Here is a 216,121-nt window from a genome sequence, read left to right as displayed (position 1 = left end):
CTTTCCTTCCTCCCTCCTTCCACCCAACCATTCCCTCCCGTCAGACCCATCTCCTTTTGTCCAGTAGTCAGAGTCAAGACTCGCCTGCCCAACCATTCATTCATGTCATCATCAATCAAGATCTAATCTTCCTCCTCCCCTTTCTTCACCCTCGAGCCGACTTTTCATTTGTTCGTTCGATTGCACAATTACACAATTGCGCACTAGCTCACAACGTCCACCTATTCCATATGCCCCTCATTAAGCACCATCTCCAACACAATTTGGTTCCCCACAATTTCCGGATGTGCCATTGCCAACTTCAACGTCCTATTCATAGCTCCTCCCGCGCCACCCATCGGATTCATAGTAGCCATAGAATTGGCGCCTGCTCCCTGAGGGTTTGTACCCGCATCAAGACATCTTACATCACTACCCGCAATAACCTGTCTCAATCTACCATTCTCTGCATTCCTCACTTCGACAAAATCGCTATCGAAGAGTACCAAGTAGGCACCATACATAGCCGCCGTTTTAGCTCTTCCTACGAATTCCATTATGACGGATCGAGATACTTCACCATGTTTATCGACATAGACACCACATTCCGCATAGCATAGAAGGAATTCAGAATCAGAAAGCCTGAACATACCTAGAGGTCTTTGACCTTGGAGTCGAGCGGCTATGGATGCTATGTTTTGATTTTTGGTATCTGGGATACTCATTGGTACTTTCTTGTCGAGGGTCAAGAGTTCAAATCCTTTTTGAGTCGAGATGGCAATGTATGATTGGAAGAGATTGATGGTGAAACACTCGGTTGGAATATAAAATTCGTCGAATTCACGGAAAAATTCAGTATTGCCACCGAAACGTTTACCAAAAAGACGAGACTTTTTCTCCGAGGATTTTTGAACAACTGGCTCTAGAACTTTGAAGACGGAGTGAAGACTCTCCTTTTTCTTGTAGAAGACTAGGGTTCTTTCTTTCATACGAGCTGTAGCGAAGAATGATACGTCGCGAGCACCGGAGAGCTTTTGAGGTGCTCGTCGAGATGAGTCTGTATTGGTCCCAGGAAAGTTTGAAGCAGGAATGATTACGTCGAGATGATATGCAACCAAAGATTTGTCGGCAATGATGATGCACAGGGAGAAATCTTCGAGAATGGCGATTTGTGTAACTTTGGGCATTTGAATAGTCTATCAGAATTAGCTTAAAGTTTGTTGAAATTGGTAGTAGGTTGTACTTACTCTTGACCATCCTCGAGGATTCGATGCCTCAGAGATATACACCCCATAATCTGTTCCAATTGCAATCAAAAGTTTCCCATATGACATAAACGATACTGCGCAGTTTACTTGAGCTCTGCATACCGGAGATGGCCGAGGTTTTGATCCACAACTGTGTTCCATATCCCTGACAGCTCTATCTAGTGGTGTACCAGAAATAGAGATGAAAGCCCTTTGCTGATAGATCGTCGAGTTGTCATAAGCAAAAGCACTATCAGCAACAACTTTAAGACGGAAAGGCTCAGCATTTTGTGCAAAAAGAGCCGCTGCATAACGAGTTTTTGCTTCGATTATCTTATCACACCACTTGTCTCGATTTGCGGCCGATGGAGCATATAGAGTATAAACTTCGGCTTTGCCCAAATGCTTGATACGGAATGGATACATGACCTTTGCATCGTTATCATTCAAATTATTCGAATTAAGTCTTGTCACGGAAGCTGTAGTTGAGACTGAATTATTAGAGTTTGTATGCTCTAATGTTTGCATTCGCTCAAGTCCGCTAGTAGCATTCGTGGCAGTACGCATTAACCTTGCTTCGGCAGCGTTTGCTGGGGCAGTCTTGGCGACAGTTGTCGTGACGGCTCCAATACCCTTCACAGCGGATTTCTGCACTGGATCATCGTCACTGCTCTCGAGGACTAAGAGCTGCATTGGAATCGGCTAGAGTACATGTCAGTAATGCTATGTAACTGGGGATTAGTCAACACTCACAAGTTTTGATACATCATAAACTTCCTTCTTCCGCAGACCATTGGCATCTCGTTGAATAACACTCTTGGCTAAAACAAAGTAATGATCAAAGAGGATAGCATGAGTTTCCAACCAGGTGAATCGATTGTTACCTGCACGCTGCAAATCTCCTCTATGAAGAAGCTCACGGCCTAGATGATCCAAATTGAGCTCGACACGCTCCATACCCGGGCGCAGATAGAGCTTCGACTGGAGCTCAATCATATCAACTTTTCTACTCTGTTCCTCAACCTTAGCATCACACTCTAGGGTGACTGCCTTGATTTCTTCAATGGCTATCGCTAGAGTTGCTTTCTCGTCGCTCTCTTTGGTCATATTTTTGAGAACAGTACCAAGGAGGAGACCATAGCGCTGCAACCTTGTGATCGGGGCCTTTAAATATGTATTCCAGTCTAGACGACCGGAGAGCTTGTTGTCTCGAGCTTGGTCTAGAAATTGGCGGAAAAGAATATTTCTGTCTGCTTCTCTTCGAACAAGATATGTGGCGTATGGGAACCCAGCAGCATATTCGATATATGCGGACTTGGCCTTCCTTATCCATTCTCTGAAAATGTCGCTGAAGCCCGTCACCCAAGGTCCTTGCTCTTTTTGTCTGTACTTCAATTGTGCAAGTAGATGATTTTCGTTAACATCTTTAATGGCTTCGACTTTTCCAAAAACAGAAGCAACAAACTTCGTAATCTTCGTTTTTGCGATGATGGGAGGTTGCCACGAAGCAAGATTGTCTCGATATAATATGCGTAACACGTTAATCTGATCCATGTAGATATCCTCCGACATGACTATCTCATGGAGGTTATTCTGTAACTCAATCTCTTTCTTGGTTACACCCCAAGGATTTCCTTTGTTAGCTTAAAGAAAGTGATCCAGTCCTCGGACTTTCTAGATGGCTCCAGAGTTTGGGACTGTAAGTTGATCTTCTTTAGTGTGCGAGTGCAATGATGTGAATAACATCGTCCCTCGATTTCATGTTCATGAACCTTTGGCGCATAGCATCCTGACCCTGTCAATTGCCATAATACACCGGATACTTCACCTTGGCCAAATTTGACCCATTCTTCATCTTTCACCAAAATCCCAGCGTCGAACATAGACTTTACGACTTTTTCACTAAGGGTTTCGGCATCAGCCGTGTTCATGGTTGGTACCATGTGGGTGAACAGGGCTATAAGGCCATCTTCGATAGTCTTTACTCGGAGATCTGATTCGCCTTCTCCCGTCTCCCCGCCAGCCATCTCTCGTATCCAGCCTGCAATTCCACTCAAAGCCCATGGCTCCGTACACCTTCGGAATTCGGCTGTTGATAACCTTCCGGGTGAAAACTTCTTACGACGGCCGGCTGGTAAGGCTGGTAGATCAAGCGTCCCTAAAGAGGCCGGAGTAGATGCATCATAACCATCTAGTCCCGCGGCCGAGCGAAGCATAGATTGTCTATTGCCCTTTGCTCTGGCTTGACGCTCCTCGGCATCTGTTTTCGAGCGGACGGGAGGTATGGTTTGTGCAGTATTGCTGTGACTATGAAGAGATGATGATCTGGGAACATATTGAAGGGCAGGCTGAAGTGTATTTTGTGGGTATGCTTCCGGTCCACTGGGAGGACACGGCCTCACGCTGTCGACACTGGAAGAGTAGGAGTGTGAATAACCGTGCGAATTGCGGTAAGAGCCAGCTGGTTGTAATTGCGGTGTCCTATTTTCGGACATTGGAGGAACTGCGGGAAGAGGCCTTTGGTAAGGTCCTGGAGTCATCCCCGGATGGTAGAACATATCTTGAATTTCATCTCTCGGGGGGCTATCACTTCCAGACCTACCACTTTGCCGAGAATCTAAAATTCGAGATTGAATTGAATTCTCATCACCTTCGTCGAAGCTCAACCGGTGGGCATGAGAAGTTGGCCTTTCTAGGCCGCCTGTACCGTAGTTATCAACCCTGGCTTCTTCAAAAGCAGGGAAGGGATGAAGTTCACCCTCGCCGGGCATGGAGTAGTCAGCCATTCCTCCCAAACCACCTCTTTGAGCGCGACTATCAGAACGACCAAGTTGGTGTGGTGTCGGTAATGGTCGACTTTGATCTTCCATCTCACTGCTATGCTCCGTACTCATACCAGCAAAATCATCTCCATAAGACATATGTGCGTCGTAGCCACCGCCAGCGAGGCCTAAATCCATACCTTTGTAATCACTATCACTACTTTCCCCTTGAGGTAGCTGAGTTTGATGTGATGGTTGTCCCTCGTAATATGATGGTTGTCCTTCGTACGGTCCACCAAAACTTAAGCCCCCCGAACCTAGTCCATGGGATTCTTGTTCTTCGGCAATGCGCATAGCTTCGAGGCCAGCAGCTGCTTCCAAATCGCTTTCGTCATCTTCGTAATCATCGTAAGAAGTTCCCTCGGTATGTAATGTAGAAGCTGTAGATGGAAAACGGTCAACGCCAGCACCAGAATGAACAGTAGTTGCTCTTGAGTCATATCGATGTAATTCACCATCCAGAAGGTCTCCATTCCGGTGGGAAGTTCCAAGGGCATCTCCAATATCCGCAAAGATTTGTTCTTGGGCAAGTTCTTCATCTGTCTTACCTTGTATTCCTAGACCCCAATCATCTTCATCTCCGGTACCTTGTTCCATTGGCGCACTAGGTAAGGGTCTTTGCGTTGGGTGTCTCTGTAGTGTGGTCCCAGGAGAGGCAGGCATAGGTATCACGGGGGCATTTGAAGAATTTGTCGAAGAACGTTTGGGCGGAGGAATAGGAGGGATTTCTTGAGGTATGGAGTCAATTGAATTCTCTCGAAGAACACCACCGGGAAAATTCGGGTATGTGGGCATTTGCGTAGTTCTCCTGTAATCATAGTCGTCTTCAGCAAAATTGTCCCCGTTAGTTGGATATGGAGTTGTAGAAGGCGGTGGATTATATGAAGCCTGCCTTGGGGGTAATGGAGCCGAGTGAGGAGCATAGCTTGGACTTCTCAAAGGTGGCGAGTCCATGTAACTTTCATATATAGCACTTGCGCGAGCTGGAGGCGATGAAGAAGAAGAATTGTATGACCAATAGGATGCCGATGTAGAGGTAGGAGTTTGCGCATAGGAATTGTTGTAATTGTTGTACGCAGAGGCAGTAGACGAAGCGCGTGTAGGATATTGCGAGGGCTGATAAGCTGCAGGATTATACGGTTGATGATTAGAAGATGTAGAGTTTGAGTATTGGTGTTGACTGGAAACACTCGGGCTATATGAGGGTTGAGGGCGATATTGTGAAGGCTGCGAGTGCGACTGAGACCTGGCAAAGTTCTGAGGGTTATATGCAGGCTGTTGGGGAAGTGAGGGGGACTGAGATCCGTTCAAAGGCTGGTATTGATGTTGATATCCCGACAAAGCGGGACTACCAGGTGTTCCAAATGACGATCTGCCAGGCGATTGTGGGCTCATTGAGTTATTTGGCATGTATAATTCTTCTGATGGCATTGAAGCCCTCGCCGATGATGGCGGGGCAGGTTGGTATCCGCTATTACCCGGGTCGAAAAATGCAGCATCATCTCCATTGTCAAAACTAGACTGCCTGTGCAAGCCTTGACTCGAGTTATTCGAGGGTTGACCTGTTGGTGCACCGTATTGTGCTGGAGGTACATGTCCGTAGCGTCGCCCACCATTTGCGTGGAAGGACATGGTTGCGATAATCCGAATCTGCGCAAGACCTCAAGTTCCTAATAAATTCGTATGTACAGTAACAAATCTGGGAATCTGCGAATCGACCAGCCAGTTTATTATGATCGTATCTTAGTTTCTGAGCATCTGGCTTGCTCCGCGCGATTAGACCGTCGAGATGATTCCCATTTGCTGCTCGTTGGGGGAGATTGTGCTTAGGGGGAAGACAGCTAATCGGTCGATTTTAATGGAGCGTGAGCGAGTGTCGAGTTTGCCAGAAAATCAAGAAACGTCGTCGTCTCAATGCTGAGCTTATGCGCGGTGTCGTGTAAAAATGCTTGCTTGCCCAGGTTTTGCGACAATGTGGGAGATTTCAATACGGGCATTCGGAGTCTCCGTATCAAAGCAATGCAATCTCGACTGGGGACTAACAACTGATCCTTTAGATTTTTCGGCGGGGGAAGGGAATGCTGTGATGATAAGCCAAGGTTTCCAAAAAGATCAAGATATTGGGAGTAGTTATTTAAATAAAAGCGAGCGACTGAGTAAGTAACAAGTGAGTCAAGTAGAAGATGGTATAGCCTTGTATCTTTTGTCTTATTTAAGAATAGGTAGGTATGTAGTTCTATGTGTTTGTTGTCTGTGAAGTCGTATATGCTTTTGATTTTGATTTTGATTTTGGTCTTTATCTCTGTATACTAGGTAGGTAGGTAGGTAGGTAGGTAGGTAATATGTATTATTACATTGTACTATAAGATGTTCTGGAGCAGCTGAGTGTCGTCGCAAGCTCTCGAATGTTGATTGGTTTGATTGACCACCACTTTTAAAAAGGTTATTTGTGCCCAGATGTAATTATAATAATAAGATCTAAATCATTGTAAGATTAAATTCTATATCTAGACCTTTCTTAATTATTGATCAATGGGGGGAAAGGACTTTGTACGCGTCAAGCAATTCAATCAATCAATCAATCGATCAATCAATCAATCAATCAATCAAGAAGCTCACTGTCTTGGTATTCATTCGTTCGTTTGTTCATTCTTTCATTCATAAATACATACTACCTAATAAGTAGGTGCCTTCATACATTCATACATCGCAACCCTTTTCCCATTCAAATAGGAATATTGTCAATCAATGTCTTTGCTATTCATTCATTCTTACCATTCCATTGGGGTCACGACTTCAAAAGACTTCGCCCCGTTCACACATTACCATCCAGGGTTATATTACATCAATGATGAATGGCACAGTAAAAAGAAAGGAAAAAGAACGGGTTAAGCCTCATGGTAGGGCTGTGTGTGTGTGTGGCTAACATCAATCAAAAATGCAAGACGACGGCACAAAATGCAGATACATGTATCCAAGGTAAGCTATAATCTAGGATCTGATGTTGGATTCTCTGTCATAGCATACCTACTTCTGTCAATCATGTCAATCATGTCAATCGTCTCAAGTAAGGTTATTCTTAACTGTGATCGGGTCCCCAATCCGAAGCTCTTAGGTTAGAGGAAGTACAGGATCAATGATATCAAATATTGATCGTCAATCTTGTACCAGAAGAGGTTTGAGAAGGATTCAGGGTCTCCAGTAGTTCTTCATCCCGAACTCCTTAAAGTCACACTCCACGTGGATCCCATGTGATGAAAGAGAAGTTGGTAACATCAAACTTGAGTATCAGTTCAGATTTCAGATTTCAGATTTCAAATTTCAAATTTCAGAGCACAGAGAAAACATTGGATCGAATGTTTATTGGTATCAACAAAGACCACTTGCTTCATTCTATCCTCACATTTATTGGCATTCCAATTTCTTCCACATTTCGCCATTCATCAGTTTAATCTTACAGCCATGTCTATAGAGTATCCCTACACGTGTCACCACTGATTCACAATTCGCCAGCGCATGGTCAGATTTTAAGATATCTGTGGGCTCTGGTAGCCAAGTTCGCCAAGTAATTCTTTTGATAAGAAGCTCTCCAACGGCTCTTGCTTAGTACTTAGCCCTATGTGGAGGTTTGGGCAGAATGGTGTTCAGAAATCCTTTCAGTCGTTTTACTTTCCCGAAGCCCCTATTGATATCCTCCTATGAACTGACAGCGTTGACTTTTCCATGATCGCGGAACCTTCACAGACAAAGGAAGTATGAGGAACACTGCTGTATTATGTGTCTTGGCATAATAATCCAATTGATCACGAAAATTGCGAACCTTACAACAAAAGCCCTGGCGCTTGAAATTCAGGGGTAAAGAGGCGCTGCTTTTTGTACATTAAGTCACTATGTACTCACCACCTTGGCTTGCCGTGGCAATAAGGAAGGCCAATTATCGTGAATACCATATTATCATACTGATGATTGCCAGTGGCATGGAGTCGTATGAATGGGAACATATTTGAAACGGTGGCTGAATGTGGGCAAGGATATCCTCAGGCTTCTCTGCACAGAAGGAGAGCATGAAAACTACCGTGAAACTGGCGGCAGCACATATCTTTGCTGTACATGGTATGATTTGGCGGTATATGCCTATGCGGCTACGGGAATTCTTCACTTATATGCGCTGTGGTGTCGAAGCTATTGACGATTACAATATCGGTGCCTGGTAGAAACCCAGCAAGGAATACAATTGCTGGAGGAGTTCTCTCCTCTGGCTCTCGATATAAGCAAATACGGGCATTGTTGATTTATTAGCATCTCAGAAAGAAGTAGTGGCCGGGCGACGATGGAGGAGACTCTGAAGAGCGACGCTTTGAGAAGGAGCACCAGAGCATTAGATTGAGATATTCAAGACTCGTTGTGCCAGCCAGAGAGTTTCGAAGATCGGCACACTATTTGTCGATACATTTCAGAAATGCAGCTTCGAGATTGAACTCAATTCTGAGCATTTACATGTTGTTAACTACTCACCTGGTACTGTGAAGTTATTAGCCTTCCATCGACGTCAGTGTTGGACAACTACGAACGATTATGTAATCTCACAGCAACTGATTCGTCCGGTGTTCGGAAATAAAGATGATTGAATTGATAATCGTGCAGATGAATTGCCATTTACCAAACCCCACTTTTGTTATGGAATGTTCAAAGCTTCCAACGAGTTCCCACCCCTCTTTCTTTCCTATTCTACTGTTTCTTGCAATCGACAACAACTTCCAAATTCTTATTTAGAACCTCCAAAACTCCCAAATCAACAGATTTAAGAACATACTCCATCAAAATGGTTAAAGCAGGTACGTTTTACATCTGTCATGTCGATTTCTGCCGTCCCCACCCCACATATTTAATGCTGTAGCCAATGGCGGGGTCAGCTAGAGAGCTTTTGAGCACATTTCCTCTGTCCATGGGATACCCGGATGGGTAAACTATCTCCAATCAAGCATCTAATCTACATCATCCTCATATCTTGCATTTCTTCTCTATCTTTCATTGTTTCACGCTCTTAAATATGGCATGAAAATACACACTAACCCTGGTTCTTTCCATTTCAGTTGCTACCGTCCGAGGTGACTCCAAGGTCTCCGGTACCGTTACTTTCGAGCAATCCGAAGAGAACTCCCCAACTACCATCACATGGAACATCACCGGCAACGATGCCAATGCTGAGCGTGGCATGCACGTTCATCAATTCGGTGACAACACTAACGGCTGCACATCTGCCGGTCCTCATTGTACGATTCTCAAGCTTTGGATGGAATATACATACAACGGAACATAAGGCTAACTCGGTATTCTAGTCAACCCACACGGTCAGACCCACGGTGCTCCTACCGATGAGGTTCGCCATGTAGGTGATCTTGGAAACTTCAAGACTGATGCCCAAGGAAATGCTACTGGTTCCGTTCAAGACAGCCACATTAAGTTGATTGGTCCATTGAGCGTCATTGGCGTATGTATTCTCTCGCATCATTGATATACAAGTACTGACAGCCCTTTCAGCGTACCGTTGTTGTCCACTCCGGAACTGATGATCTCGGTAAGGGAGAGAACGAAGAGTCCAAGAAGACTGGTAACGCTGGAACCAGACCAGCTTGTGGTATGTTATTCATTCACTGAACATGCAGGTGTTGGACACATGACTAATATTTCCCTAGGTGTTATCGGTATTGCTGCATAAATGGTGTAGCACACAAAATGGTATGCAACGAAATGATACGATCTGATGACAATGGAAAAGGGGTATGAATAGTTTAGCTTAGTTTGCCTGCTGTGTCTAGTTTCAACAGAAAAGCCGTCGTTTACTCCAATGATTTTGATCGACTTATGATGTATGAATTATTGAACCGAACAGAAAAAAGCTGTGTTCATCTCAGCTCCGACGTCGATGATTGCATTGTAAGCTTGATTCGAGTGTTCAATACTGTTGTATATGATTTTTACAAATTACCATATGTAATTAAGCTCCCGTTAACCGGTTCTCCCGCCATTGAGGTTTGCTTATCATAACTATTTGGCTAGGGAGACACTCGAGTATCGAAGTGAACATTATTCTCCATCTTCACTTCAGTTGCATTACATCAAATGACAACAGATTTCTCATCTACCTACCCAAGACAGTGTACGTTACATATGCCTCTCAGCTGGCTGAAGGCTAACCATACATTTCGAACATGATCTCCGGACAGCATGGATCAAAGCTCCATTGAAATACATCTTCGCTTCATGCACCAATGATCTCTTCAAGATCATTACCCCACATCAAGGGTTCAATGGGACCTTACAGTAATGGAATTATATAAAATGTAGCCTCATCTAAATGGATGATGAAGCTCCAAGAGAACACTTGACCTCTTTCCATCTTCATCAGTTGACCATCTAATTTACTATTTAAAAAGCATTGGAATACCTGATATATTCGATTCTTTTGCTCATTGAATCTAAAATTGTATTCTGCATATTTTTACCATCTATTGCATTTTACCGGATTCCTTATGTAAGTTGTACAATATTCCCTTTTCCTGCTTCCCCTCATCCTCATCTCCATCCTCATCCTCACCCTTACCCTCACCGCATATGTATACAAGAACTGCCTGCCGCAATCCGCATTCTACGCCACCTCAATGGAGGTTATGAGAAGGCTACCTACCTAGGTATGGATGAACGAATTGAGAATCAGAAATTGGGAGTAGATTCATTGGATGAGAGAAGTGAATTCACGAGAAGGGGGAAATTGATGACTAGTCAACACTCTCCCAAAGCTAGCTTCAATTTGTCGATTTTCACCATGATCAATTCATTCGACACTCAACCACAAACTGGAGAAGGAGCTTCACCTTTTAAAAATATTATAACCCAGATTTGGAAAGTCTAATTTCCAATTTCGATTGCACACATCCTACTTCGAGATTCACTTTCATTCAACCCACATTTCATACGGCATCCAGCAGATTGTATCTCGAACACACATAAACGAAAACATTCTACTGTATTGCTTTGACGAGATTCAATATCATACCGCAACACCTAGACTACTTAAACCTACCTAGTATCCGCAACTCAAATCGCAGAGACAAACAACTCTCTTTGACTCGAACTCGACAAATTTACAACAAGAACTCCAACTACACTCGTGCCTATACCTATACCTACACCATTGTTGAATCCTTCATTATAATCAAAATGGGTGTCAAAACATTCAAGATTGGCTCTGCGGCAGGCATTTCTAATGAACGCAAATCTTCTAGCAGCTCATCGGCATCAAAAGCTTCTCAGGAATCTGCTAACCTACCTGAACCATTTCCTAGTCCCCGAATTCCACCACTCGGAAAGAAACGACTTGCCAACGTACCTCCATCCGATTACAGCAAAATGGTTCTCAACCAAGCAAAAGTTAAATCCGTCTTGAGCGGCGACAGTCTTGTACTTACCTCGGTTGATAACCCTGATCTCGAGCGCATTTTGTCCTTAGCTTATTGCACTTCACCACATCTGCGAAAGGAAGGCGATGAGCCGTTTGCATTTCAGTCTCGCGATGCCTTACGAAAACTAGTAGTGGGCAAGGTTGTACAATTCCAAGTATTGTACCAAATTCCAAATACTAAGCGCGAATATGGACTTGTTTTTCTCAATGATGGAACCAAACTACCCGAAGAAATGATAAAGGAAGGTTGGCTCAAATTGAGAGAAGATGCTGGCCGAAAGGAAGACTCGGAATCGGCCCTTCAACAGCTCGATGCCTTACGTTTATACGAAGCTACCGCACGCAGTGAAGACAAGGGTCTATGGCAAGAAAATGGTGGACGTATTGAGGTCCAGCATGACATGGGCAACCCAGAGTCTTTCTTAGATACATGGAAGGGAAAAACAGTGGATGGTTTGGTCGAACGTATATTGAGTGGTGATCGAATGCTTGTGCGTTTGATTGTTACTCCTACACAGCATATTCAAGGTCGGTTAAGCACATTCATGTGTGTGAAATAATAAACTAACAATAATTAGTTATGACTTTGGTTGCTGGTATTCGCGCACCAGCTACTGAGCGAGTCAACCCATCAAATGGACAAACAGCCCCTGCTGAACCATTTGGAAACGAAGCACGACGTTTCGTCGAGGAAAGATTATTGCAAAGAAATGTTAAAATCCATATTCTTGGACTTAGCCCACAAAATCAACTCATTGCTTCAGTCATCCATCCCAAAGGAACTATTGCTAAATTTATCCTCGAGGCTGGGCTTGCACGATGCACCGACTTCCATTCAACGCTCCTTGGCTCAGATATGGCAACATTACGTGAGGCTGAAAAGCGTGCACAAGGTGCTAAACTCGGTCTGTTCAAGGACCATGTTGCAAAGAACAACGGTGCAGGTGGAAGTCTCGAAGCAACTGTCACCAAAATCTTCAGCGCCGATCAAATTTTTGTCCAGAATAAGGCAGGTGTTGAGAAGCGCATAAACATTAGTAGTATTCGTGGACCTAGACCTACTGAGTCATCTGAAGCACCTTTTAGAGACGAAGCTAAGGAATTTCTTCGAAAACGCCTGATTGGAAAACATGTCCGAATTAGCATCGATGGATCAAGACCGGGCACTGAAGATTATGACGCAAAGGAAGTTGCCACCGTTACTTTAAATGATAAGAATATTGGATTGCAATTGGTTCAAGAAGGTTGGGCTTCCGTAATCCGTCATCGAAGAGATGACACCGACCGAGCTCCCAACTACGACGATTTATTGGCTGCACAAGAGAAAGCCAAGGAAGAGAAGAAAGGAATGTGGTCTGGAAAGGCTGCAAAGGCAAAGCAATATGCCGATGCATCTGAGACTGTCCAAAAAGCTAAGCTACATGTTGGATCCTTGCAACGACAAAAGAGAATTCCAGCCATTGTTGACTTTGTCAAAGGAGGCGGCCGATTTGTTGTACTCGTGCCTCGTGAAGGCATTAAACTCAACTTTGTTCTTGCTGGTATTCGAGCTCCCAAATCTGCTAGAAATCCAAGCGATAAGAGCGAACCATTTGGTAAGGAAGCACACGATTTAGCTACACGAAGATTATCGCAACGTGATGTTGAAATCGATGTATACAATACCGATAAGGTTGGTGGCTTCATTGGTGAACTTTACATCAACAAGGAGAGTTTTGGTAAAATCTTGGTTGAGGAAGGTTATGCAACTGTTCATCAACACTCTGCCGAACAATCCGGAAACTCGAAGGAATTATTAGCAGCTGAGAAGCGTGCAAAGGAGGCTCGAAAAGGTCTTTGGGCAGATTGGGATCCATCTTTAGATGTGGAAGAAGAAGAATACCAGCCTGCCAATGATGAAGAAGTCACTCAAATCAAGAGAGAAAAGGATTACAGAGATGTTTTTGTCACCCAAGTTAATGAGGATGGAAAGTTAAAACTCCAAATCATTGGTACTGGTACTTCGGCTCTCGAGACTTTGATGACTCAATTCAAGTCTTTTCACTTGAACCCATCCAACTCAACTGGTCTCCCTGGTCCACCAAAGGCTGGCGATTACGTTGCGGCCAAGTTCTCTGAGGATGGTCAATGGTATCGTGGTCGTATACGCTCCAATGATCGTACTGCTAAGGAAGCAGAAGTTGTTTATATCGATTATGGTAACAGCGAGAAGATTCCTTGGTCTCGTCTCCGACCACTTTCACAACCACAATTCTCAACGCAAAAACTTCGCCCACAAGCTGTTGATGCTATCTTAACCCTTCTTCAATTTCCTACAGACAAGGATTATATGAATGAGGCAATTAGATATATTACCCACAACACTGCCGACAGGGAACTCGTCGCAAATGTGGATTATACAGCGCCAGATGGAACTTTGTATGTCACATTGTTCGATACTAAGAGTCAAAACTTGAACGATAGCATCAATAATGATATCGTCGCTATGGGTCTTAGCATGGTTCCAACTAAATTGAAGGGTTGGGAGAAGGGATTTGCGGATGTTATCAAGAGTTTGACTCAAAGTCAAACTGAGGCTAGACAGAATCGCCAGGGTATGTGGGAGTATGGTGATGCTTATGAAGATTAAATTGGTGGATGGAAGATGAAGGCTGGCCAATAACCAACTACTAAACATCATGAATTTCTCTTACTGTTCCTCGGCTCATTTTATTTCTGCTTTTGATAATTCTTGAGAATGTATTGCGAGCTTGTTTCTTGCATGGTATGGCATGGCATTTCATCACACAGCATAGCATGATGGTACATCCGTTCTCTTTTCTATGGCATTGCATTATGACTCACGCTGGATGGATGGATGGATCATTTGCATGGGATTTATAAAAGTTTTCTTAGGTGGGTGGATGGGGATGGATTGGTTGATCTGCATGGGGAGGGGAAGGGAGGGAGTGGTTGGTTGGCTGGCATGGGAGGGTTGATACCTATCTACCAACCTACGTATCTGAGTCTTGGTATTGATCTTGGTCTTGCTACCTAACTATATTGGTTGGAATGGACTGGACTGAACTAGACTAGATCAAATGAATTCTTTTACCTGCGGAATTGAGAGAATGATTTGTGTGTATGTGATGTGATATGATTGAAGCATTCATAAAATGACAGTTGGGTTTCAGAAATTGTTTTTGTGATTGATTGATTGATTGATTGATTGATTATATTCAAATCTAGATGCCAAAGGAGTGATATTGAGAATATATCAAGGGCGTGCGATCACACATGTTCTTCTCAAACATGTCGTATAGAATCGTAATTCCTCTTCGCCTCTTCTTTTTCAACATCTGTTTTTTGCTTTGCTCACTAAGGAGAAAGGGAGAGAGGGGGGAGAGAGAGATGTCGTTTCCCTTGGCGTTAGAAGGCTCAGTGTTTGATGCTGCTATATCGTTTGAGACTCTGAGTTATGTGATGACATGATCAATGAGGCATCTCGGGATTTTTTCTTCGGGTGGAAATGTTGTGTATACCTAGATAGATAGTATTCAGCATTTACCAAGTTGATGAATAGTGAATGATGGAGTTTGGTTTGAGGTTTCGGAATGATTGGATCGTGTGGATATCTAGGTATTGGACTTGATTGGATTGGTTGATGATATTTATCTTTGGAAGAGATACCGTCGCTTAGTAATTCCTATGCTCAGTTGCCTTTTCCACTGTCTTTTCCTCGCTCCCCCTCTTTTTCCTTCCATGCCATCTCAAAACAGATCTCGGCAATCCCAAGGCCGCATCTGCGTCGCTAGTTCATCTTCAAAGATGGGGATTACGCGCTGCGGATGGGATTCCTAGAATGCATCGCCTGGTATACTATAGTGATTTAGTCTTCTCTCGATAATCGGGGTAGAACTTATAGTCCGCGCATACCTGATATACGAGTCCGCTGATGCGGAAGGAGGACGGGTTGATGAGGATATTGTTGAGATTGAGAGGAGCGTGGGGGAATGTCGATGAGGAAATATTTTGGGGTGGGGGCATTGAAGTCGTTGGTGGGAAGGGAGGAAGGCCAACCTTTAGTGACAACTTGTTCCAGAGAGATACTATACTCTCTGCTCTAACGAGCTTTGGATGTACTGACATGCATGCGTGCTTGGGCTCAGAAGCATCTTTGATGAAGCAAGAAAGGATCTCTCGATTGTGACGAGGCAGGCCAGAGGTGGCAATCAAACTCAGCGGATCTTCCATGAGAAATCAGGGAAGAAAAGAAGAAGACAACGGGATATTGTGGCTAGATGTTTTGAAATTTAATAAAGCGGGCATGCAAACTCGTAACGATCTTAGACACCAGGTCACATCAGATGACTCAGCTTTGCATTGCCGCCGCAAAATTCCACCTCTCTCTCGTCCTTCCCTTTCCCCCTCCTCACTCCACCACCCTACTCTTCCACACTCTCCCCCTCCTCGCCCCCACATTCAAAGCCGGATCGCTCAACAACCCAAACTCCTCCGCTTCTCTCTCGACATCTCCGATCCCTTTCCCATCCCTAAAACTCAACACTCCCACCGATTCTAATTCCTCAACACATTTCAACAAAAACTCTCGACAGATTTTCTCCCCTTTTGCGATCTTCTTCCTGCCCGTCGTCCATTCGGTGGATATCGTTTCTTCGATTATCTCTCGCATATCTTGGATATCGGTCCCGATTTCAATAGCGGCAAGGAGAGAGGATGAGGCGACGAATGTGTAGTTGTTATCTTTTGTGTCGCGGTTCTTGCTGTTGCGAGGATCCTCCAGATTTTGTACCCCGTCGTTCTTTTCTTGATTTTCCTCATTGTCTGTCTTGTTCCTCTTGCGTTTCCTATCCACTTCTTTTTCTTTCACGTTCACAATCCTGTCACTTTCCAACTGCCCATCTTCATCGCTCATTTCATCGCTGCTATGTCCTGTATCTTCCGACTCTCGCTTGCGTTTATCTTCACATTTCTTGGATTCTGTTTTGTCCTCTGGTCCTTCTTTGCTTTCCCCTTTAGGCCCAACTACGGGCTGGTCACCATCTCCCCCGGACTCCTGGCCTGGTGATTCAGAGTCCTCGCTACTATCCCTATTCCTCTTCTCCTTCACCCTTTCCTCCTCCCCATCTCCCCCCAACATCTCCAAAACCCACCTATCCGGCACCGGGTCAAAAACATGATACACCCATCCCCTCTCCGGTTTCTCCTCCGTCAAGTACAAACTCCAATGAAACGTCCCCGGATTATTTCTCGCCGCCAGATGAATATACAATTTATTTCTCTCCCATCCTATTGCTATCTCCCTTTCTTCGCGTTTCTCAAAATCTCCCAGGGCGTTGATACTTCCCATAGCTGGATAAAATGTTGGTCTCCTAGGATGGGTATCGATACCCCTATTTCAGAACTGAAATTTCATCCAATCACCCTCAACATTCGTTGGAACTGTAAGATATTACAAATTACAAACTATTCTTCATCACCCAAATCTCATCATCGACCTGCATGCCAAATACGAAGATGTCTCGTCTGGATGTACTCAAATGATTATATTGATAATTCGATTTGACCATGATCAATCTCAATTATTATCAAACTTTATATGCGTCCCACTTGCATGCAACTCCATCCCAAAGCGGTTTGCTACATACATGAACACGTGGACGCTGGATGGGTTTTGATAATTTGGGTAATCGATCGTCTAATGCCAAGAAAGGAATATTGACATACATCTTCAACATCCCCATACAATTTCGCTATGAACACCACTCACAATTTACACCAGACAATATACTCAAGTACACATCTCAAAAATCAACAAAAGGTATCCATGCCCCCATACCTTCCAGAACGACTCAATTTTAATCCGACATCAGCTCACAACACCGTCTTGCATCATAGCAAGCATTAAAAATAATCAATTAATCATCAAATCGTTTCATTTATTTAGAATCATGTCTGGCCACGCGTAAATACAAATGGTACTTCATCCGGTCTTTCAATTTTGACCTCCGTGACAATCAATAACTATAAAATCATCCACCGAACCCTGAGACTCAAAAGCAATTTATTGCAACTTAGCCTTCAAGATATCCTTCAAGGTGACAGCATCAGCAGCAAACTTGCTAATACCCTCTCTCAACTTCTCAACAGCCATAGCATCCTCGTTGAATGCAAATCTGAACTCGGCCTCATCATCAATGTAGGTCAATTTCTCAATATCCAAACTGCTAGCGTTCTCAGCGATCAACTTCTTGGGGACGGCCTCTTCGGAGTTCATCAAGTCCTCCAACAAGTTTGGTGAGATGGTGAGGTAATCACATCCAGCAAGCTCAGTGATTTCACCAACGTTACGGAAAGAAGCTCCCATGACAATAGTCTTGTATCCGAACTTCTTGTAGTAGTCGAAGATAGCCTTAACGGACTCGACACCTGGGTCTTCTTGGGCGGAGTAGGTCTTTCCGGTGGAGGCCTTGTACCAATCGAGGATACGGCCGACGAATGGAGAGATGAGGAAAGCACCTGCTTCGGCACAAGCAACAGCTTGGGATTTGGAGAAGAGGAGGGTAAGGTTGCAGTTGATTCCGTGGTCGCGTTGGAGGACGCGGGCGGCTTGGATACCTTCCCAGGTGGAAGCAATCTTAATCAAGATGCGGGACTTATCGATACCTTGCTCCTTGTAAAGCTAGATGAGACACACGTCAGTATCAAATTCGTTATAATTGAGGTACATTCGTCCCAAAGAATGGACATGAATAGGCATGCAACATACGTCGATAATTCTGAGGGCCTTGTTGATGGTGGCCTTGGTGTCGAAAGAGAAACGAGCATCAACCTCGGTTGAAACCTTTCCTGGAACGACCTTCAAGATTTCCTTACCGAACTCGACGAGGAGACGATCGAGAGTGGCATCAGTCTTCTTTTCGAGGTCACCGTCGACCTCCTTTCCGAATGCGACTGCGGTATCGATGAGCTTGGCGTATTCAGCCTTTTTAGATGCAGCGAGGATCAACGATGGGTTGGTGGTGGCATCTTGTGGTTGGTATTTGGCAATGGCTGATAATATCTGTTAGTAGTTGATTGTAGGATTGGCGAGGAGAAGTTGTTTAGATGATAACGTACAAGCAAAGTCACCTAGAGAGAAATAGGAGTCAGTCAAAGCTTCAAGCAGTTGCAATGATGGATTAGAAACTTACCAGAGTCAGAGACGACGGTCTATTGTGGCAAAGGAATGGTTAGCAAACTATATTCCAAAGTATATCCTCAAATTCCATCTACTTCACAAGAGTCTCCCTAGATTTTTGGGCTGGACCCGAGTGACCCGTCGACCAGCCATCAATAAATAAAGACAGATTGTTCACTTACGGTGCCAGAAGCTTTGAGTTGATCTAATGAAGAAGGCATGATTATAATATTTGAGTGTTTTGGGGGTATCTTGTTTGAAATTTGTTAAAAGGAAGTAATATGAAAATGGTATGATAGATTTTCGAGTGAGAAAGAGGTTGAAAGGTTTTTATGTTGTTGAGACAGAGGTTCGGTTTCTAACTTCACCCCTCCGGCGTCATATGGTGGGGTCAAATAAGTGGAGAATTCACTCTTTTGGTAAATACGTAGGGGGTGACTAATCCTGAAGCATGCACCTTGTGTGATAGATGATTTGCGAGGAAGAAATGAAGTGAATTTGGAGTGAAGTTGGAGTGAAGCTTGAGAAATAATGAAAAAGGGGAAAGTTGTCGAATTGTATTTTATATCAAAGAAGAAATCGACGATTATTTATAAAGTCACTGGGAATGAACAATTGGCAGGTCCTACATAGTCATCACATTCACGAACAATTGAGTGAATTATACTCGGGCCATCAACAACAACTTCTCTATACAACTGTTGGTTTCTTCTCTTGTCTTCTCTCCTGTACTCCCTTCCTTAACTCCTTTGTCAACATCCCACTTATTGTGTTGATGGTCTACTTTGAATCCCATACCCGATGTCGCCACAATTCTATACCCAGTAATCCGGAGACCTAATTTTCCATCGGAGCCAACCAAGTTCTTCCGAATCTTAGAGTGATGAAGCGGCGAGAGCGGGTCTAGAATACAGTCGAAAGTGTAAGCAAGATTACGATTGTTTCCATCCGCGTTCGGTGAAGACGATAATGTTGTCGCATTTAATGAATGTGTCTTAAAACTAGAAAAAGTCCTAAAGTTTATTTTTCACGGCCCGTCTAATATCGTTGTTTTCATGTATGCGGTAATAGACGGATCGGCTTGAGGGAAATACGCATGGTGAGACCCAGAAAATAGTCTCTTGAAACATCGTCGTGGTCTTATCCATCCATAACGCCAAGATGAATGCCATAGCGAGAGTCTAAATCCGACCGAAAATGCACTGTACACCGACATTGGGATCATTTGATCAAGACATCTTGGAATAAATGCCATAATGTTTGTATTTGAGAAGGACGATGGCTGTGGATTCTTCCATCCAAATGGGATAATGTTTTCATGTTTTCAACATTACTTTGATGCAGATATTCGATAGCAACACTGCCCAAATGCAAGCCAGAACGCATTCTACTTGAATTGGAAGTTTCCTTTATAAGTAGAACAACGAGGGTCACAATCAATAGTGCAACAAGACGAATGAGCATATCCAATATGATTGAACAGACACAAGAAGTCAGCAAAAACATAGTGTCTCAAGCCGGAGACATTTCGAGAACCAGCGGCGGAATCAACAATGTTAAGGAAGAGAATATACGAATGGCAAATCTATCCATTGCACCAGGCAGACCAGAGTGCACACTGCATCGACGATGGAATCGCGATTGGTGAAAGAGGCAAAACGACATAAAGGTAGTTCTATCGCGGATTCGATCATGTTTTGGTAGATCACGACTTGGTAAAAGTTCAACAAAATGCTGAAGTTAAGAAGCAATCATTGAAACATGAATACTACAAGACCATGACATCACTGAATGACATGAATCTAGAGAACCATCTCAACTATTTCTTGCTTAAGAAAGAGAAATCGATGACTGATGACAAGCAATTGAGAATCGCATTATCAATTTTCAGAAGACATGAAGCTTAAAATATAATATTGTCGATTGAAGTCCTTGAAGGCTACTCTTACGAAAGTTCATGATCTTCAGCCTTATCAGATAATTTGAATTTCATCATATTGACAAGGGTCGCTGACTTGCCGTGCATTAGCGTTGATTATTCCTAGCTCTAATTCGTCAGCCGTATGTAACCTCAGAAATCCAAAATTTTAACCTCTCAGCCTTATCTTAAACTTCAGCATGTCGATATCCAATACATTTAACAGAAGCACTCTCCTGAACTCAGCAATTGCCATGCTCCCCCGGTAACATCTCATAACCCGCCATCGAAATGGCACAATTCATACCTCGTACCGCGTTCCCCCAACAACTTTCTCTCCCTCGATCGTACTACCTAGGCCATCATGCATCCGGTCTCTCGCGAATGAAAACCATGCTCTCATCCATCGACCTTATTATAGAATGTCGAGATTACAGAGTCCCTCTCACATCCCGTAATCCGTTATTTGAACAATCACTCGCGGGAAGGGAAAGAGTCATCGTGTATACGAAACGGGATTTAGGGTACCAAGGTTTAGCTGTGGATAAAAAGGTATGTATTTTCCTACATATATACAGACGCAAGATTTGATAAACTAATCACTGGGAAATAACAGAGAGAAGCAATTATAAAAGATTGGCATAAGCCCTCCTCCACTCTCTTCTCAAATCACAAATCCAAATCCGATATCCACACTATTCTTTCGCTCTGCAAAGAACATGGTCTTGCGCACCAGTCCCTAACCGGTTCTCGAATTCTTGTAGTGGGCATGCCTAATGTCGGAAAATCTTCTTTGTTAAATGCTCTACGCATGGCTGGTGTAAATAGAGGCAAAGCAGCATTTACAGGTGCTCAACCCGGTATCACAAGAAAAATCGCATCAGGTGTCAAAATAGTCGATCCGGACCCGGAAGCAGGAACAGAGGGTGTCTATTTAGTAGATACTCCCGGTGTGTTTGTCCCTTTCGTACCGGATACTGATAGTATGTTGAAACTGGCATTGGTGGGAAGTGTCAAGGATACGATCATTGCGCCAACGACATTAGCGGATTATTTACTCTTTCATATCAATTTAAAAGTAGGAGGGAGCGTGTACAAAGAATACTGCGAGGAAACAAATGATATCGTACAGTTTCTAGAGGCGGTTTGTAGGAAAACGGGGCGGTTAGGGAAGGGAGGGGTGCCGGATGTAGAGGCTGCAGCACTTTGGGTCATTCAGAGGTGGAGACAGGGAAATCTGGGGAAATTCGTACTAGATGAGGTGGAGGTTGATGGTTTGGAGAAGAAAGTTATGGAGGAGGTTAGGATGAGTGTTAGTCAAGCAAGGAAACAAGCGAAGGATACCCAGAGGATGAGGGCGAAGACAAGGAGAGCGGAGTCAATGGGTTGAGGTTGTACACGACCCTCCTTGGAGCATACTGATTCTTTCCCACGCGGCTTCGGGCCCCGCGTTGTACATGTCATCCGATATCATCGTGTGACTGTGGAGCCCCGCGCCGCCATCGACCAATATCAACTATATCACAAGCGACCAAGTCAACAACCAAGGGGAAACCGGAAACGTGAAAATAGACGAATGCGCTAAACGGATAAATCACAAACATCTACGGCACGAGAACCACTCATCCCCTCGCAACTTCTTCCTCAAGTTCGACCAAACCGGACGGCCACTGCAACCCAACTCTAGTTTCTCTATCACAAGCGCTGCCGCGAGCATAAATCCGAGTGCAGAGTGCATCAGTGCCTTGTTGAATAAGAATTCTGGGTCATCAGTGATAACAATCTCATCATCGAGACGCTATTAATTTTTCGGGGGCTCTCTTCGAGAATGCATACACCTAGGCGATGAGAGGCGAGTATGAGGAAGGACTATAATATAGCTAGGTAGTAGATGGAGGATAGAGAGGAAATGTATGAGGACTTGTGTGTACTATATACTATGTATTATCTTGTGTCTGTTGTTCTGATAACAATAAGAATTAAACTATCTCAGACATGGAAAATGATGTTACGATATGAGTGGTTGAGTTGTTCGTTGATTACTTTGGGTCCAGCGGAAATTGGATAGGAAAAGAAAAAGGGAAACCATTTATGGCGTAACTCAAGTATCTCGACCGCCCCAAATTTTATACTGAGGCCAGGGATCCAAGATTAGAATTTCAATTTTTATGTTCTGAATGATTGGTTCGTAAGCTGGCTTGTAAAGAGATGTGGAGGTATCTTGATCTATCATGTTGGCATTTGAGCATATTTTATATATCCATTCGCTCTGTCGCTTAAATCTACATATTATACATTCAACAAAACAGAGCAGGGTATTTCAGACCATCAACCACCCAACCCCTAAACCACAAAATTAACCGTCTTTCCCCTCCCCACAACCACCACTCTCTTACTTCTACCCACCACATCGACCTGTCCCTCCTTTTCCCCAAACCTCCTCATTCCATCTTCACTGTGTAAGACCTTATCCACAACCCATTTCTGCAACTCTACTTTATCCATTCCCTCTTCCGGAATTGGTATATCGATTGCAAATCTCAATTTTCCGTTAACTTGTACTGCGCATTTTTGAGTTTCGGGAAGTAACCAGTTTATCGATCCATCTGTCTCTGGGAACTTCGTTTCGAAGATTGAAAATGTTTCAACATCGCCGTGAGAAATCGACCAACATTCTTCCGCGAAAGCTGGAGTAATAGGTGCCATCATTTGAAGCAAAATTTTCGTAGCTGCATTTTCGATTAAACCACTTTTCTCTTCTACCCAGTTTGCGCTCTCGAGTCCAGCGATAACGTCTGTATGTGATGTTTCGCGGCGGACTTTATTTGCTTCTGTGGTTTCGATGAGAAGATTGGTAAGACTCATCAGATCCGAGACAATGGTATTAAGAGAATGCGTTTCACTATAAGCTTCTGTTATATTTGTGATACTCTGTTGTACTGCTCGCCAAAGTTTGATGTCCGCGTGAATTGTGTCCAAAACAATAGCCCCTGTATTCGAATCTTGCTTTTCCAAGTTATTCCTTTTGCTTTTCTCTAAAACATCTACCGCAGAAAGGAGATAGTCTTTGGGAGATAACATGTGGTCTTTGACTTTCTGAGATACCCCTGTACTTGTGCATATATAATCATGGAGACGTTTCAACCAACGAGTAATACCAGATATTTTTTGCTCATCCCATTCAAGGACCTCGGTGACTGGTGCTTGAAAAATCATGTGGGCTCTGGTTGCATCGGCACCATATTTCGTCATGCACTGCGCTGGGTCAACGCCATTATATTTAGATTTTGACATCTTCTCATAACTAATTTTGGCGATTTCTCCTGATGCAATAAGGATAGGCTTCGATGGTGTAGTGAGATCCACTTCCTCGGGTTTCAAAAATCTACCATTGGAAGGATCCAAATAAGTCTTTCCATGCACCATACCCTGACTAAGAAGCTTCTTAAAGGGTTCCCCAAGAATGTTCTTGGTCGACCCTTCAGGCCAGAGAGGGGTTGTAGAAAGGAATTTTGATATGAAACGAGCATACAATAAATGCAAAATGGCGTGTTCAACTCCTCCGATATATACATCAACAGGGAGGATTGCATTGGCTGCTTCCGGAGAGAATGGTGTGGTTGAATTCTTGGGATCAGCAAATCTCATAAAATACCAGCTAGAGTCGACAAAGGTATCCATGGTATCGGTATCTCTTTTAGCATCGCTGCCACACTTGGGACATGGGACATTGACCCAGTCGTGAGCACCATCAAGAGGATTTCCAGCTTTACCTTTCAGCCAATGGCCTTCAACTGAAGGCAGCTTGACTGGGAGCTGATCTTTAGGAACAGGAACTGGACCACAACTAGCGCAATGAATTATGGGTATAGGGGTACCCCAATATCTCTGTCGACTGACAAGCCAATCTCTGAGACGCCATGTCTCAGCAGCTGAACCGAGACCTTCATTTTGGAGCAGCTTCATTATGCTTTGCTTTGCTTTAGCCGTTGTTTGTCCAACGAATGATCGTGGATTTTCTGATGTAAGATGACCAGGATGAACAAAAGGTTGGTCTGCGGGGACAGCTTTCGAAGCACCATCAACAGGACCAATTACATGTCTCGGTGGAGTGTCATGGTTATTGTGCTTCCAAAATGCATGATCTCGAGCATCATGCGCTGGCACTCCCATAACTGCTCCATCACCATAATCACCTAATACATATGGTGCAACATAAACGGGTAAAGGTGCTTTAGAGGCCTCTGGTGTAGATTGTCGGGATGCTAACGGATGCACGGCACTAACAGTGGGAAGAAGATAGCCAACCTTTGAGTCAGGTGGTAAATCTGACATGCTGTCCAAAAACTGTTGCAATTTTGTATCTTTTTTTGCAAGACCTTGAACAATAGGATGTGTTGCTGCAAGAGCAATGTATTGAACTCCATATATAGTATCCGGTCGGGTAGTGAAGACTTCGACAGGCTGCCGAGAACTATCTTCACCTGCTGATATGGAAAATTGAATTCGAGCTCCTTTTGATTTCCCCAGCCAATTCTTTTGCATAGCTAAAACTCTTTCCGGCCACATACCTCCCTTGGCCAAGTGATCAATATCTTGAAGCAATTGCTCTCGAAATTCAGATATTTTCAGAAACCATTGTTTTAATAGTCTTTTCTCTACTTTGGCTCCAGATCGCCATGAATTACCATTTGCATCGACCTGTTCATTTGCAAGAACGGTTTTGTCCACAGGATCATAATTCACTAAAGATTCCGCTTGATATGCCAGACCACGCTCATGAAGAAGAAGGAATATTTCCTGGGTATGTTTGTAGAAATTGGGATCGCAAGTTGTGATTTCCTAGTTCCTATTAGCTACCAGATCTCTAATTACATTTGTAGACATGCCCTATCCCAGTCCCAACGTCCATTCCAAGTAATTAGCTGACTCTTCATCTTTTGTATATTTTGTTTTGTCCAGACTGCGGGGTCTATTCCACGTTCAATTGCTGCATTTTCAGCAGGCAAGCCAAACGCATCCCAACCTATTGGGTGGACAACATTGTAGCCTCTCATTGTGTGGAATCGTGCCAGCACATCTGAAATCGTGTATGCTCGAAAGTGACCCAGATGAAGATCGCCCGACGGATATGGAAACATAGGTAATATGTACATTTTCTGGCCTTCATCTTGTTCATTATCCTTTACCGATTTCGGCTTTTCCGCCGTCGTCCACTTCGCACGCCATTTCTGATCCAAAGAAGGCAGATCTAAACTTGGAAAAGGGTTGTTAGTAGAAGTAGAAGCGTATCGAGTAAATACGATGGGCTTGACATTTTGGAAACCGGTAGCGGGGTAATTGCGACTATAATAAGATAAAGGCCGAATTAAACTCGTTCGAGATAATGCGCATCTGCGAATGGAGGACTGCATGATCTTCAAGGCATCATGTCATGCCAGGGACCAACTACTCAAGATATAGTCGATTACTCTTGGTTTCGAATTCGCAGATGGCTGTATCGCGGGATGACCTCTTCTTGAACTGAATTGTTGTATTGCGAGGAGGGGTAGCTATGAGTACCCAAGTAGCTTCATGATAATATATTTTTATCAAAGTAAGCATAAAAATTTGAGCACGGACTCAATTATATTATCTCAGCCTTCTCTGGACTCCGGACTCAGAACTCAGGAGTAAATGCTAGATATTAGTGAGTGAGTCGTGAATCTAGTGAAGTATCAAAGTATCAAAGCACCAAGAACCCAAAACAAAAGGAAAGCACAGGTAAGTAGAATACCGCCAAGATCCTCAAATCCCTTAATGGATCACAAAGACAATAACGTAGATGATCTACTTTGGTACCTCAGAAATAAAACATCCATTGTCCACGAGTAGCTCTCTGTCTCATTGAAAACAACCGCTACACATTGCACTTTCGATTCTACGCGCTCAGTTCTCTGAAACCCTTCTTCAATTCAAGTAAACATTGATTGACTTTTAAAGCTTTATTTCACTTCCTTTCCTTACTATCCTTCCCATACGAGTTCATTGCGATTGTAAAGTTGCACGACCGTTATGATTCAAGCATTGCCATAAACGAGAACCAACAAACAGACTGCCATTGATCGCCCCTCTTGAAGCTTTAAAGCATGCGATGCTGGCTTTGAACGACTTTCACGAACAATTATAATGTCACCAACCTATCAAAATTTACAGCCTCACGCGCGCGATTCTTTAGAATTGGCTAGTTTAGCATCGAGTTCCCCAGGCGCGAGATCATCAACAGATTCAATATCATCAGATGCCGGTATATCCTCATCACGGAAGCTTTCACTCGAAGAAGACGATCCTTTGGATGACCGAAATCCTGCCGCGAATGGCCGGCCTGGAAGAGGACATGGCAGAACATATTCTGTCTCTTCGGCCTTCGACTTTTCCTCCAACCTTTACCCTCTGTCTTCTACCGCAGGAGGTTATGCGCCGATCGGAGCCCCTATTTCTACGACAAATGGCCAAACTGCTTTAGGAGGCGGATCGTTGGAAAAACACAAGACTTTGACATATCTGAACGGTTTGTCTTTGATAGTTGGCTTGATAATAGGGTCCGGGATTTTCTCCTCGCCGAGTCAGGTTAATGCAAATGCGGGATCACCAGGCGCATCATTAATTGTATGGGCAATAGCAGGAATACTAGCATGGACTGGCGCGTCAAGTTACGCGGAGCTGGGAGGAGCAATACCATTGAATGGCGGCGCACAAATATATCTTTCCAAGATTTTTGGGGAGATTTTTGGGTTCTTGTTCACATGGTGTGCGGTCATCGTTCTAAAGCCTGGATCGACCGCCATTGTATCGATAATAATGGGAGAATATTTGGTACGGGCATTCATTGGAGCCGAGGCTGAGAATGTCAACGTTTGGATTAATAAGAGCGTGGCATTGGTTGGATTGTTTTTCATTACCTTTTTAAATTGTATATCTACAAAGTTGGGCACGAGAATGGGAGATATGTTTATGTTTATGAAGTTTATTGCATTGCTTGGAGTTACAGTCATTGGTGTTGTGGTAGCCCTTACTGGCTTCTCTACATCAGGAAAGGCGAATGAGGATTGGAAGAACCACGGATGGTTCGAGGGAACTAGTAGTAGCGCCTCATCATGGGCTGTTGCATTATATGCTGGGTTGTGGGCCTTTGACGGTTGGGATAATGTGAGTATTCCAAGCCTTTTAGCCAAAACTTTTATTGACCTCCATAGACAAATTACGTGGTTGGAGAGTTCCGAAACCCTACTCGGGACTTGCCAAGAGTCATCCATACAGCCATGCCATTAGTCATTCTCTCCTATATCCTCGCTAATGTCGCCTATTTCTTCGTTCTACCTCTAAAAGCTATCAATTCTTCAAATACAGTTGCAGTTATATTTGGAAACAAGGTATTTGGTCCCATTGGATCATTAATACTTGCTCTTATTGTCAGCGCAAGCTGTTTTGGAGCTCTAAATGCAACAGCCTTCACTAGTGGGCGATTAGTCTATGCCGCTAGCAAAGAAGGTTATCTACCCGCTATGTTTGGCAAAATTGGATTCGGAAACCAAGCGGAGCCTTCTGCCAACACTCTCCGAACACGCAATTGGGCATCAAAGAAATTGGCCAGATTCTTCGGTGACGAAGACACCGGGCTCTTCTTCACACCCGTTAACGCCATGATCCTCAACGCTCTCTTAACAGCAGTCTATGTCGCTGTCGGCGAATTTGGTACGCTAGTCACCTTTTACGGTGTAGCTGGCTATACATTCTATTTCTTCACTGTCCTAGGACTCATTGTTCTTCGCGTTCGCGAACCTAATCTCGAACGTCCTTACAAGACTTGGATTACTACCCCCATAATCTTCTGTTGTGTGAGTTTGTTCCTACTCAGCAGAGCAGTCTTTGCGGAACCAATCCAAACGCTCATTGTTGTCGCGTTTGTACTCGCTGGTGTGCCGATATACTACTGGCGGATTCGCGGACGAGATCAAGTCTCCAAGAGAGAAAGAAGTAGTAGTGGGAGTGGAAGTAGCAGTTGGAAATTCTGGGAGAGGGGTTCAGGTTAGTTTGAGGACTTATCATGGTAAATGGTCGTACTTCACACGAATCACTGATCAAGATGGATGAATGATTGAATGAACGATAGATACAGACATGAGAAAGCAAGAAAGAGGGGCAAAGAAACAAGAATATATCATTAATGTCAATACTTAATTGTGTACCATAATGCATGCTCTATCATCTAATGTGTGTATTCCGATAGTATGCTATTGTAACACCTCATTCGTATCATCACTCATTGTCCTAGTTCAGCTGACACCCTCTGCCCAGCATCATGATCTCGCATCAATTTGTCTGCTCTCTTCTCCCATCTCTCGTTTTATATTTAAACGCATTCATTCTATCGATCTCATCCATCTAGCTACGACCCCACTCAACACTTTCAACTCCCCTCTATTCCCGCATGATAACTCCCCCATTCTTTTCCTCCCATCCCTTTCCTCCCCTCCCTTTCCCTCCCATCCAACCTCTATACCCGACAAATCCCCACAACAAAACCTCTATCCTCACAATCTAAAATAGACAGACAATCCAAATCACGAACCCAAACGCCGAATACAAGTAACCGAGTAGACCTCGGTTTTAACACAGCATAGAATCATTTTCACGTACACATACACGTACATACGCACTCGAATTTGAATTCGATTTTGACATAATTTCACATCTTTAATTCAAACAATATACAAGTTTTTCTTCAAATTTATGACACAGATTGATTTCTTGATACGTCTCATCTACACAATGAAGTTAAAACTTAATACCTAGTGAGTAAGTAAGTAACCAAGTTAACATACCTACTCAATAGCTCGATCTAGACACCCAAACTAGGATTCTTTTTACGCATATGTATTGAAATTTACATCGGAGTTCGCGATATATTCCTTCCATATTATTGATTCATCTTCTACCCTACCATCTACTTACTGTCTACCCATCTCCTGTACCCCGTTCAAGTTTAGAACGAAATCCAGAAAAAAGCAAAAGAAATTCCTATCACTATCTCCTTTCTATCTCCATCTCCATGTCCATCTGAATCCTGAGCGCGTGCGCGCAAACTTCTCCATAACAGACACAAGTATCTCCAGCACTAGACCCACCCATCCATCCATCAACCCGTCTAAAGAATTTAACTCCCCGTCTCCCAAACCTAGTCCGTGTCAAAACCCATACTCCGTACAAAACGACTTTACCGCTACGACACTAAAACAAAACTCCCTTTCCCATTTGCACTAACAAAGTTCCACCCCCCTCTCCGTAATCCCTTGTCCTTCTCTATCTCCATCTCCATCTCCGTCTCCGTACCTTCAAGTTCACATCCACCGCATTAAGACCTCACTTCTCAAACCCACAGTAAAGACGTTTAAACTTCGTCGTACTCGGATTCTATCCTCCCCTTCAATTCCCGGCTGTGTGGAGCAAGCAGCTCTTGCGACTCCATCACGCTTCAAGGATAATTACACAACCAAACCCCAGCAGAATTCGCATCATGACACCCTTTATATTCTCAATCCTTCTCACAATCTAGCCTCCTGACATACAGTCACGAACCATATTAGATTACTCTAGAGCGTACCCATACTGAATCCCTCACAAACACAGACGCGATATCCACAGTAAGCCTCCTACACTCCTCAAAGACCTCGGTCGATCTCCCTTGTAATACTCGCCACACTGCTGCGCTCGCTATCCAAGTAGATCCCAATATCAAATGATCTAAGAAAACCCTGATCAATTCCTTACTCATCTTCATCTTAATCTCATCTACTCTTCACATCCGTCTTCACGATCCACTGTCCAATTTGCGAATCCCATATTATCTCATCGAACGCTTATATGGGGATGCCCCACTAGTACACGTACAAGTAAGTAGACCCCAATTTCGCAATCAAGTTAATCAACCAAGCCGGCAGACTAACAAGCCAGCAAAGAATTATGCTGGTAAGCAACTAGTTGTCACAATTCTAGATACATATCCAGAACGAGGTCTAAAGAGCGAGACTTATGTCATCCTCACGTTATCACTTTCGGCGATAAACCGAATTTCAAGTATGCTATAAATTTAGAACGAAAGGCGAAGGAAGGTAAGGGAGGGAGGAGGGATAGACGAATCTATGCATAAGCCGAAAAGGTGAGATTGACAATACAAGATACAAGAAATTCTATATCCGAAAATGCATCATTGAATTTAAGAATGAACATTTGTATCCTGTTGAACTGCAAAATTTGGAGCCAAGAGGGAAAAAAAGGCTAAATTCAGACCCTCAAAAACAATCTACCCCCTCATCTCATCCCCCCACACTAACCATACTCGTTCCGCAAAACCCATCCAGTAAAATCCGCATGTAAAAGATGACCCGAAACAATCCCCTCAAGCATCTTCAACATTCAAACTTCAAAGGTGCCGTACATACATACGTGCATCAACACTAATAAATAAGCGTCGGTCTCGTCCGTCTATCCGCTCAAGACTTGTATGTATGTGATAGCTCTTGGGGTTCTTTGCAGAAAGTAACCACTAAATCCTCGACTAGTGAACCCTTACCTATCAGCATTCGGTTTGAACCAATTACTATACTTCTTCATAAATGCATAGTAATCACTAAAGAAATAGTATGATGGATTGACTACACTTAGCCAAAATTAAATATGGAATATTATTTACTCATTGCCTAAGTAAGCAAGTACCTAGTCGAATAATGAGTTATCTTATGAATGTAATATCAGCATTTAATATGGTGTGACCAAGTACGCACTAGCGTGAATTAATTTGACATTTAAACATCTGACATAGCACACCATGTTACCATCCCTTTTGTCTCGCTGACCATCAATATGTTCCCAGCCACTATTCAGAAACAAAATAAAATACTTGAGTACAAGTCCGGTAATACAAATCCTGAATACGTGAATACGTTAATAAGCCCGGCAAAAAAAAAAAAAAAGAGTTAGTACCATCTATCTTGGCCATAGGTATTTTTCCGCTCGATCAACAAGAGATCGTCTGAATATATGAGCAATTACTCAAAGGGGGAATACCCTCCGATCCCGTACCGCGTAATGGCGCCACGACTGTGCCTCGTGTGGATAATCAAGGATATTTGATTTCCATTGTTTTTCTCTTCGTTACTTACAAAATTGTCCTATATCCACTATTGTAAATATACAATAGACGAAGATTAACCATGGTTACAGCCATGGCCATGTAGATTGTTCCTGTATCGATGTGGCACGGCGGGGCAACGTAACAGCGGGGGTGGAGCGGATAAGCTAGAAAGCCATGTACCTAGACCTTATGTGCTAATGCCCGCAGGGTCTTATTTGAGGCCAAGGCTAAAACTGCATGCCGGGTAGATAGATGTATACTTGGTTGTTTATGGAAGGTGTTGAATCCGAAAAATCAATCGTGGCATGGAACATGCCATCTCGTAGAATAATCTATTTGTCATACTAGCAAGCCGGCGGCCAAGGTATTCCCAGAAATGTACAAAGTCGCAAAAGTACGGCGTAGCTGCAGGGACCGGCAAATAGGTACAAGTGAAGGACTCGATATGCTTGACTGTCTTTGATTTAGAGAAACGATGGTGTGAGAGAAGGAATCCTTCATTTCACGTTATTTGATCCTTCGGAATCCTTAAAAATGAAAGGAAGAGGGTATGTGTTTTCGTGAATGTTCTGAAGGTGTTTTGCGTTCTCGTAGATGCGACTAAAGGATCGAGGCTGTGATTGAGGCTTTTAAGCCTCCTCCTGAGCACGGGACGGGAGGAACGTGTTGTACAAGTATTACCGTTGTGATATGTTAACTGCATAACTTTAATGCTAAATCCTAGAAACCACGAGGAAAAGTTGTTTAGTTGGGTTGGATAGTGTGTGTCCTTCCCGTTTGTGTTGTGGGTGAGATGCGACAAAGAATTCATCTAGTGGGGGAGATATTAAATTATGGTTGCATTTACGCAAGGGGTTCTTTGGAGGGGTTATCGTCCTTTGTAGATGCGCATGGGAGAACCGAAGGTTATCGGAGGTTCGAGTGGGGTTACGAATCGCAGATTGAAGGATTTTGTTCTTCTCCCATCGTAAATGTCGATCCGGCAGCGACCGACAAAGAATTGGCCCTTTCTTCTTCATTCATCTGCTCCGTCAACTCCGGGCTGGGTCTGATTATTTCCCCGGCAGCAGCTTTCAACGCCTTCTCCTTTGCCTTCCTCTTGACTTTTTTCTCTCTGTTCTTTCTAGCTCTCCTCTCTTTGTCTGCCTCCTCTTTGCTTTCCTTCTCCATCGTCATTGCCTGTTCCTGAGCCTCAATTGCCCTTCTCCTCTCTCTCATGAGAATCCTCATCTTCTTGCCCAATTTCCTCTTCTTCTCCCCATTGGAACTATTTCTGGCCCCGAGGAGGCCATTGCTTCCCAGTTTTTTCTGCCCACTAACACCAATCTTCACAACCCGGACTCGCCACGGAACTTCCAAGCCCCAACATCTTTTCTCTCTGCCTTCCAAAACATCTTCTCCACTAATTGCCGCAATGGCGTATTCCTCTTTACGTTGCCCCTCAATTGGACCGGTGAAGTAGTAACTCTTGTCTCTTTCCTGGACAACAAAAATCCCTTTATCAATTGCCTCCTCCTTGAGGACTATCTTGCCTTCTTTGACATTTGAGAAAAGCCGAAAGTCAAATTCCTCTGCCTGGTCCTCGTCATCTTCTAGTGGTGGTGAATGTGGAGCGTCATTTATGGGTTCAGGGTTTAACGCGTTCTCGGTCGCGCATGATTGAGATGAAATAGGTCCATAGAGTGAAGCAAGCTGGTTGTGAAATCGAGCAGAGACGTCAGGGTCGATGGGTGAAGATGGTTCGGGAGATGGTGATGAGGATCTAGTATATAGATCTGAACGGCGCACACTATCAATAAAATGTTAGCCGGTATTCAAACTGATATACTTCTTTTATGAAGCAATAACACACTCACCGTTTCGCGTCCGGGAGGTCAAACATGTTTATTGTTATGTTGTTGTGAAGCTTGACCAATGTTTCTGCATCGAAGCTCTCGACATATTTTTTAGTGGGGATTGAAATAAAGTCTGTGCGGGGGCCAAGAATGACCAATTGTGCAACGGGTTGGCCCGCGATCTTCTGTTTAGACTTCACTTGGTATTTTTTGTTTTATGTAAAAAAGTGTATATTTCACAGATGATCGAATTCAAAGAATAAATCCTGTGTTTAAATGGTTCGAAGTTTCACCCAAAATCTTTATTGATTTACATTTGACTGAGTATTAAGGAATTAATGAGGGTATCAAGTCTGATCATAATATGAGTTTCTAAAAGTACATCCATCGTTCCATCCATATTGATATCATCCAAATCATCCGTCCATCCATCCCATGTATCCGCAGTGTAAAAAGTATGAAAGAGATGCCAAAATAAAAGGAGACAAGAGAAACCTAAAATTCACCACCATTTTTCCTACGCCATCGCTTGCTATGTATGATGCTTATGCTGAATATTTCAGTTCGCTGGGGAATACCATAATGTATCCCATATCATCCTATTCCATTGCTTCGTTTCCTTCCATCTCGAAAGAGAGCACATATAAACAAGAAACTGGGGCTAATTCCCTTGGTTACTGACTGGAGTGCAGAATTAAAATAAAAAAAAAGAGATTGACACAGTGCAAGGAAATGATTTTCGTGGCGTGTAGTATAGTGGAAGATCTTCAGGGAAAGATTTGGAAGTGATGCATGAATTTCTAGATTCTCGCAAAGAAGGCCAGATATCTGATATCTGATGCGTGTATGTATTGAAATGAGTTCTCATTGAAATGCTGGATTAATGCAATGCGTTAATTATGCGAGTTTAATAAAACTATGCGGCGCTCCAAGTGTAATGCTGTTGACTGGGCTGTTGATGCGGCGGTGGTGGTTGAGAGTGGCCTTCTTCTTTTACGTAATGCTGATCCCCAGGATATTCATAGTGGGAGCTAGTGACTGCGGGCAGCGTAGTTCCATACGTAGACGCGGTATCTTGAGCAGTGGTCCATGGTTGCATAGACATAGATGTAGGGAAGTATTCTCTTGGATGCGCAGGGTCACTGGCAGAACTATATGGAGCAGGAGCGTTGAACCGAGCTGTGAAATCGGAAGAGAAAGAAGAGTTCAGTTCGGGGGGTGCTTGATGGCGAGGTGATTTTGCGGGCCGTGGATTGCTGTCGATGAATCGTATGGGGGCCCCACCTGGTGAAGTTGTACTATGGTACGTGTATGATCGTACTGGAGGTGCAGGTGCTGGCATTGTAGAGGCTGGAGAGTGGTTTTGTGGATTTTCTGAACTGGAATGGTTTCCTTGAAGATAATTATCCATCGATAACGACGGCGGGGGTCCTTGGTAGTTTGGAGTTGATGGTCCTGGGGTGTGCTCAGATGAATGTGGCGGAGCGAACCATGATGGTAGAGTTCTAATTTGGTCATGTCAGCTTACAGTCAAGGCAGATGTTACGAAGTTGGAAACAATCCCGAGATCATTCGACTTCAAGTCAAAATCCGGATGGATAACATGACACTGAGTGAAGGAACTTACTGTTGTCTCATCAAATGTGGAGATACAGGAAGATTGCTTGCATCGAAATTGAATGGCGACCGAGGTAGTTCAAGGGTCTGAGGTTTTGCCAATTTTGGTTTCATTGTAGCATTACCAGACGTACTGCTACTTGTGATTTGCAATTCTGGTGCTTGGCCCGAGAGGCTGATGATCCGACGAGTGCAATTTCCTTCCTTGCTTGGAAGTTCCTTGGACTTCGACCTCTGACCACAATTGGCGCTGTCGCTGTCTCGCAAACATTGATCTTGGTGTTGTTTCCCAAGGTCCCTACAACATTTAAATGCAAGGTGAAATGCTGTTGGAGCTCTCGTCTCCGGCCATTGTTCGCGGTCGCGATTCTAAATTGAAGTCTTCTGTAGGCTATAGGGTAAACAGCAAACTCATTGTTTGTATCTGGAGCTCCGTCGTCAAATGGAAGTAGTGGAATAGGCGATGGCTCCTGCTCCTGGCCAGGTGTCACTTCAGGGGAGTTTGGTGGAGGTGTTTTCCATGGGATGACAATCAGTTTGACAGAATGGCCATCAACTGATTCCGTGGCACTGATCGTTACTTCTAGGGACAAAATTGGAATGCGTTCTCCGCGTTCCGTGATCACTGATAAGGCGCCTCGGGGGGTAGTAACGGATCCGGAAATTTGAAATAGGTTCCTCCGGTAACAGGTCAGCTCTGGCTGGACAATCACTCCCTCGCCCGTGGGGGTTGTCATTTCCGATAAAAAGAACATTCCGTGGATTTGCGCTGAAAGGTCTAGCTGTTGTATTCTTCCATGTTGGTCTACGATAGTGTGCTTTGGCTGTCGTTTACTAAAGGAAAGCAGTCTGTGATCTTGACTAATATTAGGTTTTGGATGTTCTGACAGGTCTTCCCGAAAATCCTGCACCACCTCGCCATAGGGCGAATCATCTGTAGAATGAAATGGTCGTTTGAGAGAAGGGTAGCTATGATGTGAATTCAGTGATGGTGGTGAAGCAGTCAGCACTCCATTTCCTTCCCTGTGAGGAGGTCTTGTGTGGATTGAAGGAATATCCATTGATCGGTACCCTCCCTTCTGTCTTGCATGATATGGCAATGCCAGAGGACCGGAAGGAAAGTTTGACTCGAACGCCGTTTGATGAGAAGTATGAGGTGGTTGGAGAGCATAGCTTTGCCAAATTGAATGTTCTGACTCTTCTGGCTTTATGGCTGCCATCGTTGTTGTTTGTGTTATGGACATTGAAGCATCTGAAGAGAGAAGTTTTGATTATTGGTCGATCAATGATTGAAGATTAAGAGTTAAACATCTATCCATAAAAGTGATTCTTCATGGAGTGTTTAGCATGATGTATTATGGGATGAAAGGGAAGATGAAGGCCGGAGTACAAGCTTATCCTAGATCCGAGAGCTAAGCTCTTATTCGTGAATCTAAACATGGTCTACCAAAGGGGCCAAAGGACGAGACTAATGTGCGGGATGCAAGCAAGCCTCATGATGGGTCTAACGTCCTTCCGAATTCTTTGTCAAGTAGGCAGGTGGATAACTGCTTTGGCCTCATTTGTGTTCCGTTCCCCTCTTCGAAAGGGCAATGTATATGACTACCCCCATGCCATATATTATCTCGAACGAGTAGAAGTGGCTGGCGCGTGATCTGCATTAGTGATAGTGTATAAGAATATGGACTAGATTGATCCTATTGGGGAGAGCTGTATGCTTCCATCTCTCAGTGCCTAAAATCGGAAACCATGGCGAATTGGAGATCTTCAGAGGGAATATCGAAAAAGACGTTGACGGACAAGGATAAATCTGTAAACGATGTATAGTTCAAGGGGGGAACCGTGTACCGCCTCACGGTCATCTCTCAAAAGAGGATGGAATCCGCTGACAGGCATATCCAAATGAGTATAGCTCCCATAAGGTGAAATAGCCTTGACCAACGGGTGCCCCTGACCTGTCAATAAATCCGGCCGGCAACCATTCCACAAGCACTTACGATCAAAAAGATACCTCAAGCCCCCAAGCGCCCCAAGTACCTACATTGTCCGATGTCATTTCGTCTTATGTTTTTGGTTTGTTGAGGCTTTCCTTTTCTCGCGTTTGTAATCACTTCTTTTTCTGTGTCTAACGAGCTAACGCGGCATTAGGTCTTGTCAAGTCTTATTCAGCACCAACCAATATAAATTATTTCCAGGGCCCTAGACAGTATCCTTGATGATCTTCTGACGAATGGTAGCTAGGACTGTCAGCCATGGGCGGAGATGAGGATATGGCCTAAATGAGTTATAGTTCGGTAAGTGGATTTGAAAATAATCCTGGGGTGTCCTAAATATTACCAAGGTTTGGCTTCACATCTCTGCAAATGTTTTTTTTGTGCTTCGCGTGAGATTTCGCTTGTTGCGGCGGCGGATGTGAATACGAACCCGGCGATAAAATCTGACAGTGCGAGGTGCATCAAGATTGAAGGATGATACTGTATTACTACATATCCGGAAAAATAACATTTTTAGCTTGAGCATACGATATTATCTTAATAATCCACGATCTATTTCTCACCTATTGTGAGCTGATATCGAGGACATGATTTGAATTCTTGTCAAATATCTTACCTCTGATCGTGCTGCATTATCCCGAACATCAACCTATTATCTGAACATACATACATCCCTAGTTAATGTCCATGGGTTTGGATTAGGTTTGGTTCTCCCGAGACAAATGTGCGAAAGAACTTGTGGGGCTACGGAAGATGAAGGGGCTAACATTATTCTAAGCCCAAGTTAGATAAGCTTCACGAGATATGTTCTTTTTATCCACCCACGACGAGGGTGTAGGGGCTCACCCAGGATCGTAAATGTATGGTGGCATGTTCAAGTACTGTTCAATGCATTTTCAACTTTCGATTGAGTTAAAAGCGGGTTCGAGATCGTAGCTATTCGGTACATAACCTAGCTGTCAAGCAGGTATCTCCGAAAGTGACAGATACCTAGGCATCTAGATACTCTTACCGGGAGTGTTACCATGATAGCATGTGCTTCTGTTTGTAGGTGGTGGCTCGTCAAACTTCATCAATCCTTTCAAGATATCTACAAAGGGCTAAGAAGACTAGGAGGTTTTTCGGATTTCTTCAAGCTCGCATGAATGTTTGCACTAGCTCCGTCAAATAAACGCTTGTAAATAATGTATGTATTGCAACTATCTCTGGAAAGCCTTAAACGTTAAAGAAAAGTCGATAATGAAACACATTAAAATTATAGGCTTTCGATGCTTGTCGTAAGGCCTGTCATAAGTTTGAATAGACGCTCAAATCAAGAACCGTTCGACAACTAAGACACCTTCAGCTATCATTGATACCGCAAATTAAGCCTCCGACGACATTTGTCGCCTCCGGAAATTTACTCTGCCCTAAAGCCTAATGAATGGAACGCTGTTGTAGAAGAGAAACACTACTTTCACCACGCTTGAGTAGCCTTGCCGACCAGCCTTATCCCACGATGCAACAAAGCAGAAAGTTCCCCGTCCCGTAAATTGGACGTTATAATCCACAAAAATCCATACATACTGCAAATCCAACATTGCACTGCTCCTACTCCTTCAAATGCAAATGCAATGCTTCATTGTAATGCCGTGGAAGCATTCTGGAACCTGGAGAAAACGTGTGTCTGTCTCCTACAATTGGATTCACCAAGTACAGGAGATCATCACGCTTACATTTAGGCTGTTCGATGTTAAATTTTTCTTTGGCTACTTAATAATTCAAAAGATATGCAATTTTATCGTTTATGCCCTGCTTGATTCCTCTATCGGGCGCTCCGTCATCCCTTCAATCATCTCATCAAGGGTGGCACGGAGGGATTGCTACCCCAGACCTTAAACAAGAGTAACAGGAACTTCCAGGTTCTCGTCCAAGGATGGCATCCAATTGATCCGAAGAAATATATCGAAATGTCTCAGCTAAGTAATTCATAACGAAATCAATCCAAGAAATCCTAAATGCCGAAAAAACAAAATGCTTGGTCGAGAAACTCCGGGACAGAAGGACCGATATTATGTTTTTGGATGTGATGTGGTTTTACCTGCAGATTTAATGCAATTCTCGACGGTTTTACATGCAAGAAGAACGAGGATTCGAGTCGGAGGTGTGACAACGAGGTAGCCAATATGTCAGTTACGAGGAGCGCGTGGAGATACAACAGATCGAATTACAGTACCGTGGCAGGCCTGGCCTGGTATCGACCTACACCCAAGTGCGAACTTCTGAGTCGGGAGGCATTTTTGAGATAAAGCAAACCAAAACTTGTTCCATTCAAGGGTTCTAATGAGCGGCAAAGTACATGTTCCCAAGGTTCTTTTGTGAAAAGGGCACTGTACATCGATACCTAGGTACTATGAATGTTATTTCAAGCCACACGATTGAAGATATTCTGCACACAATTCTTCTTTTGGACGACTTCTATGAACCGCCATATGCCGGCCACTAATTCGTTTGCTGATTTTCATTCTGGACTCCATTGATGTTAAACGCTGAAATAAAAAGTCTTGTGATTTGTCCACCACAGTCCAGAAATGCGGATGACTGCATCTAGCAAGCATGTCTATCACATTTTCTTCACAAGAGATACCCACCCACACACATGGAATTTAACCCATATTGCTTTTTGACGACTAGATGAAGGGGCAGCCAGCCGGCGTCCGACATATCCGTTCGGTACGGGCTCAACCGAATTATCCAAACAATTGGAAAGTTTATAATTGCGCAAAAAAACAAAAAATAATGATAGGGACCAAGAAAAATGAATGATAGCAGCGGCGGAAGTAGAATATCCGTTTCCTATTCGGCATGTTTCAATTCAACATAGGTTTCTGGGGTTCTCATTGCACTCACCCCTTCCAACAACACCATATTTCCTTTCGAATTTTCCAGATCCCAACCTCAGTATCCACGCGGTAGTCAAAACAGCATATCTTATCTAATTCTTCCAAGAAAGCCATCTTCGTATCGACTAGATGTAGACTTCTCACCTATTTACGCCGACATGGTTTTTTATCCCATCGTCCAGCTATATTCACGCGCGCCTTTGAACGCAGACCCCTTTTCGAAGTCGCAAAGGAAGAATCCTTCAAGCGTGTTTCAAGGTTTCCATCTTGATATCGATCTGCATGCAGTGAACATTTGATTTTTGCAAAGTTGCAACCATCAACAGCGAAGAATCAGAGAATGCTGCAGCCTAAATTTTTCTTGACGTCTTCAACGGATCCATTTGTCTTTGCTCCCGACCAAGTTCAGGCCATTTCAAGGTTTCTTGCAAAGCGCAGCTGGAGTTTAGATACAGATGCTAGGTACTTTTAATCAACCAATCTTCATCCCAACACAGCTCTCCGCATATCTTATTGTATACATCTGTTAACTACATACGAAGTTCTCGTTTCCGTGTAACAACCAAAACTTATCAGCCAGCTCATCATCTTTTTCCGGCCCATCCCCATATCTCCCTTCCCCCGCATTTCGCCCCCAACGGTTTCCTGCCAGCTGTACGGCTGTAATGCAGATAACAATACCATGTTCGCTTCGCCGAGCTACAATCGGACTGGACTATTGAATTTGATTCTCGAAATACAATACTACAACACAGCCTCAATCGTGACCTTGTATATATCACGACTCTTTTGAGCCACTTTTCAGCTGAATATTGACGCATAGTGAGGTGAAGTAACATAAAGACAGTTTATATTTGGAATTTTGTACATGTATTGTATGATATATGCCGATGGATGGATGCAGCCGGGTGACGACGTTAAAATGGAATACTTTAGAGGCTCTCAGTGCAACCAAAAAACTTGATATAGCAAGCAGTAATAGAGTAGAGAAGATCATTGTTAATTAGTATGTTTTGAAGATAAAATTGGGTGAAGCTAGAAGCCCGGAAGAGGAACCATAGTCGCGACATTAACAACCTATGAAGTGAAAGTTGGCCAGAATCAAAATCCTGTTTGACTAAATTGTGGTCTGATGTTGTGCATGGCGAATCGGAACACCGTCATAGTAGAGTGAATTATGATCAACAAATGCTCTCTCCCGGTGGATGTGGGTCTCCAGGGCAAGTGAAAAATCTTACCTGACCTCAATCTTGCCGATCATAGCATGGGGCCAAATTGATTTCATACTCTCGTTGGAAACGTGAGACCTGGAAGACTGTATTTCTCACCTTGCCAACAGTGACTTTTGTGCAAGTTTCTATGCCGCCTTGATCGAGAGATTACGGGGGTCTCAATGGTTGAGAAAAAGAGGGTCTCTATGTTGACAGGAAATGGGTCCAAAGGCGAGCGAGTGCAGGAACAATACAAAGATCAGCAGCAATTTATCTCCTTCAAGACTCGGGGGTTCCGTGAATCAAGATTAACTACGAGATTATTGTATCAAGAACGAGAGCTGCTTGATGCGGTTATAGTCGTTGAAGTCGACACGGCAGAGAACTTCTTGCCCGGTCATTCATTCTTCATGATGCACCCCCTCCCTTTCCACAACGATATATGAACGATTCGTCCCGCTGTGGAGTAAGCCGCCATGCGACGCCTTGAAGGATACGATCCTGAAATCAAGGAGTGAGTACCATGGCTATGTTCCAGACTCTCATTGGGAGAATGCAGTGACGGTTTCATTATGACTCAGGTCGCTTGAAAGGATGAATTAGCATCTCAAATGCATGAAATAACAGAGACGATCATATCCCCACTCTCAATTCTCTCCTTGCCTGTTGAGCAGATGATGGCCGAATGAACTTTTATCAGAAAACATACGCTGAATGGTTCATTTGGAATTTCACTTCAAACCGGGCAACTTTCAAAGGAAAATCATACGAAGCAGTCATCGTATCATTACGAAAACTTACAATGAAGCCGATTCAAAGAGCAAAATAAAGATGCACACATGCTTGGAAGACATTAAGTATCCACAAACTTTTTCCTAATCACAACCAACAGGAGCATGAGTGGGAAATATTCTACTCCACTCGATATCAGCGGGCGCTCTCGCGAGGAAGCTGGTAATCTGCATGACAAGATATGGGATAATCTAACAAAGACCATCACTGACTGTATACTATCGAACGCCTAGCATTCAAACGTCACAAACCTCTAAATAAAAACCGTCCAGCATTCTTGCAAAAGTACAACCAGCAACTCTTCAGCAAAAAAGGTAATTGTTATGGTACTGCTGAAGACACACTTGACGGATCGAAAGGACAGATGAGAAGCTACTAGATTTTGAAGACGTTTAACCAAAGACTTCTTATCTAATGAAGTAGTGCTACTGTGGCAGACAAAATTGATGAGAAATACAACTTCAAATGACAAAAGTCAATGGAATTTTTGCAGACGTGCAAGACAAAGCTTTCCCAGAAACCAATGCGGCAACGATAAGTTTATGTGCTATGCAAAGCCAATATTGTTAACAAAATTTCGAACGGAAGCCATTAGGCATTATGAAGATGTGCACTTAAGAACTCTTGCGCCAGTAATTCAACAGGAGCACAAATTGAGTCGGATTTTGATCTAGGCGTTCAACAAAGCCTACCGTTTGAACCAATGACTGAGATGTTAAGAACATCAGACAAGTGACATAAAATTCAACGATCCAAAACAAATTCAAGAATATTTTAGGCCCATACGTCGTTTTCGTACAACAGCTAATAGCATGAGCAAATCTCGACAAAAAAAATACCAACTGCTAGGTACCATGGCCATAATAAAAAGGATTTTGGCACGAAATTTAAGCATTCAGAGCTCCGTTTGAGCTGTAAATGCCCACATCATACCACTTCCTGCTCTCGAAGTTTCGTCAGACATCAGATAGACTGCAAAAACCAACAATTCGATCAAAAGAACGGGGAAAAGTAACTTCTAACACTGAGATACACAACCGAGCCTGAATAGACATCGCTTCAGACTATGATCAAAGGGTCAACAATCAGTATAAATCAATAAAAACCCCTACTCCTAAACTTCAATTGGGAAGCCCCCACATCAAAAACCACCACCACATTCTTCAAAAACACATCTCCAAGCGTATAAAAGTCAAACAAATCTCCATCACTCACGCCCGCCACGCAGTTTCCCATACCCGTGTTATCATCCTGTACCATATCCCTTGGATCGACAGGAAACGACACGCCGCCAATAACGACAGCAAAATACGGCACTTTAGCATTACAGGGCACAGAGTACGCGAATAGATCTGCGTTGTAAACGGCAGGTGGATTGTATAGTGCTGCGAGAGCGGAGGAAATGGAGTTAGGAAGGAAAATAAGGGTAGTGCCTGAGTCGATGAAAAGTTGGACTTGAGAACTGCTGCTGGGCATGGATAGTGGGGACCAATGTTTGGGGCTCCATTTTTGACGTTGACTACCGGGGTATATGAAATTGTCTGGTGTGAGTGTGTAGACTTCTGAGAGGAGGTTAGTGCAGTGTCAAGAGATAAGTGAAGCTGACGGAGGCGAACGAACGATGCTGGGGCCATGGAAGAGCTCCTTGTATGTATCCTTCTCCTATGGCGACAATTTGAATTGGTGCCACAGCCCAAGCTCCATAGGAGGCGATGGGGGGCAAACCGCCCAAAGCTAGATACCCGTTGCCATGGCCGATACAATTTGAAGGTCTGCTCAAGGCGAGACTGAAGATTGGGGGTATGAGGTGTTTTTGGTACATGGTCGTGAAGATAGGATCATAAGGAACTGTGTGACATTAGTCCTGCAGAAATGAAGCAATAATCTCACTTACGTTGAGTTTCCGCATTGTCATTTCCAAAAGTGGTGCCATTGAACGCCGCGGTGCTGGGTCAACATCAGAAAAAACCAAATCCGGGGAGAGAAGCTACTTACATAGACGGATATGCAAGACCCAATAAGCCACTTGTAGTGCCATCGCCAAGCCAAGCAGCTGTATCAACAGTTGCAATTTGAGCATTAACGCTGCAAAATAAGCAGTTGAATTGTGAAGACGACCTAGGGACTCACGAGATACCACCCAAAGTTACATCCACGAGACCAAATGTTCCCTTTAAGTTCTCCCCACTTGCATATGTAGTATTGAAATGTTGGTTCGGGATATGATTGAAGCCTGAGCTGGGGGCATACCCTGGACCAAACAAGCATACACTTTGTGAAGTGGGTACTCCAGTACCATAATCTAAACATGTAAAGTTAGATTTCACGATCCATGTATCGCTGCTACCTGTGTCAATTACGACAGGGTATGTTTGTCCTTCCACTTCTAATTCGGTGTACCAATCGTGTCCCTATTGACGTCAGATATGAAATATCTTTGTGCATGGAATATTCTCACCTTCTGAAGCGGATTGGCCGGAGCTATGCCTGGAAGATCACCCTTCCGACGATTGATACCGGCAGTTAATGTGAAGAAGGTATTGACATTTCTAGGAGTTGAAGGGCCTTGAAACGCAGCTGGCCTGTAGCCTTGTCCTACGACATTTGGTCGAGAGGTGACAGACCCCAAAAATTGAATAAGCACGAAAAAGAATTGAGTGTACATTTAAACTTGTGATTGTTTGGAAGTTGAGTTGAACAATTGTAGAGAAGAGAATTGACTGTATTGAGAAGCACCTCGAGGAGTGAACTATTGATAAGAAGCTTTTCGAACACTAAATGGACTAAGATATAAGAAACTAAATTCATTACCAAACAATTGTGCAAAACGCCTCTGTCCTTATAAAGCGAAAGGGGTTCAGGGGGCCATTGGAAGAATGTTTATGGCAGTTTCAGAGTGAAATGCCATACGAGCTTGCCAAGTCTGGAACAACAAGAAAACACTAGATCTTGCATGCAAACATGTTCCCTTTCAAAATAATGGCAACCACTTGAAGCCTGTCTCATAATTCGCCATTAACCGGGCTGAAAATTGACGTAAAAATATACGCAGTTGGAATAGGCGTGGAGCTGCTGTCTTAGAATGCTCTCGCTAGTCTTCTGGAAGCTTTGAAAAGGTTGAATTGAGGAATTCGGCTAATGCAAAAGGGGCGCTCAATAGAAGATTATTCCAGAGAACTTCTAGATTGCTCCTGGAATTTCTCTATTTTAGACCGCCAACACTATCTTGTGACCCGTCAAACACTGCCGTCCACGCATGATGATCATGATATTAATGGTATTCCTGGATAATTATGATTCAAAATGTTGATTGGAGAGCAAGACGACAGCTCTAACCATCCCGGTGCCTTTGACTACTATTTTGTGATTGTCCAGAAACATGCATTCTGCACTCTCGTTTCCAAACTCGTGTTGATCTGGCCAGTCCCTCCATATTTCAATTCTATTTGAAAAGCCAATTGCCATTTGAATCACTCTCTTTGCCTGTGCCTCGTCACCTATTTCCATTACAAGAATTTTTGACTTCAAAAGGGAATGAAATCGCAATAATTGATGATAAAAAATATCCTCCACTTTTAATAGAGAACTCTTTCCGGAAGTATCATTGAAGTGTATGGTTTCCCGCCTCGATGTATCAGGAACCAGTGCAATTTTTGGTTCCCAATTTCTAACCGATCGTGTCGTTTCCTTGTTAAATCCATCTTCTGATATATACGGGGGGTTAGACACAATTACATCGCAGACGCCTTGAAATATACCTAGGATTAATTTCTCGTCACTGAGAACATCAGCAAATTCAAAATGAACACTTTGCTGTGCAGATCTGTTCAGAGAATTAAAACGAACATTTTGAATTGATAAATCAAGCGCTTTTTTAGAGATGTCTAGACCGACGATCTCGAGCCTAGGATATACTTGATGTAAAAGCGAGTATAAGAGAAGGGAAATGCAACCAGTCCCAGAACAAAAATCAACGATCTTCAGTGGATTATGCTGATTTTCCGATGTTTCGTGGAAAGAACGCTGTGCTTTGATAAGAAGTTCTGCTAGATGTGTTGTGTATGCCTCTGTTTCTGGCCTTTGATTGTTAGATATGAGTCTGAGAGTAGGTGCTTTGTCAGTATTACCTAGGAATGAGTACTCCAGGCTTGCATTTAATCTCCAATTCCCCAAAGGGCTGGGTGCCGAGAATATACTGCAGTGGCTCCCCTGTGGCACGTCTTTGGCAGAGTTTTAGCAAAGTCCTCCATTTTTGATTGGGCACACGATGGCTCATCGTTTTATCAACATATTCACGTAGCCATCGTAATTCATTAATCGCAGATGAAAGACTGCGTGTTTCTCGGAGGACTAATGGTAATAAAGGCGAAATATTGTAAGCTCTGCGTAGGAGAGCATGAGAGAGCCGAGGCATGAGGCCATGCAGTGAGAACCTTAACTGAACAGGAATATGAGGTACGAAGAGCGATACGATTATTCATAAAATTACCATATTTTGTCTGACCGATACTCGTAATGTCGTAATGTCATGAGTTATTGAAACTTTCGGGGAGAGCAGAGCCACATTCAAGCCACAAAATCCGTGCACAATCACGTGATTGTTATTTGTCACTCGCTATGAGAACTATCTTAGAACCAACGACATCTGAGATTCTAAGTCCGGAATGAAATGCCGACAATGAGATCATAGATGTTAAGTGACAAGTGTGGTCAAGTTAAGTATCATGTTTTCTTCTTTATCAAGACTCTCTTGATCCAATTCCACGTTTCTTTTCATTACTGCCTACAATTGCTTCTCGTATATTGCCTATCATCATGTCTGATCCCCAGAATTCCAATATCAAAAGTAGAAACACTCCACAATGGGCACTCTATCAACGAGAAATGTTTTGGAAGGACAACACTGGAGAAGTCCCTCCATTTAGCACAGATCCAGGAGATCTGGAAGATTTGGCAAAAGAATCTTTAACAAAGGGCGGATGGTAAATTGAGCTTGAGCATACCTACAAATCATCTCGATACTGATATTGTTTATAGGTATTACGCTTCCTGTAACGCAGGCCAGTCTTACACTCATCTTGCGAACCGCCAGGCGTTCTACCGCCACCGGATTGTCCCTCGAATGCTCGTCGATACAAACAATCGCGATACGAAGACGGAAATATTTGGCCACAAGGTCAGCGCACCAATCGGATTCGCACCGATCGGCATCAACAAGATATACAATCCATTGGCTGAGTTGCCCGTTGCTAAGGTTGCAAAAGAATTGAATTTGCCATATTGTTTATCAACCGCAGGGTCGACCTCGATTGAAGATGTAGGAGCTGCGAACGGTGCTGGGCCACGATTTTTTCAATTATATATGCCGCATGATGATGAGTTGACCTTGAGCTTGTTACAAAGAGCACATGATAGTGGCTTCACAGCCTGTATCTTGACATTGGATACATGGCAATTGGCCTGGAGACACCGTGACGCTGCGAATTCGAATTATGCTTTCTATCACGGCGTAGGGGCTGATTTGGGACTGTCTGATCCCGTTTTCCAAAAGCGATTGAAAGAAGCTGGTATCGATCCAAAAAAGCAACCGAATGAGGCTGGCGCGATGTGGATCGATAATGTTTGGCATGGACGTGCTTGGTCCTGGGATAAAATGCCTTGGCTCATGGAGCAATGGAAAAGAATCAGTGGTGGCAAACCTTTTTGTCTGAAGGGTATTCAGCATGTTGCAGACGCAAGAAAGGCTGTTCAGCTTGGCGTTGATGGTATAGTAGTGTCTAATCATGCTGGGAGACAGGTCGATGGAGCTTGTGCAAGTTTAGATGCATTGGAAAAGATTGTTCATGGTAAGCGGTTGATCCCCAGCGCTTGTCAAGCTGCATCTTTAATGCCCCGGGGCAAACTATAAATGATACTGATGCTTCTTTTTAGCTGTAGGTGATAAGACTTATATTATGTTCGACTCCGGAGTTCGTGGGGCAGCTGATGTATTCAAAGCCTTAGCTCTTGGAGCTAAATTCGTCTTCGTCGGAAGATTATGGGTTTGGGGATTAAGTATCAAGGGTGAATTGGGTGTTCGACATGTCATGAAGTCTCTCTTAGCCGACTTCGATATCTTAATGAATGTATCCGGGTACCAGAGTGTGGATCAGATCGATAGGGATAGCATTGAGAGTCTCCCGAATTCTGCATGTATGATTACAGAGAAGTCGAAATTATGAGGACCTCTATATGAAGACATCAATGTATTAATTTGTAGAAAATGTAATATGAATAAATTGAAGCAGAGTCGACATGTTTGTTTTTCCTGATTAATTGATCTATACACTCGCATCGTTAATTGCTTAAGTGATATTCGAGTGATGATTCAAGAAGCAAAATGTTATAGTTCCATGTATGACATATCAAGTATCGATTGGACAATGTCATCCACAATATTGGCCAATCAAGCATTGGCTGTTGTCTGAGCTCGGCCTCAATTAGCACGAGCTTGCATCACTACAATAGCGGCAGCAATTCCGACTCGCATTAAATTCAACAACCTGGATATGTTAATGTACATTGTGTTTCGATGATTTTTATTTCTTAAGTGGTTCTTCTTTTCACATATTTTGTTATAATTTTGATGAAGGCCATCAAGAGAAACAAGTACCATCTGTAAATCTCAAAATGCCGCGGAGTATATCAGTAAAGGAGATTTCGCAGCACAGCATTCCTTCAGATTTATGGGTTGTGGTAAATGATACAGTTTATGATTTGACAGACTTTGCCCCCGAACACCCTGGGGGCGTCAGCAGTAAGTAAGTTCTTTGTCCTGCTCATGTTCTCCCGCTGATCTTCTCATCTAGTAATTATGCAATATGCTGGCCGTGATGCTTCAAAAGCCTACTCTGAAATCCATGCATCCTCCTTGATATCATCCTCACTTCCAGCCTCGAAAGTCTTAGGAACAGTTGATTCCTCTACTATAACGGAAGAATGGATCAGACCTCCGCCTGAAGTTTCAAAGACTCTAGCTCCTGGCTCTAAGCCTTCTCTTGATAATTTGATAAACACGCACGATTTTGTAACTGCTGCGAAGTCATTTCTTACACCAAAAACTTGGGCATTTTATTCTTCTGCCGCTACAGATCTTGTAACCAAAGGCCGGAATTCTTCCACATATGCAAATATTAGTCTTCGTCCTAGAATACTGAGAAATGTCAAAGATGTTAGCACAAGGACTACGATGCTTGGTAATCAGATGGAAGTGCCAATATTCTGCTCACCAGCAGCAATGGCAAAACTGGTACATCCACAAGGTGAGCGGGAGCTAGCTCGGGGGCTGAAATCTGCGGGATCGGCAATGACCGTCAGTACAAACGCTAGCTTTCCAATTGCGGAGATATTTGAGGCCGCGTCTGAAGACCATCCGCAGACTTCCGATGGGAGGAAAGAGCTTCCCATATTTTTTCAGCTTTACGTTGACAAGGAAAGAAATAAATCCGAAAAGCTTCTACAAGATGTGGAAAAACTTGGTGTCAAGGCAATATTTGTGACTGTTGATGCACCAGTCCCTGGAAAGCGAGAAGCGGATGAAAGAGTAAAGGCAGATGAGAGTTTGTCTACACCAATGAGTGGTGCAAAAGCTAAGAACGATAAGAAAGGCGGTGCTTTGGGGAGAATAATGGGGGCTTATATTGATGCTACACTTTCATGGTCAGATATCGCCTGGCTGCGAAGATGTACGAAACTCCCTATCTTACTGAAAGGTGTACAAACCTCGCTCGATGCAAAGATGGCGCTCGACTATGGAATAGATGGGATATTGATAAGTAATCATGGTGGTAGGAGTCTGGACACAAGTCCAGCTTCGATACTGGTTTTGTTAGAATTGCAGAAGAATGCACCCGAAGTTTTCGACGGAATGGAAGTTTTCATTGATGGTGGCATTATGAGAGGAACTGATATATTTAAAGCATTGTGCCTAGGAGCTAAAGCTGTAGGAATCGGTCGGGGCTTTTTGTTTGCTCTTGGCTGGGGCCACGAGGGCGTAGAGAAATACATCGAGAGTGAGTTATGACCTCAAAAGCAGTTACGTTCTTGATCAATACGCTAATAACATACAGTCCTGAAAGACGAGTTGGAGACAACAATGAGAATGATGGGCATTACGGACTTGTCACAAGTACACCCTGGCATGCTGAATACAAGAGCAGTAGATCATCTGATTCCAGACGGAGAGGAGGATCATCCATATGCAAAATGGAGACCGAAAGCAAGAATATAAGTCTAGTAATTGACAGAAATTCTCAGACATCAGCTCAAGCCTATGAATACCTGGAGAAGCCATTCTTCCCAACTTTTATCACCTTTTGTATGTTTCGAAGCATACGACTGATACCATTTTGAGACTCTAGTTTAGAATTCTTCGATACCTCTATCTCCAGAAATTGAGCAACGATATTATATGGATGATGCAATGAAATTTTCATAAACTTCGCAAACTATAGTTGGAATAATAGACCTGTTTGCCATTTCGCACAGCTGTAGTCTCTATAGATAGGATGCAATACCATGCGAGAGCGATCCTTAGCCACATTCCTCTGAAATTATCATTTCATTCACGGGTGCTAGTCGATCTTCTTTCAATTCAACAGTATGTTGAAATCAAGCCAAGACGGTTTATGAATGTTCATTCTATGATGAAGTATCGGAGTATAGACCAGCGAATGCAAACATTTTGCTTCGGGTGTATTTAGCGAAGATATTTCTGTAGAGTCGCCTTGATCCCAGAAAAAAATCAAAGCTATTGGGTCTTTGGGTGGTGAATGATAATGTTCACAAATTCAGTTTTGTGTTCTGAATCTATGTATTCTGCTGTAGTACGATTTATTACTCTGTGAATGAACAGGCAATGTTCCAAGTGCTTCATTTTTCTCTATATAAGGTAGCCCTCACTTTTCACCACCACCCTTTTACTTTTGTAACATCAACTACCTCATCTCTTTATTTAATGGTAGAACAGAACATCAAATCTAAACAACGAGTCTGCTCACTTCCTAAAAAATTATCAATGACCATCATGTCTGCATGCCCTAGACTGAGGCCTGATCTCCAACAAAAAGAAGCTTCTTCCACCCAAGAAGCTTCAAACTATCTCTATCTCCGCGTTTTAGAATGCGAGAACGCCTGCCCCTTCCAATTCGACTCCACTTTAGCTACCGACAACGCTTCCGACATAGAATCTCTCACCCGTCATGATTTGGTGTATATATGTCCTTGTGTCGCAACAACAGAATGTGGACAAGTAGGTCTAAGCTACCACCAAAGTCATCTCCGTCACTCAAGCCAGAAAATCCTCACAATTATCCAAATCGCCAGAGTCAAAAATCAAGATCTGTTATGTGATGTTCTTCGCAGGTGTGAGCCCGAAGTAGATATACTTGGTTCGACCAGCTGGTATTCACGGGCTTTAGATGCACTTATTTGGGAGAATAGAACTGGGAAGATTCTCGATATCTACGGGGAGTCCAGTTTTGATACATTAGACGACGCGACGGAAATATTTACACGTGCTAGTATCGTGCAAGGAAACGTCTTGCAGGGGTTTGGAAATGAGCTTGCAGATGGTGTGAAAATTCCGGTGTTTGATATGGCGAAAGATATTCAGAGCTGATTGGGTTTTGATTGGTGCTTGAGAGTGTGATATTGCCAATGGTCTTGGTGGAAGATCTCAGTTGGAGTACGAGGTTCATGGGAGAGTATGTAGAAATCGATGATGTTTGCGGTGTGATCTCGAACAAGCCCTATTTGCTGCACCTGTGCTTCAGTGGTATTATATGTGGTTGTTAGTGGTTTAGTTGAACATGTCGTCCAAGGTGCCCTCCTTCGCTCCTGCAGCAATGGGATCTTGGGAGTCTTGATGAAGGGTCATAACCCCTCCTTCCGTTGTTTGAATTTCAGTCAGGCTAAGATGAACTAAATCCAAGTGGACAAGAACGATCAAGGCAAATCGCAAACTTGATAAAGTAGCAGGCTAAAAGATAGTCTATTTTTGAGCTGGGAAAGCATCGGGGAGGTATCTAGTATCTAGTATCTCGAATAGAAATTTATTTCGACTGTGTCTGATATCAAGAGGCGATCAACATTTAAGGTAGTTTGATAATTACCTTCATTTTTCAGTTGAGATTCCATTCAAACTCTGATACTCTGAGTGAATTTAAGGATCTAAGTTCTTCTAATTCTCTTGGTTGTTGCAGTGTTCCAGGTGGGTTCGTCGTTTTGATGATTTAAGGTTATGATAATCTCATCGAATTCAGTACTTCGAATGGTTGAATAGTCCGACAGAATTTGACGAATCCACTGAAATCATGCTTTAAACCTAGAACAATGAATGAACCCAATGTTTGAAAAATCATTCAGCTCTTCTTTCTCGGTATGGATCTTTCTATGCCTCTTTCCTATCGCATAACTACTTCTTGCTATACCTCGTAGGAAAGCTTACACTCTCTTTCGTTCTTGATAAATCAAAGCGGGTTACACGTATTTGACAAAAGAATCTTCCGTTCTTTCAGCCAATTCTCAATTCAAGATTCAAATGTTTATCGGAAAATATCAACCAGGCGTGATAAGTGGCGTCACTCCTATAGGAGGAACTTGGGCTAGAGTTGAGGTTGCCTCGCCTGCTGGTACAGTCATACATCGAGACACGATATTATTTTGGATGCCTTCAGTAGCTGGTGATCCTGAGAATTATACGACATCTGACAATACTTTCCCACCGGAGGCTACCGTTCTCCGTGGTCTCTCATTGTTGAATCTCCCCATAAATGCGTTTTCTCACCTAGAGCCACCAGGCGTGAATTTCTACGACAGTTTTACCAGGAATGCTCTACGCCACCCATCACTTATTGGAAACAAAAGCGGATTTGTTGTGCCCACACATGGTATTCCTTTCGCCCATAGTTGCTATCCCAACGCTATCTGTTCCGCTGATCTTTTCGAGAGAACGATCGAGGTCCGGCTTACCAGGCCTGTCGCAGCTTTTGAAGCAATCACCCTTTCATATTGCCCTTTGAATGTGGGAAAAGATGACAGAGAATCTTACTTGAAAAATTTTCATGGGATTGAACATCATGATTGTCCTAGGGGATGTAAACAGTTATCTTACGTTTTTGGCGACCCAAGAAGAGCAGAATTCTTCCGGCTTTTTGCTGAGATGGATACGGTACTGTGTGATGCCGAATTTGATGTTCAGGTTCATTCAGCATGTCGATTAGCCAGCGAGCAACACCTCGAAGCTTACCTGTGGCCATTCTTATCGAAGGCTGAGTTGCACGCTCGCAAATCTAAATTCGCTTCCCGCGGAGGTGTTCACAGAATTTTAATTGCAGTCATGGAAAACCAAGGAGGTATCAATCACCCTTCAGTTGAATTTGCTAGAAAATTCGAGCATAGTACTTCTACCTTGGAAGACAACCAGAGAGTGGATGGGGATATAAACACTTAGTGGCCATTGAATGGACTTCAAGAACTGCAGTATTTTTCTGGTTTATGCTTTTCAATGACATTCTGTTAGCATAACTATTTTGAGAAGTTGGCGGATGAGAGATAATTGAGGGGTGATGGAAGTTCGGAGCATGCTGTATGTCTATCTTCCTTGAAGATCGTCTGCACGGTGGTTTAAAGTATTCATTGGGATCGCACAAGGCATTTTCTCTTTTCGAAGTATCGGTTAAAATAAATCAATGTTCATGACAACCTGGCTCCCCAGACAGTGATGAACAGGTTTAAGCTTGCCGCTAAAATATAAAATTTATCCCCTGTTCCAAGCCAATCGGCCATCATAATTCAGTTCTTGTGGTAATGTGTCACCAAGTTGCTCATGATTTCCTCTCATGCATTGCATTCTTTTCCTCCTTGTATACCAATGTACTGAGCCAGCTTCCCGCAAATACTTGAGGTAGGAGATGGATACCACTAATCCGAGCTTTGATTTTAGCCATGGCATAAACGCAAATCTGAGTTTGGGATGTTTCTTCAACGACCATCTCGGTTGAGAAATAGAGGTTCTTGATAACAGATATCTACACAGCTCAATCAATGCATATCCTATAAGCAACCTATGTCTCTTGTTTCGATTTAGATAATTTTACCTCTTTTCTGGTAGGAAATAATATTGAATTTACCCCTCGGTTAACCTATTGATAACATCTAGACAATATGATCAAGCCCCTATACACACTCATTCATCCACATTGTTCCCTCAAAATATCAATTCTATAGACAGAGAGTTTTTGATCCCTTCTAAAACAACCAAATATAATCACCATTTATGAGCAAGAGAGACCCCCCCAGCGTTGTATTGAATCAAAATACCAATGAATACTCTCCGCAACATACAAATTTGACGTATCAATGCTTTCAAACTTATCTTTGAGTAAATTTGACTCTTGACTTCTTATATTTTGACAATATAGCTTGATATTGTATTGCTTCTTAGTACTTTGAAAACACTTGTTCAGATTCGCAATTCAAAACGCTGAACTTATTGTACTGATCTAGAGATACATCATATCTCAACATATTTCAAGCAGAGTATATATGTTTACTCACCTTGCACTTAACCGAAAATGAAAAATGTCTCGTTAGCTTGGGATCTTCTTACATCAGTCATATTTACCCTTAAGATGATATACTCTGGAGCATTGTCTTGATATTAACACCGGTAAGAAAATCAACGAAAATGAAGACACATTTACTACCCTATCAAACTAACACCATCCACCCATATTACTCTCACCTAACAGACTTATGATATTGTCTCACTGAAAGTCCATCAAAATCTCACATCTCTATCATCATCGATTTCCACTTCCTCATTTCCTCACTCCAGTTCTGACCTAACCACCTCATACACTGCCATGGATGAAGATTTAGGTACTGCCATCACAAAATCCACAACCCCCCTTAAACACCACATAAAAGCACCCACATAAACACTCGAGAGTCGAGAACATGAGACCACTACACTTTCACACTTTCATACTCACAAACTAGATCACAACAACAAAAACATAACAATAAACAATGATATCAGCAACAAACCATTCAGTGTTCAAATAGGAGAAAGTTCTTAATATGGAAGTCTCTAGAAAGAGCTTCATGAATGAATATCTAGATGGTGCAGAATATCGGCACATAGCAAATAGGCTTATGTGCGATTCATCTCCACTTTGTGTGTCTTGTCTAGTCTTGATATATAGACAGATATCTCGTATCTTCAGGTTTGTATCTATTCAGCAATCACCTCGAAGCCTCGATATATCATTGAAATCTAGCCCCGGGCATAGAAGTACCCACCGGCCCCATTGCCCCAAATCTCCTCCCCCGCTCACTATCTCACCCCTGTTCCCCGCCCCTCAAAGACTCCAAACCATCTGACACACCTTCCTATCTCCCTATCTCTCTATCTACCCTCCTCCCCACTCCTCTCCCCCTTCTCCCTCCTATTCACATCCACCAGCCTCCTACAATCCACTTTTCTCCTCTCCCTACAAACACCACAAATCTCCTTCATATTATTATAAATCTCTTCCGTAAAGGTGCACTCACCTCTTCTTGGCTTGTGACATAAAATGTGACTTGTGGTTTCATGGTGGTAACACGTGTAGGTGGTGATGTATTCTGTGCACATTTGTGATGGATTGTTGAATCTTGATCTTCTTGAGATTTGTTGATGGGTTGTTTCTCGATACGAGTATGAGGATGTTGGGAGAGAAGAGGTAAAATGAAGAGGATTTTGTTGTGGAGAGTTGGAAAGATGGAACTGGAATAACGCGATGAACGAAATGATTCGCGAGAGTTTTTCGAGTTTCTGTATTCGTGAGAGAAAGAGAAAGAATGGTAATCAAACTTAAACTTCAGTATCGCAATTGCAATTGCAACGGAGATAGGAGAAAGAACAGAGATACAAAGAAAACTTATATCTACGCAATCTAGCGATACGGCAAGAGAATCATAGTTCATATTGCTATAGACATATGATCACCATTTCTGCGAATCGCGCGCAGAAAATGTGAACAGTACTGCTGATTCACACAGACGTTAAGATAGATTAGCTGCTAATTTGTGGAAGATATTAGGTTCGAAGGATTTGAGATTTTCCACCGTTTTATTTCATGCAGTAGATTTGACTAAGTGATTAGCTGTATGAGTTACTAGGCATATTGACTGTATAGTATGTGAATAGTGTGATCTATTCATGACTACTCCATTTATCATATAATCGTACATCCAAAGTAGTTCGTCTGAATCATCTTTGAATCTTCTGTATTAACGGAGTGATTCACTCTCGAGTTCGACATAAGCAATCTAACTTCTATATAAGCAACTAGATTAGTCTCGAGCAATTCCACAGTAATGTGTAAGTAATTCACTACCTATGATACTACAGGAAGATATGCATAACACTCATTGTCTACATCTATACTTGGTTTAGGTCACTGACTATATCACCAGTTATATGACCAGCACAGCACAGTACTCATTTCGGAACTCTGCGCACCGTGATTATCTTTCAGACTAGTTTGAAAAATATGAACACTTACTATGAAGTACTAGAACTATCACTAGAACAATCAGTTTCTGATGAACTGTGAAAATGAAATCTGTCATCTCGATATACAGAGCTATACAGTATGTATATGTATATATCTACACTGCAGCAGAGATTTCAAAGGCTAGACTCAGTCGCAAAATCATAAAATTCTATCCCCTGACCAATTCAGATGATTCAGATACTACCTAGTTTGAAGTGCCGAATTCATGTTGAATTTTGGATCGTTTTCAAATATTGAAAGCTCGCCTAGATTGTTGATCTAGATTCCGCGCGTGGGACCATCACTTGGTAGATCACCTGGGTAGTCTGAAGAAGAGTTTCTATTGAGGGAGATGTTCATTGAGAGATCACTGGATCTCTAAACATACTATTCACAATCCAGTCTTTTAATAGAAGAGAACCCTTCGATTTGACATAGAAGAAACCAGATAAGATGAAGTCCCAAAGTATCGAGCGCGTGCGGATCTGATCTTCTCATTCAAATTATCAGCTGCCCAAGGTCATTCAACGCATCTATTCCAGGTTGCGTCATGACTTGAAGTCTCCGAATTGTTGCTTGCAGTGTTTTCTCATCGGAGATAAAAATTTGTCATTCTGAGCATCTTTGAAATATCGTCCAATCGCCTAGCGCAGCATGCTTCCCATTGTTTAGACACAAGATGAGCTTTGAACTGTCGTGGATCATATGTTAACAGATAGGTAATTCTGAAAATATGATTACCAGTGGATGTAGGGACTAATGTGACATGTAGAAATTTCAAAAGATGTGTAATAAACCCCTCTGATATCTCCGATTAATCAACGTCAAGATCTGGAACTTCACCGTCGTGCTTCAGAGCATCTACGGATATTTGAAGGATCATTGCAAAGCCTACTTTCCGCAATTCTCCATCAGTCTATGCGCACACTGTTGAGCATCTACTTCTGTAATTTTTTGAGTGCAAGGGGAGCTATCAAAAAGAATGTAGTTGTCTAAATATCAGTCACAGAGGAGATTCCGTCACGATCGTCGGAGTTACCGCATTTGACGGTACATTGAATCTGTACAAGCGGAGAAAGCTAGTCCTAGTGCGGAGGGATTATGAGATAGACGAGATATTTATATGATGCTTGCACGCTGCCAACCGGAAAACGTGCCGTTCGGCAACGGCATCCAGTTCCGAAAGAAAAAGCACTTGTAGAATCTGATCGCAGCAAGCAATTAGGCAATCGGATACCGGAAGCTACAGGTTCCGCGATGATCTTGCTTGCTTTCTATTTGTTTCCGGGCCTTTAATTTCGAAAAGGAATGTGAAAGCTTTACAGTAGAACCCTCAGTTATCATTCCACTTGGACGAAGGTCAAGAGGATATGAAGTCCTTTCAATTGATGGTTATGAAGGGCAAGAATTTCGATGTATAGCTGGGTCTAAAGGCCCCGAAGATCGACGTGATCATGCGTGTGACTTCCACGGTTTTAGAATATATGAGATATGAGACCGACAGATTGCTTGATAGACAGAATCGATTGTCTGTAGGGGTTCACAGATCTCGTGGCAAAAGTAATTTTGCAACCAAATCTGGTCCAACCGAATACCAAAACACTGGAATAGGTCGGATTAATTCTGAAGAGCCGTGCAACGTGTAACCTTGTGCTCTGGTAGGACAGATGAAAATTCCTCCTTTTGGCCGCACATATACTGTAATTAGGTCGATCGCCATCATCTTAATGACGCGTATGTTTAAGGCTGAGGCGCAGAAGAGAAAAAGAAAAGTAAGACCCAGCAAAGAATCATTGGAGTAGAATTTTCTATCACGTCGATTGATGCAAAATTCGTAGAATTTTTCGAAAAAATGAAATAATAACCTTGCTGTCCGATTAAGCATAACCATACATGTAGCACAATGATGGAATGCCACCAGATCTCTTCAAGAATTTACAGATGACAATCGATGGGCCACTTGATCTGCGATCGACAGCCATACAACGATACTCTCGAACGGCCACAGATCCCGAGGCGGACTATTAATTTGGGCTTCTCAAGATGGGTATAGATCTTCGATCATTCGAAGTTTGCAACACGCCATCTTCCATTATGAGTTCAAGTTTCATTGCAGCCAGTGTTTCCGATAGCCCGGACTGCAATCCATTGTAAGATTCTAGTTTCGAGATTCTGAAGACATCATCAGCAAATCCACAAATTCGATATGTAAAATAATTTTGATAAGGAAACTATATCACTATTCAAAGCAATCTCAATGCTTGAAAGAAATTGGATACTCCAAAGCTTTGGACTGTAGCACTGCAGTCTGGACTATTGGACTCTCTGATTAAAGCTGGATGGAAGTCAGTTTCTTGTGACAGAAGGATGAGCAGAACGAAATCTATACTCGTGCAATTTAAGGGACTATGGTTCATCGTGTCCTTAAAACTTGTTTTCTTGAGGCCAAGTTTTGTTTTTCCATAGAGCGAGGAAGTTCTAGAACCCGAACCAGACCAAATAGTAGCACATCATCCGGATCGAGCCGACAATGCATATGTCAAAAGTTTATTCGGGTGTAGCCCGAACAGTAAGGAATCCGATTGTGCACACAATCGCTGAGTTGTTGGGGGCTTTTTTTCCCCATAGATCAGAAAATGATAGATGCGAATGCACTGTGAAAACGGCGAACAATATTGTGGAGCTTCACCTGCGTTGCACAAGAAGTGAACCCTTCCTCCGTGATGGACATTTTGAGCGAATGGAGGAAGCCACAAATTCTAGGAAACCATAGGTTTTTACAAATCCCAGCTTCACAAAATGCCGACGATGCCAGCCTTGCAATTGCGCGACAAGTGAAAAGTATCTGCACGACATACATATGTGCTTAACTCACCGCTTATGTAGGCAGCTTATCAAATGTGCACTGCGCGTAAGGAGAGGGTTTTGTTTTCGAATCCACATGCCCATCTCAAAGTCCAATGAATCGGCCATTAGGTCTGAGCCGAACATACCGCGGACACAGGCAGACGAAAGCATTCATATTATTGGGCGGACAATTGAAGGAAAACGCGAATACCCAGCCCGGCGTCTTTGTAATCTTCGAGTCACACGCATAGTGGCCCAAATGAGTTTCGGGAGCACTGAGATGGGTAATTGAAGGGGTAATAGATAGCAAAAAACTTCAAACACATACCTCGTCACTCGATGGATGAGAGCCAACTAAAATGAGAGATTTTTCGGCAATTCTGGAAAAAGGGGGTCTAGTCAGGCTCGAGAAGAATAGATGACCTGGAGACCAGGAGCAAGGTGACCGCCACTAACCGGCTATTAACTCCGGATGTGAATACGAAGAGAGTGTAAAAGTACGAATAAGCGCCTGGTGAGTGATCATTAATAGAAATGCCTATCCTAGTCGAGCTGCACAATGCATACACTTCAGCGTAGACGAGTAAAGGGATGAAAAGGATACGGCGGGAAACTTGTCTCGAGACTATTCTTGTCAACACCCATCAAAGAAAGCAGGCTGGCAGATTGCAGGTCTGCAGCCTCCCCTCGATTTCTCCTTGACTGAGCTCTATAGCCAATTAGATTCTGTATAGCTACCTAGCACGTGCGGAGTAGGATTTCAATGTGCAGCAGGAGTGCACTGTTCAAGGAGTGCCCAGTCAATGGTAGGTATGTCATGGTCCCTGAAAACTACGACGGAGTGGGTGGATACTGTCAAACTACCTAGCCATCTAGGTTGGCCGAGGACCCCCTCGTCTTTATTTGTTCGGGATCTGGAAGAGGTGGTATCGCTCCGAGTATATATTGAGTACCAGGTGGACAGATGCGTAGTTCTTATGTGATCCTGCCATATACACACATACATGCACATAGACGAGATCATATGTGAGGTACACCAAAGGAGAATTAATGTCATAGACCGAATAGGGGACTTGATAATGTCATTGAACCAATGAAAGTTACGTTTTCGGTGCTCAAAATTCCCCAAAAGAAATACAAAAGAAAAGTCTCAGGAGCGGCCACATACGAATACGACTAACACTATTAACCTACCACCTACTAGACGTGCTAAATGGAACAGGCAAGATAGCCTCCAGACCTACCGACCTAGAGCTCGTCGACCGGTTTATCGACGGCGTGGTCTATGATCGGCCACACCAAGTACTGTATCGAGCGTGTGAGGAGAGCACGTAACAGGTATCTCTCAGACCAAGCTAAACTTCTAAACTTTAACCCATTTTCCGTCGAGCCAGACAGTCCACTCAATCCACTCAATCCACTCAACTCACCCAAAATAGAGAAGAAATAGCCATACAGTCGACAGTGTCTCAATTTAGTAGACCGGACCGAGAAACCCTGATTGAAGAAGACCCTGAATCTTTGTTGAGTACCTGAATCATGCAATAAAGTAGAAACCAATCCACCAAAAATTGTACCTGTAAGGCTACCTATCAACCTACTTCCGGTCGACTATCAATTTCGTAATGTCCTTTCATTTACGAGGACTATTCCCATACTATTAGGAATGGCAAAATAGATAGCCATCTGCTAATTTGTAAATCCTAATTCCTCACTTCTCATTCGTTCCATACTCTCTCTCTACTTGTATTTCCATTTTATCTAATCTTAATTTTATTCCTTTTTAATAGGTAGCTATTATGTCCAAGTTTCAATTGATCAAAGCTGCTGTGCTCTTTTTTTCACACCTCCACTTATTACGTCTAGATGCAACCATGCATTGTACTCGCAGTCTCTACTTTCTCGACCGTCTCTCCTTCACCTTATTCTCTTCCTCCGTCATGAAAAGTATAAGTACTCTACTGTACGCTCCTATTGGCATAGGTCTTCCCGAGATATTATGACCTTCTCGACACGGTCTCATAGCATGCCGACCTGTTTGATTTAGTATCAACCTCTCTTTCCCATCAGAAAAATAATACAACTCGGGTCAGTGATTGTATTATATATGTTGCCGATTCGGAACGTTGTTGACCTTGTCGCGCCATAATCATTCACTTTGATTCTATTGATAACGGATACCCTTCTTCACAACGAGTTCTGCATTATTTATATGATCCGAGTCGTTGGCGTTTGGTACACACAGCATTCATTCGATACTCTTTGCACCTTTACTAATGCACGTCGTCTTATAGCAGAACGGCGATGGCGTATCATTCCCAGGCTGGACCATCCAACCCAAATCTTCATGCTCAACAACAATACCAGCAAGGATCCGCAAGTTACGGCAATCCTTCCGGTGGGAACGGAAATAGAGGTCAAGAGCAAGAGGCAGGCTTTGATACTGTTAATTGGTACCGACATTACCTACAGTGCCATCACTACTTTCTCGACCAAGCTCAACATGATTTTTATGTTCAGGCCGTGGCAGCATTCATAAACATTCAGCTGCCTTATCAAAAGCAACCCTACCCAGTCCATCGAGCTTCGGCCGCATGGTCATTGAAGAATCTTTCCGACCGTCAACAAGAGGAAGAACCTCACCCTCCCCCAGGTTACCCGCAATCGGTGTCCTTGATCCCGTACATAAGAAGATTAATAGTCACTGGTCACGATGATCCTCGAATCATGGGAACTTGGTTCGGTGCAAATTGGGTTCAGGGGATAGGGACCATACATGAACTAGAGCGACGCAATTACCTTTTCGCATCAAAAAGTAAGGAATGGCTTGATGTAAAGAAATACTACGATGATTCGCTGGCTGCAGAACAATCAACGCCTTACATGATTCCTCTGCCGAAGATCGAAGAGGCAGAGCTTTCCTCCGCGGATGAAGCTTGGAGTGGTTGGATGGCCATGCAGGATTGGGTGATCGGTCCCAGAACACCGCAAAGTTTAATGCCCCCTTCACGTTCACGCACGCCGCATTATAACTCACCACGGATCAAGAAGGAGAGTGATTTTGATAACTGAGAGTTACAGCACAGATAGGATTTTCAGTCGAGGTCTTTGGGCCTGTTTTTGTAGGAGCATTCAGGTGGTAAATTTACATGAGATCACGCTGGCAATAGGAGTTATAGATATCCAGGAATTAGGTCGTAACATGAGGCTCGTGACGTTTTGGTATCAGGTTTAGTTGCAGGTTCTTCTCTCGTATTTTGTACAATAAATTATCATCCATATGCCTGAAAGCCATTTTGCGAATGTTAGAGTTTTGACGTGCTGCTGATCGTATTTTCAAAACCCCGTTGCATCTACCCACCTGCAGGCATGGTAATTCCGGGCGTAAAAGTAAATTATAGGGCATGGGGGGAATGGTTCAGTCGTGCTAGGGCTATGGACGCTAAGACAAGGCTGATAAAGCAATCCTTCGCTGATTGGTCTCCACAACTACGTGCATTATCGGTGGGCGCTCCATTCACATCTGAACTTTAATTCTAGATTCACTGACACACACACGCACACTCTCACTCACACAAATCCTTTCCTTACTTTATCGTTATTTCACATTTTGTATTCTTATCATTACACTCTCTTATTATACCGCAGTCTGATAACGAGGCCTTCCAATGTGTGTATGCGACGGGTGTAATGGGCATTTACTAATCTAAACTTCATTGTACGATTCAAAGATGACCGCACAAGCTGCCATCGCAAACTGGCAAACATTACTGAACAATAGCCTTGCCTCGAGGCTTGACTTCGAACCTTTCACAGACTACATTCGTATATTATATTCGAGGAACCCACTGCCATCTCAATATATATGCGAGATATTCCTCCGTCCCGACAAATACAACGATATACATGTCGATCCACGAGTATTACGTTATGTACAAATATTGTTAGCAGAAGGATTTATTGATTGCGCCGGAATTCTTCGAGTTTTGTTGAGATATTCTTCACTCTGGAGTTATATGCAAGATGGGCACATGCATAGCGAAGCCAATAATGGTGCAGATAAGACCAAAAGAGTGAAGGGAGGGAATAGAAGGTGGAAAATGTCATATTCTGCCGAAGAGATGATGTTGTACCGACTTGCGAAAACAGTCTCTACTGGTATAAGGCCTAAAAATGTCCAAGAAGCAGTCGACCTACTGATGATATGTATTCAATGGATGGATATGGTCGCTACCAGTATGGGTAGAGGGGCGCACGAGATATTGGACATCGAAGCTCATGTGGAGGAGATCGGGATGGTGGGTATGGCTTTGGGAACTTTGATGGTCGCAGTAGTTGGGAATGCAAAGATTTTAGGAGCTATACAAAACGGTCGCTGCCCAAAAGGTATTCCTGCTTCATTCTAGTGCCTGAATAGTGCCGCTCAAATGCTTACTCCAACCAACAGGGACCGGCATTGACCTCGGAAAGGCTATGGCTGGGTTTGTTCCTTTGTTACTTCAGAGCTCCCCACAGAATGTACAACGATTAGACGTATTCCGAACACAGACTCTGATCACGATTCTACCCGTTGACAAAAAGGAGCGAGTTGCCAATGCTGAGATTAACGAGATTTTGGATTCCACAATTGGGATGAACATTGACAATATCGTGGTCGCTGATCTGCCAACTATCAACTCTCGAGCGGGTCTGTATATTTATTTTAATTCTATTGTAAGTACCACGATGTTCATAATGAGTATCTCCGATGTAAACTAACCGATTCTAGCTTGTTGGTAGGCCCCTTGTCGACGATAGTGCAATTTTTGCATATTTGCACAATAGATATCAGGTAATTCCGGTTAATCATCCTACAAAATCTTTACTAATCATGGCAAGGGAGATGTCCAATCGACGACAGTAGATCTTATACTTGCATCGTTTGACGTGTTGGCCAATGCAACTTTCCGAAACGAAGGACCACAAACCACAACTATACTACGATCATTTTTGATCAACAAAGTTCCCTTACTCGTCTCAACGCTCGCAACATCCTTTTTCCCACCACTGACATCAGAATTTTGTATCACGGAAGCTTTGAGTCATGTCGATACTAATGCATTTCCCACTCTTTCTACTCTGTTTGCAGAGTCGACTAATAATGACATGTTCTCAGATTCCGTTAGACAGGACTTCTGCTTCGCTTGCTGTTTACATGGCTTAATTCCGGAATCTAGTATTGAAACTCTACTAGGCGATATACCTATGCAAAGTTTACCTGCCGGTGGAAGGTATTCTAAGCAGGATCTTGTTCAACAATGTCTTTCTGACTCGGAGCGGGCCGAAGGATTGATTTCCGAGTTAGAAAATATGGATGGAAATGCTGGCGCTGTTAGTCAGGCAATTGCAGAGGTATGTATCTCGGCTAGCCCCTCATAACCATGACTAATTAGCAATAGGTTATAAAACACATGTGTGGTAATAAAGAAACAATGACCTTGAAGACTTTATGCAGTCAATTGGCTCGTAATCCATCTTCTTTGGATATAATGCTTCTCTTTAATAAGCCTACATCCTTTTTGCAACCAATCTGCGAGCTCCTTGATAATTGGCGATATGATGAAGACCAGGGAGAATATCAACCTGTTTATGAAGAGTTTGGATCAATATTGCTGCTGGTAGTTTCATTTGCGCATCGCTACAACCTTTCAACTGTTGATTTGGGCATCAAAAACCCGACGGAATCATTTGTAGCAAAGTTACTCGTCCAGGGCCATCTCAGTCGAGCATTGGATCCATTATCTCAGCAGGATCAAAATCATTTAGACGGGTGGATCAGAGGGCTGTTTGAGCCAGAAGGTGGCGGGCTTGGTGATGAGCTGATGTCATCTTGCCCGCCACAAGAGTTCTACCTCTTGGTACCCACTCTCTTTCACCATATTGTGCTAGCACTTAGCACAGAGACTCTCTCGGAAGAAGGTTTGAAAGGTGGTCTGGAATTCATGGTTGAACCATTTTTGCTTCCTTCTCTGATTCCGGGCATCACATGGCTCTCGGCTCATCTGTGGGAAGCACGCCCTCAAGCGACTTATGTTCTTCAGATCCTGTCAGCTTTAATCAAAAGCCCTCCATCCATATCAAACAACATGGAAGCATCTCACCTACTTAATGCGATCCTCAAGATCATAGCCCAAAATCTTGAACAAAGTCTCCGATGGCTCCAGCGCGCGGAGCCTCACCGTCACGACATTGATTCGATTTCGAAAGCACTGGAGTCAAACGTAGGTTGGGAACGAAGAGGTGCTAGTAAATACAGCGAGTTAGAAGTATGGACAGCCACACCTGGGGGTGGATTGACTACCAGCATAAAGCACACAATTGTTACCCTCGCTCAATGGGGTCTTCAATGTGATCGCAACCCGGGCATGCAAATTATGCCCGCTTCTTATACTCATCGACAGGTTCTTGCTGGACTGAAAATTCTCGGTGCAAAACGATTGCTAAATACTATTATTGAGGAAGTGAAAACACAAACCGAAGCTGGTAATGGAAGCGTGGTACTGGACATTGCCATTTCATTAATATGCGCTCCAGATTCTGCAAGCTTTGACTCAGGTTCAGGAATAGATATTATGAGTGGTAACACACCACAACTGCTTCAACGACGACTAACTCTAAGGGAAGCTTTAAAGGCAGAAGCAGAAAACATGCCGAAAGTCCACAAGACTGACACTTTTCACGCCGAAACTGTCATTAGGTTGTACAGAAGAGTTGAAGCACAATCAGTCATACAACAACAATTATTACCAGATGACAATGGTATGGGTGGTCTGGATGAGGTTATGGGAGATGCTGTAATGGGAGATTCTGGTCTTGGACCAGTCGATCAACCTAATCTTGATATGCATGATATGGGTCCTGGTAGCGAAGATTTAATGATGATGGGCGGAAGCGGCCATGGTGGTGATTTACTGGATGCTTTCGGAGGTGATGGTCTGGGAGATGGAATGGGATTCTAGATGTCTTATTTTGCATGGTGTTAGGAGAGGGGAAGTGGAAAGAGATATTTTTGGATGTAGAAAAACAAGACAGCATTGAGCTTTTGCGTCACACATGGATCATTTCTGAGGAAAACAATATCGGAAAAATAATAATAATTTATCGAAAGATTATAGGAAATTTTCAAATACCATACATACAAAAGTTCTATAAGGAATTTACTCCAGTATGACGAATCGATGAAGAGCACGAGCATAAGCCCCTAGAACCTATCACGTGTATTTGGCGTTCTGCGGCAACAAGGATCATATCAATGGTCTAGCGCGACGCTAAGATAATGAGAAAATGTTTTTTTGATATCGAAATCTCTAGCTACAGGAGGAAGAAACGAGAATTCCACGCAATCCGCGCGATAATCCGAGCAAATCTACAACAATGGCTGGCAAAAAAAGGAAGGCCTCCGGGCAAAGTGTCAAAAGTCGCACGCAAGATTTCGACAAGTCCAAAGGAAAAGTAGCCTTCACAACATATGAAGATATCGCCGACTCCGAGGATGAATTCCACATCAACAGAGATAAAGTTATGTTGGATGATGAACCAAACGCTAAGCGCCAGAGGAAATCGAATTATGACGGTTAGATTAATTGAGATTGTGGATTTTATAGTAGCTAAAAGTTCTTACAGATGAATTAGTCGAGTTGTCGGACGAAGAGGTATTAGGGTACTCCGACGAGAGTTCTGAAGAAGAAGAAGAAGAAGAATACGAGGCGCCGAAATCGAAGAAATCAAAAGCTCAAGAAAACGATGAGGCGGATGCGGAAGAGGAAGACGAATATGCTGAGGGATGGGGATCTTCGAAGCGCGATTACTATGATGCGGATAACATCGAAACGGAAGCCGACGCCCTGATGGAAGAAGAGGAGGCTAAACGATTACAACAAAAGAGGCTTTCGAAATTGACCAAAGCTTCTTTCGGTCTCGATGAACTTGACATCAAATGGCTCCCTGCGAGTGATGACGAGGAAGGCCTGGGGGGTGCTCTTAAAAAGGGCAAGGGAGGCAACAAAGAGGCAGATGATGATTATGAAGAGGGAGATGTGGTAACAGAGGTTTTGAAAGATATTGAGATCACAGAAGACATGGGCCCGGAAGAAAGGTTGAGGATACTATATTCGAGATATCCAGAATTCGAGTTCCTAGCAGACGAATTTTTAGAACTGGCACCTGTTCTTCAAGATTTATTGAAGGAAGTAGACCAGTTGCCTGAGTATGAAATCGACGCGATACCTTTTACAGTCACAAAAGCCAGAGCTTTAGCAGCTTACACATCTACTATCGCCATGTACTTTTCGCTTTTGACCTCTCCATCACAGTCTCCTGAAGGAGAGGGAAAGACTATGAATCCACAAGAATTGCGAGATCATGAGATTATGGATTATTTAAAGTCAACTCGAGAGTTATGGTTAAGGGTCAAGTCAATTGACGTCACAAAGTTGAAGGGAGATTCGGAAGATGCAAACGAAAATATATCTATGGATGACGTGGAGGATACACTCACATCAGAAGAGGAGATGGAGACAATTCGACCAACGAAGAAATCCAGAAAGGAACTGGCCCGCGCTGCTGCTGCTGAAAAGGCGGCCGCAAAACGTAGCAAACAGATACAGGAAGCAGAGGAAGACTTGGCAGGTCTTGATGATCTCGTATCTAAAGCCAAGAAGTCAAAGAAGGTATCGAGAGTTGTTGTTGAGGCAGATGATGATTCCGATTTCGGCGAAGAAGAATCTATGGATGCCAAGGCTGCGGAGGAGAAGGCTAAAAGAAAGAAGTCACTCAAGTTCTACACATCTCAAATTGCCCAGAAAGCGAATAAAAGACTTGACGCAGGAAGGGGAGCCGGTGGTGACGAGGATCTACCCTATAGAGAACGGCTTAGAGATCGCCAGGCACGACTCAACCTTGAGGCCGAGAAGCGTGGAAAGAAATTGGATGAATACGGAAGAGGTACGGCTCTGGGTGGAGAGAGCGACGACGACGATCAAGAAGCTGTTGCTGGCGAAGTTCGAGGCGATGAAGACGAGTACTATGACATGGTTGCACAGACATCAAAGAAACGCAAGGATGACAAAGAGGCAAAGTATGCCGCAATTTCTGAAGCGAAGAAGGCCGGAAAATTGGCAAGAGTAGTAGAAGTGGAGAATGACGAAGATGGCAAGAGAGCTATCGGATATGTGATTGAGAAGAATAAGGGATTGGCGCCAAAGAGAAAGAAGGAGGTCAGAAACCCAAGAGTGAAGAAGAGGATGAAGTATGACGAGAAGAAGAAGAAGCTGGGCAGTATGAAAGCTGTGTACAAGGGTGGAGAAGAAAGAGGTGGTTATGGTGGTGAGAAAACTGGTATTAAGACTGGTTTGGTTAAGAGTAGAAAGTTGTAGGATATTAGTCATGGAAGTAAAGCATTCCATGCATCCAGGTTTAACATGGTTTCGTCTAAAATCTCTTCATGTAAGGGATCCTTACTCCAGTAGAGTTAGTTCCAGTCAATACATTAATTTTATGCAATACCTAGTCTTACCTTCAAGATTAGCAAAGCGTGGTACCAAAATGACTAGACCCCTTGGCAGGTGGGAGATTGGTGATCTCACAATCGATACCTCGGATTACAAGGGGTGGTACAGTTTTCACATGTTTCCATCTATGGCGTTTAGACTTCTTCCATACCTTCTTCTTGGGATTTGAAGTTGTGCAGAGGCGTTCAAATGTCTCGGCTCTGTTCGTTGCAGTACGCCCTCATTTCCAGAAAATGTCCTCCTGAATGACTAGTGAATTCACATACTGGGCAAAGAGACACCGACTTCCAGACTCTTCGCAATTTGCTTTCGATGGTCTGGTTGCGGATGAGAGATTTCCCGCTCACCTGGTCGATTATTGCGAACGCAAAAGGTATCAGATGCATGTACAGCGGAGTTTTTGTTCCTTTATACACATGAATTACGAGGGGATATATTTCCTACCCCTCTGCTATATCTTGGGGAGTGTGAGTGAGATTTAATCGATTCGGTTATCATGCGTTTTTGGACATTTTCTTTGTTTGGTTTGGCTTATCTAGGAATTTGTGGTGCGGGACCGGTGCTTTTGCATCGAGAGTTGGATTTGGAAGGGGAGTGTTGTGATTTGGCAAGTTCTTCTTATAATGGATTGGTTGGCTAATAGCATATGAAGCGAGGAGGTTCTAATTTTTCTTTAGTGAGTCATCTTGCTTCCTGATAGCTGCTTCTTGGCCAGAGTTTATTCGAATCTGCGGATGGCTCGTACTATGATGTGCTCATGAGATGATGCTAATGCTTGGATCAAAGGCCAGGACAATGTGATCGCGATTCTGTTAATTGTACCAAAACTTCCTCCCCAGTTCACTCTTCGAATCGCAGAGATTTAACGCAATGTGGTAAAAATGCTCCGCAGGGGAGTCAAGTATGTCCTCTGAATACTTGCTGTAGTGGTAATGGGTACTGCGGGGTATGTATTTTCGAATCCTGTATGATGCTCACAAATCTTACTGCACCATCGAGTAATATACGATAAATTTGTAATTGACTTGTAATCGCAGACCACATCCGCCTATTGCATCAACGCCGACCCCATCAACGGCAACGCACCATGCCAACACGGCTACGGGGCCTGCGGCCCAATAAACTTCCCCAACTGCGGTCCGGGCAGCACAACCGCCAGCAACGGGCGCAAAGTATCCTACTGGCAAATCGGCAGTGCGACGCGTTCCTGTAATGCGCTCCCCATTTCTCTTATCTCCACTCAAAATATCACGCATCTGATCTTCGCCTTCATGTCTATTTCTCCCAATACTTTCCACGTGGTTCCTTTCGATACCACGGCTATACCTCTCATGTATCCCTTTACTGCTCTCGCTTCTGCGACTTTGGCGACGTACATGGCTATTGGGGGCGGTGGATCGAGTGTCTTGCCGCCGATTTGGAGTCAGATGGTGTCGAATCAGGGGAATCGAGCGGCGTTTATTAGTAGTGTGGAGGGATGGTTGAGTACGTTTAATTTCCAGGGGGTAGATTTGGATTGGGAGTTTCCGAGTAGTAATAGTGATCGAGATGGGTTTGTGGCGTTGGTGAGAGAGATGAAGGAGAGTTTCACAGCGAATCACCCGGGGAAAAATTGGGGGATTAGTGTTGTTTTGTGAGATTTTTCCTCTTCTCATCTTACTTTCTAAAGATAGAGTGAGCAAGGGGAGAGTGAGCTAACAAGGAAAACAGACCACCAGATATCTCCTCCCTCCAATTCTTCGACCCCATAAACCTAGAACCCTACACCACCTTCTTCAACTTCATGTCCTACGACCTGCACGGCCCATGGGAAGCCTCCAACCCCTCCCTCGGCGCCTTTGTGCGTCCACAAACCTCTCTGCCAGATATCACAGCCGCAATCTCTCCTCTCTGGTTCGCAGGCGTCGATCCCATGAAACTGAATCTCGGACTTGCCGCCTACGGACGTGGCTACACGCTTGCGAATCCGGCGTGTGCGGATATCGGGTGTGCGTATATAGGGCCTAATGAGCCCGGTCCGTGTAGTACCGAAGCCGGAATTCTGAGTATGAGGGAGATTGAGGTGTTGGTGCAGAGAGAGGGATTGAAAGCCACGTGGGTGGGAGCGAGTGCGGCGGAGGAGGGGGAGACGGGGGTGAAGCAGATTGTGTTTGGAGGGGGAAGCAGTGGATGGGGTATGATGATGAGGAGAGTTGGGGGGTGAAGAGGAAATATGCGGATGGGCTTTGTATTGGTGGGACGGTGGTGTGGAGTTTGGATTTGCAGGAGATGGGGACGTGAGTATTTTGGAGGTTTCTTGATTTTTATCTTGGTTTGGTCTCTGTGGGAAGATTTGCTGATGAGTGATCTAGTGGTGATGGGACTTTTGGACCGGGGTTCTAAGGGGTGGTGTTGGAACTCATGGGGACTTGAAACTAGGCCCACAGGGAGGCGTTGAGGTGTGGATGGGCTTTATGGTATCTCTTTAGTATATATCTTTCATGGGTAGTGATTTTCAAGTGATACATACAAGTTGGAGCAATTATCTTTCACTTTATTCAATTTTATTTTTTTCAATTTCTCATCTACTCTAGCTGTCAAACATTCATGGCTTCTGTCAAGTGGTGATTTCTCGGGCCTTAATGTCCAGAAAGAATACATTTCGTGTCTTGATGTAGAGAAATTATGCATGTAGATCAAGGTTCCGTAAAGACTGTCAAGTGAGTTTGCACAACCAGGTTATGTCTGTCAAGTGCTCTTTATGTCTGCTATAATATTATTGACTACTTGTGATTTTATTTTGAACATCTTGGATCACACAATTGTTTTCAGCTCAGAATTGAAATCCAAGCGGATCAAATTGAGGTCAATATTTTGAAAGACCAGTGACGCAAAGGAGGAGAGTCATTCGATGATCCTTGTATCGAGCATCCCACCCCTAAAACTTAATATTCATCTGCAATCCCTTCTCATACGTAATCATCAGATTCGTGTACCCATTCGCCGGCTCCTCAAGACACTCCAACAAATCCGCAAACCCTCCGCAGAATCTACCACATTATCTATAATAACCAGCGCACCCATTCTCATTCTCGGTTCCCGAATCTTCAACACCGGTAGCGCAATTGGCGTCCAGACTAGCAAATCGTCAGAATATCCTTTCCTACAAAAATCAAGAATGATACCATACCATCAAGCACCACCAAATGAACCTGAACATCTTCCTCAACCTCTCCAACCAATCCCCCTCTCTCAACTCAATATCCCGACTCACATCCTCCCCGCTTCCTCCAATACCTCTTCGCTTGCTCCGCTTTCCCGCTTTCTTTTTCCGTAGCGATTACTTTTCCCTCCCCCCTATCATTTGTAAATTACTCGTATTAGCTAGTGCAAAATGAATCGTACTTACCCCGAAACTCGTTCCTATCTCGATAATGTTCCGGCAGATGTGGCAAGAGCAAGTTGATAAATGAAGTGGTACTCATCTCGATCTAATGCGATAAATGCATCGCGGACAATTGGTTTCGAAATCTGTTTTATTGGTTTCGGTGGGTGGGAATGGAGTAAGACTTCTTGGGCGAGGATAAGTGGTGGAGAAGAGAGGGTGTGGATGTGGGGAGGGGCGATGAGGGGGTTGGTGATGGATAAGGAGATGGTTTTGCTTTCGGTTATAGTTGGAAGGATGTGATACATAATAATTTGGAATTACTAATGAATGTAGAGAATAGATTTCGTGGGATTGTGACACGGAGAGGGCATATTGAACATGGAATTCAGCGAAAGTTTAGTGATTTCGCGGAGTTACAAAAGGGGTTAAAGGTATTTCTTTACACTATCATAACTCACAGCAAATGATGATATTCAAATCCTCGGGACCGAATATCAGCACTGAATGTGAGCTACTCAATCCGCTGACTGCTGAAATTAACTGGAAGTCCATTTCTCGGCTAAAACAGACTCGGAAGTCATGTAGGTGTTCACTCCGCTGTTATATCTCTTTACCCCGACAATTACAGGAGGTATAACATCCTAGACACTTTCTCTATCTATATCACTTGATTCAATTTATATTACCAATCTATTTACACAAGTGGACATAATTTGCGGATGAGATCCCGTCTTAAATTTTGGGTGGACGGACGAGAGGAATGTGGGATAACGCCTACACGCAGCTTACTGCATGGGATTCGAAGCTAATTTTCGGTATGAGAGTAATTAATGCCGGTGGAAAGGAGATGTGTGAGAGAAATTTGATTATAGAAGAGTGAATGACCAAAAACGAAGTCTAGATGCATGTATGAATGAGGAGGTCGATAATGGAGGAGCAGGTAGTGGAAAGTTTATTGATTAAGCGAATCATGGAGACAAAATTAAGTTTGAGAAAAGGTACTACTAACACTATAGATTCGCGGGATAAATATCGATGTAAGAGCAACAAGTCCGGCATTTCCACCAACTTGGTAACATACTAATGTAGTATAGGTAATCAATTTGAATCATTAAACCCTGAGATCTCATAAGCAGCCACTAGATCAGATCTCGTACGATCTGCAACAAAACCTTAGACGGGAACTATAATCATTACATCATTCATCAGACGAAAAGTCATGGCAAGCGCCGACGGCAGTTTGGTAGTAGCAGGAACTAGTATGAGGCGTTAGATATAGTAAGGGGAAGTCCGTGATGCATAGCTGCAGGAGAGTTGAAATGGGTAGAAACGCACATTAGCTTAGATGAAGGTCGGCGACTGGAAAAGTGGAAATCACAAAGTATCTCCGGAGGATGTTTAAGAAATTTACATTGTAGAATATTATTCCCAGCCCAAAACTTACCATATACTGATATTATTGCGGATATCGAATTTCATTGCTCAATCTCCCAGAGAGATGGGTATTTTCATCAACCAGCCGTTCCCTCGACGCCCCTTTGACTCCTTAGATATATATATAATTTTTCAAAAACTCCTTTCCTTTTCCACTAAGTGGGTTGTTCTTCACACAGAGTATCGCGGTTTGTAATGAGCGGCCATACCCAAATCCCCTTCATCGATTGCTTCATCTTTGGAATTCGTCGTGTAGCGAAAGGTATCCTCACTTCTTGGTCTCGTATCACTATCTCTCTTTCCTATCCCGATTTCGTCGCTTCTACACTCATCACTACTCTTTCTCCTTTCTCCCTCAGCTGCCATTCTCGTGAAACTCGAAATGCTGGCATCACTTCCAATCTCTTCAATTGCATCCAGATTCCTTGAGCATCTTGTTGTCCTGATTTCCCACTCTCGAACATCGCCTAGTTCAAGATCGTCATTTGAGAGTTTTTGTAAGGTACGAGAGGCTCTTGGAGTAGCGACTGTTGTGGATCCTGAAAATGGTCCCTTATCCGCTGAGGAGATAGCGTAACGGTCGCTTCGGCTGGAATGTAAAGAGTGGGGAAGGATAAAAGGTATGTAACGTGTGAAGAAAGGTTTTGTGGCAGGAACGGACGCCCCAATCTGAGATTCTGTTAGAACTGTTCACTGTGTTTCCTGCGATGTGAAGATAAAATGGAGATACTTACTATACCAACATAAAGCTCAACGGTGCTACTTATCCAAACATAATAAGTGTCCCATGTCATATCCGATGAAACCAACTCTACGTAAGTGTAGTATGTTCTCACAGCTCCAGCTACACAGACGAGAAATCCGGCGCCGAAGAGAAAAATAATGATGAGCCGTTGACGATGAGAGATCTGCAATTGTAGCATTTTCGGGATTGGGAATAAAACGACGATACAGTCAGTCACAGTATTTATGGTTCCAGCAACCGTGACATGAAGAGTTTCATTGATGCATTCTGGCTGAGAGGCGAACGTTATAAGCCAGTAATGAGAGGGTGGTCTAGTTTTTGAGTCAGTCAATGATATTCATGTGACCCCAGTCAGCTATCAACATGTGAGTCCACTAACCGGCATTGAAAAATAGTAACGAGGATGAATATAAGGCCTTGAACAGCGATTATAATGGAAGCCGCGATGGTCATCATCTTGAACCTTCGCCCGCTTGATAAAATTCGGTAATACAATGCCAACATAGAACATTTTGTGAGAGTTTGGCCAAGTGTGAAAACGATTTGTGTAACTATAATGTATTGTAGACCAAAGGTAACCCGATTGAATGGAACATCCCATATATGTCGATTGAAGTGGAATTTTCTCTCTGCGAGGATAGCGAGGATAGCAAATGTTGTCGATGGCACCATTGCTGCAATTATGAGCCAGTCATCTAATCCAAAACTCTTTGACATTACAAGTCGCGTGTAGAGCCTGATGAATATCATGGATAGAACTAGAGGAAATAATATTGAAGTGACAATTAAAACTCCATTCCCTCGCGTTGTAGGGTTATCATAATTCGGGACTGGCCAAGAGGCGAGGATCTCAGGAGAGGGAAGTTGCATCTTGAAATGTATGTGGTCGACATGAAGGCAAGATGGAAGTACATTAGTTGAAGTATATAGTCGTAGGGAAACGGTCGAATAAGAAAGTAACAATGCTAGCAGCTCACTACTGCGGCTCCAAAAAAGTATCAAGGGAAAGATCCGTGCCTAACGCAAGGGAACTCCACCTTGATATACTAAACCTGTAGGGGGACGGGATGGAAAGTATCTTTCACACACAGATTTCAATAACATATGCTTCTCAACTACTGCAAGCCACCAGATTTATTGTGGAAACCCCATGTTCGTGTCACGAACCCTCGAATTTTGATCTATCAACACTCAATGGCATTAGCAGATCTCCGATTATCCAATAGGTTGTTGTCTTATTCTCATATTGAGGATATCATTCAGGATCTCCTGTTGTCCTCTAGACTTTGAGCACAGATGTCCGTATCTTGCTTTGAAGAACGGCGACTACTTGATAGAAAGTTCAAGCATGGAGCTAATCCAGGTAGCGTTTAAGGGAGGTGATTTGATGAAATTCTCGGGATGTGGACGATGTAAGATCCCTTTCAATATGAGGGAAAGAGTCCCTGAGAAAGCGGGCATAACGCACGGACTACCTTCTCTCATTGGGCATTAGCAGACGAATGAAGATCGCGTACGGTGTTGTATCGATAGATTCCCCGGATAAGGTTATTGGGCGCTGCCAAAGTGCGGGGATTAGCTTCAGAGGTATGAATGGGGCATGGTTCTGGACGGCTGGAATAAGATCGCATTCGTCTAACGTTACATGCTGTAGTACCGGCAACAATGTTATACCCAATTGCCCTTCACCCCAAAACCGGAAGTCTTGAAGATGAAGATGAAGAATTCATCAAATGATGGATCAGGAATAGACTCTGCCGAGAGTTGATGACTCGCAACGCTATACACTGCAAGTAAAAAGCAACTAAAGCGTCAAGTGCCGAGTGTGATGCACCCTCAAGGATCGTTGCTGCATAGGGCTCGATGTGACCACCGATTTAACGCCGAAAAAGGAAAGGAAATGAAAGGGGTCTTCGCAAGCTTTTCTACTTCGATCTCTGGTCCCCAGATTCCCAACAGTCTGGAATCGTCAGATATGATCAACAGTATCTTATATCCGAAACACAACAGGGCGTCCAACACTTTCTTTTGGGGTTTGTAAAACACCAAGATATGTTGCAGATTGACAGCGATTCTGAAGGCCCCGTGACACAAAGATGCAAAGATGCAAAGATGCAAAGATGCAAAGATGAGGATATTACTTACATACGATAAGTTGGATCGAGCACCAGTCATGGCATGACGGGAATTACTCGCAAATCAGGTTTAGGAATGCTTAATCTTCGGCATCTCAATTTTGACAGTGCTTGCTTTGTTTGCAGCACAATTGTGAAGCCACCTTCCCTCGACGATCTTGAGGCCCGTGCAGTTGCACCTGCACCGGTGGAGATACTGTCAAAAACAAAGAAGCAAAAAAACTGCGCATGCGTTATCTACGAAATTTTGATCACATCTGCTAAATCCCCAGTTATGTCTCTACCGTCTAGGATCTTGACCGTTTCTCGTCTACTTCTCGAGCTAGACCTGTCTAGTCTGCAGATATATTTCTTCTTCCACAACAAATTCGGCATGTTTCCTCATCTAGCACTTGGAAAAGCTGCTTCCCAAACTCCACTCCACCGGATCCTCGCGCCACTATCGTCCTAACCATCCAGCGTTATCTTATCTGCTTAGCAGTTTTCTTTCGCAGGGTCCATTGAAAGATTACTTTAGTTTTTGTTTTTTCTGTACTTCGTCTATTCCCACATATTATCAGACGGATCGTCTCCAAGCTTGTGGTCAGACCGCCAAAGGACATTGTCGCTAACCTCTTACCCCTCTAGTTCCCTCTATTTCTTTTTACTCACGGGAAAAATCAGGAATCAGCGTGCATCGAGAGATTTTTTCTCGATTTTCCGATCCGTGAACCCTTGACTTCTGCTTGTACCATTTCTTTTTCGTCCCAAATCATTCGGCCTTCGATGATGATGTATTGCAATTCAGAGTCTGTATACGCTCGAGGCTTTTTAGTGCTGACCCTTTGAAATTCGATGAAGCAGTAATGGCAAAAATCGGACCATTTAATATCGTATCAGGCAATACATAATGTTCATGTAGATTTCTTTTGTCCTCGATATCCACCTAGGTCGCCGAATGGTCTTGAGTAGTTAGAACGGAGTTTACGATTCTCACGACAATTTCACGAGGAAGACCAAACGCGGACAGATTCCGATACAAGAAACCAGAAGAGGGGTAGAGGGAATAGCCCAAGTGAGGGTTCTGAACTATAGGCAACTAGTGTCAAGGTACCTTAGGACATACCGGCACTCTGGAGACAGGTTAGTGTTGTGGAGCAGCTTTGAGGAAAATTGACTCTATTAGGGGGTTCGTGCTGGTTCAAATGAATCGTCTATACACACAGCCAACACATAGTCGATAATGGATGCCGTGAGTCTATACTTGGATTATTGTATCATACAAGAAGAGAGAATACCGAAAGTAAGGTACCAAAATTCTCCGCGGAAATCAGTTGCAATTGTATGCTAGTATAGTAAATGTAAGTCTATTGAATAAACGGTCAATGCTCTTCGGAAAATTACTAAGAGTTGCATTTCATGGAGATATCCGATTCGAAATTGTCATGGTTTTGCAACGGTCCATCAAATCGTCATTGGAGCACCCAATACTAATCTCTTCTTGCTCGGAGGCGGGCGTGATGATGAGGTATTTGAATGCATAGAATAAGAACCAACTATGGCGTGATTTGATGATTGTGGTATAACTAGTTTGTGAACAAGGAGGGTAATACTAGCATGCGGCGAAACATTGCTAGACTGATATCACGCATGATGGTCGACAGACGAGAACAGCCATTAGCCAGTCTTGTGATTCATATTTGTATTTTCAGTGAAGGGTATGTTCACTGGAACTAGATAGGTACAGCCGAAATACTCTGTCTAAGGAGTTGGTCCCCATGGGACACGATCCTCCAAATCCGGATACTCATACTCATCATTCTCCAAATATGGCATCTGCAACACTCCGTCTTTGTCGGTATATGTATCCCTCTCATCTTCGAGAACCTGGAAGAGAGCTTGATCATTCATACACAGTCCACTAATCAGCCACCATGCCACGAGAAACTTGACGCGCCAGACCTTCCATTCACTAACGAGCTTCTTTTCATCCCATTCATCTTCCGCCGAACCTTCCGGCATGCGTCTCATGCAATGATAAACCAAGCAAGTACTTTTGTCCTCTGCACTTTGGGAATCCAGAACTACAAATTGATTCCATTCAATTCCACCCTCGAAGTTGGGAAAGTCGTGACGGTCGACGACATTTTCCATCATGAACTTTTGTAACGCCTCAGGAGATGCGTTTTGAAAACCAGTAGTGAATGATGAACTTGATAGAGGAAGAGTAAGTTCCGGTCCGTGGACATCTTCATCCGGAGATCTTTGAAGGATCCATGGGCTTTCGGGTGCGCTTTTGGCCTGGGTAGATTGCGTTACGAAGACTGAAAGTGTCTGGGGAGGAAGTTTCAATGTATGTTCGATTAACAACCAGACTGCTTGACTTACCTCGTTTGGTATTTGAGCCGTGCAAAAAACCAGAAATGTACCCATATCTTCGGATTCGGAGTGAGCTGACGGGTCTCAAGATATTTCTTGACTGGAAATGCGGGTCACGTTGAAGCCACAAGAGATTTAGTCTTTAAGGATTACTTTCGAATCTTAGTTGTAGAGTATAGGACAAACTTGGGGATTTTGTATAGAAATTACCCAGGTAAGGCTGATAGAGGATTGAGGCAGGACAATAAAGAACGTCAGAGGCTCAGAGGCTGTGCTTACGTAACACATGCAGGATTCACTCTGACTGAGACGATGCATCTTACTTTTGACGTCTAAATCCAAGACATGGTGCTGAGAACTTCCATTATTAGGCTCCAAAGATGCTCCAGTTCCAGCTGGCATTTAACCACGATACCGTGGGTAGAGGGAATCTTCTGGATTTGAGCTCAATCTCGAATGATGCTAGATATAATTTGTAGGACTAGGCCTCTAGAACATACTCGGGCTCTTATAGATGACCTTTTGTGTGAGTGACAATTGCTGGTTGTTCTCGCTATTGTATCGTCTTTCTTGCAAGATTTTCCTGCCAACTACTAAGGAATGGCCAAGAGAATTGCAGGGCAGACTGAAGTGGTTGCATATTGCTATGACATAAGAGGTATCTATGTACCGTAAGCAAGAAACATTTATCTAAGGGATTCCGCAAGCAACCAAGAGGCACAGCGAAGGAATTATTGGCGTCGTCTGATGTTTTACGCCGTCCTAGCTATATGGATATTGTTAGTAGCATATAAATGAACAGACAACTAGCTGCATGTCAGTGTCCGTTTCGCATAAACTTCGGAATATTGGTGCGCTAGTATTTGCCTCGCCGCATTGATTCTGCCACCACCCTAGCTGAGCCTAGGTTAGTTGTCTGAGGGTAGAAAAGACATTTATCTCTACAGTCGACACTTTCAAACTATTTACCCGTAGTCAAGAAGATCTCTCGGTTGATGCACTAAATCTTGTTCAGATGCAAAGGCTCACATTGCAGCTGTACGAGATTGATGATTGGACTTCTTGAAACGACTGACATCGGTTCGAACTTTGGTATAAAGCAGCTCCCTGCGAATTTCCTTCCTTGAGATGTCACCCTTCATTCCGAATCAAGAAGTCTAGAACGTCACTGCATTGTCACTTTCTATAATCCTTATAATCAAGACAGAAAATCTTCAGGAGTCAGATCGTATATTTTAGGTTTACCTACCCTAGCATTTTCGATTGGATGTTGTTTATGTACGGGTCGGAATGAGGCCCCGGTTCCCCTTGAGCAAATCATTTCCACGAGAAGTATAATTTGGTATCAGATTGATATACCAGTCATACCAAACCTGCTCGATTGCAATCACAGGCCTCGTACGTCGATTTGCCATGAAGGTGAAGGACTAGAACAAATACCTCGTGACAGGCCTAGAACATCGAATAGTAAGATCCAAGATTTGGAAAGAATGTGAGTTCATCATTCTGTTCTGATAAATCTATGTGTCCGCATACCATATTCCTCGCCATTCCACCAATGCAATAAAGCAACCCAAGCAAAAATCACAAAATGTCTACCCAAATAGCGCAAGCATGAAAGAAAATCAAGTCCAATCCTTTTCAAAACATAAATCCCCAACTTCTCAATTTATTTGCAAGGCATAACAATTTGGTCACCCGTCAAATCATAATATTTATACGAACATTCAAGAATATCCGGGGAAGTTGACAGCCCATGTGTCAGTTCCATACTTAAGGTGTTGCCAGAGGAGTGAGTTTCCAATCTTTTTGGATGTTCTTCGATACATGAAGTTGACTGGATCGGTTGAAGGTGCATTTTTGCAAACTGTGTCTGCTGCTTTTCCAGCATCTAATGCTGTACAGTATTTACTGCAAATTTGTGTTAGTTGGCGAGGCAAAAACTAGATGGCTTGTCTTACCCGGCGTTGTGGTATTTCTTCTTGAAGTACTCGTCTTTCTTGGCTTTGTAGTGACTGATTTGTCCGGACTATCAAATGAGGGTTAGTTATCACATGAGGAGACAGTCTTCGAGTGCAGTGGGGTATGTTTTTGATGTAGAAAATAGAGCTTCATGTAGAGCTTCATAGTACAATAATGGAAATTGGGTTAGCTTACGACTCGAGATCCCTCCTCTGATACATATGTTAGTTTTGTTACCATAACAGGAGGAAAAGGAAACTAACTTGTGTTATGGCCTGGATCGACAGGTGCAATGAGACAACCTATTCCACCCTCTTTTGCGGATGCATTGGTGGTATCTTCTGGACTAGTCCAAGTGGATTGTTTCAACGCGGATAAATCAATTTTTGAGCCCCCAACCAATGTTGCTATGGGAGGTCTGAAAGGGTCCGAGCCGGCACCACTTGCTGTTCTCTGTGCCGTATTAGATCCTGGTCCTCCATATTGACTAGTTTCTGTTAGCAATCTGTATGTTAACGATAACAATATGGCAAGCGAGCTCACAGCAATGAAGGCGATTTGAAGCAGAGAATTGCAGCACATTGAGCCTCGCATACTTCTTCGACACCAGCACAATCAATATTGAAAATGTATGGCTTGGCTTTTGTTCCATCTCCAGCGTCGGTGCCGATACGTTTTTCGAGTTCGAAGGAGACTTCCACGGTCTCTGCTTCTGCTACTGGGGCAGCTAGAACAGAGGAGAGCTGTAGAGATAGTAGAGCTGCTACGGGAACAAATACTTTGAACTGCATGGTCACAATGACGATATAAGTTTATAGAAAGTGAAGAAGAAAATGTATGAGATCAGATGAAGATTGTATTAAAGCAACAGGAATGAAGCAAATGACCGTTTTAGCAATAAACCTCACATCTGGAGAACACAATTCTTATATATCCCAAACCTACCCGTTGTGTTACTCTCGACATATAAAACCTCTCATGAAATGCTCCTAAAGGAATGCTCACTCAAATTAACACCATACACTCAGCTGTGACACAACAGCCAGCCCATCACGTTAACAAAATCGAGTACAATTCACAACACACAATATATGCACTGCGCACGTTACCTTCCTTCCCCAGCTTAATTGTATGCTTAAAAAACTTAAAACTTACACAAAGAGGATTCTCCAAGATACTCAGCTTACGCGATTCCTGTTTTCGTGGTGGAAGTGTGTTTACGCCTCCTCGGCAGTGGCTCATCGCGAGAGATTCTCAGCCTTATTATTACTGCAGAAATGATACCGCGTTTCAAGATTTACCGCAATAGCATGGACGGAATCCTGTGAAGTGAAAGGTGTATACTTTTTTCGTATTGTAGATTTCGAAATTCATATGATGATGGATGGAAGGAAGGAAGCACGAGGTAAGGTAAGCTGTTGATCGTCATGGGAGTGCTTGGCGTAATACGATGAGGCTTTGGTTTTGATGGAAATTCAGGAGGTGATGCGTAATACAAGGCGAGAAGGGTGTAATGTGAAGAGTCAGATTGAGGTAAGGAAGGGCCTGAAGGTGTGTGGTGGTAATAAATGTATCTTTGAAAGGGACATCTAAGAGCCTTGTATGAGGATCATATTCAAGGTATATTCCCTGAACATTTAGCTATTATATATGACTTAGCTAGCCATTAGCTATAATGGAAATGAGCTCGTTATGCATTGTATGATTCAGGACTTTCACGTGCTTGGAGTCTATCAAGTAAAAATGGGACATTGTTTCAAATCAAATCAAATCAACGTTCAGAATTTCTTTGACATATGTAATCATATCAATATTTCAAAGAATTTGACTATCTCTAAGCTCTCGATTGATGAACTAGAGTCCGAACTATTAGAAATCTTGACTCAAAAGTAAGAAGGTGCTTCTACCACATAATCAACGACATCGCCATTGAGAAGAAGAATCAACACTTTACATTCACAGCATTTCTTTCTCAATTAAACATAAGTGTGGATCTCCCCCTAATCGTGATCGGTATACATGAGCAAATACTCTTCGATCGATCACCATTAATTTACCCATGATCGTTGAGAAGAGCCCACCTCTTTTTCATCCTTCAACCACTTTCCTGCCCTTAAACCCTCCGCGACAACACATCTCATCTCCTCACTTCCCATCACCTCCACATAGCTCACCGCACTCCCATACGAACCTCTCAACTCCGGATTCGCGCCACGATCCAGAAGCCAACGAACTCTCTCCACTGCTCCTGCCATAACCGCATACACAATCGGATAGCCGGGTACCATATATCTTGACTCTTCCTTCTGATTTACATCGGCCCCACGTGAAACCAATAGCTCCATGACTGGAATTCGACCAATATCGAATTCTGTACTTGGGGTCACGAGAGCCACATGTGGGTTTGTTCCCGGAGGGCATGAGCCAGCAGCATAGTGTAAAGGATATCCATTTTCAATCTTGGCTCCGTGTTCTAGGAGTAGGCGTACAGTTTTTACATCTGCTTTTGCGGCTGAAGATTCCAGGGTAGCGCATGAATTTATTTCGGGATCTCCAAATCGAGCGTGATGAAGACGTTGAGCACCGAGGTTTGGATTTGCTCCGTGGGAGAGAAACCAACGGAGAAGAGAAATGTTGGTAACTAATTCAGGAAGCAGAACCTGTCCATAAAAGCCTGGAGTGTTAGGCGTCCAGCTAAACTCGAAAAGTAGCTCAAAGAGCGGAGTTCGTTGGGAAGAAGGTGCTGATAGTATTTGAGCTGGCGTTACTCGGGCAATTGGCGCTCCAGATGACAGTAGATATCTAACAACTTCACCATTCCCATTCCGTAGAGCGAGGTTGAGACCATGGTTAAGAAAATAAGGGGTGCGGCTCTCAGCTCTTATGATGGATTGAACTGTAGAAAGAGAACCATTTCTACACGCGGCCTCATAAGCATTCACAATATCAGACTTGGAATTTGTAATTCCTATGTTAGTGAAGATCATATCGGCGGGTTGAAATGGGATGTCATCATGCGCTGTACCCATAGTTTGAGATTGTGATTGGAAGTGTATGCTACTACTGTCGCTGCTGTTGCTATTTATATTCGCTTTCATAGCATTCTTCTGTTGTTCCTTTTGCTGTTTCTGAGCAGCCATCATTTGCATCTGTTGCCGCCGAGCTTGGATCATGATCTGCTGTCGCTGTCGCTGTCGCTGTTGCCGTTGAAGCGACTGTGTGTTGGTGCCTGCCATATTAATCAAGTGAAATGGTATCAGACAGAAGCTTGGTATAGAAGATGTCTTATGCTAAGAATAGCGGGTAGACTTTTGGGTGCAAATTAAAGCGCCAAACAAATATAAAATGTAAGGAATAGGTCTAGATGACGGATGGGAAGATATATTAGGCAAACGAGCAAATGGTCCGTGCTACAGTAGCTACCTAGCTTCCAATGAAACATCCACCTAGACTCCCCAGAAATCTTTAACGTCATTTTCACGCCGTCAGTCAAAGATCCTGACCAATGTTTTTCGCTTCGATGTTGATATCGGCCTGAATATCAGCAGATGCATTGAGTCAACGTTTTTTCCCTAGAATTCCCGTTTGTTTCGAGACTCCGAATAGGCCTATATTTGTACTGCTCGATATTTAGCTTCAGATAAAACATTGAGCCTCTACTTCGAGTCGTCCGTAACCATCAAAGACATAATCTTGGTGGATCTGTATGCACATTTAGAAATTCAATTAGCATTGATGGCTATCAACTTGAGGAAGAAACGGAAGACACTGCGATCTCCGACGAACTTCAGTCTTCAACTCCAAAATCATGGCACCGAATTCATGTATGCTACCGCGGCTTCTTAAACGGCTCGTCTACGCTAGATAGTCAAGAGAAGTTGAGTTGAATGTTCCGGGAATTTTCTATCCAAATCCTCTCACTTCAATTCATATCGACATTGAATAAATCGGTGAATCGAAAATTGCGTAAGTTTGGCACTTGAACAAGCGAATAAGTCTTAATGATTGAGCACTCGCCCACTTAACTAGAACTTTTAATATTATATGAGCACATCTCCGACTACAAGAGTAAGAACGATAGCCAGGCACACATTCCTCACAACTATCAGAGACGCCATTCTGAAGATGGCCATTCATTACAGTAATTCATAATACTAAAGTTTCTACTCTCAAATCATGATTCCCAATGCTGTACCCAAATTTTCAACGCCATGGTATCAGACATCCACGCAAAACAAATCATACAGCTAATCCCTATCATTCATCGTCACTACTATCCATAATAAAGCCAGCTCTAACCCTCGGTCTCCTTGGATTCGCCACTGGTACAATGTTTTCTTCATCCTCATCATCTATCTCCATTGCATCTTTCGCCAAAGGCTCATCATCATCGTCATCGCTCAACACTTTGCGCCTTTTTGGTTGTGCTGATCTACGTGGACTCGAGATCGGGGTATCCATAATCTCTGCTTCTTCCTCCTCGGATTCTAGATCATCTGCACCTACAACAACCCCTTCATCACTATCCAGCGAAATTGCACTGCTTGCCCTCTTTTTGTTCGATGTCATAACCATATCTTCATCGCTATCTCCATCCTCCTCCCCATCCAACGCATCTGCAATCCTCTTCTTTCCATTTTCCCTTTGCTGACCGACCCCCAACAACTCCTTCATGATAGTGATCTTATTCTGCTGCCTGAGCCTCTCCTCTGCTTCAAAGAAAATTCGGTCATTTTCTTCGTCATCGTCACTATCATGGACATATAGTTCACTCTTAATTTTGCGGTTCTTCTCTAACTCTCTCGCTCTTCTAGCTGCTGCGCGAGCTTCAATTTGCTCATCTGTGAGCCCACGAGTTTCGAGTTCTTCACTTCCATCCTTTCTGCGTCTTCTTCGATTTTTCTTTAGAGCTTTCAAAGCATCAGATTTTTTCATTGCTGTAGGTCCACCGGGCTCGAAAACCAGTTCCTCCTCTTCTTCATCATTATCAATGCCATCATCTGAATCATCATCGAATGCAGAGCGTTTTCTATTCATACCAGCAGATACTCTTCTTATTTGATCAAGCGCTCCTTTACCGTCGTCAAAGGTTGGAGGGGCAAACTCAAATTTCTTGATTAAATCTAGGGCTTCTTTAATCTGATCTGCTGACTTTGCCGATGGGAAATACCAGGAGGTATCGGGGTCGTCGGCAGCTCCAATGATTGTGAGACCGACAAGCTTTATCAATAGACGCAAATAGCCATTCTTGAACAGGACCGTTTTTCGATTGTCGTTGTCTGGTTTGAGAACTTTATCTGCGTTAGTGATACGGACAAGCGAATGATTTTATCATGATACATACGGATAGAAGGCGCCTTTGGAAGTTCGACCTCCGTGGCAGGTGTCTCTTCGTTCTCCACAAGTGGATCTTTCTCAACGGATTGCAAAGCCTGATTGGCCGCTTCCCAACTTCTCCTTTCATCCTCTGCAGATGATAATTGCGACTTCACCCATTCGATATGATCAGCTTCGTTTCTATCAAGTAAAGCGCCAACAGCGATACCAATTTGATCCTCCCACTCTAATCCACCCTTGACTTCTAACTCGGCTGCTGCTTTAGGTTTTGTAGATATCGTCTGTTTTTCATAGCCATACTCCAAGAAATGCGCAGTGCCATTGGTTTTAGAAAAGAGCATTTCCACCACAAGCTCTGGACGTTCTTGTATTTTTCTCGTGCATTTCTTCAAGAGTTGCTTTACCATTTCATCCCATTCTTTGTACGAAGGGGATTGAGGATCTAAGCCTCCTGGACCTTTGATCATCGTATAGAACAAATGAATTATATCCACCCTAAACAGCATAACACTCATATCCTGCTTGAAGGCCACCCGATAGAAAAATCTATGGGCTCGCTTCAATTGCGCTGGTTTGAGATCCAGATAGTACTTTGTGAAAGAGACAAATGTATCGATACATCCTTGAGACAAAAATCTAGCAGCAAAGCGTTTGTAATCGAACTTGCGCTCTGAGGATTCTTTCTGTGCTCGTGCCTCATCTTCACCATCAGATTCATCGACTATATTGTCATCGCCTATGTCTTCTCCTGCATCCTTCGCAGCCTTCTTCTTTCTCCGCGTGCGTCTCCTAGATCTTACTTGCATATCAACATTTTGCTTTGAGTACTGTTCCAGAATACGCATATAATTATGTGTAAGCTCTGTACAAGAATCAAGATAACCAAATCCCTGGTCTTTATATGTTCTGGTTATCATAGCCACTCGCTCGTGAGTTGTATCTTCGTAGAATATACGTGCCAGAATATTCTCCGCAATTTCTTGATCGGCCTCTAGAGGCGAATCTGCCATTTCTTGAACGGTGAGAAGAATTTGTGTGAAGCATTTCATGGCAGCACTTAAGTCATACCAGTTTTTGTTCTCGAAATTGAGATCCATTGCCCTATTGAGTGTGATGAACATCTCTTGATTGAGCACACTTGCAACCAGGGCAAAACTATCCACGTCTTCTGGGCCTTTACCTTTGGAAGGCTTCTTGTTTTTTCTCCTCACTCTTTCCGCCTCAAGAAACCACGAAATCAAGTAGAAGAATTGGCGATGGTGATATTCAAGAACTCTTTCAGCTTCTCTGTCAATGGCTTTTCGAAGGTGTGTGAAAAGGGGGTTAAATCCAGAATCGAGAAATTCCTCAACAAATGCCCGTAGATTTTTTGTCGCTGATGCATTGAGAGGAACTGGATTATCAAAAGCTAGCGGTCCACTTTCTCCCTTGACTGCTCTCCTAGGTGGTTTAAACTTCTTAGTGCTATCCATCTTGTCAAGTCCTCCTCTTCCTGTTCTTAACGCGGCCTGGCCAGAGATTGTCGTCATTTTCGCATCATCCCGCTGCATCCAAGCCATAGTTCCGAATCGATTATGCCTTGTGGGAGCATTTGTTTGATAACTTCGAAGCATTGCTTGTTCTTTCTTCCGTAATCTAACCAGTTCATCTGTTTTGCTATTATCCATGGCCTTCTCGCTGAAGAATAACTTCTCAAGATCCACTCCTTTAACTAAATGGAAGATAACGTCCATGACCACGACATCCTGGGTATTGAATTCCGCCCCCATTGTTGAAGACACCATCAAAAGAAGATGAAATATGTCTTGGTAGTCGAAAGCATCAATTGTCGCAGATCGTGAGATTTCCGTTTCATCGCCTTCATATTGTCCATTCGGTGGAGGTGCAATCATAGCGATATTCCGTAGAAAGTATAAAATCAATTTGATAATACCCTCATCTCTTGTGCTTCGATCTCCAATATCCACTGCCATGGCAGGCAGTGCGCATCTGACCGCAGTATGTAATATTCTTGCTCCATCAAACCCAAGTATCGACCTCTTATATCCCACTTGTGCAATCTCTAAATATGGGACATGTCGGTGGTGATTGACTGTCATTTCCTTGTTCTTCTCCAATGGCCAAGTTAATGGTACCAACAATTCCATACATGCCAGCGCTATCTTCGACTTCAATCGATCGTCCGTAGCATTCTCGGGCCATGCTGCGAGGATTTGTAGAAGATCTCCTCCTACTAAATTGGATTCTGCGAGACATCTTGCGACGTCTAATCGATTCGCTTTCTCGTCATAGAGCTTTAACCATTTTTTGAGATCTCGTAAACATGCTAATGCATCGTCTCCTAGAACATACCGTCCCTCTTCATCTGCTCCGCTTCCTCCCAACTATTAATAATCAGAATTAGTTTTAATTCTTGGATCTGTTCAGACAATAAAATTGATATAACTTACAGCTGTAACCAAACTATTCACATAAGCTCTGACTTCGGGATCTACAACATCCCTTTTACCACCCGAGAACTCCATGTTTGGCTGTGTAGTAAATGGTGGTTATCATGAATATCAAAGCATAATAATTTATTGTGCTATATTGACTTTGATCAGTCTAACTCAAAAACCACTGTACACGCTCCTCTCAAAATTCGCGATCGCGACGCGTACCCTTGTCAAAGCCACATGCAACAGCGGAACTTTGCCGGCCCGCCTCGGTAACCTTAATAAATCCTGGGGAAACAACCGATGATAACCTTCTCTCTCTACTTTCAAGCTTCATTGTCATTTGTCAATACAACACCACGATTTTCGATTGTTTTCTCTTTCTAAGATTGTTTCTAAGACCGTCGCCCAATATGATATCTCCAATTGTCAGAAGAGGAATTTTGCAGAGTTCAAAACATGCAAGATCATTCAGTTCCAGCCGAATGCTTTCGGCACAAGAGGTCAAAAGCCTTGGTGTTATCGGCGCTGGCCAGATGGTACATTAACCTTTGCTGTACTTTTTAATAAACAATTTCTCATAATATACAGGGACTGGGAATAGCATTAGTAGCAGCACAGAGAGCTGGTGTTCCAGTCACTCTCGTCGACACAAATCAAGCTTCTCTTGATAAGGGTCTCGCATTTGCTGGTATGCTTTCTAAATTTCTCTTTCCTTCTTCGCACACTTTTCTTTACGGGTTCATTTTAAGAGCATTCAACTAATTCTTATCTGAATTCAGATAAACTCCTGGCCAAAGATGTAACCAAGCAGCGCATAACTCAAGAACAATCTGACAGTATCCGCTCCCTTCTCATCCCAACCACAAAGATGGATGATCTTTCCTCGGCAGACTTTGTAATTGAAGCCGTGCCTGAGATTCCCTCTTTGAAATTCTCAATCTTCAGTTCCCTAGCCCAAATCTGCCCTCCTCATGCCATCTTGGCTACGAACACATCTTCCATATCCATTACACGAATTGCCGCATCAACTACTAAAGATCCTAAAGACACCAGCGCTTCCTCTCGGGTAGTTTCAACACATTTTATGAATCCAGTCCCCATTCAAAAGGGTGTTGAGATTATCACTGGATTACAGACAAGTCAAGATACATTGGATGCAGCCATTGAATTCTGCAAACGAATGGGCAAAATCCCATCTACTTCAGCAGATTCCCCAGGATTTTTGGCAAACCGGATTTTGATGCCTTATATCAATGAAGCCATAATTTGCTTGGAGACTGGTGTTGGTAAAAGAGATGATATCGATGCGATAATGAAGAACGGAACCAATGTTCCCATGGGGCCATTGCAATTGGCGGACTTCATTGGTATTGATACCTGCTTAGCAATTATGAAAGTATTATACGAGGAGACAGGAGATAGCAAGTATAGACCTAGTGTACTACTGGGGAAAATGGTAGATGCGGGATGGTTGGGCAAGAAAAGTGGAAAGGGGTGAGTTTTTCTTTTTACTCTACGTTTCATGGATGGATAGTGTACTGATTTTTTGATGATAGTTTTTATGATTATTGATTGAGAAACGATGTTAACGACTAGGTATAAACTACCTGACGTACCATGGACTTGGAGCTTTATTATCAAGTGAACAAAATTTTGAGTATCCTAATTCTCATCGTCACTACTTCTACAGTGGATGGTGAGGCTAATATGATGGGATCTTGTGCCTCTTCACTCACCCACATCAAAGGTCTGTTTTACTTAACACGTCATGCTCATACTTGGTTAGGTTTCTCGCAGTATTTTGAATGGTAGTGAAACTTTCAATTCAAATGGACGTAAAATATATCATAATAATTCATCTGATTTCTATACTATTCCAAACCAACTATCACCATCCTTCACATCTCGCATTCTGCACCTCGCCACCATATTCCCTCTCTCAACTGAAATTAAGTCCTTCAATCCCTTACCTTGTTCTATTATTTCCAGCACTAGCTTGAACTTAGACACTGAGCATGCCGTTGTTCAATTTCCAATTGAGATTGTGCATGAATAAGTTATCTTGGCATTGATTGGAATAAGGAGTCTACGTGCGTGAATGTTGATTTTTGGCTGTATAATTATATTCGTCCTGTCTTAAAACAAGACTCATGCCCCCAAATCGAATTTTCGCTTATATTCACCCTCCCCCCCCGACGCCAATGCCATATTCACTCAAACAACAAAGTCCTCTAGCCAATCCTCAGCCGACAATCTACTTTAATCCATTTGTTGCATATCTGCTTCAGGGCTTGGAGCCTGTAGCCCATACTTGTAGAGCCTAGGAATTAGCTGGGAAATTTCATGCGTAGAGTCGGGGAATGGACTGGAAATTGCATATTGTATATAGCATGCCTCAATAGACTTTTAGAGTAAAATCTTCGGATCAAGTCACATTTTATCACATCATATTGGAGATCACACATCACATCTCACAGCAGACAAGAAAAGACAAAGTTATTCAACTTCCACACAATGATATTGCCACTCCACGATTCAGATATCTACAAGTGATTTTTCCGCTCTTCGGCTTATCCTTTTCCTTTCCCTCGGAAGCTTTCCAACCGCCCATCCCCTCTCGATCCCTTATCCAGCTCCAAGCACCAAACCGAACCAATTCTCAGTTCTTTCCCTCACTCAGTGAAAATCCCTAATATCAAACCAACCCCCTTGGGTAAAAAAAAAAAGATAAGAAGAAAAGCAACAAGAAACATAACAAGAAGTTCAAATCCAAGATCCAGCTAACCCCTAAGAAGCTCCAAACAAAAGATTGCATACCATTTATACACAGATAAGAAGCGAATATCTCAAAAAGAAAAGAAGAAAAAAGACTTTGCTTTGTAGTTATCCCCAAACCCAAATTCCTAACCCTACGAAAACACTCCTGAAGAAAGATGGCCAGATGAATGGTTGAATGGGGAAGAAAAAATTTGATATAAAAACAATGCCGGATAGTATCTCCTAGAAAATACAAAGAAGAAGGGGTAAAGGTAAAAGCTGTAAGTCGAATGTCGAAAGGTAGAAATGATGTCGGATTCCTGTCCGTCCCAGCGTTGGGAGAAACTTCAAAAGTGTAAGAAGTATGTATAGAAAGTATATTTAAATATATGTATGTACGAGTATCTGAATGATCCATACGTATATAGCAAGAAAGCTGCAATGAATTTGAAGGTTGGTCTGAGGTTGGAATTGGAGATGGTTGAGAGATATGGGTGGTGTCATGAGTAAGGCGGAGTGAGGTGGTTTCTTATCTTCTTGTGAGAGAAGGATGAATTCTATGCTCTGCTCTTTTTTCAAACTGCAATGCCTGTAAACGAATCGTGATTTCCGAAAGCAAAAACTTTTGTATGCACACAAATATCGAAGATTGAAAATGAGCGCCAGACAAATTTCTTTAAGACATATGAGAAGGGGCATAAGTTCCAGGCATGGTAAAGCTTCTTTTGCGATTATCTTTTGCTTGGAATTCGTTAGGTCGAAGATAGGACGAACCGTCGCTGTTATTTCTTTGTGGTTGATGTTCAGGCTGCGCATGGCTTTGAGCATGCTGCTGTTCTTGACCTTGGGAGCTGAATTCTCGCTCACTTTGTGGAGCTCTTGATGCGTTGTACGCATTTGCGAAATCTTGCGGCGGTGCCATTGGCGCACTTAATTGTGGATGGTTTGCGTCGCTTGGTGTTCGAGGAAGGGAGAATTCCATTGGCGCCGTCAAAGGTGCGCTGGCAAAACCTGCTGAGTATGAGGGCGCGAATGGGCGGGAAGTAGGAGGCAAGTGTGATGGACCTTGGTGGGGGAGAGGTCGATATTGATTGCGTAGATCAAGACCTTGGGGGAAAGCACCGCCAGTGGAAGCTCGCAAGCGGGACATGGCAGCTGGTGAGGATTGTTGCAAAGATGATGGAGGATGCGATGGTGAATAGCTCATGTGTTGTGGTGAGTTTTGGATGTTGGAACCTATCAACATGGTTAGTCTTTCATCTAGTTTTTTTGGCAAGGATGGAACGAACTTGGGTAAGAGTTTGACTCAAATTGGTGCGCATTGACCGCGTTATTCTGCTCGGGCTGGTACATTGATTGTTGACGTCCAGTCGATTGAGGACTTGGTTGTCCAGTTGGATAATTGGCGTAATCTAAAGTTTCGCCTTTCCAAGACATACTGGATCTCAATGGCGACTGAAGTGACTCTGATCGCGATCTTGACATTGTCTCTCGAAGCTGTAATGGTTGTAATGGTCGGCCGCCGTGATGTCTTTGCTGGGAATGGGAAACAGCTTGATAACCCGGAGGTGGTCGATCAAATGGATTTGAGCTCCTTGGCCCTGAGCTCATCGGGCTCGAAAGATGACTGGAGAAGTATCGATCAGACGAATTAATGGACAATGGCGAGAGGACATCAGGTGTTCCAATGGAACTTCCCGGAGTATATCCAACATGTCCATATCCAGGGCTCATGCCTGCCGGCGACATGTGGTCATCTTGTTCATGTCTGCGCATCGTGTCTACCATCAAAGGTCGTATCATATGATCCGCGTAATTTGGCACAAAATCGACAGGCGATTGCATTGGTGTTCCAATACCGTGTACAGCTCCGTAAGGAGAATGTAAAGCCTGTACGTTGTCGAAATCATCTGGTACCGCTCTCATCTTCATCATTCGCTCTCGGTCATCCGCAGTAAGTCTCTTGATCTTTGCACGTCTGCTTCCGTTAGTCCATATTCTTCGCTCAGACTGGGTTGAATTTTGCATACCGGTTCTGAAACCATACCTGCACTTGTCTTGGACTAAGGCCTGGAATTTCTCGTGACAAACGCTCGCGATGAGCAGCATCTGGGTGAGCCTGTTTCGCGAATTCACTCATCAGAAATCGAGTTTGTTGATGAGTGAGACTGTACTAGTTAGTTCTTCATGTCACAAATGCATACGTAAACCAAAATAAACATACCGAAATCGTTTCATCTTCCTGCGTTCAGCTCTACGTTCTGCCGCCGTCTGTGGCGTTGATGAAGTTCCATCTTCAGTATCTAACATATCGTCGTCGTCATCAATATCATCATCGTCTTCTTCCTTAGGACTCAAGAGAGCTGACGCGTCTTCGCTCATGAGTGCTCCTGCTCCTTGTTGTGGTGCGCTTGACGCAGATGATGTTGAATTCGGTGCGATCGGCCCAAGTGAAAGAGGTGCTGATTCTGTCGAAACCATAGATTCATCCCTAGCTCTGTTGACAGAAGGCTGGCCGCAATCTCCCGGTGCGGAGTCTGGTCGTTCTATGGTAGGAGTTGGCGGACCTTCCGGTCTTATTGGGCCAAGTGTGTGTCGATGCTCTAAAGTTGGTCTAGTAGCGGGTTGCTGTTGACTGGTGTTTGTGTTGGAGCCTGCAGAGTGCTCGTAGTTTTGGTGGACCATGCCATTGTCTCCAGAGAGTTGATACGAAGAGTACTGTTCTCGCCAATCCGGCTGCTGCGGTAAAGCTTCAAAGTTCGCCATCCGTGGAGACGCGAAGTTAGCAGACCCAAGTTTATTAGAGGACCAAGTGTTCCGTCCTGTTTCGCATTGCCGTGTAACAAGCATTGAGAGTATCTGTAATTTGACCGTTGAAGATGGTCTGGAAGTTGCTTTTTGGATTCTTCAAGAGCCCTTGATTCGAGAAAGGAATATGTGTGTTGTGTTGTCGCAGTGGTAAGTAGCCGTGGAATGAACGAGTGTAAAGGCCGCTATAGACAATGGCTGATCACTGACCAGAAAAGAACATAAGGCCTATCGAAGGCAAGTAATTGTTAAGTCTAGTTTATGATCTAGTCCTGCTTGCTGGATGATGATGTTGGAGAAGTCGGAAGAGTGTACAAAGCTTGTTCCTGTAGCTATTGATCGGTGGATAGATTAATCTTAAGGGTCTTAATCAAGATCTGCTAAATAAGGTTGATTGATGTATGGACCAGTCCCGGGAATATAAATGAAAGGTTTTAAATGTTCTGGACAAGCCGAACGCGTATACCTTCCAGAGATTTTACTACTTGACGAGTTGGTATTCAACAGCGCTGCCGTGTAGAAAAGAAGATGAAGCGACCTGGTTCAAGGATAGATTGGGCTCAATGAACGGATGTGGCGAGTGTCCTGCGTCGTCCAAATGAAATATAAATTGCTTCTTGTTTTAATGACGTGCTAAGTCCGTATCAAGAAGTAACAGGAATGAAGTTGAAGGGGGGTCGTTGTCTTTCTTTCCACGTTCGATCGACAAACGTCGGGTAATATACTCCAAGATTGAAGGCCTTTGATATATAAGTTCCTTGGTTATGATCACCACAACAAGGAGACTGGACCCGACAAGCGCCCTATTACCCCTGGCTCTCACAATTCACAGGAAGTCCCTGTCGTTGCAGCAGAATGCCGCTGAAGTAAATTGTACCGATGACAAGAGTCTAGTATGCAAGCGGAGCGGAGTAGTGTCAAAAATACCCACCTCGACTTGATACAAGGCTTGCACGGTTGCGTCTAGGATTTTGCTTGGGAGGACCGGACTTGGGACGAGATTTTAAGGACAGTTGCACAAGCTAGAGTGGATAAAGAAGGAAGTTTGGAGGGAAATGTTTTTAATGCACGAGGACATCCAAAGTCAGCCACAAATTTAGACAAAAGATTGGGAACAACAAAAAGTGAATCGATTCAATGAAATGATTATGTGTAAGAAGCCCACTGTGGCTCTTAAGAGGATTGACAAATGGAAATAAAGCTGCAGCGAAATGCTGGATAGCACTCTATCGAGAACTGTGCAGAACGTTGGATAAGATGAATGTGTGACTGGGGTGTAGGGATCTGGTGCCGGCGCAATCATCCGATACTCAGATGAAGCATCCAAAATTCTAAATGGACCAACAGGAGTTGGTTAAAATCACAGCAGGGCTCCGCAGAAATGGTGAGTTGTATTGATCTCAGCTAAGCCTATTGTGGGAGAGCTTGAGAGAACAACGGATATGACAGGGAACCAGCGGAGAGATCGAGGCTGGGTCTTTTTTGCGTGGATCATTGGTCTTCATTTTGCATGAAAGGGTTGAAGGGATCATTGAATCTGTGGGCCAACTTGCAACCGTTGTCGCTAATAGATACCACCCAATGAAGATCTATGAAAGCATGGGGGTGCCGGACTCGTTATGCGAGTTGTGACTTTGACAACGTGACGACCCTGCCGCTTATGAACAATTAACGCAAACAAGAGTGTAAGAAAAGAAAAAGTCAAATACAAAACAGGAAACACCTAGATGATGCATATTTTGCATATTTAGGTTCGCAAACTACAGATTAGAAGAATAGCCTCAAAGACTAGGTCGTTTTACCCTCCGTACTATTCTAAATAGGTAGTTGATAAGAACGGGATACTGTAAGAGGATGGATAAATCAATCTTCTCGGTACTTTTGAGATCATCGTCAAACCATGAAGTTTTATGCGTATGTTTCCACAAGAAGGCTGAGCAGAATCTGCTACAAAATCCATAGAGAGTTTAGTCAAGCGAAGGTTGTTTTGACATGATTGCATTGTGTTTGGTAGGCAGGAAAGTTCCGGATGGGAGCGAATGTACGGTGTTTTGTGTACACTGTAAAGTTGGGGTGTGTAGTCGCAAAGAACAATCAATGCATTATTGTTCATTTCATAATTCTGATGAACTAGGGCCTGCCGTTGAGTTTTGATGGTGGGTGAAAACTGGAGCATTACCCCTTGTGCTAAGAGGAAACTAGGTGATAAGAAACATACTAAGTAAACTACAACAGCGACTAATAACGGTACTAATCATGAAAATGGAAGATTTTTGAACGGTAAAGAATACTTACGCCTAGCAATCATAAGCCTAGGTGAATCGTAGAACAGCGGGCTAGAAAAGCTAGAAGTCTGTCAAAATGGCTCGGATTTTCGAACATTGGCGGGTGTGCGGGTAAGGTCGTTCGGGTTGGACTACCTGGTAGACTTTTTGTGATTTTGGTAGGGGTTATGGTAGGTCTGTTCAGCGAAACAGAGAAAAGAGAGTTTCAAGATGACTGGGTTCAAATTCATGTATTCCATGCCATGCCGGTCGTTGCTAATTTTCCAGGTCCCAAAGGAAATGATGTTTTAATATCGAGGCGTGTGAGGGGATCCAAGTTTGGTTCAAATACGAAGAGTACTCGAGGTCGATGCTTGCAATCATCATGAGATGGTTCGAATTGAAAAGCCAGCAGGCTACATCCTCTTCTTTTTCCAACGATATGGCTCGATGGTGGATAGGAGGACACAAAAATGAGGTGGACACATAATTAGCATTTTTTCGTCAATCTCAACAATCAAACAAGGTTGCATCTAGACGGAATTATTTTGACATCTTCTATCGTTATTCCAGAAATACTTAGTCTTGCCTGTATCAAGGTATTCCCAAGTATACAATACAAGCTAGCAAGATGAGTGAATAGTTATTTGCTCACTCCAAGAAAGCTGATACATGGAACATGATCCACCATGACTAGCCTGAGAAGATTCGAATTGCTGATAGAAGCACAAAAGTGGAGGAGAGTGGAGACCTAGCTTGGTACAGATTTGATACTCGCTCGTAGATATTTAGGTAGAACGAAGAACCTTGGGAGAACGAGATTATAAATAATCTCAAACTTGAACCATTACCTAGGTTGGAAAGGTACACAATAATTAAAAGAGTTGAGACGGCCCCCAAGCAACTAATTATCATCAGATTAGATCCCCCCCCCCCACGGGTAGCATCAAATCACCACATCGTCACCACATTATCCGTCACAATCTTACCAATGTAGAATCTAAAGATCGCTGATTCATGACATTGTTATTCTGTCAAGCATCTCAACTGACCTGACCTGGCCAAGTCCGCCTGGGTAGCTGGAAGTTTCCCACATTGTTTAGAAATTAAAACTGGGTTCATCTGGCGAAAAGTCTGTGCATCAACTGCACATCCCGCAGTCTGGTTATTTTGCTAAGGATTCCGAGGACATCTCGAAAACCGAAAACGCGATGAAATGATATGCATGACTGTTAACGTGCGTCTCTTACTTTTATTTCCCGCTTTTGTGCTTCACATCACCTACTACTAGCGAGAACCGTGATGTGATTGAAATAGCAAGATACACATCTCCAGGGTCGATTCAAGGATTTTCTCGCTCTGATGTATTCGTGTGTTTATTCTGACGGGGCCCGTCCCTACGGTCCTGCTAAGCACATTCCCGTCATGGCCTAGACTGTGTGACGTCGGGTAGCTACCAACAGACTTTTGGAAAATATTCACGAGATAGTGTTGAGAACACCGCATATTTCGCTGACTACTGTCACCGTGACCAAACGTACTCGTGGAAAGCTCATTCACGAGTGAAATTCGAAAAAACATAGAATATGGATGGCCCCTTCGTCAGTCATACAGTATCCACATTCAACCTCGCCTTCACCTGCCAACACGTTGTTGTTTTGTTGATATTTATTTTGTAATTGTTCCGACAAGAAACCATCCGATTCGAAGACGCATACGTATATGCCCAGACGTAGCAATGAAGCCGCAGGAAACCATCCCCGGGGATGTTTTTAATAATGCGTGTGCCGTCCATTTCAGCGATCTGATACAAGGATTGGCCTGTCAAGAGCCTATCATCAATCTACCAAGAGTCAAGAGAGGTTGTTGAGAGAGTTCTTTCTATGCGTAATGCATTATGCGAAAAAGTCAAGCTAGAAGCTTTGATTGTTCATCTCTTCATCGACATCTCAAATCGTTGATCATGGTACTACTTTTAGAAACCATACCCCGCCGATCACGGTAAATAGAGCAGTATCAACCTCTTCGGTCATGGAATGCATGAATTTAGTTCATAAGGCTGATACAATATATAAAACAATAGATGTTGGAGATATTCTGAGTAACGACGACGTTTTACGAGCGACGCTAAGATCTCGCAAACTCGTAAGCTGGACAAGTATAGATACGATATTTACGGATTCAGAAGTTTTGCAAATAAGCTTTTCGTTAGTTGTGGGGGATAGAACTGACTTGGATTCGATTGTTCAGCATGAGACGAGAGTATGAAGGGGTATCTGTGGGTAGGTAGCTGTAAGTAGCCGCACTTCGGGGTTCTCAAAAACTTCCATTGGTAGCCAAAACCTTAGATCTTGCCGGAGCGCGGGCGGGATCTCAAGAATGTTGTGATTTGCGACCGGGCTGAGGATGTACAGCAAGTCCATGACGGTACCAGAAGTTAGCCATTCCTAATTCTTGCGTTACCCATTTTACCTTGGTGGTGTAGCAATTTTGTAAATGTTCTAATGCTTCGGGCTCGAAATGACTATGAAACTTGTGCTTTGATTGGACAAATGCAACGGAATAGCTACAACTACTCAGGTTGTGTAAATCCAAAGCGTGTTAGAGGCGTGCGGTGCAAGAAAAGAAAGGTTACTCCTGCTCTACAAGCAAAAGCTCCGACTGTACGGTACCTCTAGGCTTTTGGTAATGTCACGGTAAGGGGTAGCACAAGAATTGGCATGGTAGCTGGAGGCTCCACAAAGAGTCAGGGTCAAGTCATAATCCTTGATTATGAAGAACGGAGACGCATTCTACAAAATGCGGTAAATGTAACGAAATTAGAGGTTCTCTTGACATGGGCGGTAGGATAAGGCTCACGAGAGATTTGGAAGGGAGAAGATTAACTTTCTAGTATCTACGCCCGTATGATTCTGGGAAAGGAGAAGGGATGTTCGGAAGATTCAAGATCGAAATGAAACGAAATGAGATTTGAAGAAGGATTGTTTGCTCTTACTAGGTACCTATTGTTGGTCGTAATGGAATTGCTAGGGTTTCTGGGATATCTCTCAGCTAGAAGAAGGAATTATGGATACATCCGTATTTAGACCGCTTGAAGGTAAATGAGGCAAAACGATTGGTGGAGTAAATTCATAAATGCAGGTACGACCGAAGACCGCAGACCGTAGACCGTCGACTAGGTCTGAAAGTGTCTAACCCGAATTGACACAAATGAAGAAGAAAATACAAAAAAAAAGTTGATGAAACAAACTTCAAATCTGATCCACTCACTAAATGCCTATTCCAGTCATCAGAATAACTCAAAACAACTCATTTTGAACCTTCTTTTTCTAAGGCTACAATTAAAATGACATCTTCGCTGTTGCATCGAACGCCGAGCCATGGAGTGGGGTGGTGGACTTCTCAGAATGTACGAGTGCGAGACGCCGTTTGACGTGGAAAAGAAACTTCAAATCACATCCATCTATCATCTCCGTACTAGCCACAGAATTGGAACAGAACCGCCGGTAGAATAGGTGGGAGTATCACATGGCTATGATCATATCTCCTTAATAGCTAGGACTACGTGGGAAGCTGTACAAACATGAAGCAGTGGAATCAACAATGTGGGCGATTTGTTAGAAGTAAGTGATCACTAATAATAACAACAAAATGGACTTATTGCATGGTACCTAGAAAATGCCTTCATCGTTCGTAGCACCGCCTACCTACTATACTCGAGGATCTATCTGCCATCTAATGTTGTACATAGAGCTAAGTCTTCAGCTGAACTGGACTACTGGCTAAGTACAGATATCATTCTCCAATGTTCCAGACTCCATGGACGACATAGCTTACTTGACTCGCCCCCAAACGTCGACTGTACTCCAAGATCTCCTTCCGAGCACGGTCTGTAATTCAGAGACAGCGGGCCAACCCTTACGCAAGTAAGAATTGTGTTTGGCAGGTCTGCCAACTGCTCGCCGATTGTCATCCCCATGTCATTTTTCCCATTGTCTGTCTAATCTTACATGTTTTGTAATCATCACGATTTCCCTTACCCAAATCAAACTCTCGGCTCCGTTCCGAATACTACCAAAACTGAGGTAAGGCGTCAAAGAAGTCCTTCAATGGGTTGTTCCACTCTTCGCTTTAAGACTTCGGATACATAATTTCGTAAGAGACCAGGACCGAGAACGCTACAACCACATCGCTTACAGTACTCCGTGGAATCATTTCTTCGAAATTACCGAGAGAATCCACCACTAACGGGGTCTAAAAGCAGGAACGGTGAGGAAACATAACGGCACAAGTATAGACCTGCCATCATGGATACCATCTACTCCTATTGAGCTAGATGGCGCTTATGCTTCAGATTAAAATATTCTCCGATACGTTCCCCACTCAGTAGTCCTTCGAATGGCTCAACAGGTATCAGAAACTTCAGATTCTCTACGTGACGAGTCACCAGCACATCTTTCACATCTTCAAACAATGCCCAGAAATAAACACCCACAACAGGATGTTTGTGAACCATGACTTAGTACATGAATGCTTGCAAAAACATTGTCACATTGTGCTGTACGTGGTCGTGGGCTCATCACAATACGTCTTCTTCGGACTTGTGGGACTTTGGCCAGGTTAGATAGTCGTCATACGTTTGAAATTGCTTTCAAATTATGATGCTTTTGCTGTTTGTTGTGAACACTTCAGACAATTTCAGGCTGCTGACGAGCTTGCCTCATTATCCGCCTGTTTATCCGAGAGATTGAGGGGTGCAGAGACCCCAACCATATCACGTCCAGCATCCATGCCCTTGCATTTGCTCATCTTAAGGTGATGGGGGGTCATAATACAATCCCTGTATCGAGCCTTGCTGCGTCGATCAGCACGGGCGCCACAAAGTACCACGCTGGATTCTCTCATGTTCTGAATCTTCGATAATCATGAGTGGACGGACTCTGCCTTACTTTCTGCTGTTAGCAACCATGCAGTGTTCTCCCGTAGGAAGACCGCATTCTAATAGAACGGCGACCATTCATATCGTTATCTTCGCACACCTACAACCTGCAGCTCTCCACGAGAACCAGCACGAGAAGAATCTCCCGTGTTTTTCCATCTATAGCACACATCAAGAAAGTATCACCATGACTACCATCTCACTGCATATATGCGACAAACAAGACGTAAGGTGGCTGTGTCCCCGGATTTTCAATTACTCAAAATATACCCTGTGTGCGGGTAAAGGACTTTCCGGTAGTAGGTACTGTATACTTTCTATTTCAGAATTCGATACATAAACTCAGAATCTCGTATCAAGGGAATATCGGCAGTTGTCGGCGATTAATATATTATATATTGTATATTACATGTAATTCATGCATGATACGATTAATTATATTGCAATATATTTCCTACACTGCAAACCATATGTACCTGGTTATGGACCAGTTCCAGAAATCTGGTTATCTTTGGAGAATGTCCATTAAAAAATCGTCGTGGACATTTTTGATAATCAGTTTGAGAGTCGGAATACGGATTAGCTTTGCAGGCCGTTACTATCAAGGTGCTAAATTTGTTGGAGTTTGACTCAACAATTCCCAAACAATATCTCCCGGAATAGTTTTCCCTTCGGGATTATCGGTTATATTCATCCCATGGACAGAAATGGACCAAGGGAACCGAGAAAGTCTGCATCCAGACGAGCGAGAATTCAGCCAAATCTCCTTTTGATCATCAAGATCCACTGTTCAGTGAACATTCTACCACTTTTCATATCATATCGTTTTCTGATGGAGCCTAGGGATGATGAGTTCGGTACCAGTGATCTGAGTTTGGTACCAGTCATCTACTATGAGATACATCGTGTGTATTCTTTTGGGGCAGAAGATTTATTGCATATCCTTGAAGCCGGTAGCGTCTCAGTCTCGCCTCGCGCCCCCTAGCTACAGCCTCGTGTGTTGCCAGATTGTGTCAAGAAACATACACAATGGGGCAACGCGTAGGATGAGTCCAAAGTATGATGTATCATGGTGAATTTAAAGCATTATGAGCCCTCCCACGATGTCAAATGTATTGTCAAAGATCTGGAAGATTCCTGTATCAAAACGAAATCTATATTTGTCCTTTCAGTGTCATTGCCCTTACTCTACTAGCTTCACTACTAGGTGGTAGTGTCTCGATATTTCCCATTGGTCAGTATAACAATAACATCAAAATGCCGTTCTTACTTTGGAGGCAAACATTAGAACTCGTCCCCAGCATATAGGTAGACATTCTATTTACTTCCATAAGTGTCTACCAGTCCTCTCTCCTTGCAAGTTTTGACAGATGCAAAAGTAATATAGTTGCCAGATTCACATATAGGTATATCGTCATCACAAAAGTCATACTTTATTATAGAGACAGGACGATGGTCCGAAAAAACGTTGCAACTGACTCATTAACCATCACACAAAAATGAACGAACTAAGTTAAGGGTAAGTTTTAGCGCTTAGCGCAGCCGTTATTGACAAGCCTTCAACAAGCCATCGTGACATCGTGGCTCTACTATCTACACATCGCCATCGCCATCGCCATCTTGACTCATTCTACAGACTTCAAATGAGAGATCTAGTGTGCATAAAACTTAAGTGTCTCGTGTGTATACTGGCTCAGATAAACTATTATAAGCACCTCGTGATGTCGATAATGCTACTTCGTATTGCGGTAGCTAGCAGTGACATCGTGTGGAGCAGTATATACGAAATTACCCGCGACACGCGATCAAGTTTATAGTCAAAAATTATGGTCAAGTTTAGACTTGAGCTCTAGCCTGTTTTCATGATGATCTTTCCTTCGGCGGAACATAACGACCGTTGATCCGGCAGCAACGGCCCTAGTCGGAGCTCTTGTTGAGCTAACACTGCAACTTTTTTTCTAAGCCTAGTACTTGGTTAGAGAGGATTCTTCTCCCGGTAGAATAGGTTAAAAATATGGGGAAATTATGTGTAGGAACTCTTCTCCGTAATGGGAAGAGTTAGAACGATAGACTTTGAGCTTGAGCTTCGCGCTTCTGGCAACGTCCATTTTAGAGTTGAGATTTGATGTAACAATGAGTCCAAAAGACATTAAGTAACGTCATATGACTGATGAGCTTCAAAAGCTCAACGGTTATATCGATCATATGATGTCTGGATATTGCCTGCAAAAGGATGTACGCTGTCAAAGATTATGGATGTTTAGGAAACACGCTGAGATACCTTAGAATGAATGTGCATTCTGAAAGACCAAATTCCAAAGATCCCGATGGGTTGTTATATTACATGCGCACTCACAGAGATATATATGTTGACAGTATACTAGAATATGTCCCATTAGATACCCATCCAGAGCAAGAAAAACAATCGGCTTGGGGAAATTTGATTAGTACATGAGAGGAATCACTAAAGACCCATCAATGATTGATTCGAGAGCTCAAATAGTGTGCTCATACTATGAGCTTCAACACATAGAACCATAGTCACAGTTCACTCAATGTAATGTACGTCAGAAAATGCACCACAGGTACACTCTTCGTTTAGTCTCATCTTATTGACTCCATTTCCCCGCACCTGAAACCGGACCTCAAAACTTGACATAAACTTACAGAGTAAATATTATACCTCAGGAGCTGTTTTCACTAGAAAAGTTTCAAAATCTGGGATCAAGCAAAAGAAATCCAAAGATTCTATTGGTATGACTGCGGTACAATAGATATACACATCACCAACACAAATTTAACTCTCTCCATGATCTCTAGATGTAACTACAGTAAACTGTACTAGTCTTTCCAGAGAAGATCGAACTTGATGGCGAACCCAATCGAGAAGTACTATGATCTGCAGTCCCAGTTAAAAACTCATGACATACTTCATTTTACTTCATCCTAATTATCTCAACTTTTCTCTTTTGCTTGACCAAGCCTAACGCATTAAGAGATCTCATCTAATATACACTTTCAGGGTCGTTCATATCTACAGAGAAACCAGTACAGCGTTTGAAGGCTACCGTGAAACTAAATGATTTAGTTACAGAATATGCGACTATGTCGTGATTTCGACCGTCGGTGGTGATACAGTACATTCGTAACCGAGCATGAAAGGAGATATTTTAATCACCAAGCACAAATTTCAAACTTAAATTACACTACATAGGTACTGCAGGCTAACAGAATGATAAGATAGAAAGGACGGATTTGTGTTCATAAATTGGTATCATCCTTTGTTTGTTCATTATTGTACGCCATTTTCCTGTATTATAGTCACATACAATACATTTCCGTGGACGTTGTCCATGAGCCGGCCTAATTCTCCTTCACCCATACATCTATCGGCGATTGATTTATCTTACAAATTTCATCTTGGTATTATCAATCGACGCCATCAAATTCTTCTTCGGGTTCAATAATATCGTCGTCTTCCCCTAAGCCCTCATACCCCTCTCCAGTCTCAACATCATCTCCAACCACCTTTCCCTCCTCAATCGCTAAGACCTCTGCTCCGCCTTCCGGTAACCCTCTTTCTTCTCTCAACTGTCTTATCTTGGAGTTAGTCATCTCGAAAACATATTGACCCAGATGCTCTACCCCCTCCATAACAGCTTCACCTTGCACTGATTCTAGACCCTCCTCGTTTGCCACGATTCTTTGACTTGGCCACATCTCTCCAGTGCTTAATGTCAACTTATCTGGTCTCGATAACAAAATATCGAAGGCCTGCTTCAGCTCGAAACAAGATTCAAAGATATCCCGTCGTCCCAAAATGTAAAGACCGAGACGAGCGCGAGACAATGCCACCGTTAGACGTCTAATGTCGCGAAGATAGCCGACACGTGATGTACGAGTGAGGGAGAGAATAACATCTGATATCCTGTCAGTGATTTATCGGCAAAAGAATTAGCATCGCGAAACTTACAGTCATTTTGCTCTCCTTGATATTTATCGACAGTTGTGACAATTTTTGGGAGACCAAATAGAGGATTCTTAGCACATCGATGAGATAGAACGTCTTTGATTAGTGCGCGCTGACCAGCATATGTGGATAGTATACTGATCTTCGAAGCTGGATATCCGAGTAAGCGCATATATTGATAGATGGCGACTGCGTATTCTGCTTCTCCAAGATTCTGAATGAAATGAGGAGTTGGCTCCATTTCACCCTTTCCTTTGTAATCAGCAACTTGAATGAATTGGTAATCGTACTTGAAACCAGCATTTGCGGTTTGATATTCAGGTGCTGTTGATACAATTGGCAAGTTGCCAAGATTTTGGTAACGCCAGGAATACAGAGATGCAATCGACGGACGAGCACGACCCTGTTGATCGAGGTTGATAGTTGGTACACCCAAGCGAACCAGACGAGAGAAGAGCGACTGTTCGAGATTTGCGTAGTGACGGAACGCAAGATTTTGAACGACAGGAGAGTTCTGAAAGTGGTCGCCGCACAAGACTACACGCTGGAGGGGAGTTCCACCATTCGCTGGTTTCTGCAACGCCATGGGTATAAAGTTTTCGATCTCAGTGATCTGAGCCGCTTCCTCCATAACAACATTATCATAATGGAAGCCGAGTGAAGATATCTCACGTCTTCTCATAGCTGCATGCGTTGATGTCATCGCTATGATGCGAGCCTCATTGGTGAGAAGATAGTTTGCCTTGTCTCGATCTCGTCGCAAAATCTCAAATGGTCGGACGTCTTCAAGCTCAGCGAAAATTTTAGTGACGTGGTTGTAACAGCCTGTAGCTACATCAATGACAGCATCTTTATCGGCACCAGGAGGGAAAAGAGGCTGAGGAGCATTCGAAAAGTAGTAATGAAACGGAAAAGCAGAGACAATTGACTCTGATGTTGAATCCGGGTCTTTCATAACTTCTTGAAATCTTGTCCATGCTGGCTCAACGTAAACCGAGTTGAAGTATCCGGCAGTCTCCGCTGAGCTTCCATGGGCACCTGGAGCACCGAAATTGGCAGCAAGGCGATCAACCTCTCTAAGATACCCATCTCGATTTTCAAGAAAAGACTCGACACGTCCGTGTTTACTAAAATTCGTTTCAGTGTCTAATTCCTCTTCACCATGCCCCAGTCGTAAAAGATGGCGTTCGTCAATATCAAGAGCAACGATCTTTTGGAACAATTGATTAAGAGCTTGATTACTATGTGCAATAAGTAGAGTGCGCTGATTAGGGAAGTTGTGATATAAATTGTTGATGATTTGAGTTGCAACATCCGTCTTTCCAGTTCCCGGAGGACCAACAATAACAGTAAGCCCTGGTTGGGTACCGGAGATGATTGCTTCAATTTGAGCAGGTGTGAAACGGACTTGGTTCAACTTTGGGGTGTCCATGGGATATGGCCCTGTACTTGGGGGTTTATAAGAAGAAACTTGGATGGCTTGTGGCTCATCTTTTGGTGCAGGCTCTGCTTCTCTGCGCCTCTTTTTCGTTGGTCTTGCTGGCGGCTCAGCAGCTTTTGCCACTGTTTGCAATACGTAGGGTGGCCCAAAACTACCGGTGACATCGTCATTTGGCTCGACTGTCCTACCGGGCAAGCTTTCGATCAGATGTTGCCAGTCAAGGAACGTGTCTCGATAATCGACTTTTTTGAGTTGATTTGATAGTCTAGTATAGTTAGCTCCTGCAGGATCACCATAGCCTAAAAAGACCTCGTGAAGCCAGGGGGCTAGCGGAACATCAGATAGTGTTAAACTTCTGATTGATTCAAGAATCGGTTTGAAGTTATTTTCACGTCCTTTTCTACGAACAATGATGTTCATGGTTTCGTAAATGTCAGGCTTGCCCTTGTCGACGCGATCTTTGTCCTCTTTATACATGGCTGCATCAAGTTTTAATTGCAGTCTCCGCGAGCCAGCGCGAGCATTTCCATTGACTTGTCCATTATAATTCATCAGTGAGCGTCCTCTATCATCTTGCACTTGGATAACCTCAGCTGCTCGGAGGTATCTCAGGCCGAGGTTCTGCGCATCTGAAGTTGATGGTCCGCCGTTCGTGACCATAGCAGACTCGTCCGTGGCTTTCACAGAGAGCAAGAAGATCACGTCATCAGGCCGCAGCGAATCCCATTCACGGCGAACATTTTCAGCCATGCGGCTTACATCGATCGTGACTTCGGCTCGGACGAGAGCTGGTTTATCATCTCCTACTAGAGGAGGTACTACTTCAAGAATGCTACAAATCGATTAGAATGGATCGAAATAAGATAATGATGCTAAAACTTACGAAGGTTTTGCTATTGGAAGTGCCATCCTGGAAAATCCTTCAAAACTTGTCTGTCCTGTCCTACCGGCGACTGGTCGGAGACGCTTTATTGTGTCCTCTACATCTCGTCTGATCTCATAGAACGACTCGCATCGATGCAAGATAAATGACCGCCACAGAAAATCTCCAACAGTTAGATATTGCAGGTTCAGCTTTGGGATAGCGAGAGGCTGTGATCCATCAAATCCATCATTCCTGAGCAGGGTTCTTTCGAAAAGAGTACTTTCTGTTGGAAGAATGCTCAAGTCACGCGCAGTTTCCTGAAATGTCTTGCGCTTTTCATGTGTTGATAAAAGAATTTCCAAGAGAAATTTACGGTCTACTACAACCTTGGTAGACGACGGATAAGACGTCCGTAGATCAAGAAGCTCGCAAAGCTCTGTCATCTCGGCGTCTGTGAGGGATTCTAAATGACCCTCAAGCTCCACCCGCTTATCAATAGACGAATAGTTGGACAAGGCAAGAATAGTCAGCTTTTCCTTGAAATGCTTGAGTGCAATTCTTTGCAGGGACGCTAGTGTTGCACAATGGCGTTCATATGCTTCCGTGCGGCTATGTTGAACGCCTGTATGATCATTAATTGCAAAATATGTATAATGCTTCAAAAGCGCATATAGATCTCGTAGAAGCCCATTCTCCTCTTCATTGAATGCTGGGGATAGTCTGATAGTTGGAAGAACGTGAAGATCTTGTAGAAGTGTGTTCACGTATCTCCTGGTTGGCAATTGGCTCTGAAGATCCGATAAAAACTCTATAAACCTTTCGCAATACTGTACATTTTCTGTTTCGTGTATTAGCCAAAAGGAAAAGATCATAGTGTTAGCAAGGGCTTCAACAAACCTGTCTTTATTTTATCTCCGTAAAGCTGATTGAAAAAATCCAAAATTAGAGTCAAGAGCCAAGATCGCTCGAACCTAAGTCTAGCTTTCGTAGATTCATCAGAAGCATCATATCGTTTTCCAGCAGCCCTCCAAGCTTTCTTTAGTTGTACAGTATGATCGAGTATCTTTTCTCTTTTCTTCTCTGTTGAGATGTTGTGCCAAATGGATATTGAGACTAAAGGTGCGCATTCTTTCCGAACTATGCCATTGTCTAGTGACTGGAATGCGCTTATTATGAATGACAACAGGTGCGTCCGAATCGTCGCAGAGAGGGTAGTATCCAATGTCATAGACAAGATTCGGCGGAAGAGGGTTGAGAAATCAGGTGTATTGTCCGCAAAGATATCTATGTTCATCAGCATGACGAACTGAAGCTTCCTTAATATTACTTACCCCAAGTTGGCAGATGTTCTCTAGTCCTTACGTTGACGATGAGAACTATGAGAAGTATATGAAAGTTGGAAGCATCTTCTGAATAACCCGGCCAAAGATAACTAGCATTGTTGTCAGTAATAGTTCCTACGTTAAGTGTTTGGATGGATAAATGTACTTCTCAAGAATATGAAGATTTTCTAGCGTCAAAAGAGATCTATAAGGAAAGTCTTCCTGCTCTAAAACATCCCAGATTTCTTTCTTGATAACATCAGGCTTGACCTTAACCTTCGAGGCTTTCTTCGAAGGTTTCAACCAATATTTTGCGGCAAGTTGCGAAAATGAGCTTTCGTCCTGTGTTTCCTCCGCAGAAGGCACTCCCATAGTTTCTTCAACAGCCTTTCCCTGGCCTCTTCCTTTCGTCCTCGGGGCCATTGTTGTTATCCGTGGTATTGACTGGCAATTCGTATTGCGCGCGTCGGTCGCGTGTAAACATCTTATCGTCCTGATAATTTTTGGAAGCTTGGTGCACCAGTGCTCTTACGCGCGATGACTAAGCAGAAATTCGCCGTATCTAGATTGACGTCGCGATAACCTTCACTTCTCGCAACAATTAATTTTACCGCCAACCTTGGAACCTTTCAAATCACATCTTTTCGTCGGCGCCAGTACGAAAGGATTTTTCGAATTGAAGTTGAAACACAACATGGCTGTCAGTATGGAGGGACACGGTCTTCCCGTTGTGGAATCTTTTGCGCAATTGTTGTTGGAAATGCTTCAGCGGGCTGAACATGTCAAAGAAACACACACGATAGAGTCGCCATTGAGTAAAACGGAGCTTGCGAACACATACGAGCGAATCGAACAGATATTCAACGGAGCGGCACCAATAGAAACTAAGAAGCGCAGTCAGTATGCGATCATCGAAACCGCTGTTCGAGATACTTTCAACAATTTACTGGTAAGCCATGCACCAGTACGAGTCGTAGATACCCTCTGACGACCCATAGGCCTCTATATCCATTGAGACTTCTTCCTCTTCCAGGTTATGGAACCTCCTCGATATTATCTCCATTTTGTCTGACGATGAACAATGCGAACCTGCCCTTCTCTTTTGGCTCGTTGAAGAATTACTGGATAGCCAGACTATTGCGGGATGTCGGAGAATATTCGATTATCTTGAGTCACGACGTGAAAAAATTACTGCAAAGCATTTCAACCAAAAGAACTTAGTTATCTTGAGAAGCTGCAACGAGCTTCTGCGGCGACTTTCCAGAGCAGAGGATACCGCATTCTGCGGTCGCGTTTTCATTTTCATGTTTCAAAGCTTTCCCCTTGGCGACAAGAGTTCTGTGAATCTACGCGGTGAATTTCATGTCGAAAATGTTACATCTTTCGACACCCTACCGTCCATTCCAACGGATGTTGAGAAGATGGAAGTGGATTCGGATAGCAACACAAAAGAAACTCCACCAACCTCCAAGGCAGCATCAAATGGACGAACAAGCACGGCGAGGGGTTCTGAGGATACCAATGGTTCAGGCAAGGACGTAGCATCATCAAAACGTGAACCGCCGATGAAGCCCGATGAGTTATACCCGATATTCTGGTCGTTACAGCAGAGCTTCAGCCAACCGAAAAGATTGTTCAATTCAGATAATTTTGCCGAGTTCAAAAAGGGTCTGGAAGCTACAATAGCAACTTTCAAGTCGGTACACCATGAGACTGCAGGGCGTCCGGCAGCAAGGGTAGCAGAGGATAGTAAGAGGGGAACAAAAAGAAAGCGCAGTCAAGGAGACGACGACCTAGCTAATTCCTTCAATCCTAAATATCTCACAAGTAGGGACTTATTTGAACTAGAGGTATGCTATCTTTTAACACCCACAAATTCTATCACGATGCTAACTCAACATTGCTAGATTAGTGATTTGTCATTTAGAAGGCATATACTTGTTCAAATTCTGATAATAATGGATTTCCTTCTTTCATTGAGCAGCAAGGCGAAAGAGAAGCTTTCAAAAGCTTTACCGGATAATCTCAATAGATCGGTTACTTATGCAGACCAGACGCTTAGTGAAGAGGATGTAAGTAACCCGTCTTATGGACGCGTCTTTTATTGGGTATTAGCTGACAATCTATAGACAAAGTGGTCATTAGATATGAAAAAATCGATTGCAGAATATCTGAAGAAAGGCGCGGATGGTGCCTTTTTTTACCGTATGGTTGAGACGGTTCTGTCCAGAGATAAAAACTGGGTTCGTTGGAAGGTCGAAAATTGCCCTTCTATTGCTAGACCAGCTGTTTCACCTCACGATTATATTACCGCTAAAGCGTCGGCTCGCAAAGCGACAACTAATAAACGATTACGCCCTAATCCTCTAGGATCTTTAGATCTCAAATTTCTTGCGGAAAGCGACTTACAGGGTGGCTTGGAGAGGTTGAAGAAACCAGAACGTTACCAAGTTCCTTCCATCAAGAGTTTCAAGAATAAAATCGAGCTGGACGATATGGATATCGATATGGCTCGGGACGAAGAATCAAAAAATGTGGCTATAGAAGCTAAAGCAAGCAAATGTTGGAGAGCACTCCGAATCGCTGGTGCAAGCAAACTTGCTGCTTTTGACAAAATCGAGAAATCGGACAGCATTGACGAAATCTTCAAGGATGATGTCAAACCCGAAGATCTTGTCGCCCCTGGCGATGAAGATGCGCTGGAAGGTGGGGAACAGAAAACTGAAGAGGGAAATGAGGCAGCGAAATTACCACCAACGGAAAATGAGGACGTTGATATGGAAAATAAGAAGGAAGAACAGCCAGATGTTCCAACGGTGCCCGCTACGGAATTGGGAACATGAGATTGAATGTAGAAACGACAAGGGTAGCTCAAGGTTGAAGATCAGCATGGCATGGACGATATAAAAACACTTGGCCATCTGCAGAAAAGTATGGTGTAGTGGAATCTACTTCATTGAAAACTGTACTTTTAAATGTACTATATAATACCCCTTTGTATCTCGCGCAGATATGCTATATACCATAGCAAAGCTTAGTATAGCATTGCATTGCTATGAACGACTATCAACTACAGAAAAGGCAAGATGATTCATTATTATCATTCCAAGGCAAAACTCATGAGTGAAATGCTTCAAAAAGAACACTTGAGCTGGGCATTTCGCACGAATGCTCAAATTTATCTGGAGGATGAGTATAGACCATTTTAGCAATAAGTAATCGAATAAAAACCACCGGAATGTCATGCAGATCAATCGAAGAAGAGGGCCGGGGAGTTTAATGACGCTTGACTGCTACAATTGTTCCTGAACCTTTTGCATGAGTTAGTACTTTAGATGAAGAACTAGTATGAGCTACCTGAGTATCTTCACTATTCAACCAAAATTTCATGTTTGCTGAATATGATACAGCATTGGTAGATGGCAAATTGATATCGATTTTATGGTATTATGCTGATTCTTATTAGACTACTTCATGTACTACGTAGTGAAACATGCGATCGCAAAACTACACGCGATCGAATTCCATATGCGGATGATGAAAACCACCGAGTCCCGAATCCCTTGCCCCCTTAAGCGCCTGTAAATCCTTTTTCCATTTCGTTAATAAGTCACAATGTAGATAATATCATCCGCCAATCCTGTGAGTCCCTTGCACTCTTTAGATATTGGCGAGATATTTCTTCCACGGGTTGTCACCCACGTTCCCAATTCATACATACATTCATTCATCTTTCTTCGAAAATCTTCCTAATATTGTCCAAACCCTCTTTTCCAGGAAGTACACTCCACCATTTACCCATATTACCATTTTCATCCGAGGCACCAGAACTTGGAATGGTCTTTGAACGATCGTCATTGCGGATTACGACTAAGTACTGCGGGGGACTTGAGCCAGAGAGACCAGTGAGTATAGAGCGAGAAGGACGCATTTTCCATGCTCTGTAGGCGAAGTTTTTGCGTGGGAGTGATCTTGAATCGGGTTTGGTAGATGGTGATGAAAGTGGAGGTGAAGATGAGCGAGCGACAGGTGAGGCTCGTGCGGGTAGAGGTGAGTAGGCTTGATGACCAAAGAAAAGGAGTTGAGATTGTGGGGTTGGGTTTGGGTTCCTAATGTCAGTAATCATTGGAACTAGAGACCTCGGAGCTGTCCCAGTAAGAGCTGGAGTATAATCTCTAGATTGAGGGAGCGATGATGGTGAAGGCGCAGGAGATCTGTAGGCACGGTCGCTGGATGGGTCAAGGTGAGATTGTGGATCGGTGAGTTTCTTGGGGAGCAAGATGCTTGGACTTGTATCTCGGGGAACGAGAGGGCGTGGGCTAGTTGTGAGGGGAATTGATGATGACAATGATGCCGATTTAGGAGGAGATGGATAGGCGTCAGAAGGCAGAGATAGCATCAAGGTATCATTCTCAAAATCGCTAGCGAGCTTAATTGAATCGTGAGTGAGTGGAGTGTCGCTACGGAGTGGGCCTGTGGTTTGATTCCGGGGAGTTGGTGAAGTGGAAACTGAAGGGGTAGACGTCGGATTAAGAATAGAGCTTATGCGTATTCTCTTTTTCGATGGATCGAGCTCAGTCATCTCTGGTGAAGTAGGTGACGTAGACTGGTGAATCTCTGCGGGGATAAGGTTGGAGATACGAGATGGTGAACGTTTCAGACTGTGACTGTGAGTTTGATCACTCTCGTTGGTTGGCGCTGGTGAATCTGGATTTGGGGCTGAAGTGGTGGCACATGTATACAACTTCTTCGAGTCGAAAAAGCGATTGAGACTGGCGAGTGTAGTTATAGCCGTATGTTCCAATGTACTGAGATCGTGCGATGCTGGAGTCCTTGGAATAGACCGAGGCAAAATCAATGGTGATGAAGACATGTAGTTTAGACGATACTGAGAATAACCTGCGCCTCTTCCTTTGATTGGTGGTAATTTGCGTCCCGCTCTGAATTGTATTATACCTGATGTTCCTGTGTCACTACCGCATTCAACACTTCTGACAGCTCGTTCAATGTCCTCGAGTTTCACGGGTTTATTGAGTAAAGAATCTTGCAGAGCGGCAACGTTGGTTTGATTGAGGTTATGATGACGAGAATTTGAGATGTTAGGGATGTCGCGACTATATGAATTATTCCTAATCAGGAGTGGCATTTCTTCCTGAAGCTCGTCTTCAGATTCGTATTCTTCTCCACTCTGGGAAGATGCAGTCGGCTTGATGACTCTCTCCTCTATTTCGTCGGAAGCAGACGGAACCTCTTGCGCACTGGGCTGCTGCTCCATGATATATGAGAGACTCATTATATTAGCATGCTCATGCTTTGCTTTGATCAAGGAATTCTCCTTCGGTCTCAAAAACTTTGAACGATTAGCTATGATACCCTGATTCGAGGCATGGGAGCCCAAGGTACCGGTGTTTGGATTTTGCAAATAGCGGGTGGAAGAATTAATAGCTCCAACTCTTCTACTAACTAACTTTCGGGCTTCGAGTCTTTTGTTAGAGTGATATTTTGAGGTTTGGCTTTGTTCTAATCGCAAGGCTTCCGGTCTCCGAATTCTGGACCTGTAAACAGGTCTATGAAACAGCGGTGATTGTGGTCGTGGTCGAGCTCCAGATCTTCGGATAGGTACTCTCTTGCCTGGTGGTCCTTGCGATGGAGGTACAGTGCCAGGAATATTAGGTTGAGGCAGAACTGGTTGCTTCTTCCTGACGGGTACAAGAATTTGGCCATCTGTATTGGGCACGGCCTCGTAGGTAGTCATGATTATGTACGATGATGATGATGATATAATTTCAATGTTCTGTGTAGTATTGGTATTTTTGATGTTGAAATGGAAAATGGGATGGCAAGAAAGGCGATGAAAGTTAATATAGCTGCGTCATGATCTATGTATGTGATTCATGAGGGGGGCGTTGACTCCAATGTGAATGCTCTTGCGCAGTGGTGAAATCGTTGTTTATGTTAGTATCCACGATGGATGGTCTCAGATATTTGTTTTCGTCGAATCATTAAATAGTTCATGTATACAATGCTAGTGAATCATAAAATCAATAAAATCGTTGGTATGAGGTATGTTTGCACTGAGTCATAAACCCGCCTGTCAACTATTCGATGATCTCGAGGGCCTCCGATTGCAAATAACTCTAAGAGAAAAGTGCGAAAGTCATTAATATATTGATCAAACATAGGAAACTCATCTTATAAAATGGTTCTGAAAGATGAGAATCCATAATCATTCTACTTTGTGATTTTCTCCCTTGCATCTCTACCTTTTGCTTCTAGTCGATTCCTTTATAAATTTGTTTCAATTTTTCATGTGCTTCCGAGAAACTTCGAGTCCTCGAGCGCCAACTGCTCTATTCTGACATCCTGCTCTTGCTTCACTACCGGTCCTATTAGCTTTCTTTTAGGCTGTTGCTCTATATATACCTCATTTGATAACTTTCCAGTGGGTAACTCGTTTTTCTTTGTGGTCCTTATCGTTCTTTGGCGCAGCTTGCGCGATTCCATATTATCTTGACTGGTGGTAGTGACTGTAACTGATCTTGAACCTGAATTTCTTCGGGGGAGCGCAGCGGAAGCATGCTTTCCAGCCAAGTCCATCAAACATGTATCTTTAGTGCAATGGCCGAGGTCTTGAGGCTGTCGCTCAACGTCATATTGTGCAGGCATAAACGACTCTCTTAGGATTCTCAGAAGTTTTAAATGTTTCGCATTCCATGCCGCATAAAACATCGTAGATGCTATAAGTGCATACCCACAAATGTAACAATCATTTTGCGTTCTCGACCCGGTGGCTCCAATGATTGTCCCAGTCCAAGTTCGACGCAATATAGTACCGTCTTCATATCGGTAGAAGGGAGGCAGAGGTAGCCCTTGGGTGGCCGCCTTTCGACATTGTACACTTGCTTCTTGAGTTGGATTTAACTCGATTCCAAGTCAGTAATTGACAGTAACATGAATTGGCCCACCTGGTTTGAGAAAAACACACCTGTTCTCCTTGACAATGTTCGATATAGTCCTTGGTCGCAGTCCAAATAGCTAACTTCAACGCGAGATAAGATATAACAGTACCAACACAATGGCAACTGCAGCAATGACTGTTGCTTTATCCCAAGTTATAAGATGCTTGACGAATCTTTTCAAAAGACTGTTCATCCAAGAAGGGAAAGCAAGTGCGAAGAGGTTGATGTGATTAAAATAGCCAGCTCGAGTGAATTGATTGCTAATTGCAGCTGACTGCTGTGCTTGCGGGGCTGGTTGTCCCATTGGAAATTGGGTCGGAACTTAGGGTTGACACTGCACACTTGTGGATGAGGGCGGCATAGAGGGGAGTTCCCGAGGACCCGATACAACTGGTGAACCACTGGTATCTTTCTGCTGGTTTGGGGAGGTTTGGAGTGATATAGCGGGTAACATTTTGTTTTGATCGTTCGTGTCAGGAATATAGCAATAGAAGTAAATCTTCTTCCAACACTTGAGGGGAAACATTGAATATCTATGCGGCCCGTCACACAGCACAGCAGCTGAGCCTCAATCGTACACAGCCTTGTTGCACATTGTAGCTTCGATGAAGCAGATTTGTATGAAATACTTGGAAATTGTTGTTCGAAAGTATTTCTCTACTCTACGAAAAGGGATCGAGCAGTTTCAAATGAAAGAAGATCTAGAATACCTATTGCTCTATCCGAAGTATGGATGTAAAGATACCACCACCAAGAGCCACCTCATATTTGAAAGAAGAAAATTCATGGAAATCTCGGGACTCTGTATCATTCAATGGCCAGTAGGCATAGCATGTACTTCTCCAAGCCTTTGCGGTGATGATTATAAGGTGTTTGACAGGTTGCATACATCTCAGCTCGTCAATGGGGATTGTTCATTCTTTTCCTAGTACCCAGCTGTATATTCTCTGTTCATAGTGGGAACGATGAACTGACATCGACGCTCAATACATACAAACTGTACTCATACTTGGGTCTTGATATGAGTGGTGAGGTTCAAGAATCGGCGAATACGAGCTGAGATATCCCGATTTGAAAACTCCAAAAGTCACGAAATGTGTGTAAATGAACAACACCAGGAATCCAAAGCAAATATACGCCTTGCAAGTTATGATAAAGTCGAGTCATTTGATTAGGATCGTATGAAGAAAAAGAAATCATATAAATATAATAACAAGGTTTAAAGATTGAATCCAAGGAAATTTGTCATTTTGTTTCCTTAGCGGTACAAATCCCGTGCTCTCAATCACATCGTGTCGTATCGCGCCACAGAGCAATCCATTTTTCTTCATTGCCCAGCGCAATCATGACCTATTCTCCTCTGCAACTCCACTTTCATCCTCATCCTACATATCTTCGTAGGAAGAATCATGGATTCTGGCTCCGAAAATCGAGGTCTCAACCTTGAGAAGGAGTTGACATGTTCTGTAAGTCGAGAATTATTAAAGTTACCAAATCCTAAAAACAGACCTTACCCCGCAAAACTCTATAGGGCTGGGCTTGAAGCCGCAGTTGCATCTCGAGGAATAGAGTATTAATTTTAACTGGTCATAGATTTGCACAGAGGTTTTGTATCAACCGTTAACATTACTCGACTGTTTGCATACCTTCTGCGCCTCTTGTCTTAAAGAATGGTTTTCCTGGCAACTAGTCTCCGTAAATAATGCACAAACACCCATTCCACCCGGTGGTACGCCATATACATGTCCATCATGTCGCGCACCAGTTCGAGATACGAAGCACAGTTCTACAATAGCGACGTTGCTAGAGATGTTCTTGGCGCGGAGTCCAGAGAAAGCTAGAACAACTGAAGAGAAGGAAGAAGTTGCTGCGAAATACAAAGCTGGGGATGAAGTGTTACCGAAATGGGAGCAGAGAGACAGAAGTTCGAGGGAGAGACGCCTGGAGGATGAGGATCGAAGGTTGATGGATGAAGTAAGAGATTTAAGTTTGAGAGAAGTGGGGGTAGAGAGCTCAGAGGCAAGGAGGGAAAGAAGGAGACGAGAACGAGATGGAGAAAGATCGCATAGTTCGAGACATCATTCGAGTCGTGATCATAGTAGGGATAATAGGAATACAGATGACACCGATCGACGGCGGCGAAGGGAAGAGCACCATGAAAGGAGAAGAGCTCGACAAGGAACCTCTGCGTTGAGGCCAGAGCCCGACCGCAGCGACTCTGAAGGCCGACGACGGGGATATAGTGAGACTGAATCAATAAGGAGACATGAAGAAACTAGCCGGTCAGCGGCACGACAGATCGAACATCAATCGTCTTTACGGTCACTAATTAGCTCTTCTGACATAGATTCTAGAGAGATGGAAGAAGAGATTCTACGACAAATTAGGGAGGAAGGATTACTGGACGGAATTGACCTTGAGAATATCGACGTTAATCAGGAGGATCAGATTAGTGAGAGAATAGCAGAAGCTTTCAGGCGGCGACAAGAAGAGAGATCGAGACCCGATTTATCTAGAAGAAGCGAGAGTGATACGGTGGACAGACGAAGACGGTCTCCTCGAGCTTCGCTCACGGATTCTGGAAGAGAAACCTCTGGTGATGATGCTCCCAGAACTACTAGACGACGCAGAAATCAGTCATCCTCTCCAAGATCGGGTAGTTTAAGTAACGAACAAAGCAGGCCACCGCCGTCTATAAGTGCCGTACACGCAAGCCACCTAGATGTTGGTCTTAATTCTGGAGGACGGCGACGACAGAGAACCTTAAGCACACCACGAAGCTCAACAGCGCCTGTGCCGGTAATTAGGCCCGAAACAAGACCTGCCGCTCGGTCGCAGACGGATTTGAGCACTATACCTCGGACCCCTTCTGTGCAAACATCACAACCTTTTAGGGCCCATGCGAGGAGGAGCACTGACTCCAATGTGCGACGATTGAGTGAATCATCAACAAGTAGGGAACCACAACCACAAACAGGCTCCACTACAAGAACATCTAATAGTACAGTCGTTGCTTCTCCCTCAGAATCGACACCGAGAACATCAAGCAACAGCTTGCTAGAAAGATCTCATTCGGACGACATGCCTGAACTACCTGATATACCTGATATACCTGCTCCATTGAGCATTCGTGCTAATGCCCCAGCCGATATCTTCGTGGCCTCTGCTGTTCCCGCATCTGTTCCGTACATGGATGAATCACTGATTCCTGCACCGCTTTCACCACACACTCCTACTCATCTAGCACTCTTCGATAAAACTGCTGCACTAGCAAGTGGTAGCAGACCAAGTTCTTCTCATTCTGTAGGATCTAGACCACGAACACAGCTTTATCCCGAACCATCAATATTATGTAGAAGATGTCAAAAAACTCATATTGAATATGAAGTGCATTATAATTGCTCTACTTGCTTGCGTGGCAATTACAATATCTGTCTCTCATGCTATCGTTCCGGTGCAGGATGTCTACATTGGTTTGGATTTGGCTATTCAGCATGGACAAATTGGGAAAATCAAATGCAAGCCGGAAAAATACCGCAAGGTGCAGATAGGCCACATATGCTCACAGCGAATCGCTACCTGGCACCTAAAATGGCTGCTGGCGGCGCGGACGGTCGTAAAACTCTAACTACAGAAGATCCTCAGAAACGTCTGCAAAGCGGTGCATTCTGTGCAAGTTGCTTAGCATGGACAAACGAATGTTACTGGCGTTGCGATATTTGCAATCATGGTGATTGGGGATTTTGCAATCTCTGCGTCAACCAAGGTAGATCATGTACACATTCTCTTCTACCGCTGACCTATAAACCATCGGAATCATACACACCGCCCTTATCTCCGATGCATGATCAACAGCTTCCACAATCAGCAACTATTCTACAAGGACCCGGCGTTGTAGACGTGGGTAATTTTAAACCTCTCACTTTCTCGACCAACTGTGATATCTGTCGATATCCCATCCAACCCTCATCCACTCGCTATCATTGCTACTCATGTACTAGCGCTGTCCCAGACACTCAACCTGGAGATTACGATATTTGCACAACCTGCTACCCCAAACTCGTCACATCTCGTCGCATCAGTGTCGAAAACGGTCACAATGGGTGGCGACGTTGTTTACAAGGTCACCGTATGGTCATCGTAGGGTTTGAAGATGACCGTGGGGGCCAACGTAGAGTAATAGTTCAGGATCTGGTTGGAGGTCACAGTCTTGATATCGAACCTATGCTTTACCCCTCAGCTGATCATACTGCACCCGAGCTACAGAAATGGAGCTGGGGTCAAGATAATGATACTTTTGTTCGACTCGTCACCACGGATCCATCGAAAGTTGCGCCGACATCAGTCCCTGGGCTAACGATTGAAAGATCGTTCCCACCTGATGGCGGAATCGGGATGTCAAGTTTAGCAATTTGGAGTTGGTGGCCTGCGGAAGGTGCTAGCGATGAATTAATGTTTCCAAAGGGGGCAGAGGTAAAGGAGTGTAAGGATGTCAATGGAGATTGGTTTTGGGGATGCTATATGGGCGCCAAGGGATTGTTTCCTGCCCCATACGTGAGGGTCTTGGAGGATGGGATTGCTGGGGTTTAATGACAGTATATAATGTAGGCGGCATTGTGTTTCTACTAGGGATGTTTGCATATACTGTCTTGGCTGGGAATCATTTTCGGCTTGAATGGGCAGAGGGATGTGACGTTTAATGATATGCATGATCTATGAGATTTGTTGATGATTTGATGGGAGAGGAAATTTGAATGTCAAGTATATATTCGCAAGCAAGTTGAGCTTGACAGAGCTAGAGATCAATAATATGAACCACACAATAACTGAATTTTCTCGTATAATGAAAGGATTCCGTTAATTTTATACTTTAATTCTTTTATGTGATCTCTTGACCACCTTCAGACCTGATCAACTAAAATCAGATACCCCTCCAACAGACCAAAATTCTATTCACCTATCCATAGATCATCCACAAGCCTCATCCACCACCGCGCAATCAACCCAAAGATAACTACTTTCCCAACTCCTCTTTCCCCCCAACGCCCTCATCACCCCCTCACTTCCTTTATTCCCTTCCTTGACATCCGAATGTACAAAGCCACTTGACCCATTAAACCCCAAATCCGCAAATTCCCCCAGCCCGAAACGACGAATGAGTTCCCGGGCAACATAAGTAGCGAGACCCAGACCCCGGTGAGAAGGAAGTACGTAGAGAGTTGCCAGGGTGCCGTCAATTCCTATGAAAGCCCATGCTACCATTTCGGACTCGGGGGTGAGGAGACAGAGAGAGGGTTGGGCGAGGAGGGTGGAGGGTTCGCGGGGGACGGTGGAGGTGGAGATTACGAGGTTGAGGTGGGAGGCTGGGACGCGGGAGGTGGTGAGGGAGGCTGGGGGTTGCGGGGGTGGGAGATTGGAAGAGCGCGCTGTGTGGATGAGATAGAGGTTCCAGCGGGTGTGGTAAGGGATTAGGGGGCAGATGTTGGTGTTGGTGTTGATGTTTGGGATGAGAGATGTGTTAGAGAATTTGTGATGACTTCATGTAAACATGCGAATTTGAGGATGGGGTCGAAAGGGAATCCGGGAGCTTGGGGGATTTCGGTATTCTTTAGAAACACAAGGGCGAGTTTAAGGTGTGTGGAGAGAAGAGATGCATGTTCATTGGAGAGAGGTTGTTCATAGGAAGGCATGATCAGAGGATTGAAGACCCAGATCTGAGATTCGTTTTTGCGGGATCGATCGGAGAAGATGATGGTGTAGAATTCGGGAATTGGAGCGTGGGGAGGAAAGGTGGCGGCGAAGAGACAGTGTCTGGAAGGTGTGTTATGGGGAGCGAGCATCCGACTGTATATGGGATTACTGTATGGAAGATGTTCGTAGAGGCTTGGGATTAGAGTTCCAGAGATGGTTTCTTGGCGGTGGGTGTAGAATTTGAGTTCCTCGGTGGAGGAGGAGGAAGTTGATGTGGTCATTGCACCCCTTTCATTCTCGGCAATTTCTTGGGGAGAGATTCGGAGGTTTACGGTGTTGTCGCTCCTTGCCACCCCGTTGAATAATCTGAAATTGTTAGTATCTCACTATCACGTTTCGATGGAAAACTCACGAGACAATGTAGATTGTACTGTGATGTTACGTGGGTGGGATTCAATAAGAGACAGTCAATGACTCAATGATCGAAGAGCCTGCCAGTGAGTATATACGTAATGGACACAGAAGGACACAAATCCTCTGAACAAATACTAAAGCAAGTGCTCAGAAAGAAATTCTAACAGCAAGCCATTGATTCTTTCAAAGACACCTACATCAAGTATTTCTTCCACTATCCATGTATTGAGTCATCACCGAAGATCCACAGCCCAGATAACGAAATCGAGGGGTTTATGGTAGATCAACAAATCTAGGAACCCCCTGTATGTCAAATTCGGAAGATCGGGATTGACCACTGATCTACTCTTTTATAGACGTTCTAGACAACATAGATAGAAGATGGGAGATGATGTGTATATGATAGACAATGATAACATAAATGCTTACATAAAGTGGGAGGGGGCAGGGAAATTTCTGTGAGTTTGGATGTTTAGTTCTATCAGTTTTCGTTTCGAAATCTTTGTGTTTGCTATAGTCCTGCATCTTGATAGTTTGAGAGCTTGAAAATTATGGTCAGCATCAACTATATCTCAATCTTGTATAAAATCCACTTAGTAGTGAAGTTTGACTGAGTGAAGTTTATTGGAAGTCCAATACTACTGCTCAGTGGAAATGGGATGAGGTATTCGTACGATTTGTTTTTGAGATTCTTCTTGTTGAAGATGGAGTCATAGGTGTACTGGTGTATTGATCTTAGGGTGGGATTAGCGAATCAGCCATAAAAAAGCTAGCCAGCCATGTGACTATCATCAGAAGTCAATAGACTTGCACCTCAATGATTACTAGAGGCGATTGGTATAAATAGAAACATAAATTCAACAACAACTATCAAGAATCTCAAAACCAACTCTCCATCAATTCCTCATGGTGAATTTCCCAATCTTCCCACCTACCCACAGAAAACTCCACAAAAGTAAAATCATTGCAGAAAAGAAGATAAACAATCAAAAATCACACAAAGCAAAATCTTAGTATGGTGCACCGCGCCAAGGGTGCACACCAACTTCATTGATCCCAAATAACCAAGCTTGCCTTGCGCACACTCTGCAAAGGTTTGTAACTAATAGATGGAAGGCCGGCCGTCTGAACTGTCAAGTACCTGTGGTTGATCAGACAAGTCGGCCAGGTGGCTCGAGTGCTCTAGAAACTGAAGATGGGAACCCTTATCTGTTGTTATGTCCTTGGTATTTGTTCAGGGTTGGGTGAATTGGATTTATATTGAAATAACTCTATGTGTCTGAGTAGGCACCTGGAATTTTCTCCTTAGAAATGAGGGTACTGAGAGGAACTACCTATGTTCATGGAGAATATCTTGACAAGTTGATTAAGGAAATGGTTAGAGGGCTCGTTGTCTGTCTTACATTCACACATTCACATATTCGCAAAGCACCAGATTTTGGTACAGTCATTCTGGCATTTCATGCTCATTCTCTACACATCGAAGGTTCGCAGATCTGCACTTCAGTTCATGATATTTCAATGTTTAATTGTTCTTTAATTGATGGTCTAGGTTGACAATCAGTTATTTGAAGCTAGCTTTGTTGAAAGATCTCGAAGCACTTCCACTGCTCAGAATGATGTCCATCCCCGCCATTCTGTTTGCCCAAAATACTAGAAGTATAAACTAGGACATTTATCAAATTCCTGTTGTGTTCAAAAGAAGGTTTCTCCTGGTAAAGACAACCCAATCCTGCAAAGCAACCCTAAAACCAACACCCCTCTACATCAAACCCACGAGAACTCCCAAATCAATAAGAACACTTCGACGTTGATATTTGCCATCAAACGTATTTCATCTGAAGACAAGGCACCCAACATTCCTATTCCTATTCCTAGTCCCTGTCCCCAAGCAATCACAAAAAGACCTCTACTTTCGACCCCTATCTCAGTCAGTACACAAGTCTCCTCCCCATCACCAACAAAAGACTCCAAAAAAATCCTAACATTACTAACCCCCCTCCTCTCGCTCCCCCTAACAAACTCAAAACTCCCACATTAACCAAACTTAACCCCGAAAGTACAAGAATTCCCTCCCTCACCCAGCCCTCAAACTCCACAATCACATATGCAAAATAGCATGTCAGGAACATCCCATACAAAGCCATGAGTATGTACTTTTTCTGTCCAGCTGTTGGTTGCCAAAGTGCCTTTTTATTTCTCAAAACTGTCTTACAATCCTGCGTATCTTTCTCGTTTTTGATGGTATTATAGTTCCGCACTGCTTCGTATTTGCAAAATGCTTGACTAAGAAACGTCTCGGCGGATGTGGGGATAGCTTCGAATTCTCCAATCGCTTGGTTGAGAAGTGTTTCGGGATGAATAGTTATATGTGTGAGCAGAGCGCCGAAAGTGTTGACAGCCTTGTTTAGGAAAGAGAAAATCATGATGCCTGTGAAGCAGGCGGAGGAGATGATGAGGAATTGTTGTGCGGAGGATGAAAGATGGGTGTTGAAGGGTGTGAAGAGGTAGGCGATGAAGTTTTCGATACTATGGAGGAGTGATGGGAAGATTGTGGTGGACATGTTGTCTGGTTGATGAGATGAGTCTTCGATTGCAGTTGATTGACTTTTTGATGAACTGTCGATATTTCGAGTGTGATGAAGTTGATTTTTGGCTCGGTGAGATTTTACAAACAAGATTTGATGTAGAAGTTAGAAGATTAATAAGGATAAAGAACTTCTTCTAGTGAAACTATGAACCTGATAAAGACTTTGCAAGCTGTATACGGCCTTGAAAATCGGTAGGCGCATTAGATATAATCACTTAAGTGCCGTACAAAAGTCTGGCGAGAGGTCACTTAGTTGTTTGGCTACGGCCAGTAATTTCAACAGGTAACTATACCCTTGAATTCAAAACATCAGATATTGGCCATCTCCAGAGCATCAATGACGAACGACCGAAGTTCTGCATGATTTTTCGATGTTGAAATTTTTCATTACGGCATCGTAGCCTCCAGCAAGTTCAATGACCCAGCGATTGATTATACGAGAAAAGTTTCGCATTTCTTCGTCTAAGTTATCATACAAGTAGACATATTTAAGGACTTATTGAACTCTGAACATGAATCTCATCAAGTAGAGTGAGCAATCCATCAACAAATATATCTCGCAAATCTAGCTGGTGACAGCAACGAATCAACCCTATCCTGCGTATCAAAAGCCAAAAGTAGACTTATTGCCTTCCAAACACCTCCTTCCTACCCATACAACTTCGTAGTAATCCTTATATTCCCAACCCTGTCCCAATCAAGTTCCTCCAAATCCCAACCACATACCCCCAAACCAATCCTTTATCCCTATTAAAGTATTTTTTTTTATAAATTCGGCTATTAACTTAACCATCTACCTTGCAACTAGGAATCTCACTTCTTTCAAATGTGACACCCAATAATCAGATACTTTGATATCTCGAATTTTTTGCTCAACATCTCCTTAATTTTATTTATTTATTTAATTTGCTCTTGGAGACTGTGTTTGAGATCTCTACATGACATGAACATAGCTTATTTTTTTCTTCCTTCGATTTCTGTGGAGATCTAACTCCAACGTGTAATGAATCTTTAGGGGTTTTCACTTTCCGATTCTTCCTTCTTTTTTTTTGCGGGGATTTAATATAAAATAAGTCTTTAACTTTTCTCTTCTCATCCCCTCTTCTCCCATTTCTTCTCCTTCCAATCCAATTTTATAAGTTAATGGTCGAGGGTCTTCCTGGGTTTTGCCAGACCCATAAACCACAATAACACCTAGATTATCTCCAATCCTCCTCTTCCCCAAAGTAGAAACTCTACACACACACACAGCTACAGAAGACCATCCGCGCGAAAACCTCACCACACAAAAATCCCACACCATCTCCCTCCCCGCTTTCCGACATGACTTCCGAAAACCACAATCCAGCGAGTGACGGTAATCGCGATAAACCCGACATCATCTTCTTTCACAGTAATGTCACCTCGAGATGATACAATGCATCTACCTGCTCTCAGCCTAGGCATTTGAACATTAATCATCATCTTAGCTCACGGCGCACAAAACATGTTAAAGGTAGAAGAGTTTCTCTACCACCTGATGTATCTAACCACCCGTCCATCAATCTGTATAGAAAGATAGCTAGCTAGCCATAAACGCAACACCGGTATCAAGATAACTCGCCTGTGAGAATCAAATATCAACGATGAAGAATAAAGCAGCAGAAAAACAAAAGAAAGGTCCTGAACAGTGTCTCAAGGTTTCCAAAGTCCTCGTGACGGTCTGCAAGAGTCATTATATCCGATTTCCATGACAAAACATCCGCATCAATATCCAAACCCTCCCTTCTTCAGTGAGATCTTCGAGTCTACATTCCTTCTCTAACTCCATCACATCTCACTTGCCCTACCCGGATAGATATTCAAATCCCCATTTAGCACCTCCCTCAACATTTGCCTCCCATCTAGATCCGCTCCCTCGATCTCAAATTCCTAATTCCCATTCCTAATCTCGATTCTCCCGTCCGTACCAACTGACATCTCCTCTCTCTCCACTCGACTCCCCCATCCCTGCTTCTCCCCAACCTCTTCGTATCCCTCCCAAACCCACTAATTTCCCTCCCTCCCCTACCATCCTCCCCATCACCACCCCATCTCCTTACCCACAAGCCCCCAAAACAAACTCCACAAACTCCCCCTCTATACCTCGTTCGTCCTCTCTTCCTCTCACATTCCATCCACCATCTTCGTCTTTCCATCTCCAAGTCTCTCGAACTTTCGTTTTCTCTCTCTGTCCCATCACTCTCTCTATTCAGACTCCTTTTACAAAAAAGCATCCCACCAGTCACTCTTTGTCTCGAAGTGGAAGTTGACATCGGTACCGCATGGCCACAGCCAGTATATCTGTATTGCGTTTCAATACACATCCTCATCTACTCTCGATGTTGCTTGCGGGCTATGGTTTGTGAATCGTAGTGTAAATAGTATCGTGTGGTTATGAAATGGTATATGTTGTGTATATAAATAATATATCACCCCGTGAAGTTGCGCATCGATTATTATCTCACTGATATATAATGTCTCAGAATCTCGTAAAGTTGTTCGTTTATCACATCTTCCGAGTGTGAGGCAGCGATAGCGATGGATCAGCTTGACGATGAAATGGTTGCCTATCCTATTGCCTAAATTTCTCTCATCGGGTCTTAGTCACATTTCCTCTCTTCCAACTATCTTCTCAAATCTTCTCCACTGGTAAGCTATACAGCGAAGCTGTATATATGACGGCGAAAATTGGGTTGAAGTAGCTATATTGATCATGTAGTGGCAATGAAGGAAAAATTGGACTCAAAACGATGGGAAGATCTCTTAAATATCCAATCTCTCAAGGCTTTCGGTGAATCACTGCACTCGCATCACTGTTCAATCACTTACTACTCGCTGCCCCGATGCATACCTGCACTGCATTATGACTCGAAAAATGAAGTCACTACCCATGTTCTAACCAACCACCAATAATAATTGTCGATGAATATCGATCACCTAATCAACTTGATCTCCATCTTTTTCGGTAAGACAACCTTGGTGAATAAATTGAAAAAAGAATAAAAAACAGCACAAGATATCGATGTTACGAAAGATGAATAACGCCCCCCCCAAAAAAAGAAACACGCTACCAAACAACATTCAGGTGAATAAGAAGAGTTTCAAAATAAAACTTCAATCACACAACTCATGATTGAGCTTGCGTTCAAAATACGAATGAATCTAAACAAGACAATAAAATTCACACAAAGAATAAGAACACTCACTACCTAGTTCAAAGTCATCAACACCCGACATTACTGGATGAGGATACGTGCGACATTGCAACGAGTACCATCCAAACGCCAAGAAGGCAAATATTTAGACATCAGAAAATGAACACCTCTACTAGATGAGAAAAGCCCTGATAAATATCTACCTAGGTAAGAACAAAATCATGCAAGCTTTTAGGCAAACAAGAACTGTCCCACAACCAACGCAAATGAAAAAGACCAATACTCCACGCCTAATTGTGTGATAGGTTATTAGAAATAAGAGTGCTGACGCTTATAAGATAGAATCTATACAAACAAGAAGAAACATCCACCCATCCATCCGACACTTGCGTCCCGAGGGCCTCTCATCATACAAACTAAGCACAATAACATATGAACCCACCAGCAAGATCTCATCCCCTAGATGAGGACCACAGGTATTTATATATACACACCAACAACATCAAAAAACAAGACATAAGCAAACACTAGCTGTAGCACCAAAAGTTCACATCCAAGAACCAACACCCATTCAACCAACCAAACCAGCCAGCCACATACAAACAGTGATTCTTATTGCGGGGTATCTATTGTAAATCCTAAATCCTAATTATTAATTCAAAATGCTATATCAAATTCATCTCATCTTCTCTCCCTTCAATCCAGTTCTCACCAAGCTAATAAATAGCCCGCCCCTATCAATTTTCGCCCATCCCATCATCATAGCCTATTCTTAAAATCGTGATCCGTCTTCCAATCATGAAGTGAAGTGAAGTACATGCTTTTCTAACATCAAAATGCCGCGCTTGCATGCTTGCTAACCCGCCCGCTCGCTGAAAAAGATAAAGCCATCTGGAATGAGAAGACTATAATCATGACCCAAATACAAGATGCCTCCCAGATCTGTAAAGTATAGATAGATAGATGAAATGAGTTCTTCGACTATCGACTACACTAGTAGACGAAGTAGTATGCATGCGAGCGAATTTATTCACCATTCAACTTTATATCCCCATCACCATTAATCGTCCGAGTTTCCGTCACCACAGTTTCTCCATCTCTATTAGTATCAGCATCAGCATCCACCTCCCACCCCGGTTTTCTCCCCACCAAAACCCTCGCCACAGTCTTCAACCCTCTCGCCCTCTCAACATCCAAACTAACCCTCCTCATTTCCTCTCCACTAGACACACATATCCTCCTAACCTCTTCTTCCTCCCACCCCAAAGCCTGCGTTAACAAACGCAACGTATACGCCTCCAATGCGCTCAACATCGACACCAACCATAATTTTCCTATCGTCTTTTGCGTTTTATCATCTGGCCAAGGACCCATCGGAATCGCAAATTCCTTAACTTCTACATCTACAAATCCCAAATTCTTCAACTTTTCCGGCTGAAGATGTGCAATTCCACGTGGTCGTCCAGCTATTCGAGCCGCTTCTCCTAAAGCGTGGAGAAGGGCGGGCATGGGACTATCTTTTTCGAAAAATGTAAGGAAAGCTGCATGGTCGTCAAAATCCATAATTTCAATCCACCCACCGGGTTTGAGATGAATGAATGCTTCGGAATATATCTGGTCCCAATCGCTGAATGCTCCGGCCATATTCCGCAAATGCACGAGATCGAATTCATTAGCAGGCCAGGTCCATCCGCCTTCTTCTTCCGCATCGTCGATTTCGAAAAAGACATTGAAGGGGACGGCTGTGGGTTGGACTTTGGCGATATCCGTTCCTATTATTTCGGCCGAGGGCCATAGATCACCCATTCCCATGGCCCAATCGCCAGCTCCTGTTCCAATATCGAGAATGCGGGTCGGAGATTTGAGAGGCACGGTAGTAAGTTGATTGTCGAAGATCTGGAGATATATTTGATGAATGATGCGTAAACGATCGAGTTCTTCCTCATCAATTGGCATATAATAATCTCCCACATAAACTCGACCATGTTGTTGTAAATATACCACATCTGAATCGTAGAGGGAACGAGTGGAATTTCTGTACATGTCGAAAAAGTATTAGCAAATAGTCATAGAAAGAATGTAGAAATAACAAATAAGGATCTCACACTGTATCTCGATCCGTTTGAGCATGATGAAAAACAGATTTGGTATAAGCAGCCCGTTTTCTATGGTCTTCAATTTCCTTCTGCACAGTTTCCCTCGCAGCAATCGCATCATTTTCCATTCCCTCTTCATCATTGTCGTCTGGTATCAGTGGGACACCATTACCATTATCCGAATATCTCAAGTCCCCAGGAACATTTGCATTCCCATCTGGTGAAGTATTTTCTCTGCCAGTTTCTTCCTCCACTTGCTCCCCCATGGATTTGGGATTGGTGCAAACAGCTCCCATCGACTTTTTCCTTCTCCAAATTACCATTCAATCTAACCACCACCGTTTGTGTCGTATAATGTTGTGTTTTATGATCTTGTCGTTGATATCCTTCGAGCGGGTTATCAATATTTATATGCCGATCTCGAATCCAGCATTCGCCCGAGCTCCCGTCTTCTCTCCTGCAATGGATTGCATGCAAAGTCGATGCAGATATGATGCTAAACACAATGCTACTCTCCCTCACCAGCTCGTTTTCCGAGATCAACAAACAGAACGCACCCAAATCGAAATCGAAATCCCGGAAAAGCATCCGCGCGTTCCAATTAACAGACCCAGACCCAAACCCAAAAGATGGCACGGTACTTCGTTCTCCGTACTCCCACCACCAAGACTTCGCGAAGTTACCAAAGATTGTCCTGTGATCCGATCATCGAAAGCGGTGACCCATTTGAGGTCTATTGAATGCATTAGCTAGGCACCTAGGTAGCATAGCCAGCCAGCTAGCTCTTTTTTTATCTTCACTCCTGTTACCTCCGGCGCTCTAGTAGCGGTCCCTAGTTAGTTAATGAGTTAGCTTCCATCAGAGTATACAAGTTCACACCAATGAAGCCCGTGTTGAACAAACTTTAACACTACCTCGAACACTAATCAAAGTACCCAGGTGTCTAGCATAGTAGCCTATCTTATTGGGAGAAGAAGAAGGTTGACAGCGGAAACCCCACAAAATACCGAGAAAGAAAAGATAAATTCCGCCGGAACCCAATGATAAGCCATTATCTAGCAGGTAGGTACTTACGGATCGTTCCATTAGCATCTTTGCCAAAGTCAAATAAACCCCATCTACCGTTTGTACATCATCCAATTGGTTACCTGCAAACAGGATGTGTAAAATGGCCATTGATATCCACCAAAACTCCATGTTTAATTTAGTACTGAAATTCTGTCTATTCATTTGGGTGAAATGCGGTTCTAATATGTATGACTGTATGTCCACCTTTTTCAATTGCTGGACCATTCGACATCATACCAACACAGCACCGACTACTCCGCCGCTGGAATGTTGAATTGAATGCATTATCTCAGTATCTTCTATAGCCATCTATCTATGTCAGTACAGAATGTTCCAACCACAGCTCAATCAAAGGTCCAGTTTCCATTCCGCAAGAATAGACATACCTCGCCGCCTCCATACCACCACACATCAAATCCCATCCATCTCATCAAAACACAACGCACACAACCCAGAAACTCAATCATCAGAAACCTAAGCATTACCTAGCTGGTAAATACCCATCTATGAACATCACCTCCACCTCCATCCATCTCAATTGCATACCGTACCATCCCATCCCATCCCATCCCAACAAACTAACCACCATTATATCATACCAGAGTGAGACGGTTATGGGATTGAATCGCGAGATCGCTTTCGAGTCTCACCACCATACATATCTACATACATACACACATGTCAGATCTTACACACATCGTATCTTACACACATCATATCGTACGCATCATATCTTGCACATACTAGGTACCAGTCGATATATACAGCATCACACACATACACACCGCTCTCCCACATTTGCTGGGACTCCAAGTCTGTGAGGCTTTCCAACAACTTTCCAATAGTATCCATCACCAAAGCGTGCATACCTTCCCAACTCTCATAAACCATTCCTTTTCTTTTCTTTTCTTTTCTTTTCTTTCCTTTCCTTTCCCAATATGCATGAACCACACCCACCCACTTACCTACCTACCTACCAACCAACCAACCAACTCAACATCTCTCCCCCTCCCTCCCCAGCTTTCAGCTTCCCAAAATCCCATAACCTAGTGATTTACCTACCTACCTATCCACCTATCCACCTACCCACCTCTCAATTTAGCCCCTTCCCCACACACACTTACACAAGGAGAAAACAATCCAAGCCCCAAAAAGAACGAAAAAGCAAAGAGACAACCCGGTACTGAATAGACATCTACTATAATCTTCCCAAAGCCACCCCTCCCTCCATCTTACTGCTCTGCGCACCGGCACTTGTATCCATCACCATGTCTCACATCTCCTCACATCTCCTCACACTTATACACTCATCCCAAGCAGAATCATACTACACAATCCCACATATCAAGCCCGAAGATGTTCTTGTTCCAACAGCTCACCTCAATGTTCAAGAAAGGCCCGATGACCAAGATTGTTGTTCCAAAAAAAAATGATATCTTTTTATTTTGTGATCAAGTATATCCTAATTCATACTTATCAATCCAGTCCCATTCAATCCAACCAGAAACCCCAAGCTAATATTCATAAATAAGTCTCTAACATCAACATCATCTATGGAAGTACCACCAATCAACTAGGTCTACCCATGGGGAATATAAAAAACGCACGCTCTAAAATTGTGTCCGATAGCCAACCCCTAAATCACCAATCACCAATCCATTTTCTACGCCACCACCGAGCAAGAAGCTGAAGTGCAATCAATGCAGTGCAGATGAGTCAGAGACTATCACCCAAATAACCTATGCTTCCACTGCTTGAACCAGTCCATCTGAAACGCCATTCAACTTCCTCTTCTTGCCCAAAATCATATTATCATCAGCGTCGACTACCATCTCTTCTCTAAGTTCTTCAACAGTGTTGTTGTCGTCACCGACCACTTCCGAACCAGCAACCGTGGGGAATGGTGTAAGGACCTTGGTGATATCACCCCACCATCTTTCGCCAAATCTCTGATACCAGTCAACAGTGATCGCCATTCCATTTTCGAAGCTGGTCTTCTGATCCCAACCTAATTGTCTGAGCTTGGTTCCATCGACTGCGTATCGATGATCGTTGAAAGGTCGATCCTGTGTATGCTTGACCCACTTATGAAGTTCTTCCTGGGTGCTGTGGGGGATGTTCAAGTATGTGAGTAACTTTGAACATAATGTCAAGTTGGAGATCTCATCGTATGAGCCAACATTGTAGATCTGTCCAATTGTGCCCTTGTGAAGAATAGTATCAAATGCATCCGCTGCATCACCAGCGAAAAGATATCTTCTGGTGGGAGTTCCATCTCCATGTAATACAACTGGTTGTCCACGTTGGAGTAAACAACTGAATTTTGGAATAATTTCTATGTAATTGTCAGCTGTGAATTTCAAGACTTTGACTAGAGTACTTACTCTCGGGATATTGGTGTGGACCGTAAACATTGTTACTGCGTACAATCATCACAGGTAGCTTGAAGCTCTTCTGGTAAGAATGTACCAGCATCTCGGCTGCTGCCTTGCTCGCAGCGTATGGATTTGTGGGTGCCAAAATGCTGGTTTCCAAAAGATCATCATCATCATCCTTGACCTCTCCGTAGACCTCATCCGTAGAGATATGAATGAACTTTTTGATCCCGACCTTTTTGGCACTTTCGAGAAGAACGTGGGTACCATAAACATTTGTGTGTGTGAAGGCATATGAATTTCCGAAACTCAAATCAACATGAGATTGTGCTGCGAAATGAAAGATTGTGTCGATGTTGTATCGTTCCAAGCAGTCTACAACTTCCGATGGGTTTGTAATATCACCATGATAGAAGGTGAAATTGCGCTTGTCGTTGAGTGCCCGGGTGTTATTCAATGAAGCACAGTAATCCAACTTGTCGAAAGAAACAATATTATAAGCATCGGGGTATGTCAATGTCAAATGTCGTACCAGCCAACACGCACTAATAAAAGGTTAAAAATCCGTTCTGTGCTGCACAAACAGATGTGTCCTTACATAAACCCCGCTCCTCCCGTAATCATGATATTCTTAACATCTGGCAATGGTGTGAATTTGGTGCTTCCTATAAGTATAGGAGCTTCTTTCCAAACGCCGAAATCTTCGAAGAATTTGTTCTGCTCTTCATTGGCAGAAGAGGGAGCTGTGAATGAGACGAATTAGTGAATGGTTCTCGATCCAATGGCAGAGGAATAAATGGCACTTGGAAGATTCCTACCTGTACCGTTTGCAGCCATTGTATTTGAAGGACGATATACGCAAATTGGAAAGATCGATTGGAAAGAAAGTAGACGTTTCAGATGATGTTGAATTGGAAAGATTGAATATACGAAAACACAAGCAGATGTTCGCCGGTTCCAAGAATGCGCAAGGAGGGTATGGAGGAGCTTTATTATTTAAGGAGGCTGCAGGAAGAAAAGCCAAGGAATGTTTAAGAGACCAGACGAATTGGCCGATGCAGGGAGATATGATTATGATTAAATTTTAGCAAAAGCAAGACTGCAACAGTGGTAGATCCAATCCTAAACAAGGCTATGCTTTAACTAATGAAATGGACATGCGAGTGAGAGTGAGAGTGAGAATGAGAGCGAGATTGGTAAATGGCGGCATCTGCAGGGAGAGATGGTGGGAGACGGAGACGGAATTTCTTCTGGATTATCTTCATTGCCATGGATGGGATGTGATCTGATTTGTTGTATGAACGGATATGGAAACGAATGCAATAAGCCCATGCTTTAATGCCCTTGAGGATATGGTTATTTAGTTGTCAACGTGGGTTGGGTGGGTTGAGTGGGCTGAATGGTGGTTTGAACGGATTTAGTGCATGGATCATGATGTGTTCACCCTAGCTAGTGAGGGAAGCTAATATCTCAGCACTAATAGAATCATCAGTTACAACTTCATGCTAGACAGAAGTAGTCTTCGCTGAGTTTGCTGGTATAAGTAAGTGCATTCGAAAATAATCCCTTGTATGGTGAAAACGTTATAGTGGGGTGCAAGGAGTTTTCTGAGGAGGGAGGAGGGAGAAGGGGGGACACCTTACATTAGCATCTACTTGAGTGAAAGCATATTTTAGATCCTCTGCTAATGTTTGACGATAGATATCTGGGTTCCCAGTACTCGAGGCTGTGCTATCATGTCTTTACCTCTGTATATCAGATAACTAATAGCAAATAACCGAATCGCTACTCGACACACACGAGAGACGTCGCTTCGCTGTCAAAAGAGATCAGCGAAGAGAGACCTCGAACAGATGAACTAAAGCCACACGTCCATCGCACATCGTATTATGGATATGGAGAATCTAGATTACTAATCAGCCTTTTACGATAGGGGTCAATTCAGGGCTCCAATCAAGATCTCTTAGAATATGATACAAGATCTCAGCCACCATGTAAAGGAAGAAGGATTCTGATATGATTGAGTGATTGATTGATTAATTGATTGATTACATGATCTGTCATACTTGAGATACTTTGTTGCATATAATCTATTTGAGATGAGATGTGTCTTCGTTTCTTATTTTCCATCTAGATCGATAACTATCGAGGCTCACAAACCATCTACTCTTCCTGGACGCGTATGTATGTCCGAGCCTTGGGCAAGAAATCCTTATGGGATTAATATGGACTCCAGTATCCACTGAATTAAGTAGGAATATAAGGTTTAAGATTTAAGATTGTCACAGAAGTTCAAACCAAACGACGTCGATTACGCGGTCTCACAATCGAGGGAAGGGATCCCGAGGGTCGTAGGGTTGTAGGGTTCCAATGGATCTCCAACATCAAAAAGATCTATCTTTACACCACGCTTCCGTAGTATAGTTACACCCAGGAGATATACGACAGACTCCATACGCGAAGAAGAGGAAGATCTACATCGTAAAAATGTAGCCGAAGCTCAATCCCTAGGCGTTTATTTTGATTTCTTATCCGATATATAATCACAACTATCTATCCATCTAGGGACCTTAATCTACAATACCCTACATTCAATCATAAGTGTGGCATGTTTTAGAATTAGCCACCAAAGGGGCGCCCAAATTGTGTCCACTCAATTGTAAGTTGGCATGTTTGCGGTGCAGTTGTACCGTGCGAGTTGTTTAAGCTGCTAGCTACCCCAGTGCAGTGATGTGATTCCAGTAATATTAAATGCTTATGAGCTTTTTATTACTCAAAGGCTGTTTTTGATATTAGAGTCATTTGTCTCCGGATGAACTAGCTGAAAGTTTCCCTAAGAGCTCACTCAGGATTCTATGCCATGATAAATTATTATACTCTCCGAATACCCTTCAACATTAAATATATTACATTCTAATTGATTGACCATCTCTTTTCAATACAGTTGAATATCATCAACTCTCTACACGTCTCTTGATATTCTACGATACCAAAATTTACATTATGGCGGAAAGATCAACGGATCGTTTGGCTTCTATCAGCTCTGCGTCGACCGAAGAGAGATTTGATGATAAGACCGAAAAACGTGCTTTGATGGGTTCACAGGATGGAGACTACAACTTAAGAACACCAGAGGAATTGGAAGAAGACATTGAACGAGCAGATCTACTTGCGCCGCCACCAGAAGATAAACCAAAGGCACCGGACAGTTCTGTGAGATCTTCAATAATTTGGATGGTGGTAAATACACTTGCGACCATCGGCATTGTGAGTTTTTGCGACATCTAGAACTTCCTCACAAAATCTTAACAATTTCTTAGGTCTTCACCAACAAGGCAATCTTTTCAGATCCTTCACTGAAACTCGCACAACTCACATTTGCTGCCTTCCATTTCACAGTAACATGGCTGACGCTCTTCACACTCTCGCGACCACGGTTCGCCTTCTTCACACCCAAAAGAATTGCAGTCAAGGACATCTTTCCACTCGCTATTTCCATGGCATTGAATGTCATCCTACCGAATTTATCTCTTGCCTTTTCGACAGTTACTTTCTACCAAGTAGCTCGAATTCTCCTCACGCCAACCGTCGCTCTTATGAATTTCGTTTTATACCGATCCACTTTACCTAGGAATGCGATATATGCTTTGATACCAGCTTGTCTCGGTGTGGGAATGGTTTCTTATTACGATTCACTACCTGCTGCTGATGCCAACATCCAAACCACCAGTACTTTAGGGTCATCTTCGCATTCTCCGGCATTTTCGCCAGTTCTCTCTACACAGTATGGATCGCCAGTTATCACAAGAAATTGCAAGTCAACAGCATGCAATTATTATTTAGCCAAGCACCGTTAGCAGCTTTCATGTTGCTCTACGTTATTCCATTCGTCGACACTTTCCCTGTTTGGGCGGAGGTGCCTGTCAACCGATGGGTTATGATCATGATGGTATGTGCTCTCGTATTAATGTTAAACTCGTATATGCAAATTGCATTGTCAGCTAATAACTCCATCTTCTAGTCGGGCGGGTTTGCATGTCTAATTAATTTGTCACAATTCTTCATTATTGCTCAAACTGGTCCCGTATCGAGTACTGTTGTTGGCCATGTCAAAACATGTTCGATTGTTGCTCTTGGATGGATGACCTCTGGACGCGCTGTGGGTGATAAATCAGTAATTGGTGTGATGATTGCAATTGCTGGAATTGTTGCGTAAGTTTGAACCCCTTTTCTGTCTTCCAATTTCCCTTGGGCAAACTCCAAATCATCCATTTTCGGGGATCCTAGCCGGACAATTCTTGGCGAGCGGTAAGCGGCCAGCACCCGTTTTTCCGTTTTTCACACCTTTCTTGGTGTCAAGCTATTTAAAGGCCTGCCCCGAAAGACTATTATCCGAGTTCGTATTGAAGTATCAATCAAGAATTCATCTTAAATTGGGTTTATGTCAAATGTCAAACATTCTTATTAACGAAATTCATGTATCAGATATTCAATGGTAATGATCAAACACAAAACCCAACCAAAGAAATAAAGGGGCGAACGTTACGTGCGTCATCTATTCCATATGGGTTTGATAGCCCAAAAGAAATTTCACGGCCTGCTTCAGTAGGCGTTTCGAACTCAGAGCATCCATCGCTGTCACTCGGTGTTTGTTCATCCGAAGGATCGAGTTATCACGCCGTAACTTTCCTATCTGCACAATGTTACATCACAAAGCCTTACCAAGCGGGGTTATCGACATGCGGAGGATGTCTTATCAGGATTCTCGAGAACAGAAACGATCTTCGAGTCCGTGCTTATAGTACTACCTTTCTTCAAATTTTGTTCAATTAGATAGACTTTTTCTGGATTCTTCTCTTGTTTTGGGCGGGAAATTGCCAAGCCGATTGATGGATTATATTGTATTATTATATTATATTGTGTTTCCATTGATAGGAAAATGATAGTTTGATTTACGCGATAGATACCAAAATACATATATGTATTACTTTTTTAGTTTTGCGAGCTGCACTTCTTCCGTGTTGTGTGTGTTTGATGTGCATTTTTGATGCATTCTCTCATTTGCCCCTTCATTATCGCTACAATGGGAACTTCGGATATGCGAAAATGGGGAATGAGTGCCTGAAGATCTAATTTAGTATATCGCCACCCCTTTTCATACATTTATCGAACAAATTGATTTAGGGTTTTCTATCCATTTTTGCCTTTCTATTTGTTATCCATTCTCAATTCACTTGCCTGTGCTTGTCACATAGTATCGTGGCTTCTTCGACTACTCGATACGAAGTCCGGATAACATGCCAGCGCTTACCTATCCTTCTCGACTACCTTTGAGATTTCCGCAAGCTGAATTATTAAATGGTTGAATGCTGAGTGGGATGTTGTTGTTGTTTTGTTTGAAAGTCATTTGACACGAAGTCCCTATTGTAAGTTTTGTGTTTTGGTAAGGATAATGCATAGGTAGGTGAGTGAGTGAGATTAGTGGGTTGGGAAATAGTGAGGAAAGAGATAGTGAAAGTAAGTGCTTAATTGATAATTGGAATCTTGCTGTGGCTTCTACGATCATTGATGAATAGGTATTGAGAGGGAAAATCTCATGGTAATACTAGTTGTATTACATTACAATGACGGGATGGTATCGGGATAGTGGTCTCGAGAAAAGTATACATTCAGTTGAATGTATGTATGTTCTAGGAGATCTTAATCATTAGAGTTGGAAAGCTTGTATTTGTTGGGTTTTTTTTATGATTTAATACTTCGACTGTATTCGCGATCAAAGATTGAAATGCGCGTTGAGATGTCAAGTCTGATTGCACGATCGAATAGCATTTGGTTGTCGAGTCTATTTCAATAATTGAATTATTGATTCTCGTTGGTGTATTGAGATGCTTTAACTGTTGAATGAATCTTGATAGTTGAAAGATCCTTAATTTCTATTTCTCATTCAACAATTGAAAAGTTTGAAATGATCGAAATATTTTCAATCATCGTGTCTGCTTTACTATTTGTATCATTACGACTACCAATATTCAAGAGTTTTAGATTTTGAAGAGATTATCCTTGTATCAATAATGCTGTCGAATGCCAAGGTTGACAGCATCTGTGTATATACTATGGTATTTGTACATATCGATGCTTCTACTCAAACGTCTAGCTTTTTCTATTACTCTGGTATTGGCAATGTCTTTTCCAAAGTTGGATAATATCTGTGGATAAACCAACAGTTGTATCAGTTGGATGGGTGAAGCTGTTGTTACCAACTGATGCTGTTTCATGATGTTCTATCTCTGATCTTCGAGAATTTTGTGCCTCAGTTTCTGTCCTTCAATTGTTCTAGCTAGGTAGATGGTGCTGATCAATTCCATTACTATTGACTATCAGGATGGGCTTGGAAATCTCTGGAAAGTGAGTTGGCAAGATGTCGAAGAACAGAGATCCTTGATGAAAGCACCTCTGCCGCCACACAAGCCTGCCCTTCCATACAAATTTCCTTAATTTTTCACTAATATCATATACAACAAATTTCTTTTTGATATTCTCAGCTGGAAGTTTTCTGGTATATAGCCCTGATACCATGATTTTGAGCTGATAATAAGTGGCGTTTGCTATATATGTTAATTGGCTCAGGTTCACAATAGTTAATGGATAGGTGTCTTTTTACTCCCTTGCTTAACAGGAACGCCATATCATCCCTCGGCTGGGCTTAAAGTGGCGCAATATAATAAAATTGTGGTATCAGAGCAGATGTTCTTACATGCCCTCGCCCATAAATTCTTTCCCGCTACATGTCTTACTTGAATGCCCTTGGGATGAAACAGATGTCCAGCTCTCCAGCATGTTGGTTGAATTGATCTTTCATATCTCTACACACAGCAAGGTCATCCTCATTTGGTTCAAAACTGATATCATATCTCGTCATAAATGTGGCGATAACATTACGCAGCTGCATGAGGGACAAATTCTTGTCAATATAGCTGAGGTGTTCTACTTTAATTCAAGGTTAGCCAAATCTTGATATTTTTGAGATAAGAGATCTTCAACATACCCGTCAAGAATGGCGAAAGCCCTGATTTATCCTTTACCATTTTTGGGGGCGAGTACCACCTCTCGGGTATGAAGTCTAATGGTTGCTCGCATGAGTTTTGCACTATGTATGTGTGGTAAATTTTTGAGTCTTTGCAGTGGAAACAAATGTATTTACATCTCCCAAGGACATATCGTGGAATGCAAACTTTGGCATTTCCTGGTACATGGGTATCGGCTATGGTTGCTTTCTTCAATGGGGTTTCTTTGAGGCCAACTGTTGGTAGAGCTGGATGTAGACGCTGGGCTTCGTTAATGGTAGCATTAAGGTGGTGTACCACGCAAGAAGTATTTTCGATTGAAGATGTGCTGCGATATGCTGCTGAGAGGCGGGAAGAGGCTTGCTACCTTTTGCTTTATATATCAAGCATAGCACTATTACTCAGAATCTCAATTTCGAACTTCATTTCTGGAACATGTTTCCCTTTTATCTTTGGGATGAATTGATTGGTGTAATGTTGGTATGACTCAATCATAGTACGTCTTGTCATGGACACGACTTACTGTGAGTGCTCGAGGAAGCATTCGGTTATCACACCACTAGACGCACTCTCATCATCTTAAGTGTAGGGATGCATACAAAGAGATGCCGATAACCGATCGGCCATTTCTCAATCTGGTCGAATAGCCGTCTGATGCAAACCACCTCGGGACGTATCGTCAGAAAATCTGCGTGTCGGTTGGGAAGATTCACTGAAAACCAACATTGTATGTTGTGCCTCATACCTGTCTACAGATCCACATACCTGTTTTCCACACGTTGTTAATCTTTTCTTCTCTTGCCCTGACTGATTTGATCAATTCGGTGCAATTCTATCACACGGCACTCTCGCCATCAAAAGAATTGAACTTTGCGAAAATGGCTGAGAATCCTTTAAGCGTCGTGATTGTGAGGAAATAACTCGGAATGTGATTCAAATGCTGACGAATGTCATTCAAACAGGTTGGAGGTTCCCTCACTGCTCTATTCCATGGAATCGTGCTTCGAAGACTTGGACATAATGTTCGAATCCTCGAACGCAATCCCCTTCTCAGCAAATGAGTCTTGGAGCCGGTATAGCTGCCATGGAACACGTCCAAGCCTTCATTGAGAAATATGACGAGACAAAGACACCATACTCTGTAACGAGTCCAAATGTCCAATATCTCGATCAAAATGTCAAAGTCAAAAGCACGTGGAATATCTCCATTGCAATGACCAGCTGGAAGATTCTATATAACGTCATGAGAGCTAATTTCGACGGTTTGACAAGTGACATTTGTGCTCAACCTCCCAAGCTAACGGGGCGGCGGGGGGCGGCTATCTATGAACACGGGAAGGAAGTGACTGAAGTCGAATACAATGATGGGCTAGTCACTGTCAAATGCCGTGATACGGGAACTGAAATATACGAAACAGTTCACGCTGATCTCGTCCTTGTAGCTGATGGATCTTCTTCAAAAGTACGCCAGGCTTTGCAACCAAATCTAAAGCATAGTTATGCGGGGTATGTTGCCTGGAGAGGAACTGCGCCTGAACGTGAGATTTCTGAAAAAACCAAAGCAACATTCGCGTGCAAGACGACGTTCTTTGCGTACAAGCGCGGCTACATTGTTCTGTACGTGCTTCATTCAAATGCCTGTATCCAAAATCTAATCGTGTGCTACTCAGTTATACTATCCCCGGTGAAGATGGAAATACTTCCCCTGGCCACCGACAACTCAATTGGGTCTGGTACAATCAACATCCTGAGAGCTCACAGGAGTACATTGACGTGATGACGGATATTGATGGGCATAGGCACCGTACTACCTTACCCATTGGAAAGGTAGACCCCCAAAAATGGGAGCGTCAGAAAGCTCTCGCCCTTGGTATCCTCCCTGAGTCTTTTGCCGAAATGGTCCAAAAGACCACCAAACCATTCATCTCCGCCGTCAACGATCGCGAAATCGCCAAACCTTCCATGTTTGATAGAAAATTACTTTTCGTGGGTGATTCGCTTGCGACATTTCGTCCGCATGTGGCTTCGAGTACTAATCAGGCGGCGCTGAATGCACAGCTGCTGGAACAGTTGATGAGGGGGGAGATTAGCTCTGAGGAATGGGAGGCTAAGGTTCTCGCTTTTGCAAATTTTACGAAAGTGAGGAGTGAACTTTGGGGGGCTTATTATGTATTTGGGATTGCGACGCCAATTTTTGTGTCGACGTTCTTTCGTTATTGGAAAACGGTTGTTGTGCAAGCTTTCTGGAGGCGTATTTACGGTTAGACTTTTAATAGCTCAATAGATGGCGAATTTGATTTCGTTGGTTGGAAATCCTCGTCACTCATGTGCTGGATGTTTTGTGTGTGGATTTTGATTAGTGGAACTTTCTTTCTACTTAACGGTTTATGATATTTTAAAATTCATATTCCATTTTATTCATTGCAAACGACAGGACAAATGACCTTGGATAATTTTCCGCCTTTCTTTGAAGATGAGAGCCTTGTCAGAAGATAAGACCTCAAGCTTCGAATTACGTACTACGAGATGATGTGCAGACGTAGATTGTGCTATCCTGTGAGGATATTTGTGAGATATTTGGAGGTGGGGTGGTGAGAAATGAAGATTGAGAGGAGGCTGGGATGAAATAAGGATGATGAGATGGAAACGCTTTGGTATAGAGGAGCCACTTAGATGGAGTTTGTTCATGTGCATGAAATGTACTACCTTTCAAAATGTGTTCCTAAGTATAAATTGATACATAGGTATCGGCACCAATAATTTAAACTCAAATCTAGGCTGGAATATGCAGAGTATTTAAATATCCAACTTAGTGTTGAGTTGCTCATTCTGAAGCGTTATTTCCAAAGTATTTGATTATTCATTTTTGTTCACAGTGACATTATATCCCGAACATCTAACAGTCCAATCTCAAACCTCAGATTTCAAATTCCAACAATGTAAAGTAATAATGTTACGATGAATACAACCTACCTATTTCATCTCACTCACCATATTGGGAACTCAACTACCCATCCAAAAATAGAAATCTAATCCCCCTTTCACAATCCCATCTCAATAAACCATATCGCCTGTCTGCCCTACCCCTACCCCTACCTCGAAAACCAACATCCTTCAAACCTCAACCTCAAATGCGGCGTCCGGGGTGTAGCATCCATCCCTAGAGTAACATCGGCATCGAAGGAAGAATCTCGCTACACCGCGCCACCCGAATTATGGCTGAGACGTTGATTCTTACTGTATGTAAGGGAGGAAAGAAACAGAGCTACTGGTGAGTCTGGAGTGACATTCGCATGTAAGGAATAGGTAGCTGGGTATGCTTTTTGTGTGTGTGTTGGGCTTAGAGATAAGGGAGAAGTTTTCTAGGTGAGGGGGTTTTGCGAGGGATTTTTCGTGTATTTGAAATACCCACGTCTTAAAAAGATGGCACGAAATGATCGTCCTGGAAAGGGTATGAAACCGACGCCATTCTCATTCTAAATAGATAGATACATAATCTCATGGATATCATATCCGCCCAATCCGATCTTTGCCCTAGCTTCAGCTCCACTTTCGGAAAAAGCAAAATGATTCATGATGTGTAGACCATGTATATGTCATGTTACCCAGCCCCATATTCTATATCCCATCCCAACTCACGACGCGCCAGTAAACATGTGGAGAAAATAATGTTGAAGTAAAGGTTGATGAAAAAGTATCGTGAAGGAATTTCCTACTCGCGTTACCAAGGTACTAAACCTGGTGGTAACATGGGATATTCCACTCCCTCAATGATTTCCACATTCTCATCTACCTGATCGACACCCTCTTGCCCCATATCCCATCGTTTCCAATTCGAATTGCAATCCCCTGGAACATATTTGGCGGCGTCCATTTTGAAAATCATCTTTACCTCAGGACAATAATCCCAAATATGTTTTCTCTTTTCGGGTGTTCCCCAAATCCCAGCATGAAGTGTGACTCCACTCCCACCAGTATGATAACCCATCGGTTCATAAAATCCATCTCTCCAATCATCAACTCCCTTAATCAGCCCACCAACTTTTGTCCCATCATTGCCTTTCCCCTTGTTTTTCTCGGCAGCAACTCGCTCTCCTTGTCCACTGTACATTTCTCCCGAGAATGTGAGTGAAGTCGTTCCATTTGCAAGTTTGGCCCCAGGTCGATGCCCCAATCGATCGGTAAGCCACACATCTTCTGCCTCTGAGTCATCTACCCGTACTTGATTACGGAGAACATCAACAATGGCGCTCACGCGTCTTAAACTCAACCCTCCATTTCCTCCAAACTTCCCGTTAGGATTCCAGGGAGCTCCTACCCAATCGTAATCCAGCCAGTTGTTAAGACTTTGTCTACTATTTGCACAGAGCATACTGTCTGTCTGAAAAACAAGTAACCACTCTGCAGGTTGTAGAACAGTCTCATAGAGCCATAGATTCGTCAGGAATCTGCTGACTTCTTCCTGGGATCCGGTGGACATGTTGGCGGGAATATACGTCAGGTCGAGTTTTCCCGATTTGACATGCTGGCGAATTGCCCGGCTGGTATTCATAAGCGCGACGGATTCAAGACTGCCCATAAAGCGGAAACGCCAATCGGGAGGTACGACTGACATGAAATGTAACACGAGAGGAGAAAGAATTGGATTGACGCGATTTTCAATCAGAAGTGCTACTTTGGATTGATTGAACTGGGAGGGTCCCGGTGCACCATAGTCAAGAGTTACTTTGGGGATCGTGGGTAGTGAGGGGAGTGAGGGACGTTCTGGTATCGACGGTTTAAAAAGCAGAACGGAAAGAATACTTGATTAAGAACATGGTGTTAGTACATTGCATGTGTTTAAAACAATATGTGGGCTTTACTTACAAAAATAAAAATACACCACCAACAACCCGCAGCCGTCTCGTGGTTTTCGACCATGCGACCACCATAGTTGAAGATGTGATGGCCCATATATCCTCCACAGTCATCCCACCATTTGGCGACGACATGATTGTGATTTTTGATATCGATTTTGCCGCAATGGGCTCAGAAAGCTCTTAGCTCCAGACAGGTATCAACTTGGAGGACCGAGAACTGAGCAATTCGATCATATACAAATTGATAACTGGCGAATAGTGAAATCCAATGTTATACACGAATTCCTGTAGGACAAAAAGTGTCAAATCATAGCGATAAGAAATTCATCATTAGCATGACGCGGCCTGCAGTTTTAAATTTTGAACGTGATGTTGTGAATGGATAAGAAGCATTTTGAAAGGAGCGGATACTACCATACATTCAAGGGTTCTTTGCTAGTACGGAGTAACATGGAGGAAAAGGGATCTACATACATTATTGTATCAATAAATAAAGACTGAAAAGCGTGGGATGGCAGAGTTGGTATCTTGATAGTGTCCTAGCTTCGGCTTAGGTGGAACAAGAATTAATTAGTAGATCGTCCGGTAAATATTATATGCATAGTGGCACTTAATAACCCGCTAGTGAGGGAAATATCCATCTAACGCATATCATCGTATCTAGTCACCCTATGGAACGATAGAACTGATTGCGTATGTTCGATTCTATTTTATCCTTGTAATCCCACACGCTTTTAGGTACCCTATCAAACCGGGAAATCACAAGCAGGGCTCATTCTTCCTTCCTTTCTTTTCTTGTCTTTTCCTATCAAATCGATCATATCCGATCATACATCCTTTCGGAATTGACGTCTCGTTCCGGTCATATGTTTGTGATAAAGGCTGACTGTGTCCTCTCCTTCCTTCGTGGCTTATTCGCCCGGTCAAGAAATCAGCTCGTTTGAGATGTGCTGAGATATGATGCGGGATGAAATGAGGGGGAGATGGATGTGGTCGATCTCCCTGGCTTGATGTTTTTGTGGCATATAGAATTCCGAAGCAGGGCTGATTTTGAATGCCACGACCATCTGCTTGCAGGATTCAACTACTGATGTTTGTTTTCGGAAATTATAATTTCCACGATGTCTTATGAAATGCCTGGTCTTTGAGTCGTAAGGGAAACGGCTTGTTGGCGACATCGATTTTAGGAAAAAGGATGTTGTGAAAGTTGATGAGTATCTCCTTGCACTATCGAGATTTCTATGCTATACGCCTTTATCAAAGTATGAAAGATGGCTTTTTGGATATCAGTTCTGCCCTGAGAATGCCTCATTAGAACCAAGGAGAAAAGCAAGAACTCGTGACGATCGTTCTCATACATATTTTCTCATCTTGCCGAAAGCATGTGAGACCTCATTAATTATTTTTTGACATGTCCTCTCTCATAACCAAGCCTTTTCTTGCAAGTGCAGAAGAGTATCCTTTTCAGCGTCAATTGGGCTTTCATAGCTTGTCAATTACATTTTAGAGGTCATACATATCCGACTCGATGCTTCGGCAGACTTCTTAGAACTGTTTGTAGAAGGATACATTCATTGGTATTTTGAGAAATTCTTCCATCAAAACCTCTTCAGATACGAGGGCAGTGTCACAGGTGATGTCGGTCGATATACAGCAACGTCAAGCTCGGAATATCGGATTTGGGGCTTTTATCCTCCTCATAATTATTTGGACAGTCAAACTCTCCAGTCCGAACCACGATGCCATCAACTTTTATTCGAATCACACGAAAAGTCTTAACTCATCCAAACTAGCATTTTCCCTTCCAAATTTGTTCTCTGGGGACAATTCAAATGCTACAACACAAGCGAATCTTGTAACGGATGAATTTGGAGATTACTTCAACGGAACAATTTTCAATAAAGTGGCGGTGATAATAGAAGATAGCTATCGTCCCGATGTTATACCTCTAGTCCTGCACTTTGGCAGTGTCCTCGGTCCAACATGGCCCATACTTATATATACTTCAATCGAAGACGTTGCTCGGTTTTCCACCTCTGCGGCACTCTCGCGATACCTTAAACAAGGTCTCATTCAAATTCGAAATCTCCCACAAACCGTTCTTTTCACAGACCTCAAAGCAAGAAACAAATTCATGACAGATACATGGTTATGGGAGAACCTCGCACCGGCAGAGCACATCCTACTTTTTGATAGCGATAGTATGTTGTGTTCTAATGCTGCAACGAGCGTGGATGATTTCTTTGCTTATGACTTGGTTGGAACGCCTGTCAAGGATAAGGGTCATAGGGGAGGATTGAGCATGAGGAAAAGGAGTAGCATGTTGAGGGTTTTAGAGAATTGGGACTTTGCTGACGATATGAAGAGGATAGAGGACGAGAAGAAAAGAAAAGAAGAGAAAAAAAGAAGGAGGAAGAGCAGAAGAAAAAGGAAGAAGCTCAGAAGAAGAAATCGGAGGAAGAAAAGAAGAAGAAAATGGACCAGGAAATCAAGAAGAAGCTGGAAGACGAGAGAAATAAATCAGAGGTGGAAAATCAAGAGGTCACCAAGAAAGAAGAGAAAGGCAAGCAAGTTGATAAGGAAGCGCAGGTGAACGGAAATCGAAAGGAGAATGTGAAGCAGAACAGCAAGAGAGAGAAGAAGGAGGAAGAGGAAGAACCAGAGGAAGAATTGGCAGAAGATCGATGGTATCAAGAAAAGTATGACAAGATTCTTCCATTCATATACACTCACTAATGATATATTCCAGATTACGGAAGCTACAAGGCGACGAAGAAAATATTGGCATTGATCCAGAAGAAGATGGCGCAGTCAATATGCCCACCGAAGAAGTCACACGTACATTCAGTGTTGAATCAATCGACTACCCACACCCATTGGGACTACATCGCGTACACAAGTGGAAAGAGGACCAGATGGATAAATTACTTGATTGGTGTCCGGAATATAGATTATGTTCTGTATCGCATCACGGGAAGGAGTTTCCAACTTTTGCAAATGGAGGAGTGGGATGGTAATATGGGATGGCATGAGTGGTAAATAAGGATAGGGGTTCGGCTATTTCATGTCAAAAGGGTCTTTATTGTAGATGACATGGAGTCACTGGTGCTTAGATAGACTAATTAGTAGTTTCAATTATTTGTGATTTTTCTTCCAAGTTTTGCATAACCTTATGATCGTTGTTGCTACTTGTCTCTTAGACTTCCACCGCACTATCGCTATTGACTGTTAAAAGAAATTCTTCACAGTGGCGGGAAGCCAAAGGTCTAAATGAAGGGGCTTCCCACATTCCTCATAATAGCCATCATGTCTTGCAAGCAACCCCCCACAGGAACTCTCCGGAAAATGATATCTTTTCTTACCCACACCACCGGAGCTAGCAATCCCAATGAATATATTATTTCCCAATTGAGAATATGGTGGCTATGTACCTATATACCTAGAATATGTATTTATATCTTCAAAAAGAACAATCAACAGTTGAGATATATTTCCCATCATAGATTTTGGTAGTGTCCTAAATCTCCATCATAAAGATGCACGCAGGGATTGTAGATGTCGGGATCAGTATGAACACCGACCCAAGCCAGCAAGAGCATAGATAATAAATATTGGGGCATATCAGAACACGCCCTCCATAATATTAAATACCCCAACCACGTTTTAAATCTCTTGGCTGGGGAGAATCGTAATCCAGCTTCCTGTCTTCTCGTCCCATATCACATCATATCTCTTCCATTGAGTCTCCTTCTTTTGGTATATGAATCTACCGTGTCTGGATTGGAAGAGGCGTCATCATGCACATCCATGTAAGGTGGCAGGTCGAATCAATTTCTCCATTCTAATCCGGTTGCAATTCTTATGTCTTGATCTTTGGGGAGTTTCTCGTTTCTGTATTACTATTGCGGAAAACGAATTGGGTTTTTGACATTCACTTTTTTTGAATTTACTGAAGCTGTATTTCCTCTTCTTGTTGCTGTGCGAAATAATGTCGTCGTCGCCCTCTCGGTCTAGTCCTTTGGGTAATGGAGTACTGGTAATTAATAAAACCAGAATTCTGTTACTGGTAGCACTGATAGCAACGTAAGTCTTGCGCCCAATTTAGCCCTGTCTGCAGAGCCAAACATACTCCGCAGACCAGAGAACAAATTCTAATTCTTCATATCTAGATGGTGGATAGCACATTTCCTCCCACGCTATCGACCAGTTGTCGAAGGACACATCAAAAACCAATTATCATCTGCCGCCGAGAAGATCCCCGCCATCAAAGTAGACTGGTATCCCAACCATGACCCGCGCGCGCAATTCAATGCCTCCAAAGTTGCGCTTCTCATCGAAGGCAGAACTATTCCTCACCTCGTCCCGCAAATCCTACATATGATTTCTGTTGTGCCACCGGATTGGCGTTTTGTGTTTATCGGCACGAATAAGAGTGTCGAAGTTGTATCCCGCAGTTTCGCAACACAATATCATAAGGCTAATGGAAAGCTCGATTTGATTGTTCTTCCAAAGCCGTGGAAGGTGGATAGTAAGGAGGATATTTTTAGGGTGCTTACGGACATTCGATTCTATGATGAATTTATGCCGGAGGTCGAATGGTTGCTCAAATATGAGTCGGATAGTATTATGTGTGGAAATTCGGAAGAAAGTCTGAATGATTGGCTAGACTATGATTGGGCTGGCGCTCCTAGGTGAGAGATACTTTGCTCTCAAGCAATCTACTACCATTCAGGGAACGAAAATTAACACATTCGTATAGAATCGCCGGTGATCACTTCGCAGGCAATGGTGGGCTTTCATTCCGAAGAATTTCCACTGTGAAAAGGATACTCGGATTCCAATCCCGAATTAACGATACGGCCCCCGAAGATGAGTGGTATGGGAAACGTATCACGGTATTGCCAGGAGCACGAGTAGCCAGCGGTGAAAAGGAAGATCATTTCTCGGTCGAAGACAGATATCATGAGAGGCCTATGGGATTTCATGTACGAGATGGAGGGAAGGTGCTTCCGGAGGATGTCTGGAGAGACCCTGATCAGAGGAAGAAGATTTTCGAGTATTGTCCCGAGTTGGCGATGATAATGCCAATGAAGTTGGAGAGGCAGAGATGCCCAGGCGACAATCGGAAAGGCGAGCTTGTGAAGGACAAGAAAGATGGACAATGAAGTTGAATAGAACTAGAAAGAACCGACTAATCAACATGGCGAGAAACATGGGGTATGGTGTACGGAATTATAGATTTATGTGTTATATTAGCGAAGGATGCATCATGAATACATGATCGGCAGGGAGATATGGACGATGACATACCTCTACGGAAGTATATGGAGATTGGCGTTTGGAAATATTAGGATCTGGCTATTTCGGTTGGCGTACTAGTGGATGTATATCATAGAAATTCGGCTTGTTCAATTAAACCATTTTCTTTAAAGGGTCCATAGCTACCCTGAATCACATAACATCGGTTTCAATGATATTTCACATAAGCTTGCACGTCCACGACTAGTTATTTCGCTACACCTTTGCTCCAAGTGGAAGTTTTGGTTCTGTTCTATATAAAAGGCACTCACTCTGCAGATCAAAGGCAATTTGTCAAATAAGAGAAATTTCAACCATCTATTTTTACTTTTGTTTTCCGTCGGGTACTGATTCCCCTATCCCGATACAATGGAAATCTAACTATATCTACAAGCCGTATCTCTTTCCACTTTTCGAATCTTGCGATTCGTACCCAGTGGTATGAGCACAAGTCTAGTCTAAATCTATATATGATGTAATCTATGTCATGGTAACGTTGATCCCAAAAAAACCCCCAGCAAAAACTTTTGTAAAAGAAAATATGAAAAAGAACACTGCTCAGAAAGAAACTCGACAGCTTAGAAGCTCTCCAAAATCATCCTTGCCGCAACTTCAATTTCTCTTCTGCCCCCAGTAACACTAACCACCTTCCCGTAATCGCTTCTACCAAAATGAAAAGCACATTCTGTTCCCTTTCCAATCTTTCTTAATCTCCTCTCGTGGTCCTTCACCAAAGCTATCCACTCATACTCATTAATCACCACCTGCATCGTTCTCCAACTTCCATTCCTAATCAACTCAGCTGGCTCTCTAAATCTCAAGTACTTGGTCGCCCACTGTCGGACATTTTTTCTTGCCCACGCAAAAGCATCTAAATCATATTCCCATCCCTTGCCAAGCGGTATATAATGAATCTTCGCTTTCTGGGACTCGCGTGTTTCCCGCTCCGCTTCATCACGTAACGAAGCCAAGATCTCCATATCCCCATGATCAAAACAAATAATCATATCCTTAGTCCCGAAATCCTCGCGATTGATTCCCCTCATCTCTCTCGTTCCTACGCGCGCTAAGATGGCGCGCTTTTCGGAACTATCACATGCTTTGGATTGTTGGAATGCGTGGAGAGAATTGTTGCTTCGATCTTCCTGCTTCGGTCTGCGGAGCTCATGCCGGAGAAGTGAACGATGATTTTTGCTAAAATCGGTGGCGAGATAGAGTCCCGCGGATGAAATGTCGTTGAATATCCAGCGGCGGTCTGGGGAACAGTTGGCTTGCCAGAGACGTAGACATTCGAGGTAGGCTTGTACGAAAACGCCGCGGCCGTCGTTGTAGTCGTCAACACAGAGGATGCGGGCGCCGGTGGAAGGGGCCACGACGATGTGGGGAGATCGAGACTCGAATTTCATGGAATTATTTGAGTGTGGGTGGTCAAGCGTTGAAAAGTTTCGATTCCCGATCTTGTGACTTGAGGATTATTTTATTATGAAATTAATTATTCTTTTCCTTTCTTACTTGCTAAACTTCAGAAATAAAATGAAAGAATGAATGCTCGTCTCCCACGAATGAATGTGCGTTCGCTACAGTGTCCAAACGAATGTACAACACTACGATCTTCAAAAGAGCTTTTATAAAATGTGACGACTTTCCCCCTCTCTATATGCTCAGCACGAATCTACCGATTTACGTCTCAATCTGGAATATCAGAAATTTTTCATACAATAAAGTTTCTAGGTACGTGCAGACCCAGCCACAACAGGCTTTGAGAAAGGCTGCCCAAGAACATGGGACTCAAATATCGTGAACCACTCACGCGTCGCCCTCTCCGGAGAATTATACGATGAAAATCTCGCGGGTGGCCATAGCTCCTCAGCTTTTTTTCGCGGCGGTGATTAAAATAAGAATAAAAATATTTCCCCTGGTAAAAATTGATGTGGAATCATGTTTTCCAGTTACCTCCTACCTTGAGAGAAGTTTTCTCGAAGTGCATCCCCAGCAAACAGTGGAGAAAATGCGGTCTGTAGTTCGGTCATTGATTTGCTCGCCACTTTTCATGCCTGGAACATATCTGAATTAGGAATGTTGTCACGATGGTTGGTGGTTCGTTACTTCTGGAATACTACACCGTAGTGAAAGATGGCTTTATTCTCCGAGTGGAGAGGGAGGGGTGTTACCTTTTTATGCTTGTTTCTTGTGAGTAACGGGCACTGGCGAGTTTTGCGTATATTTCCTTCTTTGTGAAGCTGGTGAGAAGGATATCGAGGCTTGTGATTGTTTACAGGGCATGCATCTGTGGATTCTATGCTATGACATATTTGTCTATTTACGTTGAACACTGGTAATATTGTTCGCGAGATGAGTCTATGTGGTCCATTTCTCTCAAAATATCCAGAAAATTACTGTTTTCAATCGATTGTTCACAAAAATTATATTCAATATGAATCAGCAGAATTTCATCAAAGTTCTAGACCAAACATATCCATGTACATCATATTGGGCATAAGGCTACTAGGGTAAAGTTTCCTCAGCCCTGTGGATCTATTACTGTGTGTGGACCAAGACAAATTGCGAGGCTAACCGCTGGCTATGAAAGCCTTTGACTTGGCATAACTAGCTCTACCTTAGTCCTTACCCATCATTTGTTTCATAAAAGAGCTCACGCGACCATTTTCCAACGTCTTTCCATTGGTTATCCAAAAAGCATTTGATTAGATTTTAACTCCTGTTCCTGTTCCTTGGTCAGTAGCTGGGCACGCAGTTATCCTATCATATTGTTCTAGTGGAACGTCTGCCGGGGCCCGGCTCGCATGTCCCACTTCTGGACCCCGGAACTCTCGAGTGAAGAAGAGAGCTGGGTACGCACAGATATGACATGGTGGTGGAAATTTTTCATGTCAAAATCTTCAAATATATGGAGTCGGCGCTCTGGAAAATTTCTAGAAGCTTTCGTTCTGGAAAAAATTCTTGGTTTCGGTTTTAATTTAGAAGGGGGATTGGGAGAAGGAAATAGTCGGTGTGAGGAAGAGTTTTCTTGAGGATGCGGGTTGGGATGGTTTGAGGTTGTTGTTACGAGATATTTTAGGTGTGGATAGATGGAGGACTTGGTGCATTGGGGCTGTACTACCTGTATGCCTGAGATGCAAGATGAAATGGGGATAGACATTTGAGTGAGCTGCTTATACTCTATGCTCAGGATGCCTTGCTGCGGCTCAAAGAGAAGGGAAGTGGAGACTACCTAAGCTGAATCATGTGTCGTAGCTTGTGAGTTCACCCTCAACGTTGAGAGAAGATTAGAAATCTATTCTTACATGGGATGAATGCGAGGTGCATCGTCTTTACGAGCTGGTATTTACTAACATATCATGTGGTTTTTGAATTGCTTTATTGCTACTCGAAATCTTCATTCATACTAGAGTACTGTAGTATTATCGACATTAATTTTTATATCCCTTGACCAGCAGTGAACTGTTGTAAAACTGCCCCCTCACACCAAAACCCAACATCATCTCCTTCATCTCTCCATCTATCTGTAGAAAGACGATTCTCCAGTCATGCCTTCTCCAAGAATTCCGCCCCAACTTCATCTTCCCACTCTAAAACATCCCCAAATTTTTCTTCCCCCCCAAGCATAACAAAACTTTCAATCTACAGAAATCCTAACCCACAGAGTCACATCTACATATCAATACCTGAACAGGAGACTCACTTCCCGCTTTTCGATTGGAAGTGGAGCTTATATGCAGGAACGAGCGGGTGACTACAACATGATAGTTTAATGAATTGGAAGTCATTTTTCTTTTTTCTGTTTGGAGGCTGGCTTTGATATAGGAATCTTATTTGCAGTATGAATTGTAAGTGGGAATTTCAGAACTCGGGTGCAGGTAGCTGCAATCCTTGGAAACCTTATTCGAATTATGAATGATAATGAAAGAGCCATACTGTAATACTGAGTCAAAAGCTAATTATCCTATCTACACCATCTAGCTTTCTTTCTCTATCAGTATATAATCCGCACTCTTAACAAACATAGACAGAATGCCAGCGGAACAACCATTCGCAGTTTCCAGAAGATTCAAGTAATCATTCAGATATGAATCATACAACTCACCTCACATTCTCGAAATCCGATGCTTTACCATATACAGTCACCACTAAAGGTGTTTGCCACGATGACTGATGGACTGACTGAATTACCTTACTTGCAAGATAAACGTAACAAGATACTCAAATATCACAATATTCCATGCGTCGAAGATCCGTCTTTGCTACCAGAAATTTCAACTCTAATTTTGAATCACTAGCTCCTTTATTCATAGGTATTCAGAATCCAACATACAGAGAAAGAAAAAGAGCCTCTCACATCTCACCAAAAATGTCTCAATCCCCATACCCATCCACCAAATCTACATCTCATCGAACCTCCAACGCTCCATCTGTTTTCAGACAATCTCCCCGATAGATCAACCACATACACACAAACTCCCTCACACCCAAACAAACTCCGAGAAGGAAAATTCTTCCCTGAGATAGCTTTATATAAAGTAATACATACCTGCCTTACTAAATTTGTATTATGGGGTGTCAAGGATGGTTGTACCCAGACCAAATGTGTGACGTTTAGATAAATGGATTGATGGTCTAGAACGTGGAACTATATCTCAATAATCGCTCGCTAGAGTTGGCCACCAGCGAGGCGATACACAGTATGCGAATGTCAAAAAATGGAGTAGTAAGTGTGGCTGGGGTGGATAACAGGTTGAGGAATGAAAAGCTTGCTGGGATTCTAGCTGGAGGTTTTTAGCTATGTCGGAACGGTTTTTTTTGGACTGCTTGCATTGTGCTGATGCATGATTATCCTCAACAAATTCTCTCCGCAAGCAAAGGTAATCCTGTGGAAATGCTGTAGCCTTGAATATGGGAGCTTTAAGATATATGTCACAAAAAAGGGCATCTTATAGTCTGAGAAAGATGAGCATCATATAATTCCATAAAGTTGTGTATTTGACTTATGAACATTCTCGCCGATCCTAGTAACATACTGTCGTGACAAATAAGGGTTCCTTTAACGGTTCTGTACAACAATTCCAATTCCTTCTCATGCTGCTTGATCATGTAATCTACCTCCCTGACAGCACCGCTGATGACAACTTCAAATCGTTCAAGTAAGACACGCCCTCCTACCAGTCGCCAATAATATCAATCCCATACCCTGACATGCAATTCCCCATTATCCTATAACTCAATAAACCGACATCCGCTGAATTGTGCCCAAAAGTCGGCACCAAAGATGAAATTAGAATACTAGAAACGCTATTCATCCACCCTATCTATCGACTCGCCAGACTTATGTTTGGCAGTCTCAGGTTGGAAAGGTCTTGATGATGAATATCTCCTCATCTCTCTTAGAAATCTGTTCTTTCGAGGTGGTGAAGATTGAAATGAGTGATTTGAAGCTGTACCGGCCAATCGACCCATATTCTCTTCCACTTCTGCAAACACACTAATACGATCGAATCTCTTTCCACTGTTTTCCCAAGCTTCACAATACTCTGCTGTTATCTTTCTTCTCTTCACAAAGTCTCCTCGATCAGACAAACTCGAACTCTTTCGATCCTGTGCTTTGATTTCCGACATATCGTCCGTTTTAACTGCTGAACTCGCTTTAGCAGAAAGATTGGAATTTGGATAATAATGCAAAGGAAAGTGAATGGACATTCACAGATACTCACGCAAAGAGACTAAAGAATGACGCCGTTTCAAAAACTCAACAAGGTAAAAAACAACAAGAGGTACAGTCAAGCCTAGAATCAAAAAGTGCGATAGACTTCTAATTTAGGGTGATCACCGCCGTCGAAATTTGCGGTCCTAACAATCGTCCTCGCAGATCTACACAAGTATAACGAATAAGCAAGCGAGAAAAATCAGAACAATGACTGAGATCAACTGACGTCCTTTATAGAAATGGTTAACTTCGAAATAAAATCTTCGAAGGCCAACCTTTATCCCGTAAGAATGAAGTATCCCTGTACTGATTGGGTTTTGGTGCTCGATTCTGAACGTGAAGAATTGCCACTCGTCAAGGGAGAGCCCGATGGAGATAATTGGGGTCCTTAGTTCGAGCACGTAAGTGCTTGCTGGGAGGATGATAAATCGTAGAATAACAATTATTATACCAAGAAAACTGATCTGCAAAAGGGGAATCAATCGTGGGGCCATATTGTATATTTGGAGATGAGAAAGTGGTGTGAGCAATGAAAACATAAAAACCAGGAGATTGAAGATGCCCAGGAGTTTCTCAAATAGTCGACTGCCTACCATTCCGAGAAGGAACATCATCGTAGTTGTAGCTGGTAAGAACATGTTGAGCTTCACACCTGCCAAATTGAGATCGAAAGTTTATAGGGTTGATTTGAGTCACCTTTTCGAGAATATATTTGCCTCAACAGCTCAGCGACTTTTCTTAGACTCATTTCATTTGAGAACGAATAATGTTCCTATTCTTATACAGTGTGACAAATTACTCCAGTGATAGACGAGTAGAATCTGCACTGGACTCTCTAGTATCTATGTTCTAGAGTAGAATCATTGGTCCAGAATACCCTCCTTGACATGCATTGCCCCTTCAAGCCATATGAAGTTGTCAAGTAACCGGTACTTTTATGATGTCGTGTGGTAGGCGGAGTGTTTTTAATATGTCGAGAATTTTATGGCAGCTATGTTTGATATTCATTCCGGTTTCAATGCATATATCCTGACAGGGTACAATCCCTTCGGGAAACCTTTCGCCAGTTCCGTCTTCATTAACTTCAGGCCAGCTTTCTCAAAGAGTGCACGGAATTTCTCATCAGTTCTAACGCTTCATGTGAGCTTGATATCCCAACTACTTATGGTTTTCACATACCTAGTGACGCTGCTATCCAGCTCGTCGAACATATCATTGCCAGCATGCGTGCTCATGTTTTCCTTCACTATGATCCAACCATTTTCATTCAACATCTTTCCACACTTCTGAAGATACTCCACCAGTTGAGAGTCTGTCAAATGTCCCAGACACCACTGGTTCCACATCAAGTCATATCTGGTTTCTGAATCTGGTGTCCACGCTTCGAGGCCAACTGAGTATATTTGGCCAACTCCAGGTTGGTCTATAAGCGCAGAAGAGAACTTCGTTACTGGTTCCACAATATCCACTGTGTCAGCAACACTAAGGAGCAATGCTTTTGTAATTCGACCGATTCTGGAAGCCGTGTTAGTTCATATATGTTCTAGCTTCTATGACCAACGAATAACCCCGATCACTAATTTCATTCGGGTTACAGTACTGAACTTTCAGTCGCTGCACTCTCATCTTTGATCAGCTGATGAAAAGACACTACGCGGCGAAAACACCACAAGACGACTTAATTCGCGCCTAGGAAAGAGACTAAAATTTCCACAACAAAGAATAACTCACCCCGCCCCACAATCCACCGCCCTCCCCAGTTTCGCACCCTTTACCCCCAGCTTCCCTAAGAAGTTCTTTGATCCCTGTATATCCACTCGACTGATATACGGAAAGCCACCCAACATTCCATCATCACTTGCTTCTATGCTTTCCCAGCTATGTGTTTTGTCAGTTTTTTTTCTGCTCACTTGTCATCGATATTTGTTGTCTACTCATTCATTTTCTCAAAGAAAACACTGAAGGGGATGTCGAAGGAGATGTCGAGGGGAGATATCAGGAGGGAGACAATACGCACTAATTGATAGCATCCGCATGATTAATCTGCGAATCCGCCGCTTGAGTTGCCATGTTCACGATAGGACCTAGAACTTAACGAGTAAGGGTAGAAAGTCCTCTTTGGTGTAATTATGACCTGCGAAAGATGATCGATGAGTAGAAGATGGGAGGTATATATATGGATATAGGTAGGGGACTTGAGTTGCGATGAGTTTATCAGGTATTGATATCGAGGAAGGATCATTTTTTGTTCGAAGCTTTCTTTCAGATAAAATTGAGTAAATAATGGTGTGTATTTAGTAAAAGCTTTACCTGTTAGAGTTTAGCGTTCCATTGGTTTGCCATCGACTTGCGCAATAAAGAGTGGTGTACCAAGTCACTTCGATTGATTGAAATTTTGAGAATCACTGGCAGTTCGGTGATTATGAAATAACAATAGGGAATCCTAGAGACATTGAAATCTCATGGTCAAATCAATTAATAAACGATTCTATTGTATGGTGTGAAAACGGCAATTCAGGATACTGACTGTCTGATCTTGTATCGAATTTGGCAAAGGATATGTATTTTTGATGTGCCAACTTATTTCGTCCCGTCAGATCTAAGATGGTTGGAGGTGTGTATTTAGTCTCCGACGGTTTGACTTGCGTCTCTCACTTGTCTGCTGTTGAAATTTTCATTCATATGAGATATGCATTGCGAATGGACCTTCACAGTCGCGGTTCAGACGAGAGTTGGATCAGGAGCGATGAAACAACCTTATGATGTTGAGAGGATGCTAGAAGCCAGGCCATGCTCACCAGGTGTACCAAGAGGTCAAATATATAGTAGTCTTTGGTGTTGTGCTTGATTTTGTTTGAAAGATCTATTAAACAATCATTATATTGTAGTCATAAAAATTATCCCGATTCCCTCCATAGTGTTATATTTACAGCGAAAGTAAAAACTTTTCCAACCTCCATTCCATGCTCATCTAGTTACCCCCTAAGTACAAGTGCCGAAGCTCTTTTGACATCCAGTACCACAATAATCGGTAGTACTTCCACAATATCCATATTGACTGCAGCAATTGCCAAAGCTAGATCCGTTACAAGTGGTAGAGCTCGAGCAGCTCCCATCATCTGAAACCTTTTGAGTGCTGGTTGGCTTTACGGTAGTTGAGGTTTTAGTTGCGCTAGTTGAGGACGTAGATGATCCAGAGCATGTCCCGCTAGCAGATTGACAACCAGTACCGCAATAGTCCTCTGTAGATCCGCAATAACCATTGACAGAACAGCAGTTTCCGTAGGTGGAACCGAGACAAGTAATATCAGCATTGCAGGAACCGTCATCAGAGATTTGTTTACTTGGAGTAGGAACGGGAGCGCTAGCATTACCACTTCTGTACCAGTTCTCAGACGGATCTCCAAGACACTCCCCAACGGTAACTGACTTAAAACCATGAGAGTACATGGAAGCGAGGATGTAGTCTGTAAGATTGTAGACGGTTTGATAATGGATGTCGTGTTCGATTTCCAAGAAGTTTCCTGTAGTGGCATCTGCCTTGGCAATGGCCTTGTCCCAGATGTTTTTGGAGTTCTGGATGAGAGTTGCAGCATCGTTCAAATATCCCTCAGTATCCAAATCGAAATAAGTTACATGGTATCCCAAGTCTGCCATGAGATCACCGCAGGTGGCGTTACACTCGGAATAAGGAGGTCTCATATATGTTGGGAAATATCCAAGGATGTTCCTGAAAGCCATCTCATTGTAGTACATTTGATTCTTGAACGTTGTTGGGTCGAGGGATGTCAAATTCTGGTGGCCCCAGGTGTGCGATGCGATTTGATGACCTTCCGCGACCATACGTTTGATAACAGCAGTGTACTCTGCAGTGGTATCAATTGCACCTTTTCCAAGATTGTTACCAGTGATCATGAAGGTAGCCTTGGCCCCATAAGCTGCAAGTTTGTCTAGGAGATCATTAGTGTAAAGGTAAGGTCCATCATCGAAGGTAAATGCAATATCTACCAAAACACATGAGTTAGCCTCTTCCAAAACCCCTAAAGAGTCCAGGGAAACAAACCTCCAGCGACTTGACAATCGTAAATGCCAGCTCCACCATATGGAACAGTTCCAATGTGTGGGCGTTCAATGTTTGCTGTGGAAGCACCAGCTGGAGCTTGGAGTGTGTCGCAAAGAGGTCCGTATTTGTATTGACAATCCGGAGCTGCACAATACTCTTCCGTGGTACCGCAATATCTGGCGGATCCGTTAGCTGAGGTTTGTAGGGCTGAGATAAAAGTACCTACCCTTCTGGAGAGCAGCATGCATTTACACAGCTACCAACACCTGGACCGCAAGTATTTGGATCGTTCGCTCTTGCTGCTACCTTAGGTGATCTTTCTTCTACATGTACAGGGGATGTGATTGGGGCTGGCATGGCATTGCGACCCTTGATAGATTGGAGGAATTCCCTGCCGCCCATCAACTTTGGCATGGCAGGTCCTGGATGTGCGGTTGACAATGAAGCCAAGGCCACAGTGGCGAGGATCGAAACAGACTTCATGTTGATCGTTTCTTGAAGGAATTTGACGTGTAATTACTTTCAATAGATGAGTTGGTTGCAAAATTATATGTAGTAAAAATTATAGATGCGAAACTTTCTACCCAGCTGCTTTTATGTCGAGACTGATGATAAAGGAGAGACTGTTTTCAAGAAATTGAAGCGACTGTGAGGGTTATAAAAACCAATGAATAAATGAAGAACGTTGCAAAGGGAGATAGACTTCCTATTAAACCCCCAAAGCAGAGGCAAGCTGACCTGATATGCAGCGACAATGAGCAGAGAAGTGGAGACGTAGGGAAGTGTGTAAAAGTAACATAGTTTTCTAGGGTCAGAACTCTGAGTAAATCCGATTTGTATGGGTACAACCGTCAACGTGCAGCCTACCATAGATGCACAACAAGGATGCAGGATTTGTGCAGCCATCTTATGATTCCCATCACTGAATGAGACAAATGGGACGGTTTTCTTTTTTTTTATATAGTTCCTACAAATAGATGCAGGTCCAAGAACTGATTATACTGTATAGAGAAAATATTCATGTAGGTCACAATGACCTGAGAGTAGAAAGGATAGTAAGTGGGGTAAGAGAGGTCTTAGAACCATGCCCGATCAAGTTGATAACAAAAAAAAGCGTAGAAATGTTGATGAACATGAATGCTTCCATGCCAGAAATCTCTTTGGACGGCTGAATGTGCGCACGGTACATGACTTTCTTGCATGATCCCTTACAACTGGTGCTAAGAATGTTAATGATTCGGAAAATTTCGAATGAAGGGGTCTTTCCGACTTCGTGGTGCCAATCATGACGGCCATACAAATGCAATGATTTTGTGATAGCTGGGTACGCATGTTTTGGTCACAACCTCCTTTTTCTTTTCACATCGCTCTTCTTGTTTCTTTCAACGTTATATGGAACTCCTCTACCATCGGTGGAAGTGGTGGAATGGGAGAAGGCCTGCAGTGGAAATTGCAGCTTAAGCTTTCGAGAAAAACAAAGTCATCTCGAGATCATCTCAGTCATGGCTCCTCCCGGATGACGAGGACTTGGCGTTATGCACGTCCTTTGGCCCCTAATAAGATTGTTTTCTTCGCGAAAGCCTCCACCAGTTGGAACATTTGTTGTGGAGCATTCGCAGAGCGTGTCATGTAGCTCGTATTCAAAGGCAACTCATGAGCAAACGGAAAACGGCACTTTGGTCAAATCAAATCAACAGCCTTCACAGTTTAAGCATAATCAAATCCCCTTGCGTACCTGGGCATTGATAAGGTAGCGGATGGATTCAGCCGTTGCACCTTCCGATTCATTATTCTTCCGATGATAGCTATTCTTAGTGTCTTGTTTCCTCCCGAGATCGCCAAATTTCCTGCAGTTAGGCCTCGTGCAACTGAGCTAGAGCTGAGTTCGGACGAGTCTCACCACTTAATATAATGCTTATAAGTTCCGAGATCCCGAATCCAACACCGTACTCCTTGATGCGCGAGGGCACAAACGTCGTGTAAATTTACATCTCGTGTTTTCTCAGGCTCGCAACTTAAATATTAATGTTGGTGAGTGCATTCGATCCAGATTACGTGACCACAGATATATACTGTCGAGCGGACGCAAGAGCGGACGATATTGTTCAATTTTGATGTGGCAGCTGGTCATTGGTGTCCAATGCCAAGGTTGAAACAAATGAAATACATTCAATATACTGCGAGTGTTGTGATGGGTACAACCTTTCATTGTCACATGTCTCTTGGAGTCTCAGTCGACTCCAAAGTTTGTGGAAATGTGACTGGCAGAAGGAGAGCTAATATCTTGTTCATAATCTCCTCTCTGCCAGTACTTCTAACTCTCCTAGTGCGTGACTCCTAAAATCTCATTTTCCTCCACGTATTTGTAGTATCTTCCCTTCGTGTTATTTCTCCAACTCTTGCCCCATTTAACCACCGCGAAGAACGTAAGAACTTGAGCAAGACCAGCAAAGGCAGCCACAATGAAAGCATTTTGATAACCCATATTAGTAACCCAAGGTGTGACACCGTAGCCCATTGCAAAGCTCATTGTATTTCGGATGATAATTACAGTAGCTGTGAAAGTCGTTAGCTTGGACTTGAGGAACGCAAACAGGATGATGGAAAAAGGTACATACCCATGGCTTCACCACTCAAATCTTTGTAAGCGTCGATACAGTACGAAACAGACAATTGAAGACCAACACAGTTTGAGCCAGCAATAAGGAACATGGCAACTATGAGTCCAAACCAATGTATATGATGGGCTGCTCCGACACCCCAAAGGATCAAAGAGGCGGGTATGAAAATTATGGATACTGAGAACAGCCAAAGGCGGTGCTCTGCTTCCAGAACCCCCTTGTTGCGTCGGGCGAGCCATAATACGACTCTATCGCCTATAACTCCGGAATAAAAGGAAGCACAAGCTACTCCAAGCAAGGGAGAGACATAAGATAATCCGACCATGGAAGATGAAAAGTTATAAGGCGGAGCACTCAAAATCAAGGAGGCAGTCCCATTGAGGACGTTGAACCAGATTAAATTACTGCCATACGAGAATCCAGCGTAGGCAATCGATGGTAGAGACATGAAGATAAGAGGCCGAATCATCATCCGGAAGAGCCTGAAATCTCTTTTCTTATCCTTTAAAGACAACTTTTGGATATATGTCTTCGGCTTGTAATGCACGGTTCTGAGCTCAGTACTCTGATCAGCTGCTCTTGAGACATCGGTAGAAGTACCTTTCTCGGGGTCAAGTGGTCCTGAAGAAGCGGAAGACTTCTCTTGGAGCACTCCTTCTGTTGGTGTGGCCATTCCAGGTATGTCGTCTCCGGAAGTTGTCTTTTCTTGAGGTGCCCTATCGTAATTTGTCTCCTCCATAAGGAAGAAGCAGAATACAAATCCAATGGCTAGAAAGATAGCACACCAATACATCACCCATCTCCATCCTTGTCCGTCATTAATAAAGCCAGCCTGTAAAGTTGTAAGCTCAAATAAGGGACAATTATCACCTCTTGACGACTCACAAGTATTGGAGCCAAGAAGTTACTTCCAGCCAGCATGAAAGCATATAATCCCATATAGGAACCTCTTTCGTGGGCAAAATAAATATCTGTAATCGAAATTTCGCAAAGTGATTCGATAGGGGCTCCGACAGCACCTTGTAAAATCTTACTTCCAATCCAGGCAGAGTTTGTCGTAGCATGCGGCACCCATAGCATGGTACTTGATCTGTCAATACTTCTACAAGCAATATAATGAATGGATTAAGCTTTTACTGACCCCAGAGTTGCTAGCATAGAGAACAGATATACCGGTCTTTTGCCGTATTGTAGCGCCATGGGCTGGGCGATTAAAGTTCCCCACTGGACTCGAAGTACAACATCAGCGACTGGGTACTCAGATATCAAATATGTTGCTATGATCCCGTAAAAACAACTTTATTTTGGATGGAAGGAAGAAAGGACTAGACTCTATTTTGAGACAAACTTCGATCGTTCTTCCATGCTTCCCTAACCATTCTAGACCTTCCATTGTTTTATGCTGTGAAAGGAAGCATACGAAATAGTGTAACTCACTCCGAAAAACAAAAACATGTAGCCCGTGCCGGCGTTCAACTGATCGACTGTTAAGCCAGTGTCCTCACTTATGGGCTCCAATACACTGTAAACTGCGGCAGATGCTATCCCAACCATCAAAGTATACATGGACATGCATGCTGTTGATAGCATCTTCCGTTTCGGCGACCAGTTTAGCGGATCGTCTGGATCGCTGGATGGCGGTGGAACAAGGACAACATCTTGTAGTCGAGATGCAGATGCATGCCGCCCTTTCATCACACCTTCGAGATCTACCAAGTGAATGGTCCCTGGGACCGCGCGTGTGTCCAGTTCACCACGTTGAAGATTGGTGTGCTCCATCGTAAAACAAGACACAAATATAAACCGCAGAAGAGATAATGAGAGGTAGCTATTGTAGAAATAAGTTTGACTTTTACCTTTTGACCGTAGCAGACGACAGAAGGTACTAGTTGTTTGGCCAGGTAACCATTGCGATGATCTCTCTGTTTTTAAGACATCTCAAGTGGTCAAGGTGTATAACGAACTTATCACGAAGTACATCATGGCCGGTGATCATATAGATATGAGATTATGCAGTGTAACTGGACTCTCCACTTAGAGGCCCAAAAGAGCAAGTACATGCAATGATGACAACCAACTCTGAGCTCTCATTCGACAATTGAATTGTCACTGGCTACTACCCCGCGGCCTAGTTATCATGAAATATCCCGATAACCATCAATGGCAAGCTTTAACAGTGAAGTGTGATAACGGCAAAGCTATTTGCCTTGTTGATTTAGGTATCCTCTAATTGGAGTCTGGACGAAAAAAGACGGTACACTTAACAATTAGATAGAACGATCATCTTGCGTTGAAATTACTTACATCTTGAGATCTTATAATCATATCCACATCCATTCACATTGAAATCCAGATTGTATGACACTAACAATAAACTAAAAGCTTATAAATATATCTCTTCTATTTTCAATTCAAATATTGATTTCATGAGTTGATATCGAATATTTAAAAGAGTGTATAATATTCATGTCTCAGCTTGGGTATCTTTGGTTTTGTCGTTTTGTTCATCATGCCGCTTGAATTCCCGGTTCTTCGTCGCGGGGATGATAATGTTAAGATTGGTTTGATAAGGCAGTCATCTCTAAGATTGGAAGGAAATCGTTTGTGTAAACGTCACCCCACTCTTTCAAGTCTCATTTGATTCCAAGGGATAGATAACGGCCCTCGATTTATGCAGAGTACAGGGAATGAGGTAAAGTTATCTCTTAAGCTTTCCATCATTGAATACTTGAAGCACAGCGAAGTCTAGTTCAGGCATAATGGAATCATAACCAACTCAAAACTATTTGACGAAAGCTCCCAACGCCTCAACTACAGGGTGTCTTTGCATAGTACTTTGTCAGTTGTTGAAATCTTGTTTCACCACCAGAATTTCTTCAGTTCAGATGATTTCTGGAGCATGTTTTGCTATCGATATCCAAAGTACAGGTTGTAGTGCAGTCTCGAAGGTTCTCGACGCTCGAGTCATCAATGACTTGCGTATATGACAATCGGGGGATCTTGGCTCCATGCTTTTTTCTATTGCTTTGCTGAGCTCCATCAATCTGGGGATGATCAGGTAGCGTAGCATTGAGATTCAAAAACATTGCTGGATAGCTTGTAGCACAGCATGTTAAACACGCCAGGCACTTCCCGTAGCATTTGATGCCACTATGTTATTGCCAAAGAAACTGACATCGTGAGTATTCTGAAGAAATCTGCAAGTGTGCTCTCCTCTCAAGAATTGGCCACTCTCTATGGGATACAGTCAGCATTTTTTGAATAGACACTTCTTGATGTTTTGACTCGCGTTAAACTCCTTTCTCAAAAACCAATGAGCAGAAGAAGTGTCCACCTAAGAAGGAAATGTGACTGCTTCAGCAATTATCCAGCCCTCTGCGTCAAATGAAGAGCCACGTATTTTACATGCCTTTCAGTCATCTGAAGCTAGAATCAATGTCCAGTATTTCAACGATCATGATCTCCATGATGCAGCCGACCTCATTCTCATCTTGAATGGCGAAATTGATATTTACAAAATTATCCCCGGCAAGAACAACATCCAACCCATCCAATCTATGTTTTGGGCTGCTTATTCTGTCGAAATGAAAACACAACTCTTTCCTTCCCAAGATGTGCTTACCATATTACCGCGCCAGCTTGCGAATAACATCATACTCGCACTGGACGAATCAGAATAATATGTACCTGGAATCAACAACTTGCGCTGCAGTTTCTATCGATACCGCGGGATATGGCGTCGAAGCAACCATGTGTGCTGTTAACCTAGTGGGTAGTATAAAAGGCCAGGAGGAATCTAAAAAGAAGAAAGGCAGTCATCATGGCCATCATCATAAAGGTTCTGGAAAACATGTAGCCGAGAAGCAGGATAAGATATCTGACATAAGAAGGGAATATAAGAAACTTTGCACAGCGACGAAGATGGGAGATGGTTTAATCGAAGAGCCTCATCTCGGGGTCAATGTGAATCCGTTTGAGACGGTCTTTATTAAGACTAACAGATATATTGATCCCGTCGCTTTGGAGAAATTGACGAGTTGGATGAAGGGGAGTGAGTTCACAAGTTATGACCACTGTAGATCGTAGTAGGCCGGTGATTTCAATTGTTCCAAAGTAGTGGATTATCTCTTCATGGGCTAAGAGTTACAATGAATATGTGGAAGGGTGGAGAAGAGGCAAGCAACTAGAAGTATTCCGGACTTGAAGACTTGCAGGATAAGAACACCATGTTGGGTGGCACTTGTATATATGAGGGTATCAAAAATCAAATTATGTATGTTTAGGGAGTACAATAATGAAGTACCACAAGGCTAAAGGTTGAACCTTGTTCTTTGCTTCTCCATTCCAGCCTTCCATTGCCATTGAACAGCATCATCCCCTTCACTGCCTGCTCTGCCAATTCCCTTATCAACTCTTCTCAACTTCAACGTAAACCGTGGTCCCAGCTCCTGCAATCCAGCTCTAATCCCCTCTACACCTTCCACGATTTTTCCATCCGGTCCTACTACGCTCTTTTCCGTTTCTCGCTTCTCTCTGAAAACATATCGATGTCTTCGGACAAATATATAATCACGTTGGTTGTGCAACGTAACTACTTGTCTCCCCTGTAATTCTGGTTGTGGTGGGAATAGTGTCAAGAATAATCTCGCAGTCAACAATCCCAATGGTGTGCGAAAGTTGTTCAAAATGAGTTCTGGGTAGTGATTTGTTGGGTTACCATGACCAGGCAACTTCTTCCCTTCAACCCAATTCTTGATCGAGAAATGACATGTGGGACCAGATGGTAGATGGACGATTGTCAAGCCAGTAGGCACCTTAGCGTCTTCTTTGAGCATGACAACGGATGTATACTCGCGATTTGTAGCAAATTTGCAGATTTCTCGTAGAGAATATTTGTGTCCATAGCGATGGGCCGATCGAGGAACGTAATTGCTATTTGGAAAGAGAGTGCATAACAGATGGGCTTCTGCATGGAGTGTAGAGTTTAAGGAGGTTGTGAGGAGAATTTTTGGAGCTGGCGGAGGTTCATCCGTGAAGAGTGTGGGAAATTTGAGGGATAGTGAAGATGGTGTAAGATCGAGATTTGTGCTGGTTGTTGAAGGCGCATTGCTAACTGCTCGAGATCGGCTTTCGGTTTCTTCATCCTCGTCGTCTGATCCCTTCTCAGAATCCGAGTCCAGCATACTATCGGCATCATCGTCCTTTTCCTCTGGTTCTTCATCTAAAGGTTCTTGCTCTGCAGCCTCCGCCTCTTCTATGCGCCTTCTCTTCAATTGCTCGACATCTACACTGATATTGAGGTCGTTTCCATCGCCCGATACTTCATCCCAAACACGCTTATTATCAATTGTATGTGGAATGTTCTTCGCTAACCGCTGCCTTCTCAATTCGGGATCTCTATCTTCTTCTCTCTTTCGTTTGAAGCGTATATCTCTGCGATCGTTATCACGAGCCTTCTTTTGTTTGATATGAAGATCTTGTCTCTTGAATTTATTACCGGTTTTAAAAGGTAATGCTGCCTTCGAAGAGGCTGGGTGCACACGTTTGGAACCCATTGTGAGATTATTATATGTCGATATAATAAATGCCGAGAGGAAAGGATGTCTAGAAAAACCGAAGAGGAAATCCAAAAATTATTTTAGCTGGTATCGGTATGCGGCCGCTTCTTCCCGATTGGTGGATGGATCTACAAGGCTGTCCCCCTCGCGACGAGTCACACAAAAAGAAATTCCCCCACGACCTTGATAAATCGCAAAGCTTTGAAAAGTTCCCCAGACTTTCTTTGACTCATACCTATCATTGGATGAGTCTTCGGTGAATGCGATCTTTTTGTAGCCTTACAAGAAATATTGTTATCAAACCAAAGCTAAACCCACAGCTCACATTTCGAACCTTTACAGCTACAACACCCCACCATAAATACCAAACACCAACACAAAAGAAGGACAAAATAATGTCGACCACTACCACCCTTAAGGGTCAGCCCCTTGATCGTCAAGTCCTCGACTCTATGTTGAGGCGGCGCATGTTCTATACTCCCTCTTTCGAAATCTATAATGGAGTCGCTGGTCTTGTAAGCAACAAGTCTTTCATACAATGCTCCCAATGTCCAATACATTCTGCATGTTTCGACTCTTACAACCCTTTTACTTCCCCATAAAGCTTCAAACTCTGAGCCGATTCTAGGAAGTCTTTTTCTGGGCAATACTGACTTTTCACGTAGTATGATTATGGTCCTCCCGGTTGCGCCTTGCAGGCGAACGTTATTGACTTATGGCGCAAACATTTCGTCTTGGAAGAAGATATGCTGGAACTGGACTGCACAGCATTGACTCCAGCTGAAGTTCTCCAAACTAGTGGTCATGTTGAGAAGTTTGCAGATTGGATGTGCAAAGACCCCAAGAACGGCGATATCATGCGAGCGGATCATTTTGTTGAAGACATACTTGAGTCGAGGTTGAGAGGTGACAAGGAAGCTAGAGGTGTCAAAGTTGTCGAGGAAGAAGAGGACCCATCAAAGAAGAAGAAGAAGAAGAAGACTAAGGGAATTGAAGCTGTGAAACTCGATGATGCAGTTGTTCAAGAATACGAGGAGATTTTGGCCAAGGTACGTCCATTTAATGGCATTACAAGTATGAATATTGACTTTTTAGATTGATAATTACAACGGGGAAGAGCTTGGTCAATTGATCAAAAAGTATGAAATGAAGAACCCAGAAACTGGCATGGAGCCTTCCGCACCAGTGGCTTTCAACCTTATGTTCCAGACTGCAATTGGCCCAAGCAGTAACACACCTGGTTATTTACGCCCAGAAACTGCCCAAGGTCAATTTCTCAACTTCGCCAAGCTTCTCGAATACAATCAACAACAAATGCCATTTGCTTCTGCTTCCATTGGCAAGTCATACAGAAATGAAATCTCTCCACGTGGTGGTTTACTGAGAGTTCGAGAATTCTTGATGGCTGAGATTGAACATTTTGTCGATCCCGAAGGCGGCAAGAAGCATGAACGTTTCAACGACGTCAAAGATGTAGAGCTTGTTTTGTTGAATCGCCATACTCAATTAGCCGGTAAAACTGATGTTGAAAAAATGGCTATCGGTAAGGCCGTCGAAAACGGTACTGTCGACAACGAGACCCTTGGCTACTTCTTGGCACGAATTCAGCTCTTCCTTGCAAAGATTGGTGTTGATCAATCCAAAGTTAGATTCAGACAGCACATGGCCAACGAGATGGCTCATTATGCTGCAGATTGCTGGGATGCCGAGTTGCATACCAGCTCTGGTTGGGTTGAGTGTGTTGGTTGTGCTGACAGAAGCGCTTATGATCTCAGCGTACACGCAAAGAAGACTGGTGCGGCTTTGATGGTCCGTCAAAGATTAGATACTCCAATCAGTGTCGAGGAGTGGCAAGTTGATCTCGATAAGAAGAAGTTTGGCCCTAAATTCAAGAAGGACGGTAAGGCTGTTGAGGCTGCTATTGAAGCTCTGTCGCAAGAAAAGCTAGAATCTCTTGCAAAGGACCTCAAAGACAATGGAAAGATTATCATCGAGGTCGATGGAATTGCTGATGGTAAAGCCGAAGTTGGTGCTGATCTTATAAAGATTGAGCTCCGAACCCGGGTTGAAAACACCAGAGAATATACTCCAAATGTAATTGAGCCTTCATTTGGTATCGGTAGAATTTTGTACGCATTGATGGAGCACAACTACTGGACCCGTGGTAGCGAAGGTGGCGATGAAGCACGTGGTGTAAGTCATTGTTCATTCTCATGCATTTGTAGCGACTAACGAAATATAGGTCCTCTCATTCCCACCAATTGTTGCTCCCACTAAAGTACTGCTCGTTCCCCTCTCTTCTCATGAGAGTTTCAAGCCCTTCCTGAAGCAAATCTCATATAAACTCCGATCCATGGGTATTTCTAGCCGTATTGATGATTCTTCGGCATCTATTGGCAAGCGTTATAGCCGAAACGATGAACTTGGTACCCCTCTGGGCATTACTGTCGACTTTCAAAGTGTTAACGATAGTACATTCACTTTGAGAGATAGAGATTCCACCAAGCAAGTCCGTGCATCCCAGGAGAAGATCCTGGCGGCTATCAAAGAGTTGGTTGACGGCACCAAGGTTTGGGCAGATATAGAGAAAGAATTGCCAATCTTCGAGGGTCAAGAGGCTGATCTTCCTACTCGTTAAGACACAGAAATGTCTAGACTACGCGAAATGTTTATCACGTGTTATCAGATAGGCATGTGGAGATCCTGTAAACACCTCCTGGGTAATCCTTGAGGAATTCGGAGAATTCGATGTCACACATAGATTGTGAATTTGTGATATTATTTCGCGCCAAATGATAAACACAACAATTCATTAACGTCTAACGGAGTTTTTGCCAAATGTTCCCAATCGTAGGAACAAATTATAATTGATGTGATAAACCATATGTTTTAACAAGATCCTCGTCCTACGTAATAAGTAACTTCAAAATCTGGGAGATCAATGCGTGAGCTTCCATCATCCTTCTTTTTCGCTTCTGGAAATTCCATGATTGTTAGGGGCATTTCAAAAGGGGGAAAACACACAAATCAATCATGTAAGAAAGAAACATCCCGTAGAAGTGACCAGTTTCCTCTTGGGGATGATCACAAACATTTGACTCCATCGAAACCGGAAATACATAGCCCAAGAAATTGCTAAACCGTGCGAGGGTTTAAATCTGTTACAAGATCCGTTCATTTGGAAACACGAACTTGTAATACCTAGTACCTATGACACTAATTTTCGAAACAAAGGATGCTCATTTGATCAGTAGGCTCGGCAAGGGTAGCGCTTAGGAAGAATATCAGAGGGGGCTTTGCTTTACTTGAAGAGACCAATGCACATTTCATTTCACGTACAAAGCGTCTGCGTGGGAGAAAAACTGGGAATGTTTGCAATCAATTTTGTAGGAGACGTTGCCGTTGCCGTTGAATTGTTTTATAAATCTTTCGAGAGTTTTAAAGTGTATGTTTAGGGGCTTTGACGACTTGTAAATAGCCTTTTGTTTGTGTCAATCAACTAATCTATGAAACTGTACTAGGTAGTCTAAAATAAACAACTGACTCTACCTGCTTCTCGCTTGATCAAGATATCAAATTGTCCAGATAACACATGCATTCGTAGTGGTCAGAAACTTGGCAAGCCTAGTTGGGCACTACTAATCATAGAATCATAGCCTATGATGATGCTATGCTCTCAACTAAAGAGTATCTAAGGTAGCCAGTAGTCCCAAGTCCTAACTTTGATGGATCGTTCAGTTCATCCCTGAGTCAAAGTTCTTTTCTTTTCTTCCTAGTCAGCCTCTAGGACTTTTCTAATGATTGATCCCCGATAGGCTAAGGAAGAAGTAAGATGGGCAGGAGGGAGGCTTGATAGGAAGAAATCATCTTTTCGACATGACTTTGTGTGTGTGTGTGTGACTTTTCGTAAGATGTAATATCTTCGTATTACTTTCAGATAGATATGTATGAATACGGTGTTCAATAAGATATTTTATGCTAAGACATACAATCAGTATCTACCCGTCTCTTTCTCTCCCTGTAGCTCCAATCAATCTTCAAAAGACACCCAGGCATTCGCCAGGCTTATACAACGGAAAGATAGATAGATAGATCTCTTGGAGACAGAGCACACTTACAACGGGTAGACAGGACAGAAATACAGTGCACGCATTACTCTTTCAACACCATGTTGTTCGACTAGCCGTTCTTTATTTATACACTCTCTCTTGGTCAATTATTAATAAACACATCTGAATTCTCTCGAGCATGCATTCATCCGTGAACTCTCCTACTCTCATTCCTCTTTGGCGAATGTGAAGGGACCTGTGGTGAATTTAGTGAAAGGATTCGGCCTCTTGAAAGGGTGCACGGGTAAGGGTATGGGGGTCTCATTAGCGTCCTGTAGTTACCGCTTGAACAAAAGGCGCTACTACAAACTCGATTCCTAAAACCTGCCCAAGTAGATCTCAATCACTTTCAATACATTGAACAACTGCATCCAAAAGGAAATTTCTCCCTCTTATAACAAAGTTGTCTCGTCAACATTGACAACATAATACTGCAACACTTAAAACCATATAATATACTGAAAGCTCCATTCACCACATTTCACTATTATAAGAAAAAAAACGCTGGACGTTGTTGTGCGACGGCAACTCGGTCTTTGTTGATCCCCTGGTTTGCGACCTCGAACAACCTCGAATCTCCAACTGTCTATAACGAATAGATCAGGTGGAGTTCTTACTTACTCCAGCCCAGCCTTTACTTTGTATGCGATTGCACTTTTTTATACTTTCTCCATTCAAAGAGTAATAATTAAATGCTAATATTTATGAATACAGTCATTTTTGTCTTCTCTTTCAACGATACCCCGCGGCTTTCGATCTGCTTGTTCCCTTTCAGAATCTTGCATACATTGTTCTTTAAGTTGTAATTCTGCCTTCTCATCGAGATGGCTTCACAAAATAGGTATGTAATTTCCCATTTCTTGTTCATTTGCACAGAGCAGCTGGTTGGAACAATTCAAACTTTACATGCATATCCGAGTTTTGGTTTGGACAAATCTCACTCGCCCTTTTGAGGACCGTTTACATATTTTTGCAGCTGCTGTTGGATGATTGTCTTCACTCACTTCCTTTGTGGATCCAAATAAGAATAAAGCTAATGAATAATTTATCAGCATTTACACACCAGGTCAATTCATGAACCCGGGACCCGCGCCTCGACCTCCTGCTGGCCCTCGACTAAATTACACTCCTACTACCGCGAATATTCCAGGAAATGTGTCTGCCCCTAACATTTCCCAGTTAAGCATCAATTCTCCAATCACCAGAACCGCCACATCGACATACTCTGGCTCGACCGTCTCTCTTCCTTTAGCTCGACAACAGACCAATATGGATGGACAAGGAGGAGTCGCAGTGATCAAGGAGGGATGGGCTTCAGTCAAGGAAGGCAAAAACTTCATCAGTCCTTGGAAGAATAAGTGGCTTATCCTCCGAAAGGAGGCACTCGATTTTCATAAGACTGAAGGTGGTAAAGTTGCCTATCAAATTGTACTCAAGGATGTTCTCGGAGTTTCAAGAGTTGAGGCCGCGGGAACTATCTTCGAAATCAGGAGAACCATGAACGGCTCATCAAACAACCCAGGAGATGATGATAGTACTGGGAGGACTCTCCAGATCAAAGTGAAGAGTGACGACGATTTGTACGAATGGATTGATTTCATCTATGCCCGTTGCCCTGGAATGGGCGGTGTCAGCAACCCAACTAATTTCAGTCATTCCGTCCATGTCGGTTTCGATCCCAATACTGGAGAGTTTGTCGGATTGCCTGCAGAGTGGTCAAAATTGCTAAACTCTTCAGCTATTACCAAGGAAGATTATGAGAGAAATCCTCAGGCTGTTTTTGAAGTTCTGGAATTTTACTCTGACATCACCAAGCGTCAACAAAACCCCCAGCAATTTTCGAGTTTGACACCTACGCCTTCTGTCGCTCTAAATCAAAACAAGCAACTTGGCTATATGCCAGGTAATTCTATAGCACCCCCCAGGCCTCTTCAACCCCAACAGCAGCCAAGCAACAATGGTTACGGTTCGCCACAACAGCAGCCGCAGCAACAACCTAGAAGACCCACACCCCCAGAGCAAAGTCAGCAGCGCAATCAAATGCAACAAATGGCATCAAACTACGTCACTCCTGATCAACGTGAGGAACAGAGACAGATGCAACTGGCTGCGCAAAGACAGCGAGAATTTGAGATCGCCGAACAGAACCGACTGGATATGGAAAATTATAACGCATCAATTCCTCAAACTCGCACGCCAATGGCCAAACAGGAGATTGGTGGCGGTGGTTATTCGAGCAGTCCATCTCAAGACCGCTATAACCCGACTAGGGTGGCACCTTCTGCCCCTCGTCCACAGCAAGGACAACAAACTGCCGCCCAAAGACCAGCCCAGAGACAAGCTCCGTCTGCGCCAACTTCGAATGGCCCAGCCAGACCACCACTTACCACCCAGCAAAGCTCTTCTTCTATGAGAGACCAAAATGGATCCGAGAGACAAGATCCTCGATATCAAAATGGCCAAGCCGCAAGTGCATCCCAGCAGCAGCGACCAGTTCAGCAACAACAACCAGCGTCTAGATTGCCTGCCCCGGTCAACAACGTCAAGCCCCTCAATGTTGCACCAAAGCCAGCTGCTAATAGCGCCCAACAAAACGATGCGGTCAAAGCTGCAGAAGCTGCTCTTACCGCTAAGCCAGCCGCTTCTGAGCGCACGAAGGATGTTAGAATGTCAACCATGTCTGAGAACGAGGTTATGGCTAAATTAAAGGAAGCTGTTTCCAAGGATGACCCCAACCTCTCTTACTCCAAGCAGAAGAAAATTGGTCAAGGTGCTTCAGGCTCTGTATATGTTGCGAAGGTCAAAGAAAACCCAGCATCTCCTGTTGCTCGTGAAGTGTTGCGTCAACAAGGCAGCAAAGCTCAAGTCGCAATTAAACAAATGGATTTGGCTCACCAACCGAGAAAGGAGTTGATTGTAAACGAGATCATGGTTATGAAGGATAGCAAGCATCGCAACATTGTCAATTTCCTTGATGCTTTCTTGAGAAACAACTATACCGAACTCTGGGTAGTCATGGAGTATATGGAGGGAGGTGCCTTGACCGACGTTATTGACAACAACTCAAACATTACTGAAGACCAAATCTCCACCATTTGCCTCGAGGTATATTTCAAATCCGAAAATCTATTCTGTGTATCTATACTAACTTTTTGATAGACTTGTCGTGGACTCGAGCATCTTCATGCACAAAGCATTATCCATCGTGATATCAAGAGTGACAATGTTCTGCTCGATGCACGTGGTAATGTCAAGATCAGTAAGTTCATCCAAAATGATTAATTTTTCTTTGTACTAACGTGCTTGTAGCCGATTTCGGATTCTGCGCCAAACTCACCGAATCTAAATCCAAGCGCGCCACCATGGTCGGCACTCCTTACTGGATGGCTCCTGAAGTTGTCAAGCAAAAGGAATATGGACCAAAGGTTGATATTTGGTCTCTTGGTATCATGGCTATTGAGATGATTGAATCTGAACCCCCATATCTCAACGAGGAGCCTCTTAAAGCTCTATACTTGATTGCCACAAACGGCACCCCTCGTCTCAAGAAGCCTGAAAAGCTCAGCAAAGAACTCAAGGCATTCTTATCCGTCTGTCTTTGTGTCGATATTAGAAGCAGAGCATCTGCAGATGAACTGCTGATGCACGACTTCTTGAAGCACGGTTGCGATACTGCTAGCTTAGCCAACCTCCTACATTTCCGAAAGAACGCCAAATAAACAACCAAAAACTTTACGAGAGTTAATGATACAACGTTTACGAAAAGCGAGCAATTGGTGGCATTTCGAGTTCGTATTTGGAAGCGGTTAAAGCTGATTTAATTTTATTTTGCGACATAACGCAGGTTACATCGTGGGTTATATTGTGTGGTACCTATACTATACCAACAGCATGAATGCCCGGAGTTTCTGGGAGTTTCACATTCTGTTTACTTTGCGCGACACATCTAAGATCTGAATAATCGTGGTCGCATGTCAATGACATATCTGGAAGCATATAAAAGCTGGGCTAAAAGGAACAAACTTCACGTTCTGCTTTTACCTACTTTGTCTTCTCGATGATCTTCCGGTTTGTGGATAGCTAGGTATCTTTGGGATCTTTTGAAAGTAGGCCTCAAAATGAGGATATACTTTATGAGAAGATGGCCGGAAAGGGCAGTAATAGGCGTCAGGTAGATTATTCGAAGAGAAATAAGAAAAGCTAAAAATATAACAAATACTATAATGATTGTGACTATGGAGAAAGTATGAAGAAAGTATAATGTTACTAATTCATGTGTGGTTCTGTTTTGATATGAAGAGAGACTATAAAAGCAAAAAAACGGTCATCCGAATCTTGAACTCCCCCCCAAAAAGCTTCTAGAACTACTAGGTGAGGTGCGTAACCTTACTAGTGTTCTATCTAGTCTAGCCTCGGTCAGCCTGACAGATCTGGCCTCGTTACTGGTATACCTAGCCTTGCAAGAAGCTGCCCAACAATTTAAGTTAAGAACGTCAATTCTATTGCACAAAATTGGGGATTTCTTCACACAAGTTATCTTGAACATCCCAAAATCGATTTCAAAAGATGGCGCCTTTAATACCGTCTGCAAAATTGACCTTGCCATATCCATTGTATGCTTGCGACTTTGATCCGACAGATTCCTCACGACTAGTAGTTGGTGGGGGCGGAGGCGCAGGAAGATCAGGCGTGGAAAATAAGATTGTAAGTCTGAAAATATGTCTTCTTGAGAGAGAGGTTCATTTTGGAAACTGATATCCTCTCATGCATATGCTAATCGCTATACTTTCTAGACCCTTTTGGACGCTTCAAATCCGAACGAGCTTGTTGAAGTTGCCGAGCTAGACCTGAGTAAGGAAGAAGACAATGTCGCCAGTCTTGCAGTCGGCCAAACTCAAGGAGATACAACCTTAGTATTCGCAGGAGTTAATTCCAGTCCGGCGGACATAGCTAAAGGGACGAATGCGCACTTTCGAGTTATTGGAATAAGCCCAGTTTCAAAAGGAAAGGGAAAGGCTACAGAACCTGTTGCGATAACGAGCAAACTAACCGAGGTGTTGAGATGTCCATTGTTTACCAATGTCGAAAGGGATTTATATCAAAGGGTCATTCGATTATCAAGACCTTATGTAGGACACGCACAATGGGGTGCGATTGCGACTGGGTTTGCAAAGAATTCTGAAATAGTACTTTTCCAACCTGCGCAAAATGGACCACCTACTTCGAGGAGTGCTATAAGGTTGGCGAAGGAAGTTGTTGACATGGATTTCATACAAACTGGAAAAGATGATTTTCTTTTCGCGTACGCCGATGAGCAAGATATATATGTTAAAAAGCTTGGCTCAATAGATGATGGAGCAGAACCTGAGTGTGTATATATTACACCTGCTTCAAGAAGTGGGGAGCCAGTCACAATACCGTCTTTCAGATCGATGAGATGGCTAACAAAGGATTTCATCATCATGCTCACGAATATCCATAGCCAGGGAGGTGTAGTGCTGCAGATTCTCAGATTACCACCCAGTGGCAAAGGACAGTGCAGAATCGCGCAATCACACAGACTCCCATCCAGTATAAAGAAAGCTACTGGACTCGCAGTTGTCAACCTCACACCACCATCAACTCCCGATGGAGAGCAAGGCTACACTCAATTCGTGATTGCGGTCGCTGGCCACGATATTTCCATTTCCCTCTTCAAGGTTGATCTCCAACACGAAGCAAATAACTACCTCGTCACACCTATCAGACCTTTCCGAAAATTCAAGAATGTTCACCCTGGAGTGATTACAGGAATTACATTCTCAATCTTTACATCACCCACTCAATCTGTTACTGCAAGCACTCCTCCTCAGCACCTCAAACTCGCTAGTACAGGTATCAGTAATACCGTTATCGTCCACACCCTCCCACTATTCCCCGTTCCTCTATCTGTAAAAAGAGGCCAATCAAGCACACCTCGCTACGTCGTCGCTCTGCCTTCAAGCAAAGCAATTTACTCTTTTGGAATCATCTTCTCTATGCTCCTGGCGTTGTTAGCAGCAATCCTAACGCAAAGTGTATTGGAGATCAGGGGGGTTGTGGAACCTCATTTGGGCGCCGCAAAGTATCTACCAGTACCCTTACAGGAGGCAATTGGAAAACCATACACGTTTCCGTCTAATTATCACTCACTCAATACACACATCTCCACCGCTCCGATCTCCACAAGCCTGTCGGATAAACCCTCCGCCTCTACCCCGGACTTCTTCGCGTCCCTCCGCTCCCCCTCCCCTAATTCCGCTCCTTCTAAGCTCTACCTCCACCATGGACCTCCTGTTCCAGACGTTGAAAATCAAGACATATCCCCCGATATTACGTCGCCAGAACTTTCTTCATCTATAAAAGCAATTCTTCATGACGAGGAAAAACATGAAGGTAAATCATGGGATGAGTTGACGGCCCCGCAAAAAGAAAATTGGAAGAGAAAATTAAAAGATGCGGGACATTGGGCTGAAGAAATGGGAGAGGCGATTTTCAAGGGGGTCGTTTTTGGTGAATTGGGAGGTCTGGTAGGAGCGGCTATTGTGCAGGCCGCGAGATAGGTGAAGTCTTCAAGAACGGGCAGTGGCGAGAATTGGAAACTGAGAGAAGCAAAGGATGACGGATTGAGGATGATTCAGAACGGCGTTGTATGATAGTTCCGTGATATATTGGATGTTGGATGTTGGCTGGTGAAATTGTAAGCAATTTCTTACCTTTCTTCTTATTTACTCAATGCGGTTTGCGGTGTGTCGTGGCGCGATTACAGAGACGTTATGAGATACTGTAGATGGGATGGATGTAAACTACGAGACACATATATTTCATTTCTCTCATATTTAATAATAACGACATACGAAACCTTCCCGATTGAGATTGATCTAGGGAAACTATTTGAAACTGTTTTTTTAAGCCTGGCACCTCATTTTTCTTGTCAACTTTTCAATATGTTATGTTCAACTTATGCTCCTATTTGATGATTCAGAGTCGTAGATGGCAGAAGTGCTGCTATATGCAACTAGTTGATTGTGGATAGTGAAGAAGGGTTGATCTTAAGCGCGATATTTGGTGCCATCTATCTTGTAGACGTGCCTGTATTGATAAAAACAGTCCTTGTTTCCGAATAATCATACTGGATCGTAAAAATCCCGTATGAGATCGCGTGATCGCGTCATGTTTGATATCTTGAGCCTAAATCTTATAAAGCAAGACTTTTCCAGTGACCACAAATCTAGCTGCACAGAGGAAAAAGAATCCTATGAGCAGAGAAGATGCCGCGAAGAGCTGAGCATATAAATAGCGACCGTTGTCTCTTGTGATTAAAAGACCAGCGATGGGTGGACCTGTCAGCACTGCGAAACTCACGATTGTCTAGCGAAGTCAGTTTCCATTCTCATTATTACTCAAACATATGGATGGGGTACTCACAAAAATCATTCCCATTCTAACTCCCGCTTTCTTCAAATCCGTTGTCAGGCTACTCAATGTTGCTGGAAACATCATTTGAAGAGCATTTCCAACAACTCCATACACCACTGCCCATGCATTGAGACCCCCTCGGGACGTAACTCCAATCATTGCATATGCACATATGATACAGGCGACGGTAACCATGAGGAGAATATTCATGGGACCCGTATAGCGGTCTGCAAGATACGCGGGCACAGTGCGACCTAGGATGCCAACGCCATTGAGAATAAGAAACATGTTGAATGATTCTTTCTGGGGTATGCTGATGATGTCGACCCCGAACGAGCTCAAGTAGTAGAAAGCGAAATAGACGCCCCAAAAGACCAAAAACATTCCCATTGCAAACAAAGTGTAAGATGCTTCTTTGAAAGCGGCGAGCTCAATGATAGGACCTGTTCTACGAGGTGGAAGTCTCGGTTTCGCTAATATGTTACAGATTGTCAAACAGCCTGTAGTAAAAAATCCAAAGATTCTCATGGTCCATCCATAGCCAAGCGGTGTGATCAATTGTTGAAACATGACTGGGAAGATCAAGCCTCCTGTAGCACTGCCACATGCACAAATGCCGACGGCCAACATCTTGTTCTTTGAAAAGTATGTAGATGCAACTGATAGCGCTGGGCAGAATAGACATCCATTGCCGAGACCACAGCAGATTCCCTGAGCGAGAAATAATTGCCAGTACTGTGTTGATAGAGAGGCCATGAACATGCCTATCACGCTAAGCACAGTTCCAACCACTACATAGAATCAGCGCCGTATGTCCATATCGAGCAAGCCTCGAGGTAGTTCGACTCTGACGAATAGCGGGAAAATACAACATGCTCGAGATGAAATAGAGCAAGGAAGAAAAATCTTATACTTACAAAAAACTGGACGAAAGTACCCAGCATCGGTAAGACGGCCAGTAAATGTTCCAATGAAGAACACTAGAAATACTTGGATACTGCCAATCCACGATACATCCGATGGAGAGCGACCCAGAAAATTGATATAGTACTCTTGAAAGACACCAAACGAGTTTATGAAGCCCCTAGACTATAATGAGCATAATATTAGGGTTTCGATTGACATGAAGCACGCTCAAACTCTTCGAGGAATCAAAGGAGTAAATTACGAATACGAAAGACTAAAACCTACCAGGTGTTCATAATGATCAAATGTCCCACCAAGACTTGCGTCCACGCGACAACTCCGCCATCGGGAGGAGGTCCTGGATCTTTCCAGCTCGCTGCACTCTTCGTTCGGGAAAGCACCCTCAGACTTCTTTCTTTGATAGTCTCGGGTTTGATGATATCATCCTCGGCTTCATTCGGAGCTTCTGGACAGACTTCGAATTCTTCCTTCTCGGTCATTTTGAGGGAGTCGGTTGAGGAAATAGTGCCACTTGGTCACTATGTAGAATGTATAGATATACTGATTCATTCGATTGTAAGACTTCTTCTTCGCCGAAGGTGAATAGATGAATCTGTGATATCAAATCAGCATTCCTGAATGTCCCAGAAGAAGAGTCCAACTCGCCTAGCAATCCCCGCAAAGGTATTTTTAATCGAACAACTAATATTCACAGTCACAGAGGTGAGTAATGAGAAGGGAGAAAAAGTCAAAGGAAATAGAAGCGTACGATTCAACAACCTCGGTGATTTCATACGGTCCGACAAGAATCATTTATTTCATGCACCTATTTGAAAATTTTCCCACTGCAGGGTCCAACTGTATTTTACCCAGCCCATGGCAAGCATCGGCGACAACACCAATTCCAGTAACCATCGTGCATAGGCTTTCCGAAGTCCATTTCTCACTAACCTGAACGCATACGCATTCTGAACAAATGCTGACCAGCGAGATAATGTTACCTTAGTTGAACACCCTAGTATTTCGTAAAGTCTCGATATAGATTCGACGATAATTACACCTTCTAATTCTTACATTGATTACCTATCCTCACATGGACTAGTTTCTCGCGTAGAGTTAAAGTGCTGTAGTCGATTTCTACGATATGCACACTAGCGTTCCTCGCACAATGTTAACGTTGCAGGATACTGCTGCGGCTACCCGGAGAAAATATAACCCCCACAAGGATTATATATCCCGGGGATGATCTAGATGTGGTCTCTATAAGGTTATCTGTGCGACGCATGCAGGATCTACATCGGGATGGGGAACCTCTCATTGGTGGCTCGTGGCGTGCTTTTCTCGATACAAAGCCAGCTGGTTCATGGATAGGTGGTCGAGACAGGTCCAGATCGAGGAGTTCGATATTCCACCAATATTAGTGCTATTTAGATGCGGGAGTGAGTTCCGTGGGATAATTTTAATGGGCATCTATTTCGCAGAAGCGATACTACCTCCCAGTGGCAAAGAGATGGATAGAATGTCGATGAGGCTTATGATACTTACTTGTTGCATTTGCAAAATGTTAATAGATGTGACACATATTGTTTGGATTTATGATCAATAGCGACTCTGTAGCACGTGCTATGCATGTTTCCAATCGGGTATAGTGCTTACGCTGCAACCGCATCCCCAACAGTTGAACGTGGGACGTTATCCCCGCAGGCTATAATACGTGTTCACGAGTCCGCGGAGGTAAAAACTACTTCACTATCGGGAAACAAAATTTTAGCAGAGAAACAACTCATGGAATTTGATCTGCAAAAATGGCCGCATCACAAACCCTCACCCTCGCAGTCTCCCAGTCTCACACTCTGTCTACCACTGCTGAAACGCTCGAGGCTTTGTCACAACAGTGTCGCAAGGCGTCAAAGCTATCCCCCTCGCCTGATTTGATACTCTTCCCCGAAGCTTATCTCGGTGGGTATCCTCGAGGAGCGGATTTCGGAGCTGTGGTGGGATCGCGTGATCAGAAGGGTCGAGAACAGTTTTTGAATTATTTCAAAGATGCTGTGGATATGGGTGATACGCCTGAAGGGGCGGGAGAAAAATGGGTGAAGAGGGAATTGGAGGGACAGGGAGAAGGAGGTAGTCATGTTAGGAGAGGAGATGGAACGCGGGAGGAACTGGAGTTGGTGGCGAGGGAGACGGGGATCTTTATTGTGACGGGGTTTGTGGAGAGAGCGGGTGGAACGCTTTATTGTGCTGTGGTTTATGTGTGTCCGAAATTGGGAGGTGAATGTTATATTTCTTGGCGTGATAGATTCACTTTATGAGAAAGTAGAAGCTAACTTGGCGCTAGTAATTGGCAAAAGGAGAAAAGTGATGCCGGTGAGTCTTTCCTCGTAATCATGTTCACATCGGAATGGATAACTCACTATATACAGACAGGAAGCGAACGCCTGGTATGGGGCCAAGGGCAACCATCCTCACTCCGAGCCGTAACCACCACCATCAAAGGCGTCAAACTAACCTTAGCAGCTGCTATTTGCTGGGAGAACTACATGCCTCTCTTGCGCCACTCCCTCTACAGTCAAAACGTCAATCTCTATCTCGCCCCCACCGCCGATAATCGCGATGCCTGGACGGCCCTCATGCGAACGGTAGCTTGCGAGGGCCGATGCTTCGTCCTGAGTGCGAATCAATGTATTAAGAAACAGAACCAACCAGCTTGGATCTATGGCGAGAAATCTGAAAGCGAGGAATTCACATCTAGAGGAGGTTCTTGCATCGTTTCTCCGCAAGGAGAGATTTTGAAAGGTCCGTTGTGGGAGGATGATGATGGGTTGATTACGGTTGAGGTTGATTTTGATGATTGTTTGAGAGGGAGATTGGATTTGGATGTTGCGGGGAGTTATTCAAGGTATGTTTGTTCTCGGAGGATGGTTTGGGATCTTTCTAACATGATTTGATAGAAATGATGCGTTTAAATTGACGGTGACTGGACTTGATATTAGTCCTCCTCTCTGAAGGACTGGTGGGGTACCTTGGCATACATTGGATGATCTTAACTGTTGAATACTTTGGATTGAGGCCCAAGCAAGAGCATGTAGTCTAAGTAGTTAGGAGAAATATATTCTACGTATGCAAAAATAATTGTGACTTTTTTCCTTAGGAAATTTGAGGAATGGATTGGTCTTAGTTACTGTACTTGCTGTGAATATTAAGCTATCACCAGATGTTTCAATAATTTGATGCTATGTCCCACTACAGATGTGCATATACAAGAATGATCATCTCAATTGCTAACAGAATATGCCTTGTGCACACTTCGAATTACAATAAGGAAAATGTGAAATTCTCATTGACAACGAAACAAACTATGTAACTTTATACGAAACCCTCGTCATACCCTTCGATCGCGAAATCTTCTTCACCTCGATCTTTCCCACCTGACTACAATCATGCACATGGGTCCCCCCACAAGGATAACTTCCTAGTCCCTCCATCTCCACCACTCTCGCCATGACCTCTCCTTCGGGCAACGCAAAATCATCCGTCACCCCACTACACTTCTCCCTCACTTCCTCCATCGGCCACCAATGAATCGTCACCGGTCTCGCCAATTTCACAAACTCATCTGTCTTCGCCTGAATAACATCTTTATGTTTCCCCTCAATCGACCCCCCAAACACCACCGCCGCCGAATCCGGATAATGCGACGCCTTGGACTCCGTCAGCGGCGAAAGCACACCCTCGCGAACGAGCGCCAGGATAGCAAGACTGAGAATATGTCCCGCGGTATGGAAGCGCGAATACAGGTTTCGTTTTTCGGCATCGACGTGTTGATGCACGGTTTCTCTGTTCTCGAAGTGCGGTGTTCCGACGGGAATGAAGCGGCCGAGATGAAGAATTTGACTTCCTTGAGCGGGCTGACGTACTGATTTTACTTCGAAGGTAGAGTTGCTTTTGTTGGGGATTTCGGAGGTCATGGTTCCGGTATCGAAGGGTTGACCGCCGCCTTGGACGTAGAAAATGGTGGAGTCGGTGATGATGGCATGTTCGATTTCCGAGGAGTCTTTCAAAAATACTTGGTCGGGGACTGGGAGTGCGGAGACGGGGATGATGGAGAGGATTTTGGCGGGATGGAGAAGCTTGTCTCCATCTTGTTGATAGATTAGTTTGGTTGGTTCGGACATCTAGTGATTTGTCAGGTATGTGCTGGAAAATTTAAGAAGAGGTACGTGAGGACTTGGAGTTTAGACATACGATCTGTGAGCCGCACTTGTATTTTCTAACGCTCAGTCGCTTACTGTGTAAATTTGTCGAGGACAAACACTGCAGAAGAGGAGACGATCTTTTGAATCGAAACAACTGCATACGCGTTTGTCAGAGACGTGAGTGTAAGTGAAAATACATAGTATTTTTATATCTAGCTTACTTACCCATCCAGGCACGCCAGTAGTTTACATATGGAAACTTGGGGGCGGGGGGGTAGAAACCCCTGCAAATGGCGCCATGCATATGCACCTACCCAGTTGAGGTGGTTCCATAGCCCAAGCTTTGTGGCCACACTCCACAGACGAAAACCCCTGTCGTTTGCACCGGTCTATTCGGATACCCGAATGTAGGCTTACTATAATCTTACAACCCCATTAGTCTTAGCCCTTGATCTTATCCTTGCATTGCGGCTATATGAGCCCTGTCATTTCTACCCCTGGCATCACAACATTAACAATACTCGAAAATATTGTTCTAGATCACTATCTGTAGGTAAATCGAGCAAACTTTGAAAAGCATCAAAAATCGGTTATATTGATTAACGAACTAAAAGAAACTACAAACGAAAGAAGACATAGGTAACCTATGTAGATACAAAGAGCACCTCCAAACCAAACATTCCTCGTTTTCACCCCTGATACCCCACCACTACGTGATACTTCTAACCTCACCAAGCACTTGCTGAGCCTGTTCCCATTGATCCTGATCCCTCACATAGCAAAGATTCTGCGCCTTAATAGCACAAGGCAGGAAAAGCACAGAATCAATAACATAAGTGACAGTATCACCAACTCCATTCAAAGAAGCAGCAATAGCGACATCACACATGTTATGACATGCGCTTCCCCAATGACCAGCAACAGCTTCCTGCGTCCATTTCTGTTCTAGCTGTTGCTTCAACTCGAGAGTTTTGGTCTCCAGAGTGGCAATCTCAAGATGACGAAGCGCATCCATGATGATGGCAGCAGCAGAAGCTTCGCGGATCTCGAGAACCTTGTTATCGGTGCTAAGAGGCTCAAGCCCTACAAATCGACCGTGGCCATATTTTCCTACTTCATTGTTGAGAAGAGCAATAGCTTGGATAAGAGTGAGCCTTTTCCCGTCAACGGAAATGAGATTTCCATTTTCGAAACCAAGTGTGAGTTCTTGTGTCGCGTGTTCTTTGTAGCGTCTTGTCCATTCATAAGTATTCTCCGGGATTGAGAAACCCTCTGGGTCACCCAATGGGCCATCCTCGGACTCATGACACCATAGGTTTTCATCACCGCTAAGCTTGCGCTCAGACATGATGAACAATCCAGCTACAGAAAGTTCTTCCGCCTTCTTCTATCGCGAGACGACAGATTGAGGATATGAATTCCCGAACTTTCCAGGGTCACCAAGATGTCGAATAAAGTTATGAAGTCGAGGCAAGCTATTCTGAGACAAGCTCGCAGTATGAAGCAGTAAGCCCGCGTTCACAGACTTAGCATAATCGGTGACCAAACGAGCAATGATCGGACGAGTGAGCGAACTGCTGATGGGAAACTGTCCCAAATACATTGTACGAGCATGTATAGCTGGCATAACACCATCTCTGACGAAAAGTTCACGACCATCGAGACACTTGAACTGGGCACCGAAGTGAGCAGCATGTTTGGTAAGCTCGTCCACATCGACAAGAGCCCCAACATCTACTGCCACAGCGTGGATGTTTGCAAAGCCGAGCTCTTGAAGTCTGAGGAGCAAATATGTGCTGTCCAGACCACCGCTGAACATGGTGACAACGGGAGTATCCCTATCGCTGAGCTTTGCAATATCTGCAAAACTTTCGATGGGTCTGCTATGTTGTATGGAGATGGGGAGGGGAAGCACATCCTCAAAGTTTTGTGCTGGCTTCGGGAGCTTAACACTGTTTGATTGTTTACTCTGCGTTTGTTAGTATATTGCCTTTAGGTTGGAATAGTCTACGTACCATTGTGTCATGTGATGTTAGAAACAGGTTGTGAAAAGTAAAGTGCCTTGAATGGATAGAGATTGTGGAAAAGTTCAAGTAAGATCGCAACGGCTAATTATACTATGAGGGATGGCAAGTGTTCTTAGGCAGCTGTTACTTATCTTACTAGATGGGAATGGTCACCTCGCCGATGTCTGTTGTAGATTGCAACATATCATCTCGGTTGACGTGACTGTATCCTTTGATTATATTGGCTTGGCCAGCCTAGAGCTTTGAAGATGGCACGCTGCGGCTTCTGGGATTCATTTTTTTGTCGGCAGGAAGATGTAGCATGTTGCAGTTGATTTCGCCATCGATATTACGGCCGGCAACTAAGTATCTACAGCTTCACACTTCACCGCTATCGAAATCAAAGTTCATATTCATCACATGCATAGTAGAGATCCCATAGGCTGGCAGCTTACTATTCTCATTCTTTTCTCAGCCTAAAATGACCTTGACCATGAACATTAAGTGTACATTGAAAGCGAGTATTCTGATCAAATCAAGTCATCACACTAAACGTAACTTTGAAGAAAGGTAAGCTATGCAACCTAGCTGGCGTCGATGCGAACTACGTCTTTAAGAAACCCTGTCCAAAGAAAAAGAACCTCATGAGTATGATTATCCCCTCATTTCCCCACACAATCTAGAATTAGAGCGAAGGAACCTTTAACTGCATACGAACGTGAATAACGTTGCATTGAAGAAACAAAAAGATCTAGATCCTCAAAAACTTTTGAGGTGAATATAATCTACTCTTGGCATGTTCGTCTCAAGCCACTTGATCTAAGTGATTTGCTCCCAGCGGGAAATTCTTAGACTGTATATTCTCAGAGAGCACACTTCGATGTCGTGATTGAGACGTGGAGAAAAAATTCGAATGAGTAAGGTTTGGTTTCCGACCCCAGCTGACAGTCGGGATAAGCTTGTGTGATAAGGGAAATTTTTGATGAGAGTACTTTGGCACTCGCAGGTGTTGACTGAAACCAACTACGCACCTAAGGACTCATTCTGATTTCCAATCCTGAACTGGGATATTGAAGAACGGTCTGGACATGCGTGATCCGGTACTACATGGTGGTTTCAGGAATAGGATCGTCGAACATCTGATTCGTCCCAACTCTGAATGATACCATCCTAACTGTTTTGATATGACAACAGTATTCATGAGAGAGGTTGACATGACACTGCAACTTGACTGTCATATCACATCCTCACACAGGTGAACTCTTGGCCAGCACTGACGATGCCTTTAGATGCGAGCGCTCATTCAAACACTTGCTGAAGGTCATCACGATCTTGCCACCCTCCAGCTATATAAGATAGTCCAAATCTGCAACTATTTGTATTCAAAGCATCATTCCAATCCAGATCTTTATAACTTCATACACACTCTCATCAACATTATAACAGCTTCAAATCTCCAGCAATGGCTATCACTGACCCCATCGTCATTTCCAAATCTTTGCCAACAATTTATCTCGATCTCCTCCGAGCTAGTAATGAAGCACAGAGCAAGAAGTTGCTCGACGCTTGTCGGAATTATGGCTTCTTCTATCTTGATTTGACCAGCGATTCAGAGTTATGTAAACTGTGGGATGAAATGCTCCTAGTAATGAAGTATTACTTCGAACAACCGCTCAAAATTAAGATGCAGGACGCCTGAGGGGATGACAACTTTGGATAAGTTTACTTTTAAAGCCTTTTGGATCTTTGCAATCTGACACTACTCCTTTCCAGTTATGAGGGCATGGGTACCGAAGAGGGCCCCAAGCCAAAAACAAGAGACCGCTACGAATCTCTCAAGGTATGGAACACTCTTCTCTCATAGATTTCCCGTCGAGAATTTCCCAAAGGCTCAACGGACCTTACTTCCTCGGTCCGCTCCCAGTCAGATATCTTCCTCTCGTTTATCAAGGACACTCACAATATCACCCTTATGATTCTCTCGCGTCTTTCAACTCAGCTAGGCCTTACCGGCTTCAAGAAGTTCGAGTCTTATCACGCCGACCCTATGGCATGAGTGATCTCGCTTTCAACACTCGGCATGTTGCGCTACCCAAAACATGAAGAAGGCACCGAGCCCACTAAAAAAGGTCACAACAAGCACCCTAATGCTGGTACTCTCACCTTCTTGCTTGCTAGACAATGGGGTCTTCAATTCCTTTCCCCGGTCACTGAACAATGGGAATTTCTCGAACCCCGGGCTGCCACGCCATCGTTAACGTTGGTGAGAGCCTACGCTTTCCATCTGGGGGAGAGCTAGCGAGCGTTGTGCATCGCGTCGTTACGCTCAAGTAAATACAAGACGTGGATCGGTATAGTATTACGTATTTCTTGCGCCCGAACGATGATGTGAAATTCAGTGACTCAAATGGAAAGGCCTGGACGGTAAAGGAGTGGCACGATTTCAAGTTTAACGTATTCAAGAGGCCAAGTACTTTGGATGCGAATGGGCAATTTTTGACCGGTATGATGGGGGAGAATAATAAGTTTGTGGAGCGTGATAGTAAGATCTCTGTTGCGGTGTAAAATGAGCGCGTTTGTTGCTCTTTTGGGGGTTTTTACTAGAAGTATGAAGAGTTTAGCTTGAAAATTTCCCTTCTGCTGTTCTAAGACTAGACTTTTGGTGATTATATTGTGGGTCAAGTGTTGTGCAATCGTCGCCGATATTTCGTCTTCTGAAGAGCGTAACGCTTGACGCTGTAGTGCCCATTGTTCCTTTCGTTGGTATAGCTTGCGATGGCATGGTAATTGTGCATGCCGACGTTGCCGGAGTATCATCTGGGAAGGATTAGGGAGTTGGTGGCCATGCTTCGTTCATCACAAACATCACTGTGATGGAAATTGTTAATTGTAAGTTCAATGAAATGTCCTTGAGTTCATAGTAAAGTAGTACTAGTTCTGTGTGCAGCCAGAATGAATGATGTTTTTGGGAGTTGTAGAGCATCAGACGAGATATCTCACTAGTTTTCTGAATGTGCTAGTTCTACCAAGTACCTAGGTGGTAAAGGATCAAGGATCAAGCTTGAGATGAGGATCGGATGATAGCGCGTATTAAGAGGCTAGTGTGGCTAGCGTGACATGAATATATCGTCACCTCTGTTAGGTAGCTAGGCATGCTGGGTAGTCAGTTCTATTCTCTACTCGAGAGTTCGGGTACACGATATGACATATATCTAGAACCAATTTTAGATATTGAGGTTGTTAGATTCTTTTGTTTCCTCGAATCGATGGAAATGGTAGAAATGGCAGAAATGGTAGAAATGGTAGAAATGGTAGGAGTGAGAGAAATGATAGAAATGGTAGAACCTTCTCGAAGCTTCCATCACTATCGATGCATCCCCTGTCTGATGGAGTACCCAATCCCCCCACTGTAAAAACGTCACCACCCAATCTCTGAATGGCGGGGAGGAAAGATGGAAGATTCTTGATTCTGTTGGTGGATGAGGGATTCTGATGGAAGATAGATATACCAGCTACTTTGCGCTGAGTAGCTAGATCAATAGTAATCTTTTAAAGCTTCCAACACTCATTCATACCTTTCGATATTCATACATACTACCTACATACATACATTCAATTCCTGACAAAGTTAATCAAGATTTATTAGCCAATTAATTATCGCAATTCAATCTCTCAACTCAATTCAATTTGAATACTTACTTGACAACAACAAAGGATTCCAATTCCATTCTAGATACTTTCTTCTTCCAACAACACGAAAAAGCTAGGTATCTAGGGAAAAGACAACGAGTAGGACTCATACCCAAACTAGCCAACAAATTAAGGAGGGGGGTGTGAACACAACTCATCGCTCACAACCACAATCACGAGATCTTGTGAAGAATCCGATTAAAGTGGTATGTAAATTGCACAATTTCCTTGTATTCTTGTGAGGAAAGGACAAGTGAACAACATTGTTCGTTCCTTCTATCCGTCAAGTCTCACCAGATCAACCAATCCATCAATCCAACCAGACTTGCCAGCCACCACCGGGAAGACCAGCACATAAAACCCAACACATAATCTTCCTTCGAGTCCTTTAAGAGGTCTTCTATAATACGACCTTTGTCTGCTGATTTTTTTTCTCGCAATCTTGGTCACTGACGACATACACTCTAGTGGACGACCGTTTTACAGCCTTTCTACAACGAATTTGCAACTCATAGTCGATCGTCAGCATCTTCATTAGACAAGAATTTGCTGTTTGAGGTTGATCTTCGAAGTTGGACACAGCTCATCTAAAAACTTCACGACTTTTTATTTCCCTTCTCAAACCATAGTTCGACAGCAACATACATTCGAAGAGCAGCAAACATGGTAGCAGAAACAAAACTTTACGATGCATTAGGCATCAAGCCTTCTGCCAATCAACAAGAAATCAAAAAAGCATATCGGTATGTACAATATCACAAAATCCTCTCCTTCATAATCATCTCATATCCATCATCTCCACCGCTATTCCCAGCTTATCCAAAGAAAATTGAAACTAACATACCTACAGTGCAATGGCCCTAAAACACCACCCCGATAAAAATAAAGATAAACCCGACTCGGCTGAAAAATTCAAAGAAGTATCCCAAGCCTACGAAATTCTCTCGGATCCCGAAAAGCGCAAAACTTACGACCAATATGGATTAGAATTTATGCTTCGCGGCGGTCCCCCACCACCTGAGCCTGGTACCAGCGGTGGAAACCCATATGCAAGCGCAGGAGGCATGCCTGGCGGGTTTGAAAGCTTCAGTTCATCTGGTGGTGGCATGCCCAGAGGAAAGACGTTCCACTATGATTTCAGTAGCGCGGGCGGGCCAGGCGGTGGAGGATTTAGTTTCAGTAATCCAGAATCGATTTTCAGTGAATTTTTGAGAGGACAAGGAGCGGGAGGTGGTGCGGATGGAATGGAGGATATTTTCGCAAGTATGGGGGGAGGAATGCCTCGATCCAGTCCTGGTGGAGCAGGCGGACGATCTAGACCTGCACGCTCGGCGTTCCAGGGTGCGGAACCAGCCAGGCCGAGGGCGGAAACGCCTGAGGTGACGACGGTGGAAAAACCTCTAGCGTTGAGTTTGGAAGAATTGTTCAAGGGTTGTCATAAGAAGATGAAGATTAAGCGGAAGACTTTCGATCCGGAAACGGGCAAGAGACAAACCACCGATCGCATTCTAGAAATGGACATCAAACCTGGATTGAAGAAGGGAAGTAAGATTAAGTTCAAGGGCGTGGGTGACCAAGAGGAGGGAGGACAGCAAGATTTACATTTTGTTATTGAGGAGGTATGTTTTACTTTTCCACCAGGGCTTCCCCCGTTTTACCCATAAGCGAGAAATAAACTAACTCACCCATTAGAAAAAACATCCCTACTTAACCCGCGACGGCGACGACCTAATCATGACCGTCGACCTTGATCTCAAAGAAGCCCTAACAGGCTGGAACCGCACCGTCACAACTATCGATGGTAAAAACATCTCTCTCGACAAAGGAGGACCCACTCAACCCGGCTCCTCAGATTCCTATCCCGATTTGGGCATGCCCCTGAGCAAGCAACCTGGCACGAGGGGTAACTTTATCGTGAAGTACAATGTGAAGTTCCCGACGAGTTTGACGGCGGAGCAGAAGCGGGCTCTGAAGGATATTTTGTAGGCGGATTTTGCGTTGTTTTTTGGGGGTTTCGGCGTATGGGAAGGGATTTCCTGTTGTTTATATTAGATAGCGGAACTGGAGTGAGAGCGGGATGTAGCAAGCGTGCATGATTTGGACTGAGGTTCCGAGTGTCTTGGGATGGATGGATGGATGGATGGATGGATGGATGGAAAGAAGAGAAACATACTTTCTCGACTAGGTTGAATGTTAAATGAGAAATGAGGAATGAAATGACGATTTATAATAAATACAAATGCTGTTTAGTAGTCCACATTATATATTTTCACACTTGCCAAGAAGATCCATCGCACAGATATTTTAACATTTGTTATTGCTTCAATTAGGTATCCTACGAGCATCTCTAGTTTACTGAATTTATGATCCATGCCTGATGCATCATGCTTCAAATCTCGTGCCTCCAGAGTATTGTGCTTCTCAATATGTACAAAATGAGCATATGCACTTCAAAATATCATCCATCCATCCATCTTGGTTCACTGACTATGCAAGAAACCCAAAATATTATCTAGCCACAACCAAACCTACTCAACAAACTCAACACGTTTGACTGTAGTGCCGTCATCCTTCTGGCGGGTAGGCAGCGAGAGGTCTTCTTCCTCACGCTGCATATCATCAGTCTCGATATCCTCAATCTCCATGCTATCATTAATCACACTTTTCTCAACAGAATTGCCAGTGAAATTTTGCAACATGCCGCTACCACTACGTTCTTGCATTTCTTGTGGTGTGTCATTGGGAAATGGATCGACACCCACAATCAGTGGGTCACTTAGAGTGTAACGAGTTTGTACAGCCTCCGATTGGGACATTGCCCACGAAGCGTCAGTGTACGAGGGTTCATTTTTGACTCCATCCCGTTCGTCATTAATGGAAGTGTTTGAGTTTCTAGAAGTGCTTGAAGATCCAACTCCATTCCATTCGTCATTGTAGGCTGAGGTAGAGGTATTCTGCTCACGCTTACGCTTTCCAGGCGATCTTGGTGAGTGTTGTGATTCGTCAGGGGAATTCACTGGAGGTTGAGACTTGGGTAATTCCTTTCTAAAAGCGGCATTATCGTGATAGACGAAAGACTAGATACTGTTAGTGAGATTACGAGGGCGAATAAAGGAACGAACATACCTCAAGTTCGTGTGGTGTTGAACGCGTAGCCGTCTCCATTGCCTCGTCAGAAGCATAAACTAAAATTGCCGTCTCGTTCTGAATTTTGATATCCTCCAAAACTTTCTCCAAGGTGGTTTTCTATTGTTTTGTTAATAAGTTTTTGCAAATTGAATTCTCATAATACACACTTCCACTGTTCTTGAAGGGGGAGACGAGGTACTAAAGTGCATTCTCCACCACTGACCATCACTAGGAGGAATACGCTCTTCTTCATTGGCGGCGAAATCAATGAGATCCGGTGCTATACGGGTGCAAACATATGTGGTCTCCTTAGTCAAGCTTACACCACGAAGAGTATATCTGTGCAATATCCGAGAAGACTTGGCGGGGTCTGTATACAATTTCGAAAGCTCTCTCCAAGCTTCTTTGGCTTTTTCCCTTTCATCTTGTAGTTCTAGTTGCTGTTAGTTGGATAAATAATCATTGACCATCATTGTATGAGCTTACTCTTTAGTTTTGCGTTTACATTATCCATCAATTTTTTGATTCCTTTAGACAAATCTGCACTCTTTGATCCGCCCATAGGAACCTCAGAGGTAAGATCGCCCGTCCTCTTGTTGCTGGGTGGAAGCTCATTCTGATCATGATTGAGTGACAATTTCATAACATCTTCAACTAGAAGTGTTTTTCCATTGTGAGTGGTCCATTTTAATTGCCTCTCTTGTCGAGAAATATCCTGAATTTTTAGCTGCAAATTGTGCTTTTCTGTACGCATAGCTAATGAATCTTGAGATACGAACTGCAGATATCTATCAGGATACCATACTACTGGCACTTCAATTGCTTTCTGATCATTCTGCTTGTCACCTTTGATTCTGAAAGAAATGACGTCGCCAAGATGATTCAAGAAGGGCCAGTTTTCGAGTGTAAAAGGGCAACCATCCCATAGGGCTCCATCTGCAAGATCATAGAGATTCTCGATAAGAGAATCTTTTGTGGGAAGATGAAGGTCGAATATGGCAAATATGGTATTTCCATCAGAGTCAGAATCTGGAGCATGAGTAGCTGAAGAAAAGATGTGTTTCAATGGTGCCTTGCCCTGCATCAAATTCTTGAAGCACAGGAAAAAATCGGTCTCAACATCATTCCCAGCGTTCTGTTGCATATATGGAAGTTCGGTAATAACATCCACAGAGCCGTAGCTTCGCTGTGTCTTGTCTAAGAAAGCCATGACTTTCTGGAGCTCCTGGCCAAATCGTCGATCGTCAGCTACAAAGTTGGGGTCTTCCTGCAACGATGCGATGGGGTGTTCTATTGGTCTGCCGCTCCACCAACCAGCCTCATATGGATAGTAGGTCTCGACGTTGTCTCTTCTGAGAAACACCTCACGGGCAATGGGAATGTTGTAATAGATTGTAAGAAGAGCACCTAGTCTATGTGCGTCTCCAGAAGGCTTAAGAAAGGCGGGTGTGGTAGGTCTTTCGTCTTCCCAGATTCGCAAGCGATCCCAAGGTTCTGGGTCTTCATAGATTTCCTTGACACTTGATATAGGAACCATGGCCCAATTATCTCCATAGTCGGATCTTGTAGCAGGACCAAAGTAAGGTTTATCTGTTCCAACTACACCGGATTCTTGCGGAGGCAAACTAGAGTCTGCCATAGAAGCAGCAAGCGCCTGCTGGAGTTCTTTATCATCATTGTCGACATATTGGGTAAAGGCAGTGGTAGAATCTGCCGAATAATGTGTTAGAATATGCAAACCGGAGGTTTGAAAGAGGACATACCATTAGTCGTGAGATCCACAGCTTTGCTCAGAGGCGACTTATTGTTACTAGTTCTAGATGGTGGTCTGGAGGGTGCAGCGCTTTCGAAATGAGAATAGGCGGGAAATTCATCTGAGCCTTGAACTGCAAAAGCTGCAGCAAAAAAAAACATTAGTGAGAGTCTTCAGATTTTTGATTCAAAATAAGAGAACACACAAATACCATGTTGCGCACCACCTCCATCACGATCTCTATTGAATTGGCTATCATCCCAAGTGTACTGCCACCATCAAATCAGTGACCATACACCACATCGTGCGATTCCATACTGACTCGATTAGGATTCCTTCCAAGATCAAGATCATCATAGTACTCGTTGATTGCTTGCTGAACATTATTGTTGTTGCCCTGTCTATATCAGCATCGCACTTTGGGAGAAATCATCTAGCTAAAATGACCCCACCTTCAATCTTAAGATAGCCTCTTGTCGGTTTGTCTGTCCAGTCATGTCCAGAAAGGATTGCACATCTTGAGCAGCTGGTTGCGCTGCCATGGTCGCAGTGGTAGCAAGCTTCAAATTGCTCTCGACTTTTGACCTTTGCAGCTATATTGGATTCTTGAAGGTTCTGGTTTCTCCCCAGGTCATAAGGCAAAAGCAAAGAAGCAGAAACAAGTAAATCAAAGAGATTGTTGAATAGATAAGCTGGATTGCCAATATGACAAACAGGATCCAGATACTAGTAGAGTTTAGGGTGGTTTGCTAAAGAAGGTTGACAAAACAAGATGGGAATTGTTTGATGGGCGAGATCCGGGGATGTTAGGGCTGGGGAGCATATACGTCCGAGCTTCATATCAACCCCACCAGAACCACCAGCTTCACTTCGAAGAGATATTACGCAGTAGATCACACTAAGCCCAACCTGGAAATGAAGAGTAGTGGTGGAGCTCATTCACTACGAGAAGAGGCTATTTCTCAAGAGCGCTCATCTCCGAGCTCGAGGGCGATCTAATGATCATAATGCACAGGTTTCAAAGGTCCTTTGATTGAATACTACCTAGGTATATATCCGAAGGAAATCCAACCTTGTAGCAAGACTGAATAATATATCGAGATGTTTGTCTAATGCTCTCACGAACCATCAAAAGTGCAGTTATAGTATAAAGACGAGAGTGGTATCTATGTCCCTTTCCCAACAAAAGGCTTGAGCGTTATATGATGAATAGTTCGACTGTCTATCTGACTCTACAAAGGAATGAATTACATCAACCATCATATCATCTCAAACACAAACTAGAGACCTCACTAGCAAGACTAAAATTTGCACCAGATGGCGATTTACCACATATTTCTAGTTTCCAAAGGATTCCCTTGGTATCTTTGTATCATTTCCCATATCCTAATCCAATCGAAATTGCTTGAATTTGGAGAAGTATACTAACCAAATCCTTTCCCTAAGAAACTAGAGGCATGATGAGTAGAAAACGCATAGAGGGATCACGACGAAGTACCTACAGAGGTATGTATGATAGTATTCTCATTGGTGTATCGCTTCTTGCGGATGCGCTACACTCATCGTTTTAGAGCCCTTGGAACTATATTTGTCTAGGAGTGTGAGATAGAAACCCTACGCCTTGCAAAACTCTTCCATCAAAACCTAAGCACAACGATTGTCTCGCAAGCTCTAGAACATTTCAGATAAGGGGATGTTTGGAATCGCTCTGAATTGGTGAGCCTCATGCCGCCACGGGCAGAAAATAGATGACATCTCAAGTGCGAGCAGTATGAACTATCAACACCAGTTATTGCGAACTTATCTTGTATTGAAATATTCCTATTCACAGCCTGCAACTATTTACCCTATCTCACTGCTTACTGCAAAAGCCCCAGACAAATTATGCCCTCCAAAATACGTAACACCCAATCCATATCCCCCATAATCTAAAAGCGCTAAGATCCCCCAATGTAAAAAGCATGTTATACGTACGCCTGGAATGCAAATATGCTTGCATTGTCCTTTGCGCCTCCCATGTAAACCGAGCGTACCGCCGCTGTGCTATGCATTGTAAAATAAAATAAAATGACCCTCCCTCAATCGCAAGTTGTGACCATGTGCAATTTTAACGAAGTAGCCAGTATCGAGAACATTTGGGAGGTTCGAGAAAAGCAATGAGCTTCAAGAATGAGTCAGACTTGATAGCTCTCCCCCTTTAATCTTCCATATCTTCATCGTCCTCTTCTTGCTCCTCGCCATCCTCTTCCTCTTCGTCTTCATTCTCCATTTCTTCATCGGAACTATCGCTGGCGCCAAAGTCGTCCTCTTCATCACTCTCGGCCCAGAACGCGTCGTCATCTACAAGTTTCGCAGGAGGGGCAGTTTCAAGTGTTTTCGGCATTTCGAATCCGGCTGGAATATCCTGCTTCGAAGCAGCAACAGCCTCTTTAGCTTTCTCGTTGTATTTTTCCCTAGAATCACGGTACATAACCCCAGCATCGACATTGGCGGGAGAATTGATCTCGGGATCATCAAGGAGCAGAAGGATGGATCGCAAGACAGATTCAACACCTTGTAGAGGTGACCAACGTTCACTGGCAGATTCTCCGGATTGCTCGTCTTCTCCAGGTGGGTGCAAGATTGAGATACATAATTTACCGTCGGGATAGATATTAGGGTGTTGAATTGGTCGGAGGAATTTGAAGGTAGGAGGGCTGTAAGGATAATTGTCGGTGAAAGTCATTTCGGCCTGCGGTTGAAAATCAGTGGCTGTAAAACATAATAAAACAAAGAATTCTCACCTTAAAGTAAGCACCGTTGAAAGCACTCTCATCGTTAACAACCATCAAACCGACTTGCCATTTAAAGAGCGAGTCTTCATTCATCTGTGCAACAAGGTTAGTTGGTTTCGAGAAGAGCAGCCATTATGCAAGAACCTCCTACCTCGATATTGACCCATTTCTCTTTGGCCAGTCCCTTGTACTCGGACATCAAACGATTTTTCGCGGCAACGGCAGACATTTTGACGATGTTCTTTATTGTGCACTCTCAAACGGTATCGATAGAAATTGAGAAGTAGATTTTTGCAAAAGATTTTGAAGTCGAGACAGGTTTAATTAGTGTGGTAGTTGAAGTAGAATTATTTGATCCAGAAACAACTCGAGTAAGACTGAATAAATGTGAATGAAGGAGATGAGGTTGTTTAAGACTGAATGGCCAACAAGGTTGGGTGTCGAAAGTGAGACCTTGCAGAACGTTGGGAGTGTAGAGTGTAGAGTGTAGAGTATTGAGTATTGAGTAGTCAGGAGTCGAGAGTCGAGAGTTGAGAGTTATAGATTGAACTAGAAGAGTAGAAAAGGTTTTATAGAAGTATCCTCAAAGACGAAAACGTGAAGTGTTGGATGATGGTAGAAAGTCGAGGATTATGTATGGTTTTCGTAAGAGTTTAAAATAGTTAGGGAGGACTAGTGAAGGACTAATAAAGTTTCGCTGGCTGATTTGCCCAAGGTACGGTGCGCTAATACTCCATACTAGTACTCTGCAGAATGTTTGCTACGGTATTTTTCGGGCACCAGCGACTCGCCTTCAAAGAGCAAGGATTGTATGACAAAATGACAAAATAAGTGAATCAGTGAATATCCCAAAATGGGTTTAAGCTTTGGATTATTGTGGATTCCAAAAAGTGTCAGGATAAAGACGACTCGTCAAGTGAGCATCTTGCGCTTATCTCCAAAAATAGTTAAAACTCGGGTCGCATGATTTTGATGATTTCAGTACTGCGCATGGCATAATTCGTACGGAGTATACAATCACCAACAGTAGCTAGCCACTTGTCTGCCGGGCTGTCGGGATATGATGATGCCGTATCATTCAACCCCAACTAATGGTTTTCGGATTCGTTCAGCAGTACGATATGTGTCCTACCTATGGTGAACTTACTAACACAAACAAGTACGTACCAACGAGAGGTTTCAAGTATCTATGTTGGCAGTTCCCATTTTTATTCCGTGTCATGAACGGAGCCACCGAGAGGCGAGGGGCACGGAGTAGATTCTACGATAAGCAATCAATATCTAGTAATCACAAGGACCTAAGTGGCGCTAACAATAATAAGTGGAATACGATCGAAACCTTCAATATCTGCCGAATTGTGGGTACGATGTCATATGTGCCGATTGAAAGGCAACTCCAACCAAAAGTTTAGGGTTATTTATCATTAATTTCACTTCAAGAATTTCACAATTACATATGCTCTTAACGTGCAGCGGTCGGGATCATGTTGAAGTGTAGTTATTGTAAGCGAATATACCCCTTTTATACTATGGTCCGATTCTGTACCCAATAACAACATCACTACTTGATTTCCTGAACATTGTGCAAATGTTGAACTACTACCAGCTTGGGCACAAATATACCAGATTCCAGTTGAGTCTAGAGATGTGGATTACAAACTTTCACATCTTTTTAAAAATCTTTTCATGATAACAGTCCGACGGATTGAGGCGCAAAGTGAAAATATATTTATCTTCGAGGTATCAAGGTACAAATTTTGCCAACACAATATAACGCCGTCCCGTTGGTATTGCCATTAATAAACGCCAAGAATCATTCTCTACATGAATTCAAGTAGAATCAGTATTCCCACTTCTAAAATTTGTAATTTGAACAACGCCCAAAACGGACCAGAATTATCGAATGCTGTTTGTCCCTAATGCTTGAGCTCTTCTTTTCTCAGCATTCTTTTGGGCTAGCCTTGCTTTGGCGGCTGCAACTCTATCTGGAGGCAAGGCACACTTTGATGGACTGGATCTTCGGCTCGATGCAATAGTGGTCGGAAGGGGTACCCCCCGCTCATTGTTTGACTTCAACTGGTCAACGGCTCTGGATCGAGATACTGTAGCTTTGGGAGGACTTGAGGGAATGTTATATATCTTTGGTCTGGGGCTGTCTAGACGCCTCTCACGACTGGTTCGTGTACGAAGAAGAGGCAAGGATGGGTCTTCGGCTTGCAAGTCCAAATTTGGTGAATCGAGGGAGAGATCCGCATATCGATTGGCGAGAGGAGTATAATCAACCTTCTTCGATTTCTGAAAAGCATATTGTTCCGTAGATGCAAGATTAGTAATCTCAGATAGGGCTGCATGTGACGATCGTTGTGTGATATCAGTGGGTGCTTCAAAATGTGTAGGTTTAGAGGAGGCAACTGTTTTGGATGGCCGTGCAATGGAATGACTCAAGACTGGAATGTTACTTGTAAAAGCATGCGACTTCTCAGTTGGATGGCTTCTGGTTCGGAACAAATCATAGCCCGATCCTGTTACTTCGTCATAAGTAGAACCACGAACAAGCTCTCTCAATTTGGCTATCTCCTTCTCGTATGCATCGACCATTGTATCGTATTCGATGGACTTGATGTGGAGAGCCTGTTCCAAATCTGTTGTAGCCGATTGTTCGCCCTTCAATGATGCGATTTCTTTCTTAAGTTCCACTACTTGATCATGGCGCTTTCTCAAGAGCTGCTCTGCGTCGCGTCTTGAACTCTTTGCCGTTTGCTTCATGTGATCGTAATCTTTTTGAAGAGCCTTTAAGCGATCCTCTTTCTTCTGGCGTTGTCCTTCTACGAGCTTTAAACGCTTCTCCCAGCTTTCTGTATGCTTCTCGAACCGCAGATCAGAATGTAGCAAATCTTGTGAAAGCTTATTGTTTTCCCCTTGAAGCTTAGAAACAGTTCTGTCGGCGGTGGCTAAAGCTTGTAAGGCTTGCTCTAATTCATTTTGGATAGAGGCCGTGTCTCTGGGATCGTTCTTCGCATTCCTCAATTCAGTCTTTGGGACAGCTGCCGCAAGACTTCCATCCCCTTCCATAGCTTTGCGAAATTCTTCTACTTGGACACGATATTGAAAAGCCAAGGCAGTCTGACGAGCAAGCTCCCTCATGAGTGCCGGTGAAGTGTCCCCTTTAACTTTCCCATCTGCTGCAATCTGCGACATTAACTCAGTAATGTTGTTTTCCATTGAGGCAACTTTGGCTTGCTCTTCCTTCAGTTTTTCTGCGAGATCGAGAGCTTCTGCATCTTTTTTCTTCGCATAGGACTTTGCGAGCTGCTTGTACCCTACTAGCTTCTTCATCTGAGTCTGTGCCTCATCGTGGTACTTTTGGAATTCAGATTTCCAGAATTTGCCAGATTGGGACCGAGGATCGTTGATGTCAATCGTAATATCTGCATCACTGTCGATTCCAGACATTGATTCTTTCGCTAGCTGTACATCATTTGATCGTGAATTTTTTGGTTCCTTCGTGTCATTTCGTGTCTTTACATCCTTCGCCTCGGTCAAAGCCGAATTTGGTAATGTCGAAGAGGTGGTAGAAGATTGATTGCGCTTTTTGAAAGCACTGTCCGATCCACGAGAGTCCTCTAAAGTCTTCAAAAGCGAGGTCTTTCTGCTTGGCTGTGATAGTTCTTCCGGTTGAGCGATCCATGAAGTGAGAGCTTTCCCTGGTGTTGGTGCCCTGCCAACAATTTTCTGTGGCCTGTCCTTTCCTTCGTTATCATCAACATCTGATCCGAAAGACACAGTCTTTCTTCGAGTCGCCGCAGTTCCAGGGGTCATCAATATTCCTGGTGGTTTCGTTGGGGAAGCCGATAGATAATATGGCAGCCGATTATCTCTGCCTGACATTGGATCGCCCTCCTTTTCAAGTCCATATAGCGTATCGTCTTGAGGAAGACCAGGTGTACCAAAGAAGGCACTTTTGAGTGCGCGAGCAGCAAAGACCGGGGCTGGAGTCTCCGGCGTATCTATCTCAGGGTCTGCTCCTATATAGTGTAAGCATTTTACATCTTCTATATACTTAGGTAAGTTGTGGTAAGTTTATACCTGCAACGCGCTCGGCACCATCTGGCCGTCCTAACCACCAGTTGAGCATAATCAAGGTAGCAAATTGCAAGAAGTTTATGAAAAATCAATGCCCATAGATTTTCCACCAATTAACAATTCGAGAAGGTGGTTATCAAGACTATTATAAAATACAGTACATCCATAAACTTCCTTTGGAAAGTACAATTAGTGCCTGAACCCTTTTTGTTTACTTACAAGGATTAGATCGGACGCGAATGTGCCAGGCAACCACAACCGCAACCGCGATTCCCCGCGTTTAAGCCTTGCCCTGACATGGAATTCACTGATGTCCTTAACATCTAATTGGGCAATTGATGATCAAGGCTATTTCAAGGTAATAAGTTCCTTAATTAACATATAAATTGTCTCCATTCAAATGCTTGTCCGGAAAGACATAATACCTTCAAGCTCGCGATGAAAAGAAAACAACAAGACGAGAAGGAAAGAACAAGAGGCAACAACGACCTTCATGTTAAACGAACTCGATCAAGTAATCGAATATCGGCAGAAGTACATCACCAATCCGAGGACGTTATTTCTTCAAACAACAATATTGCAAGTAGACGAAGTCAATCTCCTACAGGGGAAAAAGAGAACATTATCGGCTCAGAAGATTCGGAGGAAGACAGAGAAATAAATCTAAACAACAATAATGCTACGCTACCAGAATCGCAGTCGAGGGCTGATGGGTCACCCAGTCGTCCTACCTTAAGCCCGATTAAAGCTCAGAATCAATCTACTCCCAAGTCTTTACGGCATGGCGATAAATTATTCGCAACGCCTATCAAAGTCAAAGGTATAACTGGGACAGATGAAACTCCACGCCTTCGACGCAACATTGATCGATCGGCCAGAAGGAAGAGTACTAGAACCCTTATTGAACGTACCGTATTAGGCCTCAATAGCGATAATGATGACGAGGAAGAGGATATTGCAAACCAGATATACGATTCAGACGAAGATGGCGAAATTGGGATGGGCAACGACGATACAATTCAAGTATCTGAAGATCTACGCGAACCATCTACTCCCTCTAAGCGTGGACGGGGCCAATTAAAGGGACCAAAGGCTCGGCATAGATCATTGACACCACCTCAGGATCTTACACCTCACGAACTATACTTCTCTCAAAATAGGCCCGGGAGATCCAAAACTGCGAATTCCAATCTATCTTCTTTGGTGTTACTGGATCACGAAGAATATTTTAGTCTTGCTCGGAACTATAAAGACCAGCACGAAGATGATATGAACTTTCTACAAGATGTACATGCCAAATCTTTCAACCAATGGCAATTTGAGCTCGGCCAGGACTTCAACATCTGTGTTTATGGTTGGGGTTCAAAAAGGTCTCTGCTTCTCAAATTTGCTGAACATGTCTACAACACTATGACTGATCATGCTCGGCAGAGAATAGTCGTGGTGAATGGTTATGTACAAAACCTCACAATTCGAGAGCTTTTGAATACAACAGCATGTTCTATCTCTGGTCATGGCACGAGAATAGGTTCACAACCCGCAGAAATGCTTGAAAACCTCACAAATATACTTGATGAAGACAAAACTCAACATGTGACTCTAATAATCCATTCTCTCGATGGATCTGCTCTTCGTCGCCCTGCATCCCAAACGATACTTTCACGCTTGAGTTCTCACCCGCAGGTACATCTAGTTGTGTCTGTAGATCACCCTTCCTTCCATTTGCTTTGGGATAGTTCGCTTCGCTCAGCTTTCAACTTCCTCTTTCACGATTGTACAACTTTTCTACCTTACACAGTAGAAGTTGACGTTGTAGATGAAGTACATGAACTTCTGGGGAGGAGCGGACGCAAAGTAGGGGGTAAAGGAGGTGTAAGCTTTGTGCTCAAGAGTTTGCCTGAAAATGCAAAGAATCTTTTCAGAGTCTTGGTAGGGGAACAACTTGCAACTATGGATGAAAACCTCGTAGGCGAGCATAATGATGATGAAGATGGCGTACATGGAGTTGCTAGTAGGAAGAGTGAGCCTGGTGTGGAATACAGGGTGTTATACCAGAAAGCTGTTGAAGAATTCATTTGCAGTAATGAAATGAATTTCAGAACGTTGCTGAAAGAGTAAGTTTATATTCGTCGTATCGATATCTGATGATAGCTAATACTTGCTTAGATTTCATGATCACCAAATGATAGAGAGTAGAAAAGATGCTTTGGGGACAGAAGTGCTATTTGTACCTTTCAGGAAGGAGGAATTAGAAAACATTCTTGAGGATATTGTATCGTAAGGGATTTTCAGCTGTTAGATATTCTTAGCAAGGTGTTCAGGACTGCATAATGAGCATTTACAGGTACGGCATAAGAGGGCCTTTTGACAGTTAATCAAATTAATTCAAATTCAATTATCTCACCATCCCCTTACAATTTTCGTTTCTCTGTCAACTATGCATATACCAGCTTCAGATGAGCATCTTGGTTCTGATACCTCCTGAAAAAGGTTCTTGGCAGGCAATTATTTTCAAATGTGGGTGTAGCCTTGCAGGCTAGGCTGACAAGGCTAACCCCACTAACAAGAGCACCAAATTATTTTGGCTCTATCCAGTGCCGTCGCTCAAATAAGTTCCTCCTAATGTTACGTCAAATACACAACAAATGTAGGAAGCTATTGACAATGGCTCGTGCAGTTCCTAAGAATCCTTTGATATTTGTTCTCGGTGCTACTGGTACTGGAAAATCACAAGTAGGTTTGGAACTCTGTCATTGAGAACGAAAGCTAATTAATCATTCTACAGTTGGCTATCGACCTCGCAAAACAATTTAATGGCGAAATAATAAATGCCGATGCTGTGCAAATGTATGAAGGTTTACCTATAATTACAAACAAGGTCACTGCCGAAGAACAAAATGGTATCCCACACCACTTGCTAGGATTTATTCCCCTGAGTGCGGAAACATGGACAGTAGGGACATTCAAGGATCGAGCAAGCCTGATAATCCAAGAAATTCGATCCAGGAGGCGGATACCCATTGTAGTAGGCGGAACGCATTACTATACACAGTCTCTTCTATTTGAGCATGAGCTCGTTTCCTCCGGGAAAGGTTCTGGGGAAGGGCAGGATAATGAACAACTCTCCATAGAAGAAATATCCAAACGATTCCCAATACTCGATGCACCCACAGAACAAATACTGGATCGATTGAGGGAAGTTGATCCTATTATGGCTGCACAGTGGCATCCTAATGACCGGCGCAAGATTCAAACATCGCTGCAAATATTCTTAACAAGTGGAAAGAAAGCCTCCGATATCTATAAGGAGCAGAGAGAGACCAAAGCCATGGCCCAGGCAACCTCGGACGGTAACTCGGATCAAGCAGACGCATTCAGCATAGGTTCACCATTGCTATTTTGGGTTCATGCGAAATCAGATACTCTCAAATCGAGGCTTGACAAACGAGTCGAAAAGATGATTGATGTTGGCCTGTTGGATGAAGTCAAGTCTATGGAGACAATTCGCCAAGAATACATTCGTGGTGGTGCTGATCTTGATCTTTCTCGTGGGATATGGGCTTCTATCGGCTGGAAGGAATTTGAGCTGTACCTACGCGCTCTTGAGCAGGAGGACAGAGATCCAAAAAAGCTAGATGCCCTCCGCGATGATTCGCTAGAAAAAATGAAGGCAGCCACCCGACAATATGCGAAGAGACAAATTCGATGGATCAGTCTAAAATTGATACCAAGTCTTGTTCAAATGAACGCCCTCGATAGATTGTATCTCCTCGATGGGACAGATGTATCATCATGGTTGGAGAATGTGTCAGATCCTGCCATTGGTGTTACCCAAGAATTTCTTCTTGGGAGCAAGCTGCCATCACCAAGTGAAATGTCAACTCTAGCTGGAGAATTCTTAAATCCTGAAAAGCCCTTGCAGCACTCTCAGAGCAAAGCCCGTTGGGTGCCACAGAAATGTGAAATATGTCACATCGTCGTTATGACAGAAGGTCAATGGCAAGTGCATTCTACAACCCGCGCTCATCGACGAATGGTAAAGAAGTTGCAGAAAAATGGGGTAACTGGTAGGTCCCGTCACGATAGCGAAAGGGGTGGTGGCACATCATCATTTGCTACTTGAGAGGCACCAATGCTGTGCCCACAGACATAAATGATGCAGATCTTCAACCCCCACGCCAGACCAACAGAAAAAATTTGCTAGCTTTCAAAGCTCGTGACAATTCTTTGGTGACATGACCATCATCAACATTATAGCCAAGATCCAGCCTTACGAAAAAGCGACAAGAATGAAACCAAGAGTAACTTGACATCTTACGCGAGGCTGTTAGTAAGACGCCTGGTGGCAGTTGATGTTGTACATCAAAACGGAGATTAGGAATTACTACAAACGTAGAATTTTCCACGCTGGCTATACCTGGAGTGGTAACACTTTGTAGACCGCTTTGTGTGTACACGCGACAACGAACTCACACCAGATGATTTCAACAACTTGCTCTGGGCCATACCTTTAACTTCAATGGGTCCGTCGAAAACGCTTGAGTTCCCAAAAATTGATAAGATGGAGAGTAATGAATACGGGCCAACACAATCTTTTCCCCCCTTTTTTAAAAAAAGAAAAGGAGCACCCAGCCGTGGAAATTTGTCTCGCTTGTTCTGACTCTCTAGTGTTCTCTCAGCTAAATATTTTCGACTTTTACGTCCCGTGTCTTATTTATTAAAGCCAATCTGTCTGATAATCTGATAACGAAAGTTTGACTATTCAATTTGTCAATTCAAGGAGGCTTCGCTAGTATGAGGAAATTTGCCTCTTCTTGGATGTGAGAAGACAGTGCACTGCAAAAAAACGAGGACTACTTGCGTACCAAGAACCTAGTACACGGGATTCGATATTTCAACCTGCTTTGCCCTTGATATGGTATCTACAAGTTATTACAGCCACATGGATTTTACCCACCGACCGTGCCAACCCAGAACCCCAGCAATTTACTCGAGCTTAAAACGTGCTCTCTCACAAAGCTTGATTTGAACGCGAATGACAAGGGAAAGCGCCCCGCAAACGTCTTTCTTAACAGACTGTTTTTAGATATATCTTCAATGGTTACTACACAACTTGATATATATTTTAAGAACTTGAAATACAAATCTCGGTGTGTCATACGACATTACTATTAGCAGTATCCTTTATATTATACAATAAAAGCAACCAATCGAATTTCTCGTGGCATCTTTTTAACAAACAATCAATCGAGCAAGGAGGCCCTGTTCGTTCCATGAGGGATTTATTTCCCAGATATCATTTTCGCAGCTAACCTAACGTTGACCAGCGGACTTGGATCGAATTTTCACCACAAAGGCCACATTTTTAACAATTCAGCAACGAATGAATTCAACTTTTATATGAGCGATTTGATACAACGTCTAAAATGAAGATGTCAACTACCACTTGCATGGGTGGTTTCAATTTTATTACGTTGATGTCAATATTGACGGGCTTCCAGATGCGCCTTGAAGTTACAGATCTAGACCAGATTTGGCTTTGGCTTCTGGAATGCAAGTGAATTTGTATTATATGTAGGTAGCTGTATGACGGAAACAGCTTGTGCTACTACCCACCTATCTATATCATTCTCATAAGATGCGAAATTGTTCCGCGGGATATATATCACAATCAGAAAATTTGTACATGCTCCCACACTTACGCCACGACTTCTGGTAGGACAGTTCACTTTTTCTATATCTAAAATTGGGACAAGGTAGGTCTGTATCCATTGACTAGTCTCTTGGAAACAAAAAATAATTTGGCACTGCCCCATCTGCTTGCCATACCTTCTCGAGCTTGTTTGTTGCTATATCTCCTAAGTCTTTTAGTACTTGCTCTTTTGATCTACTTAAGTTGTTGTTGGCCTCCCTCAAAAATTGAAATCATTCGAAGTCGTTGGGTTGCTTGATATTCCCAAACCATTTCTGTTTCTGGTAGCATCAAATTCTTCCACCCTTCTCTCCATATTCACTTCTTTCTAGCATTGAGCGGCCAACAAGTGGTACGACTCCAAGAGCTCTTCTGGTTTACAGCTGTACTTTCATACTCAAGTGGCAGCTTCGTATCAGCAAGACATTTCTTTAACAACAACACATCTGCGAAACCTTTGGTCAGCTACTCCTCTAAGACCACCACTACGATACTCTGACGATCAATAACATGGACGAAAAATCTGCGCCTACCTCACTCGAGGATCGCGACGATGAAATCTTTCACGTCCAACCTAGACCCGAAGTCCGAATCAGATTCGGCGCACAAGATGAAGAGGCGGGCAGACAAATAAACACGCTCCCTAGAATGACCCGGACAGCCACAAATAACTCGCAGCTATCAACCACAAGCTCAAGGCGCCGCAGAGTTTCCATCGATCCAGCAACTGCTCTGCCAATTACTTACCGCACGGTATCTTTTGCCATTGAAGAAACTAAAGAAAAACAGCGAATCGATGCAGATCGTGCAAAGAAGGGCGCTGCAGCTGAGCTTGGTGATTTGGAGTGGCATACTTTGTCGACAGACGATGTTGTAAATCGGTTAGAAACATCACTCGCTCAAGGTCTGTTAAAAGAACAGGTTGAGGTCAAGACAAAAGAGTTTGGAAAGAACATGCCTTCGAAGCCACCTTCAAACTTATTCTCGAGGGGTAGGTTTAATCTCATATCTATTAGCGACTCATCTATGCTCTCATTTGCTTGGAACCTTCTCTAATCCTTTTATCCTTTAGTCTTCGGATATCTATTCGGTGGATTCGGATCCGTGTTGCTGATTGGTGGTATTTTGGTCACCATCACCTATGAACCACTAGGAAAACCAAATCCGGCACAGGCTAATCTTGCTCTTGCAATTGTCCTCTATGCTGTCTTCGTCATCCAAGCCCTATTCAATGCATGGCAGGATTGGTCGTCGTCTCGGACGATGGCATCTATCTCCGGTATGCTTCCCGACGACTGCTTTGTCCTTCGCAATGGCAATCGCGAAGAACTTGCTGCAGTTGATCTAGTTCCCGGTGATATACTTTACATAAAGGCCGGTAACAAGCTACCTGCAGATGTTCGGTTCGTTGAAATATCATCCGATGCTAAATTTGATCGCTCCATCTTGACTGGCGAATCACAACCTATTGCCGGTTCAGTCGAAAATACAGATCTCAATTATCTGGAAACGCATAACATTGGTATGCAGGGAACTCATTGCATCTCCGGGAGCGCGATAGGAGTCACTGTGAGCACAGGAGATAAGACTGTCTTCGGCAAGATTGCTAAATTGACCAATACGCCGAAGACAGGCATGACGACACTGCAAAAGGAGATATTGAGGTTTATCATAATCATTTGTTCCATCATGATATTTTTCAATATAGTTGTCATTGTCTGTTGGTCTGCGTGGTTAAAGCATTCTCACCCTGACTGGATTTCCACTGCCGGATTGATTATTGGTACGTAGCTTTTCTTTCTCTCACTTATCTGATCCATCACTGGAAACTCGAAAGGGTCTTTGGCTAAGAGATTTTTACTGCAGACATTGTAACAGTGGCAGTGGCATTTATTCCTGAGGGTTTACCCATCGCACTAACCGCTTCCCTGACCATCACGGCGAATATCATGAAGAGCAATCAAGTCTTATGCAAATCCCTAAAGACTGTCGAAACATTGGGAGCTGTATCAGTCATTTGCTCGGATAAGACCGGAACATTAACAAAGGTAATATTAGTGGCACTCGTCCTTGATATTCTTAGGGGTCTTCCAGCTAATTTTCTCCTCAGAACAAGATGTTTGCAACCGAGTGTTCAATCGCAGAAAAAACAATGACACCTGAGCAAGCTGTTGAATTCCAAAATCTCAATGGCAAGACTATCAACTCCGTAGCTCAATTGCGATCCCTGGCATGTTTATGCAATGCTGGCGAGTTCGATGCTGCTACGCTCAATTTGCCTCTCGCGGAAAGGAAAATCGCGGGAGATGCGACAGATCAAGCAGTTCTCCGGCTATCAGAAACATTTGGAGAGGTTCGACAGTTGCATACGTTATGGAGGAAGACTTTCGAACTAGCATTCAACAGCAAGAACAAATTCATGATTAGAACTCTAAGGCTGTCTGACCCCGAAGGCTTGAAACTTGCAGTATCACCTGAGGAGCTAGCCGAATGGAGAAATGAGGATCTTCTGATGACCATCAAAGGAGCCCCAGATATTCTAGTGGAGCGTTGCACTAAATACGTTGGTGAAGATGGGCATGTGTACCCGTTAAATTCGGAGATGAAGACGTCTGTCGAAGAGATAAAAAATAGATGGTCAACTCAAGGAAAGAGGGTAATTCTACTTGCAAGAAAAGTGCTCCCAGGCCACCAAAAACAACATAGGCCTGAAAACAACACTTTCGAGGCCGAGATCATGCGACAGGCTGGCAGCGATTTGACTTTAGTGGGACTTGTTGGCATCGTTGACCCTCCCCGAGATGAAATTCTGGAGGTAGTCAAGGTTCTAAGGAGAGCTGGTATCCGAATTTTCATGGTCACTGGTGATTTCAAACTCACAGCTCAAGCTATTGCTATTGAATGTGGGATTATTACTACCCCTTCTGAGATGATTCACGATGTTTCTAAACTCAGCAGAAATGGTATAGAGACCCCAAAAAGTATTTCAAGTGGTGTCATATCTGAGAAAGACGTGGACTCTAAGCACGGAGATGCGAGGTCGATAGCTCTGAGCGGTCCGGATTTGATGAGTTTGAACGATAATCAATGGGATCAACTTTGTCAATATGAAGAGATTGTTTTCGCACGTACTACTCCTGAGCAAAAGCTACGCATCGTTAAAGGTATGTTTTCAAATTTGCCTCATGCACTGTTTTGCATATTACTAACACGAATACAGAATTTCAAAAACGTGAAAATATCGTAGGTATGACGGGCGACGGAGTCAACGATGCCCCATCTCTTAAGGCCGCCGACATTGGTATCGCTCTCGGAAGTGGCTCAGATATTGCCATTGAGGCTGCCGATATGGTCCTTCTCGATTCCTTCGGTGCCGTTGTCGAAGCCGTCAAATATGGACGTGTAGTCTTTGACAACCTCAAGAAAACTATTATTTACCTCCTTCCCGCAGGAACCTTTTGCGAATTCCTCCCCATCATTACCAACGTCATTCTAGGTCTTCCTCAAATCCTGAGCTCTTTCCTCATGATTATGATTTGTTGTCTCACAGATTGTGCCGGTGCCACAGTTCTTGCTTATGAACAACCGGAAGCCGATGTACTTTTGAGGAAACCAAGAGATGTTAAGAAAGATAAGCTGGTTGATTGGAAATTGTTGTTTCATGCTTACATCTTTCTGGGTGTGCAAGAGGCTATTGCGTCGTTTGCGATGGCTTATTGGTATTGTCAACGGAGAGGAGTCACATTTTCGATATTGTGGTTGGGCTATGGAAAGTATCCGCCTCATTTGAGTGATGCATATGTTCAGCAAGTGTTGGCTGTGGCTAGTAGTATTTATTTTGTCAATTTGGTTATCATGCAGTGGTTTAATTTGATGGTAAGTCACTTTCCTTCACTTTATACGTTTTCTTCCCAGCTCTTCTTGCTTTATTTTCTCAATTCCTGACTAACCAAAAACCCAGGCAACTCGTACCCGTCGCCTCTCAATTTTCCAACAACCACCTGCATTCAATAAAGCAACACAAAATCTCTGGCTATTCCCGGCAATACTTTTCGCCCTCGTCGTTATATTCATATTCCTCTACATACCAGGATTGGCGTCTGCAATCAACAGTAGCCCAATTCCAGTGGAGTATTTCTTCTTGCCGTTGGCTTTCGGTATGTGGATACTTTTTACGGATGAGGTGAGAAAGTTTTGTGTGAGGAAGTGGCCAGAGGGTTGGTTGGCGAGAATAGCTTGGTAGAGGGGCAAAGAAGGGAAGGCAACGTTGACGCTTTTGGGAGTAGAGGACAGGAGGTTAGAGCTGGTGGGAGCAGTACTGCAAGATGCTAGATGGTTTGGGGTTAAAATGTAGACATGGGAGGGATTCGATCTTGATTTTGATGGGTGGCACTGGTACTTCTTCGTTACAGATTATGGTCATGATTATACCAGATCACGTTTAGATGAATTTATGGACAATAAAAGCATTGCGATTCACTTTGTACATAATTGAATGGCCAATGCATTGGTAGCATTCTATACATAAACAGTCAATCTTACCTGAGTTGCCTATAAGCCATGAAACTTCTGTGAATTCTTGATCAGAACTCAGATTACTCACAGTTTGGGTATCGGAAGAGAGTATTCTATTGTATTTGTGAAGACAGTTAGTTGCTACTACCATTGTCGATGAGAACTCAATGGCTTGCTTAAGGCCGCCAATTATAGAATACTTTATTCCGAATTTTGAAGCTGGAGATGTGTCTTGAATAGATCTATGGCATTATTAATGATTCATACAAAATACAACAGTGTGAATAAATCATAAGAAATTCTAACACGTCTCATGTTTTCATCTGTTCTCAACAACTTGCATAAAAGGGGTACAGACGGGCACTAGTGAAGCTCTACCATTTGCTGACTCATCCCCATGCACCCAAAGGCCACATCTTTACATTAAGGCACCAGTCCCAAAATTTACTAGTGCCACCACCTTGAATTAACCCCAAGCTTTGAGATCTGTTCGGATTATTCCTGTCAACACTTCACAATCTGCGACATTTATTCAAATAGCAGAGCACAGTGCCAACGTGCCATTCTTTAACTCTTTTTCTTCTTCCTCTTTTTCCACTTCTGTGAGGTTTTCAGATATTAAACCGCCAAGATGAGTGGCCGTAAGTTATATCTTTTATTCCTACACAGCTCATCGTCATAGTGTAGATGAGCTCCTAAAACTTCAAATTTCTTCCCACAATCAATTGCAAAATACTGACAATGAATCTCTATAGTTCGATTCCTCGATCTCATCAAACCCTTCTCGCCGTTCCTCCCTGAGGTTCAGCAACCCGAGACAAAGGTCCCATTCAACCAAAAGTTGATGTGGACGGGTTTGACATTATTGATATTCTTGGTTATGAGCCAAATGCCATTGTATGGTATTGTGTCCTCAGATACCTCCGATCCTTTATACTGGTTGAGAATGATGTTGGCAAGTAACAGAGGTACCTTGATGGAATTGGGTATTACACCAATTATCTCCTCCGGAATGGTTTTCCAACTTCTTGCTGGTACCCATTTGATTGATGTTGATCTTGACTTGAAGGCTGATCGCGAGTTATATCAAACCGCGCAAAAGCTCTTCGCTATTATCTTGTCAATGGGTCAAGCTACTGTTTATGTCTTCACTGGATTGTACGGTCAACCATCTGATCTCGGTGCTGGTGTCGTCTGCCTTCTCATCCTTCAATTGGTTGTTGCTGGTTTGATTGTCATTCTCCTTGATGAGCTCCTCCAGAAGGGATACGGTCTTGGAAGTGGTATCTCTCTCTTCATCGCTACCAACATCTGCGAGTCTATCATCTGGAAAGCATTTTCTCCCACTACCATCAACACCGGTCGTGGCCCAGAATTCGAAGGTGCCGTTATCGCACTCTTCCACTTGCTTTTGACATGGCCAAACAAGCAACGTGCTCTCCAAGAGGCTTTCTATAGGCAACAACTCCCCAACATCATGAACCTTTTGGCTACAATCGTCGTTTTCGCAACCGTTATCTACCTCCAAGGTTTCCGCGTTGAGATCCCAGTCAAATCTTCCCGCCAACGTGGTGCTCGTGGTTCTTACCCAGTCCGTCTTTTCTACACCTCCAACATGCCAATTATGCTTCAATCCGCCCTCTCTTCCAACGTCTTCCTTATCTCCCAAATGTTGTACTCCCGCTTTTCCGAGAACTTGCTTGTCCAACTTTTCGGTGTTTGGGAGGCAAAGGAGGGTTCAGCACAACTTTTCGCTACATCCGGTATCGCATACTACATGTCCCCACCTTTGAACTTCACCGATGCTCTTCTCGACCCAATCCACACTGCCGTCTACATTGTTTACATGCTTGTCGCATGTGCCATCTTCTCCAAGACTTGGATTGAGGTTTCCGGTTCCGGCCCAAGAGACGTTGCTAAGCAACTCAAGGATCAAGGACTTGTCATGGCTGGTCACAGAGAACAAAGCATGTACAAGGAGTTGAAGCGCATTATTCCAACTGCTGCCGCATTTGGTGGTGCTTGTATTGGTGCCCTCTCTGTTGGTAGTGATTTGATGGGAGCTCTCGGCTCTGGCACTGGTATTTTGTTGGCTGTCACGTAAGTACATTCATTCTAACATCTTCGAAAACAAATGACTAACACTTTTATAGTATTATCTACGGATACTTTGAAATCGCCGCAAAGGAGGGTGATATGGCCGGCATGAAGGGCATGATCATGGGATAAGAAAATCCCTTTTCATATCTTTCAAATTTCTTCTTGTATGCTTGATTACATAAAAGAAAAGCAAAATGATTTAGGATTGGTGGTTGATAGGAAAATTGGGACGGGTTTCGGAGATCAATGATGTGTAGATGAAAGAGACAATATCACTTTATCTACATACTGACTATGATCTTTGTGTAATGTAACAATAGGTGCGGATAGGTTGGGGATGGGGATGGGTGTACTTTTTGGGACTGCATTGCATGAATTCTGATGGTAGCATGAGATATAAAAAGCAGGCACTTATTGTACAATTTGTAAAGAAATGTTTGATAATGACGGAGTTTACGTTGTGATTGTAATTGTGATTATAATTGTGTGGATATTGTGTGGATACTGTGCGTTATTAGAAGCTACTCCAAGGGTGATACTGTAAGAAATGTATTATAATCATCACATACTAATAATACCCAGGTAGGTATATAAAGTCTGTTGGTTAGGTAGTTGGTTAGATCTTTAGGCGAATAGCGTAGTTAGATAGATTGGTAGACTGGTAGATAGCTAATTAGTTAGTTAGTTAGTTGGTTTCTTTCTTTCTTTCTTTCTTTCTTTCTTTCTTTTTTCTGTTTGTTTGTTTGTTCGTTCGTTTGTTCATTCTATTAAAAATTCTAGCCTCTACTCGTAGGGAGTCGCAGATGTATAATTGGGTAGTTGGGTAGGTAGGTAGGTACCTAGTAGGTGAGTGAGTGAGTGAGTGAGTGAGTGAGTGAGTGAGTGAGCATTGATAGATAAAATAAGTCTTGGATGAGTTGGGATGTGATGTGATGAAATGAAGTTT

At 43.3% G+C, this 216,121-nt stretch overlaps 69 protein-coding genes across 69 annotated transcripts; 31 read left to right on the top strand and 38 right to left on the bottom strand.

Moving 5' to 3' along the window:
• Positions 1-221: 221 nt before the first annotated feature.
• Positions 222-5,680, bottom strand: Bfra_006561 (putative rho1 guanine nucleotide exchange factor 1 protein; the record flags this gene model as incomplete). The annotated part of the gene is made up of 4 exons (XM_037336930.1): positions 222-1,175; positions 1,227-1,928; positions 1,980-2,819; positions 2,999-5,680. 4 exons carry the CDS (start codon positions 5,678-5,680, stop codon positions 222-224), a joined length of 5,178 nt encoding a protein of 1,725 aa, XP_037198296.1.
• A 3,190-nt stretch (positions 5,681-8,870) lies between these two features.
• On the top strand, positions 8,871-9,784 carry Bfra_006560 (putative superoxide dismutase protein; the record flags this gene model as incomplete). The annotated part of the gene is made up of 5 exons (XM_037336929.1): positions 8,871-8,883; positions 9,142-9,321; positions 9,388-9,539; positions 9,590-9,686; positions 9,745-9,784. 5 exons carry the CDS (start codon positions 8,871-8,873, stop codon positions 9,765-9,767), a joined length of 465 nt encoding a protein of 154 aa, XP_037198295.1. The 3' UTR covers positions 9,768-9,784.
• Positions 9,785-11,269: 1,485 nt separating this feature from the next.
• Bfra_006559 (putative transcription factor (snd1 p100) protein) lies at positions 11,270-14,139 on the top strand (the record flags this gene model as incomplete). Its single annotated transcript, XM_037336928.1, has 2 exons — positions 11,270-12,038; positions 12,089-14,139. The coding sequence occupies 2 exons, from the start codon at positions 11,270-11,272 to the stop codon at positions 14,137-14,139; spliced, it is 2,820 nt and encodes a 939-aa protein (XP_037198294.1).
• A 1,782-nt stretch (positions 14,140-15,921) lies between these two features.
• Bfra_006557 (uncharacterized protein) lies at positions 15,922-17,080 on the bottom strand (the record flags this gene model as incomplete). Its single annotated transcript, XM_037336927.1, has 2 exons — positions 15,922-16,903; positions 16,974-17,080. The coding sequence occupies 2 exons, from the start codon at positions 17,078-17,080 to the stop codon at positions 15,922-15,924; spliced, it is 1,089 nt and encodes a 362-aa protein (XP_037198293.1).
• A 287-nt stretch (positions 17,081-17,367) lies between these two features.
• Positions 17,368-19,915, bottom strand: Bfra_006556 (putative transaldolase protein; the record flags this gene model as incomplete). The annotated part of the gene is made up of 7 exons (XM_037336926.1): positions 17,368-18,192; positions 18,280-18,573; positions 18,630-18,641; positions 18,704-18,722; positions 18,869-18,941; positions 19,387-19,691; positions 19,785-19,915. 7 exons carry the CDS (start codon positions 19,913-19,915, stop codon positions 17,575-17,577), a joined length of 1,452 nt encoding a protein of 483 aa, XP_037198292.1. The 3' UTR covers positions 17,368-17,574.
• Positions 19,916-20,899: 984 nt separating this feature from the next.
• Positions 20,900-21,998, top strand: Bfra_006555 (putative mitochondrial gtpase protein; the record flags this gene model as incomplete). The annotated part of the gene is made up of 2 exons (XM_037336925.1): positions 20,900-21,160; positions 21,225-21,998. The coding sequence occupies 2 exons, from the start codon at positions 20,900-20,902 to the stop codon at positions 21,996-21,998; spliced, it is 1,035 nt and encodes a 344-aa protein (XP_037198291.1).
• A 953-nt stretch (positions 21,999-22,951) lies between these two features.
• Bfra_006554 (putative leucyl-trna synthetase protein) lies at positions 22,952-26,022 on the bottom strand (the record flags this gene model as incomplete). Its single annotated transcript, XM_037336924.1, has 2 exons — positions 22,952-25,450; positions 25,498-26,022. 2 exons carry the CDS (start codon positions 26,020-26,022, stop codon positions 22,952-22,954), a joined length of 3,024 nt encoding a protein of 1,007 aa, XP_037198290.1.
• A 754-nt stretch (positions 26,023-26,776) lies between these two features.
• Bfra_006553 (putative asc-type amino acid transporter 1 protein) lies at positions 26,777-28,680 on the top strand (the record flags this gene model as incomplete). The annotated part of the gene is made up of 2 exons (XM_037336923.1): positions 26,777-27,796; positions 27,844-28,680. The coding sequence occupies 2 exons, from the start codon at positions 26,777-26,779 to the stop codon at positions 28,678-28,680; spliced, it is 1,857 nt and encodes a 618-aa protein (XP_037198289.1).
• A 2,830-nt stretch (positions 28,681-31,510) lies between these two features.
• Bfra_006552 (uncharacterized protein) lies at positions 31,511-32,244 on the top strand (the record flags this gene model as incomplete). Its single annotated transcript, XM_037336922.1, has 3 exons — positions 31,511-31,562; positions 31,706-31,832; positions 32,130-32,244. 3 exons carry the CDS (start codon positions 31,511-31,513, stop codon positions 32,242-32,244), a joined length of 294 nt encoding a protein of 97 aa, XP_037198288.1.
• A 464-nt stretch (positions 32,245-32,708) lies between these two features.
• On the bottom strand, positions 32,709-33,663 carry Bfra_006551 (uncharacterized protein; the record flags this gene model as incomplete). Its single annotated transcript, XM_037336921.1, has 2 exons — positions 32,709-33,570; positions 33,638-33,663. 2 exons carry the CDS (start codon positions 33,661-33,663, stop codon positions 32,709-32,711), a joined length of 888 nt encoding a protein of 295 aa, XP_037198287.1.
• Positions 33,664-34,532: 869 nt separating this feature from the next.
• Bfra_006550 (putative ndt80 like dna-binding family protein) lies at positions 34,533-36,453 on the bottom strand (the record flags this gene model as incomplete). The annotated part of the gene is made up of 3 exons (XM_037336920.1): positions 34,533-35,121; positions 35,244-35,320; positions 35,368-36,453. 3 exons carry the CDS (start codon positions 36,451-36,453, stop codon positions 34,533-34,535), a joined length of 1,752 nt encoding a protein of 583 aa, XP_037198286.1.
• A 979-nt stretch (positions 36,454-37,432) lies between these two features.
• On the bottom strand, positions 37,433-37,996 carry Bfra_006549 (uncharacterized protein; the record flags this gene model as incomplete). Its single annotated transcript, XM_037336919.1, is given in 4 exon segments — positions 37,433-37,559; positions 37,571-37,707; positions 37,844-37,876; positions 37,898-37,996. 4 exon segments carry the CDS (start codon positions 37,994-37,996, stop codon positions 37,433-37,435), a joined length of 396 nt encoding a protein of 131 aa, XP_037198285.1.
• An 844-nt stretch (positions 37,997-38,840) lies between these two features.
• On the top strand, positions 38,841-39,387 carry Bfra_006548 (uncharacterized protein; the record flags this gene model as incomplete). The annotated part of the gene is made up of 2 exons (XM_037336918.1): positions 38,841-38,887; positions 39,216-39,387. 2 exons carry the CDS (start codon positions 38,841-38,843, stop codon positions 39,385-39,387), a joined length of 219 nt encoding a protein of 72 aa, XP_037198284.1.
• A 3,820-nt stretch (positions 39,388-43,207) lies between these two features.
• Positions 43,208-44,777, bottom strand: Bfra_006547 (putative pepsin (secreted protein) protein; the record flags this gene model as incomplete). Its single annotated transcript, XM_037336917.1, has 6 exons — positions 43,208-43,674; positions 43,733-43,960; positions 44,007-44,059; positions 44,108-44,197; positions 44,243-44,523; positions 44,571-44,777. 6 exons carry the CDS (start codon positions 44,775-44,777, stop codon positions 43,208-43,210), a joined length of 1,326 nt encoding a protein of 441 aa, XP_037198283.1.
• A 192-nt stretch (positions 44,778-44,969) lies between these two features.
• Positions 44,970-46,526, bottom strand: Bfra_006546 (putative mrf1 mitochondrial n(5)-glutamine methyltransferase; the record flags this gene model as incomplete). Its single annotated transcript, XM_037336916.1, has 4 exons — positions 44,970-45,054; positions 45,470-45,554; positions 45,610-46,190; positions 46,240-46,526. 4 exons carry the CDS (start codon positions 46,524-46,526, stop codon positions 44,970-44,972), a joined length of 1,038 nt encoding a protein of 345 aa, XP_037198282.1.
• A 401-nt stretch (positions 46,527-46,927) lies between these two features.
• Positions 46,928-50,381, top strand: Bfra_006545 (putative mitochondrial cytochrome protein; the record flags this gene model as incomplete). Its single annotated transcript, XM_037336915.1, has 6 exons — positions 46,928-47,094; positions 47,150-47,958; positions 48,044-48,304; positions 48,801-48,908; positions 48,961-50,163; positions 50,221-50,381. 6 exons carry the CDS (start codon positions 46,928-46,930, stop codon positions 50,379-50,381), a joined length of 2,709 nt encoding a protein of 902 aa, XP_037198281.1.
• Positions 50,382-51,176: 795 nt separating this feature from the next.
• Bfra_006544 (uncharacterized protein) lies at positions 51,177-51,770 on the top strand (the record flags this gene model as incomplete). The annotated part of the gene is made up of 1 exon (XM_037336914.1): positions 51,177-51,770. The coding sequence occupies one exon, from the start codon at positions 51,177-51,179 to the stop codon at positions 51,768-51,770; it is 594 nt and encodes a 197-aa protein (XP_037198280.1).
• Positions 51,771-52,691: 921 nt separating this feature from the next.
• Bfra_006543 (uncharacterized protein) lies at positions 52,692-53,603 on the top strand (the record flags this gene model as incomplete). Its single annotated transcript, XM_037336913.1, has 1 exon — positions 52,692-53,603. One exon carries the CDS (start codon positions 52,692-52,694, stop codon positions 53,601-53,603), a length of 912 nt encoding a protein of 303 aa, XP_037198279.1.
• Positions 53,604-58,148: 4,545 nt separating this feature from the next.
• Bfra_006542 (uncharacterized protein) lies at positions 58,149-58,722 on the top strand (the record flags this gene model as incomplete). The annotated part of the gene is made up of 3 exons (XM_037336912.1): positions 58,149-58,305; positions 58,357-58,466; positions 58,594-58,722. 3 exons carry the CDS (start codon positions 58,149-58,151, stop codon positions 58,720-58,722), a joined length of 396 nt encoding a protein of 131 aa, XP_037198278.1.
• Positions 58,723-61,415: 2,693 nt separating this feature from the next.
• On the top strand, positions 61,416-62,613 carry Bfra_006541 (uncharacterized protein; the record flags this gene model as incomplete). The annotated part of the gene is made up of 2 exons (XM_037336911.1): positions 61,416-61,504; positions 61,839-62,613. The coding sequence occupies 2 exons, from the start codon at positions 61,416-61,418 to the stop codon at positions 62,611-62,613; spliced, it is 864 nt and encodes a 287-aa protein (XP_037198277.1).
• Positions 62,614-63,272: 659 nt separating this feature from the next.
• Positions 63,273-66,539, top strand: Bfra_006540 (putative mediator of rna polymerase ii transcription subunit 5 protein; the record flags this gene model as incomplete). Its single annotated transcript, XM_037336910.1, has 5 exons — positions 63,273-63,927; positions 63,989-64,254; positions 64,310-64,372; positions 64,420-64,932; positions 64,980-66,539. The coding sequence occupies 5 exons, from the start codon at positions 63,273-63,275 to the stop codon at positions 66,537-66,539; spliced, it is 3,057 nt and encodes a 1,018-aa protein (XP_037198276.1).
• Positions 66,540-66,954: 415 nt separating this feature from the next.
• Bfra_006539 (putative sas10 utp3 family protein) lies at positions 66,955-71,292 on the top strand (the record flags this gene model as incomplete). The annotated part of the gene is made up of 6 exons (XM_037336909.1): positions 66,955-67,153; positions 67,204-68,940; positions 69,089-69,191; positions 69,876-69,990; positions 70,127-70,722; positions 70,800-71,292. 6 exons carry the CDS (start codon positions 66,955-66,957, stop codon positions 71,290-71,292), a joined length of 3,243 nt encoding a protein of 1,080 aa, XP_037198275.1.
• Positions 71,293-72,006: 714 nt separating this feature from the next.
• Positions 72,007-72,553, bottom strand: Bfra_006538 (uncharacterized protein; the record flags this gene model as incomplete). Its single annotated transcript, XM_037336908.1, has 4 exons — positions 72,007-72,118; positions 72,149-72,205; positions 72,281-72,389; positions 72,478-72,553. The coding sequence occupies 4 exons, from the start codon at positions 72,551-72,553 to the stop codon at positions 72,007-72,009; spliced, it is 354 nt and encodes a 117-aa protein (XP_037198274.1).
• Positions 72,554-74,061: 1,508 nt separating this feature from the next.
• Positions 74,062-75,505, bottom strand: Bfra_006537 (putative integral membrane protein; the record flags this gene model as incomplete). The annotated part of the gene is made up of 3 exons (XM_037336907.1): positions 74,062-74,559; positions 74,625-74,946; positions 75,015-75,505. The coding sequence occupies 3 exons, from the start codon at positions 75,503-75,505 to the stop codon at positions 74,062-74,064; spliced, it is 1,311 nt and encodes a 436-aa protein (XP_037198273.1).
• Positions 75,506-78,510: 3,005 nt separating this feature from the next.
• On the bottom strand, positions 78,511-79,182 carry Bfra_006536 (uncharacterized protein; the record flags this gene model as incomplete). Its single annotated transcript, XM_037336906.1, has 2 exons — positions 78,511-79,083; positions 79,138-79,182. 2 exons carry the CDS (start codon positions 79,180-79,182, stop codon positions 78,511-78,513), a joined length of 618 nt encoding a protein of 205 aa, XP_037198272.1.
• A 1,673-nt stretch (positions 79,183-80,855) lies between these two features.
• Bfra_006535 (uncharacterized protein) lies at positions 80,856-81,881 on the bottom strand (the record flags this gene model as incomplete). The annotated part of the gene is made up of 5 exons (XM_037336905.1): positions 80,856-81,039; positions 81,090-81,157; positions 81,286-81,302; positions 81,354-81,577; positions 81,634-81,881. 5 exons carry the CDS (start codon positions 81,879-81,881, stop codon positions 80,856-80,858), a joined length of 741 nt encoding a protein of 246 aa, XP_037198271.1.
• Positions 81,882-83,138: 1,257 nt separating this feature from the next.
• Bfra_006534 (putative ankyrin repeat protein) lies at positions 83,139-84,326 on the bottom strand (the record flags this gene model as incomplete). Its single annotated transcript, XM_037336904.1, has 1 exon — positions 83,139-84,326. The coding sequence occupies one exon, from the start codon at positions 84,324-84,326 to the stop codon at positions 83,139-83,141; it is 1,188 nt and encodes a 395-aa protein (XP_037198270.1).
• A 1,021-nt stretch (positions 84,327-85,347) lies between these two features.
• Positions 85,348-88,952, bottom strand: Bfra_006533 (putative topoisomerase 1-associated factor 1 protein; the record flags this gene model as incomplete). The annotated part of the gene is made up of 3 exons (XM_037336903.1): positions 85,348-86,387; positions 86,435-88,811; positions 88,878-88,952. 3 exons carry the CDS (start codon positions 88,950-88,952, stop codon positions 85,348-85,350), a joined length of 3,492 nt encoding a protein of 1,163 aa, XP_037198269.1.
• A 323-nt stretch (positions 88,953-89,275) lies between these two features.
• Positions 89,276-90,363, top strand: Bfra_006532 (putative 3-hydroxybutyryl- dehydrogenase protein; the record flags this gene model as incomplete). The annotated part of the gene is made up of 3 exons (XM_037336902.1): positions 89,276-89,401; positions 89,454-89,553; positions 89,645-90,363. The coding sequence occupies 3 exons, from the start codon at positions 89,276-89,278 to the stop codon at positions 90,361-90,363; spliced, it is 945 nt and encodes a 314-aa protein (XP_037198268.1).
• Positions 90,364-92,298: 1,935 nt separating this feature from the next.
• On the bottom strand, positions 92,299-94,472 carry Bfra_006531 (putative homeobox domain-containing protein; the record flags this gene model as incomplete). The annotated part of the gene is made up of 4 exons (XM_037336901.1): positions 92,299-92,858; positions 92,912-93,600; positions 93,653-93,790; positions 93,847-94,472. 4 exons carry the CDS (start codon positions 94,470-94,472, stop codon positions 92,299-92,301), a joined length of 2,013 nt encoding a protein of 670 aa, XP_037198267.1.
• Positions 94,473-98,745: 4,273 nt separating this feature from the next.
• Positions 98,746-99,259, bottom strand: Bfra_006530 (uncharacterized protein; the record flags this gene model as incomplete). Its single annotated transcript, XM_037336900.1, has 3 exons — positions 98,746-98,844; positions 99,001-99,141; positions 99,167-99,259. Coding segments are annotated over 3 exons (333 nt in total), but the record flags the coding sequence as incomplete, so codon positions are not given.
• Positions 99,260-101,392: 2,133 nt separating this feature from the next.
• Positions 101,393-101,599, bottom strand: Bfra_006529 (uncharacterized protein; the record flags this gene model as incomplete). The annotated part of the gene is made up of 1 exon (XM_037336899.1): positions 101,393-101,599. One exon carries the CDS (start codon positions 101,597-101,599, stop codon positions 101,393-101,395), a length of 207 nt encoding a protein of 68 aa, XP_037198265.1.
• A 1,883-nt stretch (positions 101,600-103,482) lies between these two features.
• Positions 103,483-103,741, bottom strand: Bfra_006528 (uncharacterized protein; the record flags this gene model as incomplete). Its single annotated transcript, XM_037336898.1, has 2 exons — positions 103,483-103,597; positions 103,671-103,741. 2 exons carry the CDS (start codon positions 103,739-103,741, stop codon positions 103,483-103,485), a joined length of 186 nt encoding a protein of 61 aa, XP_037198264.1.
• A 1,321-nt stretch (positions 103,742-105,062) lies between these two features.
• On the bottom strand, positions 105,063-109,654 carry Bfra_006527 (putative dead helicases superfamily protein; the record flags this gene model as incomplete). Its single annotated transcript, XM_037336897.1, has 6 exons — positions 105,063-105,553; positions 105,607-107,876; positions 107,928-108,747; positions 108,807-109,193; positions 109,241-109,341; positions 109,398-109,654. 6 exons carry the CDS (start codon positions 109,652-109,654, stop codon positions 105,063-105,065), a joined length of 4,326 nt encoding a protein of 1,441 aa, XP_037198263.1.
• Positions 109,655-109,925: 271 nt separating this feature from the next.
• Bfra_006526 (putative nuclear matrix protein) lies at positions 109,926-112,074 on the top strand (the record flags this gene model as incomplete). The annotated part of the gene is made up of 4 exons (XM_037336896.1): positions 109,926-110,180; positions 110,230-111,081; positions 111,139-111,303; positions 111,361-112,074. 4 exons carry the CDS (start codon positions 109,926-109,928, stop codon positions 112,072-112,074), a joined length of 1,986 nt encoding a protein of 661 aa, XP_037198262.1.
• Positions 112,075-112,958: 884 nt separating this feature from the next.
• On the bottom strand, positions 112,959-116,644 carry Bfra_006525 (uncharacterized protein; the record flags this gene model as incomplete). Its single annotated transcript, XM_037336895.1, is given in 6 exon segments — positions 112,959-114,971; positions 115,592-115,968; positions 115,983-116,136; positions 116,217-116,270; positions 116,300-116,511; positions 116,533-116,644. 6 exon segments carry the CDS (start codon positions 116,642-116,644, stop codon positions 112,959-112,961), a joined length of 2,922 nt encoding a protein of 973 aa, XP_037198261.1.
• A 955-nt stretch (positions 116,645-117,599) lies between these two features.
• On the top strand, positions 117,600-120,780 carry Bfra_006524 (putative ring finger domain-containing protein; the record flags this gene model as incomplete). The annotated part of the gene is made up of 2 exons (XM_037336894.1): positions 117,600-117,656; positions 117,784-120,780. The coding sequence occupies 2 exons, from the start codon at positions 117,600-117,602 to the stop codon at positions 120,778-120,780; spliced, it is 3,054 nt and encodes a 1,017-aa protein (XP_037198260.1).
• Positions 120,781-121,158: 378 nt separating this feature from the next.
• Positions 121,159-122,247, bottom strand: Bfra_006523 (putative gnat family protein; the record flags this gene model as incomplete). Its single annotated transcript, XM_037336893.1, has 2 exons — positions 121,807-122,247; positions 121,159-121,726 (listed from the first exon to the last, which is right to left on the bottom strand). The coding sequence occupies exons 1-2, from the start codon at positions 122,160-122,162 to the stop codon at positions 121,159-121,161; spliced, it is 924 nt and encodes a 307-aa protein (XP_037198259.1). The 5' UTR covers positions 122,163-122,247.
• A 1,815-nt stretch (positions 122,248-124,062) lies between these two features.
• Bfra_006522 (uncharacterized protein) lies at positions 124,063-124,859 on the bottom strand (the record flags this gene model as incomplete). The annotated part of the gene is made up of 2 exons (XM_037336892.1): positions 124,063-124,217; positions 124,319-124,859. 2 exons carry the CDS (start codon positions 124,857-124,859, stop codon positions 124,063-124,065), a joined length of 696 nt encoding a protein of 231 aa, XP_037198258.1.
• A 4,228-nt stretch (positions 124,860-129,087) lies between these two features.
• On the bottom strand, positions 129,088-130,480 carry Bfra_006521 (putative methyltransferase domain-containing protein; the record flags this gene model as incomplete). The annotated part of the gene is made up of 2 exons (XM_037336891.1): positions 129,088-130,096; positions 130,167-130,480. The coding sequence occupies 2 exons, from the start codon at positions 130,478-130,480 to the stop codon at positions 129,088-129,090; spliced, it is 1,323 nt and encodes a 440-aa protein (XP_037198257.1).
• A 2,484-nt stretch (positions 130,481-132,964) lies between these two features.
• On the bottom strand, positions 132,965-134,437 carry Bfra_006520 (putative dtdp-glucose -dehydratase protein; the record flags this gene model as incomplete). Its single annotated transcript, XM_037336890.1, has 4 exons — positions 132,965-133,560; positions 133,610-134,145; positions 134,199-134,343; positions 134,419-134,437. 4 exons carry the CDS (start codon positions 134,435-134,437, stop codon positions 132,965-132,967), a joined length of 1,296 nt encoding a protein of 431 aa, XP_037198256.1.
• Positions 134,438-136,603: 2,166 nt separating this feature from the next.
• Positions 136,604-138,131, top strand: Bfra_006519 (putative solute carrier family 35 member e3 protein; the record flags this gene model as incomplete). The annotated part of the gene is given in 5 exon segments (XM_037336889.1): positions 136,604-136,867; positions 136,921-137,384; positions 137,399-137,549; positions 137,622-137,812; positions 138,086-138,131. 5 exon segments carry the CDS (start codon positions 136,604-136,606, stop codon positions 138,129-138,131), a joined length of 1,116 nt encoding a protein of 371 aa, XP_037198255.1.
• Positions 138,132-140,390: 2,259 nt separating this feature from the next.
• Bfra_006518 (putative benzoate 4-monooxygenase cytochrome p450 protein) lies at positions 140,391-140,685 on the bottom strand (the record flags this gene model as incomplete). Its single annotated transcript, XM_037336888.1, has 2 exons — positions 140,391-140,584; positions 140,646-140,685. The coding sequence occupies 2 exons, from the start codon at positions 140,683-140,685 to the stop codon at positions 140,391-140,393; spliced, it is 234 nt and encodes a 77-aa protein (XP_037198254.1).
• Positions 140,686-141,542: 857 nt separating this feature from the next.
• On the top strand, positions 141,543-142,929 carry Bfra_006517 (putative fad binding domain protein; the record flags this gene model as incomplete). Its single annotated transcript, XM_037336887.1, has 4 exons — positions 141,543-141,572; positions 141,627-141,686; positions 141,719-142,281; positions 142,335-142,929. The coding sequence occupies 4 exons, from the start codon at positions 141,543-141,545 to the stop codon at positions 142,927-142,929; spliced, it is 1,248 nt and encodes a 415-aa protein (XP_037198253.1).
• A 1,456-nt stretch (positions 142,930-144,385) lies between these two features.
• Positions 144,386-145,655, bottom strand: Bfra_006516 (uncharacterized protein; the record flags this gene model as incomplete). The annotated part of the gene is made up of 2 exons (XM_037336886.1): positions 144,386-145,466; positions 145,531-145,655. 2 exons carry the CDS (start codon positions 145,653-145,655, stop codon positions 144,386-144,388), a joined length of 1,206 nt encoding a protein of 401 aa, XP_037198252.1.
• A 1,504-nt stretch (positions 145,656-147,159) lies between these two features.
• On the top strand, positions 147,160-148,540 carry Bfra_006515 (putative formate dehydrogenase protein; the record flags this gene model as incomplete). Its single annotated transcript, XM_037336885.1, has 3 exons — positions 147,160-147,852; positions 147,891-148,222; positions 148,273-148,540. The coding sequence occupies 3 exons, from the start codon at positions 147,160-147,162 to the stop codon at positions 148,538-148,540; spliced, it is 1,293 nt and encodes a 430-aa protein (XP_037198251.1).
• A 971-nt stretch (positions 148,541-149,511) lies between these two features.
• On the top strand, positions 149,512-150,688 carry Bfra_006514 (uncharacterized protein; the record flags this gene model as incomplete). Its single annotated transcript, XM_037336884.1, has 3 exons — positions 149,512-149,606; positions 149,693-150,214; positions 150,283-150,688. 3 exons carry the CDS (start codon positions 149,512-149,514, stop codon positions 150,686-150,688), a joined length of 1,023 nt encoding a protein of 340 aa, XP_037198250.1.
• Positions 150,689-151,399: 711 nt separating this feature from the next.
• Positions 151,400-152,227, bottom strand: Bfra_006513 (uncharacterized protein; the record flags this gene model as incomplete). Its single annotated transcript, XM_037336883.1, has 1 exon — positions 151,400-152,227. One exon carries the CDS (start codon positions 152,225-152,227, stop codon positions 151,400-151,402), a length of 828 nt encoding a protein of 275 aa, XP_037198249.1.
• Positions 152,228-157,544: 5,317 nt separating this feature from the next.
• Bfra_006510 (putative duf858 domain-containing protein) lies at positions 157,545-158,610 on the bottom strand (the record flags this gene model as incomplete). Its single annotated transcript, XM_037336882.1, has 4 exons — positions 157,545-157,668; positions 157,720-158,055; positions 158,272-158,418; positions 158,558-158,610. 4 exons carry the CDS (start codon positions 158,608-158,610, stop codon positions 157,545-157,547), a joined length of 660 nt encoding a protein of 219 aa, XP_037198248.1.
• Positions 158,611-159,522: 912 nt separating this feature from the next.
• Positions 159,523-161,086, bottom strand: Bfra_006509 (putative chitin deacetylase protein; the record flags this gene model as incomplete). The annotated part of the gene is made up of 3 exons (XM_037336881.1): positions 159,523-160,544; positions 160,604-160,779; positions 160,830-161,086. The coding sequence occupies 3 exons, from the start codon at positions 161,084-161,086 to the stop codon at positions 159,523-159,525; spliced, it is 1,455 nt and encodes a 484-aa protein (XP_037198247.1).
• A 1,840-nt stretch (positions 161,087-162,926) lies between these two features.
• On the bottom strand, positions 162,927-165,003 carry Bfra_006508 (putative mfs transporter protein; the record flags this gene model as incomplete). The annotated part of the gene is made up of 5 exons (XM_037336880.1): positions 162,927-163,159; positions 163,222-164,056; positions 164,110-164,308; positions 164,366-164,448; positions 164,662-165,003. The coding sequence occupies 5 exons, from the start codon at positions 165,001-165,003 to the stop codon at positions 162,927-162,929; spliced, it is 1,692 nt and encodes a 563-aa protein (XP_037198246.1).
• Positions 165,004-166,006: 1,003 nt separating this feature from the next.
• Bfra_006507 (uncharacterized protein) lies at positions 166,007-166,310 on the bottom strand (the record flags this gene model as incomplete). Its single annotated transcript, XM_037336879.1, has 2 exons — positions 166,007-166,035; positions 166,151-166,310. 2 exons carry the CDS (start codon positions 166,308-166,310, stop codon positions 166,007-166,009), a joined length of 189 nt encoding a protein of 62 aa, XP_037198245.1.
• A 595-nt stretch (positions 166,311-166,905) lies between these two features.
• On the top strand, positions 166,906-167,310 carry Bfra_006506 (uncharacterized protein; the record flags this gene model as incomplete). The annotated part of the gene is made up of 1 exon (XM_037336878.1): positions 166,906-167,310. One exon carries the CDS (start codon positions 166,906-166,908, stop codon positions 167,308-167,310), a length of 405 nt encoding a protein of 134 aa, XP_037198244.1.
• Positions 167,311-167,534: 224 nt separating this feature from the next.
• Positions 167,535-168,779, bottom strand: Bfra_006505 (putative rna processing factor 1 protein; the record flags this gene model as incomplete). Its single annotated transcript, XM_037336877.1, has 1 exon — positions 167,535-168,779. The coding sequence occupies one exon, from the start codon at positions 168,777-168,779 to the stop codon at positions 167,535-167,537; it is 1,245 nt and encodes a 414-aa protein (XP_037198243.1).
• Positions 168,780-169,042: 263 nt separating this feature from the next.
• On the top strand, positions 169,043-171,420 carry Bfra_006504 (putative glycyl-trna synthetase protein; the record flags this gene model as incomplete). The annotated part of the gene is made up of 4 exons (XM_037336876.1): positions 169,043-169,297; positions 169,448-169,831; positions 169,878-170,975; positions 171,025-171,420. 4 exons carry the CDS (start codon positions 169,043-169,045, stop codon positions 171,418-171,420), a joined length of 2,133 nt encoding a protein of 710 aa, XP_037198242.1.
• Positions 171,421-173,715: 2,295 nt separating this feature from the next.
• Bfra_006503 (putative protein kinase protein) lies at positions 173,716-176,610 on the top strand (the record flags this gene model as incomplete). Its single annotated transcript, XM_037336875.1, has 4 exons — positions 173,716-173,732; positions 173,944-175,996; positions 176,051-176,150; positions 176,201-176,610. The coding sequence occupies 4 exons, from the start codon at positions 173,716-173,718 to the stop codon at positions 176,608-176,610; spliced, it is 2,580 nt and encodes an 859-aa protein (XP_037198241.1).
• An 847-nt stretch (positions 176,611-177,457) lies between these two features.
• Bfra_006502 (uncharacterized protein) lies at positions 177,458-179,472 on the top strand (the record flags this gene model as incomplete). The annotated part of the gene is made up of 2 exons (XM_037336874.1): positions 177,458-177,595; positions 177,685-179,472. The coding sequence occupies 2 exons, from the start codon at positions 177,458-177,460 to the stop codon at positions 179,470-179,472; spliced, it is 1,926 nt and encodes a 641-aa protein (XP_037198240.1).
• A 628-nt stretch (positions 179,473-180,100) lies between these two features.
• On the bottom strand, positions 180,101-181,734 carry Bfra_006501 (putative mfs monocarboxylate transporter protein; the record flags this gene model as incomplete). The annotated part of the gene is made up of 4 exons (XM_037336873.1): positions 180,101-180,280; positions 180,338-181,119; positions 181,246-181,412; positions 181,520-181,734. 4 exons carry the CDS (start codon positions 181,732-181,734, stop codon positions 180,101-180,103), a joined length of 1,344 nt encoding a protein of 447 aa, XP_037198239.1.
• Positions 181,735-182,696: 962 nt separating this feature from the next.
• Bfra_006500 (uncharacterized protein) lies at positions 182,697-182,945 on the top strand (the record flags this gene model as incomplete). The annotated part of the gene is made up of 2 exons (XM_037336872.1): positions 182,697-182,797; positions 182,852-182,945. 2 exons carry the CDS (start codon positions 182,697-182,699, stop codon positions 182,943-182,945), a joined length of 195 nt encoding a protein of 64 aa, XP_037198238.1.
• Positions 182,946-183,039: 94 nt separating this feature from the next.
• Positions 183,040-184,243, top strand: Bfra_006499 (putative nitrilase 2 protein; the record flags this gene model as incomplete). Its single annotated transcript, XM_037336871.1, has 4 exons — positions 183,040-183,508; positions 183,576-183,604; positions 183,661-184,136; positions 184,189-184,243. The coding sequence occupies 4 exons, from the start codon at positions 183,040-183,042 to the stop codon at positions 184,241-184,243; spliced, it is 1,029 nt and encodes a 342-aa protein (XP_037198237.1).
• A 350-nt stretch (positions 184,244-184,593) lies between these two features.
• Bfra_006498 (putative argininosuccinate synthase protein) lies at positions 184,594-187,451 on the bottom strand (the record flags this gene model as incomplete). Its single annotated transcript, XM_037336870.1, has 6 exons — positions 184,594-185,412; positions 185,527-185,587; positions 185,748-185,856; positions 186,166-186,761; positions 186,861-187,402; positions 187,449-187,451. 6 exons carry the CDS (start codon positions 187,449-187,451, stop codon positions 184,594-184,596), a joined length of 2,130 nt encoding a protein of 709 aa, XP_037198236.1.
• A 1,450-nt stretch (positions 187,452-188,901) lies between these two features.
• Positions 188,902-189,138, top strand: Bfra_006497 (putative 2og-fe oxygenase family protein; the record flags this gene model as incomplete). Its single annotated transcript, XM_037336869.1, has 1 exon — positions 188,902-189,138. The coding sequence occupies one exon, from the start codon at positions 188,902-188,904 to the stop codon at positions 189,136-189,138; it is 237 nt and encodes a 78-aa protein (XP_037198235.1).
• Positions 189,139-189,222: 84 nt separating this feature from the next.
• On the top strand, positions 189,223-189,495 carry Bfra_006496 (putative 2og-fe oxygenase family protein; the record flags this gene model as incomplete). Its single annotated transcript, XM_037336868.1, has 2 exons — positions 189,223-189,279; positions 189,304-189,495. The coding sequence occupies 2 exons, from the start codon at positions 189,223-189,225 to the stop codon at positions 189,493-189,495; spliced, it is 249 nt and encodes an 82-aa protein (XP_037198234.1).
• Positions 189,496-191,792: 2,297 nt separating this feature from the next.
• Positions 191,793-193,115, top strand: Bfra_006495 (putative dnaj domain-containing protein; the record flags this gene model as incomplete). The annotated part of the gene is made up of 3 exons (XM_037336867.1): positions 191,793-191,872; positions 191,980-192,748; positions 192,822-193,115. 3 exons carry the CDS (start codon positions 191,793-191,795, stop codon positions 193,113-193,115), a joined length of 1,143 nt encoding a protein of 380 aa, XP_037198233.1.
• A 542-nt stretch (positions 193,116-193,657) lies between these two features.
• Positions 193,658-196,553, bottom strand: Bfra_006494 (putative ubiquitin interaction domain-containing protein; the record flags this gene model as incomplete). Its single annotated transcript, XM_037336866.1, has 8 exons — positions 193,658-194,206; positions 194,256-194,375; positions 194,426-194,691; positions 194,745-195,968; positions 196,022-196,153; positions 196,223-196,280; positions 196,334-196,408; positions 196,464-196,553. The coding sequence occupies 8 exons, from the start codon at positions 196,551-196,553 to the stop codon at positions 193,658-193,660; spliced, it is 2,514 nt and encodes an 837-aa protein (XP_037198232.1).
• Positions 196,554-197,858: 1,305 nt separating this feature from the next.
• Bfra_006493 (putative ubiquitin-conjugating enzyme protein) lies at positions 197,859-199,014 on the bottom strand (the record flags this gene model as incomplete). Its single annotated transcript, XM_037336865.1, has 3 exons — positions 197,859-198,742; positions 198,795-198,878; positions 198,937-199,014. The coding sequence occupies 3 exons, from the start codon at positions 199,012-199,014 to the stop codon at positions 198,209-198,211; spliced, it is 696 nt and encodes a 231-aa protein (XP_037198231.1). The 3' UTR covers positions 197,859-198,208.
• A 1,667-nt stretch (positions 199,015-200,681) lies between these two features.
• On the bottom strand, positions 200,682-202,920 carry Bfra_006492 (putative urease accessory protein; the record flags this gene model as incomplete). Its single annotated transcript, XM_037336864.1, has 2 exons — positions 200,682-202,810; positions 202,872-202,920. The coding sequence occupies 2 exons, from the start codon at positions 202,918-202,920 to the stop codon at positions 200,682-200,684; spliced, it is 2,178 nt and encodes a 725-aa protein (XP_037198230.1).
• A 386-nt stretch (positions 202,921-203,306) lies between these two features.
• On the top strand, positions 203,307-206,991 carry Bfra_006491 (putative origin recognition complex subunit 2 protein; the record flags this gene model as incomplete). Its single annotated transcript, XM_037336863.1, has 4 exons — positions 203,307-204,982; positions 205,035-205,145; positions 205,520-205,601; positions 205,654-206,991. 4 exons carry the CDS (start codon positions 203,307-203,309, stop codon positions 206,989-206,991), a joined length of 3,207 nt encoding a protein of 1,068 aa, XP_037198229.1.
• A 2,079-nt stretch (positions 206,992-209,070) lies between these two features.
• On the top strand, positions 209,071-215,304 carry Bfra_006490 (putative h k atpase alpha protein; the record flags this gene model as incomplete). Its single annotated transcript, XM_037336862.1, has 8 exons — positions 209,071-209,551; positions 209,633-210,343; positions 210,427-210,608; positions 210,671-211,724; positions 211,781-212,436; positions 212,522-212,717; positions 213,831-215,175; positions 215,229-215,304. The coding sequence occupies 8 exons, from the start codon at positions 209,071-209,073 to the stop codon at positions 215,302-215,304; spliced, it is 4,701 nt and encodes a 1,566-aa protein (XP_037198228.1).
• Positions 215,305-216,121: the final 817 nt, after the last annotated feature.

The sequence above is a fragment of the Botrytis fragariae genome, assembly GCF_013461495.1.
Source record: "Botrytis fragariae strain BVB16 chromosome Unknown tig00000000, whole genome shotgun sequence".
Classification (NCBI taxonomy): domain Eukaryota; kingdom Fungi; phylum Ascomycota; class Leotiomycetes; order Helotiales; family Sclerotiniaceae; genus Botrytis; species Botrytis fragariae.
The sequence above is the reverse complement of the archived record's forward strand: the minus strand, read 5'-3'. Positions and strand labels throughout refer to the sequence as shown.